Source organism: Pongo pygmaeus, chromosome 15, assembly GCF_028885625.2.
Source record: "Pongo pygmaeus isolate AG05252 chromosome 15, NHGRI_mPonPyg2-v2.0_pri, whole genome shotgun sequence".
NCBI lineage: Eukaryota > Metazoa > Chordata > Mammalia > Primates > Hominidae > Pongo > Pongo pygmaeus.
In genome coordinates, this window is record NC_072388.2 from 61,968,438 (window position 1) to 62,196,357 (window position 227,920).

At 40.0% G+C, this 227,920-nt stretch overlaps 2 protein-coding genes and 1 long non-coding RNA gene across 6 annotated transcripts; 1 reads left to right on the forward strand and 2 right to left on the reverse strand.

Moving 5' to 3' along the window:
- Positions 1–41,237: 41,237 nt before the first annotated feature.
- On the reverse strand, positions 41,238–78,870 carry LOC129012450 (uncharacterized). Its single transcript, XR_008493608.2, has 4 exons — positions 78,726–78,870; positions 62,917–63,041; positions 62,166–62,240; positions 41,238–41,334 (listed from the first exon to the last, which is right to left on the reverse strand). It is a non-coding gene; the product is annotated as an uncharacterized LOC129012450 (long non-coding RNA).
- RHOJ (ras homolog family member J) lies at positions 64,621–152,315 on the forward strand. Of its 3 annotated transcripts, none has more exons than XM_063651665.1 (6): positions 64,786–65,488; positions 130,400–130,458; positions 142,277–142,441; positions 144,383–144,478; positions 145,535–145,602; positions 149,959–152,315. In XM_063651665.1, the coding sequence occupies exons 1-6, from the start codon at positions 65,311–65,313 to the stop codon at positions 149,993–149,995; spliced, it is 603 nt and encodes a 200-aa protein (XP_063507735.1). In that variant the 5' UTR covers positions 64,786–65,310; the 3' UTR covers positions 149,996–152,315. The 3 variants fall into 3 exon arrangements, with proteins under 3 accessions (XP_054303989.1, XP_063507735.1, XP_063507736.1); XM_063651666.1 differs by having other exon boundaries at positions 145,535–145,655; positions 149,959–150,066; XM_054448014.2 differs by lacking the exon at positions 145,535–145,602 and having other exon boundaries at positions 64,621–65,488.
- An 18,576-nt stretch (positions 152,316–170,891) lies between these two features.
- GPHB5 (glycoprotein hormone subunit beta 5) lies at positions 170,892–203,855 on the reverse strand. 2 transcript variants are annotated; one of them, XM_054449099.2, is made up of 4 exons: positions 203,773–203,855; positions 177,940–178,433; positions 176,762–176,966; positions 170,981–172,205 (listed from the first exon to the last, which is right to left on the reverse strand). In XM_054449099.2, the coding sequence occupies exons 3-4, from the start codon at positions 176,963–176,965 to the stop codon at positions 172,017–172,019; spliced, it is 393 nt and encodes a 130-aa protein (XP_054305074.1). In that variant the 5' UTR covers position 176,966; positions 177,940–178,433; positions 203,773–203,855; the 3' UTR covers positions 170,981–172,016. The 2 variants fall into 2 exon arrangements, with proteins under 2 accessions (XP_054305073.1, XP_054305074.1); XM_054449098.2 differs by lacking the exon at positions 203,773–203,855 and having other exon boundaries at positions 170,892–172,205; positions 176,762–178,658.
- Positions 203,856–227,920: the final 24,065 nt, after the last annotated feature.

Consider the following 227,920-nt stretch of genomic DNA (forward strand, 5'->3'; position numbering starts at 1 on the left):
TTACATATGTATACATGTGCCATGTTGGTGTCCTGCACCCATTAACTCATCATTTACATTAGGTATATCTCCTAATGCTTTCCCTCCCCCGTCCCCCCACCCCACGACAGGCCCCGGTGTGTGATGTTCCCCTTCCTGTGTCCAAGTGTTTTCGTTGTTCACTTCCCACCTATGAGTGAGAACACGCGGTGTTTGGTTTTTTGTCCTTGCAATAGTTTGCTGAGAATGATGGTTTCCAGCTTCATCCATGTCCCTACAGAGGACATGAACTCATCCTTTTTTATGACTGCATAGTATTCCATGATGTATGTGTGCCACATTTTCTTAATCCAGTCTATCATTGTTGGACATTTGGGTTGGTTCCAAGTCTTTGCTATTGTGAACAGTGCCCCAATAAACATACGTGTGCATGTGTCCTTATAGCAGCATGATTTATAATCCTTTGGGTATATACCCAGTAATGGATGGCTGGGTCAAATGGTATTTCTAGTTCTAGATCCCTGAGGAATCACCACACTGTCTTCCACAATGGTTGAACTAGTTTACAGTCCCACCAACAGTGTAAAAGTGTTCCTATTTCTCCACATCCTCTCCAGCCAACTGTTGTTTCCTGGCTTTTTCATGATCGCCATTCTATCTGGTGTGAGATGGTATCTCATTGTGATTTTGATTTGCATTTCTCTGATGGCCAGTGATGATGAGCATTTTTCATGTGTCTGTTGGCTGCAGAAATGTCTTCTTTTGAGAAGTGTCTGCTTATATCCTTCACCCACTTGTTGGTAGGGTTGTTTGTTTTTTTCTTGTAAATTTGTTTGACTGCTTTGTAGATTCTGGATATTAGCTCTTTGTCAGATGAGTAGATTGCAAAAATTTTCTCCCATTCTGTAGGTTGCCTGTTCACTCTGATGGTAGTTTCTTTTGCTGTGCAGAAGCTCTTTAGTTTCATTAGATCCCATTTGTCAGTTTTGGCTTCTGTTGCCATTGCTTTTGGTGTTTTAGACGTGAAGTCCTTGCCCATGCCTATGTCCTGAATGGTATTGCCTAGGTTTCCTTCTGGGGTTTTTATGGTTTTAGGTCTAACATTTAAGTCTTTAATCCATCTTGAATTAATTTTTGTATAAGGTGTAAGGAAGGGATCTAGTTTCAGCTTTCTACATATGGCTAGCCAGTTTTCCCAGCACCATTTATTAAATAGGGAATCCTTTCCCCATTTCTTCTTTTTGTCAGGTTTGTCAAAGATCAGATGGTTGTAGATGTGTGGTATTATTTCTGAGGGCTCTGTTCTGTTCCGTTGGTCTATATCTCTGTTTTGGTACCAGTACCATGCTGTTTTGGTTACTGTAGCCTTGTAGTATAGTTTGAAGTCAGGTAGCGTGATGCCTCCAGCTTTGTTCTTTTGGCTTAGGATTGACTTGGCAATGCGGGCTCTTTTTTGGTTCCATATGAACTTTAAAGTAGTTTTTTCCAATTCTGTGAAGAAAGTCATTGGTAGTTTGATGGGGATGGCATTGAATCTATAAACTACCTTGGGCAGTATGGCCATTTTCACGATATTGATTCTTCCTATCCATGAGCATGGAATGTTCTATTTGTATCCTCTTTTATTTCGTTGAGCAGTTGTTTGTATTTCTCCTTGAAGAGGTCCTTCACGTCCCTTGTAAGCTGGATTTCTAGGTATTTTATTCTCTTTGAAGCAATTGTGAATAGGAGTTCACTCATGATTTGGCTCTCTGTTTGTCTGTTATTGGTGTATAAGAATGCTTGTGATTTTCGCACATTGATTTTGTATCCTGAGTCTTTGCTGAAGTTGCTTATCAGCTTAAGGAGATTTTGGTCTGAGACGATGGGGTTTTCTAAATGTACAATCATGTCATCTACAAACAGGGACAATTTGACTTCCTCTTTTCCTAATTGAATGCCCTTTATTTCTTTCTCCTGCCTGATTGCCCTGGCCAGAACTTCCAACACTATGTTGAATAGGAGTGGTGAGACAGGGCATCCCTGTCTTGTGCCAGTTTTCAAAGGGAATGCTTCCAGTTTTTGCCCATTCAGTATGATATTGGCTGTGGGTTTGTCATAAATAGCTCTTATTATTTTGAGATATGTCCCATCAATACCTAATTTATTGAGAGTTTTTAGCATGAAGGGCTGTTGAATTTTTTCAAAGGCCTTTTCTGCATCTATTGAGATAATCATGTGGTTTTTGTCTTTGGTTCTGTTTATATGCTGGATTATGTTTATTGATTTGCGTATGTTGAACCAACCTTGCATCCCAGGGATGAAGCCCACTTGATCATGGTGGATAAGCTTTTTGATGTGCTGCTGGATTCAGTTTGCCAGTATCTTATTGAGGATTTTTGTATTAATGTTCATCAGGGATATTGGTCTAAAATTCTCTTTTTTTGTTGTGTCTCTGCCAGGCTTTGGTATCAGGATGGTGCTGGCCTCATAAAATGAGTTAGGGAGGATTCCCTCTTTTTCTATTGATGGCAATAGTTTCAGAAGGAATGGTACCAGCTCCTCCTTGTACCTCTGGTAGAATTCGGCTGTAAATCAGTCTGGTCCTGGACTTTTTTTGGTTGGTAGGCTATTAATTATTGCCTCAATTTCAGAGCCTGTTATTGGTCTATTCAGAGATTCAACTTCTTCCTGATTTAGTCTTGGGAGGGTGTATGTGTCCAGGAATTTATCCATTTCTTCTAGATTTTCTAGTCTATTTGCATAGAGGTGTTTATAGTATTCTCTGATGGTAGTTTGTATTTCTGTGGGATTGGTGGTGATATCCCCTTTATCATTTTTTATTGCGTCTATTTGATTCTTCTTTCTTCTTTATTAGTCTTGTTAGCGGTCTATCAATTTTGTTGATCTTTTCAAAAAACCAGCTCCTGGATTCATGGATTTTTTGAAGCGTTTTTTGTGTCTCTATCTCCTTCAGTTCTTCTCTGATCTTAGTTATTTCTTGCCTTCTGCTAGCTTTTGAATGTGTTTGCTCTTGCTTCTCTAGTTCTTTTAATTGTGATGTTAGGGCGTCAATTTTAGATCTTCCCTGCTTTCTCTTGCAGGCATTTAGTGCTATAAATTTTCCTCTACACACTCCTTTAAATGTGTTCCAGAGATTCTGGTATGTTGTGTCTTTGTTCTCATTGGTTTCAAAGAACATCTTTATTTCTGCCTTCATTTCGTTATGTACCCAGTAGTCATTCAGGAGCAGGTTCTTCAGTTTCCAGGTAGTTGAGAAGTTTTGGGTGAGTTTCTTAATCCTGAGTTCTAGTTTGATTGCACTGTGGTCTAAGAGACAGTTTGTTATAATTTCTGTTCTTTTACATTTGCTGAGGAGTGCTTTACTTCCAACTATGTGGTCAATTTTGGAATAAGTGCGATGTGGTGCTGAGAAGAATGTATATTCTGTTGATTTGGGGTGGAGAGTTCTATAGATGTCTATTAGGTCTGCTTGGTGCAGAGCTGAGTTCAATTCCTGGATATCCTTGTTAACTTTCTGTCTCGTTGATCTGCCTAATGTTGACAGTGGGGTGTTAAAGGCTCCCATTGTTATTGTGTGGGAGTCTAAGTCTCTTTGTAGATCTCTAAGGACTTGCTTTATGAATCTGGGTGCTCCTGTATTGGGTGCATATATATTTAAGATAGTTAGCTCTTCTTGTTGAATTGATCCCTTTACCATTATGTAATGGCCTTCTTTGTCTCTTTTGATCTTTGTTGGTTTAAAGTCTGTTTTATCAGAGACTAGGATTGCAACCCCTGCCTTTTTTTGTTTTCCATTTGCTTGGTAGATCTTCCTCCATCCCTTTATTTTGAGCCTATATGTGTGTCTGCACATGAGATGGCTCTCCTGAATACAGCACACTGTTGGGTCTTGACTCTATCCAATTTGCCAGTCTGTGTCTGTTAATTGGAGCATTTAGCCCATTTACATTTAAGGTTAACATTGTTACGTGTGAATTTGATCCTGTCATTATGATATTAGCTGGTAACTTTGCTCGTTAGTTGATGCAGTTTCTTTCTAGCATCGATGGTCTTTACAATTTGGCATGTTTTTGCAGTGGCTGGTACTGGTTGTTTCTTTCCATGTTTAGTACTTCCTTCAGGAGCTCTTGTAGGGCAGGCATGGTGGTGACAAAATCTCTCAGCATTTGCTTGTCTGTAAAGGATTTTATTTCTCCTTCACTTATGAAGCTTAGTTTGGCTGGATATGAAATTCTGGGCTGAAAATTCTTTTCTTTAAGAATGTTGAATATTGGCCCCCAGTCTCTTCTGGCTTGTAGAGTTTCTGGCCAGAGACCCACTGTTAGTCTGATAGGATTTGTTTGTAGGTATTCCAACCTTTCTCTCTGGCTGCCCTTAACATTTTTTCCTTCATTTCAACTTTGGTGAATCTGACAATTATGTGTCTTGGAGTTGCTCTTCTCAAGGAGTATCTCTGTGGCATTCTCTGTATTTCCGGAATTTGAATGTTGGCCTGCCTTTCTAGGTTGGGGAAGTTCTCCTGGATAATATCCTGAAGAGTGTTTCCCAGCTTGGTTCCATTCTCCCTGTACACATTGTTGTACGTTCAGGTACGCCAATCAGACATAGATTTGGTCTTTTCACATAGTCCCATATTTCTTGGAGGATTTGTGCATTTCTTTTTACTCTTTTTTCTCTAAACTTCTCTTCTCGCTTCATTTCATTCATTTGATCTTCAATCACTGATACCCTTTCTTCCACCTGATCGAATTGGCTACTGAAACTTGTGCATTCATCACGTCGTTCTCATGCCATGGTTTTCAGCTCCATCAGGTCATTTAAGGACTTCTCTACACTGGTTATTCTAGTTAGCCATTCATCTAATCTTTCTTCAAGGTTTTTAGCTTCTTTGCGTTGGGTTCTAACTTCCTCCTTTAGCTCGGAGAAGTTTGATCGTCTGAAGCCTTCTTCTCTCACCTCGTCAAAGTCAGGCTCCATCCAGCTTTGTTCTGTTGCTGGTGAGGAGCTGCATTCCTTTGGAGGGGGAGAGGTGCTCTGATTTTTAGAATTTTCAGCTTTTCTGCTCCGTTTTTTCCCCATCTTTGTGGTTTTATCTACCTTTGGTCTTTGATGATGGTGACGTACAGATGGGGTTTTGGTGTGGATGTCCTTTCTGTTTGTTAGTTTTCCTTCTAACAGTCAGGACCCTCAGCTGCAGGTCTGTTGGAGTTCACTGGAGGTCCACTCCAGACCTTGTTTGCCTGGGTACCAGCAGCGGAGGCTGCAGAACAGCGAATATTGCTGAACAGCAAATGTTGCTGCCTGATTGTTCCTCTGGAAGCTTCATCTCAGAGGGATACCCTGCCATGTGAGGTGTCAGTCTGCCCCTACTGGGGGATGCCTCCCAGTTAGGCTACTCAGGGGTCAGGGACCCACTTGAGGAGGCAGTCTGTCCATTCTCAGATCACAAACTCCATGCTGGGAGAACCACTACTCTCTTCAATACTGTCAGACAGAGACATTTAAGTCTGCAGAGGTTTCTGCTGCCTTTTGTTCAGCTATGGCCCTGCCACCAGAGGTGGAGTCTACAGAGGCAGGCAGGCCTCCTTCAGCTGCAGTGGGCTCCACCCAGTTCGGGCTTCCAGGCCACTTTGTTTACCTACTGAAGCCTCAGCAATGGCGGATGCCCCTCCCCCAGCCTCGCTGCCACCTTGCAGTTCGATCTCAGACTGCTGTGCTAGCAATGGCTGAGTCTCCAGGGGAGTGGGACCCTCCGAGCCAGGCACAGGATATAATCTCCTGGTGTGCTAAGACCATTGGAAAAGTGCAGTATTAGGGTGGAAGTGACACAATTTTCCAGGTGCCGTCTGTCACCTCTTCCCTTGGCTAGGAAAGGGAATTCCCTGACCCCTTGCGCTTCCTGGGTGAGGTGATGCCTCGCCCTGCTTTGGCTCACGCTCGGTGGGCTGCACCCACTGTCCTGCCCCAACTGTCTGACGAGCCACAGCGAGATGAACCCGGTACCTCAGTTGGAGATGCAGAAATCACCCATCTTCAGCATCGCTCATGCTGGGAGCTGTAGACTGGAGCTGTTCCTATTTGGCCATCTTCTAATGGACCGTGACATTTTGATATACATATACAATGCATAGTGATCAAATTAGAGTAATTTATCATTTGTTTGTGTTGGGAACATTCAAATTCTTTTCTTCTAGCAATTGGAAAATATACAATAAATCATTATTAACTATAGTCACCCTATAGTACTATAAAACATTAGAATGTATTCCTGCTAACTATAATTTTGTATCCGTTAACCAAGGTCTTTCTATCCCTCAATCCTCCTGTCCTTCCCAGCATCTAGTAACCACTATTCTACTCTCTGCTTCTATGAGATCAATGTTTTTAGCTACCACATGAGTGAGAACATGTGCTATTTGTCATTTTATGTCTGGCTTACTTCACTTAACATAATATCCTCCAAGCCGATCTATGTGAATGACAGATTTCATTCTTTTTATGGCTGAATAGTATTCCGTTCTGTATATACACCACATTGTCTATATTCATTCATCTCTTGATGGACTTTTAGGTTTATTCCACATCTTGGCTATTGTAAATAGTGTAGCAATAAACATGGGAGTACAGATAGTTCCTCAACATACAGATTTTCTTTCCTTTGTATGCATGCCGAGTAGCAGGATTGCTGGTTCATATGGCAGTTCTATTTTCAGTTTTTGAGGAACCTCCATATTGTTCTCCATAATGGCTGTACTAATTTACATTCCCACCAATATTGTATGAGTTTCCTTTATTCCACATCCTCACAAGCATTTTTTATTTTTTGTCATTTTGATAATAGCCATTCTAACTGGGGTAAGATTATATCTCATTGTGGTTCTGATTGAGATTTCCCTGATGATTAGTGGTGTTGAACAGTTTTTTTATATATCTTTTGGCCATTTGTATGCCTTCTTTTGAGAAATGTCTATTCGGGTCTATAGCTCATTTTTAAAATTGAATCATTTGGTTTTTTGCTGTTGGGTTGTTTGAGTTCCTTATATTTGCTGATTATTAATCTTCCATGGGATGGATAGTTTCCAAATATTTTATCCCATTCTGTGGGTTGCCGCTTTGCTTTATTGGTTCTTTTGCTGTGCAGTAACTTTTTAGCTTGATGTAATCCCATTTGTCTATTTTTACTTTTTTTCCCTGTGCTCTTGAGTTCTTATACAAAAAAATCTTTGCCAAGACCAATGTTCTGTAGTGTTTTACCATTGTTTTCTTTTAGTAGTTTTATAGTTTCAGGTCTCACATTTTAGTTTTCAATCTATTGGGAGTTTTTTTTTATATAGTGAGAGAAGGATCTAGTTTCACTCTTTTGCATATAGATATCCAGTTTTCCCAGCACCACTTATTAAAGAGACTGACCTTTCCTCAATGTATGTTCTTGGAAACTTTGTTGAAAAGGAGTTGGCTGGAAATGTGTGGATTTATTTCTGGGTTCTCTATTCTGTTCCATTGGCCTGTTTGTCTGTTTTTATGCCAGTACCGTGCTATTTTGGTTACTATAGCTTTGTAGTATAGTATAATTTGAAATACGGTAATGTGATGCCTCAGCTTTGTTCTTTGTGTTCAAAATTGCTTTAGCTATTAGAGGTCTTTTGTGTTGACATACAAATTTTAGGATTGGTTTTTCTATTTCCATGAAGAATGTCATTGGTGTTTCTGTGGGGATTGCACAGAATTTGTAGATCCCTGTGGGTAATTCAGACACTTCAACAATATTAATTCTTCCAATCTATGAGCATGAAATATCTTTCCATTATTTTGTATGTGTCCTCTTCAATTTCTTTTATTAGTGTCTCATAGTTTCTCTTGCAGAGATTTTTTACCTCTTTGGTTAAATTTATTTCTAGGTATTTTTACAGCTGTTGTAAATGAGATTGCTTTCTTGATTTATTTTTTGAATTGATCACTGTTAACATATCAAAATGCTACTGATTTTTGTATCCTACAACTTTACTGGATTTATTTTTTCATTCTAAGGATTTTTTTATGGATTCTTTAGGTTTTTCTAAGTATAAGATCATTTTGTGTCCAAACTAGGATTATTTGACTTCCTCCTTCCTGATTTGGAAACCCATTTTCTTTCTTTTGCGTAATTGCTCTGGCTAGCACTTCCAGTGGGCATCCTTATCTTGTTCCAGGTCTTAGCGGAAAGGCTTTTCATTTTTCCCCATTCAGTATGATGTTAGCTGTAGGTTTGTCATATATGGCCTTTATTGTGCTGAGGTATATTCCTTCTGTATCCAATTTGTTGAGACTTTTTGTCATAAAAAAAAAGTTGAATTGCATCAAATGCTTTTTAAGCATTTATTGAAATGATCATATGTTTTTTGTTCTTGATTATGTTGATATGGTGAATCACATTTATTAATTTGCATATGTTAAGCCATCCTTGTATCTCTGGGATGAATCCCATCTGATTATGGTGAATGATCTTTTTTTTTCCTTCAACTTTTATTTTAATTTCCAGGGTACATGTGAAAGATGTGCAGTTTTGTTACATAGGTAAACGTGTGCCACAGTGGTTGGCTGCACAGATCAACCCATCACCTAGGTATTAACCCCAGCATGCATTAGCTACTCTTCCTGATGCTCTCCCTCCCCAACCCTGACAGGCCCCAGTGTGCATTGTTCTTCCCACTGTGTCCATGTGTTCTCATCATTCAGCTCCCACATAAGTGAGAACATATGGTGTTTGGTTTTCTGTTCCTGTGTTAGTCAGCTGAGGATAATGGCTTCCAGTTCCACCCATGTTCCTGCAAAGGACATGATCTTATTCCTTTCTATGGCTGCATAGTATTCCATGGTGTACAAGTACATTTTCTTTATCCATTGTATTGTTGATGGGCATTTGGGTTGATTCCATATCTCTACTGTTGTGAATAATGTTGCAGTGAACATATATGTGCATGTATCTTCATAATAGAATGATTTATATTCCTTTGGGTATATACCTAGTAATGGAATTGCTGGGTCAGACGATATTTCTGCTTCTAGATCTTTGAGGAATCACTACACTATCTTCCACAATGGTTGAACTAATTTACATTTCCACCAACAGTGTAAAAATGTTCCTTTTTCTCTGCAAACTTGCCAGCATCTGTTGTTTCTTGACATTTTAATGTGTTGCTGAAGCTGATCTGCTAGTATTTTGTTGAAGATTTTTGTATCTATGTTCGTCAGGGATATTGGCCTGTTATTTTCTTTTTTTGTTTGTTTGTTTTTGGTTTTTGTTTGTGTGTGTGTTTCCCTATCTAGTTTTGGTATAAAGGTGGCCTCCTAAGCTGAGTTTAGAAGTTTTCCCTCCTCTTCCACTTTTTGAAGTAGTTTGAGTAGAACTGATATTAGTTCTTTTAGTAAACGGTAGAATTCAACAGTGAAGACATCAGACCATGGGCTTTTCTTTTATAAGTGACTTTTTTATTACTGCTTTGATATCACTACTGTTTACTGGTCTGTTCAGGTTTTCTATTTCTTCACGGCTCAATCTTAGTAGGTTGTATGTGCTAAGGAACGTATCCATTTCTTCTGTGTTTTCAAATTTGTTGGTGTACACTTGTACATAGGAGTCTCTATTGATCCTTTGTATTTCTGCAGTGTCCATTGTAATGTTCCCTTTTTCATCTCTCATTTTATTTGTTTGAGTCTTCTCTTTTTTCTTAGTCTAGCTAAAGGTTTGTCAATTATCTTTTTCAAAAACCAACTTTTCATTGTTTATCTTTTGTATTGTTTTTACTGTCTATTTATTTCTGCTCTGATCTTTCTTATTTCTTTATTTCTTTCCTTCTACAATTTTGGGCTTGATTTCTGTTTTTCTGGTTCCCTAAGATGCATCATTAGGTTGAAGTCTTTCTATTTTTTAATGGAGGAATTTATGTCTATAAATTTCCCTCTTAGTACTGCTTCTGTTTTATCCCACATGATTCTCATATGTTGTGTTTCCATTTTCATTTGTTTCAAGACAGTTTTTAATTTTCTTTTTAATTTCTTCATTGGCCCATTGTTCATTCAGGAACATGTTTAATTTCTGTGTATTTGTACAGTTTCCAAAGTTTCTCTTGTTATTGATTTCTAGTTTTATTCTACTGTGATCAGAAAAGATACTTAATATGATTTCTACTTTTTAATTTGTCGAAACTTGTGTGGTCTAAGATATGGTTTAGCCTGTGGAATGTTTCATTTTCTAATAAGAAGAATGTGTATTCTGCAGCAGTTGGATGAAATGCTTTTTAGATATCTGTTAGGTTCATTTGAACTAGAGTATAGTTTAACTCCAATGTTTATTGATTTTCTGCCTGGATTTTCTGTCTATTGCCAAAAGTGAAATGTTGAAGTCCCCTACTATTATTGTATTGCAGTCTATCCCTCCCTTTAGATCTATTAATATTTCCTTTATATAGTTGGATACTCTGGTGTTGTGTGTATATATATTCACCATTGTTATATTCTCTTGCTGAATTGACCCATTTGTTGTTATATAATGAACTCTATGTCTCTTTTTACAGTTTTTGATTTAAAGTCTACTTTATCTGATCTAAGTATAGCAATTTACTGCTCCTTTTTATTTTCATTTGCATGGAGTATCTTTTTCCATCCCTTCATTTTCTGTCTGTGTGTGTCCTTATATGTGAAATCTGTTTCTTGTAGGCAGAATATAGTTGGGTCTTGCTTTTTAATCTGTTCAGCCATTGTACATCTTTTAGTTATAGGGTGTGATCTATTTACACTCAATATTATTGATAGGTATGGACTTATTACTGCTATTTTGTTCTTGTTTTCTATGTGTTTTGTAACTCCTTTCTTCTTTTCTTACTGTCTTCCTTTGTGGTTACATGATTTTTCTCCCATAGTATGTTTGAATCCATTGCTTTTTATTCTTGTTTTATCTATCGTAGGTTTTTGCTTTGTGCTTACCTTGAGACTTACAAAAAAAACCTGTAGTTACAACAAGTTATTTAAAACTGATATAAACTTAACTTTGATCACAATAAAAGGACAAGAACAAACAAACCAATAAAAATCATGTACACATTAACTCCCCGTATACGTTAACATTGCTATTCCCCTCCTCAGTTGTGACCTTGGAATAAATTTGCAGACCTGGGAAATGGAAATCATGTTTGGTGACTAACAAGTACTACATTTATATTGATTCTAATTTTGATGAACAAACAACCCTGAAGAGTTCTGGTTCACCTAGAAACACCTCAGCATTTTATTTCTGAATCTTTCCATCACAAAAAGCAGCAAAGAAAGTAAAAAATAAACCTACAAAGTAAGAGAAAGAAATCATAAAACTTCACATTGCAAATAATTGGTACCAAAGATGCAGTGGAATGGGAAGTGAGGAACAGGGAGAACAGAGAAGGCCTAATGGGAAATGACCTCAGAAACAGCCAGCAAATATAGCACATTTTTTAAAAGCTGGGGTAGCTTTGGAAGGTTAGGGTTCTATCTCTTGTTGGTTATGGTCTTAGTGAACCCAAGGCCAGTAAGAGAAATACATAAAAATGAGATCACACGGGAGGGCCAAATGTCAAGTCTTTTTGCCACACATCAGAAGAGGAAGCCCTTGAGCTAAGAAGCCTACAAATCTATCCTGGTCTTACCCCTCCATAGTAACTTCTTGTTAAACGTCACTAAAATATGAGTAACAAAAAAGAAATGTGCCCTACATTCTCATAAAGATACTACAGAGAAAATTTTAAAAATGAAAAAAACAATATAGCCTTCCTAAAGACAATGAAAACACCAGAAAAATTATTGACAGAAGGCAGATAAAAAGTGCAACCTAATATTCCAACTGAGAATTTTAAACCTTTATGCATCAATTGAAACTATAAGGATAAATATCAAAACGTAGAGAAGAGATGGCTACACAAGAAGACATGATAGTAGATAACAGGAGGGTATGAAACAAGAACTGATGGAACGTATGAAAGAAACAGAAGAAAAATACAAAGCCAGGTCCAAAATGAAAACTAAACTATAGGGAATACTAAGAATAATAGATACCATAGAAAACCACAGTAAGGATACAGAAAACAGAAATAAAATCCAACAAAAAGCAAAATAAAATAGAAATAGGAAGGAAAAGGCCCATACGAATATATAATTTAAAAATTATACAGAAAAAAAGGACTAAAAGGAATATATGTATATTCCTTCTATATATGTATATGCATTCTTACACTTTTTCTTATCCTTATATATATATACATATATACACACATGCACACACACACACATATATGGTTCTATACACAAGTATAAATAGTTGCTGATGATAAAAACCAACTCATGGAACTTAATAAGCACTTAAGCTATTTCAACAAAAAAACCTTTCCTGAAATTAAATAAAGACAGAAAAGAAGAAACTAACGAAAGAAAGAGAAGCATGGAGGGAAGAGAGGAGGGAATGAAGCAAGCAGACTGAGTTGAATCTACATATAAAAAAATATATAGATATATTGAATATCGGGGAAAACCAACCCAGAATGACCAACCCTGAGACTATCCTGGTAAAATTATTGGAACTTTAAAATAAGAAAAAGAATCCTTTGGGCAACCAGGTAAAAATAACAAGTCACTAATAGGAGAAAGAAATCTGGTTAGTTGAGGTTTATTGACAACAACACTCAACAAAGGCCACAGAAAACATGAGAGCAACACCTACAAGATACTCATGAGAAGAGGGTATAAGACAAGGATTTTATATCCAGCTCAACTCCTCTTAAAGTGTAAAGGCTACAGACAACTACAGTCAGTTATTATTTGTGATAGTTACATTCTACAAAGTCTTTGCAGACACTGAATTAGCATATAGTGAATAATTGCTCCTAGGGGAAATCCAGGATTAGGTTCCTGCAAGCCAATGGTCATAACATTTTCATCAATTGATCGATATATAGCCTTGTTTTATGTGGGCTTCTGTTCAAAGATGCCGTATTTAATATATATTGTTGATGCATTATCATTTAACTCAATCAACAGCACTATAATTTATGCCTAAACAAAGCTTATCTAAAACATCTATTTTCTCCAGAAGGTGCATTATAGTCTTCTTGCCACTAGGAATACTCACCAGCACTTCAGCACTATCTTGAGGGCTGTCTTAAAAGTGAAATCACCAACAAAAGCACAAAAATGCAAAAAAACAGCAACAAATTGGCCATTCAAAGGACAGTTGTCCACAATATGAGAGCTGAAAAAAGAAGAAAGGTCTCAGCTGAGAATGTATACATTAAGCAGGTTGGGAAATTCAAATTTTTTACCACTCTGCGCACATCCTTAAGGTGATCCCAAAAGTACAGATTTACGGAAAACAAATGAATTTTACCAAGTAAGAAAATTCTAACATTTATGTTGAAATCCACGAACAATGGAGATTGACTATAGTTTTGAAAATTCAAGAGCTTGGGAAACACTGTTCACATGAAAGCTTCATTGAGAAACCTCTTGAGTACAAACTATCAAACCAAAGATAAATTGGATTAATTAAAATTAGAAGGTGTATTGAGGGGCTGGGGAAAAGAACAGAAATTAATATTATCATTGCTCATGTGAGAATAGTTATTGTTTTAAATAAGAGGGGAATGAGAGTATAAGGTAAAGGTAAACTTTGGATTGAAAATTAAAACTTCCTAAATATTAAAGGGAAAGGACTGCAATTGAAAAAATCAGAAAAAAAAAGTTTTGTATAGTATACATTTTTTAAACTTGTATATAGAAACACAGAAAACATAACATAAAATGACAGAACTAAGACCAAACATACATTTCTATCAATGTATGTATATAAGCTTAAGTAATCTATTAAAAGGAAAAGATCTTCTGATAAGATCACAAAACAGAATTCAATGTTATACTTTATACAAAAGACATGTCTAAACTACGTAATTTTAAAAGCTTAAATATATTTTTTAAAAAAGAAAAACACAAAGTAAAATAATAGGAGTTGTGATCATAATATTAAACAAGGTAGAATTCAGGCCAACCATCAAAAGAGACCAAAAAATGGCACTATATTGCTAAGGGTACGATTCACAATGAAAACAAAACAGCTATAAATATGTTTGATGTCCATATTTAGAGTTTATTGATACTTTCGTAACAAGAGAGATAATACCTCATAGGGAACTACAGAGTGTCTCAGTAAGTTAGGCAGGGCTTGTTATAGGATTGGGGTCTGTTATAGGGTTCAAGGACCTGTGGTTTTGCTGTTAATCAGGTGATGTCAGAAAGTGGCAACAATTCTATAACTGGGTATCTTAGTGATATTTATCTACAAATCAGGAAGACCAAGAACAGCTGAAGCTATAATTGGTAACAAAGCAACAGTAGTTCATGTTAGCTGGGAGAGGGAGATGTGTGGTCATTTTTCTGATTTGCACAGTGTTCTTATATTTGTCTTTGTTCACACATGATTATGGAGTGGTCTTGTTTTGTCCAACTCCACTGTTGTCACAGGGCACCTCTGTCTCATGTTGATATTGTAAAATTGTGTAAGTTCAACAGCAAAATATCATAGCTATAAGAGTCAGGCCAGGTAACAATTGACACCTATTGGGGGCTGCTCTTTTTTCTCAATATTTATACACACACAAAAAAAACAGAGTAGCAATTTTCATGAACCAGAACTTACAGAAAAAGGATATGTTGAGATACTAATAACAGGAGATATAGACTTACCTCTCTTGGTCTAAGATAGATCAATTTGAACTAAAAATAATGACATAAACTACCTAAAGAACATAATCTACAATGCAGAGCTGAGTGACATATACCAAGATTTTATCTGAAAATAGAGAATACAACTTATCTTCAAGTGTACATGGAACACTCATGAAAATTGAATACATATTAGTTCACAAAGAAAACCTTAATAAATTCCTAAAAAGAGGCCGGGCGCAGTGGCCCAAGCCTGTAATCCCAGCACTTTGGGAGGCTGAAGTGGGTGGATCGCAAGGTCAGGAGTTCAAGATCAGCCTGGCAAACATGGCAAAACCCCATCTCTACTAAAAATACAAAAAATTAGCCAGGCATGATGGTGGGTGCCTGTAATCCTAGCTACTCAGGAGGCTGAGGCAGGAGAATCACTTGAACCTGGGAGGCGGAGGTTGCAGTGAGCCGAGATCGTGCCATTGCACTCCAGCCTGGGTGACAAGAGCAAGACTCCATCTCAAAAACAAAAACAAAAAAAAAGAAAGAAAAAAAAGAAATAATACAGATAACTTATTCTTATAATAATGAATTAAAACTTGAAATTAATTACAAATTCAAAAAATAAAAACTCCTGATCTTTTAAGTCAAATGGAAAATGTAAAGAAAGCCTATAAATTTTCTAGAAAACACTATTAATGAAAACAGTAAGTATCAGACCCTATAGAATAAAACAAAAGCAATACTCAGAAGAAAATTCTTAAAATACTTATATCATTAAAACATAAAAATCGTTAAGACATGCATCTCAAAATTTTTTAAAAGAATAACAAAATAAGTCAAAAATAAGGTAAATAAAGGAATTAAGAAAGACAAAGGCAGAAATGAATGAATTTGAACAGAATATCAATAGAGTTAATACCTAAAACAATAATATTTATTAAGAGATACTATATACAAGCATTGTACTAAGCCCTGGCAATAAAGAGATGAAAGACAGAATTAATACATAAATAAATAAATGAGAGGGTAAACAGTTCCTTACTTTAGACAGTTTTCCTAATTAAATTCCCCTTCATAGATATGTTTTACAAATATCTAATACTGATACTACATAATTGAACACTTTCACAGCCATGAAAGGAATTCTTTTTGATCGTCACTATAAAAGACTGCTGAGATAATTTAAACTTAAATATAAACTTCCTAGACAAAATCACAGGCTCTAATTTTATAAATCTGTTTTCTTCTCATGTCAACAGCTAAAATATATGGAACATAAACATTTGTCTAAAAAAAGAAAATCAGCTACTGTTTGTGGGAAAAATAAGTTTATACTTCCCAATAATTTAATGTGAGATAGATACGCAGTCAGAGATAAGAAGGATAAAGTTTAAGAAAAGTCATAACTCTTCTAATCATGCTTTATTTTTCCATTGTCTGAAAGAACGTGAGTCAGCTATACAAATTTTTTAAGCAAGAGAAAAAATATAAGGATTTGAGGAAGCCCTGGAAATGAACTCAATAATCATGAAGACAAAACATTTCCCTCCTACTGGGTTTTTCCCATCACTCTCTAAACATCCCTAAAAATGTACTCAGTGACTCATCACTTTCTGTGTGAGGGGGGCTGTGAGCCTCACCAGCAGTACCATGCAGACCATGTGCAGGGCAGATAGTGCCATGGGCCCACAAACACTCTATCCTACATGGTTTCCAGGTTGGTTCCAGAATCAACTGTCTGAGTCGAACTCAATGAAAAAGGAGACACCTGCAGAAGGAATTGAGACAGGAGCTGATCTTCTAGGTGGATCTTCAGGAGTAAAAGGAAGGAGGAACATGCTGAGCAACTCCTGAGGCTTTCTAGACACCACTCTCGTGCTCAAGCATGCCTGAGGTGGGCGGGCTGAAAGCAGTGAAAGCAGAAAGATCCTTCATTCCTGTCCAGTGCTTCCAGAAGAGGGACTCTCATTCTTTTGGAGAAGTAGTATATGGAAGATGTCAAAAGTAACCCACCTACTTATGCAGAGTCTCTGGAGGCATGCTGCCTTAGGGTCCAGAGATGATAGACAGATAGATGATAGATAGATAGATAGATAGATAGATAGATAGATAGATAGATACATAGATACATAGATACATAGATACATAGATAGATAGACAGACAGATAGGTTTCTCCACCCCCTGCACTGAACTTCTTCCTCTAACTAATGCCCTTTTCTACTTCCACCAACATCTATCTTAGCTGTCTCCATGATTCTAATTTCTGTTCATTTTTCAGCCTGGTATGTGCTAGCCTCTGCCCCCATCATTCTTTTTTCCCCAGCCACATGGAGGTATAATTGACAAATTAAAAGTGCATATATTTGTATGCACCTTAGAGTGTACAACATGATGTTTTGATGTACATATACATTGTGAAATGATGACTACTACAATCAACCTAATTAACATATCCATCACCCCACATAGTTACCTTTTATATGTGTGTGTGGTGAGTATATTAAAATCTAAGTATTACATGTCTGGCAAATTTCAAGTAAAAAATACATTATTATTAACTATAGTCACCTTGCCATACCACAGTTCTCCAGAACTCATTCATCTTATAACTACACGTTTGTGTCACTTGACCAACATCTCCTTATTTTCCCCACCCCCTGAACACAGGTAACTACCCTTCTACTCTCTGTTTCTACGAGCTCAACTTCTTTAGATTCCACGTATAAGTGAGATCTTACAGTATTTGTCTTTCTATGCCTGGTTTATTTCAACTTTAAGCATAATGTCCTTCAGGTTCATCTATGTTGTCACAAATGGCAAGTTTTTCATCTTTTTTAAGGCTGAGTGATATTCATACACACACACACATACACACACACACAATGTATATATAACATTTTGTCCATTCTTCAGTCGACAGACACATGGGTTGTTTCTATACGGAAGTCCCCACTCCACATCTCTTGTTTCCTCTTAGGAGGAGCAGGGGGCATTTTAAAGATCATATGCCTTCCCTCAAACCCACAAAGCCAGGCCAGGTCCTGAGAGCCTCCCATTTTTCTTCCCTGGGACAATACCCTGAAATGCTCGAGTTTGTGTGCCTTCTTCCAGTCCTGCAGGGTCAAGCCAGTTGTCAGCCAGGATGCATGTACTTGCTTTCCATGGGGGTATGCTCAGAGAACCGGACTGGAGTAGGGGGAAGAAGCATGCAGAGTGTTTGAGGGACTTGTGGGCCAGCTGGAGGTGGAGTACACAGGCGAGGCCTCCCGAGTGGCTGTGGTCAGGCTTCCTGAGGGAGTTTGTAGGGCAGTTAGCAAGGTTGGCAGCCTCTCTTCCTCCTCCCAACCTCTCCCAACCACTCAGCCATGCCAATCACCCCAGTATTCTGGGTGGGGTGAGAAGGAAGCAGGTCTCTCGGGGGCAAGGTCCCACATAGCTAGGGGAGCCAGGGGTCACTCACTGCACTCTCACTTTCTCCCACTGGAGAAATCGAGGGCCAAGGGGAAGGAGTGATGTGGATAAAGTGCAGCTGTTCTTCTTATCCTCTTCAATCATCTGTCTATTCTCAGAATTTTTGCTCCAGTCATGTGCTGGAACTTCTCTACTGGACTCCCAGATTTCCCCATTGGTACTCCCCTCTGTGGGTAGCTGTCAAAATAGATGTTTCTTTAAAGGGACAACAGTAGAAAGGTCCTAGACCACCATCGTGCTGACATCGGCACCATCATTCTTCCAAATTGCTTCTTGGTGAAACCCCATCTCTACTAAAAATACAAAAATTAGCTGGGCGTGGTGGCACATGCCTGTAATCCCACCTACTTGGGAGGCCAAGGCAGGAGAATCACTTGAACTTGGCAGAGGTTGCAGTGAGCCAAGATTGTGCCACTGCACTCCAGCCTGGGCAACAGAGTGAGACTTCATCTCAAAAAAAATTAAATTAAATTAAATTGCTTCTACTGAGCTCACTCATGACCCTTTAATTACTAAAGCCAGTAAAGGCTTGTGGCTTCTTCAGCAGAACTTCTGCTAGCCTCGACACTGTCCACTGTCCTTGTTTGTGAAACTCCTCCCTCGGCTTGCGAAGCCCACTCTCTCTGAGTGTTCTCCTTCTCTCCAGTAGCATCTCCTTAGCCTTTTAAGCTGGCTTCTCCTGATCTACTTGCCCCTGGAATGGTGGCATCCCCCAGGAACTTATCTTTGGCTTCTTCTCACCTCACAATTTTCCTGGGCCCTTACCTACTCCAATGACTCCAACTATCAATATGTTGATTTCCAAATTTACATCTGCATGGCTTCTCATGCCTGGTTTCTAATTAATCCCATCATTTCCACTTCCTATTAAAAGACAGAGGAATGTGGTAGTTAAAAGCATGGACTCTGGAGACAGAATGCCTGGGCCGTGGGGCCTTAGGGAAGTCACCTAAGCTCTCTCTGTGCCTCAGTTTTCTCATCTGTAAAATGGAAGGGGGAGAGTAATAATAATACCTACTTCATAGAATTATTGTTCAGATTGAGTTAATGTATATAAAGTACCTAGAACAGGACCTGAAACATAATAAGCGCAATGTATTTGTTAATGTTTTAAAGTTCGGCATTGCTGTTTAGTATCTCCTGTAAGCATCTCAAGTTAATTTCCTAAATCCATCTTCAATATATTCATTTAATACACTCATTTTCTCTCCACCTCTAGTGCCCATACCTTAACCAATTCCAACTATTTGGTATTGCAACTGTCAGGCCATACTTACCACTCAAGCTTTATTTCTGGCCATTTTTCCCATACCCATCAACCCTATCCTTTGACTCCACAACAGAAACTGAGATCCAGCTCATGCCTCCTTAACCATGTCATGCTCTTGATTCAGAGCCCTTATCTTCTCTTCTGGCTTACTCTGCCTGGAAGCTTCTCCCTCTTTCATTCCTCTCTACCTAGAACACCTAATCGCCACTTTCACGCAGAACCACTTGGACATAGTTGTACGGCCTATGCACTGAAGAACTTTAGAGTATTCTATTCACATCTTAGTCTATGTGGCCAGAATTTCTTGAACTTGTGTACTGTGTACACAGTCATACACGATGGTCCTGGACCACCCTGCCTTATCCAGAAAACTTTTGCTTATAAGTCTCTGCTTAGAGATCCTTTCCTTCAGGACATTCTTCTGGCCTCTTGATCAAATCAAAGCCTGTTTTCTGCTATACCTATTTTCTGCCCACCTTTGGCACCTCATGCTGTTAATAGTAGCCCTTTTCACAAAATGTTGCAAAGTATGTTTTCTTATGTAGCCCCTACTAGACTCTTGGTGGTTCAGCGTGTCCAAACCAAACTCCATAACTTCTCTTCACCCCAACTTTGACCAGTCATTCACTCTTCATCACCCAAACTTCCCTTCTTTTAGATTCTCTATTTATACAGAACCATCTGTTCATCATATTTTCAACCAACCCCTTGACAAATTCTTATCTTCCAGCTGTAATTAGTAAATACCCATAGGACTTTTATGTCTGTTTCCATGAGAGCACATTCCACCTCAGTTATATCATAATTTTTGTTTATGTGCTAATCTCTCCATAGGCCATGGACTCAATAAAGGCACAGGGTCACCTCCCTATCACCAGGACCTGACATGCTACTTGAAACTATGTTGTTTTAAGTTAAAATCTTTAAATATGTAATAAATTAATATAACAAAATAATTTGTAGGATTTAGGATAAACTATAAATCTGTATAAACCATTAGTTAGGACTTCACTAATTCACTCATATGCCTTGAGACCTTGGTTTTTTCCTTTTTAATATATTTCATTTATTTATAATACTGGTTTTTATTCAGAAAAAGTACTGAAATGTGAATTTTGTAATAGCTAAATTAACATATTTCCTCATATAAGTAAAAATAATTTTAGTATATACTCACATATGTTACTACTCACTAAATCTATTTCAATGCTGAACATTTAGCTGGTATAAAATTAATACTGGCAATGATGGCATGAGAAGAACATTGCCTTGGAGAACACTATAAGTAGTAAAGCAATTCCAAAAATTACGAACTTAAAATTAGAATTCTAAAAACTGTTATTTTAAGTAAATTCCCACGATTCTTTGATAACAAAACATTCTTACTACTTATAAATGTAAAAACATATTTCCGTTTAACAATAAATTCTCCCATCCCGAGAAAAGAAAAAAAAAAATACTGTGTTTGAGTCTGGTCTCTGACCCTTACTGATCTTGTGGCCTTGGACAAGTCGATCCTACAAAGCCTCAGTTTACTCATACGTAAACAAAAAAGGAAGCAATTATAATATGATCTTACTGAGTAAAATATCAATATTAAATGTAACATGGTATGTGAAAGTGATTTCTAAACTGTAAAGTGCTGGGTATTATCTATTATCTCTGTTAATATGATTCCCATCACATAAACCCACTTTCCAAAGAATAATTCGGTCCCTGAATGAATTTGGTTCTCACATATCTCTTTATCACCATAGCTGACTCTGGAAGATAAAAGTCACATTATCTTGAAAGTGAAGAAGAAAATATAGTGTGCATAAACAAAATATACATTTATATTAGTATTTAAGTGTACATTGCATTTGTGTTAGGTATTTTAAGGATTTTTAGGAAACAAAGTCATAAGCTTTAAGTCTCATCCTCAGCTACCAAATAGTACAAAACAAGGTCAGCAAACTTTTTCTGTAAGGTGCCAGATAGTAAATATTTCAGTTCTGTGAGCCATATGGTCTCTGTCACAACTACTCAACTCAGCTGTTGTGCAAAAACAGCTATAAACAACATGCAAATGAATGAGTATCGTTGAGTTCCAATAAAACTTTATGTATACACACTAAATTTTGGATTTTATATAGTTTTCACATGTGTTTTAGTCTGGTCAGGCTGCTGTAACAAAATACCTTAGACAAGGTAATTTGCAAACAACAGAAATGTATTGCTCACAGTTCTGAAGGCTAGAAAGTCCAAGATAAAAGTGCTGGCAGACTGAGTGTGTGGTGAGGGCCCATTCTCACAGATGGTACCTTCTATGTCCTTGCATGGCAAAAGGGTCAAGCAAGCTTTCTCAAGCTTCATTTATAATGGTGCTAAATTCTATTCATGAGGTCTGTGCCCTTATGATCTAATCACCTCCTAACGACTCCACCTCTTAATATTATCACACCGGGGATGGAGATTTAACATATGAATTTTAGGAGAACACAAATATTCAGACCACAGCAACATGCCATAAAATGTTATTCTTCTTTTGATTTGTGTCTGCCATTTAAACATGTAGAAATCATTAGTGCATGGGCTATGTAAAAACAGGCAGCAGGCCAGATTTGGCCTGTGAGCCAGCCCCCCATATAAAGATAACACTCCACATTGGACATTTAGACATTTTTCTGGTAGAAGAGTAATGCAAGTTAATTCAGTTAACTATAGTAAATTAGCCAGGGTTGGTAGCTTTTCAAAATTAGAATAAATTTCAGATTATATTACAAGTAAAATTCTTTATTCCTTCTTGGAGCATTGTTGGAAGAAATTTGGAGGTGGCTATTCTAAGGAAAATCATCATCTACATCAATTCAAGATCCACAAAACTGGTACTTGTGCATATGCTATACCACATCATCTGCCTTCAAGTGGCTTATCATGGAACCTGGAATGGCTTATACATTTTGAGTGTTTATTACAAATTTGCATCTGAAGAATTCTTGCACCTGGTCATGTATTCTATTTCTCAGGCAATGTAGTAAGAGTGTAGTTTGAAAAGTCAATCAAACCAGGGTTGCTATGCTCCAAATGTTTGTGTCACCCTAAAATGCATGTGTTGAACCATAATCACCAACGTAATGGTATTACGAGGTGGGGCCTTTGGGAGGTGATTAAGCTTTAGGGCAGAGCCCTTATGAATGGGATTAGTGCCCTTATAACAAAGGGCCCAGAGAGCTGCCTTGCCCCTTCCCCAATGTGAGGACACAGCAAGAAGGTGCCATATATGAAACAGGAAGCAGTTTATCACCAGACCCCAAATCTGCCTGCACCTTGATCTTTAATTTCCCAGATTCTAGAACTGGAAAATACATTTCTGTTATTTAAAAGCTACCCAGACTTTGGTATTTTGTTACAGCAGCCCAAACAAACTAAGACAGGGGTTAAATCTCGGCTTTCCTGCTCAATAACTATGCGATTTCCCAGCACTTTGGGAGGCTGAGGCAGGTGGATCACAAGGTCAGGAGTTCAAGACCACCTTCGCCAAAACGGTGAAACTCCATCTCTACTAAAAATACAAAAAAAAAAATTAGCCAGTCATGGTGGTGGGTGCCTGTAATCCCAGCTACTCAGAATGCTGAGGCAAGGAATTGCTTGAACCTGGGAGATGGAGGTTGCAGTAAGCCAAGATCATGCCACTGCACTCTAGCCTGGGTGATAGAGCAAGACTCCATCTCAAAAAAAAAAAAAAAAAAAAAAAAAAAAAAAAAAACCTGTGATTTAAAGGGAGCTTGTCAAATCCTTTAATTCCTCATTTGTAAAATAAGAAAAAGAATAAGAATACTTGCATGGTTTTTGGAAAGTGAAAGGAGGTCACATAGGTAAAGTGCTCAGGGCAACACATGGTTCCTCTCCCTCATTCTAGTTACAATTTCAAAAATATGTTTCAAAACCCATGTTACTCTAAAGCAAGGCAAATTTCCATCTTTTACTTCTCATTTTTTTCTGCATTCAATATAATCATATGAGGAACCAGTAATGATTCTAAAATTCTTGCTCACACCTGTAATCCCAGCACTTTGGGAGGCTGGTGGGCAGATCGCTTTAGCTCGTGTATCCAAGACCAGCCTGGGCAACATGGTGAGATCCCATCTCTACTAAAAATGCAAAAAAATAGCCGGCTGTGGTGGTGCACACCTGTGGTCTCCGCTACTCAGGAGGCTGAAGTAGGAGGATTGCTTAAGTGAGGTGGGCTGGGGAGGGGGCGGAGGTTGCAGTGAGCCAAGATCGCACCACTGCACTCCAGCCTTGGTGACACAGCAAGATCCTGTCTCAAAAAAATAAATAAAATAAAATTCTTATCACATATTAGTATTCATGATCACATCTATCTGCATTTAAAATGCCTTCTAACAAGGAAGCTAAGCACTCATTTTATTGAAACATTCTAGATACGTCTGTTTTCTAATGCAAAGACATTCACAAGAACATCTAAGCATTAACCTCAGTGTGCAAAGTGTCAAAAAGGTTTTGAAATCATGAATATTTTTATGTAAAATATTGATTTAATGTTTCTCAGAAAAATTCAAGTCTAAGGCTGGCATCAGCAGAATCACAGTTCTCAGGATTCACCCACCACCCCAGTTCCCTACGCCTCCACTGAGAGATCAACTAGCAACTATGCACAGATAAGAACACCTTGGTGAACATCCTGAAACATAGAAATAAGCCTAAGTCACCTGCATGTTCCATAGAAGTGAGTAAAAATCCACATTGAAAGAGTAGGAGAAATGGTCTATCTCCCTTCCCCAAGTCACCACAGTGCCATACAGAGAGGATTCCCCAGGGCCTACAGTGGGAAAAGACAACCTGGGCGGTGGACATCCAACTTCCCTAGGATTCAGAGATGCTTCCCTGAAAGCCCACTCTCTTCTCACCTCACAGTAAAGGTAGGGAAAAACTGCACAGCTAGACTACGTGGGGTCAGGTAGAAACAAAGCAAGAGTTGCAAAGCCCACAGAGACCAGTGCACAAATTTTGGTGAAAGTTCAGTGTACCTCCCAGCAGTGGTGCTAGATCAGAGATACCAGATCCCCCACCGCCCCCCACCAACAAAGCTGGACTGGTCACTCCCAGAAGAGGTGGGAAATGCTACCTGCTTTGAATCCCTAGATGGCTAGCTGCCAGGCCCAGCCTCAGACTTGGCCAGAGTATCCCCCCCTCACCCAGGAAGGGAGAAGACCCCCCGACAGTGAATTTCAACACAAAAAAGTAAGGACTAGTTCTGCCATATCCAGGAGTTTAATCAGCATTCCTTGCTGCCACAGAACACAACCCCAGGGAGGGAGAAAAATCTCAACAGTACCTTTCTACTGAGTATAGCAGTTGGTCCATTCATCCTGACATACTTAACCTCAGGAACCCTCCTGCAACCCTGTCCAACTGCTGAACTGAAATAGTAGTACCTTCTGGCCACAGAATACACCCTGTGGCCCAGCTTGATCAGAGGCAATTGAAATTCCTATCCAGTAGCTCAGCCTGATTGCAGAGCTCAGCCAGTGGTCTTGCCAGATAGCAGAGCCCAGCTAGCTGCCCCACCCAAATTCAGAGCAAAAGCAGCAGCCCAGCCATCTAGAGAACCTAAAAGCAAGCTCTGCCTTTCCAGGGTCATTACCAGCTGACTCATCTAGAAGCATGGGCTAGATTAAATAGTCTATTCCTGGTAAGGGACACCTATAAAAGCCAGAAAAGGTAGCTGTCTCTGCAAATGCACAGACACCAATGCAAGAATGCAAGAATTACAAAGACTCAGGAAATCATGATACCTCCAACAGAAACTAACAAATCTTCAACAATGGACCCTAAAGAAAAGGAGATCTATGACACGTCAGAAAAAGAATTCAGAATGATCCTCTTTAAAAAAAGAAAAAGAAGAAGAAGAATTTCAAGAATATACAAATTAAAAATTAAATGAAACTTGGAAAATAATACACAAACAAAACAAGGAGTTTGACAAAGAAATAGAAACTGTTTTTAAACCAAAGAGAAATCCTAGAGATGAAGAATACAATAACTGAAATTAAAAATTCAATAGAAAGCTTCAACATCCAGCCCAATCAAGCTAAAGAAACAATCAGTGAGCTTCCAAACAGAACATTTGAAATTACCCAATCAGAGGAGCAAAAAGAGAAAGAAATAAAGAAAGCTGGCAGGAATTGTGGGACACCATTTAGAGACCTTATTTATGTGTAATAGTAATATAAGAAGAAGAAAGAGAAAAAGAGCCAGAAAATATATTAAAAGGAATAATGGATGAAAACTTCCCTAATCTGAGGAAGAAAGCCAGCATCCAGGTACAAGAAGTTAAAAGGTCTCTGACCAAATTCAACTCAAAGAGGAGTTCACCAAGACACATAATAATTAAACTACCAAAAATCAAAGACAAAGAAAAAATTCTGACAGCATCAAGAGATAAGAAATACATCACATACAAAGGAGTCACAATATGACTATCTGTGGACTTCTCAGCACAAACCTTGCAGGCCAAGAGAGAGTGGGATGATAGAGTCAACGTGCTGAACGTGCTGAAGGAAAATAATCACAAACCAAGAATACTTCATCCAGAAAAGCTGCTTTTCATAAATGAGGCATAAATAAAAACTTTCCCAGATAAACAAAAGTTAAGGAGGTTCATCCTCCACTAGGCATGCATTACAAGAATTGATAATAAAAAAAAGTTCTTTAAACTTTAAACAAAAAACTGCTAATTAATAACATAAAACTTACAAAAGCAAAAACTCAATGATATAAATAATACAGAGCAATATTCAGAATGCTCTAGGACTGTAATGGTGGTATGTAAAGTAATTTTATCCTTAGTAGGAGGGTTAAAGAATGAAACTATTAATAACAACTATAGCTAAAATGAATTGGAAAGGGATACATACTACAAAATGATAATACACATTTGCATAAAAATATGAATTCAGACATCAAAAACATAAAATAGGAAAAAGTCAAAGCATAGAGTTGTATGCAATCAAAGTTTCATTGTTATCAGCTTCAAATAGACTGTTACAAGTGTAAGATGTTCTACATAAGCCTCATGGTAACCAAAAGACACACACACACACACACACACACACACACAAAGATACAAAAAATACTACTACAGAAAACCATCAAACCACAAAGCAAGACAACAGAGGAAAAAAGAAACAAAGATCTAAAAACAACCAGAAAACAATCTTTTAAAAGGCAGTAGTAAGTCTTTACCTGGCAATAATTATCTTTAATGTAAATAGATTAAATTCTCCAAAAAAAATTGTAGAGTGAATGAATGAATTTTAAAAAACAAGACCCAACTATATGCTTCCTACCATAAACTCACCTTTTATGTGCTTTTAAGGACACACATAAACTAAAAGTGAAGGGATGGAAAAAGACTTTTCTTCCAAATAGAAACCAAAAGAAAGCAGGGATAACAATACTTACAACAGACAAAACAGACTTAAGTCAAAAACTGTAAAAGGAGAAAAAGGAAGACATTATAAAGAATTACGTCATCAAGAGGATATAGCAGAGATAAATATATATGCAACCAAAGTGGAGCATCTACATATCTAAAGCAAATATTAAAAGATTTGAAGGGAGAGATAGATTGCAATACAATAATAGTAGGAGACTTTAATACACCACTTTCAATAATGAGCAGACCACCCAAACAGAAAATTAATAGGGAACCACCGGACTTGAAGAACACTTTGGACCAAATGGTCCTAACAGGCATATACAAAAGTTCAATCCAGCATGGATAGAATACACATTTTCCTCAAGTGCACATGGAACATTCTCCAGGATAGATCATATATTAGCCCACAAGAAAAGTCTTGGCAAATTTAAAATGATTAAAATTATATCAAGTACCTTTCTAAGCACAATGATATGAAACTAGAAATCAATAAGTGGAGGAATTTTGGAAACTGTATTAATACATGAATATTAAACAACATGTTCCTGAACAACCAATACATCAATTTTAAAAATTTGAAGGGAAATTTTAAAATATCTTGAGACAAATAAAAATGGAAACACAACACACTAAAATTTACAGGATGCAGCAAAAGCAGTTCCAAGAGGGAAGTTTATAGCAATAAACGCCTACATCAAAAAGCAGAAAGACCACAAATAAACCACTTAATGTTATGCCTCAGGAAAATTTCAAAAAACTAAGCCCAATGTCAGCATATGAAAAGAAATATTAACAATTAGAGCACAAATAAGTAACACAGAGACTAGAAAAGCAATGAAGGTCAATGAAACAAAAGGTCAATGAAACTGAGAGTTGGTTTTTGAAAAAATAAGCAAAAGCAACAAATAAGGTAGAATAACCAAGAAAAAGTACTCAAATTAAGTCAAAAATGAAAGAAGAGACATTACAACTGACAACACAGAAAAACAAAGGATCATCAGAGACTACTGTGAACAACTATATGCCAAAAAATTGGATAACCTAGAAGAAATGGATAAATTCCTAGACACATACAACTTGCCAAGACTGAATCACGAAGAAATAGAAAATCTGAACAGACCAATAACAAGTAAGGAGATTGAATCAGTAATAAAAAGTTTCCCATCAAAGAAAAACCCAAAATCTGATGGTTTCGCTGCTTAACTCTACCAAACATTTAAAGACAGATTAATGTCAACCCTTCTCAAACTCTTCCAAAAAATTAGAGGACAGAACCCTTTCAAATGCATCCTACAAGGCCCAGCATTACCCTTATACCAAAGCCAGACAAGGACATCACAAGAAAATGAAACTACAGGCCAATATCCTTGATTAACATGAATGTAAAACTCCTCAACATAATAATACCAAATCAAACTCAGTAACACATTAAAAGGATCATTCACCATGATGAACTTGAATTTATGCCTGGGATGCAAAGATGTTTCCACATATACAAATCAATAAACATGTACATCACATTAACAGACTAAGGAACAGAAGTCATATGATCACCTAATTAGATGCAGAAAAAGCATTGACAAATTCAACATCCTTTCATGATTAAAAAATTCAATAAATTAGATATAAAAGAAATGTACTTCAACATGATAAAGCCCATATATAATAAGCCCATACCTAACATTATACTCAACAGTAAAAAATTGAAACCCTTTCCTACAAGATCCAAAAGAAGGCAAGGATGCCCATTCTTGACACTTCTATTCAGCATAGTATTAGAAGTTCTTGCCAGAGCAATAAGGCAAGAAAAGGAAATGAAAGACATCCAAATAGGAAAGGAAGAAATGAAACTGTCACTACATGCTGACAACATGATCTTATATATAGAAAACCGTAAACAGTCCACCAACACACTGTTAGAAATGATAAACAAGTTCAGTAAAGATGCAGGATTTTTTAAAAATCAACATTCAAAAATCAGTAGTGTTGCACTACACTAACAACAAACTTTCCAAAAAAGAAATCAAGAGAATAATCCCATTTACAATTGATACTAAAATAAAGTACATTACTTAGAAATAAATTTAACCAAGGAGGTGAGAGACCTGTACATTGAAAACTATAAAATATTAATGAAGGAAATTGAAGAAGACACAAATAAATGGAAATATATCCCATGTTTGTGGATAAGAAGACTTAATATTGTTAAAATGTCCATACTACCCAAAGAAATATACAGAGTCAGTGCAATCCCTATCAAAATTCCAATGTAATTTTTATAAATACATTAAAAGTACTCCTAAAATTTATATGGAACCACAAAAATATTGAATAGTCAAGTCAATAACAAGCAAAAAGAACAAAGCTAGAAGCATCATGCTACCTATTTCAAACTATACTACACAGCAATGGTACTAAAACACCACGGTGCTGGCATAAAAATAGACACATAGATCAATGGAACAGAAGAGAGAGCCCAGAAATAAACCCATACATCTGCAATCAATTGATTTTGGACACATATACGATGGGAAAAGGACATCCTCTTCAATAGTGTTGAGAAAACTGGATATCCATATGCAAAAGAATGAACTTAGACCCTTTTTTCACAATATATACAAAAATCAACTCAACTCTTAACCATAAGACCAGAAACTTTAAAATTACTACAAGAAAACATACAAGGGAAAACTACATGACATTGGTCTGAACAATGATTTTGACAACTTGTGGATTCAGAGAAAACATTTACAAACCATACATCAGATAAAGGATTAATTTCAAAAATACATAAGGAACTCAAACAACTCTATAGAAAGAAAATAATAGTAATCCAATTAAGAAATGGGCAAGAGTTCTGAATAAACATTTCTCAAAAGAAGACATACAAATGGCTAACAAATTAACGAAAAAATGCTCAATATCACTAATTATTGTGCATTTAATTTGCAAATTAAATTAAATTTTTACCACAATGAGATAATTGCGGTAAATTAAAACCACAATGAGATAGCATCTCATGCTTGTTAGAATTGGCTATTATCAAAAAGACAAAAAATAAGTGTTGGCAAAGAGGTGGAGAAAAGAGAACACTTTTACACTGTTGGTGGGAATGTAAATTAATACAATCATTATGGAAAATGGTATGGAGCTTTCTCAATGAACTGAAAATAGATCCACCATATGATCCAGCAATCCCACTTCTAGATTATTTGGCTGAAGGTTTGAAATAATTAATTGTGTCAAAGAAATGTCTGAACTCCCATGTTCACTGCAGCGCTATTCACAATAGCCAAATTAAAGAATCAACCTAAATACCCATCAACAGACAAAGAAAGAAAATGCGGTACATATACATAATGAAAAAAGAAGAAATTCTATCATTTGCGACAACATGGACGGTATTGGAGAATATTATGCTAAGAGAAATAAGCCAGAAAGACAAATAGACGCGTTCTCACTTAATATGGGGAGCCTGAAACAACTGAGCTCATAGAAGCAGAGAGTAGAATGGTGGTTACCAGAGGCTGGAGGACATGGGAGGAATGGGGAGACAATAGCCAAAGGGTACAAAGCCTGAGTTAGGTAAAAGGAAATCGTTTGATTTTTTTGGACCTAATGCACAGCACGGGGACTATAACTAATAATTGAGTACCATACATTTCAATATCACTAAGAGAATAAATTTTAAATGTTCTCATCACAAAAAATATTAAATATTTGAGGTGATGGATATATTAATTTGCTTGATTTAATCATTACATATTGTATTCATAAATCATCACTTTGTACCCTATAAACACATATAACCATAATTTGACAGCATATAATTTAAAATTTTTAAATATGTCTACTTTGTTTTCTTTTCAGTTGTACAGGTTTTTTACACTGTGAATCTTTCCATTCTACCTGATATCAAATGAAAAATCTGCTGAGAATTCTCAAAACTGGGAAAAGCTGAGATAAAATATCTCAATATAGAAGGGACAATGATACATAGATATCAAAGCCAATCAGTTAGAAGTGCACAGCTATTTTTCATGTACTCTTCAGATCACTGTTTTGGCAGACAGCAGGTTCTGGAATCAGACTGCCTGTGCTCAAATCCCAGCTCTTCAACTAGTAGGTTGAATAACCCTAGGCAACTTTAGTAACCCCTGTGCCTCAGTTCCCTCAGGAAAGGATAGTATTATCTCAGAGGAAGGTCAGTTGTAAGGATTACGTAGTATGTCTGAATTTGGATTCTCCTGAAAGAAGATCCTGAGATGGGTCTTAAGATCAGGTAGCTTGTTGGGGAGGTGAAAGAGTGGAGGGAGGAGGTGAAAGAGTGGAGGGAGGAGTTGGAAGAGTGAGTCAGGGAGGGAGAAATGCCATGCCAACTAAAGATGAACTGGTGGGCTTGTTATCATGCTAAGCGCTTGCAGCTCAATCCTCCAGGGGAATTTCTGAGGAACCTTATAGAATGGTCCTCAAAACTATCTCTCTTAAGGATGAGAAGCTGAGGCATTTATACACTAACTTCCAATCTGCATTTGTTGAGGTTCACTCCTGGGAGCTTTAACTTCCCTACACAAACTGGCTGGCTTGTTCACTGACTAGGTAGCCTTCCCCAGCTTCAGAAGAAGCCGTGAGGCAGGAAAGCTAAGGCATGCACTTGAGAGGGAATGATGGCCTCGAACACAGAGATTTCCACTGCAGCCGCACTAAAACCAAGCTGATCTATGCAGTGCGGCTTGGGGTTCAGAAATTATCTGGTGTGGGGATGGGCACGATGGCTCACGCCTGTAATCCCAGCACTTTGGGAGGCCGAGGTGGGGGGATCACAAGGTGAGGAGTTTGAGACCAGCCGGACCAACATAGTGAAACCCCATCTCTACTAAAAATACAAAAATTAGCTGGGCAGGGTGGTGCCCACCTGTAATCCCAGCTACTCAGGAGGCTGAGGCAGGAGAATCGCTTGAACCCAGGAGGCGGAGGTTGCAGTGAGCCGACATCATGCCACTGCACTCCAGCCTGGGCGACAAGAGGGAGACTCCGTCTCAAAAAAAAAACAAAAAAAAGAAAAGAAAAGAAAAAAAGAAATTATCTGGTGTGATGCATGAAATGCTAAGCACAGGGTATGAAAAATAGCATCTGCTTAAAAATTCTAATTAGTAGTAGTAGTAGTATCAGAATCAACGCTGAAATGTAAGGAGGGTAAACACCATTCATCTTTTGGATCCTGAAGACTAAATAATGTTGACACATAGATAGAAGATTCAGGCAATAGTGCAAGTCACAGAAGAGCATAAAATAATGAGCTCAGCTAGGATTCCACAGGGTTCTAGGTGCTCACAGGATATTGTGGTGGAGAGATCTAACAAATAGAGGGGAATTTTTGTCTGGAACTCAAGGGAGAATGAGTGAGAGCTGGAGGTGGAGACTTGGGAACCATCAGTATCTACATTAAAGTTCAAATATTGATGTGTGATCCTAGGGGAAGGAAAATTCATTGAAGAAAATAAGAAGGCTAAGACTAGAACCTCAGGCAACAGTGGTATCTAAGGGAACATGAAAGGAGAGTGATGCTGGAAAGCAAACTCAGTAGAATAATCCTGCCAGGGAAGCAGGAGGCAAGCAGGAGAGGTGGTGTCATGAAAACCAGAGCAGAGAGAAAGAAGAAAATTTCCAGAAGGAGAGCGTGTAAAGCAGTGTCAAATGCTGCAGAGACTAACATGAAAACAACTAAAAAATTTAATTACATGCTTTCTTTAAGATGTATTTGTTTTTAATGGAATATGATTTTAGTTTGGAAAAGTAGAAACAATAAGAGTAATGAATAGAAACTGAAGCACAGGAAAATCTATCAAATTCAATTCAACGTGATATGCTTTTTGAGCACCTATAGTGTAGACACAGATTATCCAAAAATCATGCAAAACTAATAATTAAAAATTCTTTAATCCTTCTCATCTGTTTCTCTTCTTGAAAAGCAGGTTTTATGGTATGAAAATTTCATATTATGGAATTGGCCGCAAGCTTTAACTCTATTTGTGTGCATTACTTGATCAGCAAGCATTCCTAACTGCTTTTTCTCCACTAGAATGCAAAGCATGTCATCTCAACAATGGAAGCTATGCAAGCCAACCTAATTATTAATACACCCACTGGCTTTTCCAAACATATGCTTAAACGTCTTCTTCATTCTGTGATTTGATAGCCTAGTATTGGAAAACAAGAAACCTCACTTGTTTCATTGCCATAATAACCAATTGTCTTTTAGCTTTATGAGGAGGCATTGGCCACTAGGTGGAGAAAGATACCCAGTGACCCCCTAGGCAAAGACATGAACTGAATTTTTACCTCCCTGTATTCACTTAGTAACTCTCTAGACAGTAGGTTGAATTCAGTTGTGAACAAAAGAAATCTCTATGAATGGTGATGGCAAGTATTCCAGGCACTTAGGGGTCATTACTCTTTTCCCTGGAATCTATGCTTTCACTATCCAAGAATGAGTCCCTGCCCTTCTGATCAAGATAACCCTCAGAATTTGAATTAATGAGTCTTATTGTTCTGTCTCTCAGCCTTGAGCCTCTGCACAGCCCCAGGGAACACAGCACTAGCTACATCTGTGAAATACAAAGAATTATTTTCCTCCATCCCCTCTCCAGCCATGGTGCCACCCTGAGTTACCACCTTTGCCCTTAAAACACGTAAACCATATCATCCAGAAATCATTACATTTTTACTGGAAACTTCAGAAGGACAAAAGGTCTTCAGGACCTAAAGGAATAAAATTCTTAAGGGTTAAGTTTTAGAACCACAACTGGCAGACTCATAAGCCATCCTAGGACCTGCCTTGATCTAGAATTGTAGTAAATTTCCCGTTATCTTTGAATAACTAATGTGAATGATATTTTATAAAGAAGTCTGTCTCTCTAGCCAAAAGACATTTTTGTTCAAACAAATTAAAGAATTTAATTGCTTATAAAACTTTTTCTACATGCTTTATTTCTCAAACTTTTAAAATCAGAGCATAATCTTGTGTTTTTTTCTTTCTAATCTTTTCCTCTGATTACACATCTCTCCTATTTTTAATGTGTTAATCACTTTTACAAAAGACCTTAAAAGTAGATGTTTAACTGTTTCTTCAAATAGTTATACACTTATTATTTTCTCATCCCTTATTTAAACAGTTAGGCATGTCCAAATATATGAGTTATTTGCTGAAAAATATTTTCCTACTTTCCAATTGATCAGTGTTGGCAGAGAGGAAAAATAAGAACAGACATAATTGTTTCACAGACTTCATTATCTTCTTGCCCAAGAATATTCCAGCATCTGTCTTTTTAAACCTTGCATTATAAAAATTAAAAAATTAAAAGAAAAAAGTGGAATAATGAATGCACAGAGAGGTGAATAATAAAAGCTAAAAAGGAAACTCAATGGAATTGAATGAAGTAAGGACTACATGGAAAATATCTGATGAGGTCTCAAGGCTGCGTCTGAAGACCTTATTGGTTTTTACCCCAGACTCGTTCCTTTCTAACCATAGGTCTTTTCAGAATTGATTCCTTACTACTTTCATCTCCAGCTGCTGCTTCCCCTGATGTTTTAGATCTCATAAAGATGCCAATAGTTCTAAAGGTAACCATTAACTTTAATTATTTTATGGAGAAATTGCTATGATTAACTTAGTTGATACAAACATTTTGAGATCAAACCTTTTACTCAGCTAGATTACTTCAACCTTCAAGAAACCATGCCCCATGCACATGTGCAAACTCCATGCATATATAGAATCACAAAAATTTAGAGTGGAGACCTCAGGCAGCATCTCACCGTGGTCCCCTCATTGAATGCCAGGACATGAAAGCCTGGCACTGAGATGCACCTTCCTCCATATCTCATAATGATGGGTAATGAATTTCACCCATGAAACAGTGCTCCTCATTCCTGATCCAGTGCTGATCCCAAGTTAAGATCTTCCTGATATACAGGGGAGTTCAGCCTCAGCCGAGTGTCCTTGTTACACTGATGGAGAACAGCAGAAACTCTGTGACTTCTACCACCAGAAATAAACAGAGTAGTGGTCTGTACAGCTTAGATTTCTCTGACAGTCTGGTCTTACTACATGAGGGGCTAGCAGAGCCATTAGCTCAAGCTTCAAACATAGACTTTTCACCTTAAACTCCAAATGATATTGAATATTTAGTTACAGAAAGACAAAAATGGGACTGAAGGACATTCTCCACATAACTTGAAACTTGGGTCCCTCCCAAGTTTCAACCCTGGAACTTTCAACCCTGGGTGACCACCCTGTAGGGCACCAGGATCTTATGAATAACACAATTGTGTTACATGATGCATCGCATGTGAGTGCTTATGTTAACATCATTGATTTGTTCAATGCAATTACGTAAACTATATAGATGCTTTGGTATTTCACTTTTTCATATACCAGAAGACTTAAAAATGAAAGGGATCTGACTTTTTTGGAGAAGCTCTGCTAAGAGAAGTATGACCAAGTCATTTGTGAGAAAATAGGCAATTCATCTAATAAAAACAGAGGCACCACTCACAAATACTTTCCTCTGCCAGACATTCTATTTGGAGCTTTGTAGTACCATCCCATGAAATAATACATGATTCTATGCAATCTTCACAATACCCTATGACCTAGGAACTATTATCACACCCAATTCACAGATGAGGAAACTGCGGCTTAGGTTAAGTGCTCGAGCACATACAATTAGTAAGCAGTTAAGCCAGGACTAGAAAGAACCCACTAGTGGCTGACACCAAAGCCACGTTCCAGCCATGCTGGATCACCTCCCAAGGTGGGTTAATTTTTATGAAGCAATCCTAATGCTTCAAGAAAATCCCCTCCCCCTCCCCCTCCCTCTACCCCCTCCCTCCCCTTCTCCCTCTCCTTCGGTCTCCCTCTCCTTTTTTCGGTCTCCCTCTGTTGCCGAAGCTGGACTGTACTGCCGTGATCTCGGCTGGCTGCAACCTCCCTGCCTCGGGCTCCTGTGATTCGCCTGCCTCGGCCTGCCCAGTGCCTGGGATTGCAGGCGCGCGCCGCCAGGCCTGAATGGTTTTTGTATTTTTGGTGGAGAGGGGGTTTCGCCATGTTGACCGGGCTGGTCTCCAGCTCCTGGCCTTGAGTGATCTGCCTGCCTCGGCCTCCGGAGGTGCTGGGATTGCAGACAGAGTCTCGCTCACTCAATGCTCAATGGTGCTCAGGCTGGAGTGCAGTGGCGTGATCTCGGCTCGCTACAACCTCCACCTACCAGCCTCGTGCCTTGTCCTCTTAAAATGCTAAGATTACAGCCTCTGCCCGGCCGCCACCCCGTCTAGGAAGTGAGGAGTGTCTCTGCCTGTTCGGCCATCGTCTGGGAAGTGAGGAGCGCCTCTGCCCGGCCGCCATCCCGTGTAGGAAGTGAGGAACGTCTCTGCCCGGCCGCCCATCATGTGGGATGTGAGGAGAGCCTCTGCCCGGCCGCCCCGTCTGGGAAGTGAGGAGCGCCTCTGCCCGGCCGCCACCCCGTCTGGGAGGAAGTGAGGAGCACCTCTGTCCGGCTGCCCCGTCTGGGAGATGAGGAGCACCTCTGCCCGGCCGCCCCGTCTGGGAGGTGAGGAGCACCTCTGCCCGGCCGCCACCCCCTCTGGGAGGTGAGGAGCGCCTCTGCCCGGCTGCCCCATATGGGAAGTGAGGAGCGCCTCTGCCTGGCTGCCACCCCCTATGGGAAGTGAGGAGCGCCTCTGCCTGGCCGCCACCCCCTATGGGAAGTGAGGAGCGCCTCTGCCCAGCCGCCCCGTCTGGGAGGAGAGGAGCGCCTCTGCCCGGCCGCCCAGTCTGGGAAGTGAGGAGTGCCTCTGCCCGGCCGCCCTGTCTGGGAGGTGAGGAGCGCCTCTGCCTGGCTGCCACCCCGTCTGGGAGGAAGTGAGGAGCGTCTCTGCCCGGCCGCCCCGTCTGGGAAGTGAGGAGCGCCTCTGCCCGGCCGCCACCCTCTATGGGAAGTGAGGAGCGTCTCTGCCCGGCTGTCCCTTCTGGGAAGTGAGGAGCGCCTCTGCCCGGCCGCCCCCTCTGGGAGGTGAGGAGCGCCTCTGCCCGGCCGCCCCGTCTGGGAAGTGAGGAGCGCCTCTGCCCGGCCGCCCTGTCTGGGAGGTGAGGAGCGCCTCTGCCCGGCCGCCCTGTCTGGGAGGTGTACCCAACAGCTCCGAAGAGGCAGCGACCATGGGAAGCGGGCCATGAGGACGATGGCGGTTTTGTTGAAAAGAAGGGGGGGAAGTGTGGGGAAAGGAAGGAGAGATCAGATTGTTGCTGTGTCTGTGTAGAAAGAGGTGGGCATAGGAGACTCCATTTTGTTCTGACCAGGAGAAATTCTTCTGCCTTGGGATGCTGTTGATCTATGGCCTTGCCCCCAGCCCCCTGCTCTCTGAAACATGTGCTGTGTCAACTCAGGGTTAAGTGGATTAAGGGCGGTGCAAGATGTGCTTTGTTAAACAGATGCTTGAAGGCAGCACGCTCTTTAAGAGTCATCACCACTCCCTAATCTCAAGTACCCAGGGGCGCAAACACTGCAGAAGGCCGCAGGGACCTCTGCCTAGGAAAACCAGAGACCTTTGTTCATGTGTTTATCTGCTGACCTTCTCTCCACTATTATCCTATGACCCTGCCATATCCCCCTCTCCGAGAAACACCCAAGAATGATCAATAAATACTTCATTAAAAAATAAATAAATAAAATAAAAAAATAAAAATTTAATAAGAGTATAACAACTGTTGGTAAGAATGTGGGGAAACTGGAACCTTCATACATTATTGGTAGGAATGTACAAAATGGTGCAGCCATTTTGGAAACCAATCTGGTAGTTTCTCCAAATGTGAAATATAAAGTTACCATATGATGCAGCAATTCCACTCCTAGGAATACTCAAGAAAATTAAAAACGTGTCCATACAAACATTTAAAAAAAAAAAAAATCATCAGGAGGTCTTCACCTCCCACTTAGGGACCTGTCAATCACATATTAAGTTCTTCCCCTCAGCTGGTAGTGCCCATAACTTAATAACATAGAGGACATGAAATGCTACAGCTTGTCCTAGAGAGGTATTTGTGGGAGAGTCTACATTATACTGAAAGCTGAATGTCAGTGGCATGAGGACTAACTGCTGTTTGACTTACCTGTGATCCTACATCCTTTCCCCAGGCTTTGTTTCTAACTCACTTCTGACACTAGCCATTTCTGGTCCTTGTTTTGCATTATAATCTATTGAATGGTGCAGTTATGGATTTGTTCCTCAGTTTTTCTGCCCACTTCAAAATAATAACCAAATCCTGTTTCTGTTTCTTTCTCCATAAACTCTAAAGAACAACATTTTTGTCCAATATTCTCTCAGGGCCCATGATATGCCAAACCACCTCAAAGCCTAAGGTTATGTGAGTTGCTCACCCAGGACTGGGACCGGGTAAAGTCAAGGATGGGAGAGTTTGTCTTCAGTGCCTCTCTTCACTTGCTATCCACACAACTGTCATCTGTTCTGCTCTTCCTGGACCTCTTATGCCTGCATACTGCCCTGGATTCCTGTAGTTAGCTTGGTAATGATATTACTAATGGCCATATGTGTTTGTGTCTGTCTGGTCACTGTTCCTTACTCCTCCAGAAGACACCTGGAGGAAGTAAAGCCATTGGTAGAATTTCAGATACTGCACACCTGGTAGGAAGGCAGTTTCAGGAAAGAGTGGCTGCTATGACAGGTAATTGATATTTGCTCACATAAGTAGGCACTTCCTAAAACTAATTGTTACATCTCAGACCATGCATGGCCAAGTGTGTACCTTCTTCCTTGCATCAAGATGAGGAAGCCTAGGAAAGACAGAGCCACCCAATGGAGAGGCCTCAAGAAGAAGTTCAGCCCAAGAGGCAGAATCCAGTGTCTACAGGATTCAAGGCTACAGAGAAAGGAAGTGGTCCAGGCAAGCTGTCAACATCAGGAGCAGAACACAAATTGGCAGGTTGGTGGAACAAGAAGGAGGAGATTCACCCTGAGGCAGTCACATTCAGAGATGTGTAGAGAAAAGAACCACTGGGGAGACAGGGCTCAGCAGCCAGGCTAGGGGGAAGGAGCACTGTGTGAATCTCTGGCATGCCAAGGGCCAGACTAACACAGGTCCCTGACTCTAAAGGGACCAAGATACCAGGCAGGTAACAGAGATGTTAATTTGACTCAGGAAATAAGACAAGAATCTATCTCCTGGGTATAAGTGCAAGGCCTACATCCCAGGGCAAAACCTCCCTCATCATAATGGAGATACAAGTTCAAGGCTAGACTTGGTGCTCTGGCCCCTAGACAGAGTCCTGCAAACTCACTGGATCGTAGTCAGGGTAGATCCATCCTTAAGATGCGGAGACAACTGGCCCAGCAGCTGAAAGAGCAGTGACTCCAGGTTGGAGGTACGAGATGGGGTTAGGGAGGGTCCATGTAACACTTTATGCTAACTAGGAAAAGGCATCCCAAGCAGACTGCGGTAAACCTGTGGACACAGTGCTTGGCAAGTGCACCACATTTTTGTGTTATTTGGAAAGATGCCTCTCCCAGTTGGACCTAGGCCTGTACAGGCACAGCCTGATGTGTGGGAAGCAGACTAGATTCTGGCCTCCTCCTTCTTCCTCAGTCAGGCACTGAGATGGTAATGTTAGGTGTCAGCTTGACTGGATGGAGCGATGCCTAGATGGCTGGTGAAGCACTGTTTCTGGGTGTGTCTGTAAGGGTGTTTCAGGAAGAGATTACCATGTGAGTCAGTGGGCTGACAGAGGAAGACCTGCCCTCAACGCGGCCAGCACCATCCAGTAAGCTACAGGCCTATCTGGGACAAAACTGGCAGGAAAAGGAGGATTCACCTTCCCTACTGTCTCTCTGCCCTACAGAGCAGGACCTTTTTCTCCTCCTGCCTTTGGACATCAGACTCCAGGTTCTTCAGCTTGCAGACTCTGGGACTTGCACCAGCAGCCTCCCAAGGGGGCTCTTGGGCCTGAGGCCTGCACTGTCAGCTTCCCTGGTTCTGAGGCTTTGGACAGAAACTGAGCCACACTACCAGCTTGGAGCCACGCTATCAGCTTCTAAGATTCTCCAGCCTGCACTTGGCCTATTGTGGGACTTCGTCTCTGTGACTCTGTGAGCCAGTTCCTCCTAATAAATCTCCTTCCATTTATCCTACTGATTCTATCTCTGGAGAACGCTGAGTAACGCAGGTACCCTTGGGCAGTAAACAACCTGTCAAACAATACCCAGCAGACCTGGAAGGCACAGTGGCTTCACAGAGAGAAGTTTGTACTGGAAAGGCCTAGAATTGAGGGCAATGGAAGGGTTTTCTTTCTCCCCTCTAATGTATAACCAAGCTTCCTACTCAAACCCTATGGGATATAAAAAGTAGAATCAAGCGGAACCTGCATCAGTATCTAATCAACAGACTTTTTTCCCTCCTAGAAAGGGCATTTAAATATCAATTCAAGCTAAGAAAACTGAGAAACTCCAGAATAAATGCTTTGGCAAAAACATTCGTATTCCGCAACTTTCTTTTCATAGTCAAGTTATGTTCCTTCTTTGTTTTTTTCCAGGCCTTCCTAGCAGAGTTTTTGCTATCTCTGACCAAGCAGAAGGTAAATTGGACAGATGCACCATTCAGAGGCCAAGTTCCACACAGCAGTCTTTTTTTCTAGAAGTAACATCTGGCTCTATGGCTTTCTCCCCCTTGGAGACTCAGCGGCTGTGGACGTGGCAGGCTCCTTGGCTTGCTTCACAGCTGTGGGGCCGTGTCCCAAGTTCATCTGGCATGAGCTGCAGCTGTGCAACATCTGACTTCATCCTTCCAAAACCCCCTGCCCCCCTTGTGCTTTTACTTGAGGCAGACCCCCAAGAAATCCAGGCAAAACTCTGGAAAACATGGGATGGTGTCAGAACTCTGGTCCCTGGCCCTTGGTAGCCATTAGAAGTAAAACCACACCTTGTAGGGACCAGTGTTCTGTCACCATGTTAATAGTTTGAGGAAGAGATTAAACTCTTTTGTCAGGAAAGACCTGGGGGAAAATATGAGTTTCTATTCACAAAGGAGATGAAAAGAAAAATCTTTTTTGGAGAGTGGGGCCTTTTCTGTCAGTGAGACCTGAAGATTAAAAATGAAGAGAAGAGCCTATAAAGATACTTATGAAAGAATGGAGAGTGACCATCCCTAAGGATCCAGAAATACCTGTGAATTAGAAGGATTTCAGTTCTGGTAATTCTTTGAAAACAACGTTTTCATTTTCTAAGTGATACATACTCATTAAAGAAAATATAGAAAGAGAAAGAAATATATACATACCTAGAGAGAATCATACTTCTTCCATCCAAACTCAGACCATGTGGGGCATTGCCTTCTTTCCCTTTTTTTCTTGTATATAGAATTCTGGGGAGTTGGGCTTACACCTAGATTTAATCATACATGATATATGTTTATATATGTACAATATTAAATTATACAAGTTTTGCCATGTAATTGATGTTCTTTGTAACAACTTTTAAGGGTGGCATAATTGAGCAGTTATGGCAATTTTCTAAATATATTATAATTCTGTTTTAATAGACACTAAAGAGACATTTTAAAGAAACAAACAAAAGCAGTAAAAAGAAAAACTGGATTTAGGCAATAAGAAGACAGAAAAAGTAAACTCCGAGGTTTATTTATATAGCACAGAGACTAGCAGGATGGTGATATCAATAACAGAAATATTGAAGCAAGAAAGAGCTTGAGAGGTTGCCTAGTTCCTGGCTACTCAAAGTGTAGTCCATGAACCACCAACATCAGCATCATCAGGGAGCTTGTTAGAGGTGCAGAATCTTATCCTCCACCTCAGACCTACTGAATCAGAATCAGCATCTTAAAAGGACCTTCAGATAGTTGATATGCCCAACAAAGATCAAGAATCACTGGCTCAATACAATCCCTTCCCCCAACCAGAGATGTAAAGTCTGGCTGCAGTCACACAGCTAAATAGTGGAGATCTGGTCTTTGGTTCTATTAAACCAAAATCTATTTTATTCAACCTCTAGTAATAATACAAAATAATATTTATCAATAACTAAGTGCCAGGAATGATTCTAATTGCTTTATATTTAATGCTTACAACAACCATGTTAGCATCCCTTTTTATGATCAAAAAACTGAGTTTCAAGTAACTTGCCCAAGGTCCCATATTAACTGGCAGAACTGAGATTGAACCCCGGGTATCTGTCTTCACAGCTTATACTCCTAACCATCAAACTAAACTGGATGATGGATGGATGGATGGATGGATGGATGAATGGGTGGGTGGACAATCGGCCACTTTGCTGTACTTTAGCCCAGCTAAACTGACAAGTATACATTTAAGTATGTTAGGGATATACTTAAGTATGTATGGGACAGTATGCATAGCTATATGAATTTGAACCAAAGAAGTCTAGTTCCAAAGCCCTTACCTGCTCTTAAACAGTCACTACACCAAAACAGCAAAAGAAAACAGTATGCTAGGGTTAGCCTTCATGGCTGAAAATCACTATAGGACAATGTAAAGAGTTTTACGTCTCCAAGAAATTGGCTATATGTTAGGCTTCCCTCTATTGGACTATTATTTTTTGTTTACCTATGGGTATCTTCTCCCAATTCACTCGTTCATTTCAATCTTTATCATACCTATTTGTTCATTATTAGTTATTATGTGGCTGCTCAAGAGGTTGTGATGATCAAGGCAGACAGTTCCTACCCTCATACGATTTGCTAAAGGGAAATACAACGATTAAATGAATAATTGCACAAATATACATTTAACTTCAAGCTGTGCTGTGAAAGAAAACTGCATAGCTGAGAAAAGACAGCAGGGGATGGTAATCTTGCCTTGAAGTCAGTCTCACTCTTCTCTACCCATCCCTGCAGTTTCACACATAGTTGACCTTCTTCCGTCATTGTTTCTTCACCTAAATATCAAACTCATTTTGCAAATATTCACATTCTTCCAAAATTACATCATTCCCTAACTCCTCCCATCAAATTCAGCATCTGTACTAGTTTCCTACTGCTGCTGTAACAAATTACCACAAGTTTAGTGGCTTAAAACAAAACAAATTTATTAGCTTACAATTCTGGAGATAAGAAGTCCAAATGGACATTCCTGGGCTAAAATCAAGGTGTCAGCAGGGCCAGTTTCCTTTTGGAGGCTCTAGGGGAGAACAGGCTTCCTCGGCTTTTCCAGCTTCTAGAGGCTGCCCCCATTCTTTGGCTTGTAGCCTCCTTCTACCGGCAATTTCATTACTTTGATCTCTACTTCTGTCATCACAGCTCCTTCTGTGACTCTGATTCTCAAGCCTCTCTCTTTCGCTTACAAGGACTCCTTTGATTACATTGATTCCACCTGGATAATCCAGAATAATACTCTCTATCTCAAGATCCTTAATGTAATCACAGCTTCAAAGTCACTTTTGACATGCATAGTAACACATTCACAGGTCCAGAAGATTAGATGTGGCCATCTTTGGGGCTATTATTCTGCCTATCACAGTATGTTCCTTCTTTCTCCTGTGCCCTGTTCCTAGGCTCTGTCTCAATATATTCCCTTCATCCTATTACACACTGTGTCCTTCTCATTCTTTCCCCTCATAATAAAACCATATAATGGTTGCAGTAACACACCAGCCAAACAGGAAGAAGGAAGCATAATGGGTCAATCCCTGAGCCACGACTTTTCCACTGGAGCATAACCATTCCTTTTTGTTTTGTTTTTTCAAAGCTATTGTCTTGGATCTGATTTTCTAAAAATCAAAACATCACATTTCCTGGTTCAGAACGTGCCTACAAAACAATAGGAGGCTATCATTTTTTCCAGGTAACTTTCATAAAGGAAAAAGTTACATTGAAATAGTTCATTATATTGATATAGACAATGAGAAGGTCAATTAAGAAGTATATATCCAAAGCACATTCAATTCCAAAAACTATCCTAAAAAAAGTAATTAGGGATAGGCACAAAGATGCACAAATGTTAATGATGAAGAGTAGAGAACAACCTAAATGTTCAAGATTACAGAATCAATTCATGAATTATTACATATCCTGTCCAGAGGGCCACTATGTAGCCTTTAAAATGAATATCACGGTACATATTAAGTGACATGAAATAGAGTAGTGACATCAATTTTCAGAACAATGCAACATGGTTGATTAATATATATTACACCCTGTTATATTACTAAGATTATACCCAGTTATAAACAACCACAGGGAGTTTTTTTTCTTCTTCTTTTGGCTATGGTTTTCTACCTGCCCCACTGTAATTTACATTACTAAGCCATAAAAAAGCAAAGTAGGATTTACTGATGAAAACACGTGAATATTTAAAATTTTTTAATCATAGCAATAGTAACTAGAATGCATTTAGTTCTTAGGAGTTTGAAAACCATATTCTCATGCAAACTTTGCATCCCCATAAAGTAATCTGGACACGAACAAGGAATATTTATTTATACTCAAAACAATCGGTGAGAATCCACACAGCTTAAGTAGCAGAAACAAGATCACCCTTCTCCCGTTGCCTGCGATGCTCTTGTCTCAGAGGCCGACTGAAGCTTTTTCAATGTGCCACACTTATTGTCAATGTAGGGCCGGTACATTGGCTCTTCCCTGTGCCTGGAAAACTCTTCCCACAGATCTTCACAGAGCTGGCTCCTTCTTATTACATAAGACTCAACTCAAATGTCATCTTCTCAAAGAAGTCTTTCCTCACCATCTGGTCGAAAATGTTTCTCCTACCCCTTCTCCTAGTCACAGTTTTCTTCATGACGCACATCTGAAATTATCTTATTTATTACATTGTTTGCTCATGTATCCTTTGCTTCTCCCGCCACCCACCCACCACCACTACCACCTTTACCCTCCTAAAATGTAAAGCACATGAAAGCAAGGCTATTTTTTGCCATGTTTAATTCCTAGAACATGTCTCACATACAGGAGGCCCTCAATACATTTTTGTTATATAATTATCAGTACAGGTTAACTTTGAAGAAACTGTATATGTTGCATTATAGAACACTGATTATAAAAGGGTTTTTACAAATTTTTTTGTAACATTCAATTCCTTATCATGTACTTTTTTATTTTTTAATTGAATTATGATTTGCATTAAAGGCACAGATCTTAAATGTATAGTTTCATAAATTTTGACAATTACAAACCCACTTAACCCACATCCCAATCAAGAAACAGAGCATTTCAGTTGCTCCAGAAAGTTTACTTTGCCCCTCCTATTCCTCTCCACAGAGGCAAAAATTATTCTGATTTCTAGCACCTAGCATAGTTCTCCCTGCTCTTAAACTTCATATAAAAGAAATAATACAATGGTATGCTTTTAGGGTCAGGGAGGCTGGCTACTTTCCCTCAACATTATACCTCTAAGATTTACCCATATTGTTACATTTAGTCATAATTATTTATTCTCATTGTTGTGTAGTGTTCCATTGTATAAATATTTTTCTATTATTTTTCTATTTTTCTGTGGATGTATATGTGGTTTATTCTCAGGCTTTTGGGGCTATTACAAATAAAGCTGATATGAATATTCATAAACACGTCTTTTATGACATATATTTTCATTCTCTTGGGTAAATACCCAGGAGTAGAATTTGTTTTAAACCAACCTGCCAGCTCAATGTAGCCACACAAGTATGCTCAGGCAACGGGAGAACCACCTACCCAATCCACAGAATCAGAACAAATTACTGCATTTTGAATTGGTTATTATGCAGCAATGAAAACTAAAAAGGTATTTAATCTCGTGTTCTCTGGAACAAGATTGCCTGGTTTTGAATCTCAGCTCTTTCACTTACCAGCTACATGACCGTAGGCAAGGTATTCAGCCTCTCTGTGGAGTCAGATGTCCAACCCTTCTTCCTCATCCACAATTTTCACTGGGTACATGACTATCTAGCTAGATTACATTTCCCAGCCTCTCTCACACTTATTAACCACATGACTAAAGAACGTGAGCTGAATCAATATGTGCCATTTCTTAGTCTGGACTTTAAGATATTGGGCATGGGCTTCTTCATACCCGCTTCCCTTTCTAAAAGACTGAGACATAGATGTGCTCACAATCTAGTTTTAATCATACAAAGACAAAGACAATGTCTTATAAAATGATGGAGAAACAAGATGTAAGAAACATTGTTTCTTTATGACTACATGGAGCAGAGCTGCCCAACAACGTAGGCTCCCCAGACTACCAGAAGCTTCTCTACTCTTTAAGCCACAGTATTTTTCTGTTTCTTTGTTACAGTACCTTTCCTTTTATCCTAACTAATATACTCCCTATGCTTTACTTTAAAATAATGCTTGAGGTCAATTTGAAATTGGTTGATGTTCTCTTCATGAAGTGGAAATAATAGGAGCATTATAAAGGTATTAGAGTCTGTCAATACTCCCATACGAGAAACATGTCTTGTTATAATTGAATACAATAAGATAGTCTACCAATGTACGAGAAAATTTCTTATAATTCAGTATATACCACAATATAGTCAAGGCTTTAAAAAGTTTCTCTCATTTTGACTTTAATAGAAAAGTATTCTAAGAGCAGTACTCAAAGTATTCAACCCACTATTGGGCTAAGATTAGTTGTTCATGTTAGCAATGTATATTTTTGAAGTATCCAATCTCAGTGCTTGACCAAATGAGATGAAGTCCTGGTTTTAATTTGGTTTTTCACAACCTTTAATTTCCTAAGATTAAATGAGGCAAATTGATTTTTTTCTTTGCCAGATTTGATATACTATTGAAGAGCATAAAGACATACTTTCTATTTTGTGGTCTATTCCTTTACCTTGACGGTCAATCATGAAGACAACATGGTTGAGTGAAATAAATTTCTCCTTACTGTTTTTAAAGCAATGGTGCTCATTTGAGTATCGGACAACTAGAAACACAGGAAAAAGTAGACAAATTTTATGGGAAGGGATTAAGCACAAATACCTTATTTAAATATTCATGCTTAAAAAAGAATTCTCTCTGAAATCTCTCATATTTAGAGTAGTTCTTATACAGCAGGAATTTTGCTAAACTTGTTGCAAGCTTTGAGCAGATGTGAAACAAAGCAAAATGTGACCCAATGTTACCAGAGTCTGAAAAATTCACAGAATTGTGCTATTTTACAGTAGTCTGCCAAAATTCATATTGAATGACTCATTAGAAGTTTATAAAATAAAAATAGATAAAATATGCATAAAGCCTTACACACAATATGCATAAAGCCTTATTGCTTTTTCATGTTTTCATAGCTGTTACAGAATTTGTTTTAAAATTGACGCTAACGTGCCTGAGTGAATAACCATTTAATTCAAGAATAAAATGAAAACAAGCTTAGTTGTACATTTCTTCATGTATCTATACATATGAGTAGATTCTTGATGTGTTAAGGCCTGTTTCAGCAGTCTAAGATCAATCAGTATGGGAAATAAAAGACAAGGAACAAAAGCCAATACTCAATTCCAAGATATTAGGAATGTTAGAATCCCTGTGAGGGGAGAAGTCAATGGTAATTTATGTAAAATAATTTGGAGATACGTTGAATAATAATCAGGCAAACTCTCTTTAGAATGAGGTTATAAGGGACAGTAGGGCTGGTACAAAGACAATATATTTTCTTCTGTCTACAAGAATGGGCTGGAACCTCATCAGGAATATGAACTGGTACCATCACCCTTCCAATTTAGACCTACGGTTTGATTGAGAGATGTAAAAAAATACATACTAGAAGTTAAACAAATTAACACTAGTCACCCCACCAAATTCAGTTAGCTTGCACCTAGATTCCTAATGCATATTTCTACTAGAAGTCTGGCAATTAGCAAACCAGGTTTTGAGTTGTAGATGTTGCTTTTAAGGGAAAGGTTTTATCTCCAACTTTAACTCTTTCAGATTACTTAATATTTATAAAGGAACTAATTATGACTTTATAGTGAGGAAATCTGGCAAATACTACCTCAAATGAGTGACCAAAGTTAACATCACCAATAGGCAAACTGACATATTTGCCTCTTGACATTGTATACTGAAAACATAGAACCCTAACTTTTTTTAGTATGACTACCCAAAATGAATAGCCTGAATCTAATCGTGTTATGCATCAGGAGGGAACATCAGATAAAATAAAGGACTTTTTACAAAACACTGGTCTATACTCCTCAAAAATGACAATGTCTTGAAAGACAAGGGTAGAGAAACTATCCAAATTAAAGAAGCTTTGAGGAGACATTAGGACTAAATGCCATGCATGATCCCAGGTTAGATACTCTACTAGGGAGTAAATTGCTATGAAAAAACTTTAAATATGGACTGCATTTTATGAAAGGGTATCATTAAAATGTTATGTTTCCTGAATTTGATAATTACACTATGGCTATATAAAAGAATGTCTCCATACTTACAAAGTACATGCTTTAAGTAAAATACAGGCTTAAGTCAAGGAACGCAATGACTGCAACCTACTCACAAAAGGTTCAGGAAATATTATGTAGATATAAAGAGGGAAAGTATGATACAGCAAATATGATAAAATGTTAATAATTAGTGAATCTGGATATTTATAGGAGTTCTTTACGCTACTCTTCCAACTCTTCTTTAAAATTTTTTTTAGATTGTAATTCCAGTAAATATTTTATTAGAATTGTTCTTCTGTTTAATAATTTTGACTTCTATTTTAGATTCAGGGGGTACATGTGCAGGTTTATTACATGAGTATATTGTGGGGTGCTGAGGTTTGGGTAGAATGAACCCATCATCTAGGTAGTAAGCATAGTACCCAATAGTTAGTTTTTCAACCCTTGTCCCCTCCTACTCTCCCCCACAGTAGTCCCCAGTGTCTATTGTTGCCGTCTTTATGTGATGAGTACCCAATGTTTAGCTCCCACTTCTAAGTGGGAACATATGGTATTTCATTTTCTGTTCTTGCATTAATTTGCTTAGGATAACAGCCTCCAGTTGCATCTGTGTTGCAGCAGCGGACATGACAAAAAGACACATGCATCCATATGTTCATCACGGCATTATTCACAATCGCAAAGACAGAATCAACACAGGTGCTCATCAACAGTGTATTGGATAAAGAAGATGTGGCACCTATACACCATGGAATACTACAGTCTTCTTTAAATTTAAAGTTAAATTTAAAAGTATTTAAACTTAACTCTAAACACATGAGGTTATTAAAACTTGAAAGATAAGAAAAGTCATCATTGCTTTCAATACACATTATCTTGGTAAATAATGTTGGTGAGTTCCAGAACTTAAAAAAAAAATGATGTTTATCTCTTGGTAACCTAATAACACAGATAATTAGAGCTATTCATTAAACAGATAGTTTTAACTATTCCTACACATGTTTGAAATGGATATTTTTCAGAGCGCTTTTCTTTCACAGTAGTTCCATTGGAAATATCTGAGGAGTGAGAATGTTTTCAGTGGACATTGTCAACCACTTAACATCCAGAAAGCTAAACTTTGAATATCATAAACGTTTATTACAAGGTGCACTCTAAATCCAAAGATCCATGGCTCCTCTACAAATTCATTCCCTCTGTATTACTGGGCCACTGTTATGTGTCAGGCACTAAGTCGTTTGCAGGCCATCTTAAACCACACCCATCATTTCCAGTAAACTACCAGTTCCCAGACAGGTGTCTCTAGGTCAGGCCTCTGTCCAGAGCTGCAGAGTCACATGCGCCACAGCCTACTGTGCAGCTTCACTTAGATGTCTCACAGGCATCTTCACCTGCACCTGCCAAACTAAACTCTCATCTTCCCCTTCAAATCTGCATATCCTTCCATCTTCTATTTCAACAAATATTGAAACTTTTTAGTTGATGCAGGGAGAAACATGGGAGTCACCTCTGCATCCTCCATCTTCCTCTTATTCACATTCAATGAGTTGCCAAGTCCTACTGATCCTATCCTCTCTAAATATAGCATTTTTTTTTTGAGGTGGAGTCTCACTCTGTTGCCCAGGCTGGAGTGCAGTGGCACGATCTTGGGACACACTGTAACCTCTGCCTCCTGAGTTCAAGCAATTCTCCTGCCTCAGCCTCCCAAGTAGCTGGGATTACAGATGCCTGTCACCACGCTCGGCTAATTTTTGTATTTTTAGTAGAGACGTGATTTCACCATGTTGGCCAGGCTGGTCTAGAACTCCTGACCTCAGGTGATCTGCCCACCTTGGCCTCCCAAAGTGCTGGGATTACAGGCGTGAGCCACCACACCCAGCGTTTTTTTGTTCTGTTTTGTTTTTGAGTCAGAGTCTTGCTCTGTCACCCAGGCTGGAGTGCAGTGGCATAATCATGGCTTATTGCAGCCTCAACCTCCTGGGCTTTAGTGATCCTCCCCTCTCAGCCTCCTGAGTAGCTGGGACTACAGGCATGCACCACCACACTTGGCTATTTTTTTTTTCTTTTTTTGTGGTAGAAATGGAGTCTCACTCTGTTGTCCAGGCTGGTCTCAAACCTCTGACCTCAAATGATCCTCCTGCCTTGGCTCCCAAACTGCTGGGATTACAGGCACGAGCCACCATGACCAGCCATAAATATATCTTTAATCCATCTATTTTTCTCATTTCCATCTAAGAGAGGAAAGTAAGCTTAATGGTGAAAAATATGAATTCTAGAATCAGATTACATGAATTGAAATCCAAGCTGCAATCTCCTAACTGTGTGACCTTGGACAAGTTACTATGCCTCACTGTGCATTAGTGTCTTCATCTGTAAAACTGGGCCCATTCGTGGTATCCATATTATAGGATTCTTATTGTGAGTACTCAATAAGTGTTCAATATCACTGTCTCCTTTGCCACCACTCCAGTCCAACCATTATCTCTCAACTAGACCAGCCTTGTATTGATCTCACTAATTCTGCATTTGTGCCTCTCTAACCTACATGACAACTAGAGGATCTTTACAAAACACTGCTGGAAGCATGCAATTCCCCTGCTTAATGCCTTTCAGTGGCTTCCTTTTACCCTTGAATAAAATCCAAACTTTTTTTCAAATACCATATGTCCTTGCATGACCTAGCCTAGTGTTTCTCCAACTTTTGACAGCTGAAGACCACATGATGGGTAGTCAGTTGACACAGTGCTACTAATTTCAGGTTAATGAAAAAAAGAACCAAAGGCTTATCCTAATATGAAGTAATAAACTGTCACTTAAAAGTAAAAATGATAATGGTTATATATAAGTAAGAAGAATATTGTTTATAATTTTCACCAAGGCATCCAGCTCCACATAAACTTAGTTTAGTTTCCATCTCTGCATAGATGGTTTATTTTCATATTTTTAATTCTAATAAACTGTAAAATCATAAATAACAATTATGGGCCATCAGCAATGACAATCTCTAGGGTGAATCTGTCAGAGAGTTCATAACTGAATTAAGCAGAGGACCCAAAAAGTATAGGTGATTTCTCACTGAAGATCACTTTCAAAGCTCTGTCAGATGCTAAGAAAGGAGTAAATCACACAAAACAGAAATGGTAGTGATTTCAACCAATTCCCAATCCAGTCTGATAACATTCAATCCTGGCAGCATTTCTTCTGGTTCTATGGTAGCATTTACATGTGGTTTTTGACTAACCCGCAATAATATATAATCAATTTGTCTGGGACCTAGCACATCATCACGTGCTAGGAAAACAAAACTCATAGCAACAGAGCCCTTTTCATTGTAGGGCAGTCTTTGCAAAATGATATGCTGTCATTTTACCTTCAACATTAAAAATCACCATACACCAACTTTCAAACAATCAATCAGGTTGTTTGAGATTCTGAGATGACTAAGATATACCACTTGAGCAAACCACTTAAAAATGTATTTCAATGATATAACACTGTCATTATCAGATCATCATGAAGAAATGTTGGCAGGGCGCAGTTGCTCACGCCTGTAATCCCAGCACTCTGGGAGGCCAAGGCAGGCGGATCACTTGAAGTCAGGAGTATAAGACCACCCTAGATAACATGGTAAAACCCCGTGTCTACTAATAATACAAAAATTAGCCAGGCATGGTGGTGTGCACCTGTAATCCCAGCTAGTCGGGAGGCTGAAGCAGGAGAATCACTTGAACCCAGGAGGCAGAGGTTGCAGTGAGCCAAGATTGTGCCACTGCACTCCAGCCTGGGCGACAGAGTGAGTGAGACTCCATCTCAAAAAAAAAAAAAGGAAAATATGTTTAAATTATTTCCTCATTGCAAAAACTTGTATTTATTATGTTTATGGTTTATTTATCATCTCCTCCCCTAGAATGTATGCTCCACAAAGGCATTGATGATTTTTATCTGACTTTTTCACCACAATATCATCAGCACCTAGTAGCTGCTCAATGAATATCTGTTACAGAAATCAATAGATCTATGGTAAATGACTCTGGCCATTTTCCCAAACCTGTACCATAGATTTTAAAATCATATAAAAATTGATTAGTAACAATGGTTTTTATTGAAGAGCAAGTGTGATATGGTCTTAAAGATTCAGACTTGGACTTGAATTCCTGCTCCATCACTTAACTTACTCACTTTGTGACTTTGAGCCTGAGCCTCCATTTCCATTTCAAAACAATGGAAATCATGACACCTACCTCTGTAATTATTGAAAGGATTGAATTTGATAAGTGTGCACAATTTCTCAGCACAATGACTAACACATAATAGTTGTTCATTAAATATTAGTAAGATCCATTTCCCTTTTCTCTTTCCTTTTTGATTACAGTCAGAGTTACTTCCTCTGTCTGACAAAGGCTGAGCAGGGCTGGCAAAGGATTTTATTTTGCATGTCATTCAGTATGTGTTCACTGCCTGGAACACTAGGCAAAGAAGAATTTGGCAGCCATGTCCACATTCAGCAAATCAGCCCCGTGATATCCACCCTGGCATTGGAGGGGAGAATGGCAGCACCTAAGCAGAATCTACCATCCTGGATTTATAGACTCACCCAACTGCCTCATAAAAGAACCCTCTACTCCTCAAAATACTCATTTGATTTTTCAAGCATAACCATGAGAGGAGCTCTGTTACACAAGCATCAATTATAGAATTATTTCTGAGGTTAAGGAAGGTTTAAGGAAAGACGGTGGAAAATCTATATTTCTACAAAGGCTTGTCAAACCAATTGAGCTGTCACTTCATTTTATGAAGTCTGCTGCTTTCAGTATATTCAGGCCTGCGTTTAAGACCATGGTGGTTTAGCTAATCAGGCTTCACAAATCCTATGTCCTCAACAGGATATTGAAAACCCACATTTACTAGAAGGAAGCTTCTCCCAGTGACATAAAGAAAATGTCAACATTTCTGTAAAAGATCTTCAGTCCAGAATAATTTAGGATTAAGCATTGTATTGATCCCAGTGGTGTAAAAAATACTAAGAATAAGTGCATGAGACAGATGTTAACCAAAGAAAAGAGTTTTAGAAATGGTTATAATTATTCTCCTAAGTATTCATCAAGTGGACTAGGTCCTGTAACAGTATCTCTTATGTCCTCATGGTGTAGAGAATGTGATAGCTTAATTTTTTAAGTATGTATTATGTCCAAAATATATTTCAGAGGAAGGAAGAGACTGAAAATGATACTTAGTTCTTTTCTTTTGGTTGTAACAAACGCAGTTAACTTGTCTAATAATAAGTTTTTGTCCCCAAAGTAGAAGGAAATACACATTTCCCATTTGCACCAAATTTACCTACCAGAAAATAAATAAATAAATAAAACAAAACAAGAGATTAGTTGGCTTCTGTTCTATATTAAATCAAGAAATCTGTAGCTACAGATATAGTCATTATATCCAAGCAATGAAGTTTCACACTTACTCACAGTCCCAATACTGTTTTGATTACGCAAAAGGTAGCCATGAAAATGGGGGAGAAGATATTAAGCAGTCATCCTTGATTAAGAAATAGTTGCAATCAGCTGCAGAGATGACACAGTAAGAAGTACATTGTGTTGTCAACACCTTCAGTAAGAACTAAGGCATGTCAATAGTAACCTAAAGTACAAAGTGGAAACTGATACAGCAAAAAACCTGCAGGAGACATGGATTGTAGAACATATCACTAAACACTGCTACATGTTATGGTTCCTAAATAAACAGCCAAAGATTAAAACCAGAGGGTGAAAATTCAGCACAGAACCACCCATTGTTTGCAACCCACCATCTATTCTTAATATAGCCAAGTGATATGGTTTGGCTGTCTCCCAACCCAAGTCTCATCCTGAATTATAGTTCCCATAATCCCCACATGTCATGGGAGGGGCCGGGTGGAAGGTAGTTGAATCATTGGGGTGGTTACGCTCATGCTATACTCATGAAGTAAGTGAGCTCTCACGAAATTTGATGGTTTTATAAGGGTCTTTTCCCCCTTTTTTCAGGGTACTTCTTGCTGCCACCATGTGAAGAAGGATGTATTTGCTTCCCCTTCCGCCATGATTGTAAGTTTCCTGAAGCCTCCCCAGCCATGCTGAACTGTGAGTCAATTAAACCTCTTTCCTTTATAAATTACCCAGTTTCGGCTATGTCTTTATTAGCAGCATGAGAATGGACTAATACAGTAAATTGGTACCAGGTAGTGGGGTGCTGCTGTAAAGATATCTGAAAATGTGGAAGTGACTTTGGAACTGGGTAACAGGAAGAGGTTGGAACAGTTTGGAGGGCTCAGAAGAAGATAGGAAAATGTGGGAAAGTTTGGAACTTCCTAGAGATGTGTTGAATGGCTTTGACCAAAATGCTGATAGTGATATGGACAATGAAGTCCAGGCTGAGGTGGTCTCAGATGGAGATGAGAAACTTGTTGGGAACTGGAGTAAAGGTCACTCTTGCTATGCAAAGTAACTGTCAGCATTTTGCCCCTGCCCTAGAGATCCGTGAAACTTTAAATTTGAGAGAATGATTTAGGGTATCTGGTAAAAGAAATGTCTAAGCAGCAAAGCATTCAAGAGGTGACAGAGCATAAAAGTTTGGAAAATTTACAGGCTGACGATGCAGTAGAAAAGAAAACCCATTTTCTGGGAGAAATTCAAGCCAGCTGCAGAAATTTGCATAAGGAACGAGGAGCCAAAGACACCAAGACACCAAGACAATAGGGAAAATGTCTCCAGGGCATGTCAAAGACCTTCATGGCAGCCCTTCCCAATACAGGCCTGGAGGCCTAGGAGGGAAAATGGTTTCATGGCCTGGGCCCAGGGCACCCCTTGCTGTGCGCAGCCTTGGGACTTGGTGCCCTGCATCACAGCCACTCTAGCTGTGGCTAAAAGGGGCCAATGTACAGCTCAGGACATTGCTTCAGAGGGTGCAAGCCCCAAGCCTTGGCAGCTTCCATGTGGTGTTGGCCTGCATATGTGCAGAAGTCAAGAATTAAGGTTTGGGAACCTCCACCTAGATTTCAGCAGATGTATGGAAATACCTGGATGTCCAGGCAGAAGTTTGCTGCAGGGGCAGAGCCCTTATGGAGAACCTCTGCTAGGGCAGTGCAGACAGGAAATGTGGGGTCAGAGCTCCCACACAGAGTCCCCACTGGGGCACTGCCTAGTGGAGCTTTGAGAAGAGGCCCACTGTCCTTCAGACCCCAGAATGGTAGACCCACCGACAGCTTGCACCATGAGCTTAGAGAAGCCGCAGACACTCAATGCCAGTCCATGAAAGCAACCAGGAGTGAGGTTATACCCTACAAAGTCACAGGGATGGAGCTGCCCAAGGCTGGTGGGAACCCACATCCTGCATCAGCATGACCTGGATGTGAGACATGGAATCAAAGGACATCATTTTGGAGCTTTATGATTTGACTGCCCTGCTGGATTTCAGACTTGCATGGGGCCAGTAGCCCCTCTGTTTTGGCCAATTTCTCCCATTTGGAATGGGTATATTTACCCAATGCCTGTACCCCCATTGTATCTAGGAAGTAACTGACTTGCTTTTGATTTTACAGGCTCATAGGTGGAAGGGACTTGCCTTGTCTCAGATGAGACTTTGGACTTGGACTTTTGGGTTAATGCTGGAATGAGTTAAGATTTTGGGGGACTGTTGGGAAGGCATGATTTTGTTTTGAAATGTGAGGATATGAGATTTGGGAGGGGCCAGGGGCAGAATGATGTGGTTTGGCTGTGTCCCCACCCAAATCTTATATTGAATTGTAGTTCCCGTAATCCCCACATGTCATGGGAAGGACCCAGTGGGAGATAATTAAATCATGGGGGTGGTTACCCCCATGCTGTTGTTCTTATGATAGTGAGTTCTCACAAGAACTTATGGTTTTTAAAGAGGCTTTTCCCCCTTTGCTTAGCAATTCTCCTCGCTGCTGCCATGTGAAGAAGGATGTGTTTGCTTCCCCTTCCACCATGATTATAAGTATCCTGAGGCCTCCCCAGCCAGGCTGAACTGTGAGTCAATTAAATCTCTTTCCTCTATAAATGATCCAGTTTCAGGTATGTCTTTATTAACAGCATGAGAAGGGACCAATACACCAAGTAAATAATATGGATTCTATAGCCAGAGGGCCTGTGTGAATCCTGGCTCTGCCACTTCCTAGCTATATGAATTTAATATCTCTGTGTCTTGGTTACCTCATATGTAAAATGACACCTTAATTATACCTATCTCATATAGTTTTGGTAAGGATTAAATATGTTAATATATGCTAACACGTAGTACTAGAATGTTAGCCATTATTATCATGATCATCATTATCACTACTACTACTATTATTATTTTTCGCTCTCCTCCTGATGTCAATATCTGGAGTCTCCTCTCTCACCCACATCCCTCATTTTTAGCATAGGGGAGATATGCTGATGGGTTTCAGTCAATCAGGCCCCACCTCAGGTGCCCTTTCTGTGGTTCAGTGGGCACTACAGGTGGGGCCTGATTGACTGAAACCCATCAACACATCTCCCCTAACCCAAGCAAGGCAGAGAGAAATCTAGCACTTGTGCAGGAAATGCAGAGATGCTCATTCTCCTCCTTATAGGGCTGGCTGGGTTGCTGAAGATGGGAAGCTTACCTCCATTGTGTGAGGAGTGACTGGTATACCAAAGGCCCACTTGTAGAGCTTGAGGATGGAGCCAACCCAGAAGTGAGAGCCAAGAAAAAGTCCTAGTGGCAAAACTGAATCCTATATCAGCCAAACTCAAAAGCCAGCTTCCCTGGAATGTTCAGTTACAGAACTGTAAATCACTGCTATGGTCTGAATGTTATGTTCCCCCAAAATTCATATGTTGTAACCTTATCACCAGTGCAACTGTATTAAGTGGTGGGGACATTTGAAGGTGATTAAGTCATGAGAGCATCCCCATGAAGTCATATCCTTATGAATGGGTTAAATGCCCTTATAAAGATGTCTAAGGGAGCTTGTTCATTCCTTCTGCCATGTGAAGGCATCGTCTAATAAAAACAGGCACTCAGCCAGGCACGGTGGCTCACACCTGTAATCCCAACACTTTGGGAGGCCAAGGCAGGTGAATCACCTGAGGTCAGGATTTCAAGACCAGCCTGGTTAGGATGGCGAAACCCCATCTCTACTAAAAAAATACAAAAATTAGCTGGGTGTAGTGGCACATGCCTGTAGTCCCAGCTACTAGGGAGGCTGAGGCCAAAGAATCACTTGAACCCAGGAGGTAGAGGTTGCAGTGAGCCAAGATGGCACCATTGCACTCCAGCCTGGGTGACAGAGCAAGACTCCATCTCAAAAAAAAAACAAAAAACAAAAAAAACAGGCCCTCAGCTACTTCTGTCCATGGCTACTGGGGTTATAAACATGGAAGAATTTAATTCCTTTCTTTCTTTTGTCCTAAGGGTTTTCATAGATTTGCTTGAAGGTGTTTTTCATACCCACCCCCAGCCCCAACTGTTTCTTCCACTTATCCCATTGAGAGTTGGTCCCCAGATCCTTCCTCCCAGTGTCTCCCAGTTCACCTCACTCTGAATCTGCTGGCATCATGTTCTTGGATTTCCCAGCATCCAGGTGAGCAATAAATTTCTATTGTTTCTAAATTGCTCAATCTAAGGCATTTTGTTATAGCAGCCCAAGTGTACTACATCAATCTCTTTTATCTTAAGCTAGTTGGGGTCCAATTTTGTTCCTTAAATCTATTATGTATTCATAACTATGTTTTATGAGATGTGGGACTAGTATATTTTTAATTTAAAAGACAAAAAGTCATTATTTGATAAAGATCTCTCAAAAGTCTACACAAGTGAGGGCTTAAGTGACTTGGATCTAGGTCTTAATCATGTAAATATAAAATAGTAGATTTGAAGAGAAAATCAACTCAAATTATAATCACATGTGCCCAGAACATTCCTCCAGCCTTTCATAGTTTTGATAAGCAAGCATCGAGTTGTTAAGCAAATCATCTCTATATGCATTGTGTCAAATAGCACATGACCAAACACAGTTCCCAGGACTTCTCCATTTTTCTTTCATGTTATCAGTCAGGGCTCTTTCAAGTGCACGTAATGAATATCTAAGCTAAATGAATTTAAACCAAAAAAGGAATGAATTGCCTCATTCAAAAGGGAAATCCAAGTCCCAGGGTTCAAATTGTGTGATCAGGTATCTTTTTTCTCTTTCAGCTGTTTTTCTGTGGTGTAGCAGTAAAAAGCATGAGCTCTAGCAGTAGGCTGACAGATTTCGAATCCTGGGTCCAGAACTTGTTAGCTGTCTTACACTAACCTTATCAATTGACTTCACTTTGCTTTCAGTTTTTTTAATTATAAACATGAGAATAATAATAATGTTTACATCCTAGGTTTTGGATAAAATGAGTTCAAAAATAGAAACTCTTTTATTATCATCATTATCAGCATCAGGCAATCTCTTTCTACCTGGTGGCAAAGATGGCCCCAACAACAGCTTATGTGATCCTTAGTGAGAGGAATTCCAGGGGAAAAGAGCACCTCTTTCCAGAGAGCTTCAGGAAGAGCTCCAGCAATAATTCGCATTTACCAAACCTGAATTACATGTCCACCCCTGTATCGGAGAGTGGGGTCAGCCCCCGCTGAGCAATTTGGACTAAAGGTAGAAAAGAGAGGTTCCTCAAAGGGAAATTGGAGTGCTATTACCAAAAAAGGGAAGAGATCATAGGCACAAACAACTAATGTTCACTACAGAGCCAACTACATCCTGATTAGTAAAATGGTAAATAATAGTTTTTGCTATTTTACACAGTGAACAATAGTATTCATGAGAAGGACACAGCCTGTAAGCCATGTTTTAAGAAAATTTTCTTTATTATTTGGGAAGTTAGATTCGATAATTGTAGAAGTCCTCTCCAGATTCAATGAAATTGAGATTTAGAAAGATCTTGAGACATAATAAAAAAAAAGAAAATACAACAGAAATAAGCCTTTGGGTATCTACAGAGTGGACAGGTATTACTGTGACAGCTCCTCATTCAAGATAACAAACGAACGGCAGTACTCGAGTTTTGCTGTCATTGGAATTAGCCATGAATGCTTTATGGACATGGATAGCTTTGAAGGAAGGATCATCTTCCCCTTGATGTGGAAGGGTGACCTAAAGACTGGATCAAAGGGCATATGTGAAATTTACAAAGGCCAAATCATTTTAACCATATTGCCTATTTTCCCATTAAAGTCAGTAAAAATGATATTTTATCATATAAAATTAAAGTGAAAAGAAGTTACCTTTCCACTTCCAGAGTAGACAAAAGAGATACACATTTCATGAAATCAGTTATAATTTTTCAAATTTTCTGAAAAGTGAGGAAAGATACAAAATAATCTCCATATATAATATGGTCAAAACCAATAGCAGCAAATTAAAAGTCACTATTTAACATTGTTGAAGTGCCACAGTGCTTTTTATAAATCAGTACAATCATGAAGTGGAAAACAATAAAAGGAGATTTCATAAAATGTGTGTCTGGAAAATAAACACTTGGCAAGAATTTTGCATGTTAATAATAAGGTAGGAGTCTTTTCTGGGGCACTTAACCTGAAGGCCATGTGTGTCTCCATTCACCTTCTGTCCATGGCTACTGGGGTTATAAACATGGAAGAATTTAATTCCCTTTTTGCTTTTGTCCTGGGGGTTTTCGTAGATTTGTTTGAAGGTGTTTTTCACCATCCCCCTCCTCCCCAGCCAAAGACTGTTTCTTCCACTTATCCCATTGAGGGTTGGTCCCTAAATCTTTCCTCCCAGTCTCTATCAAATCTGAGATTTGAGCTGTGGTCTCATTCAAGCCCTAGTAGCTTTCATGACTCTCTTTTTTCTGATACAGATGATTTCTAGATAAAAAAGTAATTAGCAAATGAACTGTTAATGAAATCTGAGCAGACATAGTCAGTCCATAGAGTAGAATTACATTTCTTTCCACATGTAGTGCTTCACCAACAAGGGGTTGGTCAGCAACCAGCAGGCTCTCAGGGAAACGTGTATTTGTGTAATCCAGTCCAGTAACCAAAATGCCTCCTTGAATACAACAGAGCACAATGTCCCCAGCTACTGTTGAGGGGCCTTCAAGTCCTCCATCTATATATTAATTTTTTATGACATTGATGCTACCAGAGCATCGTAAGTAGAAGGCACATTTTTAGTTGTTTTCCTAGCAGAAGTGGAAAATTTCCACCAATCTTTCTTACTCTCCCAAGCGATCCTTCATACAAAAAAGGAAAAGAGGTTGTGACTTGGCCCCAATCCACGGAAGTTCAGCCTGTGGCAGAGACATGATGCTTGCCCACCCAGACGATGATCAACCCTATGACTTTAGCCTTTTTGGACCCATATCACTAACTAGAGGAAGTCATCACCAAAGATCTTTGTCTGACTATAAGATGGCTATTTCTGCAAGCTATTCCCTGTTCTCTGGCCTTGGTGGAGGAACAACCCAGACTACCTCAACACTAAACTCTTTTCCCTTCTAAAGCACACCCCTCCAATCAGAAGAACAGGAATCAATAGGAAAGTTCTTTCTAAACTGTTAGCTAGCTTCAGATTTTCTGCATTAAGGGAACTTAAAAGTCTCTAATTTCCTGGTTCCCATAGAAAGAGACAAAAAAAGTCAGATAAACCGCAGGACTCTCTTCCTCAGAGACAGAGCTTTGTATTCAGAGTTAAGGGATGCAATAAAGAAATGCAGAAGAAACACACACACACCTTTATTATTAGTGGCCAAATCAGCCTCTTCTTTCCTAGGAAGGAAAAAGATGTCCCATCTGCCTGTGGCTTACAAGTCACCTATATCTCTCAGAATTAAGAGATTTGGGGAAAAAACAGAAGTCTTCCAAGTAAGAAAAAGAAAGCCACTTCTGGAATTATAAAAAGATCATGTCCAAGAAAATGTAGCTGATGTGATATGATGTGATGTAATGTGATGTGATGTGATATGATACGTGATATATGGCATGATATGACATGGACAATAGCCAGAGGCTGGGTGCAGGTGGCCTCACAGAAGAAAAATGCAAATACATGAGCATCCCTGACAGCAATGACTCACTTCCCTTGGGGAGAGGTGGTTCCAGTCCAGACTAGTCCTAGGATGGCCTGTCCAGTTTTAGCAGTGCCCCTACTGATCTTGAGGTTTAGGTCAGTGGAAGATTTAGGTCAGAACCCCTAGAACTACATAGCCCCTCCTGATTCATAACCATCACCAGTAAAGGCCAGACTCTCACATTAGTCCCAGAAAGGGCTTTCTCTGGAGTGGAAATTCATGACAAGGTGGGACATCCTGGAATTATCAGAACCACAGCACATCTCATGTTCCTAAGACTGAAGTCAAAACAATATCCTCTATAGAGGCTAATCCAGAATCAGAGTATCTGATCTCATTGCATTACTTCCCTATGTAACTTCTAGCTTCAAGCACAAAAAAAAAAAAAAAAAAAAGAGTCGAGTGAAGACTTGGCTCTCTTATTAAGGTCATAATAAAACTGAAAGCAATAAGAAGAGTCAGAATTTTACACAAAAATGCCCTGTTGGCATTTGGGGAAATTTGCGTGAAGCCAAAGCTCAGAGGACAAGAAAGAGCTAAGGAATTAAGATCTCTTGGAAAAAGCAGAAAATATCACCCAAAAAGATTTTACCACATTCTGGTAAGTTTGTGTAAACTTGGTGCTTGAGGTAAACCAAATAATTAACGGCTACATAACCACCACTCAATCATTTTCATGGCCCAAGATCCAAAAGCACAGGCATCTGGTAAAGAATATTTTAGCAAATGGTCTTCATGCCACTTCTAAATGCATACCTGTCAACCTTTGGAATTGAAGGACATTCTTGACCACGCTACCTGGGCAAGCAATAATTCTGTGGACTCATGGACCTATAAAAACAATGATGAATTGTCTTTACTTTTTTTTAAGATTCTATTATTCTGGTTCAGATCCATTTTTTAATATTTAAAAAGATTTAGTTTCACATGGACAACATGATCCACATAATCACCAGGCTGAGATGTTAAAAATTTTAACTTTTTTGCCACTTTTAATAGGATGTCTCAAAATCTTTTCTCCATAAATATTCAGTTTGGTGTAGTGGTAATAAACAGTGATAAACCATGTTTGTTTTGAGAAATATAGCCAACATTCTCAATGGTCATAACCCATCTTTGCATATAACCCAATCTGGCAGATGTACCAATCCTTTCAGTTAGAGGTAAAGGATCTATAACTAGATACTTCAAGTCTCCCAGATGTCTTAATTCACAGTTCAAATAGAAATCAGAATGGATTTAAATGTCTGTGTCTGATGGCATAAGATTAAGGCTATACGTAGATATAGCAAAACTTCACCTCAATCCAATTTCTCAATTTTTTCCTAGGCCAAGTACTCACTGGGCTGGGGCATGTTTGTAGTGTTGGGATAAAAGCTTTTAGTTGATCAGGGTGGGCGGGCATGTTTTATAACTCCATGAATGGAGTACCATTGCCACATTCACTGCCCAATCTCAGGGACAAAGTCAAAGGAAGAACCTTCTCAATGTTCTGCCAAATACATACCATCATTGTGCTCATTAGGCTCAAAGTGATTGTGCTCATCTTCAGGATGAAGTCTTGTCACTGCCAATCACTCTTTTATCTGCACAGATTTGTTTGGCTGCCACCTTCATACTCAAGCCTCTTTTCTAGAAGCAAAATATAAGTTTTCACATAGTAATTTTGTTATCACACATTCTAGGTGTTCCAGGTAGGCTAAATGAGAATAAAATTATATAAATCACATGAAGTCATAGGTGTCTTCAAATGCTTCAGAACGGCACTAAACATAAACAATTCAACTTCCATATTGCAAATAAAACCTCAGCTAAATGATCTGTGGTTGCCACACAGGCTGTTCACTGATATTTGGTCCTCTCCTTTCTGATACATGGTAGGATTATACCCCTGTTGAACCCAGCATGGGCATGTAATTTGCTTTGACCAACAAATATGAGCACAAGTGTCACTTCCAGGAAGAAGCCTTAAGAGTCAATAGGATGTCTCTAAATTTTTTCTCCATAAATATTCAATTTGGCACAGGGATAGTACCTCTTCGTCATATTAATTTCTTCCTCTACCATGATGATTGTCAATATTCTCAATATGACTGCTCTATCGGCCTAGATCCCTGAATAAAGATGATAACAATATACGATAGAGATACAATGTGAGCAATAAATATATATATATATATAAACTCATTAGCTTCAGGGATTGTTTCTTACTGCAACATAACCTGACTGATACACCATAACTTGACTGAAACACCACCCCTTTATAGGAAAGAAAGGCTTGGACACTAAGCACTGTGATAAATGTTACTATAATCCAAAACAGAAGAAACTCGAGACTGTACCTATTATATGGCAGCATATAGATGATATGTGGGTATATCTATTACAGACTTTTCTCCCATCTCACCCCTCACCAAAAAAAAAAAAAAAAAAATTCTCAAACATTTGGATAATCTAAATTCTTCAAAATCAATCTTCAAAAAATGAAAGTGAAAAAAACAGAGTTCCGTCAGTTTGACCAATTTGTCAAAAATCATTTGCAGAGTTCCACTTCTTTTCTAAGACCAAGCACAATAATCAAATACAGAGCTTCAAAGGGACTTCATTTTGAGTGACCAAACAGACAAATAAATTAGCTGCCCATGGCTCCTTTGTAATTGAAGAGGACCAGTCTGACCCAAGGGGAGAAGACTAAATCAAAAAGCAAAACATCCAAGTAAAAACAGCATCAAGGGCCTTAAACAAACCAAAAAGCCATCCTATACCCTCTCCTGTCCAAGGGTGTTACCTATGAGCCAAGCAAATGTGTGTTTATCTACTAATAAGAGAATGCAAACATCCCACATGTGATTGATTTCTTATGTGCTACCATCATAAAAAAAAGTTTGTGTCTGGAATACATATTTCAGACGTGGCAGTTTATAAACCTGATCATACATATTATACCTACGACTTACAAAACTTTTTCTCTTTGCAATGATGTGACTCTAAAAGGTTTTCTTCTTTATTTCTGGGAAGAATCGCTTAAAGTTTCTCATTCAAGTAAGTAAAGAACTGCTCGTTTTTAGTTTGCAGAGCTTTTAACTAGTGACTTAGTGAAGAGTGATGTCATATGTTATCCTAGGACTGCTGGTGTGGTTCTCTCTGCTCACTCTAACCATTCCCCCTGTTTCTGTGGCAGGCAGTAATCCCCAGTTTCCATCCTCTAGTCAGCTTCTTCCCAGCCAGCCACAAGCGAACAGCCTCACAAGCAGCGGATGAAACAGGAAGTCTGACAGCTTGAGTCTGCAGTGGGACCCCTAGTGTTTTCCCACTCCATGTCCTGGCATCGTTCCCCAGAAGTACAAACACACACACACAGAGCTCCCATTGTTGCAGCCTTCCTCAGCCCACTGATCCTAATATGGAATGCAGCAGGAAACCCATGATTTCCTGACACTCGGCAAGCTGGAGGAAGCAAGGGGAAAAAACTCCATTAAAAAGCCCAGCTTTCCTCCATGTTAGATGTGACTTGGAAAATGAGAAAGATTTAGCAAAATTCCACCGTGTCTTTTGCCAGGCTAGAGACGGGGAGAGCAGAGTAAAACCCTCAGGCTGCTGAAATTTCTAGGCTGTTAGGAAACCCCTCGAATTCTGTGAAAATGAGGGTTTCTTAACTCACACTGAGAGCGGAAAAGGGCAGACCCTTTTCATAACTCCCTCAAGTGTGTGTTACCTTTCTTTACCAGCATGGTAAGCAACAGGACATATCCCAGCCTCGGACATGTCTGTATGATCCAAGGGACCCAAAGTCAGACAGAGTAAACTCAAGCCTGGCACTGGCTTTCCGCCGCTTCATGTGCTTTGGAAGAAGCAGGAGAAGCAATAGCAGCAGGAGTCCCCAGCAGCTGGAGCCGCAAGAATGAACTGCAAAGAGGGAACTGACAGCAGCTGCGGCTGCAGGGGCAACGATGAGAAGAAGATGTTGAAGTGTGTGGTGGTGGGGGACGGTGCCGTGGGGAAAACCTGCCTGCTGATGAGCTACGCCAACGACGCCTTCCCAGAGGAATACGTGCCCACTGTGTTTGACCACTATGCAGGTAAGAAAAAGTGGGAAACTCTCTGCATCCAGACAAACGATGCAGGGGGCGAGACCTTAAGTTCAGAGGGGCCTGGTTCATTTCTAATGTCAGTATTGGGTGCGAGCCTGGCAGTAACCAAGGAGTTTAGCGTAGCGTACAACCCAGGACTTGACTGTTGGTAGAACAATTTGTGCATCAATGTGTATGGTAACACTTTTCCCCCTTAAAACGAATGGGTAACCCCAGGAAAATACTCTGACGTGCCCTCTAGATTTGGGGGCCAGAGCTTTTACTCAACATTCATTAAAGTTTTACTGTGAACATTTTTAAATGCAGTGGAATTGCATCACAATTCTTTTCTGCCAAAAAAAAGAATCACCACTAGACACGCAAATGGTGAAAGGATTGTTCTTGCCGCTCTTTGCGTATTCACCTCATGCCATTTATAAATGAAAATGATAAGATTAATAAAACACTCATTTTTTCTGTAACAGTTGGTGCTACAATACTATAGTTTTGTTTTCCTGTGGTTGTAGATTGGGGGAGAGTTTTTAAAAGGTTTTAAATATCTATTAGGCAATCTGTATCTTAAAAGAAAAATGTTTAATATACGTGTTTTTAAAAGGAAAAATACAAATAAAATCTGAATCACTTTAAAGTATGTCCTGAAAGGACAAAATGCACATAAAATATTTTAAAGCATGGCAGTTAAGACATTGTCGTCACAACTTGCAGGGGACCTTTTATTTTGTGAGTGTTCTAAAGTTTGTAGGTGTACTTGTCTGGGTGATAGGATTATCTAAATTTTTCCATTTTGATTCTTTCTTTTACTCTTAATTTCCAAAACAAATTTTATTAAGTTTATCAAAAGCAAGATAAAGAAATTCTTCAAGCTTATAGTAGCCTACATTTTATAATTTTTTTATCATAGTGATCTTTATCAGAGATCTGAGACCTTGTGAATGGAAAATTTCTCCTCCTTCATTTTGGCTTTGGGTCAGGTTCAACAAAGGGGAAATGGCCCACAGGAAACCAGCATGAGTGTCTGCTTGGCAATGTAGCCATTTGAAATCCTCGTTCTATAGAAAGTAGCTTCTTTTCCAGAACTAAGTCATCACCTAAGTCACTGCTTCCCCCTACACTTACATGATGTATGAAAATGTTACACAGCAGACAGGGAGAGAACCACAGTGAATACAGTATCCATTTCCCGCAGGTTTTTCTATATTTATAGAAATTAAGAGCAAATTTTAATGCTGGCTTACCTAAGCCTTTCTGAAAATATAATGACTATGCCCAGAGAAGAACATTTTAATGAGAACAGAATAAAGAGAAGAACAGGTTGATTTTCATCTTGAGAAAAAAACTAATTATAAAATTTGGGGGTCTGTGCCTTGAGAAAGTTCCTCAGATTCTTCTCCTGAAAGCATCTTAGCAAAAGTTATTTACTCTACACCTTCTTTCTGCCAAGAAAGGGAAAGTGGCTACCTTATTTCAAAAACTTTTAAATCAAAGGTGGAACTGAAAATCTAAAGGGAGAGGCTTCAAATGCCTATGAAAATTATGTATCCAAATCCCCATGTAGTCAGGGAGCCAGTTACAGTATAGTATCAGGAAAAAAGAGAATCAAGTCAGCCTATAAAAAATCTACACTAGAAATCAAACAAAGGCTGAACCACAGCTAGATTCCACTAGGCTCCAATAATTTTATGTTTTAATTATGTACATACTTACTGTTGTTGAGCATTAAAGCATCTTAAAGATTTTGGCTAGTCTATTATTTTAGCTCCCAAGAAATCACAGCCACTATACTCAAAGCAATACTTTGCACGTAGTAAGCATTCCTAAACATGGTTACTTTGATGTACACTTTGTACCTCTTTAAGTATATAGTCATCTCATGTGGTTTCAGTAAGGTTAAAAAGAGCCACATACATCTAGGACTGTAATGAAGCGGTCATTTCTTTTTTTTTTTTTTTTTGAGACAGAGTCTCGCTCTGTCACCCAGGCTGGAATGCAGTGGCATGATCTCGGCTCACTGCAACTTCCACCTCCTGGGTTCAAGCAATTCTCCTGCCTCAGCCTCCTGAGTAGCTGGGACTACAGGCGCATGCCACCATGCCTGGCTAATTTTTGTATTTTTAGTAGAGACAGGGTTTCACCGTGCTGGCCAGGCTGGTCTTGAACTCCTTACCTCGTGTTCCGCCTGCCTCAGCCCTCTAACGTGCTGGGATTAAAGGCGTGAGCCACCGCGCCCAACCAGAAGTGGTCATTTCTATAAGCAGAGGGATCTTCTCCACCACAAATACTTGAGTTCCTTTTACCACCACTCTCCAGATATATGATCTGGTTGAACATAAATCCTTAGGCAGTCACGTGAGAATCTACAATCATTTGTAAAAGAACTAAATGCCCTCTTCTCCATTTGGATCCAGTATCTAGTTCCTGGGTCCTACTGGCCTACTTTAAAATGACAACCTGCAGTTGAGTGCTGAGACTTTAGAAGCTATAGTTTAAGTCACAGAGAGCCTATCCATTGAAGACTTTTACTAATAACCGCCCAACCCAGAAAAGTAGAGATAAAATAGTAAGGATGGAAATACAACCTACTGTGCAAGATGGTGATCTCTGAAGTCAGATAGCCCAGTTCTAATACTGGCTCTGTCATTTACTTTGTGGCCTTGAGCAAGTTACTTAACCTCTCTGTGCCTCAGTTATCACAAATGAGAAACAGGGACAATAAAGGTATTACAATTGTGTGTGAGAACAAAGTGATTAACATATGTAAAGTTCTTAGAACAGTGCCTCATGTGTGATAAGAGTTAGGTACATGGTAGCTATTAAGAATACAGTCTCAATACTTGCATACAGCCAGGAAAAGGAATGAAAATGTAATTAAAAGATAAAGACTACAAGAAGGAAAAATGTAATTACAAGAGTATCCTTTAGAAGAGTAAGGTAGGATGGAGTGTTTGTATTTTCTTCATAAAATAGTTACCATGTTTATTGATAATTAACAAATATGTCTATATGTGGTAATAGTAATGGGATATTAAATTGGGAGGGGAAATATCAGTTTTGCATGAGTAAAAACTACGCAAACTTGTTTTGAATGAGTTTATTTTTGCAGGAAAAATCAACAACCAGCTACAAAAAACAATTTCTTAAGTTCTATGAATTCTGATGTATCCCTACCCCCTACCTACCAAAATCCAAAAGCACATCTGCTCCATGTAGCTTTCCTTGACTCCCCAAGAATAATTCCCCGTTCCATCTCCAATCCAGTTTCACAAATTTGTTTACATCTCTAGGATCTTCCACTATTGTATAACAATTTATATGCTTCCTTATTTTCCCATCTCTGCTGTGCTGGGAACCCCTTAAGGGAAAGGAGCTGTGTCTTTCACGTCCTGTGAAATCCAACAGTCAATTCTAGGTCCTCCTCTTGATCTCTTGGAAGCTTTTTTTATGTTTCATTACCCTCCTTCCTAAAACATTTTCTTGGCTTGGTTTCTGGGATGCCACATTCTCCTGGTTTTGTTTCCACTCAACAGCAAATCTTTCTCCATCTCCAATGCCACCTCCCCTCTCTCTTCCCAACCACCAAATGTTGGGAAACACTGAAACCTCAGTGTTCAGTCCCTGGGTCCTCTTCTTTATTTACTCTTAGGGTATGCTTGATTGTATCTAGTTTTGTAACTTTAAACATCATTCATATCCTGATAACGCCAAAGCTTGTAGCTCCACCATCAAAACCCTCTGATACTCAAATTCTTATATCCAACCATTTGAATATCTAATAGGCATCTCATTCTTAACCTGTCCAAATTGAATTTTTTAACTTCCCCAATCTACTCTGCCCCTAGGCTTCCCCATGTAAGTACATGACCACTCTTTTCCACCCAGTTTCTGAAAACAAAAACTTTGGTATTGACTCCTTTCTTCCTTTGAGAACATTCCCCTCCCTTTCCATTCAAACCATTAGTTATCATCCCTTCCTCCTACCAATCAGCTCAACATTCAAAATACATCCCAAACCTGATCACTTATCACCATCTTCATTGCCTTCACTCTTGTCCAAGCCACCATCATCTCTCATCCAAACTACTATAATCAATTCCCAATTCCCTACTTCCAGTCTTGCCCCCATCATCAATTCTCCTCATAGCTGGCAGAGGGACTGTCCAAAACCCCAACTTCTCCAATCACTTCCCTTAACACTCAGACCCAACCCTATATTATGTTGTATATGATGCACTCCATGACTCAGTCCCTGTTATCTCTCCAATCTCATCTCTTAACACTCTCCTCATCAGTGTTTTTGCTGTAGCCACACTCACCATCTTGCTATTCCTCAAGCACACCCAACTCCTTCCCTTGAAGAGCTTGTACTTGCTTTTTCCCCAGTCTCATACTATTCCGCTAGATCCCCCATAGCTTCAATTGACCACATTATTTAATGCATGTGTGCTTGCACACACACACACCACACACACTCTCTTTCTCTCTTTAACCTATCTTGCCACATCTCTCATTATAATAGTTAATACTGCCTGATATTATATATGTATTTGCTATCTCCAGCTTCAAAAAACAAAGTCCCACATATTATAGACTTTCAACAGACTCTCAACAGACTCTCAACTCAGATTATTCTCAACTGAATAAATGAAGTACTATGTCTTTGCAATCTTAGTCCTTCCAACACTTAGATAGTTTCTGGTCCATTAAAACTTTGATGAATAAATGAACAAATTGTCCTATAGATATCTCTTTAGGAATGAACATACAAAAGTGTTTATTACATTTATTATATTTCTGAACTATTTTATTCATATTTTAAATAATCATTTTATCCCCACTGTAATTGTAATATAGCATTGAATTTTCTTTGTTTTTTTTTTTTTGTTTTTTTTTTTTGAGATGGAGTCTCACTCTGTCGCCAGGCTGGAGTGCAGTGGCACAATCTCATCTCACTGTCACCTCTGCCTCCCAGGTTCAAGCGATTCTCCTGCCTTAGCCTCCCAAGTAGCTGGGACTATAGGCATGTGCCACCACGCCCAGCTAATTTTTTTCTATTTTTAGTAAAGGCGGGGTTTCACCATGTTGGCCAGGATGGTCTTGATCTCTTGACCTAGTGATCTGCCCACCTCAGCCTCCCAAAGTGCTGGGATTACAGGCGTGAGCCACCACGCCCAGCCAGCATTGAATTTTCTTGACCTAAGTGGCCAGTGTCACATCTACTGAATAGCTTAACTATATAATGTGTAAATATCACTTGGGATTCCTTCATTTATATTATATTCAAAAGCTGACATACATTTTGGGTGCCTCACTCAAACTCCTCTAGTTCTAACATACAGAGCGTATTTCAGAGTAACCCTAAGTTTGGCTGACGGCTAGGTCTAAAGGGTAGGAGCAGTGGGATGAAGGTGGGAAAAGTCACTCTTGTTTATTACAAGTGTGCCTAAGAAACAACTCTGGGCTCTGCTCCTTACTCCCTTCCAGGGGTGACTCAATGTGTCCTAACAACCTTTAGAGCTTTCACAGCTTACTATGGAAGAATTGCATTTCTTCTCCCATCTCATCTTTAGTTTTGAGTTTTGTAGCAGACCCCTCACTGGTAAAATATTCTTACCGATTAATGTTTCGCTTGACATATAGCATAAGGATAAGAGCTCCATTTTGAATTTAGATTGTATGTTGAGTTAGATTGTGTACATGTTTTATATGTTGGGGTACATAGGTGTGTAAAATAAGCTCATTCCAGCTAAAACCTCTTTATGATGTTCACCATTTCTACCATCCTCTGTATTATTTTGTCTGTGAGTCTTTCTTCTATCACCCACCCTCTTAGAGCTTCTTTGTTGAAAGCCATCAAATTTGGAAAACCACATGAAGCCGCTATTTGCAAACCCAGGCTGCCTATGCAGGAAATTAACACAATTCATGGAAAGAAGAGAAATCCAGTTATTCTATCAGCTGACTGAGATGTAAAAGGAAGTTGTTTTTACAGAAAGCTGTAAGTCAGTTCTAACTTTTCCCACTTAGTTAAATGGTGATCAGCCCAAGGTAGACAGTCATAACCTTAATGGCCAGAGCAGGGGGTGGGAAACAGGTCCAACCCACAGGGGGAAAAAATAACATAATTATAATAAATAGTGAATAAAAATAAAGTCCCAGGTTTATAAAAGGTTGTGACATAGTTCTGCTCATTTGGGAAAATTTATTCAGAAGTTTCTCTTTTGCTCTTTCTGAAGACACCTGAGAGTCTCTCATATCTGTAATCCCAGTGCTTTGGGAAGCCAACTCACAAGGATCCCTTGAGCCTAGAAGTTCAAAGTTATAATGAGCCATGATCATGCCACTGCACTCCAACCTGGGCAACAGAGCAAGGCTTCATCTCTAAAAAAAAAATTATGGATACATTAATGGTTGTTATTATTTACTTATAGAGTATACATGATGTTTTGATATAGGCATATAATGGGTAATGATTAAATCTGGGTAACTGGTATATCTATAACCTCAAACATCTATCATTGCTTTGTGTTGGGAACATTCTAAATCTACTCTTCTAGTTATTTTGAAATATACAATAAATTATTTTTAACTATAGTCACTCTGTTGTGCTACTGAATACTAGATTTTATTCCATCTAACTGTATTTTTGTACCTTGTACCAAATAGCCAACCCTTCTTTATCATAAGATGCTATCATTTTCTCAACTTTCCTGATGAACAATTTCTGGCACAAAGATACTACTCTATTCCCTCAAGGCTAAATTGCTTGTAATGGGGTAAGTGGAGGCCATGGAATAGTAAACAATATAAGCAGTGTATAGCTAATAACAATAAAAGAGCCACTGTTAGTTAGGACCTGCTATTAACAAGTAAACCCAAACATGTAAGGGATTAACTCAATGGCAAGGTATTCCTTGCTTATGTGATGCTCCTGCGCAGGTATTCAAGTCAGTAGGGCTGCTTTCTTCCATGTGGTCATTTAAGGTCTCAGGCTTCTCACATCTGGTAACTCTGACATCCCCTAGGATTTTAGTTATCTGCATCCACACAGCCTAATGAGAAAGAGCATGGAGAAACTTGAATGGAAAGTTTTACGGGCCAGGCCTGGAAGTGACAAACATCGTTTTCAATCACACTGCATAAGAGTTTATTTAGTCACAAGGCCATGCCTCACTGTAAAGGAGGCTGGGGGGAAAGCCCCGCTATGTGCCCAAAAGAGGGAAGAATGGATTTTGATGGAAGCTAGCAATCTCTGCCTGCATCAGACTCTGTGGCCACCAAATATCCTTGCACATTTTTTCCCACATGTAAAAAAAACTCACTCTTTTCCCCAGAAGGACCACCTAGAGTTGCATTCTGGCACTGCAACTGTGTCAAAGACCAGCATCTGTTAAGTGATGCATGATTCTGTTCCTTTGATCTAAATGTGACTGCTTGTGATCCAATAAAAGACAAATTATCTACCCATATACACCATTTGCCCCGTGCAGTGGTGGAACAGGAAAGGGATAATCAAAACATTCAAACTCCCTTTCAGAAAGGGAAGAATGGGAGACACACTGCAATAATAGAATTCTGATGACAATCCTGATACTATCTTCTATTAATGGAATCCAGAAACAATCATTTTCTAACTTTTTGAAACCATGAAAATCTGTGTTCTATCAACCTCAGCTTTAAAAACAACCAATTCATCTCTCCCCTTTCTTATAACACCTTGCTAAATACGTAAAATAACAATTAATACATACTAACATTCTGTCATTTTCCGGTCTCTTCATAGAGTGCTATGGACTCAGTAGGAAGTAGCTTTACCTTCCAGGTTTCACAGACAATAGTTTTACAAAATATTTTGCCACAGTATAACATAGATCATCTTTCCAACCTGCTCTGTTTTGTCACCATCTGCCACCTAACAGCTAAGCCAACAGCACATATATTTTTAGGTTTTTGTAATGATGGCACCATACTACTAGGTAAGCTAAGATGCTGTAACAAATAGGCCAAAATATATAAGGGTTCAAACTATTACAATCCTATTTTCTTACATAATTGCAACATGTATTTTAGATTTAGAGGGTACATGTGCAGGTTTGTTAGCTGGGTATATTGCATGATGCTGACATTTAGGATACGAATGATCTTGTCACCCAGGTGGTGAGTACAATACCCAATAGTTAGTTTTTCGACCCTTGCCCTCTTCCTTCCCTTCCTGACTAGTGGTCCCCAGTATCTATTGTTGCCATCTTCCTGTCCATGTGTACCCAGTGTTTACCTCCCACTTATAAGTGAGAACTAATGTAGTATTTGATTTTCTGTTTCTATGTTACTTTGCTTAGGATAATGGCCTCCAGCTGCATCCATGTTGCTGCAAAAGACATGATTTCATCTTTTTTATGGCTACATAGGATTCCATGTTGTATATGTACCACATTTTCTTTATCCAATCCACCATTGATGGGCACCTATGTTGATTCCATGTCTTTACCATTGTGAATAATACTGCAATGAACATGTAAGTTCATGTGTCTTTTTGGCATAACAATTTATTTTCTTTTGGATATATACCCAGTAATAGGATTGCTGGGTAGAATCCTGCTTTTGGTCATATAAGAGACCTTGGCAGGTCTTCAGGTTGGTGAGATAGTTCTGTCCCATGTAGTCATTCAGAGATCTACTTTTTTCCATCTTGTTACCCTGCCATCATCTAGGGCTTTGTGGTGCTCTGTATCTAGACACTAGAAGATGAAAGACTATGGAGGAGTAAGAGTAGGGAGTGGTGGTATGGGCCAGGCTGACAGGTGGCATGCGTCACTGCTGTTCACATTTCACTGGAGAGAACTTAAACTGTAGGCCACACATTATCACAAGGAAGGCCAGCTATGAGCCCAAAGAAGGAACAAACAGACTTTAATAGATACTTAGTCATCTTCACCACAGTCATTAAGTTGAAATTGCTTATACCAAATACAATACACACAGATAAACATATCAACTGCCTTAGCACCATATTTAACTCCCTATTTACTCCACTACATATGACATACCTGTATTTCACAAATTTGCCTGGTCATAAGAAAAGCTTACTTGTTAAAAATGCAGACTCTTGGGTCCATATAAGGGCTTCTATACCAGACCCATTTAGAGACAGAGCTGTGAATATGAATGTCAATAAGCTTCATAGACATTTCTCATTATGTAGAACTTGTGACACTGCTGTTTTAGAGTTCAAACCCATTTAGATATCACGAATGTATATATTTTCAGCTAATGTGACTTAGTAGGTTCAGAAAACCCTTCTTTATGCTGTAATGGTGCCTATGAATCAAGCCAAAAGGAGCAATTCTATAGTCAACCATCCATCAGTAAAAAGCAATTTAAAAACAGATATGCACATAAAATTTCTTGACTTGGGAGTTTCCAGCAGATTGCATCAAACAGAAAAGGCCTTTAGTGCCTCTTGGAAACAGCTAGCAAACTCCTAAGTGAGGAACCAGAGTGCTCTCAAAAAAGATCTCTACCTGTGGCAGGGACATAGAGAGCTCCTGGAAGAAGGAGAATATAGAAGGCTAAGAACAGAAAGTACTGGGAGAGGGCTGGTGCAGGTTGGAAGGAGAAGCCTCAGGGAGTCAGACTAGAGGCAAGTGGGAATTCTGATGCGTAGCAGTTAAGGAGACTAACCTTACTTACCCAAGCGCAGCCACGGGTAGCCAAGTACCAGCTGCTGGGGGAAAAGCCTTGAGCTTGGGCATAATCTGCAAAGCTACATATGGGTGAATCACTCTGCAAATGAAATAAATAATCAACATGACTGTAAGACCTTCAGAGGGGTCACTGAGGGAAATTAGAGAGCACCTGCCCTCATGGGAAGAAACAAAGGAATCTTAAAAAAACAGGAAAGAGCCTGGGATCTTTGGGGTGGTTTTGATGCAGTTGTGTTTTGGAAGCTACGATTTGTTGTCCCACATTCATCCAGCCTTGTGATTATGAAATGAACAGTAAACATCTGTTTCCCCTCTGCAAATCCTTCTGTTCTTCTTCATACTTTGACCTAACATTTGGGGAAAAGGAAAGAAAACCAAAACAGAAAACCTTTTACAGTACAAGTTCTCTGAGTCCAAAAAGACCTCTACTTAGGTCTTCCTGAAAGAGAGATGCATAAATTTGGGGAGAGGCAGATATTTTTTAACTGGAACTCAGCCACCCTTATCTGGACAGCCAGTTTACAATCACTCTTACTAAACAGGGACCAAGCCTTCCTTTAGTCTCTCCAGCTGTTTTAATACAAACTGGTAAATCAACTGAATCCAGATTGCCAACAAGAAAGAAACAACACTCTGCATGGCCTGAGCAGAATGCACCACAATGAACAAAATGATTCCTGATCTTTTTGCAGCAAGTTACTTAATTAGCTAACATTAAGTAGCTGAGTATTTACTGTGTGTCCAGCCCTGTGTTGCCTTTGTTGTCTTGCTTGAGCTTCACATTATCTCTAGGTAGTAAGTATCCTCATTTCACAGACAAGAAAACTGAAGCTCGGAGAAGTGACATGTCCAACATCACTCAGCAAAGAAATAGCAGAATTGGGATTCAAATCTATCAGCTCCACAAAGGGGGCCCACTCTGATTAAGTTGGTCCCCTTTTCAAAACTTATTTATCTTCTCTGCCATTATAATTTTCTTGGTTTATTTAATTTTCCATGGCTTCCCCCTAGAATATACAATTCCTGAAGGCAGGGCCCTTTCTGTCTTGTTTACTTTTATGTCCTCCATACCTGGAAATGAGCCCACAACATAATAGCCACCCGGAACTGTTTGTTGAGTGAATGAATGATATCCAAGAGTCTCAGTCTTAACCAGTGCACTACACTGAAGTTAGCATCCTATGTGGACACTCAGGATAATTTTCTATGTTGAAATTATTTTATCCTCCCACATGCTGAAAGGATATATTGTAAGCACTATGAGCATACATTAAAATAGATTATATTGACCTTATTTAAAACTTGTAAAAAAATTGTTTTCTCTGGAAAAGAAAACACCAAAAGGTTTTGCTTCCAGTCAAATTTTAAGCTTATCAGTTCTGAGTGATTTAGCTAGGCATAAAGTTGTTTTCCTAATTATATTGAGGATTTCTGTTCTACCTCTGTTATATTCTGATGCTATGTCCTAGAGGCAAAGGGAAAAACTTAATTACTTGAAGTATGTGCTGCATACATTTTTTCAAATAATTAGATTAATTAAGAGGAAAATTAATAAGCAAGTAGTCTCCTTGATATATGCCAGGTACAAACCTCCTAAGAATTATGAAGAATGTTCATAAAATGTAACTGTTCATCTCTTAGAAAGTACACCAATTTTCAACTGGTATGCTTGCAAGAGATGCAATGACTATGTTCACATTCATTAATAATGGGGCACTTTATACTTGTCAAAGTAAGAATTATTAGGAGGAAAACAAGGCTATGCTCTCTCTCCTCAGGAGTCCTCCTCTCTGCTCATATTGAATTAGCTTGCACTGGAAGCACTAAATGCTTTTTTTTCTAAACTAAAATGAATTTCGTATGACATTTGCAATAGTTCAAGCTGGTAAATAAGAGCCTTAAGAGTTTTCCATAGTAAACACACTTTTAACCAAACTTTTCAAAAGAGACAAAGAGTTGATGCTACATCTTAAGTGTCAATATTAGGCATAAACTTTGCTGTAGAGATTCTACTCTATTCATTTCATTCATTTAGCCTCTTAATAAGTTTCCATATCATGTTCTTTCTTTTGGATAAACTAAATATGTCAGGCTGGTCAGAGCCATTTTCTTTCCCTCAAGCTGAGCAAAGATGAAGAACACCTCATTATCATCCTCAGAATAATTACTCTTCATGTATTTCAAGACCTAGAAAATTCTCATCCCTGTCATCCTCAGATGATACACCCAGATCCTTCTCATTCCCCCATAGCTACTTGACCTATTCTTTCCCCCTTTTTTAATGGACAGCTTTTCATGTATTCACTGCAAATCAATCACAAACGACTTGCATTTCAAATCTACAGCAAGCACACAGTCACTCTTGCACTTTTTGGTAGGAATAGGTATCTTGTCAACATGGTTACGTGCAGTCATAACAGGATGTAAACTCTAAATAGTCTTTTAGATTACCTCTTTTTCTTTTTTCCCCTTTTTCTTTTTTCCCCTGGGTATGCAAGTTAATTTAGGTCAATCTAATTAAATGTAGACAACTAAAGTCACCAATATGAGAATACTACATTTCTCTTCTGGCATTTTAATAAATCTCCATTCAATTATCCCTGGTTTATCTACATTATAATATCATGTTAAGGCTTCTAAAAGACAAGATTTCTTCAGATCTAAGAATTAATATCATTGTGGGATCTTCATATAAGTTAAAGAGACCACATGGCACCTAATTAGAAATGCCTATGAAGCTTACTGAAATTCATATTCATAGCTCTGTTTCTAAATGGGTCTGGTTTAGAAGCCCTTTTATGGACCCAAAAATCTGCATTTTTAACAAGTAAGCTTTTTTTATGACCAGGCAAGTTTGGGAAATACAGGTATGTCATGGCACTTGAAGAGCATACTTCATCTTGGCTCAACAGTTTTTGGTATTATAGGAGGCATTTTTGTCCCTGTGATTACCATAGATCACTGTGTTTTATAGTAATGAATATGGTACCATTTTAATAGATAGTCTGGTTTTACTAAGATTTAGTATGCAGTATGTTACACCTCATCTTGAGTTATTCTTTTGCTTCATTCATGTCCTATCAGTTAACACATTAAAAGCTTCTTAAGGATAGTGCACATCAGCCAAACATCCTATTTAGCAACCTCACCAACTGCTACAGATCCAATTCCAGATTCACAAACGATACTCTACACCAGGGTAATCTAGAACTCAGCAGATTTTCTGGACACAGGAAGAAGTCTTAGGCTCCAAGCTGTAAACAATCCCTGAGACAACTACAATTGACCACAAGTTATCTTGGAGCCTACTACTTCATCAGCTAACCTTAAGTATAGTCATATACACAGCAGAAGAAATGGCTTTGTGTCATCATAAAAGTTTTTATATGTGGTTCCTCAAGTAATTTCCAAGACTCTAACTGATGTCCAAGTGTTGCACTTACGGTAGGAGAGGAAGAGTAGAAGAGGGTTGGGATATAGATAAATAGATATATAGCTTCAATGTCACAAGGAGCTAGTAAACTTACCATAGTTTTCCTTTGTGATATCCTTACTGCCTCAGCTTTCCTACCTTTCACCATCTCTTGAGCAATTTAGAAGCCTGTTCCCTGTGAAATGAGGAAGAGAATTATATTTTTTTGGCAGACACTTAGCTCCACTTTTACAGCCAGTATCTAGTTATTCCCATAAACCCTGCAATTAACTCAGAGCCCAGAAAAGAGCACCACACAGAGCATTTTGAGGGTGAAAAGGGTCAGCCCACAGAAGGATCCATTTGTTCAGCAAAAAAATTTTAGCATTTTTCCACTTCTTTGAAAATGCGGACCAGCAACCTTTAAACAAAGTATTTGATAATGGTGACTTCAGAGGATTTAATGCACTTTGTTTTTTCATTTCATGGTTGTTAAAATCAAGAATCTACTAATCAAGAAAATTTTTTTTTTCTTATTTAGTCTTTTTGCCTTCTTCTACTTCTTTTTTAAAGGTTTCTAAACTTTCTTTGGTATGTGCATTAAGAGTTCTCTTTTCTGGCCGGGCGTGGTGGCTCACACCTATAATCCCAGCACTTTGGGAGGCCGAGGTGGGAGGATCACAAGGTCAGGAGATCAAGACCATTCTGGTCAACATGGTGAAACCCTGTCTCTACTAAAAATACAAAACTTAGCTGTGTGTGCTGGCGCATGCCTGTAGTCCCAGCTACTTGGGAGGCTGAGGCACGAGAATCACTTGAACCCAGGAGGCAGAGGTTGCAGTGAGCCAAGATCGTGCCACTGCACTCCAGCCTGGTGACAGAGAGAGACTGCGCCTCAAAAAAAAAAAAAAAAAAAAGTTCTCTTTTCCTCCCGCTCTGTAGTATCTCTGTCTGGTGAATTTCTACATGAAGGGGAATGCACATCTCTCTAAGAGAAAGGCAGCAGTACATTAACTTAACGAGCAGCTCCTGATAAGCCAAATTTCACGGTAGTACTATTTAAATTTCATCTTTTATTAAGGAATAAAAATACTTAAAATATTTTAATGGTATATATGAGAATCATAGAAATTCAGTTATGGAAATTATGCTGCAATGCAAGGGGAATGAAGAAGGACTGCATATTTCTTCTTTGGTGAATTAATCAGAGATTCTGAAGAAATAATGCAAGTCTATCCCCCCAGCAATGTCTATCAAATCTACAGAAAGTTAAAATTAAGTAATATTTTTCTCTGTGATTCTTTAAGGACAAGGTTTTTTTAATCCCCATTCTTTGTTCTTCTAGGATTCATTAGTGTCCTCTCTTTGGTGCAGAGAGTGATCCTCCTGTATTACTCCCCAAACTTCTGCTCTTTTCTCATTATAATATCAAGTCTCTTAATACCTGGGTGATTAAAAAAAATCTGTACAATAAACCCCCATGACACAAATTTACCTATGTAAACAAACCTGGACATGTATCCCTGAACTTAAAAAAAAAAAAAAATCTAGTTGGTTACGTTAAATAGAAAAAAAAAAAAAACCAACCAACCAAACAAAATTCAGGTCTCAGAAACAAGAAGATTCCATGTAATCTAGGGAGGAAGACAAGCCAAGGAACTACCCAGTGCCCAGAAATCCTGGCTGAGCAGCTCCATCTCATTGGCCAGGAGATGTGCTTTCAAAAGAAAGATCTGCCTGGAATCCTGTTCCGTTACATCAGAGTAGGAACCTAACTTAAGGGAGCTGGATACTCTTAGAAAAGATCGAAGTGTTCCTTGGAATACAAAAAACTGCACTTTTAACTTGACTTCCCAAACTCCTTCCTCCTTCATACACACTATCCTTCAATGGCTAATGATACAGAAATTCAAAAAGTAAAACAGAATTTTTTACTAAAGAATCTGACACTCTGTTCTATTTCTAAATATCTATACTGTGTTTGGTCTCTTGAGGCAATAAGACCCCACAAACTTTCCTACTTCTCCTCTGTTGTCTCTCAGCTACAGAGACACCCTCTAAAACAGCTACTCGGGCTGGGCACAGTGGCTCACACCTGTAATTCCAGCACTTTGGGAGTCCAAGGCAGGGAGATTGAGTGAGTCCAGGAGTTCGAGACCAGCCTGGGCAACATGAGGAGACCCCATCTCTACAAAAAAAATTTTAAAATGAGCCGGACGTGGTGGTGCATGGTTGTGGTCCTAGCTACTTAGGAGGCTGAGGTGGGAGGATCGCTTGACCTCAGGAGATCGAGCCTGCAATGAGCCATGATCGAGCCACTGAACTGAGCTTGGGCAAAAGAGTGAGACTCTGTCTCAAAATATATATATATATATCTGCTCCTAATCCCTCTGCCAGGCTCTTCCTTCTAACAAGGCAATCCTCTTTCTTCCTGTCACACATGGGCTTAGAGTAGGTACTTGGTAATAAATGCTGATTCTATTTCTAGCACTGGAGAATGGTGATAGCATTCTCTGACATTAGAAATAAAATCAGCATTATATATGAAAGGATACAGCACTTTTTCCAGTGTCAGAAACAAAACGGATTCCCCAGTGATGAGAACTGTGTTACGCATCTCCCATGGATGTGCCCAAGGAGTTCATTTTAAACTCCAAAATGAGAAATTTAAACTAGACAGTTGAATATGATATTGTCACGCAATTTCCAAAGAAGTCATAGCATCCCCCTTCAGAGGCTCTGAGAAGATTTCGGTGTGAGTGGATTCACTACATAATGGGCGCAGCCTGGTGTTGTGGTGGATCTGAATGTCAAGAGAACAAAGGCAGAAGAATGCAACTTTTTTTCTTTAATACTTTAAGTTCTAGGGTACATGTGCACGATGTGCAGGTTTGTTACATATGTATACATGTGCCATGATGGGGTGCTGTACCCATTAACTTGTCATTTACATTAGGTATATCTCCTAATGCTATCTCTCCCCCCTCCCCCTACCCAACAACATGCCCTGGTGTGTGATGTTCCCCTTCCTGTGTCCAAGTGTTCTCATTGTTCAATTCCCACCTATGAGTGAGAACATGCGGTGTTTGGTTTTTTGTCCTTGCGATAGTTTGCTGAGAATGATGGTTTCCAGCTTCATCCATGTCCCTACAGAGGACATGAACTCATCCTTTTTTATGGCTGCATAGTATTCCATGGTGTATATGTGCCACATTTTCTTAATCCAGTCTATCATTGATGGACATTTGGGTTAGTTCCAAGTCTTTGCTATTGTGAATAGTGCCGCAATCAACATACGTGTGCATGTGCTATAAAGCAGCATGATTTACAATCCTTTGGGTATATACCCAGTAATGGGATGGCTGGGTCAAATGGTATTTCTAGTTCTGGATCCCTGAGGAATCGCCACACTGACTTCCACAATGGTTGAACTAGTTTACAGTCCCACCAACAGTGTAAAAGTGTTCCTATTTCTCCACATCCTCTCCAGCACCTGTTGTTTCCTGACTTTTTAATGATCGCCATTCTAACTGGTGTGAGATGGTATTTCATTGTGGTTTTGATTTGCATTTCTCTGATGGCCAGTGATGATGAGCATTTTTTCATGTGTCTGTTGGCTGTGTAAATGTCTTCTTTTGGGAAGCATCTGTTCATATCCTTCGCCTACTTTTTGATGGGGTTGTTTGTTTTTTTCTTGTAAATTTGTTTGAGTTCTTTGTAGATTCTGGATATTAGCCCTTTGTCAGATGAGTAGATTGCAAAAATTTTCTCCCATTCTGTAGGTTGCCTGTTCACTCTGATGGTAGTTTCTTTTGCTGTGCAGAAGCTCTTTAGTTTAATTAGATCCCATTTGTCAATTTTGGCTTTTGTTGCCATTGCTTTTGGTGTTTTAGACATGAAGTCCTTGCCCATAAGAATGCAACTTTTTAAAAAGCATTTTATTTATTGCCCTCCTCACCTCTGTGTTTCTGGAGAACACAAAGGAGCTAGGGAAGGAAGGACACAGCTCCTCCTGCTCTCAACTCACCTATCATTGATGAATGACAAGGGACAAGAAGGAGTCAGAGCAGAGTTTGGGCTCATGAGCAAATCAGTGGACCTTGAGTTTGTTTTTCACAGAATTCAGAGATGCAAGTCACGTGTGAAGATGCTCCATCTTGGAGGCACTTTCTCCAAGTTTTATCCACACTGCTGGGTAGAGTTGAGAAGCAGTGGTCAGCCATCTGGACTATTGGTTCTGGTGGGACCTATTGGTCTAGGAAAGAGGTCCTATTATCCTCTGTCTCCAAGGCCCCACCCAGCTTCTCTGTGTTGAACCCCCACCCTTGACAGATGACTCTTCCTTAGTGTTACAGATCACTTTTCTCTCCTCTTCATCCAAGTTTACATTTACATATGACATGTTTAACAATTACCCTACTCTGCCATCATCTCAGGATCTACAAGTTGAGTATTGCCCAAAACCCCATTCTCTCATCCCCCTATATCAGTGTTTCTCTTACCGGGAGGTAATTATTATCTGCAGAGTTTCATGGGAAAGTTATGAAATATTCATAGAGGCTAACTTTCATACCTATCTCATTAGTTCAGTGCTGGGAAGGATGTTTTAAATGTGAATATCCTAACCTTGAATCTCAAGGACACCCCTGGAAGAAAAGACAGAGAAAGGCAGAGACAGAGATACAAAGACTTCATCTCTCTTGGTGGTACAAGAAGGAGGGAGATATATTAATATATTCCTCGAGTATTGTCCTCCAATACCCCTACACAAACTCTGCTTTTTCAGATTAGGGTTCAACCTCATCATTAAAAGATGATGTCAACATGTTTTTATTTTTTTCCATGAAAGCTCTTTAAAAGTTTTTATAGTCTCATTTCATAGTCCAATTTCACTCAATCCTGAGAGCCTCTAAAAATAGCTTGTTGAGCAAATTTATTACCACAGCTCACAATCTCTCTCCAATATTTAATTTTACATTGAAACCAGGTATTTAGGATATAACCTGTCTTCTTGATAACACAGGACTCCAGGGGTCCCCAGGCAACTAATCCTTTGCTAGCCAAACACTCCCAAGAAATCACAAATTATATAATGCACATGAAAGTGTTTGTGTGCTGGAAAGCACTATAAAATGTTATTGTTTCTTATTAGTAATAAATCACTTAATTTATTAAATGTGCCAGGAGTGTAGAATGACATAAGGTGTAATTAGCCACAAGGCACAGCAAAATCATAAAACCAAAGACATCCTCTTTCCCCAACACTGCATCTCTAAGAATGTAGTTAATCTTTATTTGTTCCTTCACACATGCATAAGCAATATGAATACATGAGTGCCAGAAATAGGGCTCAGAACTGGAGGTCTCTGCTTCATGTACTGTAACTCATGCTCACGGTCTTGTTCCTTTTATGGGTAGAAATGCCTCCAAGCTGTTTGCATTATCTCAGCAGCAGTTGGGGGGAGGGGGATCGGCACAGCCCACATCCCTCAGCCGCAGTACCGGAAGAATCGTTTCTAATCAAGCATGTAAATCCATTTGTATGACCTTAGAAAGACCCCAATAAGAACATTTGGATATTAAAACACTCTATTCTAAAAGACATCATTGTAATTGTACTGTTTACTGTTGATACTATACCTAAAACAATGTATTGTCTAGTGAAAAGTGCAGGCCTGCTTTATACAGCATAGTTAATAAGCACAATGAGTCCCCACTAGGATAGATCCAGAATTTCGTTATTTGAAAGATTTTGTTTGTTTCTTTCCTGATTCCCCTAGCATTCTGACTTTGGAAGTTAATGCCCACTCTTATCCCACACTCCCAGTTTGGGAGCCCTGAGCTAACCCCCAGCCCCTCGACCCCATCTCAATTTTGGAAGTGTTTGAGGTCAATCTTCAAGGAAAGCCAGTTTCCTCAGATGTATCCAACTATCACTTAAATAAACTATCATTTATACATTTTCTTTTTTTTTTTTTTTTTTGAAATGGGGTCTCGCTCTATGGCCCAGGCTGGAGTGCAGTGGCGTGATCTTGGCTCACTGCAAGCTCCGCCTCCCAGTTCACGCCATTCTCCTGCCTAAGCCTCCCAAGTAGCTGGGACTACAGGCGCCCGCCACTATGCCTGGCTAATTTTTTGTATTTTTAGTAGAGATGGGGTTTCACCATGTTAGCCAGGATGGTCTTGATCTCCTGACCTCGTGATCTGTCCGCCTCGGCCTCCCAAAGTGCTGAGATTACAGGCGTGAGTCACCGCGCCTGGCCTCATTCATACATTTTTAAACAATAAAGGTTAGAAGCTGATGGGGGAGAAAAATTTTCCCTTGGAGCAACATGAATTGCCTCCAGCTTTCCAGAAGAGGGGTTATATTTGCTATCGAAGGAAAAAGAAAAGAAAGCCATTTATAAGCAATCTCATCCCTATTCCCATAAACATTGAAAATCTTTCATTTTTCAAGCAATTTCAACTCTCAAATGCATACTGAGAGTTTCTGAAAACCCATTTGATGTTTCATTTTTACTTCTGTAAAATAATATCTCATTGAGACTTCTGATATGACCATGATTGTATAAATCCAGTGTTCTTCTCTTCTATTCCTGAAAGCTATCCAAAAGAAAAATGGGAAACAAAAAACACAAATTGTATTTTCAGTAAAACTAGGACACAGACTCTAAAGTATTTTGAAAAGGATGCCAAAAAGACAATAGAATTCACAGAAGAGACAACAGTGGGAAGTAGAAAGAAAGACCAGTAGTGTCAGGTCTCAGAAATGTCCCATAAAAATATACTTTTTTTTGAAGGCGAGGGACAGGCCTGGAGGGGAAAGGGACTACAACCCCTGTATATAAAAGAGGTTCAGAAAAGAGATTAATCTTGCAGGTATCAGAAGCCTTCAATAGACCCAGTTCACATCACAGAAGCTAAGGGCTTCAGGAAGAATAATGCAGATGGAGCCATATTTTTCTGAAGACATAGTCTCAGTAACAATTGAAAGTATCAGCCTTTTCATGTAAAAAAACTGCCCAACCTGGAATACCCCTTTGACCCCTTTTCGTGACCATTCACAATAGCTTATACAGAAAAATTCACCTCTTTATATAATAATCAATTTTTGAAAGAAACTAGTATTGCACTTAAAGCTGCCAGAAGAAATAAAGGAGGAAAAAATCAGCAACACTTATTAGCAGCTGAGACTTGCTCTCAGGAAAAATAATGCCATATGATAGATAAATATTGTGAACAAATATTTTGCTATGACTGAGAAAAACATAATGAAACAATTACCTCTATTACGAAAGAACACAAGGCAAAAATGCAAGAAATCAAGGAGAGATGGAAAGACATCTGGAGAAAGGGGAATGTGGGCTAGCAAAACTCAGGAAAGAATTAGAAGGAAAAATAAAGCCATCAGAGAAATGTAGATAAAACTGGAAACATCACAGAAACAGACCCTGTAGAAAACACATTAAGGGGTATGAGAATAGAGATATGAAAAGTAAGCCAGATGTAACATAAATAGTTTAAAAGAATTAGAGAGAAAATTATATATAAAACAATATATAAATAATAAAATATGAATATAATATATAAATAAAATTATATATAAAAGAATAAACAAGAGAAACTCAGCATATGTATAACCGGAGTTCCCAAAGGATAAAAGAATAAAAGCATAGTAATGTCATAGACCAGATTTGAATATTGCTCAAGAAAAAAATTATCCTGGAGTGAAAGACATGAATCTACACTTGGAAACATTTTGCTAGGATAATTAAACTGGCACAGTCAATGCAAATACAACTCCTAGAAAAATTAAAGAATACTAGCTTTAAAGAGACAGGCAAAAAGATCAGGTCACTTAATGAGATGAAGGGAGCATATTATATAGTACTAAGACCTATTCCTAATACTAGAAGATGATGGGGCAATACCTAAAGATAATCCAAAAAAGGAAGTATGAGCTAAGTATTTTTTTTTTAAGACAGAGTTTCATTCTTGTTGTCCAGGCTGGAGTGCAATGGTGCAATCTTGGCTCACTGCAACCTCTGCCTCCTGGGTTCAAGTGATTCTCCCACCTCAACCAGCCAAGTAGCTGGGATTACAGGCGCCTGCCACCATGCCCAGCTGATTTTTGTATTTTTAGTAGGGACGGGGTTTCACCATGTTGGCCAGGCTGGTCTCGAACTCCTGGCCTCAGGTGATCCACCCACCTCAACCTCCCAAAGTGCTGGGATTACAGGCGTGAGCCACCACGCCCAGCCGAGCTAAGTATTCTTATATTCAGCAAATAATACTTCAAGTAATGGCTACAAATAAGCTGTTTTGAATATGCAATGACTCTGGGAATATTGGTCTCATGAGGCTTTCTTGGGGAAATAAACTAATATATTTTTAAATATTTCTTAAGGACACCAAAACAATGTGAACAAATGGTAATACATACGAATATAACAAAGATCCACTCTTCCCTATGTAATTTATAGAATCAACACAATCTTAATAAAAAGTCTAGTTAAAATTTATATAGAAAAACAAAACAAACTGGAATAGCCAAGAAAAATCTAAAGAACACAAAAAGGAACAATACCCTATGTGTCATTAAAACAGACTATAAAATCTCTAATTACAACAGTGTGGGACTGACAAATAAATGTACCGACAGTCCAAAACAGTACTTTATAGAAAGCCAAAACATAGAAAATGCAAAGGGGACTTTCGCAGATGAAAAACAAACTATTCAACAAATACTTTGAGACTGCTGGATCTGACAATGATTCTAGCTTAATAACATACTTGACTTGCAAGGATGTAGAAAAATAAACACCAAAGACAGATTTACATGAAGCTAATGAAGATTACGTTTCAGAGCCCCTCATTTGCAGGAGCACCTTCCAAGGTTCTGGAATGGCTCTAAAAATGTGCTCACATGGTCATAGATTTATTAATTTAAATTTAATCACATCAGTATAGGGTTTTGCTGCTTTTATGCCCAGTTAAGTTATTACTAGCCTTCCTAGGATAAGAACGGCTTCCAAGAATATTCCTGTGACCCACCTACCAACTCCCCTAGGACTGTAGGACAGAGGTGAAAGGTCATAGATTCTATTATCCTATGATCATGTCCAAGCACCCAGCACTGGAAGAATAAGTTGCAGAGGTGATACAAGGCTTGATATGTTTCTCATTCTAAATAAAATATATGTATACTTTTATACTAACTTTGTATTTCTATTGTTGGATTACCTTTCTTAAAGAAAACTCATCCATTGATTGATGGTGGGAATGTAAACTGGAGAGCAAATTTATCAGAATTTCAAACACATACTCTTTTGACCCAACAATCCTTCCTTCTGAAATTTTATCTTACAGCTGTTCTCATACACGTGCAGAATGACTTACAGGCTCGTTCTTGGCAGCATTGCTTGTAATAGCAAACAATTGGAAATAATCCAACTATCTAAGAACAGGGGACTGATTCAATAAAGGATGACACACATAAAATGGAATACCATGTAATTGTTAAGAATAATGAGGAAGCGCTTAAAGAATTCATCTATAAATATCTTATGATAAAGTTGTGTGTGAAAAAAGTCAAACTACAGAAAAATGTGTATAGTGTGCTTCCATGTGTGGTAAAAAAAGACTAAAACAGAATAGAAACACAATTGCAATGCACACACACTTTAAAAATCTGAAGAATAAACAAAACACTAAGACACCAGTCATCTATTGGAGGTTGTAAACTGGATAAATGAGAAACATGAGTGGGAATTAGACTATTCACTGCATGCATTTATACATTTTTTATGTTTTAACTCATGAATGTTATTATGCATTCACAATTAAGTAATTTTTGAAGGACCTCATGGCAGCATTACCTTCCGAGTTTCTTCCAGAAGCCTTCCAGAGTCCTCGGTGAGGATTGCCTGCTTTTCCTACATGCTCTCATAGCTCCTTCTTCTGACCTGTCATAGCACCTATCACACTGTATTATAATGGCCTATTTACTGAGGTGTCTCTTCCACTAAAACAGAAGTTTCATAAGAGGAACCAAATCTCTAAGCATCTGGCACAGTGCCTGCTTCATACAAGGTGTACAAAATGCTCAAGAAAAAGTCAATAGGAAATAAGTTGTTTCCTTTTAGAAGTAAAATGCTCAACACTGTTTGCTTAGATAGTATATCAACAAAGTGAGTCCAAATTATTTGGGTCCAAATAACTGCTTTAAAGCAAAAAAGAGAAGGAGGAACGTTAGTTTGAATTTAACTATGTTAGTATTATGTATTCATTTTCTATTGCTGTATGGCAATCTTAGTGACTTGAAACAATGCTCATTTATTAGCTCACAGTTCTGTAGGTCAGAAATCCAGCAGGCATGAATAGATTCTCTGCTTAAGGTATCATAAGGTCAAAATCAAATTGGTGGCCAGGCTGGTCTTATCAGGAGTCTCTGGAGAAGAATCTGCTTCTAAGCTTATTCTTTTTTTTGCAGAATTCATTTCCTTGGGATTGTAGAACTGAGGTTCCTGTTTCCTTGCTGGCCATCAGCCAAGCACTGTTCTCAGTTTCGAGAGGTCACTCGCAGTCTTTGACACATGGCCCCCTCCATCTGCAAAGCTCTCAGTGAAGCACTGCCTTCACAACAGATTCTTCTCCTGTTTTAAATCTCTAATTTTCCCTTCTGCTACCAGCTAGAGAAGACTCTCTGCTTTTAAAGGGAACATGTGACTAGGTCAGGTTCATCCAGATAATCTCCTTATCTTAAGGGCAGCTGATTGGTAACTTCATTGCATCTGCAAAATCTCCTTTGCCGGGTAACAGTAACATAAACATGAAAGTAATACCACGGGTCAAGGATCACTGGGGTTATTTTAGAACAATTTCCACCATACCGTGTTGGCTCTTAACATGTCAACACTAATTATCCCTAAGGAATAGTTACCCAAATTTAGGCAGCAAAGAATTTTCTCCCTTCTCCACATATTTCTCTCTCCTTTCAATTTCTGGGATTTAATGACCTGAGAACACCAGCTGGTGTGTCTAAAGATTGCCTCAACCACCCTTACAGAAAAACTGTGTGTGGGAGGGCAGAGTGGGGTGGCGGTGGTGATGCAAGCAAAGGTATGTGCATGTACAATCCTAAAAATAGTCACAGGAAACTGAACAACAAAAAGAGTTAAAAAAAAAAACAAAAAACTAGTAAGTCCAATTTCTATAGGTATCTAAGACTGACCAAGATATAGAAGGAAATTCCCCAGACCTAAGTGGAGTCCTACTGAAAACAGAAATGTTGTCCCTCACATAAAGCCTTTGAAGTTGCCATCAACTCAACTGACTTTGGTGTTTTCTAGTTTTTCTCCCTGTAACTATGTTTAACTTCCTTTCTTATTATATGGTATTATCTGGCATGTCTAGTCTGTATTTCCCTTTGATTTGACATTGCTCTTCTATATAACAGTACCATCAAAACTAGCAGTAGTTCCCACTGCCCAGCATTTATGACCCCAGTATTCACATGACTGTCCTTCATACCTTCTTCAGAACCCTGCTCAAATGTCACGTTAGCAGCAAGGTCTTCCCTAATCATGCTGTATAAAAACGAGCTACTCTCCACTCATCTTGCCTTATTTTTCAGTAGAATTTATCACTATCTAATACATTGCACACACATATGTACATACACACACACACACACATACTACTTTATTATCTATTAAGAAAAGGGGGCTATATCTCTGGCATTTAGAAGAATTCCTGCACTCAATAAATATTTTTTGAGTGAATGAATGGAAGTTTACAAGGGTCCAAGGCTTTTTTTTTCTTTTTTTTTTTAGATGGAGTCTCACTCTGTTGCCCAGGCTGGAGTGTAGTGGCGTAATCTCGGCTCACTGCAACCTCTGCCTCCTGGGTTCAAGCAACTCTGTGATCTCAGCTCACTGCAACCTCCGCCTCCTGGGTTCAAGCAATTCTCTTGCCTTAGCCTCCCAGGTAGCTGGGACTACAGGTGCCCACCACCATGCCCAGCTAATTTTTGTACTTTTAATAGAGATGAGGTTTCACCATGCTGGCCAGGCTGGTCTCAAACTCCTGACCTCAGGTGATCTGCCTGCCTCGGCCTCCCAAAAGTATGAGCCACCGTGCCTGGCCAAGACTTTCACTTTTAATTATTTTTATGTTAGTTCTTCCGCAATTCCAACAATGATTTATATCCATCGCTACCTTTTTCCTCTGATTTTATAAGCCCTTTATAGTGGATATAAGAGAGTACTTATGAATAAGCACAGAAACATTTACCAGTTCCGTAATTCACTAGTGAACACAACTACCTTGCTGGGTGATATTAACAACTACTCAAATAAAGTAAAATCACTTTCTTTATAACATGCTCTGCTTCAACCATTGTTTTTCCTGGTTCCATGGGCAAAGAACTAGTCATGCTTTTACAAAACTTCACATTACAATAATGTTGTATAGCCATGTTAGGAATGGACACACACAAATGTACAGTGGTCAAAAGATGTGATTTTAAATCAAATATGCACAAATTAAACACTCAGCTCGATATTGCAATGGTGACTTGATTTTAGATAGGTCACTTAAACTCTAAGCTATTGTTTCTTCATGTATGAAATGAGGATAATAATAGGACTTATTTCACCTAAAACCTATGAGGATTAATTAAGCCAATGCATCAATATATGTAGCAGTGTTGAACAAACATCAGTGGCTTCTGCTATTGTTGTTTCTGTTCATGTGGGAAAGATACTTGATACAACTTTTTTGTCCTTTTGTAATATCTCATCTCATAGACTATATTTTCTTTGGCTATGCTCAGTTTCCTATATCCAGGGAAGAGCAAATAATATAAAATGCCCACAAACAAAACCAGTGTGGATTAACGTCCGTTGGTTTGGCTCCTAAAACACTGAAATGAGGTGGGAAGTTATGGTGCACACATGTGTGACAGTCTCTTCATAAGGAGAACAGACAGTCATGACAGTTGAGTGCTTAGGACACTGTCATGCCTGGGGTAGGGAATGATGCGACATGACTTCCTGGGGTCTCTTCCAGGCCTACATTTTATTTTTCTTGGTAAAAGCTCCATACACTATGAGTTTCATCAAATCATTTTCAACTAGAGAATCATGGCTGCCACCCTCAAGTGAAGTCTTACATTCTTGGGAATTCAGGCATACTTTTCTTTTCTGATACTTCAAAAGATTACTTTTTCACAAGTCCTTCTTAAATTTAAATTTAGAATAAGAAAGCTGTCTTATTTCCCTAAAAACTACATTTTGCTGACCCAATATAATCCAAAAGAAGATTTAGATGGTAGCAGAAGGGAGAAAGGTATGTTAAGGTACCTGGGAAGTGGGCAACGAGGAAAACAAGCACAGTGTGTGTCTCAGAGCCACTTCCCTGAATAGCTGTTTAGCAAGTTTGCCAGAATCTAAAGCCAATGCACACTGGTTCCTTGCAAGAAGCTCTTCACCGCACAGTCTATATCAAAACTCAATAAGCCATAGTTGGTTTAAATTAAGTCACATTATCATGTTTCTCATGTAAGATTGAGAGGCAATAATAAATATGATTTATGCAAGCATAATAATTATACCATACAATTCATCCATTTAAAGTCTTTTTTTTTTTTTTTGCCTTTTTTTTTTCACTCTGTCATCTAGGCTGCGGTGCAGTGGCGCGATCTCAGCTCACTGCCATCTCCATCTCCCAGGCTCAAGCCATCCTCCCAACTCAGCCTCCCGAGTAGCTGGGACCATAGGCACGCACCACCATGCTGGGCCAGTTTTTGTGTTTTTGCAGAGATGGGGTTTCACCATGTTGCCCAAGCTGGTATCAAACTCCCGGACACAAGCAATCCACCTGTCTCAGCCTCCCAAAGTGCTGAAATTATAGGCATGAGCCACCACACCCAGCCTCCATTACTCAATAAGGACATATTTTCATGAGTATTCTTAATTCTTCAAAGTTGAGGTGAGTAGCCAAAGGATAGGTGAGGCAATATTAATTGACGAGAATGTGAGGATCATGGGAAGTGGTATGTAAAAAGAAATGGAAAAGTTACTTGGGAATGAAAAAAAAAGAGAGGGCTTTGTATTCTGAAACAGGGCTCAAGAGCATGGCCTTTGAGTTCATGAAATAAGTAACTTCCTGCCCAATCCTGACAGACAAAAAGTATATTAGTAGTTTTCAGGGACTGTGAAAGGGCTGAATGGGGAGTAACTGCTCATGGGTATAAGGTCTCTTTTTAGAGTGATTAAAATATTCTGAAATTTATTATGTGGCAGTTGCACAACTCTGTACTTCTACCGAAAACTATTGAATTGCACTTTAAATGGATGAATTGTGTGGCATGCAAATTATATCCCAATGAAAATGCTGAAAAAAATAATTGAAAAGGGGAAAAGTAAAGATAGTAATATGATGCCTTTGCTTATGAAAGTGAACCTCAAAATAGATAGTAGCTAACAACTGAAATAACAGGAGAGAAAATTTTATTTCAAATTATTAGATAAATTCATCAAAGCCCTTAGTTCCTGAAATCACAAACTAGATTTTATTTAATAGCTACAATAACACCCGGCTACCAGGACAAATAACTCTTGAATCTGTCATCTCCGTTCCTACTGTCACTGATTTAGTCATCCTCTCTTCCCTGGACCATTATACAGTAACAGCCCTTTTACCAGCCTAGCTTCTCCCTTGGGACTCATTCTCCATATTACCACTAGAGAGGTCTTCCAAACAACAACAACAACAAATCCAAGCACATCAATCCTCTGACCAATATCATTCAGCAGCTCCCCACCATTCCCAGAATAGAGTTAGGAAACTCTAGACAGGCTTAAAATGCCCTCATTTTCTGTGCTCTGACTCCTCTTTTCAACCATATCCCCACCTCCACCCAAGTGAACCCTGGGATTGGGCCACACTGCACTACATGTCAGTCCCACACTCTCATTTCCACATTTGTGCAAGCCACCTGGTGTGTACAACCGTCATTGTCCCTGGAAAGCTCTTGTACATCTTTTAATACACAACTCAAACTTTACCTCCTTCTTGCAAGCTTCTCTATTTCCCCAGATGTTCTACTGGGTGATTCCCGTGCTATGATTCCTTAATTCATCCATGTATTCTACAAATATTTATTGAGTGGGTCAAGCATATAGTGGGTCAATCATATAGTACCTTATCTGTGCCTTTATTACAGCAGGGCTCACACTGATAGAACTTTGTACATCTCTGCTCCTCCGACTAAACTATGATCCCTCAAGGACAGATATCATGTTCTGTTGTTCATCTTTGCATCCCTGCTCCTAATATACTGCCTGATATATTATAGGTACATAATAATGCCTTGGATAAGTGAAAAAAGGGCACTAAAGAGATTATTTGAATATGCTCGACATTACCTACAAATCATCCTTTCGCTTCAATATAAAAAACCTGATATAAAAGAGATATGTTTTATTGGTACTAGTAATAGTAATGCCATTTTGTGGTTGTTCAGATCTAAAGCCTTTGAATATATAACCCACACATGTACACACACATACACGCATATAAACAAATGTAATTATATAGTTTTTCATATTTGAACATGAGTTTAAAACAGATAAAACAAACCATTAACATAATTTTTCTCATTTTTGACTTTTCACATATATTTTTTCCAAAAAATATATATAAATTTGTACTTAAGAAAAGAAAAGCGAAATTCTGTGTCCCCATAGAGCTCCATCCACACTATTACGCAGATAACTGTTTTCTTTAACCACAATTTATTTGATAAGCCCTGAACCAACATTCCAATCATTTGCTAAACATATCCACTGAGGCATGGTGCCCTGTTAAAGAAATTAGTTCCCTTCCTTTTAATTTTAAAATATCTAGGAACCAGTAAACTCAGAAACATTGTGATCCCAAAATACTGTTATGTTTCCTGCCAAGTTTCTTCTGTCTAATCTAAATCTCCTCGGGTTTCTATGCTAAGACGAAAGCACTTTGGTGACTATCTCTTTACTAATATGCCAAACTAAGTTCTCGGAGTTCTTCTTTTGGGACTCTAAATTATCAAAAGGCATATCAAAACTATTACTGGTTCCACAAGGAAACTTTCCTGGACTCAAAAAAAAAAAAAGAGGCACTATCACAGGGAGGAAAAAAAGGTGAAGAGACAGCTATAAACTAAATGCTCTGTTTTAAGCTGATTGGATCCTGATTTTAAAAAGAAAAAAAAGCTATTAAAGTCATTTTGTAGGCAATTAAGGACATTTTAACATGCAGTGATTTAGATTACATTAAGAAATTAATGTTAATTTTCTTGGTTATGAAAATGCTACTGTGGTTATCTAAGAGAGTGCTCTTATTCTTAGGAGATGCTGCTAAAGTATTTATAGGTAAAATGTCACCATGTCTACAATTTACTTTCAAATGGTTCAGGGGGCAAAATATGTGCATACATATACAAAGAGAAAGTATTTGTGGTAAATGGTTAACAATGCTGAATGTAGATGGGGGTCATGAGGTGTTCCTATAATTCTTTCAACTTTTCAGTATGTTTTGAAATTTTCAAAACAAAAAATTGGAATAAAATCCTCTTTGAAGAAAAATTTTTTTAAAATAATAACTGTCCCTTCTGCTGTGACACACACTATTTCAAATTGATAAGGTCATTTAGTATTAGAGATAAGTCTGTTGGTCATTCATTATTAACTCCAGAACTGTGTTTAAATCAGAAAATTGAATTTGCTAATCTTACCATAGAACATATCAAAAGACTTGAGGTTATAATTATTTTCTCCTAGAGAAGAAATCTCAAAATGTAAGTTTATGGCTTTCTGTAATAAATGCTTTTTTGCTTGAACAAGTATTCCCTGGGAGAAAAATGTGCGCATGGAAACACATGGAAAAAATTCTCCTTCCTTAGATACATTTCTTAATTATTTCAATGTTTTAAAAGCAGCAATCATGAACAGGTTTTATTGTTTTAGATTTTTCCACATATAACAAACCTTCCTTTCTACATCCTCTCTTCTTACTCTGACCCTACAGAATTCTCTTTTATGGCCAACAAGTTCCAAGAGAGGCTACAGGCTCTGTTTCATGCATCACCTGACATAGTACCTTTTCTTGGAACAAGGTCTCTTCAGTAAAGCCTGCTGTGTCAGCCAGCTATGGTGGTAGATTACCCAGCTGAATGCCTTCTGGAATATTTTTTTCAATGTCTGTGTGTTAGTCCGTTTTCACGCTGCTGATAAAGACATACTGGAGACCAGGCAATTTACAAAAGAAAGAGGTTTAATGGACTTACAGTTCCACATGGCTGGGGAGGCCTCACAGTCATGACCAAAGGGGAGGAGGAGCAAGTCACATCCTATGTGGATGGTGTTAGGCAAAGAGAGAGTTTGTGCAGGGAAAAGTCCCCTTTTTAAAACCATCAGATCTCGTGAGACTCATTCAACACCACAAGAACGGCACAGGAAAAACCTGTCCCCATGATTCAACCACCTCCCACTGGGTCCCTCCCACAACACATGGAAATTCAAAATGAGATTTAGGTGAGGACATAGTTAAACCAACACAGTGGCATGAATGTGGCAACACATGTGGCATGAAATGTTTTCTAGTTACCAACAAGTAGTGAAGTGTCCCGAATTCTCTCTTCATGGGAAGAGGCTTGAAACACACAAACACACACACACACATACACACACACACACACAGAGTTGTCTCTCAATCTTTGTAGGAGGATTGGTTCCAGGACCCTCCACAGATACCAAAATCCATAGATGCTCAAGTCTTTGATATCCAATGGTGTAATATTTGCATATAACCTAAACACATCCTCCTGTATACTTTAAATCATCTCTAGATTACTTATAATACTTCATACAGTGTAAATTCTATGCAAATAGTTGTTATACTGTATTGTTTAGGGAATGATGACAAGAAAAAAACGTGTTCAGTACAGATGCAATTGTCCCTTTTTTTCCTGAATATTTTTTATCTTTGGTTGGTTGAATCCATGGATGCAGAACCCAAAGATATGGAGGGCTAACCTACTGTGCAGAACTTTAATTCAAAGGAACTTGAAGAGACAAAAGAAGATGTTTCATGATACACAGCTTGCCTATAGAAATAAGAGAAAATATGAGCAAGAGAATAAAAAACAAAGTTTTCTTATTTTTTAAGAAGGAGCTTGGACCCGTGTGAAATAAGATGACATAACCTAGAAAGCATGATCTGACAAAATATTAACCAGCTCAGTTTATTTCATGAGAAAAAAAAAAACTTTAAAATTTAAAAAGAATAACTTTCTTTAGTTTCCAAAGTACTCTGCACAACACTTGAAACAGTATAAATGTCAGATCAATTGCAGTCCCCAGAAAATTTTTAATTTTAAACATTAAAAAGTGTCTGCTCTTGAAAGTCTTTATCATTTCTAAAATCGTCCTGGCTTCCCTCTTAGGCCAAAGCAGGAGACTAGTATGTGGCATGCATCCTGTTAGCCATGACTCAAAAACTCCAATACACACTTGTTAAGTTTCAGTTTAACTTAAAATTTCATGGTTTCAAAGGGCAATTTCTTCTTCTGGTTTTCCAAATAGTATCCAAATATGGCAGAAACAACAGAAATAGCTGAGAAATGCTGATGAAAATTTAGGTATACATTTGTTTAAAGTTTGATTTTTTATGATTTTCTACTGGATTCGAAGGTTAGACTGAATTCATTGGTGTGGATCGTCAGACTATCTCCACCACACCTGGTCTTGTTATCACAGCACAGCGAGACAAAGGGATTTTTCACATGCTTCTCATTCTTTAACAAGTACAACTTAGGTGTGAAATAAATTTTTCTTGCCACTTAAGCCTGGCTATTCTCCCACCCTGCTCTGTCCTGCTGGTCCTTCAGCTGCCAAGCATTGGCAAGCTTCAGATCATATTCACCACACTCTAGATTCACTCTAATGAGTTCATCTCTTGGCCTTGATTTCCACCAGCAGTAGATCATGGCTTAACATGGCAAATCTTTCACATACGGAAAAAAATCTTTCTTGATAATTCGTGAGAGATGAGAACAAAAAATTGTACAGTTCAGGTATATTTAGAAAGCTGAAATCAAATTCATTTTAGAAGTACTCTTAGAGGTAGCTCCTGTATTTTGTTTGCTTGTTTATTTGTTTGCTTGCTTGCTTGCTTTCCAAGGCCAAAGTGAAAAATGTAGTTCAGACCAGATCACTTTTAGGAAGCCATGTAAACTGTTGAAGCAACAGTCATCATCAGCATGGTATAAAACTAGCTTTTCAAAGATCAGGGTCAGAAGAAAGTCTTGAGCTATGCATTTTTTTTATTTATTTATTTATTTTAGACAGGGTCTGGTTCCATCGCCCAAGCTAGAGTGCAGTGTTGCCATCTCAGCTCACTACAACTTCTGCCTCCCAGGCTCAAGCCATCCTCCCACCTCAGCTCAACCTCCCAAGTAGCTGGGACTATAGGCACACAACACCATGCCCGGATAATTTTTGTATTCTTTTTAGAGACAGGGTCTCACTTTGTTGCCCAGGCTGGTCTTGAACTCCTGAGCTCAAGCAATCTGCCCACCTCGGCCTCCCAAAGTGCTGGGATTATAGACATGAGCAACCGCACCTGGCCTATGTACTTTCGGTAGTGCATAAGATGGTAAACACAGCCAGCATGGAGCTTATGGAGCCCTGTTCATGCCTCAGGAACTATGAAGGGGATTTTCATATATATCCACACATATTCCTAGGGATCCTGGGAGGTAACTGTGATTTGCCCAATGCTGGAAATGAGGATGACGCAGCTTAATTAAGAAACATGCCCATGGTCGCATCATGCTTGAGTGGGCAGCAGAGTTGGAATTGCATCCCATGCTCATAACCTTAAACCACTCTGCTATATCACACCCTAGGCTGGAAAGTGAGGGCCCAACTTAGCATGCGGTCTCTCCAGGTCATTAGACACTGCTGGGACCTATTCGAATGAATGCCAACTCATGTTTTATTTATTTATTTATTTATTTATTTATTTAATTGAAATGGAGTCTACTCTGTCGCCCAAGCTGGAGTTCAGTGGCACGATCTCGACTCACTGCAACCTCCGCCTCCCAGATTCAAGCGATTCTCCTGCCTCAGCCTCCTGAGTAGCTGGAACTACAGATGGCAGCCACCACACCTGTCTAATTTTTGTATTTTTAATAGAGATGGGGTTTCGTCATGTTGGCCAGGCTGGTCTCGAACTCCTGACCTCAAGTGATCCGCCTGCCTCAGCCTCCCAAAGTGCTAGGATTACAGGCATGAGCCACTGCGCCCGGCCAACAACTCATTTTAAAGTAGGAATTGAAATGAGCGTTCAGGCAACAAATTTGGCCCATGTTACAGAGAAACTCTGGGGAGCCCATAGATTTTCTGTAATTCTCCTGTCATTCTAAGAACATTTGAAGACAAGAATCCACATACTCACAAGGACTCCTTTGAAAAAATTACGATGGATTCAAATTGTTTCTGAAAGTTGCTTTGACTAGAACCACTAACTTAGTTATCAGAAGCTGACTTGACTGACCTACTGCACCCGACCAGAGCTTCTTCTCTGCTTCAGGGGCTAAGACAATCATGTCAGTGTGCCTTGGCTGCCATTTTTGTGATGGCCACTGCTATCCACTTGCAGGACAGACCCACAAGGAAGCAGACTTCTCTTAAGATGATTAGAGAAAGGGAAAGAGAAGATTCTTTACCAATCTATGTGTGATATTTTCTGGAATTAAGGGCAGAGAAAAGGGAAGCTTATGAAGAAAGTCAGGGCCGGGCTAAAAGACTAGAGATGAAATTCTGAAGAACCAAAATAAAAACTTGTGTGGATGTCTGAATCTCACTATTTCTAATCCTCAGGGGTAAAGGCCCTGGCTTGCATTTCCTTTATAAAGTGCCATAGAATTTTTATATTTTATTTCACATGGTAAGTACTCTGTAAATATGGTAGAATGAGAGAATGAATAATTTAAAACATTGAAAACAGGGCCTTTGAGAAAACCTTTAAAAGGTTGGATTTGTTTAATAGGAAGAAGCAAAGGCTGAGAGGTAATTCGTGGTGAAACAAAAATATTAAAAGTTTTAATAATAAGGGTATGTAAATGTACTTTCTTTCTAGAATAGCCTAAGTGTAGTTGTATCTACAAGAAAGAGAGTAAAAAATCTCATCGTTTTCAAAGAGGCACATTTATTATTGTCATCAAAACCATTAAGTGTTTTTTGGCATGAGATACTACTATATTAGTTGCTATGCAGAGCAATTTGGACCGAAATCCCACATTTCTTTAGGAATTATAGCCTCATTCCTGCAGAGGCTGCTGTAGCACAGTATAACAAATGCTTGCTGGTTGATTGATCTCAGAGAAGGGAAAAGAAAAAAGATACAGCTGAAGATGTGTAGGGCTCCAGGCATGAGAAGAGAAATGTGAATAAATAGATACTGCAATATTTACATTGAATATGTGGTAAAAGTAATAAGGGAAGGAGTGGATGATTGATACCCAGCAGAAGCTGTCAAAATACAAAAAAAAGCAAGCCCACAAACTATAGGGTCACTTGTTTTATAAACCTGTTATTAAGTCACACAATAGATATTTCATAAATACCTATTATCCTTACAGAACAAGTAACAAAACATAATGAAATCAAGTTATGTCAGGATTTTCCCCATGAAATTAGGTTTCTCAAGGAAAATTATTCAATTCATTTAATGTAACTAAGACATTTATAATAGGATTCCACTGTATTGCTTTTCCTATTTTTGACAATGGTTCCATGAAACGGCAACTATAATTCACTAAGAATGTGTTCAACAGTGGACTAAGTATTTAAAGCTTTTGGTTTCAAATTCAACCCATGGCAAGTCCTCTCTGAATATTTCCCTTGCTTTCTCCCCAGAGAGCTCAGGAGAAACAGTGACTAACATAATATATAAATACCAGATAACAAAGACATCCGGAAAGTCCCTTTGAGGTTACCATCAGTTCTAGAGTGGCTCACAAAATGCTGCTCAGGGAAAAGTCCAGTGCAGTGGAGGCCACGCCATATGCACATTCATTCCACGGTCATTGAAGTCTACATTTTTGTAATGTGGATTTTAATCAGGGAGTCAAAAATTCAGTGTCATCCTAAATGTATTGACCATCTGTCCTCTAAGTTTTCTGGGAAAGCAGGACCAAAAATCATTTGCATCCTCCCAAGTCTTCCATAGAGCCATAAATACTCAAGAGGCACAGAGACAGGGAGAGAGGAAGAGATTACTAATCCCATCAACAACTTGCCAGTTTTATTTTTATATTTTAACGAATACTTGTTACCCTTGTCTCTGGGCACACATTCAGAAGAATGGCTTGCCAATAGTTTTTGGTGGTTTCAAGGGAAGGTTTAAGATTTATTAATACAAAGGAAAGCAAGTACAAGCAAAAGACACTCGCATTAACTACCTTTACGTGCTTTCTGCAGCTTTGCAGATGACAGGAACATCAATATCCAGTTAACTTTGCAGAGCAGTTAGTTATGTTGTTAAGAGGTTACGAGGAAGAAAAGTGCAGGCTGGCACCAGAGCCAACTGGGAAGTCAGCCTAAGGCCTGAAGGGTATCTGAAGGCACAAAGCCCCATCGGCACTGGTTGGTCCACTAGCAAAATGTCAAACTAATTTATATTCAGGCCAGGAGGTTCCATGGACTAAAGAAAAATGAATAAGTAGTATAAGGACACTATTTTTCAAAGCTACATTACCCTTAAGTGAATTAAAAGTTCATTGGTGAAATCACCAATGCCTCTCAAAAATTTTGACCAAATGCAGTGCTTTGGCAGAAAATGACTACAAAGTAAATGCTTTGGTGGTAAGTCCAAAGGAAGTTGAGTGACTTGGAGACGGTATGGGAGTGTATCCAGAAACAGAGAGCACAAAATGTCTTTGAAAGTCCATGTTTTAATATCCTTGTGAATTTGGCATTCTACCTCATAATATTTCCTTGTTTAAAGTGAAAGTGAAGTGTATATACTTTCTTTCTGGAATAGCATAAGTGTAGTTGTGTCTAAATGAAAGAAAAGAATGATAGCTCAAAGATGTAAAATGAAATGGCCACAATTTTTTGCTACATGCAGTATTTTTGTATAAATGAACAAATCTGGCAAATGATTAAAAATTAAGGGCTCCATTTCCTATTGAGTTTTATAGTTCAAATGTAATCCCATACTTGAGGCAGGAGAATGACTTGAGACTAGGAGTTTGAGACCGCCCTGAGCACCATGTAACATAGCAAGACCCCATCTCTATTTTTAAAATTTAAAAATTAGCCAGACGTGGTGGTACATGACTGTAGTCCTAGCTACTTGGGGGAGTTGAAGAGGGAAGATCACTTAAGCCCAGGAGTTTGAGACTGAGTGAGCTATGATTGTGCCACTGCACTCCAGGATGACAGAGCAAGACCCTGTCTCAAAAAAGAAAAAAGGGGGCCAGGGGGTTTTGTTGGGAGTTGATGTGCAGGAAGACACATTCCTTCTCTGTGCCTCACTGCTCAAACCCACTTGGAGAAGCCTGGCTCTGATGGGAAGGCACACATTGACAATCACCATAAATTTCTTTGCCGTGATTCTCTTTAAGCCATTCCACACTCCAATTCTGTGAGAAAAAACTCATAAGCTCTCATCCAAACCAAACGCCACTGTCAACAGACCTATACAACGAGTTATGTTAAGGACGGTAGTTCAAAGATGTAAAATAAAATGGCCACAATTTTTTGCTACGTGCAGTATTTTTATATAAATGAAAAACTGGCAAATGATTAAAAATTAAAGGTTCCATTTCCTATTGAATTTTACAGTTCAGATCAATATGTTGTGTCATCCACATCCCCAAATACAAGGAACCCACTGAATTCCAAGGGGCATGACAATGCATATTGTAGGCATAGAAAAGTGGACAAGCGGTACTTGCACCTTCTCGTAACTTTTTAAATTGAAATCAAAAACAAACTGAAGAAAATTTCAAAGGGAAAAAAGTGGTAAAATATACCTTCAGGTTCTCTCTAGCCCCAATCTGAACAAGCCCTTTTAAAAGCCAAAGGGACATGGATGAAATTGGAAATCATCATTCTCAGTAAACTATCGCAAGAACAAAAAACCAAACACCGCATATTCTCACTCATAGGTGGGAATTGAACAATGAGAACACATGGACACAGGAAGGGGAACATCACACTCTGGGGACTGTTGTGGGGTGGGGGGAGGGGGGAGGGATAGCATTGGGAGATATACCTAATGCTAGATGACGAGTTGGTGGGTGCAGCGCACCAGCATGGCACATGTATACATATGTAACTTACCTGCACATTGCGCACATGTACCATAAAACCTAAAGTATAATAATAATAATAATAATAATAAAAGAAAAAAAAATAACTTAAAAAAAAAAAAAAGCCAAAGGGAAAACAAGTATTTTTCCTCATCTGTCTTGAGGTAACCCAGCTGGTGTCATTATTAACTGGTGTTTCAGTTGGAGTGAAGAACCAAAACTAGCTGCTCCTATTCCCATGCTCTTTGGAATGGCATAAGGATATAAAACTTGACATTTCTTTTTTGTTGTTGTTCTTGAGATGGACTCTTGCTGTGTCGCCCAGGCTGGAGTACAGTAGCGTGATCTCAGCTCACTGCAACCTCCACCTCCTGGGCTCAAGCGATTCTCCTGCCTCAGCCTCCCAAGTAGCTGGGATTACAGGCACCCGCCACCATGCCTGGCCAATTTTTGTATTTTTAGTAGAGATGGGGTTTCCCCATGTTGGCCAGGATGGTCTCAAACTCCTGACCTCAGGTGATCCACCCACCTCGGCTTCCCGAAGTGCTAGGATTACAGGCATGAGCCACCACGCCCGGCCAAAAGTTGACATTTCTAATGCACCAAAGAGGAGTTAACCCCATGACCAACACCATATTTTAAGTCTAAATGGCAAGGACATCCTAAAAAGCATTGCCATGAAACAACTCCTCAGAGAGTGAGGAAGGCTTAACTCATGACTCCTTTAAACACATTATGAGTAATACAACAATAGCAGTAACTACTCTGGAATGGTGAACTTTTTTTTTAATTGGGCTATGAGAGATCATACACTCTCTTCCAAGGCAAGCAGCAGTCATTTGAGTAATTGTGCAAAAGGCACTCTTTCTGATGTGATGCCAAAAGATTGACATGATGAAAAGCATACTTTATAGATGACCTTCTATAACTGACTAACATCAATTGATTAACAGTACATATGCCTATTCAGAACATGTACGACATTCATTTCTGAAACAGATGATTCCATTTACTTCTCATCTTCGGTCTCATTAGTTCCAGCACGGGGATGATAGAGCTTTGACTTCATAGATTTTTTGGGAGGAAGACGTAAGATACAACATGCTCAGAAAAAGTTGTTGGCAGTTGGCATATTGCAAGAAGGCAATACATTTTAGCTGCTATTGTTTGCTATTATTATTGTTTGTGAAGCTATTGAGAACATTATCAAAAAAAGGTAATGCTCTGGCCGGGTGTGGTGGCTCATGCCTGTAATCCCAGCACTTTGGGAGGCTGAGGCAGGCAGATCACCTGAGGTCGAGAGTTCGAGACCAGCCTGACCAACATGGAGAAATGCCATGTCTACTAAAAATACAAAAAAAAAAATTAGCCAGGCGTGGTGGCACATACCTGTAATCCCAGATACTTGGGAAGGCTGAGGCAGCAGAATCGCTTGAACCCAGGAGGCAAAGGTTGTGGTGAGCCAAGATCGCGCCATTGCGCTCTAGCCTGGGCAACAAGAGCAAAACTCTGTCTAAAACAAAACAAGACAAAAAAGGTAATGTTCTGTTGAAAATTGTCATCTTTGAAAATTAATAATGGCTACTACTTTTAAACACCCATCAAATCTCAAGCATTACATTAGTGATATTTAGACACATTATCTCTAATCCTTACAAGAATAACACAAAAGTATTAAGATACCAATTTCAAAAACAAGAAAACTGAGACTGAAATACATTAAATAATTTGCCCAACATCATAGAACTACTTAAAAATTAATTTTCAACAAATAAATAAAGGAGTTCTCAGGTAGGCAAAGGCTTAGCTTTGAAGTCATTATTCTTGTCTCTGATTGTGTCCACTCGCACATGGGTATTTGTGTGTACACACGTGTGTTCACACACTCCAAAAGCAGCACAGCATATTGAAAACTGTATGAGCTTTGGAATTCAACAAACATGAATTTACACACAGTGTCCAGGGTTTGCTGGCTATATGACCCTCTGTGCATATCACTGTCTTTAACTGTAGAAGTTGCTGAATAACTAAAATCCAAACATTCCCTCATCACCTCAATCATATATTTGGAAATATTAAACCCAAAGTGTTTCCATCTTGTTCTAAAAAACTCTGTAAGCATCAAGGTACTGAAGCAACTTCAACTCTTTCAGTGCTGTTGTGTCTGAGCATTACTACGTTTTAGTTATCACATACAAACTCATAATAGAAAAGATGTTCAAGATTGTCTTGCTTCATTAAAAAAAAAAAAGGCAGAAAACACAACTGGCTACATCAATACACAGGGTATACTATTTAAAAAATTTTCTTGGCCGGGTGCACTGGCTCACACCTGTAATCCCATGCTTTAGGAGGCTGAGGAGGCAGGAGAATGACTTGAGGCCAGGAGTTTGAGACCACCGTGGGCACCATGCAACATAGCAAGACCCTGTCTCTATTAAAAATTTAAAAATTAGCCAGACATGGTGATACATGACTGTAATCCTAGCTACCTGGCAGGGGGCTGAGGAGGGAGGATCACTTAAGCCCGGGAGTTTGAGACTGCAGTGAGCTATGATTGTGCCACTGCACTCCAGGATGACAGAGCAAGACCCTTTCCCAAAAAAAAGAAAAAAAGGGGAGTAGAGGCGTTATAACTGTACAAATCTGATCTTAGACCAATGTATAAATCTGGAACTATGATCTCTTTGTTGGTAAATGCTTACAAACTGAAGCGTCTGGGACATTCCAAAAATCCTTAACTAACCATGGACGCTACTCGATAGAAGACGTCCACAGGCCCAGTGGCCCAGACCATCAGAGTCATCAGAAGAAGGGGGTGATTAGAGCCCAAGCTTCGAATTCACACAGACCTGAATTCTAATCCTGGCTCTGTCACCTATTAACCAGGTAATGGATGTTATTATTAGATGATTTATGACCTTTTCATAAACCCAAAGGAGACTCCATAGTGCAAGGATTCCTTGTGTTTCAAAGACCCGGCTTAGGAGTCTCCTGATTCCCCTCCTCCACCCCAGCTGCCTCCTGGCAACAACCCAGGCTGCTGGGCCAAGCTCCAGAGAAGGGCACAACCCCACGTCTGGTTCCCATCACCTTCTTAACTACTCACTTTCTCCCTCCTCTCTCACATCCTCTCTACTCACCACTCATTTCTAACCCACTACCTTTCACTACAGTCTTGGAAATATTTCTCTTTTAATCTCAGGCAATTTCTTTTCCCTCCCATTTCACGTATAAGTAAACATCACAACCTACAACAAAAACAAAGATAAAAATTAAAAGTCTAGAGTGTTCAGGGAAATTGGGCTTAATAATAAGCCAGTGATAATCAAGAGCCTTGTAAGCATCCAGAGGTTTTCTTCGGAATCTCTATAAATACCACATCGTAGGTAAAGCCTGGACTTTGAAACCAGACAAACCGGTGTTCTATGCCCAGCTCCGACTCTTACTACTACTGTGTTCTTGGAAAAATTACAAAACCTGAGACTCTTTTTTTCCTGTACTATTAAAGTAAGAAATTAATGAGATAATTCACATAAAGCACTTGGTACAGTGCCTACACGGTAAGCATGCCATGAATTTTAGCTATTATTCATATGATTCTCTCTCTCCTCCTATTTCTTGCACCTTGTTTTTCTTTGACCACTAGCATTGAAAATAAAATTTTCACAATTTTTTCAATGTAACAGTATGTGGAGTAAGAAAACCTTCTGTTTTGTTATATATTTATAAGAAGTCAGCTTTACTGTGCACTATTGTGAGCCAGCCTAGGAATCTAAACGTAGAAGTGACGAGGAATGGAGGGTGGACAGATAAATATATTCCAGGTTCCAAATTCAGCTTCACAAACTAGATCACAACCTGTTTACAGGTTTATGAGAGAGGGCTTCAGAGTCAGCCCTTAGTGGAAATAGGGCTTAAATTCATTAATTCATTAATCCATTTTAACTGTTTCCTACATTCTTACCCAGCTCCATTTTACAGATTTTGAGACAGAACTGGAAGGGAATTCAGAACAAGTCTGGAATCAGAAAGACACGGAGCTAGGCTGGGAGGCTTCTAGGAGAGAAAGGAATCTTGGCCTTGATCTTGGGTGAAGAATGAAGAACAGAGTAGCCAGAGCAAAGACTAAGCAAAAGTTGGTAGAATTGTGTTGAAATAATACACAAGTTTTCTCAGTGTAAACAGTAAGTAGTATGTGGGCTCTTTTGACCCTCAACAAGTCCCTTAAGCAATGAACTTGGAAGAACAGCCTTCTAGAACAGCATCTCCAGTGGTGTTTCCCTGCTCACCAAATGTATCTGAGCTTTCAAAGCATGGAATTTGAAATTAAAACCTTTCTTTTCAGGCTACCCTCTTTTCATCATTCTTCCATTTCTACTTTTCTCTCTCCTGTAGCCCTACAATCTAGTTTGTTCTAGTGAGTAGGTGAAAAAAAATATATACAGAAAAAAATAAAGAAACTATAATCTTAGAAGAAATGATGGACATTTTCATTGTAAATTCTCTTGGAAGAGACTACCAAGTTCCTATTAGCAAATGCAAACTATCCTTATTCCCACTTATGAAAGTAAATTGTCTCCTTCTCATATGTGAATGTGCCCTTGGGTAGAATAATGATAGGGGCGTCATCACGGCTTTTGGTAGGATCTGTTTTGCCTTCTTCTCACCTATTGGTTATGTGTGAAATAAGATAAATTCCTCATATAATGTATAGCCCCTAATAAAGTATTGTATTAATCTGTTTTCATGCTGCTAATAATACCCAAGACTTGGGTAAACATACCCAAGACTGGGTAATTTAAAAAGAAAAAGAGGTTTAATGGACTCACTGTTCCACTAACCGGGGAGGCCTCATAATCATGGCAGAAGGCAAAAGGCATGTTTTACATGGCAGCAGGCAAGACAGAGAATAAGAGCCAAGTGAAAAAGGAAATGCCTTATAAAACCATCAGATCTCATGAGACTTATTCACTACCATGAAAACAGTATGGGGGAAACTGCCCCCATAAATCAATTATCACCCACTGGGTCCCTCTCACAACATGTGGGAATTATGGGAGCTACAATTCAAGATGAGATTTGGATGGGGACACGGCGAAACCATATCAAGTATCATATTAATAAATTATGATATGGATCTTTGACTAGGTGTGTTAGTCCTGAGTAGTGTATCAAAACATATACATATTTTCTTTTATAATACAGTAATTCTATAAATTCAAATGTGGGCAAAATTTTGATAATTTATGTCAAGGCAAATGCAACTAAAAGAAGTGGAACATTTGTAGAGCTAAGGAAATAATAAAATACTCAAGTTTTGGAACTCCTTGACTTACATGCCTTAAATCTGAGTCAGACTTCCCTAGATACTAGTGTTATGGAAAAAGAATTTGCTCCCTCCCATCCCTTCCACTGCCAGATTTATTATTTATTATAGCTCTTTTCCATTTTAGCTCCCTTTGTCATTCTAAGGTATCCAGAAGGGAATTCCATATTTTACTATTTCAAGTAGATTTCAGAGACAGAAAAAACGATGGGAATTTTGCCCTTAATAGAATGGTCTTTTCTTCTGCAATTATATAACCTCAATACTGATTTATATTTCCTAACATTGCTCTCTTTCCTCTGTTTACCATTCATTTATTTAACAAACATTTATTGGCATGGTAGAGCCACAGAATGAACAAGGCAGACACAGTCCCTTTATCACTACAAGTTACAGGGGTAGTCCTAGCTTCAGACGAAGCTTTAAACATTACTCACACGACATCTTCCAGCCCTGCCTTCTCCGGGTTGCTTCCATTCTCAGATACATTTCTTTTCACAGTTCCCAGATGGCCCCCAGCAGCTCCCAAAGCTGCCTCCTTACTTATGCACTACTAGTCAGAAAGAGGAACCATTCCCCACTTCCCCCCGTCTCCACCGTCACTCAAAGAAAGGACCTAGAGTTGAGTATTGTTGGTCCCAATTGGTCTGACTCGGGTCATGTACCAGTGCCTAAGCAATCAATGTGATCGAGGACATGGGATATACAACAGGTTTAAACTCATCAGAGCCCATTCTTGCAAACAGTCAGAGCCCACTGCATATGGCTGAGAAGCTCAGCGCGCTTTGAGGAAAGAAAAAAAGGCATGAAATTGATGCTGGAAGGAACAAGACATGTCCACTGAAGTCCCTGTCCTTACAGAGCAAAAAGCTTCTAAAGAGTTGGCAGAATAATGGGAACTCACCAACCCTACACACACATGAATCATTTCTGATAGATGAGGGCTAACAAGTGCATAGTCTTGGGAATCTTCCCATAGTAACAGGATGCAGGCCGAGTGTTCTGTTAAAAACTACCACGGAGCAGCCAGCAGATGCTCAACACTGCTGGCCTCTGGCAGCGATTTAGAGGTGAAACCTTGCGTGTCCAATTAGTCTACATCTTGACTCATGCAGTGCCTAAGAATTCACCTTTATTTATAAAGTTCAAGGTCTCAGATAAATTTGACAAGAGCTGCTAAAAGTTCAAGTGTTTGCAAGGATATTAGTTTTCTCATTTAATCATAATTTCATTTTGATTAACAAGTGGACCTAGTTAAAGAAAACTGAAAATAGCTCCATTTGAACCCCATGTTAGTAGAAATATTCCTTCTCAATCTTGTTTTCCACCTTGAATGCTGGATTTATTTCTAAGCTCATATGTTATACCTCATCAATCTAATGCTCTAAGTCAGTGGTTCTCATCCTCGGCCACTTGGGGAGCTTTAAGAAATATCAATACCTAGGTCTCAACCCCAAAACATCAATGCCTGGATATTGATAGATTCTGTTGTAATTGGTCCAGGGTGCAACCAAGGTTAAGAATCACTGCTCTTAGTAGAACCATGTTAGAGACAAAGATAATATCTCCTAGGAAGCATGTCAAATTTGCACAAGCAACCAATTTAAATGCTGTAGCCAATCAGTCAGGAAACAGTTAAAGTTGACCCAGGATTAAATCAAATTCAGAAATAGGGGGGAATGTTCTCCACATGGACAGCAAGTCACCCATCTGTGCATGCTTTTGCCCCAGCTAGACACATCTCCCACATCTCTACTGCTAACACTTGGTCTAAGCTACCATCATCTTTTCCCTGGGCCACTGTAATATGCTCCCAAGCTATAAAATATACAAGCTCTGCCGGCCATTATCTGCTTACTCTCCTCATTCACTACACTCCAGCCATATTGACCTTTCTTTTTGTTTGTTTGTTTTGTTTTGTTTGAGACAGGGCCTCACTCTGTCATCCAGGCTGGAGTACAGTGGCCCGATCGTGGCTCACTACAGCCTTAACCACCCAGGCTCAAGTGATCCTCCCACCTCCTGAGCAGCTGGGACTACAGGTACCTGCCACCACGCCCTGCTAATCTTTGTAATTTTTGTAGAGATAGGGTTTTGCCATGTTACCCAAGCTGGTCTCAAACTCTTAGGCTCAAGCGATCTGCCCACCTTGGCCTCCCAAAGTGCTGGGATTACAAGCATGAGCTACTGCGCCTGGCCTCACATCTTTCCCATCTCAGGACCTCTGTATGTGTTTTTTCCTCTGCCTAGAATGTCCCCACACACACACACACACACAAATACACAGGATTTTTTTCCACTATGTACACAAACACTGTGCCTTGCACACTCAACTTACTGCTCAGGGCTCAGTTTCAATGTCACTTCTTCAAAGGGGTTGTCCCTGACCCCTAATCTAAAGTGAGCCTCTAGAGGCTGGGCGCGGTGGCTCATGCCTGTAATCCCAGCACTTTGGGAGACCAAGGTAGGCAGATCACTTGAGGTCAGGAGTTCAAGGTCAGCCTCGCCAACATGGAGAAACCCCATTTCTACTAAAAACACAAAAAATTAGCCGGGCATGGTGGCAGGTGCCTGTAATCCCAGCTACTTAGGAGGCTGAGGCAGAAGAATCGCTTGAACCTGAGAGGGAGTGGCTGCAGTGAGCCAAGATTTCACCATTGCACTCCAGCCTGGGCAACAACTGAAACTCCGTCTCAAAAATAAATAATTAATTAATTTAAAAAATTAAAAAGTTAAAAAAATCAAGTGAGCCTCCTGTTTTACATTCCCTTCGAGTCCTGTTTTATATTTTCCTAGCAAGGGGTTATTTGTACAGTATCTGGCTCCCCTTCCAAACTACAAGCTCCCTGAAGGCAAGGATAATTCTGTTTTCCTCACCCATGTATGCCCTAGCACCCAGCTTTGCCCCTGGTCCATAGTAGATTCTCAATAAATAATTATTAAGTGTAAAGAAAAGAAGTATGTTTTATTGTACCACTTCCTTAAACTGAAGGACATTGTAAGAAATGGCTTCTGAAGCATATAGCCATAGTTACTCAAGATCACGTTTAGAACCTTGTTCACTACATTATTGTAAGTCTTCTCTTTACAAAAACCCATAGAAAAGAATTTTTCACAGTCTCAGTTCTAGGAATAGTGTTTTTCCTGAGAGAGGAACACAAGCCTAAGCTTCAACAAGCTCTCTGCAGACAAACCCAAAGAGAAAGGGGAAGGTGCTGAGCAATGCACACCCAGTTACTGCTCCCGGATTTACCAATCAGATGATTCTCTCACTCCACTGGGGACATTCAAGCCAAGTGTGTTGACACTAAATGATTTCCTTTACATGGAAACATAAAGTCAAGGGAAAGGAGGTCCTCTCTCCCAAACATCATTGACTTAATAACATTTATTTAGTAAGTATTTTATAAGATAAAGTCTCTATTCATTTTCTACCGCTTCTGTAACAAATTACCACAACTTATTATCTTACAATTTTGGAGGTCAAAAGTCCAAAATGTCACAGTGGGTCACGCCTGTAATCCCAGCACTTTGGGAGGCCGAGGCAGGCTGATCACTTGAGGCCAAGAGTTCAAAACCAGCCTGGTCATCATGGCGAAATCCCATTCTACTAAAAATACAAAACTTAGCCGGGCATGGTGGTGCACGAGAATCACCCGAACCCAGGAGGCAGAAGTTGCGGTGAGCCAGGATCACGCCACTGTACTCCAGCCTGGGCAACAGAGAGAGACTCTGTCTCAAAAATAAATAAATAAATAGAGTCCAAAATGTGTTTCACTAGACTCAAATCAAGGAGCCAGCAGACCTGCATTCCTACAAGCTCTAGGGGAGAATTCATTCCTTGCCTTTCCCAGTGTCTAGAGGCTGCCTGGCTCATGAGCCCATCCACAGCACCTCAACCTCTGCTTCTATTCTGACATCATCTTCTCTGACAGGTTCCGGGAATTAGAATGTGCGCATCTTTGGGGGACCATTATTCCACCTACAACAGTTATGTCAAATAATTAGAGGTCTGTGGATAAGCCAAGGTATATATTTACGATGTGATTAAAACCATATCCAAGAACTGTCTACCAATTCAGTATCCAGTATCATCCATTCAGACCAGTTCATGAATTCAAACAGTTCAGCCCAAAGACATGACATAAAATACTTTTCATCCTGAAAAATAGCCCAGGGATATTTTCAAAATTTTGTTTTAACCCCAAGAAAAACATCCTTCCTAATCAATAGTCCTCTAGTATGCAGCTGTGATGAAAGAAGATCTTGTTATTCCTCCTGCCTAGAATTTACTACTATCTTTGTTGTCCCCCAATCCCCCATACCCCCGACTCTCACTCCTAGCCATCTCCTGATCTTCTCCCTCACTCCTCCATGCCTTCCCAAAAAGGCAACAGCATCAGGAAAGGGACAAGAAAATGGAATAAGAAATATCTCTTTTTTCTTTAAGAGATGGGGTATCATTATGTTGCCCAGGCTGTTCACAAACTCCTAGCCTCAAGCAATCCTCCCACCTCGGCCTTCCCAGTAACTGGGACTACAGGCATGAGCCACCACACTTGATAGAAGCATCTCTTAAGAATAGGAACATGAAGATGAGATCATTTCTAACAGACAAATTACAAAATTCTCTGTAACTATTTAGGTTGGGATTTGGCTGGATTTTTAGACAATTTTTCTAGCTTCCCTTCTAGCTCTGAATCTGTATAGAAATTGTTTATATCACTTGCCTATTCTTTCTTTTCTTATAAACTCTTAAAGATGAAGGCCTCTATCACTCTCAAGGTCATGCAAGGGGTCATTCAATAGATACATGTCTGTTATTGGTCCTGAGCCTAAGGCTATCATTTGCACATGCCAACTCCTAGTTCCTCCATCTGCTAAAAGTACACTTCCCTGAATGCTTTGAAAGCATATAGGTTTTAGATAATATTTTTTTAGAGGCAGGGTCTTACTCTGTCACCCAGACTGCAGTGCAATGGTGCAATCATAGCTCACTATAACTTCAAACTCCCAGGTTCAAGAATCACCTGCCTCAGCTTCCCAAGTAGCTAATTTTTTTTTTTTAGAGATGGCGTTTCACTATGTTGCCCAGGCTGTCTCAAACTCCTGGCCTCAAGTGATCCTCCTACCTTGGCCTCCCAAAGTGCTGGGATTGCAGGCATGAGATACTGTGCCTGGCCCCTAGATAAAATTTGAAATCATTTGCTTAGTTATTTTCTTGTATTCATCTAGGCCACTTCCCCCTCCTTGCCTATCTCTGCTTTCCTCCAGCCATTTCTATTTTTAGGCAGGTCAGCACTTATTGATTTGTAAGGCTACTCCCTTCTTACTGTTTCTAAGATCATATGACAAAAACAACTAGTTACAAATGCCATGGTCAAAGAGCAGAAGATCTGATCCTTGCAGCACAGTCTAAAAGAGAACATTTTTTGCTGACTGGTAGAGGGTCAACCAATGTGATAGTTAAAAACACACACACACTGCTTGAGTTTGTCTCAGGAGGTATGGCTAATATCCATTATTTTTACTAATTCTTAAGTCTGGAACATAACTAGCAGGTATGTTCTGTTTTTCTCTCTGTCTCTTCACTGGGAGTCAGATTTGGAAGCAGAGTCGCTGCAGCTCTAGAACTGTCCCCCACAATGTTCCCAGGCAGTACAGTGGTTGGAGTGATGGTACAGCCAGCCGCTTGCAGAGGTGGGGGTCAAGGTCTTGAGCTGATCCCCCAGAACCTGAAATTGACAACTGCAATGGCTGCCTTATGTCACGCAGGACCGGATCAGCATTGTCTCGGCTGTCAGTGCTGGGAACTGGCCAAACACTCCATCACTATCTATCTTGGAGTGAGCCCAAGCCATGGGCTCAATAGCCTTCCTGATTTTCTAGAATTGATCAGTTTCAATACAACAACTGCGTCTCCTGGCATGCACACCAGCAAGTATCACCATGGCCTTCTGCTATGATTTCCTGGGTGCTGAGAAAGCTACAAGACTCCACAACTCCCTTCCAGTCCACCAGATGCTCCTGAGATCCCTAGCAGAGCTTTATCCATTTGATGTGATCCCCTGAGAAATGTATGTGCTCCTGGGGGAGGAGGGTATTTAAGCCATCCATTCATTCAGCAAACCTCATTAATTGCAAGGCACTGTGCTGGGCCTTAGAGGCTTCTCTTTGCCTGTAAGGAGTTCATAGTCCAGTCAGCTATTAAGCATTTGTAGTAGCTCAGTGTGTGGGTGAAAAAAAAAATTGGATAGATTTTAGTCAAGGAGAAGAGAAAAGCAGGATACCAATTTCCAATTTCCAAGGCCAGGGAGGAGAAAGCGGGGAGAGCGGAGCCCACCCAGAGAAGATAAACATGTGCAACTTCCCCAGCTGCTCCTAAAGCCATGCCCACACAGGCTGCCATGGTAGACAGATGGACAGATGGACAGACAGCAACAGTGGGTACTTCCACAGGTCCAGAAGCACATCTTTAAAATTATGTCAGAGAACTTCAAAAGGACTCTTGAAGTCCCCATATAGAAGAAAGCACGTTGGGTTTTTATAGCGATCCAAGCTGCTGGGTACAATCTACTGAAATATTGCACTGAACAACAGAAAAGCAGCCCTTTTCGTAGCCTTCTTGGCCCCCATCACTCACTTCCCTCCCTTTACTCATGCTCTCAAATGTTGAGGCCATGATCCCCTTAATAATGACCCAGGGGAGCAAGAGAAAATTTTCTAAGACCTAAGGTTACTTTGTTATAATTTCATCTCTTTCATCTCTTTTCGGCCACAGTCCCTTCCAAGCTTCAAATCCCCGCCCTGAGGTAACCATCAGCCCTCTTGGGAGGTTCTTCCCACAGCAGGTCCCTGCAGCTCTCTGCAGGAATTCATCTGGGACCATGCCCCCACCCTCTTAAGGTCTGGCGACCAGTGATGGGGCAAGGATGAGCACTCCAGCTGCTGTCCTGACCCACTTGCCTCTCTGCATTTCCTTTGTGGAATACGCTGCTCCCTTTATACGTATCTGTCAACCACCTTAGGGGCTCAGAGAAGCTACATTTACGGGAAGGATGAGAGCCTTGTCATTTGAAGTGGGGTCTGCAGACCAGTAGCAAGGGCACTACCTAGAAGCTTATTAGAAAAATAGATTCTCAGGACCCATCAGACCATCCGAATTAGAATCTTCAAATTAACAAGAACCACCACCACCACCCAGCCCCACCTCCCCCCAGCCTTACCCTCCCCGACTCCATGCTCCTGATTCAAATGCACTTGTGATGGCAGCAGGAGGAGAAAACAGTTCCAGCCGTGCTTGCTGCCCTGTCTCACACTCAACTGAAGGGCCACCAATCCAGGTGTGAGCTTTCCTATCTCTGTTTTGGAGCCACACATTTCTTGCAGCCTTAAGAGGAGGCTCTTGCCTTGACTTCACCAAGAATGCCAACTCTACCATGGATACAAGGATATTCTGTGTCACTGGGGCATTTGCAAATCATTATGGCACCTTTATCCTTTTTTTTTTACCTTTTTTAAGAGACAGGGTCTCGCTCTGTTGCCCAGGCTGGAGTGCATGGAGTGCAGTGGCCCAGTAGTTGCTCGCTGTAGCCTCCAACTCCTGGCTCAAGCAATACTCCTGCCTTAGCCTCCCAAGTCGCTAAGAGTACAGGTGCATGCCACCTGGCTAACTTTTTTTTTTTTTTTTTTTTTTGGTAGAGACAAGGTCTTGCTAGTTGCCCAGGCTCTTCTTGAATTCCTGGGCTCAAGAAGCCATCCTCCTGCTTTGGCCTTCTGAAGCACTAGGATTACAGGTGTGAGCTACCATGCCTGGCCACGTGTTTATCCTTTATTCCTCAACCACATGCTTCCCATAGCTCATCCCTGTGTCACTTACTCCCTGCACTATATGCCAACTGGGGGCCGGCATCAGATCTCTGTGACTAAAAATATTCTTTTTATTCTTTTATTTATTATCCATCTGTTGAATCCCTATAGTGGGCCAAATACTCTGCTAGACATTTGTCCTTTAAGCAAAAGCTTGTGGATCAGAGTGCACAGTCCCACTGTGTAGCCCTCATTAGAAATTTGTGATTGGAGGGGAGGGAGAGTCTCAAGCTTCACAAGATAGGGATGCCAGAGTGACAGCAAAGGTAATCAGTATGCTACTGTAGCCCACCCCAATCATACCCACACGTGGCTTTTCTGTAACATCCTTTGTCTCTTGGCCAGTCCCTTCTTGGAGGGCAGGGCTCAGTAATGTACCAGTCCCCCCAAGAAAGAATAGGCTGGACCGAAGTGACAAGAGTCTCTTGGCCGGGTGCAGTAGCTCACGCCTGTAATCCCAGCACTTTGGGAGGCTGAGGCAGGTGGATCACAAGGTCGGGAGTTTAAGACCAGCCTGGCCAACTTGGTGAAACCCCGCCTCTGCTAAAAATAACAGAAAATGGCCAGGCGCGGTGGCTCACGCCTGTAGTCCCAGAACTTTGGGAGGCCGAGGCAGGTGGATCATGAGGTCAGAAGTTTGAGGCCAGCCTGACCAACATGGTGAAACTCTGTCTCTACTAACAATATAAAAATTAGCCAGGCGTGGTGCCATGCACCTGTAGTCCCAGCTACTCAGGAGTCTGAGTAGCTTGAACCCAGGAGGTGGAGGTTGCAGTGAGCCAAGATTGCACCACTGCACTCCAGCCTGGGCAATAGAGCGTGACTCTGTCCCAAAAAAAAAAAAAAAAATTAGCCAGGCATGGTGGCACATGCCTGTAGTCCCAGCTACTAAGGAGGCTGAGGCAGAAGAATTGTTTAAACCCAGGAGCTGGAGGTTGCAGTGAGCCAAAATCGCGCCACTGTACTCCAGCCTGGGCAACACAGTGAGACCGTCTCCAGAAAAAAAAAAAAGAGTCTCTTTATCAGCTCACCCCAACCCAGTCCCCAGCATCCCTGACCCCTATCCACTCAAGAACCAAGCCCAGCTCAGGCTGAGTTGCCCTTCCAGGCAGAGCCAGCTTAGACAAAAAGTTTAACAATCCTCCAGAATTCATTTGGGTTTTCCCAGATGAAGGGTCATAGGTCAAGACTGATGGAAGCAGAGAGAGGCCACAGGTCAGAGAGTTATCTGAGCGACCAGGTCAGGTTAGGGCAACAATGAAGATACCATGGAAGCTGTGAGCCAGGCCCGAACAGCCTAGGAAACCAGACTGAACCAGCCTCTTCTTCTCAGGAGGTGCTTTCAAAGATGGATTCAGGTTACAGTAGCTCACGGCTCCCTACATCCTACCTCCTTGCTTCCTCACCATATTCCTTCCCCACCCACCCCATTCTTCTCCCCAGCAAATATGACTTTTTTCCCCTCCTCTGATTTTTTTTTTTCGCAAGGCTGTCATTTCTCTGTAGTTACTGGCAAAGCCACTGAATATCACCCCTCCCCAGCCTTACTCCCGCGCCAGGTCCTGAATACCTTACTCCACGAGGACAGAGGAGGGGAGGTGATTTCACATCCCTCCATCCAGAGGAAGTCTCGACCCCTCATCCACAGGGCTCCCTGGCACAACCTCATTTTGCCTCTAACCCATTAGTGACTGACTCCAAGAGAGCTATCATCTGGCTCACATCTGTAATCCCAGCACTTTGCGAGGCCGAGGTGGGCGGATCACCTGAGGTCAGGAGTTCAAGACCAGCCTAGCCAACATGGTGAAACCCCATCTCTACTAAAAATCCCAAAAATATGCCAGGCTTAGTGGCAGGTGCCTGTAATCCCAGCTACTCAGGAGTCTGAGACAGGAGAATCGCTTGAACCTGGGAGGTGGAGGTTGCAGTGAGCCAAGATCACGCCATTGCACTCCAGCCTGGACAACAAGAGTGAAACTCCATCTCAAAAAAAAAAAAAAAAGAGGGCTATCATATTATTTCTAATTCCCTTTCCTACCCTGGAGCCTTTAACCTTCTGGTCTAATAGAGATTGCAGTTTCAGCCACCCATGCTAGCCTTGACAGTGTCATACTTTACGCAGCTGAGCATCTACAGGTTCCAAGAGAAAGGTATGAGGTTAGTATAATAAGATAGTTTAGCAATAACCCCTTGAACTGTTTAAAAATATATATATATGTAGATAGATAGATAGATAGATAGATAGATAGATAGATAGTATTATAAATGTTCTATGTTGGGACTACAAGAAAAAAAAATTTTATTAAATTATAAAAGTTTATCATCATTCCCCTCCTATTTTCCCCTCCTTTGACTGAGGAGAGAAAGCATCCTTGGCCACCCAGCTTCCCTCTCGCCAACAGCCCAAAGGAGAGTATGAGGGTACCAGCCATGCCCTGGGCTTTCCTGAGTTGCCAGAAAGGAGACTAAACCCTTTACACAGGCATGCTGCTAAAGAGGGTAGAAGCAAAGCTTCAAGACTGTGGCAGGCCATGAAAAGTACTGAGAAGAAGGTGGTTCTAAGAAGCAGTGCAATGGTTCAGGATTTGAATCCCTTCTGGTGTCTTTATCTTTTAGGTGAGATCAGAATGGTTTACAAGTATTTTTGGCTGCAGGTACTGTGTGTTTCCTTGTATGTGAAGCCACCATGAGAATGTGCCACATGGTTCCCATTTATATTTCAGTTGCATTTTTTAAATGCTTTGTTTTGTCTTGAGACGGAGTCTCACTCTGTCGCCCAGGCTGGAGTGCGGTGGCATGATCTCAGCTCGCTGCAACCTCCGCCTCCTGGGTTCAAGTAATTCTCCTGCCTCAGCCTCCTAAGTGTCTGGGATTACAGGTGCGCGCCACCATGCCTGGCTAATTTTTGTATTTTTAGTAGAGACAGGATTTTGCCATGTTGGCCAGGCTGGTCTCAAACTCCTGACATCATGATCCACCCGCCTCGGCCTTAAATGCTTTTAAATGCACAAAAATTCTAGTGAATTAATTGTACCTTACCTAAAACTGGGCAGAAACACATCAGCAAAGCCAAGAATAACAATTTGAATCCTCAGATTGCTAATCCAGTGAACCTACTGACCCCAGGAGCCAAATATTGCACAAGGCAACTTTCTATCTTTCAGTGACAACGCATAACACAGGTTCTGAAGGGAATCAACATTAAGTGCATCCTTTCACCAACTTTGAAACTCTCCTTAAGAGGAGTAGCTAGCCATGCACTTTATATTGCTGATAAGCATCCCGAAAATTATATTTTCATCTGTAGGTGCTTTGAAGGAAAACAACTAGGAAAAATATGTGAACAAGGACAGAGAAGTGGTAGACTTCTTACCTTATACAAACTCTGAGAACATACTTAATAATAAAAGTAACAGTGAAAGATGGTCTTGCATATATTTATTGCAGAAAGGATCCAACCACTGTTTTATCTCAAATGATCATATATATAATCCTCCCCAATCATAATTAACCATCAAATGTGAATCAGCAGATATGAATATTTCTTGACATATATTAAGAAATAAAAAATAAGGTTACCTTATTTTTATTTGAAAAGAACCTCTGTTTCATTACCTAAAAAGAACCCATATTCCAGCTGGGGATATTAGAAAAAGATAAATGAAATAAATTAAGGGAAAAACCACAAATACATAAAATTCTAGAACTGAATAACAAAGAGACAAGCAAGTAAATATAATCTTAGGATGACAACCACGCACCAAAGTAGAAAACAGAGAAAAATAGCTTAATGTTCTCCAAATTATATTCTAATCATCTGGAAAAGAAGTTATTGAGAGCAGAAACACACAATAAATATTCACTTTGCTAGTTTATCTCATTTACACCTAGGCATTGTCAATAAAGGGCTATATTTAGAACCTGATTTACTATGTTGTCTTTATAGCTCATATATTTCTTTCAGTTTACAACTAATACATTTTGGCAAATTCCCACATTCTCAAACGCACAATATTTTCTCGGTACCTTTGGAAAGCAAGTATAGGTAAAGCATTAGTTGTTCATCATAGTTTTCTGAAAAAGATGAGTTGCTCTGCAATACACAGTTTATAAACCTCCACTGCAGCAGCCCTATTTATCACACGTTCTACTCGTAAAATTATAAGCTTGGTCCTACAGCCTAAAATAAATCTGGATAAGCCTAAGACGAAAGCTTCTGAGAGTCAATCTAGGAGAAATGATAGAATTTAAGTGATGGGAGGTAAGTTAAATGACATTTAATCCAATCTGTATATACATTAACAACAGCACAATAACCATGATTGCTGAGTACCCAAATACTAGTTTTTCTAACTGTTTTACATGTTCATGATAGCAAAGAATGGAAAAAATAAAGTGTTTTCTGTGGTTATTTTACATATACACGTAGGACTTTATCTCCTGCTATCTGCACATTATATCCTGAATATTTTACCACATTCCCCATTATTTTTTAAAAGGTTCCATCTTAAGGCTGCTCTGTAACTGTTGAGGACCAATCCCTGATTGTTGAGTGTGTAAATGGTTTCCAACTGTTAGCTACTATAAACACTTTGATGACAAATAGACTTACATATATACATTGTTGTACACATGTACAGTTTTTTTTTTTACCATAATTACCAAATGCCCTCTTGATATAAATACCTGATAGTACCTATATCAACACTTCATTAGCTTTTATTCTGTCATGGGGGATACACTGCAGAAATAAGATTGCCGAGTCAAATGTGAAAAAGATGTTTCCTGTTTAGGCTTTTGATCTATATTGCCAAATGGCTTTCCAAAAAAAATTAATCCATAAATTTGCATTTTCTCCAGCAGCGTGAAGTGTCCACATCTTTATGCACTCACCAGCACTGGGTATTTCTTCTCTTTGTCATTGCCAGTTTGAATGACCCAAGGTTGTATCTCTCTTTAATTTAAATTGTTTTCACTCCAATGTTAATTTGCCCTTTATATTTATTTCTTTGTAAATTGTCTATATTCTTTCTTTTTTTCTTTTGGGTTAATCCTTATTGATTAGAAAACCTGTTTATGTATCAAAGATATAATCTTCTTTGACCCTCATATATTGTAACCATTTTTCCCAGTATATTTACCTTTCTGTTTGATAACATCAAAAGTTATCTTTTCTATAGGACAGTCATCAGTTTTCTGTTGAACCTAACCACCTATGCTAACATTGCCTTTTTTCTTTTTTTTCCTTTTTTTTTGAGACAGTCTTACTCTGTTACCCAAGCTCTGGAGTGAAGTGCCAAAAACATAGCTCACTGCAGCCTTGATCTCCTGGGATCAAGCCATCCTCCCACCTCAGCCTTGCAAGTAGCACCATGCCCAGCTCATTTTTACATACCACCATGCCCAGCTAATTTTTTTTTTTTAATGTTTTGTAGAGATGGGGTCTTACTTTGTTTCCCAGGCTGGTCTCAAACTCTTGAGCTTAAGCAATCCTCCTGCCTCAGCCTCCCAAAGTGTGGAGATTACAGGCATGAGCCACTGCACCTGGCCTAACATTGCTTTTTAAATATTATAAATGCCTAGTTCTTCAAAATGCTCTTTGAACAAGATTTACCATCTTACTGGTTCACTCACCAATGAGTTAATAAATCTTTGACATGTGCTCATCCTATATTCACATGAAAGCTGTGTTTTTAACTTTCCTAAAATTATATTTCTTGCTATATCCAGAATCTAGTGTTTCTTCCTCCAACAAAGCAGCTTTGTGGTACTACATACACCACATAGTCAGGTGTGCCTCATTCTAACTAGCAAATACAGTACACTAGACATAACAATGCAGATAGCTGATTATGTGCTAGCAACTGAATGGCACTTGGAGGCGTCCCTGTAACTGACCTGACATTTCCAACATTTCTCCTGAAAGCCATCCTATAGTCATCATATTGACTTCAAAAGACCACTCTTGGCAGCTGAGACAGCCAACCCAATGAGGAAGGGGCTTTGATGGTTTACAGGGCATGACCGACACTTCCTGATCCAGATTTGCAGAACACACACTGTTTTGTGAGATAACTGAAATGCTGAGGGAAATAGACGTAAGTTCTACCTGAGCTATTTTCTCTCTGGGTGAAACTCAAGACAGCAAGACCAGGGCTTAGACTTCATTAGCATCTCACACCAAGTCACAAAATTAACCACTCCAATTCACTCAAAGAAGAATTTCCTGTCTGATGTGACACTAGAGTGCTGCTGTGGGAAATGGGGTTCACATAAACTGAGCTGTGCTCAAGGCTGTGCCTCAGTGGCAGATGATAGATGTCAAGAGAGGACACTAGCAACCAGGAAAAAGCAAGCAAGTGCTGTAGCCCAATTCCATGGAGCACAGAGAGCCACTGCTCTAAAATGTAAATAGCCAAAAGGATAGAATGCTTTTCAACCATTTTTGTAGCAGAGTGAAAGCCTACCTTCAGCGAGTACCTGGCTTCAAGCTGCTAAACTACCTCCTGTTATGAAGATGTGAAAAGTTTGTTATTGAATATAAACAATTAGCATATACAGATGGCCTCTTCTACATGTGAATTTGGGATGAACTATGTATGACATGGTGCTGGAAATTCTTCTACTTGTGGACTAATTTTGGTGACCATCATTCTGTCTCTGCAGTCTCTTAAGCAGACTGACTATGATGCATGTCACATAAAACAGTTTTCTTTCTGTTTTATTGTGGAGTTTTTCTGGGGCTGGAGAAAATTCTTTTAATTATTTTTTCCAAACACTGTCTATAATTACCAGACATGATATAAACACATAAGGTGCCAACCGGAATTTACTCTAAAGGGGACTTTCCCTCTCAGACTTCCAGTCAGCTCACACTTGTGCAACAAAGTGCATGCTGTCCCCTAAATATGCAGGCAGAACTGTTTCTGCCTATTTGGTATCTATAGTCCTCTACAGTCACTTCTAGAGAGACTAGACCAAATTTCTACCAACTTCACTGGGCAACAATGAATCATTTTATGTCAATGACTCTTATTATCTTCAGACCTGAAACTGATTCAGAGACCATGGGGCCCACAAACCTAATCAGACTAACGTGTTCATTGAGTACACATGCAGACATGAGAATCTCCACTTTACCGTTTTTTCTCTTGGTAAAACGTTCACAAATGTGCAGGTAACACCTGCTGCTACTCCAGCCATTCGGGCCCTAAATCTGCAGCTCTGTTTTGTATCCAGGTCTTGAGATTTGGGAAATAGAAAATGTTTATCTAAAAATGCAAGTCTTTTTGATTATCAAACTCAGACATTGAAATGAAAGTTCAGTTATGTCATTCTCCCATTTAAATTATGTATTCATCTCTTGAAACTGTTCACTACTGCCACAAGTAGATATATATTAAACTAATAATACTGCATTGGACACTATATCTCATACCCTAAACCATAATGATATATGTCTAATCAATAACCAATGTTACTTTAAATAAATAAAAATTTCTGACAACTATCAAAAAAAAAAAAAAAAAGAGAGTAAAGAGCTTAATGGATTTGGGGGAAAGGACCTTCATTTTACATACTTAACAGGTCACTGACAACTTTTCACACTTTATTGAGAGAACCGTCTGAGCCATTAGCAGGTCATTTGACCTACTCTCTTTAAAACCTCTCTAAGCTCAGAAAGCAACACTAATAGCTCCAGGAATAGAAGGTGATCTGAGACTTTAGTCTGACCACTGTCTGCCAGGCAGATTTGCTGGCTATAGGCACTTCCCAGCAGTTCCAATCTTGCCAGGAGCTTCAAGCTGCCCCTCTGTACATTTTGAAGAACTTTCTTCTGCCCCCATTGCTCTATATCTGTACTGTGTATTCAGCATCTATTATGTATGCCAGGAACTGGTTGAGTACTCTGGGGTATACTGGGCATGGAGACTCTGCCCTCAAGGATCTTCCTGTCCAGTGGGGAATATCAGACAGATCTAAATACCTATTATAGGGTAGAAAATTACTAGTAATTCACAAATATTAAGATCACACCATGTGCCAGTTAACGTGCACTGAGTATTCAGTGGAGAGCAAGACAGGCTAGTCCTTGTCCTTAGAATGGGTTCAATAAGCATTTGCCGAAAGAGGAAAAATAACGGTCGTTTAGTACCCACCAGAGGTCAGACTATGTTCCAGGCGTTTTCTCATTTAATTTCCTCCTCACAAGTACTTTCTTTGGTAGGTGATGTTATCCCCCATTTTTAATAGATAAGGAAAGAGGGGCTCAGAGGCAGTAGGTGACTTTCTCAAGGTCATTACAGTGATGAATAGCAATGATAGGATTCAAATACAGAACTATCTGACTTGAAAGATCCTGCTCTTTGAACCTCACTACATTTACGGTTAGCATTTTATGACAATACCTTCCTTCTGAGCAGGTGTGACTGACTCATTTCCAAATTGAGAAGCCTCATAGCACATAGGCTGGAAAGCAATAAGGCATCCACTGCTAGTCCAAGATAAGGACTCACAAAGCCATGACCCGTATAACCCTCAATGTTTGATTGACGCTTGATCTATCTCTGGCTGTCCCTTGACATCCTCTGGCATAAACTGTGTGATCTACTTATCTTCCTTCTGATAGAATGAGAGAATAAAAGGGCAGAGAAGAGGAAATGAAAAGTTAAAGGCACAAGCTCTGCCCCCTCTTTTTAGGATTCCTCCAGCAGGACTGGCCCCACACACGGACAGACTAGACAGCCACTACACAGCAAAGCTGAACATCCAACATGGCTTCCACGCCCATAATGGCATCCTCCCTTCCCCCACCATTTTGCCTTAACTCAAGGAAATTCTTTTAAGTCCTTCTCTTTTACTCGTTTTGAGGAAAAGAATAATTCAGGACTTCAAAGCTTAACAAAGCCATCAGAATGAAGCCTCAGTTAGTGAGCCAGGGCAGCTCCACCCTGTGTGCCTACCTTCTTGGCATCATCTTCCCCAGTGCACCCTGGGCAGCTCAGGACCACAGCTGTTCCTCCCCCAGTGCACCCTGGGTAGCTCTTGGCCATCCTCAGGAACTCAGCTCAGACACCTCCTCCTCCAGAAAGCCTTTTCTTTTTTTTTTTTTTAATTTCAACTTTTATTTTAGATTCAGGGAGTACATCTGTAGGTTTGTTCCATGGGTACCATGAATGACGCTGAGGTTTGGGGTATGATAGTACCCATCACCTGAGTACTATGCTTACTACATACCCAGGTAGTAAGCATAGTACCCAAAAGTTAGTTTTTCAACCCATCCTTCCCTTTCTCCCTCCCTGCTCTAGTAGTCCCCACTGTCTATTGTTTCCATCTTTGTGTCCATGAGTACCCAATGTTCAGCTCCCACTTATGAGAACATGCAGTATTTGGTTTTCTGTTTCTGCATTAATTAGCTTATGATAATGGCCTCCAGCTGCATCCATGTTGCTACAAAGAACATGATTTTATTCTTTTTATGGCTACATAGTATTCCATGAGGTATATGCACAAGGCTTTCTTTATCCAATCCATCCTGGATGGACACCTAGATTGATTTCATGTATTTGCTATTATGAATAGTGCTACGATGGACATACAAGTGCATATGTCTTTTTGGGAGAACAGTTTTTTGGTCTTTGGTTTTTTTGGATATATACCCAGCAATGGGATTGCTAGGTCAAATGGTAGTTTCAAGTTCTTTGAGAAATATCCAAACTGCTTTCCATGATGGCTGAACTAATTTACATTTCCACTAACAGTGTATAAGGTTTCACTTTTCTCCACAGTCTGACCAGCATCAGTTGTTTTTTGACTTTTCAATAATAGCCATTCTGACTGGTGTGAGATGGTATTTTACTATAGTTTTGATTTGCATTTCTCTGGTGCTTAGTGATGTGGAACATTTTTTCATAAACATGTTGGCCACTTGTATGTCTTCTTTTGAGAAGTATCTGTTCATGTCTTTATTAAAAAGTTTTTTGGTTTTTGCTTCTTGAATTAAGTTCCCTATAGATTCTGAATATTATACCTCTGTCGGATGTGTGGTTTGTGAATATTTGCTCCCATTCTATAGGTTGTCTGATTACTCTGTTGATAGTTTGTTTTGTTTTGTTTTTGTTTTGCTGTGCAGAAGATCTTGAGTTTAATTAGGTTCCACTTGTCCATTTTTGTTTTGGTTGCAATTGCTTTTGAGGACCTAGTCAAAATATCTTTCTCAAAGCCAATGTTCAAAATGGTGTTTCCTAGGTTTTCTTCTAGAATTCTGATAGTTTGAAGTCTTATATTTAAATCTTTAATTCATCTTAACTTTTGTATATGGTGAAAGGTAAGGGTCCAGTTTCATTCTTCTGCATATGGCTAGCCAGCTATCCCAGCACCATTTATTGAGTAGAGTGTCTTTTTTCCATCTCTTATTTTTGTAAACTTTATCAAACATCAGACGGCTGTGGGTGTGCAGTTTTATTTCTGGGGTCTCTATTTTGTTCCACTGGTCTATGTGTCCATTTTGTACCAGTACCACACTGTTTTGTTTACTGTACCCATATAGTATAGTTTGAAGTAGGGTAATGTAATACCTTTGGCTTTGTTCTTTTTGCTTAGAATTGCTTTAGCTATTCAAGTTCTCTTTTGATTCCACATGAAATTTAGAAGAGTATTTTCTAATTCTGTAAAAATGACATTGGTAGTGTCAATGATAAAAAGTCAAACTTTGTAAAATATTTGAAGAGATTTATTCTGAGCCAAATGTAAAAACCATGACCCATGACACAGCCCCAGGAGGTCCTGAGAACATGTCCCCAAGATGGTTGGTTACAGCTTGATTTTATGCATTTTAGGGGAGACAGAAGTTACAGAGACATAAATCAGTACATGTAAGGTGTACGTTGGTTAGGCCTGGAAAGGCCAAGGGGTTCCAAGTCATAGGTAGATTTAAAGATTTCCTGATTGGCAATTGGTTGAAAGTGTTAAGCTCTGTCTGAAAAGTTGAAGTCAACAGAAATAAATGTTTCTAGTTAAGATAAGGGGAGTTGCAGAAACCAAGGTTCTGCAACCTATCTATACAATATATAGATAGATAGTTATATAGATGAAGCCTCTGGGTAGCAGGCTTCAGAGAGAACAAATGGTAAGCATCTCTTATCAGACCCTAAAACTACCAGACTCTTAATTAAATCTCTCCTGGATCAGGAAAAGACATGGAAAGGAAAAGGAATTTTCTATGGATTGTAGACAAGAGACAGTTTTTCAAGCCATTTCAAAATATCTCAAAGATATTTTAGGGGAAAATACTTTGGTTTCTTTCAAGGCTTTTTCTCTGTCATGTGATGCTATACTAGAATCAGGTTGCAATTTGGTATCTTATTATTACAGAGTCTGTTTTGTCAGTCACAAGACCTCTGTTTTCATGTTAACGCAATGCTGGTCAGCTGTGCCTAAATTCCAAAGAGAGGAGAGTATGATGAGGCATGTCCCACCCAGCCCCCCTTCCCATCATAGCCTGAACTAGTTTTTCAGGTTTACTTTGGAATGCCCTTAACCAAGAGGAGGGTTCCATTCAGTCAGTTGAGGTGCTTAGAATTTTATTTTTGGCTTACGGTAGTTTGATAGGAAGGCTGTTGAATCTGTATTGCTTTGGGCAGTATGGCCATTCTAACAATATTGATTCTTCCAATCCATGAGCATGGAATGTTTTTCCATTTGTTTGTGTCATCTATAATTTCTTCCAGCAGTGTTTTATAGTTCTCCTCGTAGAGATGTAGGTATTTTATTTTTGTGTGGCTATTGTAAAAGGGATTGTGTTCTTGATTTGTCTCTCAGCCTGAATGTTATTGGTGTATAGAAATACTACTGATTTTTGTACATTGATTTTTGTATCCTGAACCTTTACTGAAGTCATTTATCAATTCTATGAGCCTTTTGGCTGAGTCTTTATGGTTTTCTAGGTATAGAATCATATTGTCAGCAAAGAAGGATAGTTTGACTTCCTCTTTTCATATTTTGCTCAGAAAGCCTTTTCTGATCCAGCTCCACAGTGTGTGTGTGCAGACAAGTGCACAGCCAGCAGTGCCCCTGCCACAGGCCCCCACACCCCTCACACTGCCCCTGACACAGCTCATGCCACACTGCACAGTGCCCATGCTTTTCCAGGAAACCGCTTGTCTCCACGCTCCATGGCAGGAAGAATTGTATCTGATCTTTCTGCTCCCACCATTGAGTTCAGTCCAGGAATCCGGTAGACTCTTGAAGAAGGAAAGAACAGAGGAAAGAGAAAGCTTTGTCCAGACCCTCTGCCCACCACCTCACCTTTCTGTGCTCACTTCAGGCCTGGTGAAATTCCCAGGGATCAAAGCTGCCATAGGAGAAAAGGGTGAGGCCCGAGGAAAAACAGACTGGAGAGAATGACTGAGAAAGCAAGGAATATCTGAGCAGGCACTCCAGGGCTCCCGTAACATAGGTCAGAGCCATTGCTTAGGAATATTTGCAGTGCCCAGTGGGGCAGTGAGGATGACTCAACTTCTAGGAATCACTCCACAGATGGCCCCAGGCCTGTACGTCATGAGACAATCTAAGGGGTCTCTGGAACAGCTGCCCCTGACCTGCATGTACTGGGCTCACTTGAGGTTCCATGCTGTGATAGCTGGATGTCTCCCTTCATGCCTAATCCATGACAAGTTAGTGAACTGGTCATTGAAGAAACCATTTAGGCAGATTTCAGAAACATCTGAATGGGCTCTCTTCTACCATTGTGCATGAAGAGGAAAAATTAAACAGGACGAGAGCTCTGGGCCACACAGCCTCACCTCCATTCCTATTGCTAGCCTGACTTGTGAAAGGAAGTGAAAACATTTAAATGCCCTTCTTCTGTCAGCATGGTAACCAGGGTGGACGGAGCTGGGTTTACCATTTTAAAATACACATTTAACAGCTCATCTGAGCGGCTGCAGCCATGTTATCAAGCTGAACACATGTTGATCTGAGTAGATTAGAAAAATAGTTCCCAGTGTCTGGGGACGCAGTGCTTTTAAACAAGTGCTTTGCTTTTCAAAGAATGAGCCATTAAGAAGTTCCTTGTATACATGTAGCCCATGAACCTGAAAAGAAATAAAAGTAAAATCAATACCGAATCAGCAACTCTAAGCAGCAGGCTAGAGAATTTGGCTGTTAGAGATATGGTTATAAAAGATTGCTATTCAGTTTATCTTTCATTTCCTGCACAGCTAATGACAGGAGGAATCAAAAATCATCTTCACACTGAATTTGCACATTTTGACAAGAGAAACAACTCACACTTTTCTTCATATTTTATTTCCTTTTTCCAAAAAGCAATTCAATTTTTTTTTGGAAATTTAAATTTGCTCTTTCCATTCACGAAAAGAGTTTTATTACTCCTGCATTCAATCTGTTCAATCTCAGTTTAGTTTCAAGTTAAGACTTTCATTTCCAGATATGTACAGAGTGGTTGCTGTCCCTGTTTTGCTTCTCATTTTCAGAGCACATCCTTGGCAAAGTAGTAAGCTACTGAGTTAAGTCAAACTCACTACTTTTCACCCTCTAAGCACCCTTTATGTATGTGAGACTGAACCCATACAACATCTTCTGCAACTAAAGTTCAAAATCATAATGAATCAATTGTGCAAAAGCACAGGAATATCTAATTTTTAAAAACTTTTCAAAATGAACGCTAAGCCCTTCTCATTTAACTATTTGCCTTGCTTTATAGGCTATAAAAATATGTATTAATAGGTGTGATAATATTCTTTGTTTTTAGGGTTTTATACATATTTCAAAAACAAATACAAGCAGAGAGATTTCTAATAGACAAGCTATTTACACAATTCTGTGCCCTGAAAGGTGTCTCAAACCAAAGAAAAGAAGGCAATAATCTAATGAAAAAAGGGCCCAGCATTCTTTTTCATCAGAAGCTTGGTGTTCCAGAGCCGAATAAGGATCAGTGGGTAGCCCACAGAGTGTCCTGGTAGCACCAATAATATTCATCTCTGTTGAGAAATTTGGACTTGGCTCAGACCATCTGCCATCACTGCAGCCCAAGGTTACCTTTCATTTGGAAATTATGCTGTCAACTTGGTTTGGAATATACATGGGCGAGGCATATGCTTCTTCTTGCTGCCCAAGGAGATGCTGGCATGGAAACAATGTGAAGCCTCCTGATTGAAGCTTGTGTTTATGGACTCTCCTCTTCTCTTCTCTTCTCCCCTAGTTACTGTGACCGTGGGAGGCAAGCAACACTTGCTCGGACTGTATGACACTGCGGGACAGGTACATTTTTATTATCTTGATTCACTGGAGGGTGGTGGTGTAGGGGAGAAAAAGATCCATTTGCTTAGGCAGATGGGACTCATAGCACAGATATTACCCATTCTGATCATTTGGGGCCAATTTATTGTCTGCCTAAATGACAACCAAAAGCACATTCTCAATATTTTAAAAATTACAAAAATCTAAATTGTTACATTATTCAAGGCATCGATAGGTAAATAATGATTCATTGGACGACCATCAAAAACCAGAATAACAGATTTGTGACCACGAGTTTCAATTTCTTTCTGTGGAAACCTATTCCAGATTCAGGATTCATAGGTCAATTTCATAAATTTTAGTTCCATCCATTTTTTTTCGGGTTATTTTCTTTGCCCACGCTTTACTTGAATTGCCTAATGAACTGCAAAAAGGCCCAAAAAGAAATTGGTGGGGGTGAGGGGAGGAGAGAGGGAGAAGATGGATTAAGTGTTGGAAGGAAGAAAAGCCAGGATCCTAGATGTTTTCCAAAAGTGGGAGTCAACCCTGAATAACTGGGGGTTGACTCTAAATTCCCTAAGATTCTTGAAATAGTCTCACTTTGTCAGGACTGTTTCTTGAAGTTGGAGAAACTGGCCCACCAATAACATAAGACGACGGGCTAAAACCCTCAACATTTAATCAGCTGGCACATGCTCTCTTTGGGTGAAAATGGCACTTAATCTGTCTTTCTCAGCATCCCACACATTGCTACGAAGTTTCTCATGTTCTAATGTTCTAATCCAGTTCATGGATTGGTGGAGGGGAAGTGGTTAAGCAACTGATGGCCGTAGCCCAATTTCTTGGATAGAGCTTTTGTTACCATATGTCTTGGGTCATCTATTTAGGTCAAAATCAGCGGGTTGTTCAGTCTGTCCAAATTCATACATCTTAAGTCCTTTGGAGTTTCCTGGGAATTGTTATTTGTAGCAATGCATTCGTCTAGGCCTTTTTTTTTTTTTTTAACAATTGTTTGGATATACATTGTTTTGCTCAACTTGAAAGCTCTTCACAAGAATATAAATAAATGGAATTCTCTTTGGGGAGTTCTGTGAAAATTTGTAAGGACCACTGTATAAATGTATGTGGAACATCAAAGGCTGGTGTTTGTCAGGCTAGTGTGTGGAACCTGGAAAATCTAGCACCAGACTCAAAGCGTCTAAGAGCATCCAGGGTCCCCTCATTGGTAGATGCCTGTTTTGGTAAGCTACCGCCAGGAACTGGGAGTGGAAACAACCTCTTATGTCAATAGCAAGACATACAACTAAGAAAGGAGCCCCCCCCTCCCCCCACCGCCCATGTGCTCAAATGAAAAAAATCAGTTTGCTTCTCTGATCTAAGATACAAGGGCCTCAGGATAGCGCATACCCCAAACAGAAAGCATTCCAGCAACAAGGGTACACCACTTTGGAGGCCGAAGTTGCCTGCTCCAATTCACTCACACAATCATTGGGGTGTCCCAATTCATCAGGAACTCATAGCCCGAAAGAGAGAGGAGTTTATACCCTCCTCTCCCATAGTCAAATTTTACTAATATAATCCGGTTTGAAAAGTTCAGTGTGGCAATGATTATTGCATGACTCTGAAACCTCTCTCTGGTCCCTCTGGCTTCTGAAAAAGTCTCTCTGTCCCCTGCTGCCCAGTCAGTTGTCCCCTCTTCTGCAGCAATCCAACAAGTATTGCCTCCTGTGCGTTAACTACCCCAAGAAAAACCTCCCCAGGCTTCTGTTTAATTTTAAATCCAATAAAACTCTTTAAAAGCTCTTGTGGAGTTTAAGTATTTTTCCCACTGTTCTGTCATTTTAAGAAAACATTTAAATAATACTGGTATAAGACTTGAAGCTTTAAGACATTGTAAAAATATCTTTAAACTCCACATCAAAGTAAACAGAATGGCCCAAACCTCTGACACAAAAGTGATGAAGACTGATAAAATATAACAAATAGATTATAAGATATTTTTTCAACTAACTCTCACTTGAATGCTTTATATTCAGAGGTAGACAAGGCTCAAAAGGAACCATAAAGCGTGGGGAAAAGGAATCAGAACATATCTTAAGGTTCCTTCTAGGCCTAAAATTCTACGATGAGGACTTTTCACATATAATCTCAAGAAATCCTGATAGAACTGGAGTAATTAGGCAAAAGGATTTGAGGCTAGACCCATGGGAGACCTTTCAGCTGTAAAAGCTTACTAAATAATGGGAATGTGTTACACTACAGGATAACTTGTAATTCATTTTCTAGAACAGTGATTCTCAAACTGGAGTATGTGTTAGAATCACCTGTAGGGCTTGTCAAAACTCAGCTACTGGGCCCCACTCCAAGAATTTCTGCTTCTACAGGTCTAGGGTGGGACCCAAAAGTTTGCATTTCTTTTTTTTTTATTTTTATTTTTATTTTTATTTTTTATTTATTTATTTTTTTTTTTTTTTTTTTGAGACAGGGTTTCACTCCCGTCACCCAGGCTGGAGTGCAGTGGCACAATCTTGGCTCACTGCAACCTCCGCTTCCCGAGTTCTGGCAATTCTCCTGCCTCATCCTCCCAGGTAACTGGGATTACAGACACCTGCCACCACACCCAGCTAATTTTTGTGTTTTTTTCTAGAGACGGGGGTTTCACCATGTTGCCCAGGCTGGTCTCAAACTCCCAACCTCAGGTGATCCGTCCACCTCAGCCTCCCAAAGCGCTGGGATTACAGATGTTAGCCCAAGAGTTTGCATTTCTAACAGGTTTTCTGGCAATGCTGCTGCTGGTCCCTACACCATACTTTGAGAGCCACTCAAAGTGTGGTCCACCAACCAGTGGCATCAACATCACCAGGAAGCATGTTAGAACTGCAGAATCTCAAGGCCTATCCCCAGCCTACTGAATTTGCAAATCCATTTTAAGAAGATCTCCAAATCATTAGAATGCACATTAAATTTTGAGAAGCACTACTCTAAACGTTTCTGGTGGTTGAGGCATTGTTCTGAAAGTTAAGGAGGATGCAATGGAAAATAACCGTTACTGAAATGTATTCCTGTAGTTCTACAATTCAGCTATTAAGACTTTGTAACAAATTTAATTTGGAAACAGTGTCCCAAAATTTCCATTCCCAGTCCTAGGTAGAATAATCTGCCTCTTCTCAGTTATAGTCTAGTTAATGTGCTGGATAGCTAAAGAACATGTATAATTCAAAAATACTCATTTGGCCAATTATAATGGAAGAGAGATGATTTCAAAACCAATTGACTAATCCCTGAACCACAAAAAGAAAATGTCTCTGAATCCAGCTATAGAGTCCATCTTGCTTGAATAATTAGATTTTTGTGCATGAATAAACCAAGAAGCAATCCTCCACATCTTTGTCTTGAACTAACTGAAGCAAATGTGTTCTGAGAGGTAAAGTGATAGGAACTCATTGTCTCAACCCTCAATGCCAGCGCTAAACAAAATCATTTGACCTGCTTTCCCTTGACTTTGAGGCACCTAGTCTGCCTCAGACCTGGCTACAGCCCCATAAGCCATGGCCTGAGACACTCCTGCCCCTCCACAATTCAGGCAAGCATGTGCTAAAGATAGTTTATAATGGGCTGGGCACGGTGGCTCATGCCTGTAATCCCAGCACTTTGGGAGGCCGAGGCAGACAGATCACAAGGTCAGGAGTTCAAGACCAGCCTGGCCAACACGGTGAAACCCCGTCTCTACTAAAAATACAAAATTAGCCAAGGGTGATGGCAGGCACCTGTAATCCCAGCTACTTGGGAGGCTGAGGCAGGAGAATCCCTTGAACCCGGGAGGCGGAGGTTGCAGTAAGCTGAGATTGCACCATTGCACTCCAGCCTAGGCAACAAGAGCAAAACTCCATCTCAAAAAAAAAGAGAGTTTATAATGAAGTCACTTGCATACACTGTCAACACATGGTGGCTGCTATTAAACATTAGCTCCCTTCCCCAAACCCTAAAACAAACTAACATTTGGACTTGGAGTGGAGCCCTTTGAAGATAGATTCTTCACAACTCTAATTCTCTGTTAGGTAGAATTCCAAACATTAGATTAGGCAATGAATTGAGGAATTTTTCTCAGGGTGAGTGCATGTTACTCCTCAGATCACACTAGGGAGGAAATAAGGCCAACCAGCCCTGTAAGCCAAATCTATTTAGGTTGTGCCAACTCATCCTATACGAGACATATCCCTAGTAGTGTGTTACTGAATGTTAAAGGGATATCTAGAGCTCAGATCTTTGGCTCAGCTAGGAAAGAGTCCCAGAGCTGACTTTCCCAGGATGTCCTTGCAGGCCAGTTTGTTTACAATGCATCAGGAGAGACCAAGTGGACAGCAGGGTGTTGGTTGGGTTGGGGATGCCACAGCCAACCCTGGAACTTCAGGGTTCCTCACCAGCTGAGGAACTTCAGACTGGGAGAGGGCTCTTCCCCAGGTTACGGCTTGCAGCCTGATGCCCTCCTACCTCACTGCAGGTCATTACAGTGGAACCAGCCATAGTACTAAGACTAGGTCTTGCCTCCTTCTCTTGATGTGGCCTCACCTAGAAGGACGATGTGGGCAAAGCCCTACTCAGATTATGGCCTCTTGGGCAAGACTCTAGGATGGGCATATCTCAGACACAACACCTGTGAAAATGGCAGTTAGCAGCACTGCCAGGGAGGAATGACCGTCTCCTGGTGTCAGGAGCCAGGTGCAGCCTGGCCAGGTGCCTGGTTCTGTGGAAGGGTGAACCACTGCCTGTGGGCAAGCACAGAATGGTGTCTGTCACTGAGAAACCACAGCCCACAGCAGCTCAGCTGTCACCAGTGACTGTGGGAGTAGAGAAGCAAGGAAGGCCATCAGCCGAACCCCTCACTCGCCCAGGGCTGCATGTTGCACATCTTCCCCAGGCCCTGATTTCTGAAGTCCCGCTTTCCCCCAAGGGCTGAGGAAGCACGCAACCAAGCGAGGAAGCAAGCACAGCTAGGGTTTATGAATGGCAACCCAGGCTCCACTTGTAAAGACACACATAAGCCATCCCTTTGCTATTGGCTGATCCAATGGGGCCATCTGGAGCACAGGATCTGGCAGCAACCCTCTATGGAAAGTTTGCCTAAAACCTCAGGACAAATGTTTTCCCTCAATGAGCAACTCCAACTTTCTTGCTCACGTGTATCTTCATGTGGGATTTTCAGGAGTAGGCAATTTGGGAGATTAGGGAGAAGTTTGCCCACATGACAGCTGCTTAGTAAAAGTAACCTTAGGACACAATCTTACTTCTCCCCAAATTATGAAAAAGAGCTGTAGGAACATTGAGAGTTGCGGTTGGAGTTTGCAAAGATTTGGGTCTTATTACTACTCAGTTCAGAAAAAGTTAATTTCTGAATCAGCCCTGGCATCCAATAAGGGTAGGGAAATGCTTCCAGGACCAGCAGCTGTTGTTGATATGGGCTGGAGGATGGACTCCTTTACTGGATCATTAAAGTACTTACTATGTTCAAGACAATGTTCTAAGTGGCCTACAAATATTAACGTATTTTATTCTCATAACAACTCATAAGGCCAGCACTATTAGCCTCATTTTACAGATAAGGAAAGTGAGGCATGGAGAACTTACCCAAGATCACACCATAGTCACAAACCCAGAGAATTTCTACCCACCACCCATGCTCTTAAGCACCACGCTATGCATCCACCCTATATATGGTGCCCACATTTTTCAAATTAAGCCTGATTTACGGGTGAATATGAAAATGAGACTTGTACCAAAAAATCTGGGATAAATGTCACTAAACCCAAGACTTGGAAGCAGAATTCTATTTCCAAATTAATGTGGGTATGGCGGGGTAGGAGGAGCTCAGCGCAACTCTCTTTGCTGCTCAAAGTGTGGCCCCTGGACCCAGTAGCACTAGCATCACCTGGAAACTTGTTAGAAATGCACATTCTTGGGCTCCATTCCAGTCCTGCTACTGAATAAGAATTTGCACTTTAGCCTGGGCAACATAGCGAGACCCTATCCCTACAACATTTTTTAAATTTCCCAGGCATGGTGTGCATACCTGTAGTCCCAGCTACTTGGGAGGCTGGAGAAAGGATCACTTGAGTCCAGGAGTTCAAGACTCCAGTGACCTATGATCAGTGCACTACAGTGTGAGCAGAAAGCGAGACCCAATCTCAAAACAAACAAACAAACAAAAACAAAATTACATTTTAACAAGGTTCATGGGTGATGCAAATATATGTAGTGTCTAAGAAATGCCATCTAGAAAATGATTTCACTTACCTGCGTCATGATGCAGCCTATAATATTTAGGATCCAGGTGTTTGGCGCATCTGATGCTAACACTTTCTCTGAACTTTTCGTGTTTAATAATCACCCATAGTCACCCCAGGGCACCAGATCTGCCTTCAAACTGAACACGTTCTTGCCTTCAGGGTGAAGTTGGGCTAAAAGCACTCAAAGGCCTACTTTGCCCCAAATCCTTCCCTGCACTCCCCAATCCTAGCCTCTTTGTCCACTTTACCTCCAAACCCCCATTTGAGCCTCTCTTTTAGATTAAAATGCTGTCTCTTCAAGAAGCAAATAAGCACCTGTCTTCCATTCTGAATTTCAGCATTAGAAAGGGCCTCAAATACCAACTAAACCACTTATCCACTTCTCGTAGCCCCTTGACATCATCTCCACATGTTACCATCCAACCCAGGGCCAAAGCATGCTCCCTTGTGAAAAAAACATTAAGTTACCAGCTGGCACAAATTCAACTCCCCCAACCCCCCAGTCCCAAGGGGACACTTTCTTTTATTAATCCTGACCCCCCCGACATATTTTATAGCTGCAGCCCAGGGTTAGCTCCAAATAGCCCAGGTGTGAGCCTTCTTTAAAAGTATTTTTGCTCTGTTGTCCTGGTTAAATTACTCCATCTGTCTAGACCTTTGTTTCTTAAACCATAAAACTGGCTCCAGGGAGAGGGAAGAACAGTAACCTATGGCTCTGAAACTTGAGCTGCATCAGAATCACCTGGAGGGCTTGTTACAGCACTGATGGTGCAGCCTCTCCCCCAGCGCCTCAGCTTCAGGGGACTGCAGGGCACCTGGGAATGTGTATTTCTAACAAGCTCCCAGGTGATGCCAGTGCTGCTGGACTGAAGAGCGTAGTTTGGAAACCACTGCATTAGCTAATCTTTAAGGCCTTTTCTAGTCTTGGAATTGTATTTTCCCAATTCAGTTAGATAAATATTCTACATCATTCCATTTTGAGATTAGCCAGCAAAGAGTAAGAGAAACTTAACCTGTCTTATTTCCACATAAATCAAATTATTTCATGTATTTTCATTTTCTTTCCCCAATTGAATTGCCAATTCTTATTCACCTTATATAGTTCATACAGCATCCTTAACAGTGCTACACATTCAGTAAGCACGAAATCTTTTAAAATGGAATGATACAGCAGGACTAAGGTTTCCACAGAAGACAGACCCAGAATACAGAGCATGGTGAGCCCAGTGACTGACACTATCAGAAACGACTCAGCTGGAGGGCCAGGAGGGTAAATGATCAGAAACAGACTTCTCTCACCTGCCACACCTACAGCCAACCCAGCAACCCATGGTCTTCCAACTTTTCCATAACGTAAATAGAAATCCTTTGATAGCCACTGGGTTAAAAAATCAGACAAACATACTCCTTTCCGACTATTAACAACAGTTATTTGTTCCTATCTAATCTAGTTGTGACATTTCTCCTGATGATGTTTTGCTTTGGTTTTTGGCTTTGAAGTTTTAAATATACAGTGTTGCTGCCATCCAGTGGTAATCTGAAGCAGATGCAGGCCATCAAATAGATGATACATCCTGTGGTCAAACATTCTGATTGCTGGGTAACATAGGAGTCAAGATTCCTAGATAAGTGAGTTAAGAAAATGCTTAATCTGTCACTTAAAATTCTGAGCGGCAGAAAACAGTGTGGTCACAATTGAGAGCCAGAGCTGGATTTAGGCTAAATACCCCATCCTGGTATTTATGAACTCTGTAACATTGGCCGATCATGGAACTTCTCTAAACCTTAACTTCCTCTTCTATGAAATGTGAATGTTGATGGTACCATCCTTCCAGTTCCATCAGGAGGATGCAATGAGACCATACATAAGAGTTTGAAACAATGCCTGACCTTTAGTAATAAGTCTTTGGGCGCATCCTCCATTAATGTTGGAGATGATAGTGAAGTACAGCCGTGTTCTCAACTCCAGGCCCACCCCAAACCAATTAAGTCAGAACTCCCAGATATGCAGGCCCACTCTCCAGAGATTCTAATTTAGCTGGTTTCAGAGTAGAAAAGGGGGTGGGGCAAGGAGTTGATTAGCAGAGCTTCAGGATGGTTTAAAAGCTCCCCAGGTGATTCTAATAAAAGTCACTGCAATAAATGGCCCACAGAAATGCCATGTGTTCATTTGCAGGTCACCGTAGAGGTCATTTCTTCCAGTCTATCAATAGCATTTATTGAATATTTACTGCAGAAAGAGTACATGTAGGGATGAGAAAAAAATCCACATGGTCCCCACTCCATTTATGACAATCCAGATGGGAGCATGCAGTGGCAGAGGGCAGGTGGTGTGATGAAGAGCTGTAGATTACAGCCTGGGAAGGAGACTTCTTGGCTCATGGGCCTTACAGCTGCTCTTTAAGGGAACACTCCAGAGAGAAAAGAGAAAAATGGGGAGACCATGGAAGAGGAGGTTTGTTTTTCAGAGCTAGTTGTGTAAAGAGGAGAGGGTAGTGCCAAGAAATTAGCTATTCCTTTCTCCACTGCCTCCTAAGCTACACACACAAACACACACATACACAGACATAGGCACAACTTGGCTGAGACACAGCCCAGTAGACCTGGCCCAACTTCCCAGTATGACCAGTGTTTATTCAGCTGTGCACCCAACTCCCAATTATTGACTAGAAATGTTGTAAATTAGCCACAATAGTGGGGTTTTTTTGTTGTTGTTTTGGGTTTATTTTTTAGGATTTTACTTTTCAGCATTATTGACATCTTGCTTTGCATTTTGCATTAGGTACCTAAAACCTTTGCTTAAGTTTTAATAGTAGTAGCAGTAGCGGCCACATATACTGAGTCCCGTGTTCTGCATACTCTGAGTAGCTAAACAATAGATCAATGCATGCCACCAACCAGAGTGGACCACACTTAACATTCTAAGGTACTTCCTTTCAGTCTCATGTGTATGTAGTGTGCATATGTGCGTACTTCCTTTTCTGGTCTTTTTTAAAATTTTTTTTATTATACTTTGAGTTCTGGGATACATGTGCAGAACGTGCAGGTTTGTTACATAGGTATACACGTGCCATGGTGGTTTGCTGCACCCATCAACCCGTTATCTAATAAATATATTATTAGAGTCAATAGAAAGGTTGATATTAAAAATATATCCATGATATATTATGTTTTAAAAAACACAAGTGGCTCAACAATATGAACAATTTAATCAATTTGTTTTTAAACTAAACATGTGTATGTTGTATACATACATAAATATAAAATGGGCCAGGTGTGGTGACTCACGCCTATCATCCTAGCACTTTGGGGGGCTGAGGCAGGAGGATTGCTTGAGCCCAGGAGTTCAAGACCAGCCTGGGCAACACAGTGAGACCCCATCTCTACAAAAAAAATAACAATTGGCTGGGTGTGGTGGCATGTGCCTGTAGTTCAAGCTACTTGGGAGGCTGAAGTGGGAGGATCGCTTGAGCCCGGCGGTCTGAAGCTGCAGTTAGCCATGATCACACCATTGCACTCCAGCCTGGGCAACAGATTGAGACTCCGTCTCAAAAAATAAAGTAAAATACAACGTTTGGAAGGACAATGTTTAAGCAGTAGCTCCCTCTGGGGAGAGGAAATACTATTAGACATCATATCAGGGATGAAAACAAGCTTTCACTTCAACTCTGTGTACTTCTTCAATGTTTGCATTTTTGCAATGAGCACATACATGTTTTGTAAGTCTCTAAAATGTTTCATGAAGAGTAGTAATGCCCCTAATAAATGAGTTAATTATTTATTAACCCATCTCTATGAATACATGTATATCATAGGTGTGAACATATAAGTTTAGTTGCACATATAGTATACACACATATATAGTGCACACACATCATATATAGTGTGTATACACATACAAATTATGTATGGTGTGTATGGACACATGTCATGTTGTGATATGTGATGTATATATAAATATGGTATGTGTATGCACACTTAGACACAAAGTTACTGTCTGCTTATGTGTTACTAAATTCTATAAACATATATAAAACTTTCTGTTGAAATATCAGGTTTTACCTTGGAACCTCCTAAAACATTTTGCATACAGTAAAAGGTTCTTGCTGACATTTTCCCAAAGTCGAAATGATGCAAAGTTTTACTTTGTATTTATCAACTTCCACTAAAATAGCAAATATATAAATATCTTATGTAATCAGAAACTCTTCCACGAGCATATTCTGATCTGAAAAATCTTTAGAAAGAAAATAATTAAGCTAGCATTTTATTTATTTGGCCTTTAAGTAATATTTGAAACAAATCCAAAATTCTTAGCTCTAAACCCTCACTCAACATATTTCTTCAAATATTGTGGTGTCAAATTTGGCAATAACTCTTGTTTTGCATGTTAGTTCATTTATTCTAAATTAAATTTGGATATAATTTTTTTTAATCGTGTGAGGAGAGGATTCCTGTTGCCTTGGCAAATAGCTCACTAATTTAAATATAGTATATTCAGTATAACACAATTCCAACATGATGGAAGAATTGCAATAATCTTTACTGAATGTTACACTTTAAATGGGTGAACTTTTGGTTTTTTGTTTTATTTTGTTTGTTTTTTGAGACAGGGTCTTGCTGTGTTGCCCAGGCTGGAGTACAGTGGCATGATCACGGCTCGCTGCAGCTTCAAATTCCCAGGCTCAAGCCATCCTCCCACTTCAGCTTCCTGAGTAGCTGGGACTACAGGCGTGTGCCACCATGCCCAGCTAATTTTAGTATTTTTTTGTAGAGATAGGGTCTCACTATATTGCCCAGGCTGATCTCAAGCTCAAGGAATCAAGTGATCCTCCCACCGTGGCTTCCAAAGTGCTGGGATTACAGGCATGAGCCACTGTGCCTGGTCAGGTGAACTTTTGAATACATAGAAACAGAGAGTAGAACTATTGTTACCAGAGGCAAGTAAGGAAAGGAAACGGGGAGGTTTTGATCAAGGGTACAAAGCTGCAGTTAGCTAGGGTGAATAAGTCTACAGCTGTAATGTACAGCATGATAACTATAGTTAATAATACTATATTGCATACTGGAAATATGCTAAGAGAATAGGTTTCTGGTCCTCTCGCCGTAAAATATATTTTTAAAGGTAAGCTGTAAGGAGATGAATATGTTAATTTGTTTCACTGTAGCATATATATGTATATCAAACACCACGTTGTACACTTTAAATGTATACAATTTAAAAATAAAAAATAAATGGGTAAACTTTATGTTACATAAGAACTTTATGGTATATATAGGTAGGTATATAAGTTATATCTCAATAAAACTGCTAAAAAAATTTTTAAGTTCATCTTAAAAAGGGGCAATACATGATCTCTGTATGTAACAAAAAGGTATTTTTCTGACTGATGGCTCCTTTAGTTCTAGTAGAGAAAGAACTACCAGATTCTAGGATTGAGGAAGAAACAGGATCCCAGTGCGCTGTAGTGGACTCTTACCTGCAATCTGACCTTGGAACCATATGGGACACACCTTACACAGGCTGTACAAACCCTTGTCTGCTCTTCCCACAGGAGGACTACAACCAGCTGAGGCCACTCTCCTACCCCAACACGGATGTGTTTTTGATCTGCTTCTCTGTCGTAAACCCTGCCTCTTACCACAATGTCCAGGAGGAATGGGTCCCCGAGCTCAAGGACTGCATGCCTCACGTGCCTTATGTCCTCATAGGGACCCAGGTTAAAATGTGGGCGATGGCAGGGTGGGGCGGGCTGCAAAATGGGAAGACCCTTTAGGTACCTCGTGAACATCCTATTCTGCCAGACGCTATGGAAGGGTATCTCAGACATGTCAATCCCATGAACAGAAGTTGTTAAGGTGTGCATGATGATTTAGCCCACAGTGGAAAAGATAATAGAGCTATTTAATATGGAGCAGAAAGTTTTGATATGGCCTTCAAAAATTAATCTCTCTGTTTTTTTTACATAACAAAGTAATTTTTAAAATGGACACCCTTTGCCAGGCTTGAATCAGAGCAATGAGGTGAGGGTGTCAATTGAACATATTATCTGGTATTTTTTATATCTGAAACCCACAGTTGTTTTAAAATCACAAAATAGGTAGGAGTGTCAAGGTGACCACAGCAATCAGAATAGGCATTCTATGACAGGAGCTGTTTAATTACACTTCTGGAGAAGGAAGATAAAAATTCACCATTGTCTATTCCTTTTAAACCTTTTGGTCTTCCAGATCTTAGAGAAGAAGTTAAAACACATATACCAGCTAAACAAACCTAGGACTGTGAAAGCATTTACAGTGTTCTGAAAGCTCATCAATTTCCATGGTTTGAGTTTCCAGTAGTAAGCCAATCACATTAAATGTGTTAAGGATTGTTACTGTTTATAGTTTTAAATGGATTTTGTTCTTTGGCATTTTAAAATCCAAATGACTATCCCAAAGACATAGGAATGTACTAATACTGAAGGGCTTCATTGTTATCTGTTTCATATGCTATTTCTTTCTATTATTCATTTATGTTCTTTTTGAACAAGAGAATTTTTTAACACAAAGGAGAGAAAAGAAAAATATTTCCTAAAGAAGACATGGACAGGTACAAGGTATATGTATTTACTTAGAGAAAGTAGAGGAATACACATCTCCATAAACCAGAGTAATCATAGTTAACGCTTCTGCTCTGAAAGATATTAAATGAAGTCTTTTGCCTTGAATTCCAGATAATAATGTTTGCCCATATTGATGGAGCCTGAATCCCTGCTGCCAAATATGTGACAGAACATTCAATCACCTTTCTGTGATTCAAGCTGATTTTATTAGAGATAGGCACACACACACACACATGCACACACACACACACACACACACAATTAGTAGAGCTGAGTAATGTGCTTATAAAAGGGACCCTAATATATTGGTCTTTCTTTAAGACACAAGCCCTTGCTTTCCCACATTCACACCCATTCATGAACACATGGATTCGCATACACAGTGAGGCTTTAAAGCAACCAAAATATTTAATTAAATTATCAAATCTAATCCAGATATATAAATGCTATCTTCAAAGTTCTACCTTTGAAAAGATTAATGCTTATCTTGAGCAAACCCTTTGAAAATTTCTCTTAGGGACTTGCTTTCCAGAGCTTGCAGAACATTTGTTAGAATATCCTCACAGATAGCAAATCTTCTTACCTCCTTTGAGGATGAAGATTTTATTTGGAAAAGCGAAAAAAAAAAAAAAAAGATGTGTTCAAAGCCAGGAAATAAACTAGTAAATAATGAGTAACATAATTTGGGATCAAATAAGGCCTCACTGTAAGGTAATGAGACTGATTGGTTATCTTGCATGCCCTGTAAGTAGAATCTAGAAATAAATAGAAAATTTTGAAAAAACATCTGAGATAGCAACAGAATCATCCGAGTAGTTCTCAGCTTGCAGGGTAACTGTTTGAAGGGGAAAACGTAAGGAAAGTCTGTTGTGTACATTTACAAAGAAATTGCTTTACTTTTTTATACATAACACGGGCATGTGAATCTGCTTCCTTAAAGAAAATTTAGCAACTTCAAAGACGTTAACGGGGAAAAAGACTCTATGATGTCACAGTTTAAAATATCTGGCAAGGCCTGAGAAAACAAATCAGTTTTCACGTGTGTTTTCTTGCCAGATTGATCTCCGTGATGACCCAAAAACCTTGGCCCGTTTGCTGTATATGAAGGAGAAACCTCTCACTTATGAGCATGGTGTGAAGCTCGCAAAAGCGGTACAGTCAGATTTGAATTTCATTTTAAATGTATGCTGAGAGAAGAGCGTGTTGTATGCTTTGGAAATGGGTGTGCAACATTGGGTTTTGCTTTAAAGTGCAATGTGTTTAGAATCTTCTCTAAGCTTTCTATTCTCCCCCTGTCTTCTAGTCGGGCTGGAAGGAGCCATTTGGTTAGCCTTCTTGTCAGCCAGCATTGTCTGTTTTTCATTCAGAAAGCAATTTGGTGAATTTAAACAGCTGAAGCACTTATCATTTGATTTAGCAACCTCTAGAACGTCTACTTGCCATATTTAGTATGAATATAGGGAGTCGTTAGATATGTATTTGTAAATCTCTCTGCTTATTATGGATGTAGCTCATTTAAATAACCCCATAAGAGGCATTTTGTGATTTTCTTGGGAGAGACTTGGGTTAGCATCTGGCAGGGTTATATTTGTCCAGTATTTCTCACCATATAATGAATAGCCACTTAGAGAGCCTGGATTGTGTCACAAACAGCATCTGGAAGGATAACATATACCAAAAAGTGACTAGTTGGGGATCTAAGTGGCTGTTTGGCAGATAATAGCTCAGAGCTGGAACTGTTTTCATGGACCTTTCTTCCTTCTTGAGAGCTTAACATGAAGAGTTAGGAAAATGCTTTAGAAAGTTTTTGCCAGACACCAAGTCTTTGCCTCCCTCATTACCCCAAGATGTGAGCAAAGCAGCCACTGAAAAAGATCCGAGAGGGTGGAAGTGCTTTATGCAAGAGGAGGCCGATAAACCACACCTCTCCAGAACTTAAATCAGACTCCTCATCAAGTCACAAATCTATTGACCCAGGTCAGAGGTTTGAAAATTTTCAATCTTACTTTCTAAGTGACTAACCTAGTAAAATGCATACCGCAGGCAGAGTTAGAAGTCACCCTCTTCAAGCCAGTCAAGAATATTAACTACAAATTCTTCACTTACAAAACTGTATGCATGTATCTTATTAAAACTTGCTTGCAGGCACTAAAACTAAGCATGATACACTCAACTAGAAATGAATTAAATACGATCATGTTTTTACAGGTATCCTGCATGAGAACCTCTCACAAACACCTGATCGAGATACTGAACTCTTCCTACTTCTATGCACAGTAATGTCAATACTAACTAGCGCCAGACGTCCATGGAGTCCTTAGGATCCTAAGTACTTAATAATATCTCTCACCTCAGCCTCATAATAACCCTCTTAAGCAGATAGCGTTGGTCTCAGCTTACAGATGAGGAAACAGTCTTAGAAGACAAGCACGTAGCTAATAACAAAGTCAAAAACTTCCAATCCAGCTCTGTGGACATCACCACCCATGTACCTGACCATTGTGTAAATGACCTCCAAGTGTGTATCTTTCCTTGGGTGAAATGGGTTTATGCCTGTAGGTGCTTCTACCTTCTCCTCAAACATTCAGCCTCAAATGCTTTCATTAAGATACCTAAATATGTAGCTCCATAAATAATTGTATGTGGTTCCTTTCTACACATTTTTCACAGCCAGGATGTCCCCATTAGCCGGCACCAGCTTCTTGCAGGAACTCGCGTTCTGTGTTCCTTCATGCCGTCAGATTCCTAGCCTCACTTCTCATTGGGGAAGTTGTTTTTTTTTCTGTCTGAAAAGAAGTCGTTTCAAAGCCTCCCATCTCATTTCATACTTATTTTTGGAACAATGACTGAGTTCACCATTTATATTGCCTTTTGCTAGTTTCTCCTAGCAACTGCTCTCAGATACAGATGGAATCATGTTTAGCTTACAAAACCCAATTTAGAAGAAAACCTAGCAAGATTTTAACTTGTTTTATCACAATTCATGTAATTATAGAGATGCTTTACGTTTCTCTACTCTCTGACTTTTCTGTCAAGTAGTTTATAATCACAGCTAGCATTTATGGAGTGTTTATAATGTGCTAGGCTTGGTGCCAGGCGCCTGACAGCCTTTGTCTTAATTAATCCTCACAGCAACCCCCTGAGGTGTGTATATTATTATCTCCACTTTCCTACAGGAAACTGAGGCTCAGAGAGGTTAAGATCGCCCAGCTAGCAAGTGGCAGAGTGAGGACAGAAAACTGTGCTTTAACCACCTGCTCTTCTGCCTCCCTCCTATAATCTGAAAAGAAACCTTTAGGTTTGGGGCTTCTTTTTTATAAACTGGAGTCCCTTATTTTCATGTGCAAAGCTCCCCCACAACTTAAAGGCTTTGCAAGTTCAGATTTTTCATATCTGATTCTTTCTGTTCAATACTTTTCCATTTCCAAAGCATTTTCCATCTAACATCTCTTTTTGGTCTCAAAGGGTGTTTTATTTTAAAGGACATTTTTATATCATACATATTTACAATTCTTTATACTCCAAAGTCAACCACATTTACATATTTTGCACTAATTTATTATAAATATTCATTATTCTTTGACTTCTTTTATCCTCCCACTTCTTTTTATTACTGTAGTTTTTAATCCTCAGCCTACTTTTCCCATTCTTTTACACATTTGTAACTGTCCCTATTGCTGCTAGAATTATTAAACAACAATTGATTAAGCACCTAATATGTGCCAGGTGCTATGCTGGATGCTACACTGTTTAGCTCTAAGATTGTAATTCTTTGTGTGTTCTCTTTCCAAGTTCCATCTAATACAGTCTAAACATGATCTTCTAAGTTCAGACTTCCTAAGGTATTTTTTGATACAGGAATTTGCCATTTTTTCTTTTTTTAATCTCTGGGTTCTCTTTGCCCTCTCCAGCCATCTTCTTCACACTGTGCCTTTTGTTGTTGTCACTCTTTAACTTAGCACCTGCTAAGTTTCCTACTGGGTTTTTAACATGCACAGGTGGGATTTAAAGCAGCAAAATTGCTGCAAACATCCTGTCATCAATGTTCAGTCACGTTAATCAACTGGAGTCTTTAATGCCCTCTTCCTGACTGGAAGAGTCACTGCCACCTGCCTTGTGCTGGCCATTTTCCCTTTCTCCCTTGGTCATTGAAAGTCACTTCACCGCTGGTGTCTGGGTTACAAAGGCCAGAAGAGGAGGCAGACAGGCAAACAAAAGCATGCCACCTGGATAAACACAGTAACACACATCTGGGCAATGTACCAGGTAGCACAGAAGAGAGAGAGACCAGTACATTCACGGAAGGAGATTTCAGAGATTTCTTTAACCAGTTAACATCTTATCCAGGTTTGAAGGATGAGGAAAAGTTTTTCAGGTGGGCAAAGGGGTCTGGGGAGGGCACAAAATTCTAGACAGGGAGACCAGGACATGCAAAGGCATCCTTTAAAGCATAGGGAGCAAATTGGCAACTGACGGGCCAAAGTTCACCCACAAATGTTTTCATCAGTCCAAACACATATTTTTAATGCAATTTAGTGGCCAACATTTAACAGTTTGGAAACACATTTCTAGCTTCTAAAAGAAATTCAGAAGGTCGAGCAACTCTAGCCCAGCATTTCCTCATCAACAGAAACGTTAAACAGTCTCTTAGATTAAGCATGTATTCTTCAGTCTGCCACAATCCCCACCACTCCATATTATCCTATACTCAAGTAACACACTTTACATTATCCACCCTTGAATTGGCATCTCTGCATTATAGTCTTCAAAGATCAGCAGCAAATCTGTCCGGCCTAGAAATGTTTTTCTCTTTCACCAATTTGATCATAATGCTGACTTGTTGAGATGGCGGCTTTTCTCTTACAACCTGTTTGGTTCTTTTTCTTTTTCTTGGCTCTCTATTTGCCTTCTCTGTATGCCTTTGCTAATTCTCAAATGAGGGAAAAAGAACTACTCTGCTACTAGCCATTTCTTTAGATACGAGCTTACTCTGTTTATTCCTCTAACATCTTCTCTTCTTTTCTCTCCATTTACAGGACATGCCTTCCTTCTTCTTCCCTTCTCTCATCACCTTTACTATATCCATAACAGCTTCGCCCATTTATTCATTAATTTTGCTCTTTCAGCCACAATTTCATTACATTTGCTAGAGACAGCCCAAAAGAGTAGTTAAGACTTTGGCTCAGGAGGCAGATAAATTCGAATCTCTGCCATTTTCTTAGTTGTGTGGCCATAAGGGAGGTTACTTAGCCTCTCTGGGTATCAGTTTCCTGAGCTGTGAAATGAGGATGGTGACAGACTTTTCCTTGTAAAGTTCTTGTGACAGTGAAATTAGCTCATGTACCACAAGGTCCAGCTCAGCAAACTATAGTTGCTGTTAAATCCATGAACCCTCTCAGACATGTCTGAGATTTTTAAATGAGAATCTATAGTTCTGGCCTGAATTTCTATATTTCTCATGAGCGGTTTGTGATTATCAAACACACCATAGTATGAAATCATCAGAATATTTAAAATGAAGCCCTATGCAAGTATGAAATATCTTATCATTTAAATATATAGACTGTACACTGACAAGGAAGATGTCTCTGGCATTAAATGTCTTTTATGATTATCGTTACATGTTTTGTTGTTGTTACATGTTTTAGTGGGTTTTTTTTTAACTTTTTAAAAAATATGCTTTTTAAAGTATGTTAAGGCTGGGTGCAGTGGCTCACACCTATAATCCCAGCATTTTTGGAGGTTGAGGCAGGCGGATCACATGAGGTCAGGAGTTCGAGACCAGACTGACCAACATGGGAAAACCCCGTCTCCACTAAAAATACAAAAACTAACCCGGCTTGGTGGCAGGTGCCTGTAATCCCAGCTACTCGAGAAGCTGAGGCAGGAGAATCACTTGAACCCAGGAGGCAGAGGTTGCAGAGAGTCAAGATGGTGCCACTGCACTCCAGCCTGGGCGACAAGAGCGAAACTCCATCTCAAAAATAAATAAATAAATAAATAAATAAATAAATAAAGTACGTTAAAACTAAATAATAATACCAATTGGATATTACCTTGTTGAGGGATACCTTAAAAGAGGTACATTTTAATCAAGAATGACCTATAAAACCATATCACTCTCTCTCTTTCTATCTGCTTTATCAACCAAGCTGACACTTTGCCTTTTATCATACCAAAGAAGATACATATCACTTGTACATGATTTAGACATTCTGCCTACAAATGAGAGGATATGAAAAACAAGATCATGCACCCCTGTTCTTCACAAAACATATTTAAATTATATCATTGGTTTTGAATTGTCTCCTAATTTTTTAGATCTTTGCATTTTTGATGTTCTTAGGAATAAATGGCTATGGGTCAATTTTAGGATTTACTGCTTTCCAGAAGTAATCCACAACCATTTATTGCTAATAAAGGAAAGTAAAAAATACAAAAATACAAAAAAAATAGGAAAACAGATACAAATTGAAATGGAAAAAAAAAAAAAAAGACAATCATAATCCAAACCACCCCACAGGCTGTTTGTAGGACAGGCAGAAGCAAGTGCTTGTCTGGGCAGTGAGTTGATACCACTGTGCTTTTCTCTCTTTTTTATCTCTCATGCCTTTCTCTCTTTTGTGTTTAAGATCGGAGCACAGTGCTACTTGGAATGCTCAGCTCTGACTCAGAAAGGTCTCAAAGCGGTTTTTGATGAAGCAATCCTCACCATTTTCCACCCCAAGAAAAAGAAGAAACGCTGTTCTGAGGGTCACAGCTGCTGTTCAATTATCTGAGGTTGTCTGGGATCTGCCTCCACCCCATCCGGGGATGAGAATGGCAGCCAATCTCTGCGGCCAAGCTCCAGCCAAAAAGGAGGGCACGACCAGAAAGGAATTCCCTTTGCACGGAGGCTTGACCCACCACCCTGTGAGCCCTCCCAACACAGCACACTAGTCAGCTCACTGCCACGACCTCCCTGCCAGCCAGAAGCATCCGTACTGCACACTCTCTGAGAATGCTGGGTCTGGATTGCAGACAGTGCCGCTGCTGATCGTATCAAAAACAAAGTCAAAGGCCATCTTACATTTTACAAATCCCCAGCTCATGAACGTGAAGCTGATAGGAAATCACCCCAGGGAACCCGAAAAAGAAACTTGGTTCCTCTATTGGTGGCCTTACTTGATGTCTTTTACAAAACTTGGGACTACAATACTAACCTTTTTTTCTGAATCTGCTGTTCTACCCATGTGTCTCACATTCATTTGTATTATTTCAAGAAATGTACTAATTTCCAGTTCACTCAGGCCTTACAAATCCATACCAAATTAGCCTAAAGACAAGGAATTTTATATTCATTTCTATTTTCAGCATGTTTCTACCAAAGCTATTAGAACCAACACGTACCTCTGAATGCCTGATTATAAGAAGACACAAGAAGACTTTAAAAGTTTTGGAAATTTACAGAGCCATGATTTTTGAACCTGATTGAAAGAAAACCATCTGAATTGTTGCAGGTCCACATTTTTGCCAAAGATGCACGCTATAAATGCCTAGTAGTGGCCTGATTTTTTTCCATGTATTGCCACGACAAACTAAAAATGAACTGTGTTTAAGAATGTAGTATTTCTGTTTTTCATCCAAGTTGATTGGGGAAAGAATATGGCAGGATCCATCTTTTACAGTATTGTGTATTCAGTAAAGTGGACATTCCTGCTCCTCCCTTCCCCCATTGCATGCCCTCTTCCTCCCTTGATTTCAGTTTCTCTCATGCCCGGATCCTTTTATTCTCCCCAGTTATAACCCAGTTATAAAAGAAAGATCTGAGCATAAAGATATGTGTTTAAAAATAACTAAAAGTAAAGGAAAGTGCCTTAATTTTTCTATTTGCTTCAACTGAAAGTGCTTCTCAGCTCACCCCATGTAAGTTCTCATTCCATGTAAATGACATTTTCCAGTTACAACTGGTACTGAAATATTGCCTCTCTCTTTCCTTACTCATCCTCCCAAATGTCTTTGTGGGAGCCATATCAGTGGATACCAAGCTCTGTATCCATTTGTCCCCTGCCCTCCACAATGTGTGACATAGAACAGGGAATTTGGCCCTGGGAAAGTAAAAGCTCCCAGTAAGGAATCCTGTGCCCAATCATGTACAACAATTCCAAACATCCAGGAATTTTTGTATCATAGAGCGAATTACTTCCTATCTTTTCATTAGAGGCTATGAGGGCTTCTAATTAGTCTTAGTTGCTTATAAGTGCCCTGGAATCACCCAGGTAGGCACTTAATTTTTTTTTCAATTGCATGAGCAAAGTGCTTCTTAGCAGTATGAAATTACAATTTTAGTTTAAGACTTTCCAGATTCAAGCGCCCACTGTTGGAAAAAGCCAGCCTTTCTAATCTCTTCTGCTACTGGAATAAGCACTTAAGAATTGCGTGATAGCCAGACACCGTGGCTCATGCCTATAATCCCAACACTTAGGGAGGCTGAGGTGGGTGGACCGCTTGAGCTCAGGAGTTCAAGACCAGCCTGGGTAATATAGTGAGACCCTGTGTCTCTATAAAAAAATTAAAAATTAGCCAGTTGTAGTGACACACACCTGTAGTCCCAGCTACTCAGGAGGCTGAGGCAGAAGGATCACTTGAGCCCAGAAGGTAAGGCTGCAGTGAGCTGTGACTGTGCCACTACACTCCAGCCTTGGTGACAGAGCAAGAACCTGTCTCAAAAAACAAAAAACAAAACAAAACAAAAAACCTACATTTCCAGTACTACTTCCCTTCTCTCCCATCTAATTGCTGAACATTTTCTTTCATACGCACACACTCCAATGACTGGAAAAACGGGAGTTTCAAGTCAAAGCTTGACATTTAGAGAAAACAAGGACTTTCTGCCTTTATAAATGGAAATCAACTGTGTATGAACTATAATTCTGCAGAGGTTATGAATTCATCCTTTATAAACAATAATGAACTTTTAGTCCTGTAATAAATGAAATGTTATTAGGCAGCTTTGTTGCATGATTGCATAGTTACATTTGCTAATGAGCCACTCATTTCTCATTGATGGGGATGAAAAAATGAGAGCAGTATGTTTCCAGGTGTGCGCACTCAACAGGCAAATAGCTCCCAAGGTCACCACTTCCCTAATGGGCCACAGGAAGTAAGTTGATCATGATGGGGAGATCACTCTGTCACCCAGAACCAGCAACTGGATAGAGACCGTTGTTAGTGTCTGGGTAGAGCACAGGCTCCCAGGGGTCTTAAGAGCTAATTACTGAATAAAACAATCTAGAACAAAGCAACCTAAACAAGTTAATGTCATTCTGCCAAATTAACCAGTTATTCCTTGTTTCATGGCAAGATCGTTTGTTTCACTAAAAAGTGTTTTCTGCTATAAGATTAAACTGTCTTCTGAAGCCAAAGATAAGAAGAGACGTAGAGGCCAGGCGCGGTGGCTCATGCCTGTAATCCCAGTGCTTTGGGAGGCCAAGGCGGGCAGATCATGAGGTCAGGAGATCAAGACCATTCTGGCTAACACAGTGAAACCCCGTCTCTACTAAAAATATAGAAAAAAATAGCTGGGCGTGGTGGCGGGCACCTGTAGTCCCAGCTACTCGGGAGGCTGAGGCAGGAGAATGGCGTGAACCCGGGAGGCGGAGCTTGCAGTGAGCCAAGACCGCACCACTGCACTCCAGCCTGGGTGAAAGAGTGAGACTCTATCTCCAAAAAAAAAAAAGAAGAGACATAGAAATTTGAAGAAGGGTCCTTTAATGGTCCACACCATCTTCCAAAGTCAAGAAGTGGCAGCTGATATCCATTTGAAAGTAGACTCCTAGCTTTTCAGAGCTAGACAAGGCCTCAGAAACTATAGTTGAATTCCTCATTGTACCAATGAGAAACTCAGGCCTAGATGGGTAAAAAGAGGTAGGTGTGTTGTAGCAGTGCTGGGACAGATCTCAGTTTTTCTGCTTCCCATACAATCCTCTTCAACCCAATACTACAATGTATTCATTATCACACATATTAAGCTGGAGTTTTGTAGCCATGTTATTAGAGCTGCAACTGTGTATCCTATAGATTCCAGCCACATTTTAAACACATAATTTCATGTAGTTAGGCCACTAAAAATAAAGTAATCCATCAAACTAGTAATATACTAGAGAATTTGACCTACATACTAAGATACCTGAAATCCACAGTATATGGCAATTTAACCCCCATCTAATAATGGCTCAATCAAGTAGCTAAACATATTTATTTCACTCAGATGGTTGCTTGTTTGGTAGAATGAATAGACTCCTTGGGCTATTTTGGGAACACAAAAGGACTAGGACACAAATCAAAGCCACATCCACAGTAAGAAATCTGGGCTGATTTCTGCCAAGAAAAGTTACAAAGAGTAATTACTTGATCACGTGGGAAAATTTTGACATAAAAGAAGTAATGGATAAAAAGAAAGAAAAATGAACACTTGCTGAAGACAGTAATTATAGCAACCCTAAACCAGAAAGCACTAAGCCAGGAAGTCTAAAACTAAGTCATACACATATGACAAGGTGCGGGGGTTGGTCCTGAGACTTCAGTGAGAATATGTCCGATCAGGATATGCAAAGAACCATTTGGAAGATTTCTGGTTCATAAGAGAAGTACCAAATGAAGTGGATGTGACCATACGCAATTTGCATAGGACCCCCAAGGAGGAAATAGTATGACATGGTAGTAAAAAAGCAATCACGACTACCCTCACAATTTTAGGAGAAAATAAAACTAAATCCAGAATTTGAAGCCAACAACAATTAAAAAATGTCATTATTTAGGGTATACGTTCCTGTGGGCAGTACCTTGCAAAGTAGAACATCTTCAGGAAGAAATATTTGACTTGAGGTAAGGCTTTCAAGATTGTCATATTACACTCATAAAGGCAAACTCATCCTTGAGACCAAAGTGATAGAAGATTAGAAATTAAGGCCTTGTTTTAAAGAAATGTTGACATCATACTGGAAATTATTATCCAGCTACTTACACATTCGTTTTTAAATCCATCCCTATGTTTAGCTGCCAAAATGCAAACTGCGCATTCTCTCTCAAAAGAGAGCGCCACAGGTCACCAGCTATTATTCTCCTAGGAGTCATTGAGTAGTCTGCCCAAGTACACATAAGGAAACTCAACAAACTATTTTCATTTCAAGGACCATTAGAAACAGAAAGGAAAAGAGAAGGTCAGGGAAACAGTTTCTAACAAAGGAGGTGAGGCACTTTGAAAAAGAAAATATTTAGAGAACGGAGAGGAAGCTAAACCCAAACAGCCAAAATGCACAGCTGACAATTATTCCGGGAAGTTGGTAACTTCTGCCTGGTCTCTAGAAGCACAGGAAGAAAGGACTGTTAGCGTGAAGAACACTCCATGGTTCTGGGTATCTAGGCAGTCAGTCAACAGGGCTAACCATGTGATAATCCTGGGTAATTCCAACTCACAGTTCACTAAAAAACAAGTGGAACCCTGGGCAAAGCCCTTTGGGTCTTTAATAGAAATGGAGGACATCACCCTCTCACTTTCTCTGCTTCTACACAGCAGGCAGTCAAGGAAAACTTGCCAAGAAATATGAGTGAATAAATGATTTTGAACGTTTCATTGAGCAGGAACATGAAAAGGATGATTTGGGGATAGCTGGAAGGATAGTTACTTGTATGAATAATATTTATTCACCGTCAGTGAGATATTTCTCAATAGAAAGATTGTATTTAAAATGTACAACCACAATAACAGAAAAAAAATACGAGATAAAGCAACAGTTCACGGTGCCACAATGGTCAACAAAGACCAGAAAGGATATTAAAGCACAAGTTCTACTCAGCAGCACTTCAGCCATCAGAAGCTCCGCCGTGCTATTTTGAAGATCTCTTTCAGTTAGGGGACGAATGAGTCAAAGAGGGCTTGGCTGCTCTGTGAAATGGTGAGATTCAAGTTCAACAATAGTTCTTGGCTTTGAAATTCCACTACCGGAAATTAGAGTAAAATCTGCACCATTAATCTTGGTCACAATCTTATGTTTTTGTCCTTAGAGGATATTATGTCAAAAAACTAGGGTTGCTTCAGTGTGTGCGTGTGTTTTAAATATGTTCTACTTTGATCATTTCATTTTGTTCTATGAGTTCTGCAGTGACTCAGAAGCTCCATGATACTATAACTGGAGTAATTTTGTTGTATTTTTAGCCATGTCCTCCAAGCCTCCTGGTATATGCTGTGATCTTTGCCGAACAGAATCTGATCAGTGTTATAGGGGAAATGATGTGTGAGGCTCTACGAGGAGAGGGTCTCCAGGGCCCACACCTGAGTCATGCCTTGAAGCAACCTCAGCACACTTAGCCTCCCAGTGATTCTGTGCAAGTCTGTCTCAATCTTTTGAGCTTATGTTAGTTCTTTGGGGAAAAAAAATAGAAACAACTTCTGAATAGGGCAGTATGTTTGGGGCAGCTTTGTGAATACATATCTAAAATTACCTCCATTTGCCATTTTTTAAATCAATTTTTTTCAAGCAATCAGATTCTTTTTTCCTAGAGGAGCTGTGGGCAAGAAAGCTAATGAATTCTACATCCTTCTCATCACCTGGTTTAAATTGTTTTCTGCTCTGAGTAAACAGTAATTACTGTTTAACTACATCCCAGCAGAATTTTATCCCAATTGCAACAGTTCATATTCCTCCTAATGTAATCTCTGCAGAGGAAATGATCGTCAAGGGAAGTAGGCTGACCTGCTCACGGGATGGCGTTCTTACAATCTGCATCTTATGTAATGGCGATTCTGTGTGCCTGTGTCATAATTATTGGAATATTATGTTATGCTTTTTTTTTTTTTTTTTTTGAGATGGAGTCTCACTCTGTCCCCCAGGCTGGAGTGCAGTGGCACAATCTCGGCTCACTGCAAGCTCCCCTCCCAGGTTCACGCCATTCTGCCTCAGTCTCCCAAGTAGCTGGGACTACAGGTGCCCCCCACCATGCCCAGCTAATTTTTTTTGTATTTTTAGTAGAGACGGGGTTTCACCGTATTAGCCAGGATGTTCTCAATCTTCCTGACCTTGTGATCCACCCGCCTCGGCCTCCCAAAGTGCTGGGATTACAGGCGTGAGCCACTGCACCCAGCCTATTCTATGCATTTTTTAACATTACAATTTATTTTGTGCCATGTTCTGACTTTTAAGTCATTAAATCGTCTTTTTTCTATTCATATTTCTGGGAAATCTAAAGGTGGCTCCAACTGCCATTCCAGAAAATTGCCTTCCCCAGGCCTCTGTTAGAACAAGAAATTCTCCAGCCCTTTGTGACTCAAGATGTGGCCTGGGAACCAGCAGCGTCAGCATTACCTGGGAGCTACAAAGGACTGTGGAATTTCAGGCGCAGCCCAGACCTACTGAATCAGAATCTGCATTTTTAACAGGACTCCCAAGTGATTTGTATACACAGTGAAATAGGGGAAGTACTGGTCTCTGAGACAACCAAGTTCATCATCAGTCTTTATATCCAAACATACAGCTGCCTAATGAAGAACCATCAACTTAGCCTGTCTCTCAGATGCTACCTTTTGAGTGTTCCTTAGGCTAATATTTGAGTTGCTCACATTTACTGGATGAATAAAAGGGCTGTCAGAAGTCTTTTCTTTTTCTTGTCATGTGCTGCCCAGCTGCAGGAAAGGAATATGCATATTTTAGAATCAAAAGCAGAAAAGCAGCATCTGGTTTGCTAGATCTGCTAGATCTAAAGTACTTCTGTTCTGAAAGTCTTTTTCGTGTTTATTAGGGTGAGAAAAAAATGCTCCCCCAAAATTATTTTCCATGAAGACATAAGAAAGATTCATGGTACATGAAGTTTTATAAACTCACAAAGTAAAGATAAAACAAATTTCTGAGGCATGAAACTTTTGGTAAAATTTCTGTCTTCATTGCTTAAAACACGGAGCTCTAGATGACAGAATAAGGGTTGATTACAAACAACTTGTCCCCTAAACAGGACACAGACTCATGCCAGAGACTCATGTTGTTATTGCCTTAAGCACTGATCAGAGTTTTATTAACTTTCTAGACATATTTTTACTAAACATCACTGGGGACCATGCTTTGTTCTCCCTGCCCACACCCCACCCTGTGTACAAGAGCCCTTTAAAAATTATACACAACCACGTACAGCAGCCTATCCTCTTATTCAAATCCTGTTGTTGCTGATGAAGTCCTGAAGGCAAATCACACCTACCTTCAAACAAATCAAAAAAGAGCACAAGGACCACCTGTGCTCTTGTACCTGCAAATAGCCTAGCTAATTTTTTCACTAGGATGTCAGTGATTCGGTCCCACAATAAGGACCTGATAGCACTGTGCAGGTGCAGTCATTAAAGGCCCACCTCTTCTAGGAAGCACCAACCACCTCCCTCTTCCTGCAGCAGGCTTCACTTTCCATTTGCAGACACAGGTCTGACATTAGGACATTCAATCAGGTGTTCCTCATGCTCCAAGCAACTGGAACCCACCTGTGTTCCAAGATTACCTTTCAACTGAAAAGCTTTTAAAGGCCAGGCACAGTGGCTCACGCCTGTAATCCCAGCACTTTGGGAGGCCAAGGTGGGTAGATCACCTGAGGTGAGGAGTTCGAGACCAGCCTGGCCAACACGGCGAAACCCCATCTCTACTAAAAATACAAAAATTAGCTGGGCATGGTGGCGTGTGCCTGTAGTCCCAGCTACTTGGGAGGCTGAGACAGGAGAATGCTTGAACCTGGGAGGCAAGGGTTGCAGTGAGCCGAGATCGTGCCACTGCACTCCAGCCTGGAGTCCATCTCAAAAAAAACAACAAAAAAAAAACGCTTTTAAACTGGGACAGCTGTCACCTCTGGGAGCCACTCAGCTAGCCAAAGCAGCTAACATTCTTGGGTTTCAGCAAATCCCAAAACAGAATCTTACCAAAGATTATTTCTTTTTTTTTTTTTTGGATAGAGTTTCACTCTTATTGCCCAGGCTGGAGTGCAATGGCGTTATCTCGGCTCACGGCAACCTCCATCTCCTGGGCTCAAGCAATTCTCCTGTCTCAGCCTCCCAAGTAGCTAGGATTACAGGCAGGTATCATCACGCCCAGCTAATTTTGTCTTTTTTTAGTAGAGATGAGGTTTCTCCATGTTGGTCAGGCTGGTCTCGAACTCCTGACCTCGGGTGATCTGCCTGCCTCGGCCTCCCAAAGTGCTGGGATTACAGGTGTAAGCCACCGTGCCCAGCCAATTATTTCTCTTTATTGTAAATGTATCCCTGATTTCTTCCTTGTAACCACTGATGCAAGCAGCCAAAAGGGCTTCTACCACAAGGGCCTGCCTATCTTTCTACAGCCTGCCACAGCACGGCACCCCGACCCAGCAACTTCTTTTCCCAGGCCACAAAGGAAAGTCTATTTTATCCTCTTCGAAAAAAACTGGTATCAACAATCCATTTGCCTTCAAGAATCCATTTACTTGTAACCTTAAAATGTTTAATTCCCAGTGCCTTTACTGTTAACGGTAAAATGAATTCCCCATCCAGGATAACTAAAGGCCTCTTTTCATTTCAATAAAAACATTACTACTGAATCAGGCACATTGAAATGATCACGTGCTGAAGGAGAGAACCCTCCCTGCCCTGCCCTTGCTCAGAGCCCACACATTCTCCTTCCCTTGTCTGCAGCATAGAAGTTGGCATGGGTAAATTTATGGTACATTAGTTCCTGTCGGCTTTGTCCTGAAGTTGGCTCAGATTTTGTTAATGCTGAAATTTGCAGTTGAATTCAGTTGGACTTTGCTTCTCATTAATGAGTTGACATTGCAGTGGGGAGATGTTTCAGCATTTGCTCCTTGAGCTTGCTCAAGCAGGAGCCAAAAGCTGAACAAGATCTTCCTCTTAAAAATATGTCCAACATATTTTAAAATGCTGGATAGTTTAATTCCACTCAGTAAAACTGGTCCCCCAAAATATTTTAATTTTGATATGCAGATTCCAAGAAGAAATGGAAGATGGGAGGTTCAAAACAGTCTGGAAGCTTAGATCGTCTGACTTTGACGGCTCACTCCTCCATGTTGGGTCACCTGAAGAAATTTTTTTTTTTTTTTAAACAGAGTAGAGTAGAGTCTCGCTCTGTTGCCCAGGCTGGAGTGCAATGGTGTGATCTCAGTTCACTGCAACCTCTGCCTCCCAGGTTCAAGCGATTCTCCTGCCTCAGCCTCCCAAGTAGCTGGGACTACAGGCATGTGCCACCACAGCCGGCTAATTTTTGTATTTTTAGTAGAGACGGGGTTTCACCATGTTGGCCAGGCTGATCTCGAACTCCTGATCTCAAGTGATTTGCCTGCCTTGGCCTCCCAAAGTGCTGGGATTACAAGCGTGAGCCACCGTGCCAAGCCATCACTTGAATAATCTTTACGTGAGCAACACGGTAAAACCAAGAAAGCATGATCTGTTCATACATTTCATGTAGAAAGAACTTGCAAACTAACAGGATAAAATTTTTATTTTAAGTGCATAATTCTGTATGTATATACTTCCTCGAGATAATAACTATTAATAGTTCATCAATATCCCTTATTGTGTATGTGTACAGTTTATTTTCAGTGAATAAATTCTCTTTCAAACGATTTTAACTCATATTTGCAACTTGGAGATAGTCACATTTATTCCTTGCTTGTAATTCTTTGAAATTACCAAAAGAAAACAACTATTCTTATCTTAGTATTATTGATATTCTTTATTAAAATAAAATGTTTTTTGTCTTTTAGAGAACGTCTGTTTGTTTGGTGTTGTCAGGGGCGTGGATAAGGAGGTGTTTGTATTTTTGGCTTTGCGTGACTTTCCAAAAGCCCCAATGGCTCACAATCAAGGTCAAAGCATATAACTAACTGTTCTTGTGTATCAGGAAGCCTTTATTAAAAAAACTCAATTATTTAGTATGCTAAAGAAATTGTACAGCCAGAGGAACTTAGGGTCAAATATAAAGCCAAAGAGCTTGGAAAGGTTTACTTTATTTCTGATAATGAGGACCTGGAAAAGAGAATAGAATAATCTCTCTACATTTCTTAACATTGGAGACAAATCCCTGCCTTACATTGCCAATTACAGTGCTTTACACCGCTCCCCTTATTTTCTCATCCTTCCCTAGTTCTTGTCCCAGATATCACCTGCTCAGAAGGCTTCAGTACCCTCTTCAGACATTCTAGGATCACAACCACAAGCCTCTAAGCCTACTAGACTTCCCTGTATACAATTCCAAACAATCCCATTCATTAAACCAACGGATTGCTTGAGCCTTGAGCCTGGGAAGTCAAGGCTGCAGTGAGCCAAGATCGTGCTACTGCACCCCAGCCTTGGTGACAGAGACACTGTTTCAAAATAAAAAAGCTCCCATGGAAAAATAAAATTCCAGGAAATTCCCCCTCTTTTTACCATTTATTAGCTACAAAATAACACATTTCTGATTCTAACAGACCCTCTGAATGAAGCGGACTGCTCCTGTAGGACCCAGGAGACCCCCGCCAAAACTGTGAGTGCCCCAACTGTGGAAGGGGGAAAGGGAAACCCTCCTCTCCTGAACACACACCTGCACTGGAGAAGATGAAGTTCTGTTTGCTGGAAAAGTTTCCAACTTTACCAGAAGCTGAGTCAGTTTGGAGAGCCAAGGGAAATACAGGGGTACAGGAAGCAGCAGAAAGGCCCTGGGAGCTCGCTGGGTCCCCAAGCAGCCCATTCCTGCATGGCACCATAGGGATCCATCAGGAGGGCGGCCAGAGGAGCAGGGGGTAAAACTCCACAGGGAGAAGGAATTGTCTAGCTGAACTTTGTAACAGTTTGAACTCGGTGAGAAGCCTCCTGGCCAGAACTTAGGGGAAGGTGCAAATCTGGTGTCCAGACTCCACAGGCCGGGGAATAACCAAGCCCTTTTCTTTAGAAGCTGGGAGGCGGATAGCCTGGGGCAGGTTTTCAAGCCCATATTGCCCTCTGCCTGGAAATGGTGTGGGGGGCTGTTGGGTGGGGGGGCACAGTGGGAGTGAGACAGATCCTTTGGTTTCCGTGGGAGCTGCATGAGGCCTGTGACTGCTGACTTTCCCCCACTTCCCTGATAACTGGCAAGACACAGCAGAGGCAGCCATAATCCTCCTGGGTACACAACTCCAGTGGCCTGGGAATCTCACCCCCATCCCCCACAGCAGCAGCAGCAAGACCTGACCAAGAGTCTGAGCTCAGACTTGCCTAGCCCCGCCCCCACCTGATGATCCTTCCCTACCCACCCTGGAAGCAGAAGACAAAGCGCATATAATCTTGGGAGTTCTAGGGCCCCGCCCACCACCAGTCATCCCCATAATACTACAGCAGATGCTCTCTGGAAAGCGCCACCTCTTGGCAGGAGGCTGACCAGCACAAAAATAGAACATTAAACCACCAAAGCTAAGAACCTTCGCGGAGGCAAGATTTCCTTGAGAGGTGATTCCAGTTGGTTATTGGGGGTGGTGGGGAGAGAGAGAGAGAGAAAGAAATAAAATTTATTCCAGGAAGAAGACACCACATATAAACAAGTAGAAGAAAGAAATTCAGAGCTCAAAGACAAGGTGTTTGAATTAACCCAGTCCAACAAAGACAAAGAAAAAAGAATAAGAAAATATGAACAAAGGCTCCAAGATGGCTGGGATTGTGTTAAACAACCAAACCTAAGAATAATTGGTATTCCTGAAGAAGAAGGTAATTCTAAAAGCTTGGAAAACATATTTGGGGGAATAATCAATGCAGACTTCCCTGGTCACACTAGAGACCTAGACATCCAAATACAAGAAGCACAAAGAACATCCAGGAAATTCATAACAAAAAGATCTTCACCTGTAATCCCAACACTTTGGGAGGCCGAGGCAGGCTGATCATGAGGTCAGGAGATCGAGACCATCCTGGCTAACAAGGTGAAATTCCGTCTCTACTAAAAATACAAAAAATTAGCCAGGTGTGGTGGCAGGCACCTGCAGTCCAGCTACTCAGGAGGCTGAGACAGGAGAATGGTGTGAACCCAGGAGGTGGAGCTTGTGGTGAGCCAAGATTGCGCCACTGCACTCCAGCCTGGGCAGCAGAGCCAGACTCCGTCTCAAAAAAAAAAAAAAAAAAAAAAAGATCTTCACTTAGGTACGTTGTCATCAGGTTATCCAAAGTTAAGACAAAGGAAAAAAAATCTTAAGAGCTGTGAAACAGAAGCACCAGGTAACCTATAAAGGAAAACCTATCAGATTAACAGCAGATTTCTCAGCAGAAACCCTACAAGCTAGAAGAGACTGGGGCCCTATCTTCAGCCACCTCAAACAAAACAATTATCAGCCAAGAATTTTGTATCCAGCGAAACTAAGCATCATATATGAAGGAAAGATACAGTCAGTTTCAGACAAATAAATGCTGAGAGAATTCGCCATTACCAAGCCACCACTACAAGAACTGCTATGCTAAAAGGAGCTCTAAATCTTGAAACAAATCCTGGAAACACAGAACCTCTTTAAAGCATAAATCACACAAGACCTGTAAAGCAAAAATACAAGTTAAAAAGGAAAAAAAAAAAACACAAAAAAATACAAAGTAGGCAACAAAGAGCATGTTGAATGCAACAGTACCTCACATTTCAATACTAACATTGAATGTAAACGGCCTAAATGCTCCACTTAAAAGATACAGAACCACAGAATGGATAAGAACTCACCAACCAACTATCTGCTGCCTTCAGGAGACTCACCTAGCACATAAGGACTCACATAAACTTAAAGTAAAGGGGTGGGAAAAGGCATTTCATGCAAATGGACACCAAAAGTGAGGAGGGGTAGCTATTCTTATATCAGAAAAACAAACTTTAAAGCAACAGCAGTTAAAAGAGACAAAGAGGGACATTATATAATGGTAAAAGTCCTTGTCCAACAGGAAAATATCACAATTCTAAACATATATGCACCTAACACTGGAGCTCCCAAATTTATAAGACAATTACTAATAGACTTAAGAAATGAGATAGACAGCAACACAATAATCGTGGGGACTTCAATACTCTACTGACAGCACTAGACAGGTCATCAAGATAGAAAGTCAACAAAGAAACAAGAGATTTAAACCATACCTTGGAACAAATGGACTTCACAGATATATACAGAAAATTATCATCCAATAACCACAGAATACACATTCTATTCAACACTGCATGGAACTTTCTCCAAGATCGACCATATGATAGGCCATAAAACAAGCCTCAATAAATTTAAGAAAATTGAAATTACATCAAGCACTCTCCCAGACCACAGTGGAATAAAGCTGGAAATCAACTCCAAAAGGAAGCTTCAAAACCATGAAAATATATGGAAATTAAATAACCTTCTCCTAAATGAGCATTGGGTCAAAACAAAATCAAGGTTGAAATTTAAAAATTCTTCAAACTGAATGACAATAATGACACAACCTATCAAAACCTCTGGGATACAGCAAAGGCAGTGCTAAGAGAAAAGTTCACAGCCTTAAATGCCTACATCAAAAAGACTGAAAGAGCACAAACTGACATTCTAAGGTCACACCTCAAGGAACTAGAGAAATAAGAACAAACCAAACTCAAATCCAGGAGAAGAAAGGAAATAACCAAGGCCAGAGCAGAGCTAAATGAAATTGAAACAAAAATAAATACAAAAGATAAATGAAACAAAAAGCAGGTTCTTTGAAAAGATAAATAAAATTGATAGACCATTAGCAAGATTAACCAAGAAGGAAGAGAAAAAATCCAAATAACCTCACTAAGAAATGAAACAGGAGATATTACAACTGACACCACTGAAATACAAAAGATCATTCAAGGCTACTATGAATACCTTTACTCACATAAACTAGAAAACCTAGAAGAGATGGATAAATTCCTGGAAAAATACAACCCTCCTAGGTAAATCACTGAAGAATTAGATACCCTGAAAAGACCAATAACAAGCAGCAAGACTGAAATGGTAATTTAAAAATTACCAACAAAAAAAGTACAGGACCAAATGGATTCACAGCAGAATTCTACCAGACATTCAAAAAATTGGTACCAATCCTTTTGACAGTATTCCACAAGATAGAGAAAGAAGGAGCCCTCCATAATTCATTCTTTGAAGCCAACATCACCCTAATACCAAAACCAAGAAAGGACCTAACCAAAAAACAAAACTACAGACCAATATCCTTGATGAACGTAGATGCTAAGATCCTTAACAAAATACTTGCTAACCGAATCCAACAACAAAAAGATTATCAAAAAGATAATCCACAATGATCCAGTGGGTTTCATACCAGGGATGGTTTAATATACACAAGTCAATAAATGTGATACACCACATAAACAGAATTAAAAACAAAAATCACACAATCATCTTAATAGATGCAGAAAAAGCATTCAGCAAAATTCAGCATCTCTTTACGATTAAAACTCCCAGCAAAATCGGCATAAAAGGGACATACCTTAATGTAATAAAAGCCATCTATGACAAACTCACAGCCAACATAATACTGAATGGGGAAAAGTTGAAAGCATTCCCTCTGAGAACTGGAAAAAGACAAGAACGCCCACTCTCACCACTCCTCTTCAACACAGCACTGGAAGTCCTAGCCAGAGCAATCAGACAAGAGAAAGAAATAAAGGGCATCCAAATCGGTAAAGAGGAAGTCAAACTGCCACTGTTTGCTGATATGATTGTTCACCTTGAAAACCCTAAATCCTCCTCCAGAAAGCTCCTAGAACTGATAAAAAAAATTCAGCAAAGTTTCCAGATACAAGATTAATGTACACTAGTCAGTAGCCCTTCTATACACCAACAGTGACCAAGTGGAGAATCAAATAAAAAACTCAACCCCTTTTACAATAGCTGCAAAAGAAAGAAAAAAAAAAAGGAAACCTAGGAATATACCTAACAAAGGATTCGAAAGACCTCTACAAGGAAAACTACAAAACACTGCTGAAAGAAATCATAGACGACACAAAAAAATGGAAATACTTCCCATGCTCATGGATGGGTAGAATCAATAGTGTGAAAATGACCATACTGCCAAAAGCAATCTACAAATTCAACGCAATCCCCATCAAAATACCACCATCACTCTTCACAGAATTAGAAAAAACAATTCTAAAATTCATATGGAACCAAAACAGAGCCCACATAGCCAAAGCAAGACTAAGCAAAAAGAACAAATCTGGAGGTGTCTGATCTCAACTATCTCACCTAGGTACATTGTCATCAGGTTATCCAAAGATAAGATGAAGGAAAAAAATCTTAAGAGCTGTGAGACAGAAGCAACTATCTGATCTCAAACTCTACCGTAAGGCCATAGTCACCAAAACAGTGTGGTACTGGTGAAAAAATAGGCACAAAGACCAAGAGGACAGAATAGAGAACCCAGAAATAAACCCAAATACAGCCAACTGACCTTCGACAAAGCAAACAAAAACATAAAGTGGAGAAAGGACACCCTTTTCAACAAATGGTGTTGGGATAATTGGCTAGTCAAATGTAGGAGAATGAGACTGGATCCTCATCTCACACAAAAATCAACTCAAGATGGATTAAGGACTTAAATCTAAGACCTGAAACTATAAAAATTCTACAAGATAACATTGGAAAATCCCATCTAGACATTGGTTTAGGCAAGGATTTCATGACCAAGAACCCAAAAGCAAACGCAATAAAAACAAAGATAAATAGCTGGGACCTAATTAAACTAAAGCTCTTTTCCACGGCAAAAGGAACAGTCAGCAGAGTAAACAGACAACCCGCAGAGTTGGAGAAAATCTTCACAATCTATACATCTGACAAAGGACTAATCCAGAATCTACAATGAACTCAAACAAATCAGTAAGAAAAAAACAAACAATCCCATCAAAAAGTAGGCTAAGGACATGAATAGACAATTCTCAAAAGAAGATATACAAGTGGCCAACAAACATATGAAAAAATGCTCAACATCACTAATGATCAGGGAAATGCAAATCAAAACCACAATGTGATACCATCTCACTCCTGCAAGAATGGCCATAATTAAAAAATCAAAAAAACAGTAGGTGTTGGCGTGGATACAGTGAACAGGGAACACTTCTACACTGCTGGTGGGAATGTAAACTAGTACAGCCTCTATGGAAAACAGTGTGGAGATTATTTAAAGATCTAAAAGTAGAACTGCCATTGGATCCGGCAATCCCATTACTGGGTATTTACCCAGAGGAAAAGAAGTCATTATTCAAAAAAGATACTTGCACACGCATTTTTATGGTGGCCCAATTTACAATTGCAAAATCTTGGAACTAACCCAAATGCCCATCAACCAAAGAGTGGATAAAGAAGCTGTGGTGTATATATATATATATATATATATATATATATATATATATATACACACACACACACACACAATGGAATATTACACAGCCATAAAAAGGAATGAATTAACAGCATTTGCAGTGACCTGGATGGGATTGGAGACTATTATTCTAAGTGAAGTAACTCACCAATGGAAAACCAAACATTGTATGTTCTCACTGAAATGCAGGAGCTAAGCTATGAGGATGCAAAAGCATAAGAATGATGCAATAGACTTTGGGGGCTTTGGGGGAAGAGTGGGAGGGGAGCGAGGGATAGAAGACTACAAATAGGGGCAGTGTATACTGCTCAGGTGATAAGTGCACCAAAATCTCACAAATCACCACTAAAGAACTTACTCATGTAACCAAATACCACCTGTACTCCAATAACTTATGGAAAAATAAAAAATAAACACATTTCCAAGAGTAAGGAGTTGCTGAGAGTTAGTTTATGCACCATAGTCAATTCCCCTGCACCACTCCTTACATGCCTAGAAAACAAGTTTAGGACATACATCCCTCAGTTCCACAGCAGTCTCTGAATTTCCCTTCAAGGCTCTGCTTTTTCTCCCTCAGTCTCTTCCATGGTAAGCTTTCATTTAAGCTACAGCAAAACATTATCTTCCTAGAGGTTATACAGGAAACCAGAGAAAAGTTCCAGTCTCCATAAAACAGCCCAACCTTGCATGGAGCCACCTCCAGGAAAGATGGCAGAAATGCTAATCAATGGTAAGAGATAGTCTGACGATAAACTTAAAGACTTCTCCAAGCAGGAATGACTTGTAAGAAGCATTCCAAAAAGGCACTGTGCTGTAGTGGAAAATGTTTGGTTCTGATTCATAGAAACCTAGCATGTGTTACTTATTAGCTCTGTGACCTTGGGCAAGTTATTTGACCTCTCTGAGCTTCTATTTCATCATCTGCAAAATGCTAATGGTAAAATGACAATGACAATGCTTACTAGCATAGTTAATACAATAACTAAGAAGTATTAATATAAAGGATTCTGCTTATAGTAAGAGATCCATAAATAGTAACAATAGATTTTTTTTATTTTCCAAACACAGTACCTTGCACAAAATTTAAGTTAATAAATATTTGTGGAAAGAAGGGAGAAAGGAAAAGGGAGACTTGAAAAAGATTCAAGTTTAGCACAGTATAAATCCTGATAGAGGCTTTCCTCTTTTTCACTAATAAATTATCTGCTTATAACACAGATCTATTGAGGAAAGTGTTTGAATACCATGGACTACTAGCACACAGATCCTGCAGATCAGAGCCCTCTGGTGGCCATCGCAGCTTTGCTACCTGTTAGAACAGTTTTGCCCACCTTGTCTCTTACAGCTTCATGTCACCACGTGGTACCTGTTGTCCTAGATCTCTATCTCCTACGCTGACACTGGAAACCCAGTTCCACAGCAGCTTCCCCTGGCATCAACCTCAGCCTAGAAAGGATAGTGACGATCAAGCTTTTCTGAGATGCACCCCTCACTAGTCATTCTTTGTTGCTTTGTAAAAGAAATGGCCACTAAACCCTCCAGATGAACACAGCCAACTGGCGAGTTCTCTGGTCTTATGTAATAAATCCATTCTGGCAGGCCCACCTCTCTGTGCCTTTTGTTCCTCAGTACTCTGCTAGGACAGTTCTGGCATCTTCTTTTCATTAATGCAAGCCACCATTTTCCTCACTCTTGAAGGACACATCCCAGCAGCACACTGGGACCAGATCCAAGCATCCTTTTGATTATATTATATTCTGATAATGCCTGCATATGGATGAAATCTTCTTATCCAGTCTTATATTCTGGCACCCCACCCCCCATATCCCTGTCTGAACCCCCCAAGATCCATTGCTAAGCACACTCCACCAATTCTTCCTGGTTTACATTGTCAAATCCTGAAGCTCCTTCAGGGGAGACGCTTGTTCCTCCCACCACAGAGCAAGTCCTTTCCCAGCCAGATCATCCTGAGACTTGACCGTAATGAACCATCTAGAATAATATGAGATTGTGGGCAGTATTTGAGGAGGGCAAGTATCATCATGTAAAGCATCCTTCTCGGCATGGTCTCCAGGCAAGGGGAGTCTGCTATCCACTAGCAAGGAGGGGCCAGGAGGTTCCTCTGCAGGGAAACCTCAAGTCCATCATCCACCTAACTGTTCCCATTCCAGGTCTCTATGTCTCACTTTTTCCCTATTAGGACCTTGACTTAAGTATAGGAGACTTGCCAGAGTAGTAAATTCAGCCCTTTTATTAATTCAGCTGCTTTCTCAATTAGATATTAGGCCTAATTTTAAGCACAGTCTGTCCTTCAGCTGCATTCGAAGACAATCTCTTCAAATCAGCTTTCATATCATGCCTGAGGGCTTTTATTGCACTTAACGACCAACTAATCCCACAGTCCTTATAATTACCATGGTCTTCAATATCTCCCAAATGTTACTGTATTAGCCAGTGCATGCCTTCCCATGTGTATTACAGATCAGTTCACTACAAGGCAGTCAGTACGTGAACTGCACAACATTTTGGTCAATGGCAGACGGCACGTATGATGGTGGTCCCATAAGATTATATTTTTTCTGTACTTGTTCTATGTTTAGATACACAAACATTTACCATTGTTTTACAGTTGCCTACAGCATTCAGTATAGTAATCTGTTGTACAGATTTGTAGCCTAGCAGCGATAAGCTATACTACATAGCTTAGCTATGCAGCAGGCTATACCGTCTAGGTTTGTGTAATTACACTATGTTCTCACAATGACAAAATTACCTAATGATGCATTTCTCATAATGTACCCTTGTTAAGTGACCCATGACTGTAATTGTGATGCTACAGCATGCTACATCCTGCATTAAAGCTGAGCTTCCCAAAAGACAGCTAAGCTGGAGTTTATTCATTTGGCCCCTTAAATCCACTCTCTTTCTTCAACTTGCTGCCTAGGAGGCCAACATTTATGGACTGAATCAATGGGTTTTCTCACTCTCTGCTTTTCCATTTGATTCCCATGTGTTTTTTTTCTTTTTTTTTTTTTTTTTTAAGAGATGGGGTCTTGCTCTGTCATTCAGGCTGGCGTGCAGTGGCACAATCACAGCTCACTTGCAGCCTTGACCTCCCAGTCTCAAGGGATCCTCCCACCTCAGCCCCCTGAGTAGTTGGGACTACAGCTGCGCACCACCACACCCAGCTAATTTTTTTTTTTTTTTTTTGAAGAGACAGGGTCTCACCATGTTGCCCAGGCTAGTCTCAAACTCCTGGCCTCAAGTAATTCTTCCACCTCGGCTTCCCAAAGTGCTGGGATTACAGGCATGAGCCACCACGCCCAGCTTGATTCCCATTTCATTCAACAGAAGACCAGGGGATGGGAGGAGAGTGAGGATGGGTATCTGCTCCCCCACCTCCCTCCCTACCAGGTCTCAGTTTGGGAAGGGCTGCCTCCTCCTACCAAAGGCTGCAGCTCCTGTCAAGGATCTCACTCCTGGGGTCTGACAATCACTCCCTCCTCTTGTTCCTTCAGCCTAGGGTTCTCCATTGCCGCTGAACCAGATCTGTTTCAACCCCACTTGTTGGTTTCCTTAATTCTGCCCACACATTTGTAAATCATCTCTTCAGTATCCCACTTCAACAGATCACTGGTTTCCTGCCAGGACCTTTATTCATGCTGCGGTCATCTTTTCTCAAATCCTGGCAAGCCCTTGGTGCCTCAGAAAATTCTGAGGAAAGTCTTTAGGGGTGGGTTGAAAACACTTGAGTGGCACCACTCAGGATTCATCCCTAATCATCACCCATTGTTCCAGCAGAGACCCCAAGTACTTGCCTTCTTCTTATGTTAGAGTGACTTCCTTTCCTACCGACACATCTGCTAAAGGTTGGTTGGATTTTGCTCCTGCCCTTTGTTCCCAGATGTTCACCCCGCATCCCAGTACTTGACTGTCAATCTCAACATTTGCTTTACTGTGTTTTAGGGGGACTCCTTGAGTTCTTATTCAAGAAGGACTCCTGGCTGCCAGGGGTATGTCTATGCAGTTTGTGCCACCGTTGGAACTCATGCTACCCAGAGTCATCTGTCTGTGTCCTTTACTAAACATGACATGCCACATTAATGCTTAAGTAAAAATAACCTTGTAGTTTATTTGAGGTGTACTTCTCACTGTTATTCCAAGTGCACTAAGAATTAAAAAGACTTTCTTGAAAGTTGTCATGAATCCAAAAGACAGAGGACATGCTTTATTGGCATTAATATAGGTTTTCTTGGCACATTATGAAAAAGGAACAAGGTTAAATTCAACCCCAAAAATGCCAGAATTAAAGACATTTGCATAACATTAGAGTTTTGGAGGTTTTTTCCAGCCACAGAATTAGCTACTGTAAGATTTTAGAGAGGCAGGAGCTAGAAAATCACAGACTTTTTCCTCTGAGCCAGCGATGCAGTTTTACCCCTAAACGCATATAAAATTTCTGAGTTTAGCAAGTTACAACTTAAATTTAAAATATGATAAATGGGGAAGAATACTTGTGATTGGCCATTTTGCCATAGCTTTGGGAGAACATCATACTCTAAAACATGAGTTTAGTTTAATAAGTTTTTAAGGCTAAATGAGATAGCTATTAGTTACATATTTTATTTCTGTTTTTTTTTTTCTTTTAATCCCGACGTATCCTCTTTATTAAGACTCTTAAGGGAGCTAGCGAATTTTGCTAGGGAAAAGAATTATCCAAATCCAAACATCTTTTTATTGAAGCTACTTTCTTTGTATATCTGAGCAGTCTTATTTCTTGTGTAGATAATTGCTCAGTTAAAAGGGGAAGGGAGCATTTTCCCTAAAGAAGCTTGCAGCTGGAATTCCTCTGGGATAAGGAAGACTAACTAGTACATGGGTTTTGTTCATTTCTAGCCCTTTAGTCATAAATCCAGTTGGAGATCAGTGGCTAAATAGAACATGAGAATTTAAAGACTTTCCAGCCCCATATCCTAATTACATCCAATGTGTTTAAATCATTAGCATATTATAAGTCCAAATTGGGGGAGGATTGTGATACACAAATTATGTTCCAAGACTCAAGGCAAAGAAAAATTAATTTGCAGGTATGTGAACTGGAGAAATTATTTTGGTGAAGGCAGGAATATTGTTTTGAACTTTTAGCATAAGTAGGCTGCATTTGGGCCTTTTGCCTGAGCTTGACCTAATGGGTGACAGGTAACCTCCTCCATGGGTATGGTCGAAATTAAACAGTCTTGCATCCAGGAAGTATAACTGCATGTGCTGCGCACACAGGTGGGTCTGTGAGGCTGAGGCGCTAGCTGCTCTCTGCAGACCATGCCGGCCTCAGATGGTCTCACACTCCGTGGTGGCAGTGGAGCAGGCTCCGCAGTCACAGCGGATGGCCACGGGATAGGTGTAGAAGGGGTCGACTCCCGGGGCACAGTTGGGCAGCTTGACGGTCACATGTTTGGTCTCGTTGTAGGTACAGACTCGATGATGGGCTTCAATATAGGGGGGTTCCAGAATGGGTTTCTGTCCCCACAGATAGAAAACAGAATTCATTAGAACATATGATCTTGTTTCAGTTTTTTAGTATCATTTATCACTATCAGAAATTAACTTGTTATTCGTTGATTTACTTGTTGCTCTGTCGTCTCCCAGTAGAAAACAAACTCCTGAAAGCAAGAAGCTGATTTCATTCAAGACCATATCCTAAGCTCCCAGGAGAGACCATAGCACACAGCAAGTGCTCCATGCATAGTCAGCAAATGAATCATCTTGGTCATTGCAAATACCTTCTAACTGGTCTCCCCTCTTCCATTTTTACTCGCTACAATCTATTTGCAACACAGCGGCCCTGAGTGATCCTGTTTAAACCTAAGTCAGATCATGTTACTCTTCTGCCCAAAGCCCCAGTGATTTCCCATCTCACTCAGAGCAAAAATCAAAGACCTTATGATCACCTTCAAGACCTACATCACCTTCTCTGCACCTCTACCTTCTGAAATGCCTGCAACCATTCCCACCTCACTGACTTCCTTACTAGGCTCACAGGGGTCTCCTTATTGTTCCTCTGACCCACCAGGAACAGTCCCAGCTCAGGGCCTTTGCACTTACTGTTCCTTCTGCCTGGAACACTCTTCTCCGGTATGATTCACTCCTTCACCAATCTTTGGTTTTTGTTAGAATGTCACCCTCTCAGGGAAGCATTTCCTGACCACCCTATTTAAAATCGCAACATTACATCTCCGTGCCCAGAAACTTCCCATCCCCCATCCTGCTTTATTTTTCACCACAGCACTGATCAATACCACATGACGTAATCTACCTTTCATTCATTTGTGTGATATTCCTCCCACTCTAGAAAGTAAGCTCTTTTAGGACAGAGATTTTTGCCCACTGTGCCTCCAGTACCTAAAACAGACCCCAGGAAGGTTTCAATAACTATTTGTCATTGAATCAATGAAAGAAAACATTACAAGACAGGTTCCCGAATACTCTGTGCACTGTTCTGATCATCAAAAAGATTCGTTTCCTTCTTTCACCTTTTATAAATCTTAAGCTCAAAGATAATTTTGATAAACAGAGCACACAGATCAGAAAAAATACCAGCACACAGCCGGAGTTAAAATCTCAAGCCCTGCAGTCAGAACTATGGAGCTTGAGTCCCTGTTCTGCCACTTGCTGGAGACCTTGGAAAATCCACTTAACTTCCTGAAGACTCAGTTTCCTCCTCTGTAAAACAAAATATCTACCTCCCACCATTGTTTGAGAGATAAGGTAAGATGATATACGCAATGCACAATGTCTAGCACAAAATAAGTGTTCAATAAATGCAATCCAATTTTTTTTTTTTTTTTTTTTTTTATACGGAGTCTTGCTGTCTCCCAGGCTGGAGTTCAGTGGTGCAATCTCGGCTCACTGCAAGCTCCACCTCCCGGGTTCATGCAATTCTCCCACCTTAGCCTCCCGAGTAGCTGGGACTACAGGCACCCACCACCACGCCCTGGCTCATTTTTTGTATTTTTAGTAGAGACAGGATTTCACCATGTTAGCCAGGATGGTCTTGATCTCCTGACCTCGTGATCTGCCTGCCTCGGCCTCCCAAAGTGCTGGGATTACAGGCATGAGCCACCACGCCTGGCCAATCCATTGTTCTTATTAGTGCAATTATTATAAGAAAGTAATGAAAATAATAAGCTTTCAAATGACAGTACCTTTGCTTTTTTGTTCTTCTTTGTTCTAGGCAAAAAAGAATATATATACATATGTAACTCAAGATGAAGTTCTTGCATGAATGTCATGAAAATAGCAGCCTTGCCTTTTTTTTTTTCCTTTTTTTCTTTTTTTTTTTTTTTTTTTTTTTGAGATGGAGTCTCACTCTGTCGCCCATGCTGGAGTGCAGTGGCGTGATCTCAGCTCACTGTAACCTCCACCTTCTGGGTTCAAGCGAGTCTTCTGCCTCAGCCTCCCAAGTAGCTGGGACTACAGGTGCATGCCACCACACCCGGCTAATTTTTGTATTTTTAGTACAGACAGGGTTTTACTCGCCTCTACTAAAAACTGGCCAGGCTGGTCTCGAACTCCTGACCTCATGATCCATCCACCTCGGCCTCCCAAAGGGCTGAGATTACAGATGTTAGCTACCGTGCCCGGCCAGCCTTGCCTTTGACAAAGATCAGAAGAGCTGAATTTGTCCTCAACTGTTTTCTCCTACCTTCCCATATTTGCTTTAAGTCCTCTTACCATAAGTACTCTGGGAACCTAGGCAGACCAGATGCCCCATAAAATTTCATTTTCAGATACATAATTTTTTAGTATAAGTCGTCCCAAATACTATATGAGACAGACAGACTTATGCTAAAAATTTATTTATTATTTATCTTAAATTCAAATTTACCTGGGCTTCCTGGTTTTCTGGTTTTATTTCAGTTTGGGTTTCTGTGGGGAGGGATTGGTTTTGTTTTATTTTGTTTGTCTGTTTGCTAAATCTGGCAACTCTATACCCAGATTATGAGGAATAGCTATTTTCAACAACAGTTCCACCTTCAAATGTAAATCCAGCCAGTCTGTCGTCATGAACATCCTTATTTTCAGACATGCTTTCAGTTAACATCCCCCCTGTCAAAAAATCAAGTGCTTTATAGCTCAGAAACTTTCAGATTGCTGGGAAAATGAATCTCATTCTTTTATTTATTTTCTATAGGTAACCTCCCTTTTCATAACACAGTCAAGACATGAATGAAAGCTGGCTAAGATCAGGGAGAATCTTGTTCTTTAATGGTTTTGGCGCTTCCATCTTTCCAGTGAGAGCACAGTTCCTGACCTCCTATGGGTGACTATGATCCAATTAAAGACATTCATCAGTTTTTAAAAAGAAGAGAAGATGGGCTGAATTGAGGGGAAGCAGGAGTTTGAGGATTTGGCACAGAGAGGGCTTCAAATAGCCCAGACACTAGATGCGAACAGGGAGAGGCCCTGCCAGGCCAGTCCCTGAACAGGAGGAGGCGCCAAGTGCCCCAAGTGAGTTTGCTGCCAATTGACAGGCAAAGTCTACTTAACAAAACCCGATTTTCATTTGGCTAGTAGGGCTCAAGCCCCTGAATGAGGCAAAAAGAAAACTACTTTGATAGAGTAGTTTCATCCAATTTGGAGATTTCATCACTATGACCCAATTCCATTCACAGGGCCGTAATTTACCTAAGCAAGAGCAGGTTACCCTCTGGGTCCCCAAAGAGAAGGCTATTTTTCCCAATGGCAGTGTCCACTCACAGTGCAAGTGTGATTCTAAGTGGCCTTCCATTAGGCTGGAGGATCTACAGCTCCAGGGGGAGGTCCATCCTAGTCAACCAACAAATGTGTATTGAATGCCTTGTTCATACACGACACCTTGACAAAAGCTGTGAAGGTTATAAGAATGAACCTCTGTCCTCAAAAAATTTAAATCATGCGTGTGGTGGGGGAGGAAGTAAGACAAAAAGTAGAGCATAGTCAAGGGCTTACCTGCAAGTCAAAAAAGGCCCAGAAAGGGAGCTGGCACTGCAGATGGGCATCAGGAATAAATACGATAATGACAGATGGGAAGGAGAAGGGATATGAGGGAAGGACCAAAATGAGATCCATGAGGGCTATTTGATAAAACCTTTGAAAGTCACTTACCAAGGCCAGAGTAAGAAAATGTGTTGTCTCCAGGAAAGCAGGCAGACGCCATATTGCTGAGCACCTTGAAAGTTCGTTATTGAATCTGTAGTAGCATGTGGACATTCAAGGTTTTTGGGCCAGGGAGTGACAAGATCAGAGCTAGCACTTCATTGGTTACCAAGTGGGCGGGCCTCAGGGGGAAGAGCCCACAGTCACTACGTAATGTGATCTGCTGGGGAGCTGAATAGCTCTCTTCGTCTTCATCACTCAGACAGCTCCTCTTAGCCCAATAGGATTTTAACTTTGTTTGAGAGTGTTCTCTCCACTTTAAATTAAATGTCTCTAAAAAGGCCAGGTATAACTGAATATGAAGGAACTTAATGGATCCGTCAGTGATAACCCCAGAGGGCTCCCAGAGACTTGAGGAGGAAAAGGGCTGTGGAAGAGGCAGTGAAGGGGTCTCACCCTTCACTGGGACCAACTCTCACCCTTCAGCTCAGGGCCTCTTTCTTGGAAACTGGCTAATTTATCCAAAATGAGGAAACATAGGGAGGAGTTTGGGTCACAAGCTTGAACCACAAATTGATTCCCAGCTTTACACTGACACTCTACGTGACTTTGCAGCCACTCTCCCTTGAATCCCTCCATGTTATCTGTAAAATGGGTAGAACAGTACCTCTTGACCTCCCAGAGATGATTCCCAGATACATAGACACAATGTAAACCAAATTCTTAATCTTATCAATGCTTTGTTAGAGGGGCAACATCATGTTTTTCAAATCACTTTTGGAAGATGCCAATCATAGTTTTGTTTTGGTTTTTTAAATCCACAGGAAAAGGCAGATGTCCCAGCTCTACCTCATATCATTTAAAAAGTGAACTCTTAAGAATCAGACCCAAGCTGCTGGCCCAGAAGACACTGTCATCTGCACATCTTAGCAACTCACCTCCCAGGTCTCACAGCGACCCCAGCAGGCATCCGTGGTGATCCGAAGGCCCCTGCAGCCTGGCTTCTTGGCCAGGAAAGTAAACTCCCTCACGGCACAGCCCACAAAGGTACGCAGGTTCCCACTGGAGGCACCGAGGACGCAGCCATAGCCAGCCAGAAGGAGGAGGGCCATGGGGCCAAGGAAGAGGAATGCCAGCTTCATGCTGCTGTTCCAGAGAGGGAAAGGACAGAGTTTAACAGATCTGGCTGCCTTCCATGGTGCAGCCAACCATGCATTTGTCACTATCAAAGGGACCTTGCTCCTAGCATTTCAGGGAAAATGAGCCCAGAAATTGTAAATGCCCACAAACTCCAACACAGGCATCCAGAGATTCTTGTAACTGGTGCCAGTGTGGATTCCATGGCCCTCTCTAGATATCCATCCTCCAAGTGCATTCTCAGGCTTTTCCTTATTGTAACTTAACTACTGCAGTTGACTTGTGTGTTAAAGAAGTTTGTCCCAGTGGTCTTTCCAAAATAAACATAAAATAGGAGTAACACCAAAACTAATCCATAATCCAACAGAATACATGAATACATGTAAATTATTTTTATTCAGGTCCAGGGTATTTGGGTGCCACGTTACATACTTTGCTCAAAACTATACTTTCAGTGTCATGATGGGGAATGGTTTGGAGGGGTTGATAAATATTAATAATAGTATTCCCTATATGCATCGTTACTAAACCAATTCACCACTAAACATGGATATGCAGAAGATATCATGAAACCTATCACCTGAGTTAGTGGCCATTCATAAATGTGTCCTACTCACTGTAAATTGCTTCTGCTCTAGGCTTCCACTGCAACAGCACCTACTTATGATTCAATTTAAATCCAAATGATGGAAAGCATAGGAGTTATTTAAAACATAACCTCAATCCACTGTCAAGTCCATCCTCTCTGGGTCTTGGTCATTCCCTGTGCTCTTTCAGGAGCCAGAATCAACCCCCTTCATGCTTGGCCCACTAGACAGAACTCACCTGGATTTTGAAGTATAAAGGATATGGCATTCATGGACCCTTACCCCCCACTGAATTCATTATTCTCACAGTTCCTACTTCTGACCTTACTGTAGCAAGTTCTCTGGGCTTCCCCTCCTCTGGAACGAGGTTACAGATATGGAGAAGCACTTACCTAATCTTGCAGGAGCCCACTCTTCTTTTAGAGCTGAAACTTGCACTAAGATTTCAGGAAGTCACAATGAATGATAGAAGTTTGCTCTGGGTAAATGTCTCTACCTTCTGTTACTGGGCTGCTTGACTGCTCAAATATATAGGAAAGGTCTTGTCAATCAAAACAAAAGAGAGGCAGATCCTTACAGGAACTACTAAACACATCAAAGCCATGGAATAGAAAGCCAGTCTCTATTTTCCAAAACTGATTAACTTAAAGGGTGTTGTTTTGTTTCTCAACATCACCTACTGAAACAGAAAGTTACCTTGGTGGGTGGCATAATCCTAAGGAAATAGTCAGAGGTAGTTCCACCTGGTTCTCAGGAGAACAAATGCATTGTGGCAGATGGATTAAATTTTCCTTCATGGTAACCACAAGTTTCCTTTGAAACAGGGGTAAGTGACTGGCAGCTCATGGCAAACCCTTTCCTTTAACCGACAACATGTTTCAATACACTGAAAAATAACAAAACAATAATTCTTGCTGGAAAGAATGCAGGATCACTACCTGAAAAGATGGAAATCACAGTGAGAAGAAACATGTCGAAAGTCTTAAAATTAGCTAAGAATTAGATGATATTAATAACACCTTAAAATGAATCATTTAGGAAAAAAATACTGAGATGTTCCAAGTGATTATCTTCCAGCATGGGAATTAAAGAAAACTTTTCATTTCCTTTATATGGTTTTCAGCATTTTTCACATGTTCTACATTGGGCAGACTTATGTAATAAAGAGTCAGTCAATATCAATGTTTTAAAATTAAAATAAACCAATAGGTATGCATTTGTTCTGACTATAAGGACATTCAGTGCTGCTCTGATAGAGACATTTTACCAGATTTTTGGTCTTAAATGATTCAAATAAGAACAAAATATTTTTTATGAGTATGGGATATGGTTTATATTTCAATCTACAATAACAGCATATGAGTGGATTAAAAATGTACTTGTTCATGGCATTTTTCTGGGTGCTCTAAAAAGTAAATGAAGCAAACATCATCTTTGCCCTTAGGAGTTTCGATATCATAGTAGATAATGACATAGGCAGAGACATTGAAGATGCACACTAACTAACTAGTGAAACGAAGTAAAGAAGTTAAACCATTTCCATTTTCTGCAAAGAAAAGTGTTCTTTAAATAAATGTACTGCTCATTGTAGATTTCACTTTCAAAAGAGATAAAAATGCCCAGTGAGTCCATCAATTTACCACCCCTCTCTCTAGAGCAGAATTATTATACATGTTTTATAGAAAATTGAACTAGGCTTGGAAAAAGGACTTTCTTCAGCCCTTCAGCCTGTAACTGGAGTACTCTGGGGACGGGCTGCTCAGCTGGCCTGATCTTCCTAACTTGCTGGCCAAGAGCTAGCCAATCGGCAGTGAGCTGCCATCCTGGGCTGTTTCTGAAGACGGCTGCCCAACCCTTTAAGAACTGAAACATACACACTTGTGTCTGCAGAGTCACAAAATAAAGACAGATTACAAAGGCCAAGAGCATCTTTCTTTCACAATCCCCAACTTCTTTATAATGCAGAGATGTGGCATCATGCATTCCACCCTGTCAGCATTAACTTTATAAGAATGACAATTTATAGTCACTAAGCATCTACCATGGTGCCATGGAACCTGCTGTGCTCTTACATGTTATCTCTAGACCTTACAACAATTCTTTAAGTCAATTATTATTTTCTCATTTTTACATTGGAAGAAATAGAAACTCAATCGTTTCGTAACCTGCCTACTTCCAAACCCTTCAACAATACTGGGAAAGGCAAATGGGTCTATTTCATCCCTGTAACCAACTACAGTTGATGGGAAGAGGCTACCTGGAATGTTGTGTTAAAGAAGGCAGCTGAAATCATTCTAAAGGCAAAGGGCAGTGGCCCATCAGCTTCATCCTGGGTGTAGGAAAGGAGAATGGTGTATGGATGCCACCTTTTGCAATCTAGGCCATGTCGCACCTCTCTGTGGACAGAGTGAGAGTTTGTAGTGTGACTTCAAAGGCTAATTAATGCCCTGCTACCTACAGGATATCTCTGCACCATAGTGTGCATGTGCCTGCCACCTTCCCTTCAATCCACGTTGAAGTTCCCACCATTAAAGTCCCTCTCTTGAGGTAGCAAAGAAACATATAAGTAATGACTCCAAGGATAGACTCTGGAGAATCTTCTCTCCTTTTGTTCCATGATCATTTTCACATGGATTTATTGTCACCTTGGAGGGTGAGGCACAAGATATAGGTTCACTAGGGGCAGAAAGAAAAGAGAAGTGGTGTACGTGAGCAATCATCTTGAATTCCAGGGGGATCGTGACTCTAGAGGAAGGAGTCAAGTGTTAGTGCCTCAAAGGGGTGACTGAGAAACTGAGGCCTGGTCCAGGGAAGGCAGTCCCACGTGGGGAAATCCTGGGGTGCACACTGTGTGCAGGAGATGAAGGCACTGACAGAGCCTGGAAATACTCCCTTCCCTCCCGCAGCCATGTTGATTATCAGTGGCACAATCTCCTTTGGGACTACCTTGAGCAAGTCACTTCTCTGAGCCTCAGTTTCTTCATCTGTAACACAGTGGGGTTGGACCCTGTGACTCCTAAGGCCCTTCCCAGCTCCAGAATTTAAATATTTATAAACTACTTTATGAACACAAGAAGCTGAGGACAAGTCAGAGAGAGAGTGCGGAAGGTTACACAACCGTAAAATCAGCTACGTTGTGCTGAAATCTTGATTCTGACACTTGCCAACTTATGATCTTGGTCAAGTCCAGTAGCCCACCTGAGTCTCAGCTTCCTACAAAATTGAAAATGCCTCCATTATAGGGGTCATGTGAGGATTCTACAAAATAATGTCTATAAATTACTTCTCACAGGGCTCGATACATGATAAGCAGGCAATAATTGTTGTTTCTCTTTCCTTCCCTGGAAATGCATCATTATCATGTGTACCACTAATAAATAAAAAGCTGCCAATAAAAAATTATATCACACCAGCAATTGTTAGGCATATCCTGATTTCGAACGTATTAGAGGTGAAAAAAAAAAATGTGAGTCTGAGAAGAGAAGAAGGAAAGTCTTTGAGGACTATGAGACCTCACCAGCATTCTGAAACCAGGACATGGGTAAGCACCAACCTTGCCTTCCCGGCCAACGTGGGGTGCTTTAATCTGACGCTAAAATTAACAACATGTTTTCGGTAGAAGAAAAAATCTCAAGTGTTAGGCTTAATTTTTAAAGTCCATATCTCATATTTTGAGGGTAAAAGCTTTATCACAGTTGCAAATTTCAATATATTAATAAATCTTCATAAACACTCAATTTCAGTTCTGACAAAATAGGGAGTCAAACCAGCTAAGCCAACCAATGCTCACTGAGCATCCACTATCTTGCACAGGTATTAAATGACAGCCCACAGGAACTAAGCTGTTTGCTGCATCACTTAAAACCATCTCTTAAGAGTTTAGAAAAGATGTGCATGCTCCAGTATGTTTTTCCACACTGTGTTCTCAAAAGACACAATGCTCTGCCCAAGGGTCAAATTAATTAGCATTATGCTTCCCATGGGTGGAAAAAAAGCCACAAATGAAGCTATGAGTTTCAAGGAACTAATAGAATTAATGATAGAAGAAAGGTCAGCCTTGAATCTTATAAAGTGGTATGTTGCTTTTAATACGGCTTATTTTCCGCAGGGGAGAGGGGAGGAATTCTGGGCATATGAATGAAGATGAATAGTGAAGACTTGGAAGAAATTAATTTTGTTGAAAAGTCATTTCTTCCTTTCAAAGCACTGGGTGTTTGTGGGTCAGCTCCTCATGTTATTGACTTAAAGAGATAACATTTGCCCGAGATGATGGTGCAGTTGCTATGGTAACATTTTTTTAACAAGACTAAAAATAATGACTCCTGTGTCTGATTTACTAGGACAAGTCAAGCCTTTCTCCATAACTGTCTGAAAGAATTATCTGTCAGTTGTCACAGATTTATTTCAAATTAAGGGGCACATGGTTTAGGCACTGAAGTGAAATGTTTTTATTTCCGCCTGACTCTTCCACTTTTGAATATCATAGCTTTGCAGGGCATGGCAGACACATGCCTAATAGGGAGGAACAGAGCAGAGTTTAATGAGTCACAAAGAGGCATTCTTTATTTCAGGTGCATCCTGTATTCTCACTGGAATGAGTCCACAAAGCTGCTGGGTCCCCAAACTCTTCATTTGTAATTCCCGGGGCAGTTATACAGACAAGGCCAAGGTTTTTGTTAGCTAAACTTCGAAGCAACAGCACTTCATTTGTTAGTGCTTGACTTTGTTCCAGAAAAGATTCCTAGGCTCCTGGCCACTGACTATACACACGTGTGTCTGTGTGTGTCCATCCCTACGCTCCAGTGATGGGAGGATGGAGAAGGGGAGAGGAGAGCTGTTCTACTCGCCAGAGTGTTATATCATTTAACTAACAGGTATTAAGCAACTACTGTCTCACACTGGGGCCGCTGGGTTTATTAAAAAAAATTAAAATATGATGATGTTGGGAGGCGGTGGGCGGGTGGGGGGTGAGCTAACAACTGACAGTTCTCAAAGATTTCTTTCCTCCTTCCTTTCCTTTTCCTACTCCCTCCGTCCCTCCTTCTTTCTGGGATTCTGTATTTTATTGAGCATATCATCAAGTGTTACCATATGTCAGATACATACAAAGAACATTTGATGCACATATGAACGAAGCTAACAAGCTGTCCTCAAAGTGTCAATAGTCTAATGAGGATGATAAATAAACGAACATATATGGACCTAAAAACTGCATCCTTGGTCATTTACTCCAGAGAAATGGAAATTTATATTCACATAAAAACCTACACATGTTCAAAGCAGCTTTATTCATAATAGCCCCAAACTGGAAACAACTCAAGGGCCCTCCAACAGGTGCATGGTTAAACAAACTGTAGTACATCTGTAACATGGAATATTACTCACCAATAAAAGGGAATAAACACACAATTTACATGGATCTCCAGAGAATTATGCTGAGTGGAAAAAAGCTAATCCTGAAAGGCTATGTACTGTATGATTCCATTTACATAACATTCTTGAAATAACAAAGTTATAGAAATGGAAACTAGACCAGTGGTTGCCAGGGGTTAATAAGGGTCAGGTAAGGGTCAGGGGTGGGGAGGAAGTGTTATGTTATAAAAAGACAACATGAAGAATTTTTGCACTGATGGAAATGTTCTGTCTCTCTTTTTTTTTTTTTTTTTTTTTTTTTTGAGACAGAATCTCACTCTGTCACCCAGGTTGGAATGCAGTGGCAGGATCTTGGCTCACTGCAACCTCCGCCTCCCGGGTTCAAGCAATTCTCCTGCCTCAGCCTCCCAAGTAGCTAGGATTACAGGTGCACACCACCACGCCTGGCTAATTTTTTGTATTTTCAGTAGAGATGGGGTTTCACCATGTTGGCCAGGCTGGTCTTGAACTCCTGACTTCAGGTGATCCACCCACTTCAGCCTCCCAAAGTGCTGGGATTACAGGCATGAGCCACTGCACCCCATGGGAAATGTTCTGTCTCTTGACTGCAGTGGTGGATACACAAAAGAAAGATAAAATTGCACAGAACTAAACACACACATGCATGCAAATACAAGTAAAATGGGAACTCTGAACCAGATCAGTCATTGTATCAACGCCAATACCCTCATTGTAATATTGTATAACAGTTTTGCAAGATGTTATCATTGAGGGAGACTGGGAAAGGGGTATAAGGGGTCTCTCTGTATTCTTATAACTGCATATGAATCTACAATTTTCTCAAAATAAAAAATTTGACTTTTGAAAATTGACATAACAGTAAATGTGGTAAGTCCTATGATAAAAATGACAATAGGAGGCTCTAGGAGCTTAGACTAAGGTGTGGTGGCCGGGCATGGTGGCTCATGCCCGTAATCCCAGCACTTTGGGAGGCTGAGGCGGGCGGATCACCTGAGGTCAGGAGTTTGAGACCAGCCTGGTCAACATGGCAAACCCCGTCTCTATTAAAAATATAAAAATTAGCCAGGCATGGTGGCATGCATCTGTAATCCCAGCTACTAGGGAGGCTGAGGCAGGAGAATCGCTTGAACCTAGGAAGTGGAGGTTGCAGTGAGCCAAGATCACACCACCATACTCCAGCCTGGGCGACAGAGCAAGACTCTGTCTCAAAAAAAAAAAAAAAAAAAAAAAAAAAGATGTGGGGAGGAGTGTTGTCAGGAGAGACTTCCTCGAGAGGTGATTCCAGTTAGTTATCGAGGGGGTAGTGGGAGAGAGAGAGATAGTGTGAAAGAAAATGTATTCCAGGCAGAAGACACCACATGTAGAGCAAGGGCTTTGTCGGTCTTGTTCACCACTATTTCTCCAATGCCTAGAACACTGCCTGGCTCACAGTTAATTATCAAAAACTGTTGAGTGAATAACTGAACACATGAATGAGGGTGTGATGAGTTTTTCTTTCATCATGATTGAGCATAGAGTATATTCAGGAAGAGCCAGGGCCAAGAATGGCAGCAGCAGGTCGGATGCAGATCGGGCACTCTGAAAGGTTCCCAGGGTATAGTGAGGAGAAAGACGGAGCAAACAAACTGGCTGGGGAGGTTGCTACAGTGACCTAGGGGAGTACTTTGCCTACAACTTCAGATACTGAAAGCCCTTCGTGTTAAGTTCTATGTCTAAAGGAGAGGTATCCAATAAGATAGAAGTCACATATGCAATGTTAAATTTTCTAGTAGTCACATTTAAAAAGGTAAAAAAAAAAAAAAAGGTAAATTAATTTAAATAATCAGTAGGTAATAACTGCTAGAAATAAAACAGATTTTATTTAACCCAACATTACCTAAAATGTCCATGTTTCAACATGTAATCAACATAAAAAGTTATTGATGAAATAATTTACACTCTTTTGACATCCTTTTTTTTATATTAAGTCTTTGGAATCTGGTTGGCATTGGCTGGGTGCAGTGGCTTACACCTGTAATCCTAGCACTTTGGGAGGCCAAGGCGGGAGGATCGCTTGGGCTCAGGAGTTTGAGACCAGCCTGGGCGACATGGCAAAAACCTATCTCTACAAAAAAAAAATACAAAAATGAGCTGGGCTTGGTGGCTCATGCCTGTAGTCCCAGCTACTTGAGAGGCTGAGGTGGAAGGATGCCTTGAGCCCAGGAGGTCGTGGCTGCAGTGAGCTGTGATCATGCCACTGCACTCCTCCAGCCTTGGTGAAAGAATCCGGTTGGCAATGATAGCACATATAATTGGCCACACATCTCATCCAAAATGCCACATTTCAAGAGCTACATGTGGTGGCTACCATATTGGACAGTGCCGATGCTTCCAGTGGCAAGAAGTAATTATTTGAGCTCGCTTCCAGTGGCAAGAAGTAATTATTTGAGCTCCTTCTAGACCCTGTTCAAGTAGCATATCTATTAATTCTTACAACAATAACCACCACAAACCTATGAACTGTTTTATTACCTACCCTTTCTGACAAGTTAAACAAATTAACCATGGCTTTCCAGCTAAGCAGCGATGGAGCTGGGATTCAAATTTGGCTCTGGCTGACTGATTTGCACTGTAGCAGGCTGCTTTAGCCACTTTGTTATACTGCTCCAGTGAGAAACCTTGGCCTAAAGTGAGGGGATCATTAGATCAAACTTATAGAAATATCTGAGTCCTCACCAGCTGAGCCCATGCAGCTGATGCATGTGAAATTTCAAAGCTTAAAGCAGTAAGTCCATAAAAGAGAATGTTTTCTCTGAACTTATCAAAATGCTCATTTACCCAGAACCATGATTTCTGATCTGCTGAACCAAATTACTGAATTTGAAAGTCTCAGTCTTTAGAAATATGCCTGTTTGCCTCACTCAGTCACTGCTTCTTACCTTAACAACACTAAGAGCCGGCATCAGAGTGATTTATAGATGGAAATTTCTCCTACGCAGAGATGACCCTGACATTTCATGAACAATGAAGCCAGAATGGTAATCAGGTCCAGAAAAGAAAAACTAATATAATCAAGAAGATGGAGGACTTTTATAATGAAAAATAAGATTGAAAAAAAATGCAACCCAGGCTGGAGGGATGGAAAATACAACATAAGATCTTGAAGCCATCACAACTGTGAGTGTACTGAACAGCAGCATTTTAACAACGAATGTAAGACCCATTTCTGTCTGTGGCTCCTGGGTCCTGAGTGTCTCTTGGAGTCAGTGACCCACCTTTGCAAAATGCTGGCCAAAGATTAGAGATATAGTTTGAGACTTAAGAGCTGGGTAATGTATAAGCCTTAAACTCAAGATTCTGGGTTAACAAGCCATGGATAGAAAACAAACTAGACCCAGGACAGAAAGCTGAAACAGCCTGAATATTAAGCACATAAACATCTAACACTATTTATTGATTTCCTCACTATCTACTTGATCTCCTTATTTGGATGTCACAGAAAGAGTTCAACCTCATTATGTCCCAAACAAAGTTCATTATCTTTCTCCCCAGGCTCTTTCCCATCCTATTCATCTTGTTTTTCATCTCTGTAAACAATACCACCTGAGATTCGTTCTAGATCCCTCCCTGTCCGATATCCCACCTCCACCACACACACACAATCCTGTGGTTCTATCTCCCAAATGCCTTGTGACTGACCCAGCCTTCCTAATTCAGAGCCCTTGAAGACACCTCTTACTGATGCTCTCCTCTGCCTTCACACTTACCCTTCCATCTCCCCAACTCCTGCCTCTGCTTTGCCTCTGCTCATCGTCTAGCACTTGGCTTAGCTGCTGCTTCCTTCTGGAAGCCCGCCCTGATCCTCATCCTCCAAGTCTGAGGTGGGCACCCAGGCCATGTGCTCTCATCAAGTACCTCCCCTACAGCAGTTCCTTTCACACTGCATCATCAGTGATTGTTCATTTGTCTCTAGCCCCTATTAGACCATTAGCTCCAAGTACCTATGCCCGCCATGACTCTCCTGCCCACTCTTACGTCCCCTATGCCTGCACACAGTAGCCAATAAACACTTAAGGAAACGACTGACTAAATGATTGTGGAGAACACTAAATACCACTTATTCTCATTTTCTCCTGACTCATATCTTTGTCAGTCTCCATTAAAGTTTGGCAAATATTTCCAGAACAGCAAATAGTCAATCCAAAAAGAGTTCCCTTCCCATATCTAAATGAGAACTCAGTGGGCCAGTGCAGATGCCATCATGAAACACCAAGAGCTTTGTGTTGGTGCAGTGTGGGACACACACATGGGGGTGTGAGCTTACCCAGGCAACAAGTGGTCCTGGAAGCATTAGGCTCAGGCAGCTGGGTCAGCACCACTTCCCTATTATCTTCTTTCCCATCACAGGACATTAAACCTGATCACTTTCACCCCACCACCAATTTAAACCAATTCCTCCTTGTGAATGGTCAGTGTACACATCTGCTTCTTGGCATTTTGCTCTGTTTGGCTGGGTGTTATGACACTAACTTCAATTACTTCAGGGAGAAAAAAAACATTTTCCCTCTTTGCAGCTTGAAATATCTCATCAAAGAAATGTGGAGAGTATGGAAATTAGATTTGATTGACAGCCAGCTATTTGCTTCCATCACTTCTGCCATTCTGTAGCTTTCTTGGGATAAAGGAGTTTGGGCTCTTCTGACAGCCCAATGGGCAATGACCTAATTTTAATAATCCTCTCCCCTCAGGGGAAAAAGTAAAGAAGGAAACTTCATAATGAAATTACTGTGCCTCAAAGATGTAGTAACTAGATTCTTGCTTTTTGCATTGTTCATGTCCGGGGCTCTGGAAACAAGATACACATTTCAGGCATGCCTAACACTTATTAATGCTCTATTTTCTGAACTGCCTTGAAGATAGATAAGGCCTTCAGCAGACTAAGCCAAGAGCATGAAGTTTTAGAAATACTATTGAAACGCACACACACACTCAATTCAACTCCATTCATCACATAAAATTATGGATCTAATTTCTCAATTGAAAAAATTAAAAGACCCTTTTATTTTTAGACTCCCATGTAATCTTTTTTTTCCCCCAATATTATGATAGGATTGGCTGAGGTCAGGGTGATTATCTTCCATTCTCACTTCTCCGTGGCAGGCAAGACGGAAAAGTCTGGACAAGATACATGTGGCCTCTGTCTCTCTACTCCACACTCCCACCCTGAGTCTATTATCTGAGTGATGAGATTGGAAAATAAACACGGTGACTCAACATTTTGGAGGTTTTAAAATTCAGGAAGATTTATCTGTTAGGATGGTTTTGGCTGCAAGTTACAGGTGCAAGCCACTGAGGGGGCATAAACTTACTTTAGTTTAGGTAACAAGAAGCCCAGAGTCAGGGAGATCTGCCATTGGTGTTGCTTCTCTACAATGTCGTCAAGGACCCAGATGTTTTCCTTTTTCCTGTTCTACCATCCTCAGCGTGTTGACATGCCTCCCCACCTCCAGCCTTAGTGTCCTAAACAGCAACAGCTAAAGCAAAAAGGAAGGGAATCAAGAGAGGAAGGTATCTTGTTCCAAGCATCTCTCTTTCAAAAGAGGAAAAATCTTACAGAAGTTTCCTGCAGATTTCCTCCTTAATCACATGATCTAGATATCAAGGAAGGCTGAGAATAACAGTATCAGGCATTTTCAGCCTCTATAGTTGGAGACCAGATCTGCTGGCAAGGGATAAAAGCAAGGAATAGCTGTAGGGTAGATAACCACCAGTGTCTGTCAAATGTGTAGCTTCAATTCAGGGCAAAGGTCATTTGACTACATATCAAGCTATACTCTCTCATTTAACTTCATTCAATGAGAAAGCCAATATTTTTATCTCCTCTTGTCAGATTCTTGCATCTTATTTTTCTATTAGTTCCAAGCTCAGAGCAAAGAAAGGAACACAATTACTTATTACCTCTGAACACTAACAATTACTGCCAGGAGCATTGTTGACTGTAGGAAAATCAACCACTACCCATCTTTGGGCCACAATGTCTTTATCTGAAAAGCAAGGGGGCTGGATGAAAGCATCTTTAACGCCCTTCCAGCCCTGACAGTTTATGATCCAATGACTGTGCATTCAAATGCCTCCACGCAGTGAATCAAATCATAAGCACCCTAAAAAAATGTTATGAAAGGAAGAAATTTGACTCACATCAACTCGCATTGGCCTTAGGGAATCAAAAATAGTAAATAATAATGAACTTTGAAGCCAGTGTCAGTTTAATAAAAATAAGAATTTATGAATGTGCCCCAGCCATGTTATTGAAAACAGCCATGTAACAGGCTTACCAGACTTTAGGAAAATTGCTGCTACCTTGAGAATGAGTTTTATAAGGCAAGCAGAACGACAAGGCACTAAAATGGATCTCTCCTTCATCAATTTCATTAAGCAATCATTAAGAGACCAACGACCTGTCTTGTAGTGCCACCATCTTCAAGATGTTACCCACAAAACCACCATGGAAGGGAAAGAGGGAGCCTGGAGAATTGTGTAAACCTGAAAGTGGGTACATCATTTTCACCCACATTACATTGGCCATAACTAAGTCTTACGGCTCTGACCTAACTGCAAATAAGGCTAGGGAATAAAGTTGTCCTGTCTACCCAAGAAGATGAAATAAATTGGTGCACACACAATTATTGTTCCCACCATAGCTTCTTCACATTTCTATGGAGCAATGCCTTCAAATTCTAATGAAAATGATTTTTATCTCCAAATTCTATACCCAACCAAACCTTCAGTCAAGAATGAGAGTAGAATAAAAAAAAAATACAGACATGAGAGATCTCAAAAATTGTATACTCCACACACCCTTTCTCAGGAAGCTACCACATAATGTAAACAAGGAAGTATATAAAAGAAGAAGCAACTATCTAATATAGGAATCAGGGACCCAATGCAGAAAACAGTTGAAGTCCAGAAATAATAGCTGTATAGTAGGTCTAAAGAGCAGCAAAACTAAACTGGAGCAGCAGGGTAACTGCATTTGAAGGATGGGGAAAGGGGAAATGGGCTGGTGACCTATTCTATCACCAGGTCTTAGCTTATACTGCTCGTTCATCTTCCATAATAGGAAGTCAACAAATAAAGCCTAACATTTATAAATCGATAAATAGCAGTATAGGCATATTACTTGGGAATGGAGAAGTAAATTCCAAAAGAAACAGCCAAAAAGAGTTGAAAATGGTTGCCCCAGGATAGCTGTACCTGGAGGAGAGGGGAAGGTTGAGCAAGAGAATGCCATTTTTTATTGTAACTCTTGGTATAGTATTTGACTTTTTAACCATGTAATATATTTTTGTGCTAAAAGATTTGACATGTTTTTAAGTAAAGATGAGAGAGGGAGATAGAAGTTTTTATAATCTTGAGAAGAGGGAGGATCGTGGCGGACAGGAGGCAGGACTAGATTGCAGTTCCTACTCAGACAGAGCATCATGTGGAGTCTCGCGTCATAAACTTTTGCTCTAGAACTACTGCAGGAATATATCAGGAAAGCTGAGAGAACCCACAGGCCCTCTGAAGGAAGTGTATTGCTCCTGCAGGACCCAAGAGACATCCCAAATACTGTGAGTGTCCAAACTGTGGAAGTGGGAAAGGGGGATCGTCTACCCCCAAACACACACCCTCATTGGGGAATCCGAAGGCCTAGATTATGGGAGAAGATTCTCACCTTACCTGGAGCTGAGTCAATTTAGAGAGCCCAGCGAAATACATGGGTAGAGGAAGCAGCGGGAAAAGCCCAGTGAGCTCTCTGGATCCTCTAAGAAGCAATTTCTGCCTTGTCTCACAGGAGTACTTGGGGAGGGCTGCCAGAGGCACTGGGAAAAGGCCACAGGGAGAAGGAAACCTCCAGCTGAACTTTGTAGCAATTCCAACCAAATGAGAAGTCTCCTGGCCAGAACTCAGGGGTGGGCTTGAATCCGGGGTACAGACTCCACAGGCAGGGAAGGACGAAAGCCCTACTTGCTTTTGCGCTGGGAGGCGGGTAGCCTGGGGCAAGTTCTCAGCCCTGCTCACCCACTGCCTGGAAACAGACTCAGTGCTGTTGCAAGGGGCATGGTGGGAGTGAGATCGGCCTTTTGGATTGCACAGGAGCTGGGTGAGGCCTGTGGCTGCCATCTTTCCCCAACTTCCCTGACAACCTGCATGACACAGCAGAGGTAGCCATAATCCTCCTGGGAACATAACTCCATTGACCTGGGAACCACACCAGCCTCAGCAAGACCCACCCAACGAGAGTTTGAGCTCAGACACGCCTAGCCCTGCCCCCACCTGATGGTCCTTCCCTACCCACTCTGGTAGCTGAAGACAAAGGGCATAAATTCTTGGGAGTTTTAGGGCCCTGCCCACCACCTGATCCTCCCCATACTACCACAGCTGATATTCTCTTGAAAGCACCGCCTTCTGGCAGGAGGCCAACCAGCACAAAAATAGTACATTAAACAACCAAAACTAAAGACCCTCACAGAGTCCATTTCATCCCTCTGCCACCTCCACAAGAGCAGGTGCTCATATCCACAGCTGAGAGACCCACAGATGGTTCACATCAGAGGGCTCTGTGCAGACAACCCACAGTACCAACCCAGAGCCTGGTAGACATGCTAGTGGCTCGATCCAGAAGAGAGATAGCAATCACTACAGCTTGGCTCTCAGGAAGACACATCCCTAGGAAAACTAGGAGAATACTACATCAAGGGAACATCCTGTAGGATGAAAGAATCTGAACAACAGCCTTCAGCCCTAGACCTTCCCTCTGACAGAGCCTACCCAAATGAGAAGGAACCAGAAAACCAACTCTGGTAACATGACAAAACAAAGTTCTTTAACACCCCCAAAAAATCATACTAGCTCACCAGCAATTGATCCATACCAAGAAAAAAAATCTCTGATTTATCTGAAAAAGAATTCAGAAGGTCAGTTATTAAGCTAATCAAGGAGGCACCAGAGAAAAGTGACACCCAATTTAAGGAAATTAAAAAAAAAAATGATACATGAGGAGAGAAATCTTCAGTGAAATAGATAGCATAAATAAAAAACAATCAAAACTTCAGGAAACAATAGACGCACTTATAGAAATGCAAAAAAAAATGCTTTGGAAAGTCTCAGCGATAGAATTGAACAAGCAGAAGAAAGAACCACAGAGCTCAAAGACAAGGTTTTTGAATTAACCCAATCCAACAAAGACAAAGAATAATGAATACAAAAATAAGAACAAAGCCTCCAAGAAGTCTGGGATTATGTTAAATGACCAAACCTAAGACTAACTGGTACTCCTGAGGAAGAAGAGAAATCTAAAAGTTTGGAAAACATATTTGGGAGAATAATTGAGGAAAACTTCCCCAGCCTTGCTAGAGACCTAGACATCCAAACACAAGAAGCTCAAAGAACACCTGGGAAATTCATTGCAAAAAGATCATCACCTATGCACATACTCATCAGTTTATCTAAAGTCAAAACAAAGGAAAGAATGTTAAGAGCTGTGGGGCAAAAGCATCAGGTAACCTATAAAGGAAAACCTATCAGATCAACAGCAGATTTCTCAGCAGAAACCCTACAAGCTAGAACGGATTGGGGCCCTATCTTCAGCCTCCTTAAAACAAAACAATTATCAGCCAAAAATCTTGTATGCAGTGAAATTAAGCTTCATAAATGAAGGAAAGATAGAGTCTTTTTCAGACAAACAAATGCTGAGAGAATTCCCCACTACCAAGCCAGCACTACAAGAATTGCTAAAAGGAGCTCTAAATCTTGAAACGAATCCTGGAAACACATCAAAACAGAACCTCTTTAAAGTATAAATCACACAGGACCTATAAAACAAAAATACAATTAAAGAAAAAAAAGGTATACAGGCAACAAGTAGCATGATGAATGGAATAGTACCTCACATCTCTATACTAACATTGAATGTAAATGGCCTAAATGCTCCACTTAAAAGATGCAGAATGGCAGAATGGATAACAATTCATCAACCAACTATCTGCGGCTTTTGAGAGACTCACCTAACACATAAGAACTCACATAAACTTAAGGTAAAGGGGTGGAAAAATACATTCCATGCAAATGGACACCAAAAGTGAGCAGGAGTAGCTATTCTTATATCAGATAAAACAAACTTTAAAGCAACAGCACTTAAAAGAGACAAAGAGGGACATTATATAATGATAAAAGGACCAGTCCAACTTTGGGAGCCAAGGTGGGCAGATCATGAGGTCAGGAGATCGAGACCATCCTGGCTAACATGGTGAAACCCTGTCTCTACTAAAAAAAATACAAAAAATTAGCCGGGTGTGGTGGTGGGTGCCTGTAGTCCCAGCTACTTGGGAGGCTGAGGCAGGAGAATGGCATGAACCTGGGAAGCAGAGCTTGCAGTGAGCCGAGATCATGCCACTGCAGTCCAGCCTGGGCAACAGAGCAAGACTCTGTCTCAAAAAAAAAAAAAAGAAGGACTAGTCCAACAGAAAAATATTACAATCTTAAATATATATGTACCTAACACTGGAGCTCCCAAATTTATAAAACAATTATTACTAGGCCTAAGAAGTGAGAGAGAGAGCACACGATAAAGTGGGGGACTTCAATACTCCACTGACAGCACTAGACAGGCCATCAAGACAGAAAGTAAACAAAGAAACAATGGATTTAAACTAAAACCTAAAACAAATTGACTTAACAGATATTTACAGAACATCCTACCCAACAACTGCAGAATATACATTCTATTCGTCAGTACATGAAACATTCTCCAAGATAGAGCAAACAATAGACCACAAAACAAGCCTCAATAAGTTTAAGAAAACTGAAATTATATCAAGCACTCTCTCAGACCTCAGTGGAATAAAACTGGAAATCAATTCCAAAAGGAACCTTCAAAACCATGCAAATCCATGGAAATTAAATAACCTGCTCCTGAATGATCAATGAGTGAACGGTGAAATCAAGATGGAAATTTAAAAATTATTCAAACTGAATGACAATAGTGATACAACCTATCAAAACTCTGAGATACAGCAAAGGCAGTGCTAAGAGGAAAGTTCAAAGCCCTAAATCCTACATCAAAAAGTCTGAAAGGGCATAAACAGAAAATCTAAGGTCACACGTCAAGGAACTAGAGCAAAAAGAACAAACCAAACCCAAACCCAGCAGAAGAAAGTAAATAACCAAGATCAGACAGAAATAAATGAAATTTAAACAAAAAAAAATACAAAACATAAATTAAAAAGCTGGTTCTTTGAAAAGATAAATAAAATTGAGAGACAAGATTAACCAAGAAGAGAAGAGAGAAAATCCATATAAGCTCAATTAGAAACAAAATGGGAGATACTACAACTGACACCACAGAAATACGAAAGATCACTCAAGGCTACTATGAACACCTTTATGCACATAAAACTAGATAACCTAGAGAAGACAGATAAATTCCTGGAAAGACACAACCCTCCTGGCTTAAATCAGGAAGAATTAGATACGCTGAACAGACCAATAACAAGCAGCAAGATTGAAGTGGTAATTTAAAAATGGCCAACAAAAAAATTCCAGGCCAGACAGATTCACGGCGAAATCCTACCAGACATTCAAAGAATAATTTGTATCAATCCTACTGACACTATTCCACAAGATAGAGAAAGAGGGAATCCTCTCTAAATCATTCTATGAAGCCACTATCACCCTAATACCAAAACCAGGAAAGCACATAACCAAAAAAGAAAACCATAAACCAATATCCCTGATGAACATAGATGCAAAAATCCCTAACAAAATATTAGCTAACTGAATCCAACAACGTATCAAAAACATAATTTATCATGATCAAGTGGGCTTCATTCCAGGGACGTAGGGATGGTTTAATATGCAAGTCAATAAATGTGATACACCCCTTAAACATAATTAAAACAAAAATCACATGATTATCTCAATAGATGCGGAAAAAGCATTCAACAAAATCCAGCATCCCTTTATAATTAAAACTCTCAGCAAAATCGGCATACAAGGGACATACCTCAATGTAATGAAAGCAATCTATGACAAACCCACAGCCAACATAATATTGAATAGAGAAAAATTGAAAGCATTTCCTCTGAGAACCGGAACAAGACAAGGATACCCACTCTTACCACTTCTCTTCAACACAGCACTGGAATTCCTAGCCAGAGCAGTCAGACAAAATAAAGAAATAAAGGGCATCCAAATCGGTAAAGAGGAAGTCAAGCTGTTGCTATTTGCTGATATGATTGTATATTTAGAAAACCCTAAAGATGCCTCCAAAAAGCTCCTAGAACTGATAAGAGAATTCAGCAAAGTTTCCAGATGCAAAATTAACATACACAAATCAGTAGCTCTCCTATACACCAACAGCAACCAAGCTGAGAATCAAATCAGAACTCAACCTCTTTTACAATAGCTGCAAAAAAAAAAAAAAAAACAAAAAAAAAACTTAGGAATATACCTAACCAAGGAGGTGAAAGATGAAAGACCTCTACAAGGAAAACTACAAAACACTGCTGAAAGAAATCATAGATGACACGAACAAATGGAAACACATCCCATGTTCATGGATGGGTAGAATAAATATCATGAAAATGACCATACTGCCAAAAGCAATCTACAAATTCAATGCAATTCCCATCAAAATGCCACCACCATTCTTCACAGAACTAGCAAAAACCATCCTAAAATTCATATGGAACCAAAAAAGAGCCCACATAGCTGAAGGAAGACTAAGCAAAAAGAACAAATCTGGAGGCATCATATTACCTGATTTCAAACTATACTATAAGGCCATAGTCACCAAAACAGCATGGTACTGGTACAAAAACAGGTACATACACCAATGGAATAGAATAGAGAACCCAGAAATAAACCCAAATACTTACAGCCAACTGATCTTTGACAAAGCAAACAAAAACATAAAGTGGGGAAAGGACACCCTATTCAACAAATGGTGCTGGCATAACTGGCAAGCCACATGTACGAGAATGAAATCAGATCCTCATCTCTCACCTTATACAAAAATCAGCACAAGGTAGATATAGGAACTAAACCTAAGACCTAAAACTATAAAAATTCTGGAAGATAACATCAGAAACTCCCTTCTAGATATTGGCTTAGGCAAAGATTTCATGACCAAGAGCCCAAAAGCAAATGCAGTAAAAACACAGATTAATAGCTGGAACTTAATTAAACTAAAGAGCTTTTGCATGGCAAAAGGAACAGTCAGCAGAGTAAACAGACAACCCACAGAGTAGGAGAAAATCTTCACAATCTACACATCTGACAAAGGACTAATCTTCAGAATCTATAATGAACTCAAACCAATTAGCAAGAAAAAAACAAACAATCCCATCAAAAAGTGGGCTAAGGACATGAATAAACAATTCTCAAAAGAAGATATACAAATGGCCAACAAACATATGAAAAAATGCTCAACATCACTAATGATCAGGGAAATGCAAATCAAAACCACAATGCAATACCACCTTACTCCTGCAAGAATGGCCATAATCAAAAAATTAAAAAATAACAGATGCTGGCATGGATGCATTGAACAGGGAACACTTTTACACTGCTGGTGGGAATGTAAACTAATACAATCACTATGGAAAACAGTGTGGAGATTCCTTAAAGAACTAAAAGTAGAACTACCATTGGATCCAGCAATCCCACTACTGGGTATCTACCCAGAGGAAAAGAAGTCATTATGCAAAAAATATGCTTGCACACACATATTTATAGCAGTACAATTCGCAATTGCAAAAATGTGAAACGAACCCAAATGCACGTCAGTCAACAAGTGGATAAACTGTGGTATATATATAAGATGAACTACTACTCAGACATAAAAAGGAATGAATTAATGGCATTCCTAGCAACCAGGATGAGATTGGAGACTATTCTTCTAAGTGAAGTAACTCAGGAATGGAAAACCAAATATCGTATATTCTCACTCATAAGTGGGAGCTAAGCTATGAGGACACAAGGGCATAAGAATGACGCAATGGACTTTAGGAACTTAGGGAGAAAGGATGGGAAGGGAGTGAGGGATAAAAGACTACAAACTGGGTGCAGTGTATACGCTTGGGTAATGGGTGCACCAAAATCTCACAAATCACCACTAAAGAACTTATGTAACCAAATACCACCTGATCCCCTATAACCTATGGAAATAAAAAATGTAAAAATAAGTAAATAAATAAGTTTTTATAATCTTTTCCTTTATTCTACCCAAAGTTCTCACCTAGGCCCTTATCATGTCCTCAGATGGTCAAGGAGAGAAAAAGGAAACAAAGCAAATGTGCACATATATAACACCTTTTTTGAACCCCAAGCAGAATATTTTCTCCTTCATCCAACTAAAAAAAAAAAAAAAAACAAAAAAACTTGCCAATGGCCCCCTCTTCCTGAAGAATTTCAAGGGGAAAAGGGAAAGGGCTGGTCACAATAGATCTGGCCTGAATTTGTCTGTTCTCATACTGATATAAAGAAATACCTAAGTCTGGGTAATTCATAAAGAGAAGAGGTTTAATTGGCTCATGGTTCCACAGGCTGTACAGGAAGCATGGCTGGGGAGGCCTTAGGAAACTTACAATCACGGTAGAAGGTGAAGGGGAAGCAGGCACATCTTACATGGCTGGAGCAGGAGGAAGAGAGAGAGGAGGGAAGTGTCTCACACTTTTAAACAACCAGATCTCATGAGAACTCTATCACAAGAATAGCACCTGGGGGCTGGACGTGGTGGCTCACACCTGTAATCCCAGCACTTTGGGAGGCCAAGGTGGGCAGATCACCTGAGGTCGGGAGTTCGAGATCAGCCTGACCAACATGGAGAAACCTCATCTCTACTAAAAATACAAAATTAGCTGGGCATGGTGGCACATGCCTGTAATCCCAGCTACTTGGGAGGCTGAGGCAGGAGAATTGCTTGAACCTGGGAGGAGGAGGTTGCGGTGAGCCGAGATGGCGCCATTGCACTCCAGCCTGGGTGACAAGAGTGAAACTGTGTCTCAAAAAAAAAAAGAATAGCACCTGGGGGAAAATCCACCCCCATGATCCAATCACCTCCCACCAGGTCCAACTTCCAACAGAGGGGATTACAATTCGACATGAGATTTGGGTGGGGTCACAAATCCAAACTGTATCAGTGCCACAGACAGAGCCCCTGGAGTATCAGTAGTGACCCCATGTACGTTGGCCCTCTCCTCCATTGTGCCAAAAAAAGTATAAGATATTTTATACATTTTTCTGAAATCAAGAGGCACTATATCCTTCTTATCTAATGGCTTCATAAACGTCTCAAAAAAAATTTTTTGGCCCAGCACAGTGGCTAATACCTGTAATCTCAGCCCTTTGGGAGGCCAAGGTGGGAGCATCACTTCAGCCCAGGAGTTTAAGACCAGCCTAAGCAACATAGTGAGACCTTATCTCTACAAAAGATTAAAAAATTAGGTAGTGCATGCCTGTGGTCCCAGCCTACTAGGAAGGCTGAGATGGGAGGATCACTTGCGCCTGGGAGGTTGAGGCCACAGTGAACTGTGATCACACCACTGCACTCCAGTCTGGGTGACAGGGCAAAACTCTGTCTCAAAAAAAAAAAAAATTCTTTTTTTTTTTTTAGTTTGACATGACGTTTTGGAGAGCTCATGTTGACTGCCAATGAATATTGCCTTCCTAAGTAATATATACCTTTCAGGGTTACCTTTGTAATTTCAACAACTCATCTTCTGATTTTTTTTTTAATTTGGGCAACATTCATTGATCTCTTGGCACTACTGCTGCCCTCCACGCTTCTGAAAGTTCACAAAAATAGTTTTGTTGTCATTTCTATAAGATCTATTAGAATATAATTTGCTAGGTCCTAGATTCTTGACCATATTCATTGAGTAAGGATTTAATCGCCTCTTTCAGCAACATTCATCCTATAGTCATCTGTCGAGCACCATTCCAGGTTCTGGGATAGAGGTGTAAAACATACTAAAAGTCCCTATCATTCAGGAGCTCTTCGTCTAAAGAAACAGCTGAAAAATAAGCCAACAATTACAACAATTATAAATGCCATGATAGAGATTTGTGTAGGGAGCTACGGGTTAGAAGGGCACTTAAACAAGCCTGGAGGGGGCAGAGAAAGCTTTCAGGGATGAAACATCCTCTGAGCATGTGAAGAGCTGGGAAGTAAATACGCCAAGAGAAAGAAAAGGGCATTCTGCACGTTTAAAGGCTCAGAAGTAAGGGGTAACCCAGAAAGTTCAGGAACTGAAAGTCATTTGGGCACAGGGAGAAGTAATAGGAGACGAAGCGCACATCAGAGGTGAGCAGGGTCCGGTTCTGCTGGGAAGACATTAAGGATCTTACTCAGAGGAGTGAAATGATCAGATAGGAGTTTTATGTATGTATGTATGTATGTATGTATGTATTTATTTATTTATTTGGAGACAGAGTCTCGCACTGTCGCCCAGGCTGGAGTGCAATGGCGTGATCTCGGCTCACTGCAACCTCTGCCTCCTGGGTTCAAGCGATTCTCCTGCCTCAGCCTCCCGAATAGCTGGGATTACAGGTGCCTGCCATCATGTCTGGCTAATTTTTTTATTTTTAGTAGAGACGGGGTTTCACTACGTTGGCCAGGCTGGTCTTGAACTCCTGACCTCATGATCCACGTGCCTCAGCCTCCCAAAGTGCTGGGATTACAGGCATGAGCCACTGCACCTGCCCTTCAGATAGGAATTTTAAACAAATCCTTCCAATCCTGAAAACTAAAGTTTGTATGTGATAGGAATCAGAAGGTGAGATTGAGACTCAGTGACCAGACATGAGACCACTGAGTTAATGAGGGGAGAAATCCTGAGAAGACGATGGAACTGTGGATAAGAGGAGAGAGACCAGACACTGTGACTCAGGCCTATAATCCCAGCACTTTGGGAGGCTGAGGCAGGTGGACTGCATGAGCCCAGGAGTTCAAGACCAGCCTGGGCAACATAGTGAGACCCTATCTCTACAAAATATACAAAAATTAGTCAGCTATGGTGGCACATGCCTGTAGTCCCAGCTACTTGGGAAGCTGAGGCAGAGGTGAGAGGAATGCTTGAGCCCAGGAGTTTGAGGCTGTAGTGAGTCATGACCATGCCACTGCACTACAGCCTGGGCAACGCAGCGAGACCCTGTCTCAAAAAAAAAAAAAAAAAAAAATGAGGAGAAAGAGCAATCAAAATCTATCTGGGAGGTTGACACTTGACAGAATCTAGTTATAAAGGATGATGGAGGAGGACACATCTCCAGTGGCTTGTCTGGCTTTGCTGATGGGATAGACAGTTGTACTATTGGCCAGTAGGGGAGTTTCGGGGAAGAGGTTTGGGAGCAGGTGAGTGCACTCTGTTGACTTTGAAAGATTTGCCAGACAGTACAGTAGAGATTACTCACAGGTAGAAAAGTAGGTCTGCACTCCAAAAAGAGGTTGGGGCAAGAAAGAAAACAACTGTTTTGTTTGCACACTGGGGTGGTAGAAATGGTTTGGGATGAACAAGATCTTCCAGGAATTATGTGGAGTAAAGAAAAGGGGCAAAAAGTCGAATACAGAGCCCTGTAACTTAATACCTACTAATTTAGACCCAAGTGTTTATCTCCTCAGGGATCCCACAGCGCCTTGACCTAACAATCACCATTTTTAAGTTCATGTAATTTTTTTTTTCACATTAAACACAATTAACTTAAAGCTAGGGACAAAATCTTGATTTAGTACTCCCAGGATCAAATACACAACTAAGAATGTCTACATGTTCAATAAATATTTATTAAACAATGGTATATTCATATACTTGAGGGAGAGAAATAGCAACTCTGACATGCTTCAGTTTCAAAAAATTACCAGTTTTTAGCGTGTCACTCAAAACCAACTTTTATCTAAGAACCCACTCCTTCCCCCTCTCTGTACCCTCTTTCACTTTCCTCACTTCAGAGCACAAATCTGGTTTCCAGACTCTTCCATTTGCTTCCTTTCCTCACTATGAAGAGTATTTTATATTTCTGAATGTCCCAGTTCACTTTTAAAACTAAAAACCATAGAAATGGTCTTGACTGACTTCTGCTCTCCAATTACTCCTCCTCCGAGTCCCTGGCAAGGCGGGTGAGATCAGCCTCCTGGCTGGAGACGCCACCGGTGTGAGCATCCCAGCTTGAGAAAAAGAGAGCTCGATTATTCTATGGGAGGCTTTTGCAATCAGAACCTCTCCCTGGGGACAGTTTATTAACATTGGAAATTCGTCATGGTTACAAAGTACTTTGATTTCACAAAAATAAGACTGTCTTCTCTGCTAAGGTGGCAAGTCGTGTTTTGCTTTTTACAAATTAACTAGGCAAGAACCACAAGCACAGTGTTGAAGAGCCAAGATTTCTCTCCCCTCCCTAAGCTAGCTACCTAAATACTCAGAAGACAGTGATCTGTGTACATAGTCACAAAATCAAGAGAGTCAGTGAGGAAGTAAAGATGGAAAGCATTTTATCTTTACAAGGTAGCTCTTTCATCTTTAAAAGGGCAGGCTCTTGCACCATCCGCCTATAGAATCTCATGTTCCCAGCCATTGTGTCTTGCTTGGTAACAAACTGGAAGCAAATACAGTTAAGGCACTGTGCTTAGTCTATTATAAGAACTTAATCAACATTAACTAAAGAGCAAAACAAAAAAGGTGACAACGTCTGAGTTCTGGGACTTAGCTTTAGTTAGTACAACGCAGCCAATAGTTGGGACTGGGAACCCATTCAGAGCTCAGGCCTAACTCTTTCTACACCTGGGAAATGACAGTGACAAAATCAACTCCCAAGTCTCAACGGGATGGGCAGCATTTAAAGGAAAGTTCTCCTCTTCCTTTCCCCACCCTTGAGACTGGGGACTAGAAGATGTTTATGGTGCCATTTTATACCTAATAACAGAAAAATATATTAAAATAACACCCAATACCGACAATGATGTTATGCAAATAATGTACCCAAATTCTACAGCCCATGCAAATTGACACAAATCTTATGGAAAATAATTTGCCCATATGTGTTAAAGGTCATAGAAAGTTTTCTACCTTCCCATTCCTGGCAATTTATCTTAAAGGAAAAGAATTTAAATGAGGATACAACACATGCAAAATATATTTACTACAGCATTATTTTATAAAAATAGTAACATCCTACTCACACAAGGATAGGAAACATCCTACTCACACAAGGATAGGAAAATATTAAAGTATGCTCTATCTACACAATGGAAAAATACCTATCCATTAAAAAGACTACAGCATGTGGAAAAACATCTGACATTAGGTTAAGGAGGAAAATCAGAATACAGAACTACACATAATAAATGCTAGAGCTACACCTGTTTAACAATTATGCAAGCCTATGGACATAACTGGAAAGTCATAAATTATAATTAATTTTTTAAGGTGAGTGGATTGTGTTAGCCATTAAAACTTAATTATTTCAAACCTTCAAGGAAAGAAAATCATGACACTATTTAAACAATCCCAGCGAGGAAAACATCCCAATTCTTTTTACAAAGACACTAATGCAACAACAAAAATAAATTAAGAGAACATCAGAAAAGAAACCTATATCATTTCTCTTATAAGTACCGATGTAAAAATGCTAAAGAAAATATCAGCAAGTTGAGTTCAGCAACATATTAAACAAATAATATACCATGACCAAGTTGGGCTTATTCCAGAAATCCAAGGATGATTCAGTAACAGGAAATCTGTTCATATAATTCTCCATATTAATAGACCAAAGGAGGAAAAACACATGATGTCATCTCAACAGAGGCTGCAAAAGCATATGATAAAATAGATGCAACATTTATTTTTGACTTAAAACAATACTTAATTTCTTAGTCCAAAAGGAAAAAATGGGTACTTTCTCAATATCATATGTATATACATACATATATGTATGTGTGTATAGTTATACTGAATTTTGATTATTCAAAACTATAAAAACTCAGCAACAGATGCTTGGTCTGATGAGTCCCTTGGAGACTAAATGGGCACAATGACCATTCAAAGGCTCAAAGCAGGCCCTGCTATTAGAGAGTGGTCTTCTCAGATTCTATCTTCAGCCCAAGTTACTTTACTTCTGCGCTCATTAAGATGCTTTGTGCTACAAACAATAACCCATTCTCAACTTTCTCCAGTAATTAAACAGACAATTCCTAGTCCCTATCCTGGCCTCCAGGGACTCTTACGTTCCCACCACTGCCGCCCTCTTATCACCAGTCTCCACCCGACTCAGCTCTATCAGCCTCCTGGTTTTTCCGAAAATGCACCAAGCACATTCCTGCCTTCGGACTTCTGAATTTGTTTCCCCTGCCAGGAAAGTTCTTTCCTCAGATGTTTTACCGGCTCACTCTCTCACTTTATTCACTTCTCTTACCACATTGCCTCAAATAGCATGCCTCTCACACACAGGACCCCCGGCAACACTCCCTATCCCCTTACCCTGCTTTATTCCCTGGGGCTATAGTATAGATTTATCTGTGTGTTGTTTTCTCTGCTACCAGAAAGCCAGCTTCAGGAAGGTAAATACTCTGACCACATTGTTCCCTGCTGCATACCTAGTATCTACGCCAGTGCCTGGCACATAGCGGACATATGCTGAATATGTTGTTGAAGCAAGAGAAAGCCTGACTCATACAGGTTTCAAAATTAGGAAATTTGTTATTTCACGTAGCAAAATTTCAGCGGTAGAATAGGCTCAAGGAAAGAGCAAAGCTTGGTCTCTTTCTCACTGAGATTCTCTCTGTTCCTCCCTCTTTAGCATATCAGCTTTGTCCTCACATGGAGGCTGCCCTCATGGTCACAAGATGGCTGCAGCAGCAACTGGAACAAGGTACTTTCTCCTCCACGTCCACTGAGAAAGAGCAACGCTCTCCCAAGTCATTCCTTTCAGTCTGATTGGTCCCCTTTAGTTCATGCGCCCACCTCTGAACCAATCACTGACAAGCAGGAGGGAATTCCATGATTGGTTCACATGAACCGGGACCCACCTGTAGAGAAGGCTGGTGTCAGCCTCCGCAGCTTCAAGTCGTTGCATGAGGAAGGGGTGGGAGGATGCCTGAAGAAAATCAAAATTGTCTGTGGAAGTGAGAAGTAGAGAAAATGGATCCTGGATAGACAATGAACCATAACCACTAAAATCTCTGACTCCAAAGGAACTCCTCAAGCCTAGGGAACTCTTTCTCATGGAGTAACTGGCCTCCTGAGATCTTGGAACACAATCCTTGACTTGGGATGTATTTTGAGTTAAATACCACTCTTAGATTGGGAGCTGCCTCAGCACCTTTCCTCCTGGGAAAGCCTGAGCTCTGAGAAAAAGAGATAAATACAACTCTTTCTTGAAAGGGAAAAGGAGATAGAAACAATAATAATTCAAAATACATTTCACAGAGAGCAGTTTTTCCAAATTGATATCAAAATACAAAGCATCTACAAAGTAAAATATTCCTCCACAGAAATTAAAGGTCATTTAACTCATATTCAGGCAGTGTGAATAAAGGCAGCAATTCAGCGCAGGAGACAATATTTTGTCAGCACAATGAGCAAGGCTGTAAATTACCGAAAACATCACCAGCCAGACACTCTAAAGTGTTAAACAAATAGTTTGACTAACAAGTTGCTCTGGGCACATCTCTTGCATTAGGATGATTTACTAGAGAATAGAGGACAAGGAGACATTCACTGAAAAGCATCTGAGGTCTTGCCTACCCTTTGAACCACGATGCAATATCCTATTTCACCTGCTGCAAAAACACAGACTGACATCTAGTATGTCATTCCTGAAAGAGGTTCAATCATATTGTTACATTGTGACTCCTTCCCTATATGACTCTTTCTTTTTAATTATCTGTTGAGGCCTCACTTACTATACTGAGACATTTTAGGGTGGATATTTCACATGCCTTGAAAATGCTGCTTTTCTCAACCTTAGATACACCTAAACTGGTATATGTTGGCCCCCTTCCCCCAGCCCTCAATGCTGGAGGCTGCATACAACATGTAGCAAAGCAAGCCTTTGGTTTCCAACACAGAAAAGAGAACACTTGAGCATAACTTTCTTGCTTCTTTCTAATTGTCTTCTTCAAAGGGCTTCTGGTATTCATGTGACGTGAGCCCCGACATTATCCAGAATTTATAAGAACTTTCATTAAAAATATCTACTGATTTTGCAATGAATGAGAAGGAATGGTAGGAGATATGAAGAGGCATGTTATTGTATTACTAACCAAGAAAGTCAATGCAAGTTGCTCCAGAATACACAACCAGCAAGGAACAGAGCTAGGAGCAGATTGTAGGTGCAAGACCCCCAGCCCACAGATCCTTTTACTACAACAATGCCCTGAGTAGGTGGCCAACTCCCTTTCTGGTGTGTCTTGCTATATACCCAGTTGGCGCCCACTCTTATGCTGTGTAGTAAAGCACAGATTTAACTCTGAGGTTCCTTTCATCCAAAGGAAAGTTCTGGTAAAGACTTAAATATCCATAAAGAGATATAAATTAGAGTAAATAGGCCAGGGATAGTGGCTCATGCCTATAATCCCAGCACGTTGGGAGGCTGAGGCAGATGGGTCACTTGAACTCATGAGTTTGAGGCCAGCCTGGGCAACATGGGGAAACCCCATCTCTACAAAAAATACAAAAATTTTCCAGGTATGGTGACATGCACCCCTGTAATCCCAGCTACTTGGGAGGCTGAGATGGGAGGATCACTTGAGCCAGGGAGGTCTAGGCTGCAGTGATCCATGATGGTGCCACTGGACTCCAGCCTGGGTGACAGAGTGAGACAAAGAAAAGAAGAGAAGAGAAGAGAAGAGAGAAAATAAAGAAGGAAGGAAGGAAGGAAGCTAAATATAGGTAGAAATATATATGAAATAGACACATATTTCATATAACATATATGAAATAGTTGCTCAAAAAAATCACAGCAACTCCTGGTTCTGAGACTTGTGAGAACTTTCTCCCACTGTCCCTCACTAAGCATGTGATATAATGAACAGTGGTACCCACACCATCTCCATAGACAGTATCAGATCAAGTTTAGGCTGTCTCAAGTTGCTTCTTATTGAAGTAAATGGCATAGTACCAAAACAGGGTTCAGTAAAAGAGCAGATAAGTTTGCCAGAGAGGGACCAAAAAGAAGTTTAGGAAGTATACATCTCTCTAAAATGGAAAGCAAGCCAGAGAGAGGGAAAAAAATGGACTGGGGGTCTACAGAAAACAAGCAAATGTTTAAAATAGTCACTGAATGGAATGGAGACAGAAGGGTTTGAGCTGAGTAAGTAGGCAGCCAGGCTGCAATAAGGGGTCAGATGAGATGAAATGACACATTGGCAGAGACACCAATTCCAAGGTCTACATGACTTTATTCAGCAGCAACCAGCACCCCAGGCCAGCAAGGGTGCAGAAAGGCAGAAAGCAAAGTAAATTGAGCCAAGATCTCCAGGCCAGCTGAAAGGCAAGAGGCTTGAGAACTCTGTGTCGCCAAAAAGGTGGGTGAGAGAATGAGGCAGGGGTCTGAGCTAAATAGATGAGGAAGGGAGAGAGGAACAGGGAGGGCAGACAGCACATGGGGTTCTTGCAGCAAGAGCCATGTCACATTATGAATTTCCAGCACCCAGAATAGTAGATGCCCAATGTATCCTGAGTTTATGAATGAATGTGTGAAATGGATAAATGAATTCACACACAATCCTGAGTGTATACACACACACAGAGAGAGAGAGAGAGCACCTTATATACTACACTAGAAGACCAGGGTCACCATCAGACAGAGTTCACCATTATTGTTAATTCTGTTCATCCTTGTTACCTCATTTGGGTTCTTCATTGCTTCCCTTGCTACACCTTTCAAGATCTAAAATTTTGACTCAGGCTCTGCATTTTGGGGAACTCAAGCAAAGACAGGGAAGTCTCCTGGGAGACGTCTACAAAAGAATTTTCTCTCCAGTGGAAAGAGATCTGTAAGGAGAAATTCTTCTTCCTCCTTCTTGATGTAGTGATATGAGGGCATGGTGCCTGGAGCTGTGGCAGCCATCTTGCAAGCAGGAGGATACAAGCCTGTGAATGAAAATCAGTATGATGAGGACAGCAGAGTGGTGACAGTAAAGTCCCTGGCCCTTTGGGTATAAAAAATTAATCATCAGACTTATTATGTGATATTATAAATGTTTTCATTCCATAAGCCATTGTTATTCCTATTTTCTATTAGTTGCAGCTCCATCCTGCCTGACACAATGACACCAAAACAGTGTCCCTCACCTGCAGGTTTTTGTTATACAAGGCTGCTGCAACAGGGGAGATGGCACTGAACTCACTAACCTTAAATATTCATGAATTTAGGTCAGGAAGTTCAGAAGCATGATTACTTAGGGTTGGTCCATGGGTATATTGATGATGATATTTCTGACCAATTAATTCAAGAGAGACTGATGGAAACAGATAAAATCTAAGCCTCATATCAGCCAATAATGTGACCTCCCCCTTCCTCTCAATTAACAAAACAAATTCATATAAAATAGTTTACAATTCATATTTGTTGATCTTACTATGTACCAGGTGCTATGTTGAGCACTTCACACAAATTATCCCTTTTAATCCTTGGGACAATCCTATGAAGTGAGAATATTATCATTTCCATTTTAGAAATGAGGGAAGTCAAGCTGAAATTAACCATCAGACTCCCATCTTGCTGTAAGTTTCTTCTCTGTTATAATCCTTACCCTTTGGTGTTAATGTTAATAAGTAATATAATATGCAATTATCAGGAAATGAGAGAAAGAACACAAAAATGCAAGAGACCCCAGTAATCAAGTGTTACAGTAAACCTAATCAGTGTGTAGGCAAATAAAGCCAACTTATTCAGAATTTAGAATAAGATAATTTGGAAAAGTTAACTTTTACATATCTCTTCCAATTCCATTATCCAATTTCTTTTTAATGGGCTCTAAGTGGATTTCTACCTCACTCCTTCCATGACTAGATCCAGGGAAAGTTTCTTTTAGAAAGGATACCCACATATTACTGAAACATTCTCCAGCCATTTTCAAAGTTTCTCCTAGATAATTAATCTTCTTTTCATGTTCATAAGCCACCAATTACATGTCACCAATGGTAATGAAAGCCATATCATTAAAATATAAAACTTTTAAAAACACATCTTACAAAGAAACCACAAAGAAAACAAAGATATATGTTTGTTTGCTTTAGAGTAACATAGTAACTCTATACCATTTAGACAACTGTCTAAGTAAACCACAATTTCTATTATTTATAACCATGATATTTGATCAAAGAAGAATACATGTGGCTTATTTCTCCATGCTTTTTTCCCTGGTAGTTAAGCCAAACACAAATTTCATTATCTGGTTTCTAGTCACAAGAATGACTGTGATTGTTCTCAAATCTCAGACATCACAGCCAAAAAATTTTGAAAGGGATTGTAGGTAAATCTGAAGAAACAGAAAATAGCAGTAATGGTAATGCTTTTTAGAAATAGTCTGTCAAATGGAGGAAAAAGGTTGTGAGTAGAGATTTTTTTTTAATGCACTAAAGGAATTCTGTAATCTCTTCTCTTAGGAACTTGTCACTCAAATTCATTGAGGTTCCAGGATAGCTTTAGGATAATGTGGTGTCATACTGGGTTTTCTAGCTCTCTGTAAGTATTCTGTAGCAGACTTCAGCTTTTTCTTTGAAGAAAAGCAAAAACAATTGTTACTCAGAGGTTACTACTTGCACTCACTCTCCTCATGAAGAAAAATATCTAAACTACTCCTTGTATAAAACTTCCATTTGGTGATGAGGGAGAAATCTATAGGAATATATACACCACACAGAAATGTGCTAGTAAAGCTGCCAGACAGAAATGTACCACTCAGGTAATTCCACATATTAAAGCATATTTATAAATGTACTAAGAAAAGAAAAAAACATTGAGAAACCAGTAGAACTGTGTCATGCATTTTACATGTATTATCTAATCCAGCATGTATTTTACATGTATTATCTAATCCAGCAACCCTATGAGTTTGGTGATATTAACCCCATTTTACAGGAAAAGAGAATAATAAACTATCAAAAGTGATGTTTAAAACTTGTTGACTCAATCATTCCCTGTCCTACACATGTATTTGTATGTGTTTCACTTCAACTGAGAATTTAGAAATAAAAACTTTAGGCTGAGAGCAGCAGCCCATGCCTGTAATCCCAGCACTTTGGGAGGCTGCGGCAGGAAGACTGTTTGAGGCCAAGAGTTTGAGGTTACATAAACTAGGATACACCATTGGATTCCAGACTGGGTGACACAGCGAGACCCCATCTATAAAGAAAATTTAAAAATTAGCCAGACACGGTCGTGCCTACCTGTAGTCCTAGCTACTCAGGAGGCTGAAGCTGGGGGTGTTGCTTGAGCCCAGGAGCTCAAGACTGTAATGAGTCAAGACTGCACCACTGCACTCCGGCCTCGGCGACAGAGCAAGACCGGTCTCTTTAAAAAAATTTTTTAAACAAAAAAGACTTAATTACATGAAATCAATGAACACAAGAGTAATACTGGATGTACATGTGAATAGACAAAAGCTTTGTCTAGATCACTGGTTCCCAAACTTGTTGGTCTCAAGATCCCTTTATTTTCTTAAAGATTATTGAGGTCCCCCAAGAGCTTTTGTTTATGTTGGTTCTATCCATCAATATCTACCACAGTAAAAATTAAAACTCAGTAATTTTTAAAAATCTACCTATTAATTTTAAAATAACAATAATAAACTCATTGCATTTTAACATAAATGACACATTTTGTGGAAAAAATAACCATGTTGTCAAAAAATAGTAAGGAACACTGCTTTCTTTTAGACATTTACAAATCACTTTAATGTCTGACATACAGAAACATCTAGATACTCATGGGTATATTTATATTCAATCTATTGTGTTATGTTTTTTTAGCTGATTTATATGAAGAAAATCTAGCCTCACAATGATACATAGTCAGAAACAAGAGGAATCTTTTAATACTCTTTTTAGATAATTGTGGATACTCTTTGATACTAAACCAAAACTCAACCAAAACTTACATTTCAATATGCAGCAGAAGTGCATTAAGCATTCTTATATCATCACCCCAGATATCAAACTGATTCAAGTACTGAAATTTAGTAAAATTAATACTTTTTGCTGCTTTATCAAAGACATTCTTAAGTGAAGCTAGTACTATATATATATTTTTTTGAGACAGAGTTTCACTCTTGTTGCCCAGGCTGGAGTGCAATGACATGATCTCGGCTCACTACAACCTCCGCCTCCTGGGTTCCAGTGATTCTCCAGCCTCAGCCTCCCAAGTAGCTGGGATTACAGGCATGCATCACCACACACGGCTAATTTTGTATTTTTAGTAGAGACGGGGTTTCTCCATGTTGGTCAAGCTGGTCTCGAACTCCCGACCTCAGGTGATCTGCCTGCCTCAGCCTCCCAAAGTGCTGGGATTACAGGTGTGAGCCACCATGGCCAGTCAACTAGTACTATTTTTTAACTGAGAATGTGTGGTGGTAAAAATTTTAATGACCACTTTTCTCAAGTGGTAGTTTCTTAAAGGTTAGTGGTAATGTAGAATCTGAAACCATTATCAATAAACTTTTTATACTGAATTAGCTTAAAATCTGTTGGTCTATCCTGCACTTTGAATGGATCTCTTACCCAGGCAGGAGTTTGTAATATCCCACATCAATCACTTAGAAAACATTAGTTCACTGACTTGGACAAACCTTCCAAGTGTCCTCATATTTTGTCATACAAAATTTAAAAAAATACATTAATTAATATTACCAGTATTCTCATCAGAAAAGTCCTGAAGTTTTTGGCTGCTGTCAAGCTCCCAGTAGCAGAAATATGTTTTCCAAAATTCTAATTTTGTCCTTGAAATATCAAATTGTATTGTTGACAATACTGTCAGTTATTTTCCTTGAAGTGACAGGTCACTTGCTTCATTTTCTAGAAGATACCTGCCAAGTATCCAATTCTAAATAATCACAGTTTGTCTGTCATTCTTTCAAGTAAAAATGGTGTTCCATGGCGGGGTGGTAAAATCAGCTAATCCAGCTCTCAATCACACAAACACTTTTCCTCAAGACAATAGTTACAGTTCAAAATGCGGCACACTCACATTATGTAAACCTCTCATAGCATCACCACACAAAATATTGGAATTCTTGAATCATCCTTTCCAAGGATGGAAATTTAGTAAAATTATACCTTTTACTGCTTTATCAAGAATTTTCATAAGTGAAACTAGCATTTTTTTTTTAACTGAGAATGTGTGGTGGTAATTTTTTTTTCTTTGAGACAGAGTCTCACTCTGTTGCCCAGGCTGAAGTGCAGTGGTGTGACTGCAGCTCACTGCAACCTCCGCCTCCCAGGCTCAAGGTGATTCTCCTGAGCCTCAGGAGAATCAGCCTCCTGACTAGCTGGGATTACAGGCATGCACCATCACACTCGGCTAGTTTTTGTATTTTTAGTAGAGACAGGGTTTTCACCATGTTGGCCAGGCTGGTCTCGAACTCCTGACCTCAGGTGATCCACCCGCCTTGGCCTCCCAAAGTGCTGGGATTCCAGGCATGAGCCACTGCACCCAACCATGTGGTGGTAAAAATTTTAATAACTACTTTTACTGTTTGGTGTTGCTGCCTTAATTCACACTAAAGCACCAGCACTTTTGTCCTCCACTGCTTTTATGCCACTAGAACAAATGTCAATACATCTAAAAGAATAAATGACATCTTAATATTATTCCTTAAACAGTTTTTACCTTGCAAACCTCCTGAAAAAGTCCCAGGGTCTGAAGACCACACTTTAAGAACCATGGCCCTACAAAAGATATAGACTAAAACTAGAAAGAGGGAAAGGGGAAGAGAGGGAGAGAAAGAGAGGGAGAGTTAATTTGATTTTTTGCTCATTTGTTTCTAGAATTCACTGTTTTTTTTTTAACCTAACCTTACTCATGGTAGAACTAAAACAAATAAAATCTCAATACATTTTCCAAAAGGTAATCACCAACTTCAACTAATAGTCATGAGGTTAGCAACCCATTGACTCGCACTGATTACCAAAGATTTCAAAATCAAATTCCTACAGTTTTTAGGAAAAGCTGCTTTAACTGGAGAAGGGCCTTTATATTAGACAATTAATCCATTAACAAAGTTGAATTTCAGATATGGTATTGGGAGTTGCAAACAACTTATATTTCCTCTTTGTAAGTGAAATGACCAAAAAATTGCGCAGCAAAAAGTCAATATATGGAAATTGGACTCAGTTCTTCCCCCGTTCAAGCCCTTTCAGTAACTTTAGATTACTCTTGGGATAAAATCCAAACCCTATGTCATGACCTTGGAAGTCGTGTGTGATCTAGCCCCTGCCTGCTTCTCCAGCCTGGCTCCTGCTCTCTCTCCACTCGGAACATCTGTCTTCTCAAGGCCTTCATTCCAAGCAAAAGACTAAATATCACGCTGAATTTTTAAAATTCTAGTTAGATAAATGACAGAAAGAAGAAAGAGATAGATTTTACATATAGTATATATCACTTAACATGTTATGTTTAGAGAAACGATATCTTATAAATCCTTTTCTTAAAAAGATACATTTATATGATTTTTAAAGCAACCAATATTAACAGTCCTGCTATCACTCTGACCCCTTTCATCCTGTTCTGCCCTCAGACAACATTTATATTAATTTCTTACTTATGTTTCCAGTGTTTTCTTAGGCAAATACAAGAAAATAGCCAAAAAAAAAATCTTTATATTTGCCTTTTTTTTTTTTTACAAAAAAATGCATACTCTAAACTCTTCAGAAATTGCTTTTTTTTTTTCTTCACAAAATGATACCTCTTTGAGATCTCACCTTACCAGTTCATAGAGATCTCCTCATCCTTTATTTTTTGCTACATGCTATGGCAAAGGATATTTCATCAGTTCCCTATTGCTTCATTGTCTCCAATGTTCTGCTACCACAAACCATGCTGCAATGAATAACTGAACACCTTATGACTGTTTCTTAAACCTAGTCTTTCACCTCCTCATCAGGAGGAATGTATAAGCATGCTTGTATTCTAATCCCTCAGCCAGCCCCTTGATCCTGTTAGCTTCCAATTTTTCATTCTAGAGCTCCAAGGAGCTTCATTTTAAACAGAATTCCAGAAATTTAAATTGTGTAATTTAAATTACACAACTGTGCAAACAAGAGAAACCAACTCCAGTGAACTTAAAATAAATAAGAAAAGGCCAGGTGCAGTGGCTCGTACCTGTAATTCCAGCATTTTGGGAGGCTAAAGCAGGCAGATCACTCAAGGTCAGGAGTTCGAGACCAGCCTGGCCAACACGGTGAGACCCCCGTCTCTACTAAAAATATAAAAAATTTAGCTGGGTGTGGTGACGCATGCCTGTAATCCCAGCTACTCAGGAGGCTGAGGCACAAGAATCACTTGAACCCAGGAGGTAGAGGTTGCAGTGAGCTGAGATTGCACCACTGCACTCCAGCCTGGGTGACAGAGCAAGATCCTGTCTAAAAAAAAAAAAAAATGAGAAGAAAGTCTAGAGAACAGGCTCAGACATTAGCAGGGCAGGACTGCCCCAGTCAGGCTGACATGGGATGGCCCTGGACAGTACAAGCCATCACTGGTACCCCTGCCCTCTGGCACTAAACAGTTCTGCTGTGCCTCCCCTGCCAGACATCGGAGGCTTCCAGTGGAACTCTCCTCATGACACAATGAAGTGATGCCTCTTCTAGAGGCACTACTGTAGATTCTACAACTCCGAAAAGGAATGGGAGATGAGCTCTGGATTTTCTCAAGGGTAGGAAAGAGATTCAGGTATTTGGCAGTTGAAAACCCAAAAAAATGAGTACCAAATTAGTAGCACAGCTACAACTGGAACCCAGGTCTCATGGTCATGAGTCTGGGCTCTCTCCCCTCTGCTTTAGTAAGTTGTTCTATCTCAATGAAGACAAGGCTAGAACTGGCTAGAACTCAGATCCTCCGGCTCCTCCACCGGCTGCAATGCTGTCATTCATGAAAGTCCATAGATTTGCCACTATGGCTGACCAAGAACGGAGAGCAGCCAATTATTTCCCTCTTCTCTATTTAGATTATTTCCAATTATTGTTACCCTGTAGAAATCTAGATGTGTCAGCATTTGTAGAGATGCCTGGCTGATAAAATGTCAAATAAACCAGCTTTCAACTTCTATCCATAAAGTTGTAGCAACTCAGGGCTAGAAGGGACTCTGCCAAGGCATCAGGGTATATCCAAATATACTCAGAATGGGCCTGGGTACCTCTTTTGTGACTCTTTTATGGGTACCTCTTTTGTGACTCTTGATAGTACTGGCCTAGAAGGGGACAATCTGCAGACATATCCTTATGCTTGAGGAGTGCTAGGCTGACCTGCAGCCCTCTCAACATGTCAGACCACAAAGGGCAAATCCTCGCTTGGGAAGTAGGTGATGTCCCCTCTTCCCTGCACACACACACACACACACACATACACACACACACACACACACATAGACCCTCTCATTCCCAACTGGTGTCCCCTCACCCTCCAGGAAACTCGACTCCTCACCACATGAAAATGAGGCTGTAGCTTCTGCCCTTATTCATATCTGGCAATGTCTAGCATCTGCATAAGCCAGATGCGAATGAACATTTTCCTAAGCACAGATTTTTTATGGCTCCAAAGGGCGAAGGGTGTTCTGCTGAGTGAGAGGAAAATGAGTTTCCAATTCCAATTCAGTCTTTCCACTGGCAATGGCTGTGGTCATTTTCCTCTAAAATTCTTTGCATGCAAACAAATCTTGTCCAAGAAAGTGTTAATTTTCCAGCTAGAAAGCATGGGCTGGTCTGATATGACAGAATTACACTCTTCTGAGCTAATCCTTCAGCCAAATACCTGGTGTGATTGAGCCAAAGTAACCTCTACCCTGTCTTGGCCTCCTTTGGTTTTGAAGACCTTGCAGTAGCCATCGTAGACCCTTGACACCAGCTCCAAATAACTTCCTCTGATGCTTAGCTCTTTCTCTTGAAGATAATACGGATTATCCCCCATACCAGATAATGCTGCAAGCAGTAATGTCTCATATTTCTGCCACATACCTTATTCATTAGCATCCTAGGTGCTGTAATAAATCACCACCAAGTGGTAACTTACTCTTTCACCCTTCTCATGGCCAGAAGTCCAAAAGCAAGGTGTGCGCAGGGTTGGTTCCTTCTGAAAGCCCTGAGAGAGAGCCCATTCCATCCCTCTCTCCTAGCTTCTGAGGGCTGCCAGCAGTCCTTGGCTTAAGGCTACATAACTGCAATCTTTGCCTCTGTCTTTATATTACCTTCTCCTCTGTGTGTCTGTGTTTCTGTCTCTCTCTTTTATAGGGGCACCTGTCATTGGGTTTAGGGCCCACCCTAAATCCAGAATGATCACATCTCAAGATCATCAACTTGATTATATTTGCAAAGACCCCATTCCAAGTAAGGTCACATTCACAGTTCCTGGTGGACATATCTTTTGGAAGGGCACTATTCAACTCACTACACTCAAGAGAAGAGAATATAGGAAAGCCCACCTGCTCTTAAGAGGAGACAGGCAGGGGTGGAGAAATGGTTAAGGAGGCTCTACTCAGCCAGCCTGTCCTCTGTCACTAGACAGGTTACACTCTAGGCTTGATGGCGAGACATAATGTGACACAACTTGATGTAAATTGGAAACTACTTTTTAAGAGTTAATAAGAATTATCTTTTTTTAAAGAATCAGCATTTTCTACTTAGCAAGAGACTCTAAAACTGCCTATACATCACATCAACTAAAATGATCATTACCTATATGACCTGTCCTTGGGAGCCCCGTCTCCATCCAAAAAGGGAAACAGATTGTGAGTTTTTTGTTGTTTTTGTTTTGTTTTGTTTTGTTTTGAGACAGAGTCTCACCCTGTTGACCAGGCTGGAGTGCAGTGGCACAATCTCGGCTCACTGCAACCTCCGCCTCCCAGGTTCAAGCGATTCTCCTGCCTCAGCCTCCCAAGTAGCTGGGACTACAGGTGCCTGCCACCAGGCCTGGCTAATTTTTTTTACTTTTAGTAGAGATGGTGTTTCACCATGTTAGCCAGGATGGTCAGATTGTGAGTTTTAATTAAAGTTGGTTGGGAAGTTGCACAAAGACTATCAGGGGTAAATACAAGGTAGGGCCAGCCACCATCGAAGGAGCCTTCCTAATAGTGAGGGGTAAAAATGAATCTTCCAAAAGAGAAAGATAATATATTTACATAACCGTAGAGAATAGGATCCTCACTAGGACTAAGGATTACATCAATCTGGATGAAATGGAAACATCTGTAAGGATGCTGCTGCTCATGCAGTAGCAATTTCCCATGCAGAAGAATGATGTACTTGGTCAACCGTGATGTAAGGACGCCGATGGAAGGACATGTCCATGACATTCAAGACATCACGCTGAATTAAGCTCATGAGATACATACCAAGTTAGACAGGCATGATCCTTAGGGCACTCAAATGTCTGGAGATTTGTCACTTTGATCTGCTACAGAGAAACATTCCAGATTAGTAGAGACCAACCATGAATGCCAAGCAGCACTCCTGAGCTGCGGGAGGCCCCCAGCTGGGATCCCAAGGCTCACCTTCAGGGTGTATCCCCAGGAGTGGACATCGGCCATGGCATGCCATGACAGCTTGGCTTGTTAGAAGCAGAATATGGTTTTTCCAGCCTGAAGCCTTTTTATCATGTGTCAGGAAGCTTGAGGTGCCCTGACTGCCACTCGAGGGGACAGTCATCATGGGAGCTGCTCATCCTACTCAAAGGTCAGTCTGCTGGAGGAAATATGTGGGCAGTGACCCAAGGGCCTGCCGGGTAGTCCATGTCTTTTCAGGTGGATTAAGAATCACAAAGCACAAAACCATCTCCAAATGTCCCATCCCTAATTCCCCTTTAGGCCACTCTCACCCAGTTGTGTCCTCCTTGATGCTAATATTTCCCAAGAACCCCAGAATCTATACCAATAACTTAGCTTCAAGAGAATTTGTCCTACTCACGAAGCACAGAGATAGTGAACCCTAAAGGCATATAAATGTGCAGAGAAGATAAATCTATCTATGATGATGAAATAACAGGGCCAGGACAACAGTATTATCCTTGCCCAAAAAAGCTAACTGTCATCCAATAGCTTTTCTTACATCTATAACCCTGCTGGAAGAATGGTAAACCTTGCTCAGCACTTCTGGAATGCAAGTGAATCAACTGTCAACCTCCCTTAACTCTGCTTGATGAAAGGCTTACACAAAGCCTATCAATAGAAATTTTGACACATGGAAGTGGGGTGCTACTGTGACAAATACCTAAAAATGTAAAAGTGGCTTTGGAATTGGGCAGAGACTGGATGAATGGTAAAGAAAACCTAAATTGACTCAAATAAGCTATAAGTAGAAGGGATTTTGAGGATGGTTGCTGATGAAGGTGCAGAAGGAAATAACATGTTATTAGAAACCAGAGGGAGGGAGATGCTTGGAGTGGCAGAAAGCGGAGCAAAGTTGTTTCCTGTGGCATATGGAAAGCAAAACATTAAGGAATGACCTTGGTTATGTAACTAAACGGATTTCCAAGCAAGATGAGGAAAGAACTACCTGGCTGCTTCTTGCTGCTTATAGTAAATTGCACAAGGATACAGATAAACTGAAGGAAAACCGTTAAACAACAAAGAACCAGGACTTAATCATTTGGAAAAGTATTAGATTTCCTAGATAGCAAAATATGTTAAAATTAAGAAATCGCTTCTTAGCACTGTCAGGAAAATGTGGCATGGAGAAAAGGCCAGGAGTGTGACTATACAACCTTTTATTAGAATCTAAGACAGATCAGAGGATCAGAGTAGTTTTCAGTTACTCAAAGGGCCCTTTCAACACATTAAAGGTATGTCTCACAGATGCTTTAATCAAATCAGAGGGACCTGGGAAGTTTAAAACCCTTCTCCCTCAGTCTTCTCAGCAAGAGGCCAAGGTAGAGAAGGGCTATCTCAAAAAGATCTGTAGGTGTGGCTTTTGTTGAATGACAGGAACCCCAGTGAAATCCATGGAAGACCTGCAAAGTTTTCAAGGAAGTTATTTCAGCAAAACCACTGCCAAATTGGACTGAAAGGAATAGAGATAGTACAAAATGTAGAGATGCATTTGGACTCCCAAAATCCTACTTATAGAAAACAAGCTGGCTGGACATGGTGGCTCACACCTGTAATCCCAGCACTTTGGGAGGTCGAGGCAGGTGGATCACAAGGTCAGGGGTTCGAGACCAGCCTGGCCAATATGGTGAGACCCCGTCTCTACTAAAAATACAAAAATTAGCCAGGCGTGGTGGCAGGCACCTGTAATCGCAGCTACTCAGGAGGCTGAGGCAGGGGAATCGCTTGAAACCAGAAGGCAGAGGTTGCAGTGAGCCGAGATTGTGCCACTGCACTCCAGCCTGGGTGATAGAGAGAAACTCCATCTCAAAAAAAAAGAAAAAGAAAAAGAAAACAAGCTGATACAACTAAGCTGCAAATGCATGCTATCTTCTACTTTAAAAAAGGATGGATGATTCAGAGGGTGGAACCAAGAACTCAAAGGACAAAGTCAAGAGCCAAAGAGGATTATTCCCAGGACTCCTTTGTACCTCCCATTTTCCCCTTTTAGACAGAAATATCTATAGCTATTATCCTATGCCTATTCCACAACTGTTTGTTGTGGGCAGGGTGATAACTTGTTTCTCTGGTTTTAAAAACTGACAGATCTAGGGGAAATTCACCCAGAGAGTGAAGTTTCTGACTTAGATGGTGAGATTCTAGACTTTGAACAGATGCCATAATGGGATGAGACCCTTGGGAGAAGATGAACGTATTTCGCACGTGAAGGGACACGTGGGAGAGGGCAAATCATTGAGAATCAGATAGCAAACTGTTGTGGACAGATTCTGAGATGGCCTTATTGATCCCCGCTTCTTAGCATTCACACTCTTGTGTAATCCTCTCTCCTGAGTGTGGCCTGTAATCATGACTTGTTTTTAATCAATAGAATATGGCAAAGGTGATGACATGCCAGTTCTGTGATCATGTTACATAAGGCTGTAATGCCCATTTTGCTAGAAGACTTCTTGCTGCCTTTGTGTAGCAAGGAGCCATGGTGGGGAGGCCCTCAGGGTAAGGAACTGAGGATCGTCTCTGGTCAATAGCCAGTTAGAAACTGAGGGTAGCACCCAGCCAAAGGCCAGCCAGAGACAGGTTCTCAGTTTTATAATCACAAGGAACTGCATTCTGCCAACAACCATGTGAGCTTGGAAGCAGATCCTTCCCCAGTCAGTCCTTAATAATAGATCATAATTCTGGACTATACCTCGACTACAGCCTCATGAGAGATCTCAGCAGAAGACCCAGCTAAGCCACGCCCAGATTCCTAATCCACAGAAAATCTCAGATAATACATGTGTGTTGTTTTACATTGCTGTTTGTAATAAATTGTTATGCAGCAACAGATAACTGATAAAAATTTTAGCAAACTAGCCTGGGCTTTCCAGGAGTCTCTATGTAGAGCACAGCACTCAGACTTCTATGCTCAAGGCCCTGTGGGGGCTTCCCATGGAGAAAAAAAAATGGGCCCACTCTGCAAATATTTAGGCTAGTGGATATGTTTATTATGCATATTATTCATTCACTTATTTATCCAACACATGCTTACTGAGTACCAACGATGTGCAAGGCACCTTTATTTTAGGAGCTGGGCTACTGCTGTGAGTGAGACAGACAAAGCCTTTGCCATGATAGAGCTGACATTCTAGAAAGGGAGGTAGTCAATAGTCAACAGGTAAGTAAACAAATTAAGTAAAAGGTAATTTCAAATGGCAGTCAGCCATTCAGTAAACAAATAAGATGATGAGATGGGATTGATTTTGGAGAAGGGACCCTGTTTTAGGTAGAGCAGTTAAAAGAGTCCACTGACGAGTTGACATCTAAGCAAAGAGGGTGAAAAGCAGCCAACCATACAAAGTGCTAGGGGCAGAGGAAACAGCAAGTGCAAAGGCCCTGAGGCATGGCCAAGGACAGGACAGTGGCCAGTGGGGTTAGGATGGATGAGAAAAGGAGAGGAGTAGCGGGAGAGAGGATGAGAGTTAGGTAGCATCACCTTGAAGGCCGTGGTCAGGAGTCTAGTTTTTATCCCTTGTGTATCAGGTAGTTTTGGAAAGGTTCTAGAAAGAGGAGTGACATCAATCCATTGCCCTTTCTTCAAGCTTTCTGTCATTTATCTGAATCAGTGATGAATCACGGGATGGAAACAAACCATGAGTTTCCTGGGAAAAAAACACAGCAAGATCTTTGTATTTATTCCCTTAGGTGATCATAGTCCTGTTTCTTTTATAACCTAAACCTGGAGACGTACTGCCCTCCCAGGTGTTGCTGAGTACAGCCATGCAGTTGGCCAGGATGGCCGTTGTTGTGGGCACCCCCACAGGAAGTCGCGCCTGAAGAAATCATGACTGGTCCTTCTAGAAGTGGAGACACAGCCATACCTGGCCACCAGGTATACACTGGAGCACCACAGCCTCTTGTCACTAGATGGTGACAGAGCAGAATACAGTCTCTCCCAACCTATCTTCTGTCTCTCACTTCAGTTTCTCGTTTTTGTCTTTAAAAATAAACCAGTAAAAATTCAGCAAGCCACTCATGTATGACACACGCACTTTTCTGCAAAGATATTACACTTTGATAAACAGTAAAAATGAAAGGATGCATGTAATTTCTTAATGAAAATAAAGCCTCCCATTGATGTGTTTTTTATTCATAAGCTTTTAAAATGATTCTCTCCAGCACTTCCCTTCTCTCCCCCATCTGCTGTAATTTAGCTAAATTGTCCTTTCAGCCAGCATTTATGGATCTTCAGAGGTTTCTCTCTGTGATAATTCCTCATCAAATTACCAATAAGAAGGATATGAAACTACAGCCCCCACAAGGATGCCTGGTGACCCTCGGCCCTGAGATTTACAGTCTGCGGAAGCAATAAAGTTCCTCTCCCTCTCCTGCCGATGGCCTTCTCTCAGGTCCCTCCACGTGGCCCCTTCCCAGCCAGCCAGACCTCCTGTAGCCAGCACTGGGCTTTCTAAAGAGACAATGTTGTTCTGGAGTTCTCACAAAGAAATTGGCCTTCCTTTGCAAATCCACAAGCTTGATTTGTTCAGTCATCATCACTTGACACTTCAGATTGCTCATTATGTGAATTCGCTATTGTCTGAGACACTCCAGGTGCTGAAGTGCAATGGGGAACAGTGATAATATCCTTTTTGTGTCAGTGAAATAGCCTGTAAACGCCTAACTCATTAACACCATCTGATGTTCACATTTCCTCATTCAAGCAAACTAGGAGGCTATTTGTGCCAGGTTTCTTTCTAATCTGAGATACAATAAACAGTGGCACAAATCAATTCCTCACCCTTGCATTCTCAAAAGCTAAAAAAAAAAAAAAAAAAATTGTATCCGGGGAGGTATCAGGCAACCTGTTCCTTCCTAACACTTGATGTGGATCTGCTTTATCTTTATATATGTAATCATGCTGGCCTCAAAGAAAGCCCCTTTATACCAATAGGCCTGTCTCAATCTGCTGAGGTTGTCTCAGGTTTGTGACATTGAGCTTTTGAAAAAAGAATGCAGGCTATTTATTTGACCCATTTTTCAGGCACTGAGACTTTAGTAAAACATGGTTATGCCTCCTGCATGAACACTCTCTTCTCTCCTTTTTTGACTACTTTTAACTAATTTTCACTTCTTAAACTGTCAGTCATTGCTTCCACATTTCCAATTTGCTTATACTGCTCTTTCTTCTTTTAGCAACTCTACAGACATTAAGGATTCAGCTCTCGTTTCCACCTATACGTCTTCACTCCCACCCTAATAGTTATAGCACCATTATTAATTAAATCAATAATCAAAGCTTGTGACTAATGACTGTAAATTATTCTCTTCCAGGCCAGTAATATACTATGATTACTTTTCCTCTTACAAAGCTTTTTCCCCTAGAGTCTCTAATTGCCTATCTTATTCTCTCTTATCCTGTCTGCCATTTACATTTCATTAATCCTTTCCAATTATTATATTAGTTTTTCTACAAAGTCCTTCCTTCAACCCTCCCCTGCCTCTTTTTTTGTTGCTTGCAGAGTCTTTTATCCCCATGCTTCAATCTACACTGGTTGCTTTCTAGGCCTGCTGTATAACTGTCGTATTTCCCATTGGTGCCCCACTAGGAGGCGTCCACTGTTTCCTGCATCCTGTCTTCTGCCTTCTTGTTTTACTCTCTTTGTTTTGCTGGAGTACACCCTCAAGTAGTTTTGAACCTAAGTAAAATGTATGAGACATAAATTTTCTGAATACAGCATGTCTAAAACCTCAACCCTCACAATTGAGTGGCTGCATATGGAAGTCTAGGTTGAAAATCACTTTTCCTTAAAAATTTAAAAGCATTGTCCCATTGTCTTTTTCAACCAGTGATACTTTTGAGGAGATCCATCATTCTGATTCTTGATTCTCTAAATGTTTTCCCCCTACTGGGAGCTTTTAGAATCTGTCTACTCTTTATTCTTCATATGTTGCAAAAATTTCAGAAGTATGTACCTTGACGAGAGTCTTTTTCACTCATTTTGATAAGCACCCAGTGGACCCTATAAATCTGAATCTGGGTAATGTAATCCTAGGTATATACCAAACAGAAATGAAAACTTGTTATCAAACGCCTGCACACAAATGATTATAGTAACTTTATTCAAAATTATTTACCAAAAATTGGAAACAACCCAAATGTCCTTTAACTGGCAAGTAGACAAAGAAACAATGGAACATATTCAGCAATAAAGGAATGAACTATTGATTCACACAACATGGATGAATCTTAAATGCATTTTGCTAAGTGAAATAAGATAGGTCCATTTGTATGGCTACATATTGTATGATTCCATTTATATGGCACTCTGGAAAGGCAAAACTATAGGGAGGAAAATAGATTAGTGGTTCCTATGACTTCGGCTGACAAGAGGAATTGTCTATAAAGGAGGAGCATGAGGAAGTTTTGAGGGGCAATGGAACTCTTCCACATGGAACTGTGGTGGTAGATACCAGGTTCCATGCATTTGTCCAAACCATAGGACTGTATAAAACAAAGAAATAAATTGTGCTATATTTAAATTTTTTTTAAATCAACCAAGATGTGGAGGAAAAGATGAAAAGGAGACTATGACAAATGACTAACTTTATTACAAATTAATTATAATAACCACACTGAAGTGGATGGGGAAGAAAGGAGTTGACCTAAATTGCTGTGGAAAGCAGTGCTTTAAATGAATACTGTGAAGCTAAAGACAAAAAGAACTGTATACAAATGCTGTACTATAGTTGGTAAATTTGTTTCTTTTTATAGGTGTTGGTTAAGAACTCTGAAACTACCTTGTTTTTTTTTTATCTTTTCTTTTATTATTATTATTATTATTATTATTATTATACTTTAGGTTTTATGGTACATGTGCGCAATGTGCAGGTAAGTTACATAAGTATACATGTGCCATGCTGGTGCGCTGCACCCACTAACTCGTCATCTAGCATTAGGTATATCTCCCAATGCTAGATCATATTACCAGTTTTATCACTGTTGGAGAAGGGAGTTAGTAATAAGGAAAGGGAGAGGCTAGAATGAACTGTGGTGCTGGTTTAGAGTTGGAGGTTTTAACAATGTATTCATGTTTTTAAAAATATAGGCAGATAAATATGGAAACACAGATGTGTGTATGCAGTAGTGTACAAAATATATATCCTAGAAATCTCTACTGGGAGGGGCTAGAAACAGCAGCAATGAACACATCTAGCATCCAGATTTTGGTTTCTAAATACCATTCTCTAACAAAAGAAAGCAAGATTCACTAGAGAACTGGTTGTTCCTGGGGCTAGGGCAGGAAAAATATAAAATAAACCTGAAGCATGTGATGGTGCCAGAAAGAAAGAAAGTGCTTTAAAAAAGAGGGGTGTGTGTATGGGGTGGAGTACACATATCAAAAGGTCATGGGAGCCAACCTGAAAAAGCTCTCAGTGGAACAACTTAAACAAAATAATAACAGTACTGGATTATAACCCAAAGGATTAAATTAAATCCACAAGTCCACATAGATATAAATATGTGAAGCAATAAATAAACGGGGAAGAAGCAACTACTCTTCCTTACAGAAGAATTTTAATTCATAAATTTATTAGGAATGAGAGAAAATAGAAAACTGCCATTAGAACACTGTACTAAAAATTAGCAGACAAGAGTTTAAGCAGAAATAGACATTTACATAGTCTCTAAGTATTTCCTCCAAAGTATTTAGTAATTATAAAAAGAAAAATAGTAATTTTATGGTGCAAAGTCCTTCTAAACAGAACCATAGCCAAATGATCAAGGTTAACATCACCAGCAATACACACTGACAACATATACCCCCGATATCATGCACTGAAAGAGGCATATCATCTCTGAACTGCCTTTCCAAACAATGTATTCACTGCAATCTAATCATGAGAAAATATCAGAAAAACCCAAATTGAGAGACTTTCTGAAAACTGACTGAAGAAGTACAAAAGTATCAGTTGTGGAATTTAGGGAAAGACTGTGGAACTGTCACAGATTGGAAAAGACCAAGCAGACATAACAATTCAATATAATGTGGAGTCTGGAGTGAATTCTGAAAGACAAAAAGGGCATTAAAGGAAAGACTGGTGAAACTGGAATAAGTTCTGTATTTTAGTTAATAGTACTGTATCTAAGATAATTGTACCAACGATAAATGTTCTATGGTTGTAGAAGATGTTAACACAAGGCGAAGCTGAGGAGAAAGTAGGGTACTCAGGAATTTCTGGTACTATTTTTCAACACTTCCTTGAGTCAAAAATTATCTAAAAAGTTTAAAAAACAAATTTGAATTAAAATGAGTCATTTTAAATAAGCTAAGTTGCAAGTATAACACAGTACAGATCACCATTGAACAACATGGGTTTGAATAGCACTTATACATGGATTTATTTCTGCCCCTGCCACCCCTGAGACAGCAAGACCAACCCCTCCTCTTCCTCCTCCTCCTCAGTCTACTCAACGTGAAGATGACAAAGATGAAGGCCTTTATGCTAATCCATTTCTACTTAGTGAACAGTAAACATATTCTCCTTATGATTTTCTAAATAACATTTTCTTTTCTATAGCTTAAGAATACAATATATAATACATATAACATACAAAACATGCAAACATATAACATACAACATATGTTAGCTGACTTTTTATGTTATTGGTAAAGCTTCTGGTCAGTAGGCTATTAGCAGTTAAGCTCTTGAGGAGTCAAAAGATTCTCGACTGTGAGGGGAGTCAGTGCCCCTAACACCCATGTTGTTGAAGAGTCAACTGCGTATGGCAAAATTCGTGATAGTGATATGTAAATGGCTGATGTGTGGGAACCTATAATAATCTTGACTTAGCACGATGCCTGATATGCAGAATAGCTATGTGTCAGGGGAAAAAACTATGGTTCTCCATAACATAACCTTTGAGGGAAGATCTGCTTTTAGAATATCTGATTAAAATCCTAATAAACCTCCTTTTGCAGATAAACATGATAAAATCTAGCCAAAATACAAAGAACAAAGTGCAAAATACAAAGGAAGGAAGGCAACTAGAAAGCCCTGAAAAGCATATTCTGGAGGGAAGTCAACTCGGGAAGAAAAGGATGATACTGGGTAAGCTTTCCATGTTTATGAGTTTTAGGCTGAGAGTTAGCACTACGTGAGGTAGAACACCAACAGAAACACTGTCTTTCCGGCCTGAAGAACCAGAGGAGAGAGTTCGGAGCGACCACAGACACTGGGAGTGAGGGTATACCCCACAAAAGAGAGAATCAGAAAAGAGCAAACCAAATCCTGCATATAACTCAGCCCAAATCTATGGCTAACCCAGCCCTTGCATGCCTGGAACAAACTCCAGGGAAGGACAAAATAATTGAACTGAGATTTGAGCTTCAGCTGCTGCCCCAGAGGAGGTGGCAGTTTGAGTTCTTCCAAGTTAATTGTTTGCTAAAACAAAATAATCAAAACTCTTCAGAGGAATACTACAGAATACAAAGTTCCCATAACATAATATTCAAAATAGCCAGAACAGGATCCAAAATTGCTTGACCTATGAAAAACCAGGAAAATTGACAAATTCTCAAGAAAAAGACTTAAAAACAGATCCTGAGATGACCCTGATGTTGCAATTTGCAAACAAGAAATTTATGACAAATATTCTAATTATGCTCAGTGATGTTAAGAAATACAGTGAATGATGAGATAGGCAATCTCAACAGAGAAAGAGAAACTATAAAAATGAACCAAGTAGAAATTCTAAGGTAAAAAATGCAGTATCTAAAAGAAAAAAAGTACTGTATGGGCTTAACAGCAAATAAAGATGACCGGGAACAACCAGTGAACTTAAAGATAAATCAGTAAGTTATCCAATTTAAAGAACACTGAAAAAAAAAAGACACTCTTTAAAAAAGAACATGGCACACCCACCAAGATGACAATAACAACAATAATAATGAGAAAATGAGTCCTGGCATGGATGTGGAGCAATTAGAACCCTCTGCTGGCAAGAATGTAAAATAGCGCAGCTGCTGTGAAAAAGTTTGACAATTTCTCAAAAAGTGAAACAGCAATTCTACAATTACCAATATATCCAAAAGAATTAAAAATAGGTATTCAAACAAAAACTTAAAATGAATGTTCCTAGAAGCACTATTTATAAGAGCCATACAGTAAAAATAACCTAAATGCACATAAACTGATAAATGAATAAATAGATGTGGTATATCCATATGACAGAATATTATTCAGCCATTAAAAAGAATGGAGTACTCATATATGCTACAACATAAATGAACCTCAAAAACATGCTAAGTGAAAGAAGTCAGACACAAAAGGTCACATACTGTATGATTCCATTGATACGAAATATCCAGAATAGGTAAATCTATAAAGGCAGAAAGCAGATTAGTGGTTGCCAGGGGCTGAGGCAGGAATAGGAAGTGACTGCTTCACGGGTACTATGTTTCCTTTTAGGGGGAAGAAAATATTTTGAACTAGAAAGAAATGATGGTTGCACAATATTGTGAATATATCAAATGCCAATAAATCATACACCATAACATGGCTACTTTTACTATGTGAATCTCATCTCAATTAAAACAAATTTTTAATCAACAGTACCTCTGTGACCTATAGTACAATACCAAAAAGTTAATACATAATTAGTGTCACAGAAGAAGACAATAGAAAGAATGGGGCAGAGAGAATACTTGAAAAATAATTATTTCAAATATTTGACTAGAAACTTACCAAAAACATCATGAAAGATTATAAATTTAGAGATTTAAGTTCAATGATACACACACACACACACACACGCACACAGAGAGATCTAGATTCCTTTCTTACAACCTACACAGATGTTTATCCCAGAAATTTAATGTAATTAAGCACAATAAAACAATCCTATCATTTTAATATATTTAAAAAGTATTTAACAAATAACATTCTTCATGATAAAAACTCTCAGCAAACTAGAAATAAAAAGGTACCTCCTCAATCTGATAAAAGGCATCTAGGAAAAACCTATGACTAACAACACATTTAATTAAGATTAAATAAATTAAGAGCAATACCATGTTTATGGATTATGTCTTAGTCCATTTTGTGCTGTTATAACAGAATACCAGGGACTGGGTAACTTATAAACAGAAGAAATTTATTTCTCACAGTTCTGGAGGCTGGGAAGTCCAATATCAAGGTGCTGGCATCTGGCAAGGACCTTCCTGCTTGTCATCCCA

What these genes read in the sequence shown, in the direction of transcription:
- RHOJ (XM_054448014.2), top strand. Translation starts at nt 65,311, where the DNA reads ATGAACTGCAAAGAGGGAACTGACAGCAGCTGCGGCTGCAGGGGCAAC. An exon ending in TGTATGACACTGCGGGACAG is followed by an intron (nt 130,459 to 142,276) that starts GTACATTTTTAT and finishes CTCTTCCCACAG; the next exon opens with GAGGACTACAACCAGCTGAG. An exon ending in ATGTCCTCATAGGGACCCAG is followed by an intron (nt 142,442 to 144,382) that starts GTTAAAATGTGG and finishes TTTTCTTGCCAG; the next exon opens with ATTGATCTCCGTGATGACCC.
- GPHB5 (XM_054449098.2), bottom strand. Translation starts at nt 176,965, where the DNA reads ATGAAGCTGGCATTCCTCTTCCTTGGCCCCATGGCCCTCCTCCTTCTG. An exon ending in GTCGCTGTGAGACCTGGGAG is followed by an intron (nt 172,206 to 176,761) that starts GTGAGTTGCTAA and finishes CTGTGGGGACAG; the next exon opens with AAACCCATTCTGGAACCCCC.